The 262,299-nt window shown below is 41.4% G+C and overlaps 9 protein-coding genes and 64 non-coding genes across 83 annotated transcripts; 5 read left to right on the plus strand and 68 right to left on the minus strand.

The window, feature by feature from the left end:
• The first annotated feature begins 6,173 nt into the window (after positions 1-6,173).
• Positions 6,174-9,131, plus strand: irf2bp2b (interferon regulatory factor 2 binding protein 2b). The gene is made up of 2 exons (XM_028973771.1): positions 6,174-7,500; positions 7,826-9,131. The coding sequence occupies exons 1-2, from the start codon at positions 6,735-6,737 to the stop codon at positions 8,602-8,604; spliced, it is 1,545 nt and encodes a 514-aa protein (XP_028829604.1). The 5' UTR covers positions 6,174-6,734; the 3' UTR covers positions 8,605-9,131.
• Positions 9,132-56,535: 47,404 nt separating this feature from the next.
• On the minus strand, positions 56,536-57,567 carry map1lc3c (microtubule-associated protein 1 light chain 3 gamma). The gene is made up of 4 exons (XM_028971707.1): positions 57,434-57,567; positions 57,280-57,335; positions 57,102-57,208; positions 56,536-56,904 (listed from the first exon to the last, which is right to left on the minus strand). Exons 1-4 carry the CDS (start codon positions 57,489-57,491, stop codon positions 56,736-56,738), a joined length of 390 nt encoding a protein of 129 aa, XP_028827540.1. The 5' UTR covers positions 57,492-57,567; the 3' UTR covers positions 56,536-56,735.
• A 978-nt stretch (positions 57,568-58,545) lies between these two features.
• Positions 58,546-91,845, plus strand: strn (striatin, calmodulin binding protein). The gene is made up of 18 exons (XM_028971705.1): positions 58,546-58,924; positions 75,635-75,738; positions 78,741-78,814; positions 79,276-79,354; positions 80,559-80,729; positions 80,856-80,991; positions 81,579-81,735; positions 83,577-83,681; positions 84,097-84,240; positions 85,379-85,515; positions 85,868-86,040; positions 86,721-86,768; positions 87,071-87,192; positions 87,266-87,433; positions 87,535-87,681; positions 87,947-88,048; positions 88,886-88,972; positions 89,060-91,845. Exons 1-18 carry the CDS (start codon positions 58,709-58,711, stop codon positions 89,227-89,229), a joined length of 2,340 nt encoding a protein of 779 aa, XP_028827538.1. The 5' UTR covers positions 58,546-58,708; the 3' UTR covers positions 89,230-91,845.
• A 203-nt stretch (positions 91,846-92,048) lies between these two features.
• opn6a (opsin 6, group member a) lies at positions 92,049-96,810 on the minus strand. The gene is made up of 6 exons (XM_028971706.1): positions 96,236-96,810; positions 95,372-95,577; positions 94,658-94,757; positions 94,407-94,511; positions 93,150-93,373; positions 92,049-92,786 (listed from the first exon to the last, which is right to left on the minus strand). The coding sequence occupies exons 1-6, from the start codon at positions 96,363-96,365 to the stop codon at positions 92,265-92,267; spliced, it is 1,287 nt and encodes a 428-aa protein (XP_028827539.1). The 5' UTR covers positions 96,366-96,810; the 3' UTR covers positions 92,049-92,264.
• Positions 96,811-110,679: 13,869 nt separating this feature from the next.
• LOC114787219 (small nucleolar RNA U3) lies at positions 110,680-110,884 on the minus strand. Its single transcript, XR_003749354.1, has one exon. It is a non-coding gene; the product is annotated as a small nucleolar RNA U3 (small nucleolar RNA).
• Positions 110,885-111,318: 434 nt separating this feature from the next.
• LOC114787183 (small nucleolar RNA U3) lies at positions 111,319-111,539 on the minus strand. Its single transcript, XR_003749318.1, has one exon. It is a non-coding gene; the product is annotated as a small nucleolar RNA U3 (small nucleolar RNA).
• A 523-nt stretch (positions 111,540-112,062) lies between these two features.
• On the minus strand, positions 112,063-112,283 carry LOC114787190 (small nucleolar RNA U3). The gene has a single exon (XR_003749325.1). It is a non-coding gene; the product is annotated as a small nucleolar RNA U3 (small nucleolar RNA).
• A 448-nt stretch (positions 112,284-112,731) lies between these two features.
• Positions 112,732-112,950, minus strand: LOC114787271 (small nucleolar RNA U3). Its single transcript, XR_003749388.1, has one exon. It is a non-coding gene; the product is annotated as a small nucleolar RNA U3 (small nucleolar RNA).
• Positions 112,951-113,473: 523 nt separating this feature from the next.
• LOC114787191 (small nucleolar RNA U3) lies at positions 113,474-113,694 on the minus strand. The gene has a single exon (XR_003749326.1). It is a non-coding gene; the product is annotated as a small nucleolar RNA U3 (small nucleolar RNA).
• Positions 113,695-114,139: 445 nt separating this feature from the next.
• LOC114787272 (small nucleolar RNA U3) lies at positions 114,140-114,358 on the minus strand. Its single transcript, XR_003749389.1, has one exon. It is a non-coding gene; the product is annotated as a small nucleolar RNA U3 (small nucleolar RNA).
• Positions 114,359-114,881: 523 nt separating this feature from the next.
• LOC114787216 (small nucleolar RNA U3) lies at positions 114,882-115,102 on the minus strand. The gene has a single exon (XR_003749351.1). It is a non-coding gene; the product is annotated as a small nucleolar RNA U3 (small nucleolar RNA).
• A 445-nt stretch (positions 115,103-115,547) lies between these two features.
• On the minus strand, positions 115,548-115,766 carry LOC114787273 (small nucleolar RNA U3). Its single transcript, XR_003749390.1, has one exon. It is a non-coding gene; the product is annotated as a small nucleolar RNA U3 (small nucleolar RNA).
• A 523-nt stretch (positions 115,767-116,289) lies between these two features.
• Positions 116,290-116,510, minus strand: LOC114787192 (small nucleolar RNA U3). The gene has a single exon (XR_003749327.1). It is a non-coding gene; the product is annotated as a small nucleolar RNA U3 (small nucleolar RNA).
• Positions 116,511-116,958: 448 nt separating this feature from the next.
• On the minus strand, positions 116,959-117,177 carry LOC114787274 (small nucleolar RNA U3). Its single transcript, XR_003749391.1, has one exon. It is a non-coding gene; the product is annotated as a small nucleolar RNA U3 (small nucleolar RNA).
• A 523-nt stretch (positions 117,178-117,700) lies between these two features.
• LOC114787217 (small nucleolar RNA U3) lies at positions 117,701-117,921 on the minus strand. The gene has a single exon (XR_003749352.1). It is a non-coding gene; the product is annotated as a small nucleolar RNA U3 (small nucleolar RNA).
• Positions 117,922-118,366: 445 nt separating this feature from the next.
• Positions 118,367-118,585, minus strand: LOC114787275 (small nucleolar RNA U3). Its single transcript, XR_003749392.1, has one exon. It is a non-coding gene; the product is annotated as a small nucleolar RNA U3 (small nucleolar RNA).
• Positions 118,586-119,108: 523 nt separating this feature from the next.
• LOC114787193 (small nucleolar RNA U3) lies at positions 119,109-119,329 on the minus strand. Its single transcript, XR_003749328.1, has one exon. It is a non-coding gene; the product is annotated as a small nucleolar RNA U3 (small nucleolar RNA).
• A 445-nt stretch (positions 119,330-119,774) lies between these two features.
• LOC114787184 (small nucleolar RNA U3) lies at positions 119,775-119,993 on the minus strand. Its single transcript, XR_003749319.1, has one exon. It is a non-coding gene; the product is annotated as a small nucleolar RNA U3 (small nucleolar RNA).
• A 524-nt stretch (positions 119,994-120,517) lies between these two features.
• LOC114787194 (small nucleolar RNA U3) lies at positions 120,518-120,738 on the minus strand. The gene has a single exon (XR_003749329.1). It is a non-coding gene; the product is annotated as a small nucleolar RNA U3 (small nucleolar RNA).
• A 445-nt stretch (positions 120,739-121,183) lies between these two features.
• Positions 121,184-121,402, minus strand: LOC114787181 (small nucleolar RNA U3). The gene has a single exon (XR_003749316.1). It is a non-coding gene; the product is annotated as a small nucleolar RNA U3 (small nucleolar RNA).
• Positions 121,403-121,926: 524 nt separating this feature from the next.
• On the minus strand, positions 121,927-122,147 carry LOC114787195 (small nucleolar RNA U3). Its single transcript, XR_003749330.1, has one exon. It is a non-coding gene; the product is annotated as a small nucleolar RNA U3 (small nucleolar RNA).
• Positions 122,148-122,593: 446 nt separating this feature from the next.
• On the minus strand, positions 122,594-122,812 carry LOC114787276 (small nucleolar RNA U3). The gene has a single exon (XR_003749393.1). It is a non-coding gene; the product is annotated as a small nucleolar RNA U3 (small nucleolar RNA).
• Positions 122,813-123,336: 524 nt separating this feature from the next.
• On the minus strand, positions 123,337-123,557 carry LOC114787196 (small nucleolar RNA U3). Its single transcript, XR_003749331.1, has one exon. It is a non-coding gene; the product is annotated as a small nucleolar RNA U3 (small nucleolar RNA).
• A 447-nt stretch (positions 123,558-124,004) lies between these two features.
• LOC114787179 (small nucleolar RNA U3) lies at positions 124,005-124,223 on the minus strand. The gene has a single exon (XR_003749314.1). It is a non-coding gene; the product is annotated as a small nucleolar RNA U3 (small nucleolar RNA).
• A 523-nt stretch (positions 124,224-124,746) lies between these two features.
• On the minus strand, positions 124,747-124,967 carry LOC114787197 (small nucleolar RNA U3). The gene has a single exon (XR_003749332.1). It is a non-coding gene; the product is annotated as a small nucleolar RNA U3 (small nucleolar RNA).
• Positions 124,968-125,412: 445 nt separating this feature from the next.
• LOC114787270 (small nucleolar RNA U3) lies at positions 125,413-125,631 on the minus strand. The gene has a single exon (XR_003749387.1). It is a non-coding gene; the product is annotated as a small nucleolar RNA U3 (small nucleolar RNA).
• A 523-nt stretch (positions 125,632-126,154) lies between these two features.
• On the minus strand, positions 126,155-126,375 carry LOC114787198 (small nucleolar RNA U3). Its single transcript, XR_003749333.1, has one exon. It is a non-coding gene; the product is annotated as a small nucleolar RNA U3 (small nucleolar RNA).
• Positions 126,376-126,820: 445 nt separating this feature from the next.
• On the minus strand, positions 126,821-127,039 carry LOC114787277 (small nucleolar RNA U3). The gene has a single exon (XR_003749394.1). It is a non-coding gene; the product is annotated as a small nucleolar RNA U3 (small nucleolar RNA).
• Positions 127,040-127,562: 523 nt separating this feature from the next.
• LOC114787199 (small nucleolar RNA U3) lies at positions 127,563-127,783 on the minus strand. Its single transcript, XR_003749334.1, has one exon. It is a non-coding gene; the product is annotated as a small nucleolar RNA U3 (small nucleolar RNA).
• Positions 127,784-128,228: 445 nt separating this feature from the next.
• LOC114787278 (small nucleolar RNA U3) lies at positions 128,229-128,447 on the minus strand. The gene has a single exon (XR_003749395.1). It is a non-coding gene; the product is annotated as a small nucleolar RNA U3 (small nucleolar RNA).
• Positions 128,448-128,970: 523 nt separating this feature from the next.
• On the minus strand, positions 128,971-129,191 carry LOC114787200 (small nucleolar RNA U3). The gene has a single exon (XR_003749335.1). It is a non-coding gene; the product is annotated as a small nucleolar RNA U3 (small nucleolar RNA).
• Positions 129,192-129,638: 447 nt separating this feature from the next.
• On the minus strand, positions 129,639-129,857 carry LOC114787279 (small nucleolar RNA U3). The gene has a single exon (XR_003749396.1). It is a non-coding gene; the product is annotated as a small nucleolar RNA U3 (small nucleolar RNA).
• A 523-nt stretch (positions 129,858-130,380) lies between these two features.
• Positions 130,381-130,601, minus strand: LOC114787201 (small nucleolar RNA U3). The gene has a single exon (XR_003749336.1). It is a non-coding gene; the product is annotated as a small nucleolar RNA U3 (small nucleolar RNA).
• A 445-nt stretch (positions 130,602-131,046) lies between these two features.
• On the minus strand, positions 131,047-131,265 carry LOC114787280 (small nucleolar RNA U3). Its single transcript, XR_003749397.1, has one exon. It is a non-coding gene; the product is annotated as a small nucleolar RNA U3 (small nucleolar RNA).
• Positions 131,266-131,789: 524 nt separating this feature from the next.
• LOC114787218 (small nucleolar RNA U3) lies at positions 131,790-132,010 on the minus strand. The gene has a single exon (XR_003749353.1). It is a non-coding gene; the product is annotated as a small nucleolar RNA U3 (small nucleolar RNA).
• A 446-nt stretch (positions 132,011-132,456) lies between these two features.
• LOC114787282 (small nucleolar RNA U3) lies at positions 132,457-132,675 on the minus strand. Its single transcript, XR_003749398.1, has one exon. It is a non-coding gene; the product is annotated as a small nucleolar RNA U3 (small nucleolar RNA).
• A 524-nt stretch (positions 132,676-133,199) lies between these two features.
• LOC114787188 (small nucleolar RNA U3) lies at positions 133,200-133,420 on the minus strand. The gene has a single exon (XR_003749323.1). It is a non-coding gene; the product is annotated as a small nucleolar RNA U3 (small nucleolar RNA).
• Positions 133,421-133,865: 445 nt separating this feature from the next.
• LOC114787187 (small nucleolar RNA U3) lies at positions 133,866-134,084 on the minus strand. Its single transcript, XR_003749322.1, has one exon. It is a non-coding gene; the product is annotated as a small nucleolar RNA U3 (small nucleolar RNA).
• A 524-nt stretch (positions 134,085-134,608) lies between these two features.
• On the minus strand, positions 134,609-134,829 carry LOC114787202 (small nucleolar RNA U3). The gene has a single exon (XR_003749337.1). It is a non-coding gene; the product is annotated as a small nucleolar RNA U3 (small nucleolar RNA).
• Positions 134,830-135,274: 445 nt separating this feature from the next.
• Positions 135,275-135,493, minus strand: LOC114787182 (small nucleolar RNA U3). The gene has a single exon (XR_003749317.1). It is a non-coding gene; the product is annotated as a small nucleolar RNA U3 (small nucleolar RNA).
• A 522-nt stretch (positions 135,494-136,015) lies between these two features.
• On the minus strand, positions 136,016-136,236 carry LOC114787203 (small nucleolar RNA U3). The gene has a single exon (XR_003749338.1). It is a non-coding gene; the product is annotated as a small nucleolar RNA U3 (small nucleolar RNA).
• A 445-nt stretch (positions 136,237-136,681) lies between these two features.
• LOC114787283 (small nucleolar RNA U3) lies at positions 136,682-136,900 on the minus strand. The gene has a single exon (XR_003749399.1). It is a non-coding gene; the product is annotated as a small nucleolar RNA U3 (small nucleolar RNA).
• Positions 136,901-137,423: 523 nt separating this feature from the next.
• Positions 137,424-137,644, minus strand: LOC114787204 (small nucleolar RNA U3). The gene has a single exon (XR_003749339.1). It is a non-coding gene; the product is annotated as a small nucleolar RNA U3 (small nucleolar RNA).
• A 445-nt stretch (positions 137,645-138,089) lies between these two features.
• LOC114787185 (small nucleolar RNA U3) lies at positions 138,090-138,308 on the minus strand. The gene has a single exon (XR_003749320.1). It is a non-coding gene; the product is annotated as a small nucleolar RNA U3 (small nucleolar RNA).
• Positions 138,309-138,832: 524 nt separating this feature from the next.
• Positions 138,833-139,053, minus strand: LOC114787205 (small nucleolar RNA U3). Its single transcript, XR_003749340.1, has one exon. It is a non-coding gene; the product is annotated as a small nucleolar RNA U3 (small nucleolar RNA).
• A 446-nt stretch (positions 139,054-139,499) lies between these two features.
• On the minus strand, positions 139,500-139,718 carry LOC114787186 (small nucleolar RNA U3). The gene has a single exon (XR_003749321.1). It is a non-coding gene; the product is annotated as a small nucleolar RNA U3 (small nucleolar RNA).
• A 523-nt stretch (positions 139,719-140,241) lies between these two features.
• On the minus strand, positions 140,242-140,462 carry LOC114787206 (small nucleolar RNA U3). Its single transcript, XR_003749341.1, has one exon. It is a non-coding gene; the product is annotated as a small nucleolar RNA U3 (small nucleolar RNA).
• Positions 140,463-140,907: 445 nt separating this feature from the next.
• LOC114787284 (small nucleolar RNA U3) lies at positions 140,908-141,126 on the minus strand. Its single transcript, XR_003749400.1, has one exon. It is a non-coding gene; the product is annotated as a small nucleolar RNA U3 (small nucleolar RNA).
• Positions 141,127-141,650: 524 nt separating this feature from the next.
• Positions 141,651-141,871, minus strand: LOC114787207 (small nucleolar RNA U3). The gene has a single exon (XR_003749342.1). It is a non-coding gene; the product is annotated as a small nucleolar RNA U3 (small nucleolar RNA).
• A 446-nt stretch (positions 141,872-142,317) lies between these two features.
• LOC114787285 (small nucleolar RNA U3) lies at positions 142,318-142,536 on the minus strand. The gene has a single exon (XR_003749401.1). It is a non-coding gene; the product is annotated as a small nucleolar RNA U3 (small nucleolar RNA).
• Positions 142,537-143,059: 523 nt separating this feature from the next.
• On the minus strand, positions 143,060-143,280 carry LOC114787208 (small nucleolar RNA U3). The gene has a single exon (XR_003749343.1). It is a non-coding gene; the product is annotated as a small nucleolar RNA U3 (small nucleolar RNA).
• Positions 143,281-143,726: 446 nt separating this feature from the next.
• On the minus strand, positions 143,727-143,945 carry LOC114787286 (small nucleolar RNA U3). The gene has a single exon (XR_003749402.1). It is a non-coding gene; the product is annotated as a small nucleolar RNA U3 (small nucleolar RNA).
• Positions 143,946-144,469: 524 nt separating this feature from the next.
• Positions 144,470-144,690, minus strand: LOC114787209 (small nucleolar RNA U3). Its single transcript, XR_003749344.1, has one exon. It is a non-coding gene; the product is annotated as a small nucleolar RNA U3 (small nucleolar RNA).
• Positions 144,691-145,135: 445 nt separating this feature from the next.
• Positions 145,136-145,354, minus strand: LOC114787287 (small nucleolar RNA U3). Its single transcript, XR_003749403.1, has one exon. It is a non-coding gene; the product is annotated as a small nucleolar RNA U3 (small nucleolar RNA).
• A 524-nt stretch (positions 145,355-145,878) lies between these two features.
• LOC114787210 (small nucleolar RNA U3) lies at positions 145,879-146,099 on the minus strand. Its single transcript, XR_003749345.1, has one exon. It is a non-coding gene; the product is annotated as a small nucleolar RNA U3 (small nucleolar RNA).
• A 446-nt stretch (positions 146,100-146,545) lies between these two features.
• LOC114787288 (small nucleolar RNA U3) lies at positions 146,546-146,764 on the minus strand. Its single transcript, XR_003749404.1, has one exon. It is a non-coding gene; the product is annotated as a small nucleolar RNA U3 (small nucleolar RNA).
• A 524-nt stretch (positions 146,765-147,288) lies between these two features.
• LOC114787189 (small nucleolar RNA U3) lies at positions 147,289-147,509 on the minus strand. Its single transcript, XR_003749324.1, has one exon. It is a non-coding gene; the product is annotated as a small nucleolar RNA U3 (small nucleolar RNA).
• Positions 147,510-147,954: 445 nt separating this feature from the next.
• On the minus strand, positions 147,955-148,173 carry LOC114787289 (small nucleolar RNA U3). Its single transcript, XR_003749405.1, has one exon. It is a non-coding gene; the product is annotated as a small nucleolar RNA U3 (small nucleolar RNA).
• A 523-nt stretch (positions 148,174-148,696) lies between these two features.
• On the minus strand, positions 148,697-148,917 carry LOC114787211 (small nucleolar RNA U3). The gene has a single exon (XR_003749346.1). It is a non-coding gene; the product is annotated as a small nucleolar RNA U3 (small nucleolar RNA).
• A 445-nt stretch (positions 148,918-149,362) lies between these two features.
• On the minus strand, positions 149,363-149,581 carry LOC114787269 (small nucleolar RNA U3). The gene has a single exon (XR_003749386.1). It is a non-coding gene; the product is annotated as a small nucleolar RNA U3 (small nucleolar RNA).
• A 523-nt stretch (positions 149,582-150,104) lies between these two features.
• On the minus strand, positions 150,105-150,325 carry LOC114787212 (small nucleolar RNA U3). Its single transcript, XR_003749347.1, has one exon. It is a non-coding gene; the product is annotated as a small nucleolar RNA U3 (small nucleolar RNA).
• Positions 150,326-150,771: 446 nt separating this feature from the next.
• On the minus strand, positions 150,772-150,990 carry LOC114787290 (small nucleolar RNA U3). The gene has a single exon (XR_003749406.1). It is a non-coding gene; the product is annotated as a small nucleolar RNA U3 (small nucleolar RNA).
• Positions 150,991-151,514: 524 nt separating this feature from the next.
• LOC114787213 (small nucleolar RNA U3) lies at positions 151,515-151,735 on the minus strand. Its single transcript, XR_003749348.1, has one exon. It is a non-coding gene; the product is annotated as a small nucleolar RNA U3 (small nucleolar RNA).
• A 445-nt stretch (positions 151,736-152,180) lies between these two features.
• On the minus strand, positions 152,181-152,398 carry LOC114787178 (small nucleolar RNA U3). Its single transcript, XR_003749313.1, has one exon. It is a non-coding gene; the product is annotated as a small nucleolar RNA U3 (small nucleolar RNA).
• A 524-nt stretch (positions 152,399-152,922) lies between these two features.
• On the minus strand, positions 152,923-153,143 carry LOC114787214 (small nucleolar RNA U3). Its single transcript, XR_003749349.1, has one exon. It is a non-coding gene; the product is annotated as a small nucleolar RNA U3 (small nucleolar RNA).
• A 448-nt stretch (positions 153,144-153,591) lies between these two features.
• Positions 153,592-153,810, minus strand: LOC114787177 (small nucleolar RNA U3). The gene has a single exon (XR_003749312.1). It is a non-coding gene; the product is annotated as a small nucleolar RNA U3 (small nucleolar RNA).
• Positions 153,811-154,333: 523 nt separating this feature from the next.
• Positions 154,334-154,554, minus strand: LOC114787215 (small nucleolar RNA U3). Its single transcript, XR_003749350.1, has one exon. It is a non-coding gene; the product is annotated as a small nucleolar RNA U3 (small nucleolar RNA).
• A 448-nt stretch (positions 154,555-155,002) lies between these two features.
• LOC114787180 (small nucleolar RNA U3) lies at positions 155,003-155,221 on the minus strand. Its single transcript, XR_003749315.1, has one exon. It is a non-coding gene; the product is annotated as a small nucleolar RNA U3 (small nucleolar RNA).
• A 4,812-nt stretch (positions 155,222-160,033) lies between these two features.
• Positions 160,034-166,242, minus strand: snx8b (sorting nexin 8b). 7 transcript variants are annotated; one of them, XM_028973489.1, is made up of 12 exons: positions 165,919-166,013; positions 165,507-165,619; positions 164,017-164,200; positions 163,733-163,853; positions 163,378-163,514; positions 163,018-163,098; positions 162,731-162,891; positions 162,506-162,635; positions 162,347-162,415; positions 162,071-162,187; positions 161,821-161,970; positions 160,034-160,569 (listed from the first exon to the last, which is right to left on the minus strand). In XM_028973489.1, exons 3-12 carry the CDS (start codon positions 164,158-164,160, stop codon positions 160,444-160,446), a joined length of 1,236 nt encoding a protein of 411 aa, XP_028829322.1. In that variant the 5' UTR covers positions 164,161-164,200; positions 165,507-165,619; positions 165,919-166,013; the 3' UTR covers positions 160,034-160,443. The 7 variants fall into 7 exon arrangements, with proteins under 7 accessions (XP_028829322.1, XP_028829325.1, XP_028829324.1 ...); XM_028973491.1 differs by lacking the exon at positions 160,034-160,569 and adding an exon at positions 160,893-161,342; XM_028973492.1 differs by lacking the exon at positions 162,071-162,187.
• A 3,153-nt stretch (positions 166,243-169,395) lies between these two features.
• iqce (IQ motif containing E) lies at positions 169,396-177,414 on the plus strand. Of its 2 annotated transcripts, XM_028973194.1 has the most exons (22): positions 169,396-169,804; positions 169,884-169,931; positions 170,574-170,613; positions 170,706-170,771; positions 170,949-171,059; positions 171,453-171,523; positions 171,670-171,783; positions 172,034-172,084; positions 172,298-172,368; positions 172,508-172,580; positions 172,671-172,711; positions 173,002-173,174; positions 173,559-173,614; positions 173,747-173,961; positions 174,866-174,973; positions 175,140-175,233; positions 175,316-175,423; positions 175,522-175,605; positions 176,028-176,158; positions 176,262-176,365; positions 176,521-176,604; positions 176,725-177,414. In XM_028973194.1, exons 1-22 carry the CDS (start codon positions 169,754-169,756, stop codon positions 176,844-176,846), a joined length of 2,016 nt encoding a protein of 671 aa, XP_028829027.1. In that variant the 5' UTR covers positions 169,396-169,753; the 3' UTR covers positions 176,847-177,414. The 2 variants fall into 2 exon arrangements, with proteins under 2 accessions (XP_028829027.1, XP_028829029.1); XM_028973196.1 differs by lacking the exon at positions 169,884-169,931.
• Positions 177,415-178,460: 1,046 nt separating this feature from the next.
• On the plus strand, positions 178,461-210,482 carry ttyh3b (tweety family member 3b). Its single transcript, XM_028974027.1, has 14 exons — positions 178,461-179,073; positions 188,865-189,034; positions 196,257-196,368; positions 197,736-197,956; positions 198,094-198,189; positions 198,702-198,774; positions 199,449-199,524; positions 200,289-200,344; positions 200,577-200,669; positions 200,971-201,063; positions 201,699-201,835; positions 203,762-203,941; positions 205,399-205,474; positions 207,821-210,482. The coding sequence occupies exons 1-14, from the start codon at positions 178,948-178,950 to the stop codon at positions 207,992-207,994; spliced, it is 1,683 nt and encodes a 560-aa protein (XP_028829860.1). The 5' UTR covers positions 178,461-178,947; the 3' UTR covers positions 207,995-210,482.
• A 2,057-nt stretch (positions 210,483-212,539) lies between these two features.
• LOC114787167 (neuropeptide FF receptor 1) lies at positions 212,540-213,943 on the plus strand. Its single transcript, XM_028975016.1, has one exon. The coding sequence runs from the start codon at positions 212,573-212,575 to the stop codon at positions 213,941-213,943; it is 1,371 nt and encodes a 456-aa protein (XP_028830849.1). The 5' UTR covers positions 212,540-212,572.
• A 17,524-nt stretch (positions 213,944-231,467) lies between these two features.
• LOC114787071 (kinesin-like protein KIF19) lies at positions 231,468-247,092 on the minus strand. 4 transcript variants are annotated; one of them, XM_028974822.1, is made up of 22 exons: positions 246,768-247,092; positions 243,922-244,002; positions 243,246-243,356; positions 242,800-242,887; positions 242,531-242,667; positions 242,229-242,354; positions 241,846-241,938; positions 241,494-241,595; positions 239,484-239,636; positions 239,000-239,122; positions 238,730-238,868; positions 238,494-238,653; positions 238,230-238,413; positions 237,819-238,089; positions 237,539-237,660; positions 237,194-237,363; positions 237,023-237,110; positions 236,489-236,617; positions 232,522-232,866; positions 232,227-232,371; positions 231,861-231,968; positions 231,468-231,782 (listed from the first exon to the last, which is right to left on the minus strand). In XM_028974822.1, exons 1-22 carry the CDS (start codon positions 246,807-246,809, stop codon positions 231,640-231,642), a joined length of 3,060 nt encoding a protein of 1,019 aa, XP_028830655.1. In that variant the 5' UTR covers positions 246,810-247,092; the 3' UTR covers positions 231,468-231,639. The 4 variants fall into 4 exon arrangements, with proteins under 4 accessions (XP_028830655.1, XP_028830656.1, XP_028830654.1 ...); XM_028974823.1 differs by having other exon boundaries at positions 237,023-237,098; positions 238,494-238,656; XM_028974821.1 differs by having other exon boundaries at positions 231,861-231,965; positions 238,494-238,656.
• Positions 247,093-262,299: the final 15,207 nt, after the last annotated feature.

Raw genomic sequence — 262,299 nt, forward strand, 5'->3', positions numbered from 1 at the left:
CTGTGACTTTACTATCACATTTAATTGGTCATAAAGCCCATGTGTGTGAAGGCAATGAGGCGGCACTTTTCTGCTTCACTTGCTCAAATGTGGATGACAGAGAATAGAAAATAATATTGGTATTTTATTCATGTTGATTTTGATATATAGTAAGTATATATATATATATATATATATATACACACACACACACACACATACATACACACACCATATATAGTAACTAGCAAAAGTATTACACAAGAAAAAAGAACAAATAATGATACAACACAGCTGTTTTACACATGTACAAAATGCACTCTGAACACTTTTTATGTACTATAATGGAATACATCAGTGAACACATTCATAGCAATGCATTCAGTACTTAGTCATCTCACACACACACACACACACACACACACGTCACATCATGCTGAACTGCACCATGAACAAACACACGAAAGCAGAACTTTCTCTCTGCTGACATTACAAAGCACAGAAAGTCAGTGGTTAACAGAGCAATGTCCCCAAAAAGAAAAAGAATGTTTTTTGTGGAAAGATTACAGCACAGGGAAAAGGGAACAAAGCCTGAGTGCATGACGATAACGAATGCAAATGATTTGCAGACGGAACGAGACCATAAAGGGACTATTGATGCTCGTTAAGGCAGATCCCTGATAGAGGAGACCCAGTACCAGAATACCCAATGCTCAACACACACACACACACACACACACACACACACACACACACATCTGGATGTAATAGGAGCCCTGAACTGTCTCCTCTCTGGTTCAGAGTTTGAGGTCACTCCATGTGACGTCTTGGGGCAGGAGGCTTGAAGCCATGGGGAAAGGACGACTCTGAGGATGTTTTTCACTGCTTGACCAGCGTGTGACTCACACGGATAAGGTCATAAAAAAGATGTTTCCGTGACATGGGAGCTCTAACTGAGGGCTTCTGCGTCTCTTTCTCCCCCCCCCCCCCCCCCCCCAAAAAAAAAATTATTCTGATCTGGATAACAGATGTAGCTGCGAAATCACTTTTGTCAACAAAGTGGGTTTATGGGATTTCCTACAGCTACAGTAAAAGAAAATTGCATAAAAACCTCATATAGATAAATGCATGTGTGCATTAGAGCTTGTGGGTGAAGCATGACACATATATTCCAGAGAATTTGCTGCCTGTAAAGTGCGACCCCCCCAAAAAAAGCCTATTGCACGGCACTGGCCGCCTTGTCTAATTAAGCAGGCACCCATTTGAAATACCCAGTTGGGCATGTGCTCGATTCTGCTGGACTTTGAACATTTGGCTGGATGATCTTCTTTCCCTGATGTCAACCCCCCTCCCCCTTCCATCCTCAAGTGGGCAGCCTGAGAGCGGCTTGTGGTGAGGGCTGTCTGGACGTTACGTAAGCAGGGCCATTATTTGCTGGGTTCTTGCCTTCGGGGCTTTGGTTACATCACCACGGACTCCACTCCTATCGCAGAGCCACAGTGTTATATTTGGAAGCTACGTGGGGGGAAGAAAAGCAATGCTTGTGTCCGTTACCTGAGTGGCGAAGAGGGCAGATGGGTTTGTTGTTTTACATGCAATAGAGAGGAAGTGAAAATGTGCAGGGTGGGTCAGGAAAGACTTTCCATTCCATCTAAGCCAAGCAAATATTTAAATAATAATAATAATAATAATAATAATAAAACAACTACAACACCAGCCCCGGCAGCTGTAACGCATGTATGAGATCAGCTATTGTTGGCTGAACTGGGCCGTTCCGGTCTGGCATTCCTCTCAAGGTTGGCGATGATTATGAAAACCAGTCTGGAGGAAACAAGGGGGGTGGGGGGGGGTCCCTCTTTCCAATCCTCAACGTGGGGTTATGCAGACCACAACCTTTTTCTTATTTCAGTTTGAGTTCTTGCTGCGCCTTTTATGGGGCTGTGGGGAGGCTGTGAAGAGCCAGAACGGAACGTGTGTGGCTGTTTTGCACCAGCAGCCCGGAGGGAAAGAGAGAAGGATATATGTGTGTGTGTGTGTGTGTCAGCTGCAGATGTGGCATATCTGGATCCAGTAGTGACTCACCAGCTCAACCTCTGTCCAATCTTCCACAGTTTTGCTTCTCCCTCTCCCTCTGCCCTTGCTGCCATGGCAACTGCAGAATGTTTGGCAGGGAGCCTTGGAAAAGACTTTAGATGAATAAGAGAGTGTGTGTGTGTGTGAGTGAGTTGGTGTGAGAGAGAGTGGGGAATGTTGGGGTTTTTTTTTTGAGTGGGGGGGCAGTCTTCTGTATCCTGGAGAGCTTCCAGGACAGTCATAATGCGGCACTGGAACCAGAGGCCTGGCAGAACACAAGGTCTCAGAGAACAAAGATGTGTGCTTTGGGCCTCGCTTGGCAGCCTTCGGCATTTCCCAGCAGCCCTTGCCTTGGCAGTCGGCCACCCCTCCTCTCCAGACCTGCAAAGAGGATTAGAGGAGCAGGGAGGGAGGGGAGTCGAGAAAGAGGGCGAGTGTGTGAGAGAGAGAAAATCTAAAGTGACATCACCTCTTTTCGGCCCCCACAGACGTCGACCGTCCAAAACACGGTTTCCGCCCCCTAAAACACAGGCTGCCATTTTCTGCGGGGTCGGTGTCACTGGCGCAGCTGCTGGCTGAGTGGTTAGTCCGACCGATGCTTACGTGCCACTGCACAGCTCCCAAAATGGCGTCCGTTTCTCAGCTCTGTGCCTCGGTCTCAGCCAAACTCCACTACAGCAAACGAAGGGCAGAAATCGGACCCTGGTGGATCTCACTGGTGGATTTCAGATGAAACCTCTGACTTATTTATTTTTTTGGTTGCATCTTCTCAGTGATTTACTGTGGAGGTCTTTGCGATCCATCAGATCTATCTCTCCACATCTCTGTGTGGACGTCCCGGACCGGGGCATATTTATCTCTGCTTTGCCCTTCAGAGTCGCCCCAAAACCAGCAGTCTGTCAGCGGTACGGGAGGGAGGTGGGGGCTGCGCAGACAGGAAATGACTCGGCGATTTAGTGGCTGCGTGCTCAGCTGCCGTTGCCGGTCGAGTGAAATGTAGCTTCTGCTCCTCAATCACGGCTAACGTGCTCTCAGAGCGCCGCTGGCTTTCAGCCTCTAATAAAAGCTAGTGCATTAACACGGCCCATTATGGCTGTTTTCATCACGCTGCGGATGTGAGCGAAACTTGGGAGGTGAAAGCGTGGGGGCCTTTTTGTCATAGTACAGAAAATATGAGAAAATTTAGAGCGGGGTGAAGAAAAAAGAGAGAGAGAATATATATACACACACAATATATATATATATACACAGATATATAGAGAAAGAGCAGGTATGCAGCACGCTATGAAAATTCATTTAGTGTTCTACTCTGATTTTATAGTGAACCACTGAAATAAGCAAATAAAATGAATAAGCAAGCAAACAACATTCTTCAGCTTTTTGGAGGCGGTGTGTGCATCAGTAAAGCTGAATCAACTCAGTACAGTATTTTCACCCCAGCCCTGGGAGAAATATTGCCCATTGAAGCTGGAGGACATTTGCTAATTTGCTTAAAACGGCAAAGTTGGCACCTTTGGCCACTGGCAGTGACCTAATTAGGTAAATGGTGGTCCATTTCTGACTCCACTGTAGTAGTGCTATTTATTGCATCTGCCGCCAATGGATAATTCAAATGTGGGTGAGGAATTGGAAAGTTGGGGAAAAAAAAAAAAAAACTTTTGGTCTTAGATTACATTTGATAGTTTTTTTTAGACAAAAGTATTTAAGCACCACAAAACTTGCACTTCAAATGTATTGTTCTGTTGTTAAAACTTAATACATTGAACTACAAAAACTTGTCTCTTGCATTTCCCAACATGGACATGGATTGAGCACCTGCAACCAGAACAGGGGGACAACTTTTGGCAGTGTATGATTGTGAAGGTCGAAATTGTATTTGACACTGACTTTACTGTCGCCACACACCACCACAGGAAATGGTAAAATGATGTGAGATTTCATTCTGTATGAAACTGTCCACATTTTTTACGTGGTAATGAGTGCAGTCAGAAATGGGAACGGCGTCCCTGTTGACACCTGAGAAGCCGCGGGGCTGTTAGGGCGTTCACCGAGCACCTCAATCAGCCATTGTTTTAGCTGGAACACTGGATCAAACTGCACAGTTTCACTTTCGTTCACAACTATGGTTCTGCGTGCGAGGCCTTGTGCAGGTGATGGAGATGTTCACCGCAGTGACCGTCACCGCACTTTCCCCCGAGATCTCAGTTTCCTGTCTGTGTTTTCTGAAACCCGCTCAAAATGTATGAGGTGAACTTGGAAAGCTATTCATCCAAAGCTACCAGCTGCCTGGGACGCAGAGCACGCACTTTAGATATTGGTATGAGGTGAGGCCAGCAGAGTATGAGCTGTACGTGTGCCCTGGGGCAGGATCGGTGCCAGCGTGCCACTCTAAACTGGGACGTGACCCGTGCCCTCCTCAATCTCATCAGAGGAGACATGCCACCCAACAGGTGGTGGCAAGAGTAGCCATGTGCTCCAACTACAGTGGCTCTCGAGCCCGTGTAAGCAGGTTGTGCAACCTCAAGTTCGGGGAAGCAGGGGGAGGGGAGGAGGAGCAGGAAAAGAGTTGCAGGCCACATCAAGGCCTTCGAGGGCATGGGATGTTCCCACCTTAATTACCTAAGAGCCTTACTCTGGAGTTTACCTTCAGACGTGGCGGCACAACAGGACGGGAAAAGCTGCGTAAGGGTCTTAAGACGTGCCATAATCCGGCTCGACGCGCTGGTGCTTTCCGCCATGCGCTCTGTGACGGCGTGGTTTCTTCCCCGCCAGTGGACTGAAGTAACCTACTGCTGGCAGGAGCAGCTTGGAGGTGCTAAATCTGTGGCGTTTCGTTAATGGGTTACTCTCACTTCGACTGGGCCCGGGGACGTGACAGGCGCCTGACGCCACAGACACCGAATCATAGCAATGTTGTGAGAAGCCATGCCGGGCAAATCTCTTCCTTTATCTCCTGTCATTTGCCTAAAACGTTCGCCATGCAAACATGCTGCACGGCATCCAAACTATGCTGGCTGCCTTGGGCCTTTGTCTCCGAGTCGCACGATTCAGCACTCTCTCTCTCTCTCTCTGTTTAACATTCCCTCGCTCTCCCTGCTGGGTGGAACTGGGCATGTGGTAATGATGTAATGCACGGAGGGACACAATATCTGTTCAGTAAGCAGATTCCCCTCCGACGGCGGGTGAAATAGATGCGTGGCGAGCGGCGCGGTGGGGCGTCTCGCGGGTCAGGTCTCCGTTTTAAGAGACTGTACAATAATAATAATAATAATGATAATAAAAACTGTTTCCTAATGGCCGATGTTAGTTAGAGCAGCAGTCCGTCCTTCGGAGGGGCCACGGGCTTTCCGTGCCGGTGTCGGGGTCACGTGGGCCGGTCGAGCAGGCTCGGCTTGCTCAGACCTGCTCCGCCAGCGCCTGATCTCTGGCGCCGCGCCCGGACTCCGTTTGTTTTTTTCCACGGATGGGCGAGGTGAGAGGCGAGTACGTGACCGAGTATTTCACTTCCTCGTTCAAAACGCGCCCGCAGACCGCGTTGCCTCATCCAAGTCGCAGCCCTCGGGCGGAAAGCATGAAGGAGACGCAGTTCGGATCCAACACACGGCGCTGACCGACAAGACGGCTGCGTGCTACGCAGTGAATCAGCCACCAAGCATTTCGTGCAGTATTTCGCAAATTAGTCATGAAAATAAACCCTTCGTGGAATCGGAGGGAGAGTAAAATGCGTGGGTTGAGTCATCGGAGCGACTTTCTTTGCTGGTTTAAAGGCTCCGACGCATGCGCAAGAACGGCACCAGGGGCGTTCAGTAATTCTGAATCAGTAAAGCAGAATCACAGTTATGCAAGTGTTTGTTAAACTGTGTAAGTGCAGCCATTTTTTGTAAACGCTAGACGTAAATTATTGAAAACAACTTGCACAACCCTCCGCAGACGGCCAGGAAACGTGCAGCCGTACAAAAGGCGCTGTGTTCGTGTCCGAGCGTGTTGCGCATGCGCGGCCGGCTGGGAACAGCCGGGCCCGTGACGTCGCGCTGGCACCGCGGCCGGAATGTGGCCCTGCTGAACGGAGCCGCGACGGCGCATGCGCCGCGTGGCCTGTGGAATTTCACAATACTCGGCCGATCTCGGCTGCAGATTTCCACCCGGCGCCCGCTAACGCGGCTTCCCGACTTCACACCGGGTCCTAAGTGCAAAGTTATTTGCCGTGTTCCGGTCCACGCGGTCATTCCTGGGCAGCGACACCAAACGCGGCCAACTAAAGAAACCGGACCACGTCGTTGTTTTTAACCAGGCGCCGCGCTCTTCACGGTGTCCCTGGCACCGGGGGCGAGCGGGCCGAGCGCGCATGCGCGGGGCCGAGCGGGGCGGGTCGTCGGCGCATCAGGTAAACAGAAGCCCGGGCTGGAAGCGTCGCGGTGACGTCAGCGCGCGTCGGGGCGCGACGCGCGGCGCGGCGCGGGACCCAGCAGTGAGGCGCGCACTGCCATGAAGTGAGCGCGAGTTCCCGCTGCTCTCTCTGCCTGCCGGGCTGGAAGGAACCGAGAGGAGGAGGAGGAGGAAGAACAACAACAACAACTGTATCTTTTCTTTTTTTTTTGTCAGCAGTAAAGGCTAAAAGGACGCTCGACGGGAATCTGGGGATTTTTCGGTGAATTCGTTCCTCCCCACCGCGTCTGAAAGCCATGTCGTCCGCGGCGGTCGCCGCCTCCAGAAGGCAGTCGTGCTACCTGTGCGACCTGCCCCGCATGCCCTGGGCGATGATCTGGGATTTTACCGAGCCGGTGTGCCGGGGCTGTGTGAACTACGAGGGCGCGGACCGGATCGAGTTTGTCATCGAGACGGCGCGACAGCTGAAACGGGCTCACGGCTTCCAGGAGGGCCGCTCCCCGGGTCCCGGGAAGGCGCAGCTGTCGGGCAAGGACATCCAGTCGCTCGGCCACCCGGCCGGAGAGCTCGGCTCGCGGCCCCCGCAGCCGCTGGACCGGTATCCGCTGAGCACGGACAGGCCGCCCCGGCTCGGTCCGGAGTACCAGCCGGGCAGGCAGACCAACGGCATTCCCGTCCCCAACGGATTTCCCAAACCCGACGAGCCGCCGGAGCTCAACCGCCAGAGCCCCAACCCCCGCAGGACTAGCGCGGTCCCCCCGAACCTCGTGCCTTTAGTGAACGGGACCCTGCCGCCCGTCCACGCGCTCAACGGCCGCCCCGCCCCGATGGGCGACCACGGCGCCAAGCGCGCCGACGAGCTGAAGGACAAGCACCGCGCCGACGGCGGCGCGTCCGACCTGGGCGACGGCCACAAGCGCGGCGACGAGTGGATGGGCAAGCCGAAGACCGTGCGCGAGATCATGGCCCTGCACACCTTCGACAGCAGGTTCAAGAAGGAGCACGCGGTCATGCCGCCGAGGGTTCTGGGATACGAGCCGGGCGGCACTTCCTCAAAAGCAGGTAATAAACATGCAGAAGACGCCGGCGCGAGCCCCTTCCTCCCTTTCTTTTTTTTTTTTTTTTTTTTTTTGAGGAAGCGACACTGTGAGGCAAAAAAAAAGTGCACTGTGTTCAGGTTTCTTTTTTTAAACGGCGGAGTTTAGTAAACGTCACGTGACGGAGCGCAGCCACAATATTGACATGTAATCCAGCGAAGGTGGGGGCTGCAACATGGCCCGACTGTAAAACTGTGTCAGCAGCAGGTCATGCACGGGCAGTAGGAGTGGACGAGTGTGTGTGTGTGTGTGTGTGTGTGTTAACCCTTTTCTTTCTGCACGGATTTTAGATCGAGGGAAGCACCCCAGAAACATGAAGAGGAAACCCTCTCCCGAGCCTGACGGGGATGTCTCCGCCCCCAAGCAAAATGGTGAGGGTCAGCCGTGGTTGCCGTCGCCCTCTGATGTGCTGAAGATGCCCCCTGGGGGTCTGCCAGGCTTCGGAGGCGCCGCACCCCCGTCCACCATGTCACCTCACCCTCACGCCACGCCCTCTGAGGCGGCCACGGCCGCGGTGCAGAACGGCCAGTCTCCCATGGCCGCGCTCATCCTAGCGGCCGACAACGCTGGCGCTGGCACCGGCTCACCCAAGGACGGCAGCCAGGTCCACTCGACGACCACGGGCGGCTCGGCGCGGCGGAACAGTGGCAGCCCCTCGTCGCCGTCCTCGGTCGGCCAGAGGAGGATGCCTCAGCGGGACGCCCTGGGCGGGGGCGCGGGGACGCCTGCCACCACTGCCGTTCCGGGCATGGACTCCCAGACGGGGCATCCCCAGAGCATTCCGGACTCTTCTGTGCCCCCGGGCGGCGTCCCGCTCTGCTGCACGCTGTGCCACGAACGTCTGGAGGACACGCATTTCGTACAGTGCCCCTCCGTGCCCTCGCACAAGTTCTGCTTCCCCTGTTCCAGGGAGAGCATCAAGCAGCAGGGTGCCACGGGGGAGGTGTACTGTCCCAGCGGCGAAAAGTGCCCGTTGGTGGGGTCCAATGTCCCGTGGGCGTTCATGCAGGGCGAGATAGCCACCATTTTGGCTGGGGACGTGAAGGTAAAAAAGGAAAGGGACCCTTGATTTTGTTTTCCTCCACTCCTTCAACCATCTCTCTTGTTTTGTTCTTTTTTTTCCCATCTTGTTTCATTTTTTTTTTTAAAGTACAATCCAACAATGAAAAAGCAACATATATGATTGTAAGAACATACAGATTGCATACCATCCCCTCTGCAAATCTTTGGGACATGTACATATGGACACAAGGGAAGTAAACACTTCGTTAAACATGGCTGTAAATTTTTTTTTATTTTACCCCCCCCCCTCTTCTCTTGTTTTTGAATACATTTGTGTTTCTATATATTTTTTTGAAGATAAAAAAAGGTATGTACACCCTATAACAGATTATGTCCCCTTGCTTTTTTCCGTTGATGTCTAAAGCCAACATTAAATGTACTTTTAGGTCTGGTGACAGTCCATGGTCAAGCCTAGAATGTGACTAATAAAACTTTACAAGCACTTGGCAAAAGTGAAAAATGCTTCTAGCTGTATATGTATGCACTTGTTTTAAAAAAAATTGCCAAATACAATTTCTGACCTTGTAATAACAACCTTTTAGTGTCTGTGCATTGCTTACTGTCCGGGATCGACGCCGAGCAGGCATTGGAGAGGGGGGGGGTGATGCAATAACTTCAGCCGAAACAAAATGGAGCCCTGAGAGCGTGAGGGGGAGGAAGACAAGCGGCATGGGGGTGGGGGGGGGGGGGGGGGGTGCGTTTTCTTTTTCTATCCGCAACCGGTAGATCAGTTTCACACTTACGTTTATTTTTTTTGACTAATGACTGATAAATAATGAGAGTGACGAGAGCAGAGAGGAATACGGAGTAAAGGGCTCAGAATAGAGGAATTCCCAGACCTGCAAAGAGTTTTTTTTTTTTTTTTTTTTTTTTGGGAATGTTTTCCATTACAGCCTGAAGCCCAGGAACACAGCAGTTAGTATGTGGAGTTTTTTTGGGTTTTTTTTCTGATTTGATTTTCTTTTCCTTCCGCAAGTTTTTACGGACATTAAACTTTATTTCCATGCTGTGGTTGAAGCAGATGGACGCGTGTCTGCAGTTCCAGCCCTGTGGGTCCTGAATATGTGGTGTTCGGTTTCGACGTGTCTTCCAGGAATTGATCTTACAAACCTGTCATCCATCAGGACAGTTCATTTTAACACAGCATAAGAAATCTGGAAATTCTCTTCAGCTTAGAATCGCAAAATGCTTTGGATTTATATTTTTATATTTTTATTTCTGTAGTGTATTTAAGATATTTTCAGTTTTTGTTTTTATAGGTTATAAGCCAAGGAAAAGGACGAAGGTTTTGTAATATCGGCAATAAGACTTCAGGTGATATTATTTTTTCTCCAAATGAATTACAAGCCAAACAATGAAATTCATATATTTATATATTATCTGCGATCACACAAACACAGTAAAGCCCCCCCCCACCGTTTCTTCTGCATGCGAGCACATTTCCGCAGACGCGCGAGGTCATGTGTCACGTGCCTCTGTGGAATTCCTGAGTCACCGACCCCGCCCCGCGGCCTCCCAGCGCGCGCGCAACGGCTCTGTTATTCCACCGTCGGGGCCCTGAGCTCAGCAGCACAGAAGGATGAATGGAGCCTCCTGTTCTCCTCCCACTGGCGGGCGCTGGCTGCACTGAGGCCGACCCCCCCTCCTATACTGGTCTGTAGCTATAGGTCCGCCTATAGGCTGCGTACTGTACCATAGCCAGACTGGAACATAAATAATCTCGTCGGGTGTACAGTGCACGGCTGATATTGAGCCGTCTGACCCTCCGAGCATTGTGGGTGAAGCTGGTTATTTAACGCTGCCATGTGGAAGTTACATAAGTGCTGCTTTTTTTGCCGCGGAGTAGGAGCACTGCAGCTCGGCACATCACGAAGACCCTGGCGGCCGTGGACCTCCTGCCTACCTGCCTGGAGCTCCATGCGCCCCTGCGCATTCGGCCCTGCTGGCGCAGCCTGCTTCGAATTCCATCCGCCACAAAGCCCAGCACGCGGAGGGGGTGTGGGTGGGCGTGTCTTGGGTTTCAGTCGCTTGCCAGAGACTGATAGGCTTGCTCAAATTACGTAGCTAGTAGTCAGAAAGCACTCGGACCCTTTATTTAACTTATTTACTGGTTTATTTACCCAGCTGCCCCTCACCACCCTTCATAGTAGACCATGGTGCAACACACACACACACACACACACAAAACCCGTTTTTCAACCCGTTTTTATTTACACAGACAACTTCTTTAACTCTGCCCTTGGCTATTCAGATGATCGTCAACTGAACAGTTATTATTACTGAGCCAAGTGGCTATTAATACGCTGGTCCTTTCACAAGGCCGCCAGGTGTGAACTGTGTTTGGATGGTAAATGGACAGAACAAAAACTTGCACAAATTCCATTCTGCAGTACACAGGCATTTGTATAAGTTTAATACAGATTAAAGATTTTTTTTTTTTTTTTACATGGCTGCTCCATCAACACTCCCCTCCAATGCATCCTCGATCATGCCAAATGCTGAAAGGCAGCAGCTTGGTTAATATGTTCGTGTTGTGTGCTGGGGTGGTCCGGGAGGGGGCCTGTGTACAGAGTGCTTCAAATGAGACGCTCGGAGGGGCTGTTAAAAAAGGTCACCCAGCGCCCCGTCATCCAGCCACCGACGGGGTGCCTGTTGCTGCTGGAGAGGGGGGAGTGGGAATGCCACGTCAGCCAGCTTAATGACCGACCCCACCCTACTGTGAGGCTGTTGGGGCATCACATGATTTGCTTGATGTCTGCTTTACGGATGTAAGCCCCTCACATTTCCAGGCCGCTGCAGTTGGGAGAAAGTAGAGGGAGATGGAGGGTAAAGACGAAAAGAAGGAATGTGAAAGGTGGAGCAGGCGAGGCATTAATGGGAGAGCTGTACAGAGCAGCTGCGCTCTAAAATTAGACGGAAAACAAGCGAAGCTCCATAACCATCCATCACCGGGCCTCCCAGCAGCACCAAGAAAGGAACGCGTAGCCCTGCTGACTGGGAAGCCTTTATCGGGAGAAACGGATTATGAGCCAGACCAAATATAGCGATCATACACTCTCTGAACCCTGGACGTGCCGTTTCAAGGGGGGCAGCGGTTGCCTGGCTACCTGACGGGGAGAGTAAACAGAGGGTGAAATAGGACATGCCACGTCAGTCGACGCAGAGGAAGGGTACATGGGGTAACCACACGCGCGGGATCTCGCTGAGATCCGATTGCCCCGCCTGCTTGGGAGCAAGACGTCTGGAGACGTGACGTGATCACAGACAGACGCCCCAAAACAGGAAGAGCCGACTGATGCTAAATCTTTAGGGGATTAGATGCTTTAGCAACAATCCAGTAAGTCTGGCCTTTAGGTTTACTCACTAAGAAGGGTGTAGAGTGGAAAGTCGGCTTGGAAATGCGTCCAAATGTATTTCACAGATAGGCCCTGGTGTATGTGCAAGTGTGTGTATGTGTGTGTTGGGTGTTCCCAGCCCCAAAAAATCACTATATTCAATCAACCAGATGAATGGAGTGAATCCCGGAATAAGGAACATCAAATGGCGTGAATTTGGCCAGCTAATAGTCATGCCATAATTAATGAAAGACATTTCTTTAAGTTGGCAGCAAAGTCTGTTTCCACAACTATGGATTACCTTGTCCATTTAAGTGTTGTGATTCTAAAATGTGCGATTTAGGAAGGAAATACCAGCTCTTCTTATAATTTCTAAAACAAAACAAGCAAACCAAATCACACCATGAATACTTATACACACACTGAGGATGTGTGTGATGTTTGGTCCAATTTTTGCTAGGCCTCCAAGACTCAACCCCTTCTTCCTGATAGCTTTAACTTTGAAATTCATATCCCATTTCAGGAAGACCGATCACAGAGTTTGGCTCTTTAAAGTGGATCTGTTATATCCTTCCTGGTGCCTTTATCCAAGACGTGGTCTTAAAAGAGAGTTCTTTTTACTCATCGACATTTATTTTGGGCTCAGTGGCACGAAGCCATCTTTGTGTGAGAGAGAGTTGGAACCGGGGGACAGTTTTTAAATGAACTTCCTCAACTAGCACAAAAAGAGAAGAAATAACACATAATTTATGTCTTCATTTACTTAATGAAGATTTAAACTACTGCATGGTCCTGGCTCTCACCGGCGCCCAATGGCCTTTTATATATGTCTAATACTGGATACATATTTAGCCAATTAATAGGTAATGTGATAAAAGAACTGTTGAAAACAGTTGCACCCAGCAATAAATGTAAAATAACATTTAACTGCTTAAAGGGTCATTTCTATTAGTAATATTGTATGTATTTGAGTATCACAGTGCACCTAGTTGCACCTTATTTGCTATCCAGAACGAATTAAAATGAAAAGCATTTGGTTTTTTTAATCTCTGTTATTTGAGTTTATTGGGAGAACAGGTGGGCAAACTGGGGTGAAAGGTCCACATGTGTACATTCTGCATGTTTCCAGTGCAATTCAACACTCCGTGCAGGAAGTAAACAGTCCCAGAATGCCCTGCTATCAGAAATAAGTGTGATGAGTCACATCCATAATTATCCAAAACAGCCATGTTCCCTGTGTGGTGATTTGACTGCACAGATTTCGTTCCACTACGAAGTGAGCTTGAAACGTCAGCTTTAACTGTAGCAACATCAGCCTGCCTGTTAATGACTGTTGTCTCGCCTCGTGTAGCTCAGACAATTAGCAGTTGGCTAAAAGACTATTTCTTTAAATTGGAACTGTTTCAGATATACACATACTCTGTTATATTATGCTGTAAAAATCATATTGATCAATGATCACTATTAGCTGCAACATTAATATAAGCACCATTTTTTGATGGTAGATGATGGTAGACCTTCACCATCTTGAGGTCTAGTGGGTTGGTTTCCGATTAGAATGGTTGGTACCAAAGGTGATCTATGGAAATGTTGAGCTCACATCAAGGTCCTGTAGACCCATGAAGGCTCATGAAATCCACATGGGAAGTGACAGCTAACTATTGTAATACAAATTGCTGAATGCCATGGCCGTGACAGAGGTGTCGGCAACAGAAACGGGTGGCCCAGTCGGGTAAATTCCATTGTCTTGTAGATCATGTGGAGGCACTTGGAGAAGAAAGGGCAGCAGGATGACCATTAGTGGAAAACAAGCCAGTGGAGGCAGCGTGACTCTCTGGGTGGTGTTCTGCTGGAAGGCCTTGTGTTCGTGTGGACATAACAGTGACAAGGAGCTCAAGACAAAGACTTCATTGTTTCGACTTGCCCTCCAAATCACCCAGATCTCAATCCAATCAAGCATCTGTGGGATGTACTGGGAAAACAGACCTGATCCACGGAACACCCTACTGATACTGACATGACTTCATGAACCTGCTGCTCATGTCTTGGTTCCAGATACCACAGCACAGTTTCAGATATGTTTTGGAGACCCTGCCATGGGTAAGAGAGCATGAGGGGCAATGGCAAGCCAGCAGTTCTAATATAGTGGTTTACTGGTTCCGTAAAAGTACATCAGTTTATAATACTTTTGAGTTTGCACCATGTAATTGGAGTTCACTATCTTTCTGTGACTAATATAGTTAATATATATTTTAGAATGTCAGATTGTCAGGCAATGCTATATGCTTGGTACTTGATGAATAAAGTGATATATTAAGTCTACTTATATAGCTATTCTAAATTACAATGCACAAAACACAAAAGAAGATCAAATATTATCCATAATAAAAAAAAAAAGTTTAAAAAAGTCCAAAAACAATGACAATCTTTTGATGGTGTCTGTTCTGTCTGGTTCTTCCATTAGTTGTCATCTTTTAATCCTGTGCTTCTAATGGGACCTTACTGCCCCCCGTATTTGCTCTCTCCCCCCCACCAGCACACCTGATTCAACTCAACAGCCACTCAACAAGTTATTGATTATTTTGGAACAGCGGGTGGGGGTTCTCATGAAAGTGGTCAAGATCCACTGATGTAATTGCTGGCATTTGTTTGTGTGGGGAAGACAGCTGCAGGAGAAAACCTCACATCTGGGTTTCAGTTCCTGCCTGTTGTCCCGCTGTTTGCTGTTCTCTGCCCCTGCTCTTTGGTCTGGTAATTAGAATGGCACACTATGTCTGGCTTCTAGGTTTCTACAGACCTTTGAAAGCCATCGCTGTGACATCATATTTATAGTGGAAATAAAAACAAGAATAACTTCTTATAATTTATAATTAAATTAGAATATTAGAATAGTTTATATTTAAATTAAATGAATGTGTTAATTAAATCAATCGTTTTTTCTTCATAAACACCAGCAAACTGCCTCTCTGCCATTTTTATTTAACATTCATCACAGGATTCACTTTATGGCCAAACCAGAAGCCGAAGTTTAAAGAAGTTAATCTGTCCCATAAATGCATACTTTTCATACATGAGTATGGAAGCAGTGGGACAGTGGCATAGAGGCTACAGAAGTGGACCCTTAACAGCAGGTTGCCGGTTCGAATCCCAAACTGCCAAGGTGCCACTGAGCAAAGTACCGTCCCCACACACTGCTCCCCGGGCGCCTGTCATGGCTGCCCACTGCTGTGTCACCGTGCTGTGCTGCAGTGATTCATTGTATTAATTTTGCTATTATAATGTTCAGTATACCAAACTTCAGCTTCTAGATTTATTCTTATTTTGTAGGAATTGGTTGCTTGGTGATCTTTGATGCTGTCATTCAGGCAATGAAAAGCAAACATACAAACAGTCCCACCCCTCTGTGCCTTGAATGTTGTGCAATAAGAGTTACCCCATGACTACTCCCATGTTTGGGGCAAATTAGTGGGCTGTTAAAGAGACAAAGTCCATGTCTGCTCTCGCCGTGAGCTCAAAGGGTCAATAAAATGGTTTAGATTGCCGTTAAACACGTATGACGCCATCGACGGGTGAATCAATGTGGAGGACTGTAAACAAGGATTTACTGTCAGCACAAACATTTCAGCTGGAGTAACGTGGGGGGTGGTTCCGTCCGCTGTAAAATCTCTGCATGGAAACACAAATTACTCAATTGTGTTTTATCGACATTTAAATATTATTCATTTAGTTTTGTCCAAATCTTATTCCTTAAGATGCAGGTAGAGACACTTTGTTCAGAGTACATCCATGTGACGTTGCTGTGCTGTAGGAAAGCTGGGTGTGCTCAGACAGAAAGACAGACAGACAGAGAGAGCGAGAACGAGAGAGAGAGAGAGAGTAAAAAATATGTCAGATTAAGGCTATCACCCTTGGGTATGAGAGGGAGAGCCTTGGATCCCTATTTTGGTCGCCTTTGGGTCTCTCTCTCTCTCTCTGATAGTCTTACAGAATTTGAGCCATAAAACTGCATCGGCAGAATCCAGGTCACTACAGATAAGTGAACAGCGACGGGAGCCTCTACTTAAAAAAAAAAAAAACAAATGGCAGTTTTTTTTTAAGCAGAAGGGGAAATCATACAGCCAGGGATTTATGTTTGAGTTATTTTTGCTGGAAGTCATGGGGTTTTGCAGCATTATATCTGTGTTGTTGTTCTTCATTCTGACCCAGGGCCTGTGCACAGAGAGAGTGTTCAGCTTTTCTGGTAATGGTCCCTTGATCATTTCTCTTTTTGGGGTCTCAGCTGTATTATTTATTTCAGACCCCATTCTCGTCTCCTTGACTCTCGGCATGCCTTTGTGTTTCAGGGCCGCTGAGCCTCTCCCGGTTTACAGACTGATGTGGCTCTTTTGACACACGCCGTAAAGCCCCGAAAAACCACGCGTTCGTTTCCTGAGACGAAGGATTCTCTTATGACATTGGAGAAGGGCATCTGAAACAGACATTATTATGAATTCAAAGCACACATGGTAGACTGTCGAAAAAGACTGACAAACACTCATACACACACACACACACACACACACACACACACACACACACACACACACACACACACACACACACACAGCCCTGATGAACCACACATTTTTGCTGGGGTCGATGTTGCAACAGGGAGGCAACAGCTGATCTCCATCGACTCTCCCCATCCATGCCCAACAGCCCTCCGCACACCCCCACATGCCTTTGATCTCAGAGGGATCTAAGGCTTCAGTCTGTGCGGTTAATGGGATGCAGCTGAACTCACACACACACATACACACACACATACAGCACCGCACAGAAAATACACACAATACAAAACAAAAACACACTGATGTGTTCTGTGCATCATTATGCGACAATGTATAGCAACTTGTATCATCCTGCATGGCCTACACACACACACACACACACACAAACACAAACTATTCACACAGAGATTTACTGGAAGGCTGGATCACATTTTTTTTTGTTCTCCCGTCTTCTGTCCCCTGCCTCCGGATGGACAATTTCATTTATTCATTTACTGCTCCTGTTCTGTTTCCGGTGGTAGGTGGTGGCTCTTGCCACTTCCACACAGGCCTGTGTGGCACGGAGTGGCTGATTGAGACGTAACCGGAGAGGAGAGACTCTTCCCCCTGCCGCTCCTGGATGATTAATGCCCACAAGCCCCACCACTGCTGCAGCCTGCCAGGCTATTCTTAGCCCACCGTGTCACTGGAGGGCCTGGCAGGACGGATTTCTGAATATAGGCCTCTGTTCTTGAGACGGCGCACACAGACACACCAAGTTAATACACACACACACACACACAAACGTTTCATATGAAGTATATGTCTGTAACACACATACGCACAATCACACATTTTCTCTGTTGATGCCATGAGCCGAACCTATGAAATATAAGCTCAGACATAAAAGCCAAGATTGTGAGTGTTGCTTTCTATAACAGACATAGCGTGTGGTGCATGTTCACTTGAGTAAGGTCAAGTATGTCTTTAGGGTTTACATAAATAAAGATATTATCTGTTTTGTTGAAGGAGTGAAACCTTATTCGTCACTCAACTATAATGATGTTTTCAGCTCTCAGAAACCTTCCTGGACGCACGGCAATCAATATGTCATCAATGCAAAAGTAGTGCAAGCAGTGTTGCCAATACCTGATAGTTTCAATTAAAATTATGCAAAGATGCAGAAACTATCTGATAAGTATTTAACTACTGAAACTACAATTCTGAACAACCAATTTCCCCCAAAGTTTCTCTTTGTCTCTGTTTATCTGTGGTTTCTGTTCTCAAAACAAAACTTGTTCTCAGCGTCATCAGCAGATGTCACAAATATCAGGTATAATCTCAGAACCAAACCGAATATGCAGAAAAATCAGTGTTTTTATAAATTAAATTTGATGCGCAATCTGGTGAATTCCAACAGAAGCAATGTGCAACCAGCATGTCTGACTGTCTGTTCATGTGTTCACGTGGGAGAGCAGTTAAAACCACTAAACTAGATAAAGAACTGAGACTGGGGATGAAAGGGACTGTAGAGCTGGAAAGGAACGAGCAGAGGTGACAAAAACTGATTTAAAGAGAGGGGGAAAAGGCAGACAGGAGTACCTTTTAGTTGTGAGACGTTATTCATGGCTCTGTGGATTGGAATCAGCTGATGAAGAGATCTGATAAGCTCCCCGTCTCCATAGCAACTGTGGAGGAGAACGGGGTGGGGCCTGGGTCTGACAGCCTGCTCACCCACCGAGGAGACAAGATGCTATGCTGGCACAGACGGGTGGAGCAGACTTCTGCACTGATCGACATTCAGCCTTTTCTCGCAGTCTGTTTTCATACGAATGTCAACAGACCCTGATGCTGCGCCATTCCGCTGCCGACAGGGAGTTTGTGTATGAATGCATTTAGAAATCCTTAAGACCAGGTGCCAACTCTGGATTCAATGGTGTTTGTTGGATCAATTCACTTACATGTACATAAATCAAAATGGCATGTTCTACAGGAAGTTGGTGTTGATGCTGGCTCAGACAGATGTCCCCCAGCACCTTGGCATCAGGTTCAAAGAACACAGACTCTCTCTCACAAATACGCAACACAAGTTCAAATACTCTGTTCCTCTCTCAGTCTGTTGATCTTGACTCCTGATTTGTTCAGCTCTACTGATCTTGCCAAATAAATCAATTGCAAGATATAATCTGCTCACATGTACAAACCTACATATTCTTGGGAGCATAAAATTGTCCAAATCATCATGGATCATTAAGCCGGCTTCCCTCTGGAAAAGGCCACCCACAACCCAACGACAGCTCCTTTCCATAAGCCATCAGACAACAAAAGTAACTATGTGTGCTCAGATGTTGATCTGTCCTACCTGGCAGTTTGTAGGATAAATGACATAAAGCACAATTTGCACGTTTGCTGCACCTAACCACTGCTTACCGCATTGTGATGTATGTAAGAACTTGTCTTGTACAGTTTGCACATTGTTTTTTCTTTGTATATAGTCTTGCCTCATTTCCACCCCAAACTGAAGCAAACTAAAAAAGTCTCATTATAGGACATATGAGTACGGCTTTCTCTATTGCCATCCCTCACTCTCTCAGGCCTGGTTGGGGCCATGTGGTGGGCTAATGTACATGAGGATGAAGAAAATGTTTACCACAGGCTGCTTTTATAAAATGTAGGTGCCCCCAAACAAGGGAAACATGTGGCAGTCTGTTTATTCATCATCACTCTCTCTCTCTCTCTCCCTCTCTCTCCAGTTCTTTCTTCCATTCTTGCTGTTTGAGCACATCTGGCACTCTGCAGTAAGAGCAGTAGGAGGGCCTCGCTCCCTCCCTCTTTGCTGGCAGGCAGTGGGGTGAGTTTGTGGGAAGAACACGATCCAATGTCATCCGAAGCCACATGGAAAGTTGTCCACAGCGCCAAGCAGGATATGTTTGGAAGGGAGGGGAGCATTTCTGGGAGAGTGCATGTTTGAGTGCACCAGGCCTTCTGCCAAACCACGGGTGTGTGTGAGTTTTTTTTTTCTTGCTTGTGTGTGTGTTTGTGTGAGTGTGTGCATGGCGGACCCTCAGTTGTTAGCTGGTGTGCAGCTGCTGCAGTAGCCGTAGCCATGGCAGAGCCAACACCTGTTTTTTAAAAAGTTCAGCCCGGAGGCCCACTTAACCCAGCAGGGATGGCATGCATGGCAGAAATGCCAGAGCTATTCGTGACTGGCAGTGCCATGGTGAGACTGAAGTGGACTGTGTGTACTGACCGGAGCTATGAGTCTTCCCACAATCCCTCAAAACACAAAGCAATTACCACTCTATCTATTATCTTCTACTGTCTACTAATAATTCTATCAAATTATTTAATTATGTAAAATATATTTGAGATGTAAATAAATGTGTAAATAAATTTGACTTAATAATAATGCCCTTTCTTCCAGAAGAAAACCCCTTGACAGATGATATTTAAGGTCTAAACTGTTGCTCTAGCTCACTGTGCTTTTTGCTGTCATGTCAGTAGAATGCCGCCTATGTAAATGATATGTATTAATTATTTTTTTTTTATTATGTTTCTTATCACTTGCAGTAAACCATATATATATTACAATTTATAATATCGAATTATCATAATACATAATAATTGCAAGGAATAAGAACAAATGTAGATAGCATAACAAACAGTGAACAACAGATACGACTTAGCTAAAACTCTCCAGTGTCCTGGTGTCAGAGGTCAGAGGTCAAAACGAAATGTCAACGTGGCAATCAAGGCATCTGTGGACGTGAAGTCCATAGAGGTGAGATCTGCTCATCTTTCCTTGGCCGGTGTAAAGCCCCGGCGTGTGTGCAGGGCTCAGGTGTCACTATGAATATGCTGACTGGCCATTCTGTTTTTGGCAGAGGTGAGAACCCACTTCTGTCTTCTGTTCCTGTCCTTGCATACACTAACACACACAAATGCTCTTAGCAACAACTTCTATCTTGTGCTCATGAGATGCCTGCTAAGCCTGAACTTAGTAAGATATCCAAAATGGTGATAAACCAACTGTCCCTCAGTGGGCACCTCATAGAGGCTCTGGGGTTCCTGGGGGTCTTGTTATCACGATACTGTTATATTTAAGCAGGTCTTTAAACCAATACTATTTTGGGGTCTTCTCAGTAACGCAACACCCAAGAGTGTAAAAGGTTATTTTGAACTCCTTGAATAGAGCAGCTGGTTGGGCCCTATTACATAAATACTCTCAAGGTGACGCTGTCACTGAGACACGTCACACACCCCAATGGCCAAGCCTGGCCTCAGCTCATTATTTCATACAACAGGCTAAGTGGAAGCAATACAGTTACGGGCCACATTTCAGCAATCATACCAGCTTGTATGGTTTAACATGGCTTAATATGGTTTATAAAATATGGCTCAAGTGACTCTTCTATGCGTTGAGTTATCTAGTTGTAGGATTGGTTGTCCTTGCAGCATATCCATCAAGCCAAACCTATTGTGGATCAGGGTTATTTACAATATGTCAAACTTAAATGGTAGAATTTCAAGAGTTTTGTGTGCTCTTAATAAGTGATAACAGTATACAGAAAAATCTGGTTGTTTATTTAGTGAGACATCCACTCCCAACAGTGCCTTGTGGGCGCTGATTTGGGTTCAGCATCACAGTGGTCTCCAAACCGATTGCTCAGTAACTCAGATATGATTGCATAAGGACCCGAGCAAATACTTGGCCACATGTGGCCCATTTATGCAAATAACCGCAATGGTTTGTGAGGTTCTTGCATTTCATTTGTTCACCTTTAGCCTTCTAAGGTTCTCCCCCTGAAAGATCAAGGACCTGGAGAGGACCAAATTTACACCCATTTTCCAACACAGGGAACAGCTGAATATGACCCAAATAGGTTTCCAAGAAGGGCACGGCAGATTTGGTATTTTAAGTGTCTTATGGGTCTCAGGAACTAGGACACCGGTCAGAGAGTTGACTAAGCAACCACAGTTTTGCTTTGGGATGTCACGTTGCTGTGTCCTAGACCTCGGCCTATAGCCGCATACAAGCATTAAGTTTTGTCATACTCATTGGAATGTGTCCTAATTGTTTAAACCTCTGTATTTGTCTGTATTTTAAATATAGAATGAACAGGGTTAGCATGTAATGGTATGCATGAAACAGAATCAATTAATTATATCTGGGAATGTGTGCAATTGTACCCATTGCAACTGATCAGTTGTGTGTTTGCGTTTTGTCCTTTAACTGTGAAAAACTATCCCTCTTTCTTGATCATTTTCAGCAGGAGATCTCCTTCTTGGGGTTCTACGCACTGTTGTTTCACCTCATTGAAGCTACAGCCTCAGGTCCTGCTTTTGGAGTGCAGCCCCAGGGGGTGGGGTGAGGGAAAGGGGGAGAGGGGGAGTTTGGAACGTCTGGGTTCCTGGAAACATCCCGCCGTGTTATAACAGGAAGGGCTGTCTGTCTGCCTGCCAGCTCAACAGACCAGAGAGAGAGTGAGAGAGGGGGGGGGGTAGAGAGGCAGAAGTCAGCTGAGCTTTAGAACAAGAAGCTGCTGCAGAGACGTGACCGAATGTCATTCAAAGTTGAATGCAGCTCCATGTGTTCTGATGTCTGCGAGAGAGCCTGAAACCTTCTGAGGCTGTCACTACGGTGCAGAAATCAGTGTTTTGGCTCTGTGATTACCTCACCCATTTGCTGAGACTCTGATGTAACGTCGGGTGATTTCCGCTTGTGCTGGTGCTTGATTAGTTCTGTCTGCGTCAGCTCTCCCTGCCTGGATCGCAGCCGTTCGCTCGGGGCTGAGTCTGCTGTTAGACTCCTTTAATCTTCACATGGCAACGGGTTCTGAGGTGCCAATGTTGTCCGCATGACACCAGACATACTACGATGCTGCCTCCGGTTGGCCAGACATAAAGCTGAGGGCTTTGTCATTACACTAATGAGAGATGGGGGGGAATGGGAAAATGCGAGCGAGTGAATGATTTGGAGAGGGCCAGGTGAAGGAATCAGAGAGGTTAGGGCTCTAAGAGGATTATGAGTGAAAAGCTAAAAACCTTTTTCTGATTAAATCCATTGAAGCGGAGACAGCAGGCAGGACAGGTCTTTGGTTTCTGCTGTCATCCCTGGATCAAGCCCCGTCTGCAGAAAAGAACCTCTGATCCCAAGTTCACAGTCCAGGTTTTAAAGAATGAGTCAGTTGCAGAGCAGACAGCATGATGAAACTCAAGACCACGAAAGACAAAAAGGACATCAATTATATGATAAAAAAATTAATGTGCTTTCAGGAGCTTGGGCGAATGAATGTGACATATTAGGCTAAGGTGCTGCTTTCTGTTCACATGGTAGAGGATGTGCAATTTAATGTGTTTAAATACTATGGATCTCAGAAAAGTCCCCCCCACCCGCTTCATACAGGGGCAGTAATTTGATCGAGTGGCCCAGTTGAACTTTAACTATGGATGAAATAAACTATGCATGGAAACTCTGACTGGCTGAGAGGTCTACTATGCTAGGCTTGTTATGGAGTCTGATCCCAATAAAGTCCTTATCTGTCTCTTATCATTGCAGAGAGAAGGTCTGTCTGGCACTAAGTGCTATTGTACAAGGTAAATGTGTATTTATAGCACGTTGTGTGTGTGTGTGCACACGCATGTACGCGCATGCTCCCGTGATTTACATTTATCGGATCATTCTGTGGAATTAACTGGCAGTAGACGAGACAGATTTTTCCGCCGGTCTGTGGTATTTTTATCACCCCCTCCATTTAGTTTTTGACAGGACCCTACTTTGATATCACCAACCTGCCGGTGGTGCATCCTGGGTGCAGTATGTTGTTTGTGTCGTGGTGTCAATCAGACAGGCAATATCCACTGATGTTGTTACCGAGGTTAAGATGATGTGTAAGATCGGGGGGTGAGGTGTGTTTGGTCATTTGGGGACACTGAATATAGTCTCCTAGGCAAACAGAGGTGGGATGACTGTGATGCGAGAGCATTTTGTTCCAAAAATGCAACTTAAGGGATACAGAATAATATTGGCATGGTACAGCACTGACACACATATAAACACAATAGCATTTACTTCTGTGTAACCAGACCTTTCAGTCTTCTATGCTAAAACCTTACCATGGCCCTTAGCTTCAGAAAATACATTTTTCAGTATATGTTTTTTTTTATTAAAACTTATCTTGGGTTAATAACATTTTGTTCCCAATTTAAAAAAAATGTGAGGTCTCTCCTGGAAATAAATTCCTGGCCACACATATCGCCAAACACTTACACTCACAAAGTTCATATTAAAGTCATGCATCTAACTCTTTTGCTTGCATGCTTTTCTGTTTTGTCATAAACACTTCAGCAGCAGAGATTAGCACTCTCTAGCACAGCTGGGGTTTCACACACTCACACACACACACACACACACACACACACAGTCACACACACACGTATATACACTGAGATGTGACGGCTGCCCAAGAGGTGCCAGAGCAGCTGCTTCATTGCAGGGCCATAAATAACCATGGAGACAAGATAATCCAATCCTTCCCACCTTCATGACACATGCACACACGCAAGACACACACGGACACACACACACGCACAAACACACACACAAACACACACATACACACATGCACAAACACACACACACACACACACATGCACACACACATTTATAAATCTTCTGCAATTACAACAATTATGTATCTTTGACAGCAATTACATATAGTCTCATAAAAACAACAACAAAAAAAGCTGATAATTACCAAACAATTCAATAATTGATACACATCTGATTTATGTTACATAAATTAGGCACAGATTATTCTAGTTTGGGGGGCATACATAGGAAAAGACAAGTAAATTCTTTTCTCAACAAGAAAGAAAAAGAATAAGGGACGCAGGTAGAGGAGCAGATCTGAGCAGAGGACAGGGTAGAGGTGTAAGAATGCATGGTGGTGGCATTCCAAGGGCTGAAAGAGCAGTAGTCAGTGATGAAATCCGTGCAACTATCATTGATCATGTAATCATCCATGGCCTTTCACTAAGAGAGGCTGGTGAAAGAGTGTAGCCCAATCTGAAGCGGTCCGCAGTTGCCTTCATTATACGTTTCTTTCAAAAAGACTGTCAATAAGTACTGCATTTCACATGGATTGTTTCTATTCTCACTCGACATATCAATATGATCATACAGTAATGCACATCTCCTGTATTTTTCTGTCTCTCCAGGAGGATGCCAATAATGAAATAAAATTGCATCAAATTCAAACCAGAATTGTGAAGGACCATGGGATGTTTCACAATATCAATAGCATCTGCTTCACAACTAATACTCAGACATTGTCCAAGCACAGAGTACGAATGAAGTAGTTCTGCACTGTTCACTTTGAAAGGAACTCTCAAGGAGTCAAGGAGTTCCAGCAACAGTATGTCCAAGTAATATAGTGTAAATGCAATGTCTAGTTCTACAGTAAGCTTACTGTAAGCTATAAGTATACATATACAATTTAACAAAATGTTTAAAGTTAAAGATTCTATATCAAAGACTGGGATTCCGTATTCTTACTGTAACCTTTGGTTTTAGCACTGGAGACAGTCGCATCTGCCGTTTTTCATTCTGTGTCTGATGAGTTTGTGCCGACCCCGGTATGTGTGTGTGTCATGTGACTGCATGTCTACATCTGATTAGTGAAATGGTGTCATGTTATTATTGTTGCTTAGTCTGAAAAATAAAGCATATCTAATATATGGAATAAATTTGGGGACAATCAACCACCTACCAGATGGTACTGTGGTACTGTATTTACATTTACAGCATTTAGCAAACGTTGTTAGTCAGAGTGATTACAGTCAGTAGTTACAGGGACAGTGGAGACTCCCCCTGGAGACACTCAGGGTTAAGTGTCTTGCTCAGGAACACAATGGTAGTAAGTGGGGTTTGAACCTGTGACTTCGGGTTCATAAGTGAGCGTACCGCCTAAGTATCTGCCTGTTGGATGCCATTAATCCTGACAAAATCTCTTACTCCATTTGCAGAAACGCAGCCCCAAACTTGCAAGGAACCTCCACCATATTTCACTGTTACCTCCAGACACATATTGTTGGATTGCTCTCCAGGCTTTCTGCTACAATCTGTATACATTGTAAAAAAAAAAATTATTTGTACAAACACTTTTCTTATTATTCTCTGTTAATGCACAGCACTACTCTCATTAACTCATCTGCATGCTCTCTATACTTATACTGAACTCTCTGTACACATTCTACATGCAGGTCTGTCTCAGTAACATTGTCATTGCACTGACACCGACTCTCTCTCTCTCTCTCTCTCTCTCTCTTTCTGGTCTGTATCTGATATGGGGGGACCTGTGCCAGGCGGGTAGAAATGTGAGCACAGATAAGAGCTGAATCTCTCACTTAGAATGTCAAGAGCACCATCTCCTTCCACTCCTCCACCCCCTCTCAACGCCCACAGGCCATTCACCTATCAGAAGACCTATCTCTGTCTCCCTCTTGCTGGCTTAATCTTTACCTCAGTATCTGTCAGTCAGCTCAGTTCAATTTAGAATTCATGATAATGTCTCGATAGAGAGATTGGAAAGTTCTTTAATAAAATGGACGCTAATATTTTTTTCCACAACAGAACATATCCAACATAACAAATGTCCAAACATTTAAAATCATATAGCTTCAAACACTAAATGAGCTGATAATGTATCTAATTAGATAAATAGATAGCTAGATAGATAGATAGATAGATAGCAGCCTTGAATTACCTGAAGTGACTCTGGCACTAAAATGCCTTGCCCTTCAAATATTGCCTTCAGAATGTGCTCCTCAAACTTCTCGTTTCGTTTAACACTCCCTTTCCATCAGACTTTCTGCCCTACTTTACGGCCTATTTGAAAATCAGTATTTGATGCTTATCGGATGAATGATAGTGGGTTGTGGACATAAATGGAGGAAAAAGTGGGTGAGAGGGGCCAGAGAAAACTTGTGATGACTTGTCCCTTTATCTCGGCACTGGCCCAGCAAAAAAGGACAGCTTTTAAACACACGCTACCGCCTCTCATGGGACCAAAACATGTTTTCCAGTTCAGACTCTCATGCTGCGATCTAACCTACTGCAGAATACTGATGTACGGAAGGCCTACTTTCCATTTCTTTTTCAAGAGAAGAGAGATACCAGTCAATGTCATCAGAAAAAACTTTTAAATAAATTCCAAGCATCAACACTTGGCGTTAAGCACCAGAGCTCGATTGGCAGGAAAATAACTCACCTTGTATACCTGCCAAGGGCATAGACAGCAAAGTAAAGTGATTTGGTAAGATGGCATTTCCTGGTGGACAGGCATCCCAAGGATGTACGCTTTCATTGCTTGGCAATATCCTGAAGGAATAGTGTTTGGAGATCTGACCACTGATGCTCGTTAAGTGAGAAAGCCAGGTATGATATCTTGGCTGTGTGCTTAGGGTTATTGTCCTGCTGAAAGAGGAAAGAAAGTGAAGTAATTCTCACCTTGAAACACTGAAGCAGAGCACACGGTACACACAACAAAATGTGTCCTCTGCATTTAACCATCACCCTTGGTGCCATTCACACCAAAGACCAAAGATTTTGTTTCTCATGGTATGAGAGGCGGGCTGCCATGTGCATTTTACAATGTGCCAACTCTTTATTTTGGGGTAAAGCTTAAGCTCCAACCAACAATTTCAATGTCTTCAGGGATATTAAAAAGAAAAGAAAAAAAAGAAGGGCTCATGGGTTTCTGAGTGACCTCCGATCCAAGCCACCAAGCTGTCACTGCAGATCCAGGATTCTGCTGGAAACAACATTATCGGATGTGCAGGAGTAAAAATGGCCACTCTACCACACAAGCCTGATTGGTGGATTGCTGCAGAGATGATTGTCCATCACCTCCTCCATGACTCTTTCAGTCTAGTCTTAGTCAACAAAAACTGATGACATTTTAGTCTAGTTTTAGTCAGTTAAAATTTGAAATTTTTAAGTAATGCATTTCTAACACAGTACATAGAGTTCAAGTACCTTTAGTCACAATTAAAACAAAGTTATCTTATTGTTATATTGTTGTTACCATTTAGACTCAAGAATACTCTACATCCATTCCAGTGGCCACATTTCTCCCCATGTTTTGACTACACCTTCTGTTTTCTTTTCCACTTCATTGTAAAGAAAGTGTGTCCAAAAGTTGCTTCATTTTTTCTCCCAGCCATCTGCTAACCCACCACCACATATCTGTCACCCATCACAAGGAAGTCACGTCATTTGTGCAACGGATTGAGAGACACAGGAAACAGAAATACTGTATAATAATAACATGATTATGAAAAGGAAATATTGTCTTGTCTCATTTTTTTTCAACTAAAATAAAGATACATTTAGTATAGTTTATATTTTTCAAACCACATTTAGTCTCATTTAGTCTCAATATAACATGATACATTTCATTATTCGTTATCGTCAAGCATTTACGTCTCATCTCGTATTTGTCATGTCCAAAATGTTCGTTGACAAAGATATTCAATCAAAAATTTAATTGACATTTGCAACACGTTGACAAAGTACATTTACATCAAAATATTCAATATTCAGCCAACAAAACGTTTGTGCTGTCTTCAGTTATGGTGAGAGAATAATCGTCTGGTCATCATTTGAAACACAATCATATACACATATTACTAACCTGTAAAAACTAATATGTGAAGTCTTCATATTATGTGTTGAAGATCAATTTATCCAGATCTCATCTGGATAAATTGGTGTGTGTGTGCCTGTGTGTGAGAAAGAGACAGAGAAAGACTGAGTAAGAGCCTCACACAGTAAGCCATTTTTAAGACCATGTGACAGAAGGGTGTTAAAGGTCGATCTCTCTCGCTTTCATTCTTCCTTGCTCTCTTTCCAGCCCTCTCTCTCTCTGTGTACCATGTGATGGTGTATGTGTGGCAGGTCTGGCATTGGTGTGAGTGTGAGATCTGTGAGTCTTCAGATAAAGCTGGACTGATGGGGTCATGACCCCCACGTAAATAACTCACCCAGCTCCTGACGCCGTTTTTTGCTGACCTCCCGACTTGGGTGCCCTGCCTGCCTTCCCCCGGGCTTATACTTAATCCTTTACTCACAGAGAGAGCAAGACAGATGCAGGAAGATTAAGATAGAGAGACTAAAAGCAGTACATAGTTAAGTGATTTGTCAGTAGCATGTGTCTATAGCAGGTTATGACTCAGACAGTTCCTGAGCCTGGCTATGTTAACATCTCCTTACTGGACAGGGCACTTCTATGCACCATGCTGTTACATAATGATAAGATGCTAACAGGTAATTGGGCAAACATTTCCTTTAGGATGTCATAGAAAAAATATTTTGAATTATTTGTTCTGAAATAAAACTAGAAATAGGTCACTTTCAGAACATAGAAACACAATATCACACCATTAAACACAATTAAAAATGTATTAAATGTGTTTAAATTCCATTTTCATATCCATTGTTCTTGCTGGATTGTGTTGGTTTGAGCGTGTATTATCACACCATCACCCTTTTGGTTTGGTTGTTCATGGCCATGCTCAAGGAACTTGCAAATGAAAGTGAAAGTTATTGTTTTTCTATCAATGTATTTGTGTATCACGGCATTTTATTAATTTATTTATTTGTTTAACTTTTTACACATGTAGGGAAACAGTCACTTGCATCCATCACCTTGTGATAAAATGAAAGCGCCTCTACTTTTGAGCCCACATGGTCACCATGAGCTTAAATAACTTTTGCTGTTTCATCAAGCAGCTTTAATTGACCATCACGTACATACATACACACACACACACCAACAGAATATCTATTTGAAGGGGTGAATGTTGGTTGTTTGATTATCTCCCAATGAATGTGACCAACTACAAAAAACTAATGCCAGTTCTGCAACTGTACCTGGCGGGAACACATGCTCCAGGTGAGCCATGGGAATTTGTGCTTCTGAAATATAACCAGAGGGACACAGGTGGAGCACTTCGGCCCTGGTGGTATGGCAGTTTCTCTGGTGTAGCACAGAGCTGCCTTCACTGTACCAGCATTGAAAGTTATCAAGGGTCTCCATGACAACCAAAGACACTTCTAAGCCTGAGCTTTGCTCAACGTTTCCATGGAAACAAGAGTAGCATCTCTGACGTGAGCCATGAGAAATTAAAATGACTTATGTGCATTTTCAGGCTCAGCCGGAAATTGGTATCAGAGATGATAGTGAGGAGACGTCTGTAGGATCTGAGGGAACAGAAGGTCACCGTGGAACACTAGCTGAGCTGTTTTGTTGCTATGGAAGATTCTGTTGGGGGTTTGGATCCTCGGAAGGCATCTGACAGTGTCCACAGTCCAGAAAGTTCAAAGGAAGTGATGATTCCTCTGTGAGGCGCCGTGAAAAGGTCTCACACGTTACTGTGTTGTGTTGCCCCAGGCGCGAAGTATGAGGCGCTTCCTCCTGACATTCAGTGTAATACGGCCATCTACAATGCACTCATCCTTCACGCCGGGATTTAAAGGCGTATCGTTCAGGGAGGATTGGAGAAACGAAGATTCTCTCTGACTCTCAGTCGCTGCATGCGAGATGAAAGAAGCATGCTCCCCTCGACATCAAAGGACGTACACACACATTCCCTCATATATTTAAATGCGACAGCTGTAACGGCCCATGAAATTGTTCCCTCCAATTTAATCGAGCTGAGCAAGCTTTTAATTATGCATTTGCGGATTGGCCTATTTATCTAGTGAGAAAATTGAAAAGGAACTGGAGAAATGTGTGTTCTTCGGCTTTCAACTGTGGTTAAACAAAATGGAGGGGAAAAAAGAAACTTCCTGTTGTCATTATCCGTTGGTCACCCTGCTCTGCTCTGGTCTGAACTTTTGCTTAGTGGACATTGACTTTGTGCAGTGAGAGGTCAAGGCTATGGGTACCTGGAATGTGTATGATCCTAAAGTCACCATGGCGATAGGAACTGCAGCATCCTGTGTTTTTGTGTGCACACGTGCATGGAATATCATTTCTGTGTTTTGAATATGTGTGTGCTTGTGAATTATCTGTAATTGTGTATGTGTCTGTTTGTAAGGTCTGTAATTTGTGCTAGATTGTGTGTGTGTGTGTGTGTGTGTGTGTGTGTGTATGTGACAGTCCTGTTGCTGCGCAGCCCGGCCTTGATCAAGTGAAGGACATGAAGTCATTTTTTTGGCCACGGCCTCTAGCAGGCCTGGTCTGTCTCTCTTCTACCATCAGCCAGCGGGTCTGTGATGAACAGAGCCCATCTGAAAATTCATGAAAAGCGAGAGCACCGGGAGGGGGGGTGTAAGCGTCAAGAAATTAATATTCATCCACACAGGTGGTGTTCTGTAATTTATGCAAATGAATTCTGTGCCAGACTAAATGATCTCTCATCGAATTTCATCAGCCGAGTGGTCAGACTGTGCAAATCTGGAGCAAGTTGAAGGAAGAGAAATTAAAACGACTAAGGCTCCACACACAAACTAGATTTTTTTTCTGTAAATTTTTATTACATTTTTCTATACTAATGACTGTGGCTCACTGATAAATAAATTAGCCTCCTGAATCACCGTGTGCTCTGCCAACGTGCCCGGTGTCGCCAAAGTGGCAGAAAGAGAGCTGGAAACAAGAGACGGGGGTGACCTTTTGGGGATCTAAAGTCTCTGAGCAACCCAACACCCCCACGAGGGAGAGAAGGAGTGAGAGTGAGGAAAAGAAATGAGCATGAAACAGAGAAAGGGCAAGAGCGAGGTAGAGAGCTGACCAGATGGACCCCTCTGGACGAGCAAAAAGGGAGGGAGAGAGGTGTCGAGAAGAGATCAGATGTGGGAGTGAGGGAGCACAATGGCGCGCGATGAGCCAGACAGAGAAATCTTTCAACATCCTTTATTACAGGAAAAACTCACTTTTGACATTTGTGACACCACATAGTGCACTATGTTAAGAGTTGCACTAGGCAGTACTTGCAAGGCATGGGGCCTGTTTGGTTCAAACCCCACTTATTACTATTGTGTCCCTGAGTGAGACACTTAACCCTGAGTTGCTCCATGGGGACTGTCCCTGTAAGTACTGATTGTAAGGACAAGGACATCGACCAAAATCAAACCAAATGTTCGCTATGACAAAGATAAGAAGAGAAAACAAGAAAGAATAGCTTGCCAGTTATCTGTGTGTTGAAAAAAATAATCTAAATACCCTTTTTTGGTGATGCCACCCAGAACATGAACTTTAATGGTGTTTTTATAAACAGAGTTTTAAATAAAGAACTATTGACCGTTCTCACAAACGCTACTTCCTAGTTTTATAACCTGTAGACAGACCACTCAACATGCAGAAAGAACTAGTTCACAGTATACCAGTCTGTAGACAGAGAATATATAAACCGGAAAGTGAAACAGGTAGGGGTAGGGAGACAGATGGAGCAATTGACATAAATGTGATAAGATTCTTGTGTTTGTCCTGGCAGACCCAAAATCTGAAACGGGTTGGTGAATTGATGGAGCAGGGAAACCCAAACCTAGGCTCAGGAGGAACATTACGCCACCCCAGCTTATTTTCCCCTTCCTGCTTCTCGGCAGGGCTTGAAGTCGCCTCCCACAGAACGCGTGAGCGTGTCTGGGCGAGGGCGGGGGTGAGAACACAAAGAGCTGAGTTGACGTTATTGGACGAGAGTTTTTTTGGCACCCGGGCAACACACTCAGACTACTACTGTAGCGGACCTCGTATTGGGTGACTCAGTGAGTGTGCGCATATGCAGTGTCCTGTACAGTGCAGCTGGGGGTTGGTGTAGCAAGGGGGTGAGAGGGGGTTGTTTTCAGAAAACGAGAGGGCTGGGATGTTGCTGAGCCACTATATTGCAGCACAGTCTGGGCATTTCTGTGCTGTGTTAGCACACGTCATGACTTCTGTGGATTTATGAGCATGTGTTTTTGTGTGGGTGTGAATGTGTGTGAAAGAATGAGCTCGTGTATCTGGATGTTTTGTCTTGACGTGTGTCATTGTGTGTACTTGTACATGATTATAAATTTATGACCTGTATTAAAATCATTATTGTAGGTTAAAACAGGAGGCAGTTTTATTACTAATTCCTAAATATATATAGGAATTGCCTGAATTATATATATATATATATACACACACACACACACACACACACACACACACACACACACACACATACACACACACACACACACACATACACACACACACACACACACACACACACACATATATATATTATTAAAGTTATATATATATAAAATAATTCAGGCAATTCCTTTATTGCCTGAATATAGTATAGTGTGTGTGTGTGTGTGTGTGTGTGTGTGTGTGTATATATATATATATATATTTATCCCCTGTTCACCCTGTGTTCTGAGCTCCTTGATAATGCACTTCTTGGAAAGTGAGCTCTGAGAAGCCACAACAGCTTTTGTAGTGATGTCAACGAGGAGCACATCTGAAAAGCGGCTTCCTCTGAGGTTTCACTGCGTCTCATGTCCTGACCAGCATTACTCAACGAAGCGCCCAGAGACAATGACCTCACCCCATTACCCCGAAGCCTCCACTTTAGCAGCAGGAAAATAATTGGATTGGATGAGTCTGACGTCTCTATGGATGGCCAGGGAGAGGTGGCACAAGCAGTGGAAATTTGGGACTGGGGACATTGTTTATGGCAGGGTTTCTGGCAGACAGTGCCTGGTGAATCTCTCCTTGTTTGGATATTGGGGTTGGATGACTGGACCCTGTGGGGTCAGGTCAGGAGAGACCCAGCATAATGCTGACTGAGCAGAAAAGATAAAAGGCCTTGTACCAATCAGACAGGAGTCTTTGCTAAATTTCTGGTAGAGAAACAATTTAAACTTTTGAAGCCAATTTGGAAATAGACCCAAGCAGGTGGTAGTGAAGTGAAAGTGAAGTGACTGTCTTTATGAAACACTGCAGCACAGCACACGGTGACACAACGAAAATGTGTCCTCTGCTTTTAACCATCACCCTTGGTGAGCAGTGGGCATCCATGACAGGCACCCGGATAATGGTGCCAGTGTGTGGGGACGGCGCATAGTCAGTGGCACCTCATTGGCACCTTGGTGGACTGGGATTCGAACCACCACTGGTAAGTAGAGCTGGGACCAAGAGTAAATTAAAAACAAAAAAAATTGATAATGGTCCAAGGCATTCATTGCTCCAAAAAAAAAAAAAACATTGCATATTAGAGACCAGGAGAATGAAATAAATGTTTCACCTTGTTCCAGCGACTAGCTGAATACTCAACTGTATAGTGTGCTCAGCTAAAACACAATCCTGTTAAATGTTCTTTTGGCAAAGCCACAATGACAAGTGTATTATTTTGGGAATGAAAAACCATCCGATGTGAACCAGAGGCTAGTTCAATTAGTTCAGACCAGGTATTTTGATTGCCTGAAGGTATTGGCATGGGAAACACATCTCTTTAAATCAAACTATGCCACTTGGCATTCAGGGAGCCCTGCTTCCCTCTTTTTGTGAATCAGAGTGGTGTAGGCCTGTTTTTTTTAAGCCTTTCGTTGGTCATGCCTCAGGTTAATCTATCTAGTTTTCTTTTGTCTGAGTATCTCCAAATGTATTCATTCTGACATTCTAATGACTGTCTCTAGATATTCCTAGCTTTTTGGCTGGAAAACTGACAGATATACGTGCAAAAAAATCTAAACAGATCGAAAGTAAAGTGGAGTAGGCTGTAATGCACCAAATGAGTTCCATGCGCTGGCCCAGTGCAGTCAATTCCCAGAATTGTTATTGTTGTTGCGAGTCTGAGCTGCGGTCACCAATACTGTGGTTTCATGTGACTGGGGAGACCAGCCAAAACACCAAATACGACCAGGAACGTTTACTGTGGTCAACAATGGGCTCTGTGTGTTGTGTGCTATTATGTTATCATACTGTAAAACCACAAGCAGTGAAATTCTCTGTACTGTACATGTTCTGTTTATTAAATTTAAATGCATGTAGGGCCTTTCACAACCTTCACAAACTTCAAAGCAAAAATCTTTTGGAATTGGGTATTACACATACAGCATATTAAAATACATCCGACATTATTAAATTCCTGAACCAGCCTAAAAGGTTAGTTGGACTCACTTCAATTTCATAACTGCAATGAATGAGCATGAATGAATGAAACAATTTTAAGTTTATTGCAACAGGATATTCATTCATTCATTCATTCATTCATTTGTTCATTCATGAATGCATTCAGTCAAAGATTGATGTCACACATTACAAGTCACTTTCTGCTCCTTTAAATCAATGCAATACTCATCCCTGTGGAGAGGGACCCATATACAGTGTGTGGGGACGGTGCTTTGCTCAGTAACACCTTTGTGGCATCTTGGTGGTTTGGAATTTCGAACCGACAACCTTTAGATTACAAGTCTGTCAGTAGAGTCTGTTTGTTCTGTATTTAAGAATCATATTGTTATGGCTCAGATCTGCACTCACACAGAAAGCTTCATGAGAAAAGAACGAGTGGAGTCACTTTTGGGCTGTGGTAATGTTTTTGGCTGAGGAAAGTAGCAAAGCCCAGTCTTGTCCTGTTCCAACTATGTTGAATTGGAAAACATGATAACATTAATGAGAGAAAAGTAAAATCAGCCCTGCAGTCGTCCCTGACAGTCCTGTGGTGAAGCAAAAAAAAAATCTCGCTTCTGAGAATCGCTCATCACTTTTGTATTGATCGGCCCTGCCTCCCTGCGGCTCTACAATTTGTGACGGTGAACAAAAGAATCAGACAGGTTAACACACACACACATGCACACTTGCCTTCATTAAGCAGGCAAGCTTAATTTCCATGGAGAAAAAAGAAAAAGGACAAACAACAGCCTGGAACATTTCGAACAGTAGCCACACAAAAATCCACAAAACACAAGATCAACAGGGTCGACACCCCCTCCCCATCTAATTACATTTTCTGCATATCTTTGTAATTTCTCTTATGACATTTCAGACATCAGCACTGCATGTTTGCCGCAGTTGGTACCAACCCCAGGGCCAAAGGCGTCTATTTATTCCATAATTGACACCGGGTGTAATATGGAACATTAAAGTGCTCATTAACGGTGACAGCACATCGCCCTGACCTGGGGAGTGGGGCCATTCTAGACCCCTCAGACCCATTAGGCAAGTCCATTACAGCGTCTCCCACGCAGGTCGCAGGGGTAGGGCCCTGGGTGCGGTGCTGTTTATCCGCCATCTCTGGTAATCGGCTGCCACACCAGCTCTTTCAGTCAGACCACATTTGGATGCTGTGTTTGTTTTTTGCAGTTCTACCATAATTGCACACACACGCACGCACACACACACACACACATATATATATATATATGTGTGTGTGTGTGTGTGCATGTGTGTGTGTGTGGGTGTGTATATATATATGTATAGAGGAGGGGGGTGCGAGTGGCTGTTTGGATGCTCCATGCTCATACAGTTCTCAGAGTGTGACAACCGCGTTAATCGTCTTTGCTTGATTTGACAAAAACAAAATTATCGCTGCACCTCCCCCATCTCCTGAGAAGGGCAAAGTGTCTTCTTTTGGCCTTGAGGACAGCCTGCAGTGGGTGTGGGTTTCAGGGGGTGGTGGGAGTGCGGGGGAGTCAGGTTGGAGTGTGATTGGGTGTGATCCTGCCTGAGTAACCATGGCAACCACCCCCTGGAGCACCTGGGGCAGTGACGCACGCATCACCATGACACCTGAAGGACGCGAGGGGTTATTAATAGATGAAATGAGTGGGATGAAGTCAGAGAGTTGTGTGTGTGTGTCAGTGTGTGCGTGCGTATGTGCATGTGTGAGTGTGTGTGGTTTGGTGAGTTTGTGTGTGTGTGTGTTGGGTTTCCAGCTGGGCACCTCGTCCCTCCCACCCCTCATAGCCACAGGTGTGCAGGGAAATGGATTGGCTGGTCTTCTACTGATATACACACACGCTCACACACACACACACACACACACACAGCAGACCAGTGTGACTTTGAAAAGTCTACAAATAAATAAATAAATAAATAAATAGATTTAAGCTATGTTGCCATTATTAAATGCCAGGAAACCCCCAAACTGGAGCACAGTTTCACGTCCTCCATCTGACTTTGGGGACCTAACGGTAAAAATTGTGCTAAACAAATTTATGTTATGTTTGTCTGGCTCCAAAAATAGCAAAATTGCAAACTGGATTTATGCAGATGAATGAAGCAGCCTGACATCCTATTCCAATATTGTTTTAAATGCTGGATATTGGATATAGACACATGATAAGAACGCAGCATGTTGTATATTGCTGCACCTTGACCTTTCAACGAGTCATTTCACATTTGACTTTACTGTTGTCAGTAAATGGGATGCTGTGTGTACAACTCTGAGGGGAAAATTGCATTTCGAATAAGGCTGTAACATAATGTATATTGAATAATGATGCACTGTGAATACTTTCTGAATCCACTGTAAGCCTGAGTGTCTCCAGGGACTGTCCCTGTAACTACTGATTGTAAGTCGCTCTGGTTGAGGTTGTCTCATGAATGCTGTAAATATAAATGTAAACCGGACTAATAATATTCAATTGGAGAACGTCATTGCTGTAAATGCTTTATGTCTGGATTTTTTCTTTTATCATAGGAAAAATCTAATGGCTCGTACTTGAACCTATAACCTAATAAGTGCATAAATAAAGGAGCATATGATTGCCTAGTGTCAGGATTGACCTGCAGCTGTGCTCAACACCGGTGGCCAATCCTGACAGCGCTTAAATGCCGGATGTTTCCGCCCCTTCCAGGTCTCCGGCATTTTCGTGAACTTGACATTGTAACCGTGTAGGTGTTAGTATTTTCAGTTCTGGCAATCGCCACACGCCTGCGGGTTTGTTTGTGTTGTTCCCCTTTATTTCCCGTTTTTGGCCACCGCGCCATTCTTTCTTTGTGTTTATTGTTTATTATAAAATAAAACCCCCTTCCCAGCATGTCAGACCTCTGCGCTTCCTTCCCCTGTAAGTCCGTAGTCGTGACACCTAGTAATGAAGGCCGAATCCTTGGAGTTTCTTTATAAAAGCAACTTGATATTCTGGTTGAGTACAGCGTAAAACACAGCACATCTTATTTTTCAAACAGGAGTCAGGTTTGATTAAACCATTCAGAATTTACATCCCATGTTCAGGTGAAGGTCTGTTTAGAATTTCAATGAACAGACAGCTGGCTCTTAACCTGCCCGCTTTGCAATAGATCAAGAGTGATCAAACCTGGATGCTTTTGATCTATTGTCCTGCCATCATACCAAAGAGCCAGGGACCCGTTCATGCAAAATGTTGTGTTTCAGTCTATCGGGCCATTGTGTTAGGAAGTGTTCAACAGTAAGTTCATCTTAGCAGAGTTTATTTGTATAGGTTTGAGCGCCAACCTTGAACGATGTACATTCTGTGTCATTTAAATCACAGTTGATAAAAGAAGATATGGAATTTGCTGATATTGCATTTTAACAAATGTGTGAAGTGTTTATCTGATATAGTCATAACATTTGCTGTAGCTTGGAAGGACATGGCAGTGAGCATGTTTCTTTATTTGTCCAGAGGAAGTGAATACCTTGTCCTCAAATAAGCATTGTCACATTGGCATCTGATACATTGCCTGTTGCTAGCTTCAGTGTCTGTTATGTTGCTACTAAACTAATAATCTTTGGCCTGATTGTGGAATGTTCAATAAAACTTGGCAAATACTAAAACTGATTAGAGAAAGCTCTGAGAGTCCCATATACAGAATTTTAAATCATATACATGATTTCAAGATCATTAGATTCTTCTTGTTTGGATTTTTATACCAAATTCAAATGTAATCCCCAGCAGTAAATATCCTTGATGGGATCAAAGTTCTATTGATGATCTGATGTATAAACTCAATATGTGAATGTGAAATAAAGAAATATGGATGACATTTCAGAGTCTGATATGGTTAATGAGAGTCACCGCCTGAGGGAAAATGCTCCAGCCATGTGTTGCAGTCCAAGCTCCAGTACTATTCCTGGAGGGTAAGTGTTGGCTTTAAACAAGGGTTTGGGTTAAAGTGCTAACATATGAGGATCACTTTGAGGAACACTGGAGGACACTGGAGTCTGTAACTGCGTAGTGTCTACTGGCTGGTTGACCATCAAGGATAAGTTTACAACGAGTCGTCAGTAATGCACGTGGGTGGTTAGCAATTACATTCTGACATCCCCATTATGCGAAAATATAAAATTTTTATTGCTTGCTTGTTTTCTTATTCTAGGGTTGTCAGGTGAGCATGCTTTGCTGTCTGGTGTTGCCTTGTTCTCAGTGGCATGTCTGATGTATATTGCAATGGTGGAGGACCCACAGAGAACTGGGTCTACAAATAGTTTAAGAAATCAATGGTGCTGACATCCATGTACAAATTTTGGTGGGAAACTAAAATGAAAAATATATATTTTTAATTATTATACAATAAGGAATGCATTTAAAGTATTTAATATTGCCTAATTCTGCTATTATTGTTGAACAAAATACTTTGCATTTTGCTACAACAATTCAGTTGTACTGAAATGCTGTAAATGTAAATGTACTGTACATCTGTCATGCTGGTGTAAACGCATTACTGAGCACTATTATTTTTCCTCGAAGCATCAGTTTCGCTTTCAGACAGATTGTTGGGAGTTCACTGGGTTTAGCCTAGGAAGATTTTTTACTGAGCTCTCCATGGCACAAAAGGAGCATGACCTCGTTTCAGCGTCATACGAATACAGGAAGAGTGAAAGAGGGGAAAACAAGCAAGTTTCAGCTTTCATGTGTATGGCCGTCACTGATCACACATCTTTCGCTGAAGACCATGTGAAAAAAGCTCCTGCTGCCTCAGCCTTCACGTTTCTCCCACACACTCCTCCACACTTGTGTGTGTGTGTGTGTTATAAGCTATCATGTTTGGAGTGCAGTCTTAAAACAGATGGACACGAGTTTACCCTTGAAGTCTGCCTGGCACGATGCACAGCAAGAGACAATTCTGCTATCCTCACATTTCCTTCACTGTCTTTAAAACTACAACACTTAAGTTGATAATTATCAATCTTATTTGACAGCAAGCCTCTGACCTGAAAATTTGAACCAAGTTGGATGCAAGATCAGATCAGTGTCCAGAATTAAGGCTTGGTGGCCTCCTATAGATTCTCATGGCTGCTCTGCGAAATCTTGGCAGCCCTACAGTCACTGGCACCGAGACGGTAACCGAGACTCCAGCAAAGACAATGACCCAGTTAAACCAGGCTGGGCCCAGTTTCCTGAAAGCAGCACAACACAAAGGTGGCAGTAACTGAGAAAGCGAGCGAGTTCCCAAACTGATACTCTCCGCCATCAAACAATGATCTCAGTGCTACAATGAGCTGGAGAAACCGGGAGCTGTTCATGTCACATTCATGAATAAGACAGTGGGGTCAATCTGTACTCTCTGTCGGCCTCCCCCTCTCTGTCTGTGGTCATGTGACGCCCGATGTGTCATTGTTTTGGAGACAGCTCAGGTAGCTCAACAGCTGAAAGAAAGGAAGGACTTCATTGCTACGACTCATGTTTCTGATACATCTCATTTTCCGCTCTTCAATTATGGAGTGTGGGAATACAGGAGTCACCTATCGCAAGGGTGTGTGTGAGTGTGTGTGTGCATGCATGACTCCATTCTTGCCTTCATGTAATTCTAGGTCAGATTCTTTTTTCATTATTTGACTGAATGACTGAATGTATATATATATGTGTGTGTGTGTGTGTGTGCATTGAATAGTAAGGCCTCTAGTCACTGTCTGATAGCTGTTTGAAAGCTCAGATGTCCCCCCCAACACTAACAATCCATTCTACCAAATGGTCTTTGCCTCCTACGTCTGAATTCAGCTTCCCAAAGCTATCGTCTTTCAGCCCCAAACTGTATCAGCGGTTCCCTTCCAGTCGAGGTGTTGAATAACACAGAACGTGCTGGAGAGGATTCTCTGCCTCTCCTGCAAATGTAAAGGCAGCATTCTCATCTTGACTAGTTCGTGAAACATAGTCTTTTAAGCTCATCCATGGTTTGTTTTGTGTGTGTTAACTGTAAGCCTCATCAAACCTACAGCATCAGCACTAATGCAGTTCTTTGTCTTTGGAACATTGGAAGGAATTCATGCTGGAAACAACACTGAACATAGAAGCACATTACAATGGTAATAGTACTATAGTCAAAAAAAAAAAAAAAAGTGAAGTGATTGTCACATGTGATACACAGCACAGCACACGGTGCACACAGTGAAATTTGTCCTCTGCATTTAACCCATCACCCTGAGTGAGCAGTGGGCAGCCATGACAGGCACCCGGGGAGCAGTGCGTGGGGACGGTGCTTTGCTCAGTGACACCTCAGTGGTACCTTGGCAGATCGGGATTCGAACCGGCAACTGGCTACCTTCTGATTATGGGGCCGCTTCCTTACCTGCTAGGCCACCACTGCCCCTAAATCTGTAATCTGTAATCTAAATGTAGTCAGAATGAAATCTTGCTGTGATTTTTTCTCAACATGGGGATTAGTGACAAAGTTTATTGAAATGAAATCAGACATGCTTATTAACACATTCCAGACATCCAGAAATCCATACGCAATGCAATGCCCATGTTAGGGTCCTACAGAAGCAGGAACCTGGCTGTAATCAATTATTCCATAATGCATAATTCTCTTAATTCTTAGTCCATGTGGATAAAACATTCATATTATGTTATCTATCTCAAAAATAATGTCTTGTAGTGTTAATAAACTAGAGAGTAAGCTAGTATTAGTTGTGCAATTAAGGAGCTTAACACTACCCAGTTTCGTAGAACCATCTAATACGAAACGGAAAATTCCATTGGATTAGCCTGCCTACACCATTGTCCCAGGCAAAATATTCCCTGCTTTGCATCTTTTGTTTCTTAACCGTGATACACTTCTATTCAACCAGTATTCATCCAGACCATGACATAAAGGTATTTCATGTAACTGTACTGTAAATGTAACCTAAAGTCTTATGAAGGCCATCCAGACTGTTCCAGTAAAATGGATAAACCTAAACCGTGTCTGCTGCACACATTAGCCCACCTTTGTGTCAGTTTGAGGCCGTGGGATAGCCGAAAAATACATTTGGAGGCAGAGGACGGCAGTGAGCTGTGAGCCGATGCGGGGTCAGTGGGGACAGAGAGGCAGGCAGCAGACTGAACTGGCAGTCCTCCAACAGACAACTTCCCCCAACACACAAAACTACAGACACACACTCACCTACACACACTGATAACACACAGTGGAAAACTCCCTTGTTAGTTTAGTAATGTGAGGTTAGGCTGAGCCAAAGTGCCAAAGAGGTTGTTGAATACCATGCGGATGAAGAGTAGAGATTTAGAGAAGGAAAATACACGAGGCAATTCTCAAATGGGGAAAAAATACAGGAGAACATTCCCAGTCATGACTGCAATTTATTTGAGAAAATGTGCACTTGAATTAAACAAAAATTAAAGGTTGAACACAGTAGTGTCTGATTCAGAACAGATACACTGGTCATCCATCCATTATGTAATGTATGTAATAAGGTAATGAACATAATGCAATGCAACATAGCATAATACAATGTGACATAACTGTACATAACTGTACATACTGTGCACAACATAATGTTGTGCAACGTAATTTAGTTTTATGCCATGTAATGTAAGGACTAGATTGGCAACTTTTATTCTGACCATGATCTGTCAATTCAAATGCAACAATAAGTTTTACAACAGAATGGAATGATTGAAATGTAGATTTCCTAAATACTGCCCAGTCATTTAGTACGAATGTAATAATCTTCCTACATAATTCCAATTATTAAATGGTCTGCTGACTGTTTCAGAAGTTTATTGCTCCTCCTGGATGTTTTTTTGTGAATGGATCTGTGCCCTGAGTTGATTTTGTGGTGTGTTGGGCTGATGTTAGCCGTCATGCAAGTTATGTCCTGATGATATGTTTTTTCCTGTCTGTCCTACAGTCACTTTCTCTCTGTTGAGTGAGAAACTCAGCAATTACCCACATTCCTCTGTGTGTGTGCGTGTGTGTGGGTGCGCTACTGCTAATCCAGTGTATGGAATTCCCCTCAGTCAGCAGACCACACATTCAGAAGTCCCTTTCACACAGACACAGACACACATACACAACACTTAGACAGTGGCATTGAACACTGACAAACAAAATGCACACACACTATGTTACACAGCTCTGCACATAGGCATACACATCACAAATATGTGCATACACAAATTCATTTCTCACTTCAAACAGGGTTTTCTCTTCCACTTTTCCGACAAGCAGAGCAATCATGAGCTTAACAGCTTCAGACACAATTATAACTCCCAGAAGGACCTGCTCACTGATTATTACTTATGGTTTCATTCACAGACATGTTGCTCATCTCCAGCTCCCAGACAGAATCTGCAGCCGGAAACCCCCCACTGAACACTGAGGGTTCCAGCACAAGCACAAAGCAGATAAAACCAGCTTACCAGAACATTACTTACTGAAACATGTTCTGACTCTCTGTGGAAATACGGCATGCACACACACCGCAGGAGATACAGCAACCTCACACCAACCATTTTATCAAGTGTCTTAAGGGTTTATAGCTGGTGCAACTGCTGAGTTGTCACGTTATGAAGAGAAGAACAGGACACAGTAGTGGTGGTTTTGATGTGTTGGGTTGGAAGGAGTATGCCAGATATATCAGTGCTGAGCATCGCTGTCACTGCCAGGCAGTGCATGGTCCAGTGCAGTAATTCTGTCCTCTTGTGCATGACAACACCTTGGGTACAGTCTGCCCTTCTAGACACACACGGTGTACCTATGGGCTCTCTATTTGTTTTAAACCAGCTGGCTGGTGAATATTTTATACCCGCCGCAATATTCATTTGGGAACTTTATCTTTGATTTGTAGAAAACTTTATCTGATGTACACTACCAGTCAAAAGTTTGGACGCACCTTCTCTGTAGATTGACATTTTGAAGAACACTCTGCAAGAAACACATTTAGTATTTCTATAGCAGGAGAAATTCTGCCCTTTTTACCTTCATGGCTGCTTTGTTCACTGTCGTCATCACCAAAAGCTGTTTTATAAGATGCTCATTAACATGAGTGAATGATAAGAACGTGTTCAGCATAAACCCTCAGGATGGTTGGGAAACCATAAAGTGGTGGAGAGAAGCCAAGGGTGTGAAAAGCTCCCTGCTTTGGAGAGACTCAAATGATCTTGTTTGCTTTTTTTTTAAACATTACCTGATGTGTTTCATTTCTTAGTCCTGTTTCTTCAGTTTTGTTCAATAATATGACCCACAAATAAGTGGGTGCATCCAAACCTTTGACTGGTAATGTATGTTTCTGTGTAAGATATAGACCAATGTGAAAACTATACATCTAAGCTGACATTATATAAGCAAATAAAGAAAAACACTCTTCAATCCAAAAACACTCTTCCAATCCAATTCTGGTTTCCATCAGCTGACTGTTGCCTGTAGGAGGTCATTAATATGATTAGAGAGTTGTGAATGCCCAACCTTCAGTAGATCTCTAGACATCAACAATGAATCTCAAAATCAAAATTAACTATTGTTACTTACAGCAGCTGGACATATATAGAAAATATCTCAACAATGTTCAATAATCCCTTTTATCCCATTTATTTATTTCAACAACATTCTCTTGAGGATGAGTCATTGTAAAGATTTTTGGACAGAGGTTAGCACTGTTGTCCATCAAACATCTCAGTGAATATATGGGTCATCTGACTGACCTTCACTGATAGATCTGTAGAGTCTGTCTTTCTTTCTTTTTCTCTCACTCTCTCTCGAGTGTTCTCTTCCCCTTGCCTGTCTCTCGTTCAAAATGTTGCCCTGGCAACGCCTCTGGTTGCCACAGCTACCCAAAGACTTCTGACCAATGAGAGTGCCGGTAGTGAACACGCCTCCGCAGACTTCCCGGACATGGCAACTGGCCTCATTGGAAGTAACTGGGGAGTTGGAGGTGGTTGGAAAAAGCCAATCCCTTCATTCTGCTCCTCTTCCCCATAGTGGTATGGGGAGGGCTGGGTTTTTACAATACGATGTGATCTTTTTTTTTTTTGGCTGGACAATCATTGTATTCTTCTGATTTCTGAATAACCGGTGACGGGAGAGACCTGGTTGGATACTGTGGTGAAACATTTTGCGAAAAAGTGCCGGATAGGACGGGCGGGTCTTTTTCCTGTTGTTGTTGCTTCATTCGAAAAAGACACCAACATGGGTGAAACAGTTATCTGGAAATAGAAGCTTGGGGTGAGCTGCCGCCCCTGTAATTGGTGCCGGCTGGTTTGGCAGCAGCCAGTTGGAGGTCAGCGGGGATGATTTTGCAGCAGTTACCATTACTGTAATGTAGAGGAATGTGCACACAAACACATGTGAGAATATAGAAAAAATCATCTTTCCACGGCCAGAGCTCATTTTGGACCTGTGTGTGTTTCTGTATCCACAGACTCTGTATCCACAGACTCAAACTACAAAGCCCATCCCCCCATGCCTCAGTACTAAAACAGTGTTAATTGACAAGGTGAGAAAGACACTCTGTAATTTATGATTGTGGTATTGTTGATATTACAAATATTTTTAGGGGTCCATGGATTATGACCCATAATGGTATCTTTACCTCAGACACCAGAAATGACACGTGTCTTCCAAAAGGTGGCAATATAATAATCACATTAATCTTTTGGGCCATTTCTCAATGATTTTGCCATGATTCCTTTGATGTTCCTTAGGAATCCTCCATTGCAATTACTAATTTACATTAAAATTTTCAGCATTTTCAGTATCAGACGCCCTTATCCAGAGCGACTTACAATCAGTAGTTACAGGGACAGTCCCCCTGGAGCAACTTAGGGTTAAGTGTCTTGCTCAGGGACACAATGGTAGTAAGTGGGATTTTAACCTGGATCTTCTGGTTCATAAGCAAATGTGTTACCCACTAGGCTGCTACCACAGAGGATTATGGATATATGATGTTGCACACACATGCATTGTACCACTGCCACATTCCCTGATGTAGCATGTGTAAAGAGGCTGTGTATAACATGGATTTTTTCAGTTTGGACTCACCTGCGCCCGGACAGCGAGTGCACTCTAACTTTAGCAACGTTTTGTAAGCGAGCATGTTCATAGCTCTGTGTGGGTGTAATGTGCAGGCTCTTCTGTCAACATTTGCTTACCCCTTTCCCTCCCAATCTTCCCTTGGTTTCCTGCTCCCTCGCTTTACTGGGGAGAACAGAGGGCTGTTGGAGCTTTTGGCTTTTATTCTGTTTTTCATGTTTATTTTTGGACCACCTCTGAGGATGCTGCACAGGTACGCTTTTCAGTGAGGGGATGGGGAGGATTCTGCTTAGTAACTCCTCGTCATGGTCGTGCTTCTGATTGGACGAGAGGGCCGGTCCCCTTCGAAGGCGAGGAGAGGGGGGACGTTTGAATGGGAGAGGGGTGGAGACCCTTGCATCCAATCACATATTGTGGATACAATGTTTGTATGTGGATGTATTACGTAATCTACCCACCAAGCTACTTTTACCTGTTTTCAATTTTTTTTTTAGCAGCAATTGAATTCAGGGGGAATGCAGATCCCAAAAACGAAGGGACTAAACAGGGATAAACAATATCAGAAGTAGACAGTAACAATAATGAGGAACAGACAGGAACAGACAGGGAGGGACTTTAGTTTTTCCACAAGTGCAAACAATGAGTTGCAATGGCACCCAATGGAGTGGTCATTGTCTTTCTTCAGCCAGATGTGACCCTGAGTCATGTGATCTTCCAGTCACCTGCTATAGCCAATCACTTTGTAACACCACTATAAGCAATGGCAGTCAGCAATAGAAGTGTCGTCAAAGGTGCATGTGTGTGTGTTCATATTGAACGTCATATTGAATTCATTGACATCTCCACCATCATGGGATGTGTCTTCTGATATGGTGGATTAAGAAAGGATTCACTGTAGCAGTTAAGATTAAAGAACATGTTGCCAGTGCAGTAATTAACCAGTCAAAGACAATCCAGGTTTTTGGCATGTCGGTGTGCTTTTTAAAACTGAAACATCAGGGATATTTTCCAATTAATTAGCTCTACAAATACTGGAGCTAGTAAAGCATAGTTATAGTATATGTGTGTGTGTGTGAGAGAGAGTCCATAGGAGGGGCTCCAGTTACTCCTCAGATGAATGTTTGGACAGCTTCAGCTCATCTACAGAAGTCTGATTCATCCCTCAGGGACCTTTATCATTCCGTTTCATGAGATTTTTTGCCTTCTCTTTTCATTCTTTTTTCTATCGATCTGTGAGCACTCCATCAAGTCTTGCACATCAAAAACCACTCAGAAAAGCGCCTGGAATTTGGTTTGTAGTGGGAAAAAAGAGACAGATTTTTTTTTTCTTTTTAGAAAAAAGGGAAAATTGGATGTGGTGATGTGACCACACGGCATAAACACCCCTCAGCGTGACTCTGTCTGTTCCAAAACCCAGCAGCAGTTCACTTTGGGGTTTTATTGCACTCATTTGCTTTTTTTGCACAGTGTCCAGCTCACCATCATCTGGACCGTAACCAAGCTGGAACAACGCACAGCACCCAGAGAAAAGTGAATATCCGCTTTAATCGGTACGCCTGGAGTTCAAATTAGAAACAAATGTTTCTTCTCAGGAGCCATTTGGCCCGGGGCCAGGAACCCTTGTCCTCCACAATGTCTGGCGTCCATCCTCTCGCACCCCCATCTCCACCCCTAACCCCTGCACCATCGTCCCCATAACACATTCTACCCCCCCACCCCAACAGTCCCAGAATGCATTAGCAATTGAAACGCAGTCCTCTTCACAGTGTGCAGGATGCTGATCTGTGTTCTATCACTCCCCCCTCTGCGGTGTGAAGGCCTGGCCAAGTTTCAGACCAGGGTTAGTTGAAAGAACTGTCTGTCTTTTTGCATTCCTTTTTCTATTTCCTTCCTTTCCATCTGACCATTCTGGGAAGCTAAAGCAAACATCGCTTTAAATTTAGGAGTCTTTGTCTGCTGCCAGATTAAGCAACAGATAGAAAACCATTACAGAGAGCTGGCTGCTTAACTGACAGCAGTGACCGCAAAGACTTGTTTTTCAAAGCCAGAAAAATCTGCTGGCCAGCTGACAGTCCAGTCGTGACTGACAGCAGAATCAATTGGACTCAGGATCAATGGGCTTACTCCGGTCCACCAAGGAGGTAGACACAAAGCAGATTAGCCAGGCCCCAGGTACTCTCTGCTAGATCGAAAAACACACAGGCTGGAGAACTGGCTAAAGGTTAGCAGGTCTTGGGGTCACAGGGCACCTGTGTGATTAATGAACAGTTTCTACTTCTGGAAGCTTCTCTGTTTTCACCTGGGAGTTCCGTGATTTGAAACAACTTTCTTTATAATTTCTTACATTCATTGGTTGTAATACACAAGTTATTTATATTTTATTTTAAATCTAAATATTTCAACCTCAGCAGCCTGTAGCTCGTCACAATCAATATATATGACAAGACTTAGATTTGTGAATTACACACTTTTAGTATTACATATAATAACACACAAAAATGTGCAAACATTTTAGGCAGTAGTGGAACAAATTAAATCAAGGGACTAGGCACAAATGCACACAAAAAGAATTGTTAAAAAGTGGCAATGGTTTCATTTGATTTCAGAAAAAATGTTGGCGAGATCTGTTCCTAGAAAATCTCTGTAATCAAATGAATGACCTCCTACAAGCAAAAGTCTACCAATGGAAAACTACATTACCTGGCAGCTCAATAGGAAAACAGAGATGTGGAGACGTTTACATTACAGCATTCATCAGAAGCCCTTATCCAGAGCGACTTACAATCTGTAGTGTCAGGGACAGTCCCCCTGGAGCAACTTTAAGTGTCTTGCTCAGGGACACAATGGTAGTAAGTGGGGTTTGAACCTGGGCCTTCTGGTATATAGGCAAGTGTGTTACCCACTAGGCTACTACCACCCCATGGAGACATTACTTGTCTCTTTCATTACATATATAATGTCAGTGTTTAATGACAATAAGTAAATTCTGCCATAAATGGTTTAGGTACATTTATATTTGATCAAATATTTTTGTTGTATTAACCTTAGCTTAATGTAGCTTAGATAAAAAGTGCTTTTGTTTTCTCTATTGGTGCTTATGATTTTCTCAAATCACAGTATATTTATAAGTGTATATTCTGCATAAAATATGCAGTGCAGACCAGTCCAAATGTCACACGACCCATGTTCCACCGACACTCCATTCACCTTCATTAAGCAGAGTGATACTGTCGTGTCACCAGTTTCCTGTTTCTCTGTTGCTGTCACACTGTTGGTCAGCAGTATATCACCCTGCCTCCATCACTCATCCTTGGAAAATCCTCCCCGTCTGTCCGTGACCCCGCAGGGGGGCCCTCATGGCTCAGTGCAGTCCCGGGATTTTCCATTAAATGAGATTACTTTGGGAGGATGTGACCTACTTTACACAACATGTGTGCTGTCATTCAGTCTGGAGATGTTCAGCAGAGGACAGCGAATGACAGACCCCAGACATCTGGTCTCGGCCCTAAAGAATGCTGCCATCCCACTGGAAAACACCTGAAGGCAGAATGTGTGGATGCTGTCGGAAGCAACCTGTCTGGTAAATCTAATTTGGCTGTAGACAATTCGAAAAAATAAAACCACCACACGTGATTTGGTTTCCATCACGTGGATTTCCGTATTTCCCCCCATTCATGAATCAGAAGCACAGAGCACAGATGCATTCATGGAAATTTTTTATTGTATAGAACATCTCCTGGACAAAGGTGCTTGTGCTCTCTTTAGATGCAGGGATTTGAACTAATTATGTAAACATTCTATATGATATGACTGATGTGTTTATATCTTTTACATTCATGAATTATGTACAGTATATGAATTGCATATGAGATCATCTGACACACCATGGGATGAGAATACTATATAAGCATTGTGTGAGAATGTGTGTGTGTGTGTGTGTGGGGGGGGGGGGGGGGTACATTCAGATAAATCTTTAGTCTGTTTAATGCAATTCTAGTAATTGGAAATTCACCGTGCTCCAGTCCTGATTCACCCTTGAGTGCTCAGTTCCGCCGCTCTGTCTATCTTTTACAGTGCTCCATTCCAAGTGCTTGGTGGTGCGGATGTGAGGTGCTCTTCGTTGGTTCGTCAGACTCACATTGCTAGGTGTGGCAGACACAGAAGGACTGATGGGAGTGGTTGTGTGACTGTAGATGATCCAATTAAGACTCAGTAAATTATTGAAGCGATGCAGGAAATGAAGCCGGGTCACATGGAATGGTGATGACATCATCAGTCCAGGGGGAAACAGGAGATCACAGGACAGAAACTGAGCAGACTATAGGCCTGAATAAGAGACACGCATACACACACACACACACACACACACACACTACCACTCTATTCTACAGTACATTAAAACTGCATACATTCTTCACACAATATAAACACAGCAGTCAATATGCTGTGCAAATTAATGTTGAAATATTTTAATAAAATTATATGTAAAGTGGGGAACAAAACACCATTATACAGTTCTGGAATAGGAACTGCGTTTGACCTCTGGCCTGAAAGGTAAACACACATCTTTCTGCCTCATGGTCACCTTCCAACCAAGCCAACCTTTGATGTATTACTTTTTCAAGATACAGAGAATAATATCAAACCCATGCCACATCTTGGGCCAATCAAGGGTCAAAAGGACACACACACACACACAGACAAAATGTGTTCATTCCAAGCAGCTCTTGTAAAACTGGAGATTGAGTGGTGGGTGAGTGTGGGGTGAACGGGGGTCCTTAAGCTCCTGAACTTAGTTGGGCGCACAGGGACCTCCGCAGGTTTCACTTACACCGAGTTTTGCAATAGGGAAAGGAGGTGGGACACATGGGGGGAAAAAAAGCTAACACCGGCAGCATGGAGTCGAGGGGTTGAACTTTTAACTTACAAGGCATGTGACAACCATTGTTAGGGCTTATGTGTCATGATCAAAAAAGGAAGCTAAACATTATTCCCTTTTTCACCCATCTCCAGTCAGTCACATTTGACTATCCAGCTCTTTCTTTCTTCTCCATGAACCCTAGGTTAGGGATCAAGAGGTCAACTGCAGCATTCCTAAACCCCTCTTTAGCCCCTCCTTTTTTTCCTCTCCTATGCACTCTGCTTGGTCTATTCCAGACTTTCCTGCCCTCTGACCCACATGTCAGAGCCTTTTTTCACGGCTGTTAGGGCTAGTCCTTCACCACAGTAACCCTGTATGTCAGTCACCATATTGTCACAGGTGACAGTACAAAATCACTGTAAGTAGGGGGTTGTAACCTCTGTCACTGGCGCAACAAACCATCTTTCAGATGTCTGGAACAACAGTGCCCCCAAAAGGCCATGTATGTAAAACGCATAAACAAAAGCTTGGTGATGCAAGTAAACAATTTTGTGTAGCCCTCATTGCATCAAAAACACTGATGAAACCTGCCAGTGTTAACCTGCCTATACCTAAACTAAAACACAATGCCTCAGTTATTTATGTAAAAATAATTTAGCAGATGGTCATCAACAATTGTGGTGCATTTCATTTTTATTGCAAAATACTCCTGTTCTTAAAATACTCCTGTTCTCAAAATCTTACCTGTTATAGCAATGCAATGAACTGGAATGGGAAACAAGCTGACAAGCAGACTCACTGCTTTTGTCAGAGTGCGGTGTGTACACAATGTGCCCTCAAGCTGCTCCTCATTGGCATTCACAAAAAAACTCCCAGCGGCTGCCTGATGAGCCATTTATAGACTCCTGATGGCTCATTTAAATGGAGTGCTCATTAAAAGTTCATCCCTTCTTTTTATGGACCTCCAAGGGGCAGGTATGAAATATTCATTGCTACGCTACAGAAAAAGAAAGATTACCTCTCTAAAAGAAGGAGTGAAGGAAAGACAGAAAGAAGTGACAGTCACCTGACCCACATTAGGCATTCTGGGAAGGATGATGTCATGACTGTCTTTGCATGACACGGCAGCTAAATAATTCAATAATTCATTCGTTCTGCAGAAAACTTCTGGTTAACCTATGGGCCATACAAGGTCAAGGTTTTACATTTTTATTTTGCTAGACTGTTTTTGCCACGACAAGATGCACACACACACACACACACACACACACACACACACACGTTCAAACCTCTGGTCAATTTAGAATCACCAATCCACGTATCCACCAATCCATGCCTTTGGATGGTGGGAGGAAACTGGAGGAACCAGAGTAAACCCGCCAACACAGGGAGAACATGCAAACTGCATTGTTTTCATCAATTTTTAGGATGACATCAAGGCACCTCAAAACACATTCTCATTCTGAGCCATGTGATTTAATGTAATATAAGGTTGCAAAAGTCCAGCATTGTCACAGCTGCCTGTTTAGGAAATTTGAGCTGACTTTTTGATTGGAATTTCTTTTTTTTCTCAGGAATTATCAGTTGTTGAATTAGTGAATGAGATGCAACATTCAGTATATACTGCCTTGATAAAAAAAAAAAAAATCATACATTTCACATCATATTTTGAAGCTTTATTAGAGCATGCATTCATTGTGACATGAGTAACATTTATGAAACTGAAAGTGAATTGATTCACAGCACAGCACACAGTGACACAATGAAATGTGTCCTCTGCTTTTAACCACAATGAAATGTGTCCTCTGCTTTTAACCACAATGAAATGTGTCCTCCTTTTAACCTTGGCGAGCAGTGGGCAGCCATGACAGGCACCCGGGGGGCAGTGTGTGGGGATGGTACTTTGCTCAGTGGCACCTTGGCGGATCGGGATTCAAACCAACAACCTTCTGATTACTGGGCCGCTTCCTTAACTGCCCCAATGTTCAGAGTTGCATTCACTTTTGGCTGAGATCATGTTAGATATCCTGAAAAATGCCCATACTGTCAGGGTTCTAAAAATTATTTGATGGGATAACTGATCTGTCAGTAATTTCAGTGATTCAGCCGTAATTCAGCTCATAGGCGCTCCAGAGGCGCTCCCTTTCTTGTCCAAACATGTTCATCCACAGGAGCAAATCTAGCTCATCAAGCCACATGAACTTATCCATTCAACAACACTTCAATCCAATACTCCTTAGCAAACTGACATTGCTCTTGTCATTACTATAGTCATGAACAACTTTTTATTTCTTCCCAATTGTTCTTAATTGTTCTAAACTTAATGCACTTTATGAAATAATTTGTCTCACAAATGGTTTCCATGGCCATTTAATGCATCTTCTGAAATGTTGTTTCAAATTGTATTGTTGCAAGTTAACATAATAATCACTGTACCACAATACTAATATTTAATGGCGATATATCACAGACTTGAGCAATACCATAAAAAAGTCATGCTATGCAAATTAGAAAGAAAGAAACGTTTGGTGTGCACTGTGGTCTCATTATTGAGGTTATTACTGGGTTTAGTGCAGCACAGCATTAGTTAAAACAGACCTAAAGTTTTTTTGTCTGGTGAAGTCAGCTGAACTCAAATAAACAAAGGTAAAAAAAAAACCTCCCTGATGAAACTCCCTAAAGCCTTTGGGTTTAAGTTGCGTCTAGACTTGAGCTGGCAAAGACACTGGTCCAAATTATAACTCGTGTTATTTCTCTCCCTCTACTCTTTCTCGTGGGGTTCTGGGAGCAAAGTGACAGATAGGAAAGGGAGAAGGAGTATGTAATTAAACTGATGAATGGCAGACAGCTTGATTATATTCAGGGCTTGCTCCAATTGCTTGAGAGGCCATTTTGTGTCCGTGCCAGGAAGCAAGTCCCCTAAGAGGTTGTCCTAATGAGAAGACCGGCCTCTCCTTGGCCCAGCAGAAGTTGGCTGTGGGACAGACGCCCCTAATGAATAACCCTGCTCACAGCTATGCTTTTTTTTACAATCAGACTGTCAAATGGGTCAATACCCTTAATTAAAAGCAGCACATAAATAGACTTCTGCTCCCTTAAACAAATGCGCCCTCTCTTCTTTGCCTCTCCATCCTGCTTTCTTCGTTTTTGATTGTGATTGGATGGGTGTTGATGAGGCTTCCTCTCAATGCCAGCACAATTCATTTTTATCTTATTTGAGGTTTTAAAGACTCCTCTGCCATTAAACAATCAAAACATTTTGCTCACACTATAAAACGCAAAGAATGACAGGCAACATGACTTCCTATTGCATCCTCATTTCTGCACTTTTCTTCTTTCCAAATTGAAGTCATTTTGTGCATTAGATAAATTAAAGAAATGGCACAGAGTAAGGAACAGAGACTCACCATTACCCCTAAAATCGTCCTAGCAAGTTGGATGCAGTTCAGGCCTTTTTATGCAGTCCAGTTGGGATTGCACAGATATTTTCACAAAATGTAAGCTTCCAAAAATCCCACATTCCTGTAGCCGAGAGGAAGTACATCTGTGGTCTTGACTCATAACAAGTTCTGAAAGACACAAATGACACAGCCTGTTGCCCTGGGACTCATCAGAGAGATATGCACATTTCCCCCCACGCACAAACCCATAAAATGATCACACTCATTTACGAACACGGTAACATAAACACACCAGATTCACTTATTCCTGCAGATAAACAAAGCAAGTGAATTGCGAACAGCTGTGAGCGGCCTATAAGCACATGCATACACACTTTTTTACACTGCCTCTGTGACTCTTTATGACTTGGGTTTTGACTGTGTCCTAATTCACTGGTACTGAGTAGAACTGGCACATAGGCTGCAACAGGTCACCTGCCACATGTCCGGCAGGTACAACTTTATGTTTGCGCGCAGCTGGCAAGTCAAGGCAAGCCAGAGGGCCAAAAGGATGAAGCTGTCACTATGGCATCTTGGGTGTTTTAGCGGGGAGTTAAGAAGGACTAGAATTAAGGTGGCCACATACCAAATGTCCAGGAGGACACTTTCATCTGGGACAGGACTAGTATTTCAATTAAGAGGATCTGGATTTCTCTTCAGTGCAGAGTTCTTGCTGTGTGCTGATTGGTCAGTTTAAAAAGCACTCTGAGAATGAACTTGGGTGCCTCAACACACTGGTGACAGGGAAGGGTAGAATTTAAACGTGAGGTCAATATATTTGAATCATGACATTGGGCGACCAGTGCATTTAATCTAAGTGTGGGTTGTGCAGAGTGAAGGGCACAACAGCCGCCATATGGTCCCTTGCCCTCCCCTTGTACGAACCGCAGCCAATAAATGGGGTCTATTCCAGGACTGCAGGAAGACAGGAGTCCATTTGAAGGGCTGCATGACAGATTCGCTTCCATGAATCCTGTATCGGTGACAGGAAGCTCAATATACTCAGCTGTAAATATGTCAAGTCGTATTGAACAGAGCTGGTGAGTCTGCCTGCATCATCCAACTGCACCTGACTAAAGGCCTTCAGAAAACAGTAAGAAACAAGAGCTCCCCCTGCAGGATTCGGGTATTTTAACCCTTTTTAAAATTCTGAAAATAAAGACAAATAAGTGCAAGTAAGCTACATGTCTAACAGTAGAGAAAGTGTGACTTGTTTTTGCTTCATCAGAGAAACTCAAACCAGTATAACAAGACATCTGGGACAAATCACTACAGGACATGATTCTCTACAATGTACATGTGACATTTTGATAACACAAGTTACTTTATCCCCATAACTAGTGGTCAGAACTATGAGCAAATGAGACATGCATGTAGTACTTGTCCTGCGTTACTACTGGGTAGTTCAGTATAAAGTTATGACAAAAGCCACACAAGCAGTTGGAAACCTTGTCATGTGATGCAGGGGACACAGAAAACTAGTCTCATGAGCTTCCACAATAAAATTCTGTTAACTCTATAGCATTCAGACAAAACTATTGTACTAAATATTTCAATATATAATGGGTGTCAAAGCTGTGCAACACTTCAATAAAGTTGTTTATGCAATACCAATATGTGCAAGTAAAGATGGTGTGACGCAAGGGTCTAAAAGCTACACAAGTTTAACATATTAAGAGTATTAAGAGTTAAAATGTGGTGCATTGCATTAACATTTTAATTAAGCCAGATGCAATATATTAAATATAAACTGAACTTTGAATGCCTGGGTTATGATAATTTGCTTTTAATTTAGTTTAATTAAGTTTAGTAGTTTACATCATGAATGTCTGCATTCAATACATTAGAATTAAAATACGTATCACATTATCTGAGTACCCTATCTTAAATAGGAGTATCTTTAGCATTTAAGTTTCATTTCCCAGAGAATCACCCTACATCCTGATTATGTAGATATGTAGAGCAGCAAAGCTCTAGATACTTAAATTCATGGCATTTATCAGACTCCCTTATCCAGAGCAACTTGCAATCAGTAGTTAGAGGGACGGTCACCCTGGAGACCCTTGGCAGAAAGTTTGGTTTAAACCAGTGTTGCCCACTAGGCTGCTACCCATTTTACAGTTACATTTACAGCATTTAATCAGACGCCCTTATCCAGAGCGACTTACAATCAGTAGTTACAGGGACAGTCTCCCTGGAGCATCTTAGGGTTAAGTGTCTTGCTCAGAGACACCATGGTAGTAAGTGGGATTCGAACCCGGGTCTTCTGGTTCATAGGCGAGCGTGTTACCCACTAGGCCTAAAATAACAGCTGAACTAGTCCTATTACGCCCAGCAATCCTGATCAGGCAGAGTCACATCGCCTCCTACTGGGCAAAACGTTTAAAAAAAAAAAAAAAAAAAAAAAAAAACACGATAATTCTACAAAGTAATAAGTACCAAAGGGTACATGAGGGAAACACAGCTGCTATTCTTTGGCGATTCGTCTTCTGGCACAAGCAGTCCAGGCTTCCCGTATAATCTTTATGATTATACTTGTATAAAATAGCGCAGACCGAGGTTAAAGAGCCATAGAAAACGGTCTCTGAAGTATTACAGATTCAAACAGTTAATTTATTTTTGATCAATAAAACAATATCCATTAGAACTATACAAAAAGTTAAAATATTTTTAGCTAATTACAATTGAAGACACACACACGTGTACATTAATAGGTTCCTTAAATGAGGCATCTCCAGTTGGACCCGCCAAGTAAAGGGCATCATTTGGTCGCGGCGGTAAAAGCGGGGGTCAGTCCGACTGTCCGAACATCTCCTGGGAGGCGTAGGTCATGTAGAGGAAGCCGTCGTCGTCTTTGTGCTCCTTGTAGACCTGCGCCATGGTCAGGGACATGCTGGCGATGCCGCTGTTGTTGAGCAGCAGGTAAAACGCCTGGCTGGGCATCAGGGTCATGCGGTTTCTGCAATAAAGGAAAAAGGAAAAAAAACGAATGAACAGATAAAATAAAAACTTGAACCACTGGTGAAAACGGCATTTGGCATGGACAAAAAAAAAAAAAAAAAAAAAAGAAGTCAGGTGATGCGAATTAGGGCCAGTTGCGGCATTTAACCTACTTTAAGGTTTAACACTGCAAAACAAAGAGAAAGCCGAACTCGCCTTATGATGGTGACGAATTGGGTCATTGTGAGCTCCTGAGGAACCAGAAACTTAGTTTTATCCAGGAGCGGTAGGTACTTCTCACGCTGGTACCTCTCGATTATAACCTGGGAATAAAACCGAACCAAAGTCAGGACAGGGCACGAAGGAGAAAGGAATAATAAGAATAAAAACTTACAGGGATCTTAGTGGGAAACTTCATGCGGATCCCAGCCACCTCCTGTTGTCTCGTTGCTGCGAGTGAGGGGGAAAAAGGTTGAAGTCACAAAACGTCTACGAACCTTTTTTTTTTTTTTTACACCGAACCATTTTCAAGGGGACACGAATCCCACCGAAGCTTTTCCTCTGTTTGAACGGCTTTGGGTGCTGGGTTCTCTCGAAAGGAGGCATGCTGCGCGTTCTTGGACACTTTCTTTCCCTTTTACGCCCCTCGCCAGGGTTTCTGAGCCAAATCTGCGCTTTAAGCGTGGCGGTGCTTCCCACACTGAAATTAAATAGTGCGGCGGCGATGACGTACAAGTATCGCGATGATTGCCTTGGGTCTCGTCACGTGAGCACTATAGTGCACCTGGGCGTTATGAAACACACTGGACAAGATAATAAAGGGGGCATTCTATCCTGGATTAAATTAGCTACCACCTTTGGGGGCAGCAGTGGTCAGCAGTCAAGGAAGCGGCCCCGTAATCAGAAGGTGGCCGGTTCGAATTCCAATCCGCCAAGGTGCCACTGAGCAAAGCAGAGGACGCATCACAATGACAATCACTTCCTTTCACTATCTATCTATATTAGGCGCATGTTAAAATTAGTAAAAATTACAAATCCTAATGAAATATAACAGAAGGGTCATAGGCTCTGGGGCAGTTCTCTTGAGGCGTTAAATGTCATACGCAGAATAGAGATAATATGCACATCCCTTCATCATGGGGTGTGTGCATAGACGGTAAGGAATGCAGTCCTGAGCTTTTTTGTTTTGTTTTGTTTGTTTGTTTGTTTAAAGTGCTTCACATTTTTATGGAGCCTAAATGTTCAGGTTAATCCTTTTTAGCCTACATTTTATAAATTACACACACATGTATATACCTATACAGTATGTAAACTAATTTTTAATTAAATTGTTTTCTAGAAAAATTCATTTCTCAATTTCCTATATAAAGCGTCATTTATTACTTTAATACTCTAGCTGTTTTGGTTTTTTAAATTTAGAGTATGTATGGTGAAGTTACTTAAATTATGACCAAATGTTAGACACAAAAAAGCATTTAAAAGTTGTCCAGTATTTAGACCACATATACAGTGATGCTCAGCGTTTGCTCGCTTTTGCGCATTCACCGCTGATTGGCCTTTTTTGTGTGAATGGATGGTTCTGTCCAATCAGAATTTAGGATTCTGGTCCCATGACGAGGAAAGGGGCGTGTATTTGTAGCCTACGTCACCGAATGACAATACAGGCAGACGTGGGTTGTGCATGGCCAGTAGAGAGAGCTGGAGAAGGAGGAGACTGGCGTGCTTTTTGCCATTACGTGCGCAGAAGCGGATATACCAAGGCGGCGAGGAGACGCAGACCACAGCCCCGTCGCCCCGTCCCCATCCCCATCCCCGGCCTGGCCATGGACGAGCAGGCGGGCCCCGGCGTCTTCTTCAGCAATAACAACAACTCGGTGCTGCCGGGCGGCGGGAGAGGAGCGCCGCCCGGGGAGGTCGGGGGCGGAGAGGCGGCCAGAGCGCAGTACAGCATCCCGGGGATCCTGCACTTTCTGCAGCACGAATGGGCCCGGTTCGAGGTCGAACGGGCGCATTGGGACGTGGAGCGGGCCGAGCTGCAGGTGACCAGTCCGGCGGAGTCGGTTCGGTTCGGTTGGCCTCGGTACAGTAAATAACGGGTGACGCGGTAGAATTAACTTTAAAAAAAAAAAAACACATTTACGAACACGCCGTTCGTCTCGTTAAGCGTTTAATGCTTCGTGCTTATGACGAAGGCCAGCGTTCTGTCAAGGAATCCGAAAAATGTCCACCTCTCCGAATCACGCTTTCTGCGTTTCATTTCTGCCATTTACTTTTCAAGAAAGCGTTTGGCATCCTAGAGTAGGAAAAAAAAAAAGTTAAGGCGAGTTTGGTTCCACTCGCTTCAGATGAGATCCTACCGTTTGGTGGAGGTCTCGTTCTGTAGGTAAAGGCCCATGTCGACCTGGCCTGGACTTGGCCACATATTAAACAACGACAGCGATGTGGTTATAATCGAGGTCACACTAACCATGTTGCCCCCAGCAAATCCCGTCGCTGGAAACCACAGTAAATGAATAAAATGTAGGGCTTCGGTTATTTCTGGCCTGAATATTTCCACACAGAGTTAAACAGTACTTCTTGGTTCATGCACAACTATAAATAAGTACATCTGTACATTTTTTTGGGGGGTGGGGACGACGACAAAGAGGGCTTGTTAAGTTTTCAAGTGCCCCTGAAAGCTGTCATTACATTCTGGGCTTGGGAATAATGGAATAGCCAATAGGAGCCTCGGGGCCAGGGCCTTAAATTAGTTTTGACAGGCCCAGAGCGCTGTCACACTGGTGCATATTGAAATTTATTGCCCACCTATGCCCGCGTGACTCATCATCCGCCAATGAAAATAGCCTGGGACGGTACGCTTAAAGGGCAGCGTCTCATTAGGAATTGGGAATCAATGGCCGGGACGCCTATTTGGCATTGGTGCATCGTTCTCTTTGAAGCAGCTGAGATCAAAAGCAGCGGCCGCTCATTTGCTTGTTTGTGATGGTTTTCGATGGATAAGGAGCAATGCGAGTACGAGAGAGAGAGAGAAACACAGAGGGGAAGAACCGCTCTCCATCTCTCTCTCCCTCACTCAGTGCTGTGGGTGTTTAATAGGGTAGAAATAACTCGTCATCAGGCGACAAAATGCCATCGGGAGAGGGCGACACATTTTGCGTTGTGGAGACAAAAGGACCGCTTCGCGTGCGGAGTGTGTGAACCCCAGCCTCTATTTATCAGTGTTTGCTGCATGTGCATTCCAGGCCTCCCCCCCCCCCCCCGATAGTATGACAGGAATGTGACAAAGCAGCTATTTAACACTCTAATGTCACTCTATAGGTCTGGACCTACTGGATCAAGTTAGGAGGTACATGTCCATGCTGCACAGTGTCACTGGGGAGTAGTCTTTTTCACACGAAACACTTTTTGCATGTTGAGCCGCACTATTGTTTGTAACATTAACATTATAATCCGCTTGACGGCTGTCACTGGGACATTTGGGAGGATACCCATGCCTATTTACAAGACGTGATCTCATTATCGCGTAATGATGCAGAGAGTTTCGGGCGAATCCAGGAAAGCAGCGCGAGGAGGTTCTCCCGAATCCCGCTTTTCTGAACGAGGCCAGGAATGACTCATTCCGCTCCCTCTCACGCTCCTCTCTCTGGAGAACACCCAGTGCTGTGGTGGATGCCGTGGTCCGGGTACCTCGCAGTCAGTAGGCCAGTGACGCGAGGATGCAGGAGAGCCGGACGATTCATCTCCAGGGTTTTTGGAATCTGTTAAGCTTTTGCACTAAAGGTTGAATTGGAGATGCTTTGTAAGCCATGCCAGTGCGCAGTTTAATGAAATGAAAGATGCCATTCATGATGACATTTAGAACATACCATCCATGTACTTAATAATTTAATTTTTTTTGCTTGTGTGAGGTGAGCATGATTAAACAAGATCAACCTTTATTGTTGAGCCGTGAGCAGCTCTGAGTAATGAGGCATGTAGCCTGCTGGATCTTCAAATATCTGTTGCCAGGTCTTAGATGTACTCCCACTCACACACTCACATTTCAGAAATAAGTAGAAGGTGTGCCACACCCACAAATCAACAGTTAGTTTTGTCTAAATAAAGTACAGTAGTATTACGTACATGTACAGTAGTATTACGTAGACAGGGGGAGTGAAAATTCCGCACACACTTGAGATTTTTTGCCCACAGCAGAACGGCGTCTAGTAAATATTCTGTTGATCATTCTGTAGGAAAAAAAAATGTTCACATCCAGCTCGTGCTTTTCTGCAGGTGACGTTACGGGTCGCTGCTCTTCTGAAAAGCTGCCAAGGACGGAAAGAGTTTCTCAGAAAAGAAAGACTGGTTTATTATTATATAATATTTTAAAATATTATTTGTGTGTGTGTGTGTGATTAACATAATCACTAAATTAGCTGATTAATTGCTGCATCTACAAAGTGATTTTTCTTTATTGTGATCACATACCAGGTATATAACTTTTGAAGTTATTGGTATTCAGGAAGTATCACTTTGCCTCCACATAATAGGCCTCTATTTAATTTTTGTAAAATTTTAATGCATCAGTGACATTGGTTTATTGTGTGTGTGTTTGTATGTGTGCTACAATTACAAACTATATAGACTTTATTTTTAACCATGACCCCTCCTGCGCTTGATACGGGTTTCCCAGGAGCATGAGAATTTCATGACCAAACACCAATGTTTTGGCTGCAGTTGACCCCGGCTTGACCTGGAAGTGTAGCAGTGTTTGTGGTAGAGTTTGGTTGTAATTAGCCACAAGAAGTGACAAAATTGGGATTCAAATCATGGATTGTGAGTCACCCACATGAGCGCTGTTACATGATTTACACCTTTTTACTGTGAGCCAGAGTCTCTGCTGTGGAGATAAACGGTTTGAGAAAGCAGGCCTAGGTCTTACCTAAACATCGTGTTCGGTTAACCCAGGTATTTGTGAACAGTATTTGTCTTTTATGGCTCCACTTGCAGGGTGTGTTTGTTGTCGGGGCGCATTTCATTAGTCTCTACTCCTGAAGGTGTGACCCTGGGAAAACAAGATGTAATGATGAGTGTCGAAGAACAAGTGTTTCCACTTTTTAATCTCTCCTTAGTTCCCGAGGTTCCCACACTTTCTGATTCACATTGTTACATAGCTTTTTTTTGTGAAAGAAAATCTGCGAGAATGTTGTCCGGGGAAAAAAAAAAAAAAGTGAATTTCTTGTGGATCAAAAAAATCTTGCTGCAGTTTACTGTTCTTCCGTGAAGCCACCCCTGTGTTGTGCAATTCAAGAACTGTTTGCTATTTTACTTATGAATTATGCCTGTGTACTTACCCACATACACCCAGGTCCAAAAAACCTCTCCCAGCCCTGAGGTGAGTGTGTCTGTAAATGTCTGTACGGAATGGCATGTGCACCGGCTTCTTTTCTCGAAGCTCACAGCACCTCATAAGTTCCACTCTTTGTCATAGGATTCCATGTATGTTTGCTACCTAGTAAACACAGTGAGTAAATCCCCAAATATGACCCAAATATGCAGGGTTGCTAGACAGGAGTAGAAAAAGATGAACACGCATGGTTTCTCAAACCTTTCACTTTTCTGGGTGAGAGAGTACTTAATTCGAGTCGAATAGTTATCCTTAAATCTAGAGTGTAAATGTCTTAATAATACTGCAAACTTAACATATAAAATAAGACAATCTGTCAGTGATCCGCCGGTCACTGCACGCTGCGAACTTCCGGGTTTCCAAAGTGCGGGGCACGTTTCCGTGCCCAATCCGAACCACGCCTGCGGTTGGGTACTGACAGTGCATATGGAAATGACCAGGGGCATTGGTCATTTCACCTGGCACCTAGCCTGTTTGGTGCCCTGTGCATAAAAGTTATTATGGTTTTACAAATCAATAGATGAGCATCATAAAATATGAACAAGCATAGTATTTTCTGACTATTTTGAATGTAAACTTCTACAGCTAAATACAGAAAATACTAAACTTGTATATAATCACTCGCATCCTACAACTACCTGGTATTTCTCTGGCCTTATGGGTGTGACAGAAAGTCCAGTTTCAGTAGAATTGCAGAGATATTGTTTTATCTGGTATACGGTTATGTTATACAGTACAGGCCAAAAGTTTGGACACACCTTCTCATTCAATGTGTTTTCTTTATTTTCATGACCATTGGTAGATTCTCACTGAAGGCATCAAAACTATGAATGAACACATGTGGAGTTATGTACTTAACAAAAAAAGGTGAAATAACAGAAAACATGTTTTATATTCTAGTTTCTTCAAAATAGCCGCCCTTTGCTCTGATTACTGGTCGTCACCTGAAATGGTTTTCCAACAGTCTTGAAGGAGTTCCCAGAGGTGTTTAGCTCTTGTTGGCCCCTTTGCCTTCCCTCTGCGGTCCAGCTCACCCCAAACCATCTGGATTGGGTTCAGGTCCGGTGACTGTGGAGGCCAGATCTCCCCTTTTTGTTAAGTACATAACTCCACATGTTACTCTTTCAAAAACATTTACATTTAAATTTACCTATCAAATGATATACTGCAAAATATACAGTCACCAGGCTATGGTTGAATTTTTATCGCAATATGAATTTTATGCCATATCACACAGCCCCAGTGTCACTTAGCCATACAGTCTAAGCATTACAATGTATTACTGATGTTAGATGGCTTGATGTAATTCAGAGTAAATGGAGTTGAACTCTTGATTGTTGTAGTTGTTGTGTGGTTTAAACAACCTTAGCTACCCAAAATTGAGAAGGTCCTCGAGAGATGGATGTTACCAACAAAATGGTGACACCGCTGTGTTCACGGGCTGATACGAGTTTGCACGTGTGGGAACATTCTGTGCATCGCGCCTCTTACGCCTCCTGAATATTTTATGGGCCCCGTTCAGCTGCTTCTGCAGGAGCTGCCCGCAAGCAGTTTGCGCGGCTGTATTTGAACGATGCCCCTTGTGTCTACATATGGAAATCCCTCCCACCGTGACTTCAGTAATATAGTTAAAATACACCCTGAGCTTTTTCTCTCGCCATCCGCCCCCCCCTCCTCTTTTGAATTCGGTGCGGGTTTTAATGCTCATGTGGGCGTGTGATATTAAATAAGACACATGATTACACACTGTTAAATGCAGTCACTGAGGCTTATGCATGTCCTCCAGATGTGTCTCTTAGTCAGTTGCATGTCTCCTCTGGCAGAAAGCGAAAGCAGGGATGACTGGATGGTGATGGTTGCTTTAGGCTGTGGCCTACACTGTGCCTCAGGGATGCGGCGCTGTGCTAGTACTGACGCCATTTCATGTACTTCATTGGCTTTTATTGTTTTGCTGATTTCTTTGTTTTTAGGTCATCATATGACATACACATAGTCATGTATCTGTGATTCTCCATTTATACAGAATTTTTGTAGTTTTTGTAATTTCATGAACTGCTGAAGAGCCTCTGATATGGTTACCTATGTTTTTCTGAGGTCTCTCTTGGTTTCATCTTCTTCTGGCTGTTACTGGGTAAGGGACTATGAGTATGGTATTTACATACATGAATAAGTAAAAACAAAGAACTGCTTGCTAGTTATATAACGATATAAAATAACGATGATTGACAGCTCTCAGTCAAGATGCTACCTCATTCTGGACAAATTATAACCGCTATTGTTAAAACTGCATAAAAATACACCAGATTTTTTGGGCCCATAATAAATTAATAAATAATAATAAACAGTGTCAAAAGTATTTATATGCTCACACGAAATTTGGGTTCCTCAGTTATTATTCTCGACAAGCAGTAATTCCCAACATGATAAAAACACAAACTGCAATATCTGGCAACGGTGGACACTAGATCCTTTCTCCTCCTCCTCTTCTATTTAACTTGTTCAAGGCCCCATTAGTGCACATCGCAAACTTGATGTCTCATATTAAAATTTCATATTGAAGTGAAATTTTGTGACATCCCCATGCATCTGAAAAGCTGGTGTTTCTGTTGTACTTTATTTACAGATTTATTGTGACTAGAAAACGGAAGATTTTATGTAATATAATACCTTTTGCACTTCTTTTGCATTTCTGTGTTTCCCTAAGCTTTCTGTTTAGCTAATTAATTTGGCTAATTAATAAAACTGGTCTTTAGACTCTATCAATGTGCATTTTGCCACATATTGTCCGGAAAAGACAAGGGTATTGTTTTCTCTGAGCTATCCTGTGAAATCTGTACGGTTGCAAGTCCGGCACGAGGTTAAGCAGTCGGCAGTGATGTAGCATTGGGATCACAAGTTCAAGTACAGCTTTTCTAGAACAGGCCCCTCTTGGAAGGCCATTGCTTGCTTTCTTAGACTAGGATTTGGAGGAATTCTTTGCTCCCTCCATAGCAGAACCTCCAGCAGGATTCTTTACATTCTGCTCAGTACTGGTGGTGGGGGGACAAAAAACCATCAGTGTCCGTGTAAAATATAGTATGTCCTGTAATTAACTATTGATCACAAATGCAATCAAAACGTGTTCACTAAACTATAATAATATTACAATAATGCTGCAAATAATGCAAATAAACTTGGACTTCCTTTATTGCAGCTCCCCAGACGACACAGACGGCAAACAAACTTTTTGTTAACTTGACTACAGTCAGGGTTCAAAATGAGTGTTAAGTTCACAGCCTTCCCTTACTTGTGGGATATGTCCGATGTAACCAGTTTACAACTACCCGATAGTTATAATAAACTCTTATTACACAATCAAGTGTATATACATGCTCAAAAAGCCTTTTACCAGCTGCAAAATAAGGTCTCTCCGAAGACTTTAAATCTCCAGCTTCTGCTTCTGGAAGTTAATGTATGTCAGAAACATAACTGGTAAAGAGTCCTCCCTGGATTATTCCATCGGGGACAGAGGAATGGTTATGCCATCTCTCCAAGTTGTTCTGGACTGTGCTGAAGGAAGGGAACCCTGCACCTGTCTTATTGGTGGGGCTGTTCTGAGAATGTTTGCTAGTTATAATGGCCATGCACTCGCAAATGTCCGTTTCTATATTCTATGGAAAGAGCAACAGCCTTATCTGTAACTGACCAGCACTTATTGGAGAAATGTCTGCGTCGGTAATCTCGAGCACCTTACGCCTCTGTAACTCTGAGCCAGCCAACTCCCACATTCCTCCTGGTGTCTTCCTTCTACATTACATCCGCGCCACTTTCCACCGAGCTTCCTACTTCTCTGCTGGACTGGAAAGACAAGAGGTCTGCTTTCTTTAGACCAAAGGCGATTCGCAGGCCAATGCTAGAAATCACAGCTGAATGACTTTCTCAAGGCGGAAAGGTCATGACCTTCTGTCTCTTCTCGCTTACTTTCACTGTCACTCACGGAATCATCTGAAGAGGCTTTTCTGGCTTGACTGCGTCCAGTAATTGCTCAGACATCTGCAAGGTGTCAATTAAATATTGATGGTTGTTTTCAGATGACCCCTGAAGTATTTTATTTTTTATTTTTCTGCTTTTAGAAATATCTCCAAAATGTGTAGGCTAATAACTTCATGTAACATTCATGTAATTATTGCCAATGGTTAAGTGACATGATCATAAAAAAATTTGCGTGTGTTACTGAAGAGGAAAGACAATTTTTATATAATTTTATCATAAAGCACTTTTTGAAACACACAATCTGTAAAGCACCGAATTTTCCAGACCGCTAGCACATAACTAAGCGCTTTAATTCAACCATTCTAATGGACGATAGGGCTGTGTATCTAAAAGATGCTATACACATCACAGGGGTTACGGTTTATAGAAAACGTGTCTCAAGGTGATATGCATATGTGTTTGCCAGAAAATGGAAGATTGGCAAATAATAAACAGAATTTCAGAAGTATGTTTTTGTCGTTGCAGGCTTATTTTTTGGTGTGTGTGTGCACACATCCCTCCGTTTGGGAGTTTTATTATGAGGAGACACCTCACTCCCTCTGCCCCTCGCTCCTGTTTTGGTGTGTTATTGTAAGGCAACATTTCCCATACGTTTCTGCTTTTGGATTGGCGTGTTTAATTGTATGGAATTGGTTTCCTGGACCCTGTGTTTACCAGACCCAGTGTGGGTGAGCTACTGGTCACTTGTAATACAAAGCAGCACAGCACTCGGTGCACACAGTGAAATGTGTCCTCTGCATTTAACCATCACCCTTGGTGAGCAGTGGGCAGCCATGACAGGTGCCTGGGGAGCAGTGTGTGGGGACGGTGCTTTGCTCAGTAACACCTCAGTGGCACCTTGGCGGATCCGGATTCGAACCGACAACCTTCTGTTTACGGGGCTGCTTCCTTAACCTTAACCGCTAGGCCACCACTGCCCCTGTTGCCCTGCCCTGTTTGTTGCTGCATTTTCATATGTTGGTTATCTTCTTTCTACCTCACTACTGAATATTTCTGAATGTTTTTTGACATTCTAGATATCCAAAACAATGGTTATATAATCAACGTATATAACCGTAGCCAAGCTAGGCTTTGAGCAATTTTAATCTTGAGAAGCGTTTAAACCAAATTCATCTCCAAAATAAAAAAAGGTCCCCTATACACACTTGTCACACACAGCCTGGAGAGCCACGGGAACAAATGGGTTACCCAGATTCCACTACATGTAGGCCAAACTGCCTTCTTTAAGAGGTTTCTCACTATCATGTGACACTTGAAACATCAGGTTTTACACTCTGTTCTGCCATGAGTTGACACACTAAACTAGACACCAAATGCCCTAACCAAAATATGATTTGTCCAAATTCAGGCTATAGTAGCTGTACTGAAGAAGGTTAATCAAGCATCTCATCATAGTCCCTAAGCTTGTATATAGTGGCCCATCAGACACGTTAAACAGATCAAACCATACTGTTAATAACATGGCCTACACATTACAACCCTAAAATAATGAGTGTTAAGAACAGTTGTTACGATCGCTTGCCACGGCACACGTCAGAGGTCGTGGCACAGCGGGGTGTGAATGAGTGCGAGTTCGTAACAGGCACGTCGGCCCCGGGGCTGAGGAAGGCGCTCTTATCACTGCCACCTGCAGCTTTGGCTTCCCTGTCAACGAGATTCCACCTCCATGGAGACACGGTGACTGTTTCCACAGCAACATGCATATATAAGATGAGCTGGTGAGCCGAGGGTTATGGCATGTCTGCGCTCATGTGAAGTTGGGAGTAGTGACGTTTGGGCTATTGGTTGAAGGACGGGGCTTCTGTTTCCGTTTTGTCTGAATACAAAATATGCTAAGAGTAGGAGGGTTGGGCTGTGTTTCGTTTCTTTTCCTGCATGTTTTTTTTTATTTATTTAGACAGCATTTCAAGCACTTTACATTTCACATTTTGATTGTCAACTTCAGAGTTTTGAAAATACAGGCGCCCTCCCACACACTGAAGCTTATAGACACTAAGAATAGGTGGGCAAAGTGCGGGTGCTGTGAGAGGCCAGTCAGAGCGTATTGGCTGCTGATGTAAGGACAGTGGGAGGTGGGCAATCTACACCCTACACCGAGGTGTGTGTGTGTGTGTGTGTGTGTGTGTGTGTGTGTGTGTGTGTGTGTGTGTGTGTGTGTGTGTGTGTGTGTGTGTGTGTGTGTGTGTGTGTGTGTAGGAGGTAGAGTTTTTTTTTTTTTTTTTTTTTTTTTTTAATTGATGCTGTAACACTAAACTGTGAGTTGATTGGTCCTGTGCCGTTTGTTCTAGGAAACTGAAAGAGGAACCTGAAAATCCATTCTAGAAAGCAACAGGTAGCCAGTGAAATTTAGCCAACACACGGATTACATGCTCTGTCTTTTTTATTTTAGATCAAACCTGTGCTTCTACTGCACTACTGTAATCTAGTTCACTGATAATAAATGGACATACCAGTTTCTGGTCAATATTTGGGGACATTTAGGCCTCATGTCTGATTAGATGAATTTTCAGAATTCTCAAATGCAGTTCACGTTTACTTAATTGAAAGCCAGGCTATTCAAAATATGTCAGCCTTCTATCTGTCAGTAATCCACTGGTCTCTGCGCAATGTCTTATTGTGCTATTTCTATGAACGCAAAATGATTTATATTATGTGTACTTGGACTGAAGCAACAATATATTATGTCGTTCTCTCGTAGTTTACCAACTGACTAAACTGAGACCGGCTGTTCAGTCTCACTTCACCCTGTGAACTGTTCCTACTGTGTTTCGGACTGGAGTCGGGAACGCAGGGTAGAGCTGGCAATCAATTTATATCATTTTATTCAGGTGAGCTTGCGTGGTAAATGATCAGTACAGTCTAAATTTGTACATTTGTTGTGCCGATGGATTAAAGTTTTTTGCATGTTAAATATGTAAAAACATTTTTTGAAATGTTCATTTGATTGGCAAATATTGGCCACCACCGTCAGGTGAAGGTGACCACATATACCGCATATATAAACTCAGCATATGTAATTCCTGTTCTTCCGTGGCAGGTTGTGAGCCAAATAAAAACAGAGTATTTATTATTGCAGGGGGTTTATTACTTTTCACAGGGTTTTATCGTAATGCCCCACCACAGTTCATATTACGTTTTCATTCCCAATTCAAAGCCACAACAACCTCGTAAAACAGCTCCTTTAAAGCACCCCGCGCCTTTTACAAGGCGTATGTGTGATGTTACAACAGCAGCCCAAGTGAAAATGGATATTGTGTTAGACAACGGTGAACTAGTAGGTAGAAATGCAACAACAAATACGAATTTGTATCAGTGCCTAAAAGACCAGATGCTCCTCTAAAATACAGTATTAATTTAAGTAAAAAGTGAAAGTGAAGTGATACACAGCACAGCACACAGTGACACAACGAAATGTGTCCTCTTTATTTAACCATCACCCTTAGTAGGCAGCCATGACATGACATTTGCAGTGATTAAAAGGTTTAGTAATTGTAAATTTTATTTGTTTTTTATTGATCGGAAAGCAAGTGCTGTTTATCATATCACTACAAGGAGTGCATAATTATTAGGCAAGTTGTATTTTTGAGGAATAATTTTATTATTGAACAACAACCATGTTCTCAATGAACCCAAAAAAACTCATTAATATCAAAGCTGAATGTTTTTGGAAGTAGTTTTTAGTTTGTTTTTATTTTTAGCTATTTTAGGGGGATATCTGTGTGTGCAGGTGACTATTACTGTGCATAATTATTAGGCAACTTAACAAAAAACAAATATATACCCATTTCAATTATTTATTTTTACCAGTGAAACCAATATAACATCTCCACATTCACAAATATACATTTCTGACATTCAAAAACAAAACAACAACAAATCAGCGACCAATATAGCCACCTTTCTTTGCAAGGACACTCAAAAGCCTGCCATCCATGGATTCTGTCAGTGTTTTGATCTGTTCACCATCAACATTACGTGCAGCAGCAACCACAGCCTCCCAGACACCGTTCAGAGAGGTGTACTGTTTTCCCTCCTTGTAAATCTCACATTTGATGATGGACCACAGGTTCTCAATGGGGTTCAGATCAGGTGAACAAGGAGGCCATGTCATTAGTTTTTCTTCTTTTATACCCTTTCTCACCAGCCACGCTGTGGAGTACTTGGACGCGTGTGATGGAGCATTGTCCTACACGAAAATCATGTTTTTCTTGAAGGATGCAGACCACTGCTTGAAGAAGGTGTCTTCCAGAAACTGGCAGTAGGATGGGAGTTGAGCTTGACTCCATCCTCAACCCGAAAAGGCCCTACAAGCTCATCTTTGATGATATCAGCCCAAACCAGTACTCCACCTTGCTGGCGTCTGAGTTGGACTGGAGCTCTCTGCCCTTTACCAATCCAGCCACGGGCCCATCAAGACTCACTCTCATTTCATCAGTCCATAAAACCTTAGAAAAATCAGTCTTGAGATATTTCTTGGCCCAGTCTTGACGTTTCAGCTTGTGTGTCTTGTTCAGTGGTGGTCGTCTTTCAGCCTTTCTTACCTTGGCCATGTCTCTGAGTATTGCACACCTTGTGCCTTTGGGCACTCCAGTGATGTTGCAGCTCTGAAATATGGCCAAACTGGTGGCAAGTGGCATCTTGGCAGCTGCACGCTTGGCATTTCTCAGTTCATGGGCAGTTATTTTGCACCTTGGTTTTTCCACACGCTTCTTGCGACCCTGTTGACTATTTTGAATGAAACGCTTGATTGTTTGATGATCACGCTTCAGAAGCTTTGCAATTTTAAGAGTGCTGCATCCCTCTGCAAGATATCTCACTATTTTTGATTTTTCTGAGCCTGTCAAGTCCTTCTTTTGACCCATTTTGCCAAAGGAAAGGAAGTTGCCTAATAATTATGCACACCTGATATAGGGTGTTGATGTCATTAGACCACACCCCTTCTCATTACAGAGATGCACATCACCTAATATGCTTAATTGGTAGTAGGCTTTCGAGCCTATACAGCTTGGAGTAAGACAACATGCATGAAGAGGATGATGTGGACAAAATACTCATTTGCCTAATAATTCTGCACTCCCTGTATATTGATCTCAGTAATTGCAATATAGATATTTTTTCCCTCAAATCCTGCAGCCCTGAAATATGAATGCGAATATATTGCTGTCATCCCCTAATGGATTGCTGCACCACAGATAATATGAGTAAAAAATAAGCAAAATTTGGAAGGGAAATTTTACTTAAGATAAAATACAATTAATACTGTATTTTAGTGGAGCATCTGGTCTCCTGAGGAAAAACGCTGGCCCTTTGGGAAATGTAGTTGACGACGGGTTGAAGAGGCTTCAATTTGATGAAAGTAGCCTTTAAAAAGCCAAATATTTTTACTTCCTTAAACCTGCAGAAACTCTGATATGTATAAATGAATTGCAGCAATTAAGACTAAATAAAAAAATGAATAAAGAGTGAGTCTTTTTGAGAAGATGATTGTTTCGTTCCTGCTTGTGTTGAGACCAGGAAGGGAGAGCAACAAGGGAAATGGATTTTTATAAATCACTTAATCCCTTCCATTGGAGTTTCATGGATTGCTATGACTCACTGATGTACCCCCCCCCCCCCCCCCCCCCCACACACACACACACACACACACACACACACTCACACACACACACTCTCGCACTTGCACGCAACCTTCTCAGTCTTCTCTTTCACAGTTTTATTCTCCTGTAGACTGGGTGCGTCTGAATTCGCTCTCTCCCACACTGTCATAGAGAAAGCAGCCTCTTTAACCTGTTAACTGTGTCACACGGCTCTGATTATCTCCTTTGTCTGATTTCAGCAGCAAACACACAGACTCATAAAGCCAGACACTGTTACGCCCCAACTAAACTCAATTTCCTTTATATTGGACTTTCTTTTTGTGTAGCAACCGGGCTCTCGAAAAGCACAACGCTGCACAGGTACAATTTCACGCTCAGTAGGAGCCTCTGCGTACTGCGTCATGAGGATACTGGCATCTCATTTTTAGAGCGTATCACCCACTTAAACCTGGGCTGCCCCCCTTGGTAAAGCGGCGGACAGTCCTTTTTTCTTTTTGTTGTAGAGAAATTGTGATGAAGTAGATGGAAGGACACCACCAGTAGGAATCCCTGGTGGCATTTGGGTATTTTTGGCAGCGGGAGCCTGATCCGTTTCAACCGAAATATTCCTTGCAGCAGTGATTGAGCCCCTGGGAAGGATTTGGCTCGCTGACGCCACTCAGATTCGGACATTGCGTGAGTGTTTGGGTAATGTTAGGATTGGGAGGAGTTTTGCTTAACACAAAAACCAGCTTCAGGTGGGGATGCCACTGGATTCCTGTGTGTGTGTGCACGCGCGTGTCTTTCTGTGTGGTTGGTGGTTGAGCTCTCATTGCAAAGCCACAGGAATGCTAGGAGTTTAGCAGACACACACACACACGCACACACAGCACCCACTTTTCACACACATAAGAGATTTACACAGTTTGAGTTAGTGCTCCTCAAATTTGTGTGATGTTTGTGTTTGAGTGAACAAACTGCAAAAAGCTAACATTCACACACATATTCCAGGTGTGTGTGTGTGTGTGTGTGTGTGTGTGTGTTTATAAATGCCAGTAAAGTCAAGCACATGTACCTCCCCTGAGTGTTTCTGACATACATTTATATGTACGCATGTGTGCACACACACTCACACCATGAAAAGTAGTCTCAATTTAGGTTGACTGCTCTGATTTGCCATGAAAGAAGCAGCATTCATCCAGAATAATCTGTGTGGGAAACCATTTCAACCACTTTTACTTGGCAAAATCATGTTTGCACAGTTTTTGCAGCTTAAATTCAATGTTATGTGTTCAATTATTGGGACTTTTCGTTCATTTGTGCTGGTTCTACCTTCCATAACCTTGACCTTTCAATTTTCAAAATTGAAGTGAAGTGATTGTCATTGTGAAACACTGCAGCACAGCACACGGTGACACAACGAAATGTGTGCTCTGATTTTAACTATCACCCTTGGTGACCACTGTGTGGGGACGGTGCTTTGCTCAGTAGTACCTCGGCGGATCGGGATTCGAACCAGCAACCTTCTGATTACGGGATGCTTCCTTAACCGCTAGGCCGCCACTGCCCATTTTAGTATTTTAAAACATGTAGGCAGCCACTCTCCTTCTTTGTGGGTCTGTGTTATTAAATCTTTCTCCTTGGTTGTCAAATTTGCTACTCTGGTTACCTATAGTGGTACCGGTGATTAAAAGTTATTATTCACATCTGCTATGTTTCTAAATACAGTGGAGTTATTATTCCTCATTTGCTGTGTTCTACTGGTCAAAGTGGTGTTACTTCGAGAGCCAAATACATTAGTGAACAGTACTCAAGAAAATGTGTCCTCTGCTTCAGATATTCCTTTAAAGTGCGCGTGCTGCATTCAGACAGAGAGGTGAGTAGCCTGGATCCGTCAGATAGACAGAGTGGATGGAACCACGGGTTACAGCTGTAATCGGGCCTTAAAATTTAGACCCAAGCCTGACAAGTACGGCTTTATAAAAGCTTGAATCCGACATTATTGTGGCAGTGGATGTTGGCAACATGATTGTGCCAACATGCATTGTTTGCGTTACGAGTCATTTTATACATTTACAACGCAATCATCAGTCCGAGATGATAATCAAGTTAAAACACTTTTAATTTAGATTTTCTTTTTATTTAATTTATCTTGTTATAATTTTAGCTCAGTTAAGCACTTTAAGCACTAACACATTTTCAGTAAGTTACCTTTCTTGTACAATTGAAAGGTAACCGTGTTAAACTGGATACAGTTAAAAACAATTGGTGCACCTAAGAAAAAAAGCTAGGCGCACCAGTCAAAAAGTTAGTCTAGAGCCCTGGCAGTGGGCATCCATGAACCTTCTGATTACGGTTACTCTTCCTTACCTGCTAGGCCACCTACTCCACTACTTGATGGCCTGCAGTTTTTTTTTTTCAGGTACACATAGGCCTCAAACAGAAATTGTTGAACCTCTTTGCTTATTCCTGTGAAATATGGGCAAGATCACAGCTGGCTGGTCTTCTTTGATCTGGGCCATGCCTCAGGTCCATTTTGATTTGAGGGGCTTCCACCTTCTAAATGCCCCATGGGGTATGTCTCTTGAGGCAGGTCTGTTCAACATGATGGTTTTGAAGTTCAATGCGTAGTCTCAGTGAAACTCAAACGCATGCTGTTGGGGAAATCAACCTACCATTATCTGATCATATCAGTAAAAGACACATTCACATTTTCTGTCACTCCTGTCCTTGCAGCTGTGGATGCCTTTTCCATCCATAGGGGAGAGCCCAAATGATGGACAAACGTTTGTATGCATTTATGGCTCTCGCATTTTTTACTTTATAGAACACAACTGAAGACACAGGGAAGTACAAATAACATGTGAGGTTATATAATACACAGACAATAGGAAACAAGGCAAAAAAAGTTTCTCCAAAGCAGGGAGCTTTTACTGTGATTGCAGCTTGTCACACTCTTGGCTTCAATTGACCAGACAATGACATTTCCCAAAAGCCCTGAATCTTTATGTTGAACACTTTCTTATCATTCACTCATGCTAATGAGAATGTCATGAATCAGCTTTTTATGGTGACGATAGTGAGGGTGTTAGTAGCCTAGTGGGTAACACACTTGCCTATGAACCTGAAGACCCAGGTTCAAATCCCACTTACCACCATTGTGTCTCTGAGCAAGACACTTAAGTTGCTCCAGGGGGACTGTCCCTGTAACTACTGATTGTAAGTTGCTCTGAATAAGGGTGTCTGATAAATGCTGTAAATGAACAAAGCAGCCGTGAATGTAAAAAGAGGCGACTCTGGGGGGGTTAATTAAACATTCACTTTCTATTGCTGCAACAATACTAAATATGTTTCTTACATTGTATTGAAAATGGCATCCATCTTAAGCTCCATAACTGCCACAGATTAGGTGCGTCCAAACTTTTTACTAGTAGTGTGCAGGGGTGATACGAAATCCTGTTCTCTCCGTGTATTAGTGCAGAAGTCACCCTGCAGATTGGGTCAGAAATTCAGAAATTGTGCGGCGTCATGTTTACTGTGTTTTGTAGGAGAAGAGATTTACTTATTTGCTATTGTGTTGAAATGGCTTCAGTGTCTGGTGTTCTACTGCACTTTGAATTTGACATTATTAGTAGTTGTTAGTAACATTTTTTATCTACTGACTACTTTGCCTTTTATGTATTAGATGTAATGTATTTAAATACAGCATGATATAGGCTGATATACTGATAGTCCTGTCTGTTCTTTGTGTTCAGGCCCAGATTGCATTCCTGCAAGGGGAGCGTAAAGGCCAGGAGAACCTGAAGAAAGACCTGGTGAGGCGTATCAAGATGTTGGAGTACGCCCTGAAACAGGAGAGGTGAGGATGTGCTCTCAACTAGGTCCAACCACACAGACACATACAAACACCTTTTCTGGCGAGTTTTTTTTTTTTTGTCTGCATAAACTCCGCCTCTTTTTGGGATTAATGTGATATTCTGGGTTTTAATGGTTTCAGTTGGTTCAGCTGGCAGCTCCCTTTTCCAATTTTTTTTTCCAGACTTGTTTTTTCATTGATGAAAATTTACTTGCCCCCAAGATTATCAATGATCTGGAACTTTGTAATACTTTTTCCCTCCAAAATGTAATCATTGCGACCGTAAAGATATAGGCCTCTGTCAAAACCTCCACATCTCTCTATATTACCAACAATTGCAAAGCCTCCTTTATACAGAGCCATTAAAACCTTTATATTTTTCACACTTTTTCTCTGATTCTCTTGCTCTGTCGCTGTCACATTCTTCTCTCTCTCTCTCATCACAAGTGACTCATGCTTCGGTGAAGTTAAGAATTATTCTTTCTATCTCTGTTATTCTCGACGAAGAAAGACTGAAACCTCAGGGCTGTGACCTCACCGCAGCAGATGAGAACAGGCCCTGTCTGGGGGAGGCTTTCTATGAAAGAATTCCAACCACGGCTGTTGGAAAGCCACACATTTTCTTACCATCTCAACCTTGCTTATTCATTTAAACTTTAACTGAGCTTGAATGTAGTTTTCATTTATATGATGTTGAAGCTTGGAGCCTGTAGGATGATTTGTGGAATCATCGGTTCTCATAGGTTCTCATACCTCATAACATAGTGTGTTCTAACAAATGCTACTGTTGACTGAATAACTGTAATGTGATACCAGTGTCCAGCTATTGATTTTGTAATGAAAATCCTGTGGTACACACTCTAATAATATCATCTATTAAAACCTCCTGCTCTCTGAAAGCTAGAGTTTGAGGTACTTGATGTAAGTTGTCCTTGGTGGTTTCTAAATACAAACTTTTTCTGTGGCATGGGACAAACAGTGCAGAAAGGCTGTGTTTTTTTTTTTTTTGGTCTGGTTCACTGGTGTTCTGTTCAGCACAGCATTCAAGCATCTTGAACAGCATTCAATTTACAGAATATAAATCATATTTAACTTTAGACCTTTTGATTGGTCAATGTTAAAATAAAATGAAACATACCATTGACCAAAATACTGTACCAGTGTAACTAAATACTAAATTGATTTTTTTTAAAACATTTTTATCCTCAATCAGGTTAAAGCTATGAATGTAAATTGTGTATAAGGAATATATGCATGCATATTGTGTATTGATTCATATTGCATTGTATGTATTCAGGAATGTTTTAACTTCTTCAGCAGTCAGAATTCTTTGAAAAAAAAATAATTATGCGCATATAACCTAAAGACATATAAAGGAGGAGTCAGGATTGTGTACTCAGTACTGGCAAATTCGGCATTCTTGTGTTGTTTTTTTGGGGAAAATGTGTATTGGATGCTTTTTGGATAACTTTGGGAAGAAACCACAAGACAACACTGCTTGGGCTAATCTGCAAATGTGATGTATTGACAGGAGCATGTTGATATTGTCCTGAATGAGGATGTAGGTGACCTGTGATGAGTGCAGTCAGTCATCGCCGTGGGATTCTCTCAGTTTTTTAATTTAGTTAATAAACAAACATAATTTAACATTAAATAAACATCAAATACATTTAATTTCTGCCTGATAAAGGGGTATTTAAGGGGCAGTGGTGGCCTAGTGGTAGAGAAACAGGCCCCGTAATCAGAAGGTTGCCGGTTCGAATCCCAAAGTGCTAAGGTGCCACTGAGGTGCCACTGAGCAAAACACTGTCCCCACACACTTCTCCCCGGGCGCCTGTCATGGCTGCCCACTGCTCACTAGGGGAGATGGACACATTTCGTTATGTACACCATGTGCTGTGCTGTGCTGTGTATCACAATGACAGTCAATTCCCTTTGTTGTTCTTTGTATTTTTTTTCTCCAAGATAAAGAAAACTAGCAAGAGGTTCTTGCTTGATTTAATCTATTTTTTTAAATAAATCCTGAAGCAGGTCTATAAAACCACTTTGAAATATTAATTTTGTTTCGATTAATCTATAATGAAGGCCAAATAAGGATTTGGTAGTTGTTGTACTCGACCTGAGTCCAACAGTCAAAGCACATTAATTGTGCAGCCTGAAGTCATGGGTGTAGATCAGCTAACGTACACCATAAACCCATCTCTTTTTAGACCAAATATGGCTCTGAATGTTCAGGAGCAAATTGCCACCTGGGAAATGTTTGTATGCTGGGTGTTGTCTGAGTGGCAGGACAAGGACTCCATGAGGGCAAAGGTCGACTCCTGCAGGGCGCAGCAGACAGCCGTGGCTGCAGATGTGTCAACTGCTTTGTTGATGACAACACATTTGCACCCTGTGGCCATGAAAAGAACGGGCAAAGTCACCTTTCTGTTCCCAGCAGGGCTGCTGGATATTTTATTTCCCATCATGTCCACAGGTTTACAGATCAGATAATGGTTATTGATGCTGTTAAAAAGAGTTGACTTAAAGTTCAATTTAAGAGGCAAGAAAATCTAAGTTAGCTCCATAGGCAATTTTTACAAAAGCTTTTTAAAGCTTCACAAAACCCATATGCAAACAGAAGGACATCCCAGATATTGTTCAAGTCTCCTTCATTTATGTTTTGTGCTTTAATGTTTTATTGTTTTTTTTCCTCTTTTCTTCATTGTTCTAAAGTGCTTGAGCAATCAATTGTTATGGCTTGCCTGAACTTGCATATGTCTGTATGTATGAATGGAGTCAAAGACGCAGGAAGGGAGGATATTAAGAAAAATAACTCCACTCCACTTAGACAGAGCAGCTATGAATATTAACTGGCCAGTACCGCCAAGAGTACAGCAAACATTTTGGTATAAAACATTGAAAATAAATCTGTCTTTAGTTACCAAACTTCTTTCGGTTTTCCCCATCTCTTTGCCTCCCTTTATTTAAAACTCCCCTTTATTTAAAGTTCCTCTCCCCCGCAGGGCGAAGTACCATAAGCTTAAGTATGGAACCGAGCTGAACCAGGCAGACATGAGACCTCCCAGCTATGACTCAGGTGAAGCGCAGCCCACTCACCCCCATTCTCTTTCTCCTCTTCTCACTTTTATTGATCCCTTTCAGTCAGGCCCACTTCATGTTCACAGCATTCCACAGAGTGCAAAAACAAAAGTGTACAGACTGTGTAAAGATGGGCTGTCACGGTCAAGCCATGTTCACCAACGTTATATAACAAACACCCTTTGGGTAAACTGGTTCATCAGTTTCTCGTTCACATGGATGCACATTTTACATTTCTGCTATTTATTTGAACCTGGGTCTTCTGGTTTATGGGCAAGTGTCTAGCCCACTAGGCTATAATGACTGCTAGGATGTTGTTGATAAGATATTGATAAAGGTGAACACTAGTAAAATAAATTATGTTTTAAGTATATGTGCAGAATCTGCATATCAGCAGTCAAATGTGTTCAAAGTACAGTTTTACTTTCCTGTGCTGTAACTGCATGTGTGTGATTTTAGATGATGGGAATGAAAAGGAGCTTCCAGAACTTCCCAATAGCCAACTCAGTTGGAAACAGGGACGTCAGCTGCTGAGACAGTGAGTACATGTCCCCACACACACACACACACACACTATGCTATTCTTAAGCCTGCATATTGTGTGATTGCCTGTAGTCGGCCCAATGGTGGCCTAGCAGTTAAGGAAGGGACCCCGTAAACAGAAGGTTGCCGGTTCAAATCCCGAGGCTCCAAGGTGCCAATGAGCAAAGAACCGTCCCAACACACTGCTCGCCGGGCGCCTTTCATTGTTTGTTAAAAGCATAGGACACATTTTGTTGCGTCACCGTGTGCTGTGCTGCAGTCTCACAATGACAATCATTTCACTTAAGACAGAAAGAAACCGAGAGAGACCCTGAAGATGAGCAATGACTATTGTAATGTGAGAGACATAGAGCAGTGTACCCACACCTCTATATTAGCACTCATGAAGAGCATAAAGAGCTGACATTAACACCACAGACAGATTAATAGCAAATATGCCATGCAGCCTGTTCTCTCTGTGTATTATTGTGCATCATAGAAATAATTTGTTTTTATTTATTAAATGCGCACACATTTTAATGATCAGTAAATATAATGTCTACTATGAAGCTACAGTGTATAACTTTAGACCGTATGACTTATTTGTCTGTGTGTGTGTGTGTGTGTGTGCGAGGGAGCGAGCGAGCGAGCAAGAGGGATGAATGGTGGATTGTGTCTGTGCATTCGGCCTTCCTGTCCCTGTCGAGGCTGGTACAGCACGAGACGGAGGGGATCACTCATTCCTTCTTTCTTCTATTTTTTTTCTTCCCACTGTTCACTCTTAAAGCTGCTGCTAAAGATGCAGCTTTATTAAACAGCTCAGCACCAGAACGATTGCCCCGGTTTTGTTGCGTTTAATAATTTTTGATTTTTTTTTTTTTTCAAATTTCCAGACTGAAACCAAGACAGGTATGTTTCTAGATGTAATTTGATTGTCATTTAAAATAAATTTAATAGAAATGTGTCATTTTAGCATGGTGCTTGTTTTATCAAGTCTAAATTTTTTGTGAGGATTGGAAAGCAGTTGTGTGGGATGCGCTGTTATCGGTTCGTTGCTGTAGCAGTCTGACTGTTACAGATTGTTACTGCAGTCTTGCTCTCCTGTTTAGATATGTGTGTTTTGCAGTATGTAATAACCAATGATAGTTTGCCATTACTGAATCCTAGCCATAACATTGTCGGGTCCCTTGATACTTTTTGTCCTGTCCCCTGATGTGCAGGTACCTACAGGAAGTGGGCTACACGGACACTATCTTGGATGTGAAGTCCCAGAGGGTGAAAGCGCTGCTGGGTTTGGCTGGAGACACAGGTGAGCGGCCAGGAGACAGGAACACTGAGCCAATGGTGAACGGCACGGAGCCCATGCCTCTTAAGGACAGTGTTGTGATGGGGTGAGTGTTGGTAGAGGAGCAGCCAATAAGCTGTTGTAAATGTGTGGAGTTGGTTTTACTAAATGTCATCGATGTCGACTGTGAGTCTTATTTTTTCCCTTTCTATCTCTGTCTCTCTTTCTCTAGTAAACCTGATATGTCAGATACTGCATCAGTGCTGGAGGCTTTTAAGTTCATAGAGACAGCTGTGGCGGACTTCAGCGATGATGATGAAGATGATGACAGTGAAGGCAGGGAAAGGAGCATCATAGACCTGGCCACTGTGAGATATACACACCTGTTTTTGCATCTATATTTTTAGTAAAAACTTGCAGATGCATTATGTGACTACCTAACTTACACCTAACCTCAGATACATAGATTCTGGAAATAATAGCACCATGAAAAGAATTTCAGTTCCATCCAGGAATTGGTCCTCAATTACCATCCCTGATTCCACTCTCTTAATTATGTAATGAAACAAACAGCATAAAGGTGCCACTGAGCAAAGCACCGTCCCCACACACTGCTCCCCGGGTGCCTGTCATGGCTGACCACTGCTCACCAAGGGTGATGGTTAAAAGCAGAGGACACATTTCATTCTGTGCACAGTGTGCTGTGCTGCAGTGTTTCACAATGACAATCATTTCACTTTCACTTTCAAATGCTTTTCCAAATCAGCATTTTTTCTTTTCTCTCCACACCAAGATGTACATTCACAGCACACACACCCAGCCAACCACTCTGGATTCTCAGTAGTACCAGGCTTTGGGCTTAAAGATTGTTGCTTCTAACAGGGATTGCTAACACATGTTTAAAGTTCAACATACGTTGTTAGAATTGTGTGTTTCCATTGCTTTTCTCTTTCAGATGGTGAGGAAGAAGGTTTCTCCTTCCTCCTCCTCAGCAGACATTAGTGATGACCCAGATGCAGAAGAAGTGATGAAAGGATTTGACTTCCTGGCAAGTGCCGACGAGCCAGACAGCTCCTCCGAGCTGCAGAGCACCAGCGACGCCATGGACTGGGGTAAGGGAGAGTACCTCAGAGTTTCCCATCATACCACAGCAACATGCCTTTTTTCCCCCTCCACCACACACAGTGACCTGGCAGTGGCTGAACACAAAAATACACAAACCTGTTTCAGCCCATCACCTAGCAACGCCTCTGCTTTGTTTACATGGTAACAGCAGAGGGAATAGTCTGCTGTTAGCACACTGCAGTGTGCACCAGAAAAGCTCCAAACATAAATCATATTCATTAGACCAACATATGAAAATATGCAGTTCAGATGAAACAAGCAGTTTTACAGCTTGTGCAAAGACAGTGGGGTTATGAAGACATGGCATGCTGGGTAATGTGTTTTTTCTCCAATGTAAGGCAGTATTGTGGTCGTGTTAGATTTATAATTTATTTTTTTTTACATTATCAAAAATAAAGTGTCACAAAGCTTTCCGGAGCAAACACAGTTTTACTTTGAATTGTAGTGAAGAAACCCAAATGCATCAATCACATTAACAGTTGTTCATTTACAGTTGTTATTAAGCTTAACCTCCACTATCCAATCCATTCGCCTAAGCAATAATGTCAGGCAGCTACTGCCAGTGGCATAAACAGTGAGTACAGAAAGTATTCAGACACCTTTAAATTTTTCACTCTGTGTTATATTGAAACCATTTGCTAAAATCATTTAAATGTACATTATGTACTATTTACCTGCTTTAAATGCGGTCCATTTCTTCTGATTGTCCTTGAGATGGTTCTACACCTTCATTTGAGTCCAGCTGTGTTTGATGGGACTGATTGGACTTGATTAGCAAAGTCACACCCCTGTCTATATAAGACCTTACAGCTCACAATGGATGTCAGAGCAAATGAGAATCGTGAGGTCAAAGGAACTGCGCTCAAGAGCTCAGAGACAGAATTGTGGCAAGGCACAGATCTGGCCACGATTTCAAAAATTTCTGCTGCACTTCAGGTTCCTAAGAGCACAGTGGTCTCCATAATCCTTAAATGGAAGATGTTTGGGAAGACCAGAACCCTTCCTAGAGCTGGCTATTTGGCCAAATTGAGCTATCGGGGGAGAAGAACCTTGGTTGGAGTGGTAAAGGAGAACCCAAAGTGGCTGATCTCAAGAGATACAGTCAGGAGATGGGAGAAAGTTGTAGAATGTCAACCATCACTGTAGCCCTCCACCAGTCTGGGCTTTATGGCAGACTGGCCCGACAGAAGCCTGTCCTCAGTGCAAGACGCATGAAAGCCTGCATGGAGTTTGCTATAAACCACTTGAAAGACTCTAAGATGGTAAGAAATAATATTCTATGGTCTGATGAGACCAAGATAGAACCGCCCCCACAAACTTCTCCCCGGGCGCCTGTCATGGCTGCCCACTGCTCACTTAAGGGTGATGGTTAAATGCAGAGGACACATTTCGTTGTGTCACCGTGTGCTGTGCTTGATGTGCATCACCATGAAAATTACTTCACTTTCACCTTCAAGTGATTAGTAGATGTGATTCATGGAGGTCCTGTTCTCAACTGGGGCAGTGATTTGCTGTAGCACATGTGCACATAATCTGATTTTAACATAAAAAGAATATAGCAGTTAGTTTTGCACTGTGAACACAGTTTTCCTCTTTTAGAGTACAATAACTGGTTGCGCAGGAAGGCAATTGGCCTTGATGTGTGTTACAGCAGAATCATGAAAACACAACCACATTCAAGGATTTCACTTCTCTTATCAATACAAGAACACAAAAAATTCCCTCCATTTGTGTTCAATTATTAATTAATTAATTTCCTGTTACTTCAGGAAATTATAAGATGGGGAAATTAGGTTATTTTCTTAAAGAGCCTCTTGTGTGTGTGCAGAGAAGGAAGAAACCCCAGGAGAGGCATGGGATGTGGATCAGGATCTGATCTCAAGGCTAAAGGAACAGTATCGGAAAGAACGGAAAGGCAAGAAGGGAGTGAAGAGTAAGTAGAATTTTGTCATTCATGCTTAATTTTGTATGTGTGTGTGTGTGTGTGTAGTTTTTCTGTGATTTCTTACAGATGTGTTTGGACCGTGGAACATCCAGTTGTGCTTCTGTCCCTCTCTTTATTTATTCGATGATTCATATGTTAAACCATGTGCACCATACAAGCTTAAAATGCACCCACTCCCAGCATGCACCTGTGTTTCTCTCCCATCCTTGTTTATATGTCCACTGTACACTAGGATGTTAGTTACCTAATTATCAGCACATTCAAGTTGTAAATGTGAACCCCACTCTTACTGATGTTGTGTTTCTGAGCAACTACTAAATTAAAATGGAAGCACTTAAATCAATGACTGGTTCCCTTAATTCATTCATTTCTTTGTCTTTGTATTTTTCTCGCTCTCTCGCAGGGCCCAATCGCTCAAAGCTCCAGGATATGTTGTCTAATCTCCGTGATGGAGAAGATTTCCCCTCCATGCAGCCACCAGTCTCACCACCCTCTCGCCCCGCCATCCCTCGCCTCAGTGAGCATGAGCTGGGGCGTACTGATGAAGGTATTTCTCTCTGTGTCACACATATTTACGCCATTTATCAGATACCCCTGTTTAATCAGTAGTTATGGGGACAGTGAAGTCCTGGAGACACTTGCTCAGGGATTGTAAGTCTGTTAGCCACTGGGAAATTACCACACACACACACACACACACACACACACACACAGACCAAATAAACATTCATTAATAAATAAATAATCCACACATCAAATGTATTTGGGGAGCTTTTATTTTTTTGATAAACACTGCCGTTTCCAGTGTTCAGGGACCCCTTTGGACCCTGTGTGTGTTGAACCCTGAAGACATTATCAACACTTTGGCTTAAAATTAAACTGAAAAGTGAAATGTTTCAGCCTATCTGCCCACCCCTTCCATTTTTTTTTGTGATGTGATTGTCATTGTGAAACACTGCAGCACAGCACACAGTGACACAAAGGAATGTGTTGTCTGCTTTTAACCATCATCCTTGGTAAGCAGTGGGCAGCCATGAAAGGTGCCCGGAGAGTAGTGTGTTGCTCAGTGGCACCTTGGCGATTCGAACCAGCAAAAAAAATTATGCTGTATTAATTTAAGTTTGTAAAATAAAAAAATAAAAGCTTTAATCACATTCATCCTTCAGAAATGTGATATTAACTCTCCTGAAGGAAGTTTCATTAAAACTGCAGTTGTGCATACTTGCTTAGTGCTGAGAATAGACATGTTTCTAAAACATCTCCAGCATTACATCTTATGGACACAAAAGTCCCCAATGTACTTTGTGCTGACAGGAGTTTAAAATGTCCCTTCTGCTCATTTATATGGAAGTCTCCCAGTTGAGTCTTCCACAGTCTGGAAGTTCCTGATGCTTACGGTGCTGAATTTATCACATAGTAGTAGTTCATGCTTTAATATATGGCTCGTTTATTCAAACAGGATCAAAAACCGTGAATTTGTCCCAGATTAGAAATGATCTGATTCTTGAATTAAGACAATAATGTATCAAAATGGTAAATCAAGTCGTCTGACCTACTTTTTAACTCAAAGCCACAGTTTTCACACAGCCAGCTGACCCTTGTGTCCAATGGAATTACTGCTGCTTTATGGCTGAGTGGTGCATATCAATCCTGTTTTAAGGCTTTAATGTGTGTGTGCTTTGTAGTGGAGGCTATGACTTTCCCTCCCTCTTCTGGAAAATCCTTCATCATGGGGGCAGATGAGACCCTAGAGAGTGTACTAGGTCTTGGGGAACTTGCTGGCCTGACTGTTGCCAACGAGGCTGAGTCCATGGCTTATGATGTGAGTAGCGCCACCATCTGACCCGTTGTTCTTCCAAGAAGCTTCAACATGTTTATATTTATTTTCATTTTTCAATCCTTAAATAAAAGGCCCCTGTAAAATCAGTCCAATTAACACTCACATTGGATAATTCCACAGGTGGCCATTTTAGCTTCAGAATCTTCGGAGCATGCTGATCTGATTGTTCAAAAATGAAATCATCTGTATTTTTTTATGGTCTCTGAAGGTTTTGGACCCCTCACTTTCAAAACATAACAGATGTGATCACATTGAACATCTAATGAAATGACTGTGAGCTGCCTTAAACATTCATATGTCCTTTCCCCCCGCCACTCCGTTTTTGTGTAATCAGATCAGTGGAAACAAAGACCTGAGGAAGACGTGGAACCCAAAGTTCACCCTCAGGAGTCATTTTGACTCCATCCGCGGTCTGGCGTTTCACCCAGTGGAACCAGTTCTCATCACGGCTTCAGAGGACCACACACTCAAAATGTGGAATCTTCAGAAGACTGCACCAACCAAAAAGTAAAGAGCACTTTCAAAACCACCATCATTTCAACTTGACTTCACACTTTGATTTTCTGAAATGCCTGAGATAATTTAGTTTCATTTAGAACTCGAAGGGGATTGGGAGGAGCGGGGGAAAAATGTGAGGATTAGCTTTGGACAGATGCATCCTGTTCCCAGTTGCTGGTAAACAGGAGCCACTTTAATGTTATCAATTGTCCTGACATAAACAGGAGTAGAACCTGACAACTTCACAGAGAATTGAACCCAGAAGAACCCATCTTTTTCTCTAACGTAACTAAATTAGGTAATTGTTAATAAACTCTCCTGATGAGTTCATTAGCCAAACCAATCATTGCACGGCATTGCATTATTGATATAGTGCACGGTTCCTCATATGCTTTTGTAAAAAAAACAAAAACTATTCAGAATAAGAGCTGGTGAAGAAGATCCGTGGACTTTCTGCCGTCAGCCTCTTTAATCCTGGGTCCCACTGGTGCTGATGCGGAATTTGCATCATTTGAACATTTGCGTTGGTCTCCAGCTGAGCGCTGATGAGGCTGGTGGCCTGATTTCGTGGTTGTCTGACAGCAGTGATGAAGCGGGTGAAGAGAATACACAAGTGCCTGGAGTGGCTCGCTCATTAGTTTGTCTAGTGTTATTTTCACCGCCTCTGCTCTCTCTTCTCTTCTGTTCAGGTGTGCAGCTCTAGATGTGGAGCCTATTTACACGTTCCGAGCCCACAGGTGAGAACAGCGACATCAGTCATGCTTTTCAATCTGTATTTCTCCCCTCTCCGTTTTATATACATCTTGTGGTTTAATAAAAGACTAAAAAAGGCTAAAATTCTTATTATGCTATGCTAATGCTATGGTCTCTCTGCAGGTCACTGTTTACCGATACCTGTTTTCATAGCTAATGTTAGCACACCAGCCAATCAGAATTGAATGATCACCCATACCCAGATGTTTGTCTGCATTTGAGATTGTGTATGTGCACTGGCTTGCATTAATGGTTAATAATTTTAATTCTTAAAATTCTTGCCCAGGGGTGCAGTTCTATGCGTGGTCATGACCTCCAATGGTGACCAGTGTTTCAGTGGCGGAGTGGATGGAACAATCCAGAGCTGGAATACCCCCAACCCCTACATCGACCCCTATGACTCATATGGTATGAGCTGCTCTGTATTGATCGATGTTTTATTTTCAGTAGCAGTCACTGTATTGTATCCCTCCTGTGCCAGAACCCTCAGCGCTCCGTGGGGCTCTCTGTGGACACTCTGACTCAGTGTGGGGTTTGGTCTACAGCTCCGCCCACCACCGCCTTCTCTCCTGCTCGGCTGACGGAACTGTATGCCTGTGGAATGCTGCAGAGACCTCCCCAGCACTCACCACTTTTAACCAGAACAAAGGTGTGATTCATATTTCAGCAGATGGAAGAGGAAGTAGCATTCCAATTAGTAATTACAGCACAGTATGATGGTTGTCTGTCTGGTTTGCTTTTATTGTTCAGATCTGGGGATCCCCACCTCAGTGGATCTTGTCTGTAGTGATCCTGCTTACATGGTAACAGCGTTCAACACTGGGGAAATAGGCATCTTCAACATGGAGACACAGCAACTGGTGCTGAGTCTGGAGACACAGATGCCTGATGAGACTGGTAATGTACTGAAATAGATAAAAGTGTTTGGATTTTGAAAAAAAATCCAGATCTGGATTTACAGTTATAAATAGTGACCGAGTGAGAGACGACCTGAAACACTCCCATTAGACCATCAAGTGACACATGAAATGTTCATGTCTTGGATCGGTTGTGTCTGTAATTACCTCTCTCCAGAATTGCATTCATGCACATTATTATGGTGTTGTTTTATGTTGTTGCTAAGAAATGGAAGTATCTGCATAATCTGCATCTCCTCCTTCAGATGCCCTCTGCCACATCAACAAAATTCTGAGTCATCCAACCTTACCAGTCACGATTACTGCACAGGAAGACCGCCACATCCGTTTCTACGACAACAACACAGGTACTGTTGGCTGATGGGCCACTACAGATCTACTAGACGAAAAAAAAAAAACTATGACATGAGTCTCCATCCCTTGTCCTAGAGGGTTCAGTGAGCAATATCCATCCAATGATGGCATGGGGCACCTGCAAGAATATTGAAATTGTAGCATTGGTGCTATTTGCGTTTCTGTCACTGCTTTAAATGTCACATGAATTAATTACTGTGTTGGTCATTTCACCTTGAACAAACTGGAAACACAGATTTTAGTTTCTGTGCATGCTCTGACACAGAGGTTGATGGGGTGAGATTTGCCTGGTGTGATGAGAGTGATGAGAGATCTTGAGGTAGGAGGTCCTGCGGCTTCCTGCTTCCTTTGCTTTGTAGGGACGGGTCAAGCTTCCAGGCAGCTAAAGGAAGGCAGTGGTATAGTAAAAAAAAAATGGAAAGGTTAATAACAAGCCACGCTGCAGCCTTCTGGATCAGTTGGAGAGGCTGAGTAGCCAGAAGGGATTTCTGTAAATCTTGAGAACGTTGGCAAACACGCCCAATGCACTACCTCTATAGTACAACAATTATCAGGCCCACAACCAGACAGTTTGAAGCCACTGTAATATTAAACAATGCTATGCTTGGGTTTCCACATAATAGTGTGTTTCCATAATTGCTAATAAAAAATACATGTGGGGAAAAAACAACTATAGAAGACATTAGTTTCTGTTTATCAGTGTCACTGGTGGGCATATCTAGGTTCACTAACACCATACGCATACTACAGGCTTTACCTTTGCAGACATTTCTGTGCTTGTTGCATGTGCATATGGGTATTGCATTTTCCAAAATGTATGTTTTCCACAGGTAAGCTGATCCACTCAATGGTTGCCCACCTTGATGCTGTCACTAGCCTCGCAGTGGACCCCAATGGCCTGTACCTCATGTCTGGCAGTAAGTACTTCTGGCATTATTTTTAAAATGTGAATATACTGTGAAATAAGCGGAGCTCAAATTTCACATGTTCTTCTAACTTCCCAGGTCATGATTGTTCGATCAGACTGTGGAACATGGAGAGTAAAACGTGCATTCAGGAGTTCACTGCACACAGGAAGAAGTTTGATGAATCCATTCATGCCGTGGCATTCCACCCCAGCAAGTGTTTTATTGGCAGTGCTGGGGCTGACGCCCTCGCAAAGGTCTTTGTATGACCCCATACCTGCTAACTTTGGCCCCACTTAGGTCTTCCTCCATCCCCACCAAGAAAACTGTATGGAGTGAGGATGGGCTGAAGATGATTGTGTCTGTTGATGTACAATGAGTTGGTGGTGAAATCTGATGGTGCATTTTTATTCTGAGTTTCAGAGTTCATACACACATACGTACTGGTTGTGATCTCTGCCAGATTTAACACTAAAGACCGTCTCTGCCGACATACACACTCACACGCACGTACAGCACCCAGGCAGGCCTGGTTGCCATGGAGAACAACAATTATCTATACCCCTTGCCCCAGCTATGGAAGCTAACTGGCTAGTCTAAAGCTCCAGCTTCATTATGGGCAAACAGGAAACCAGATCCAGGATGTTTCAGCTCTTTATTTTGAACAGCAACTTTCATATTGGGCTGAAGGAGTGGGGTCTCTTTCCCTCCCTTGATCCCTCCTTTCCTCTGTAAGGGCTGCTGGTACACTAACCATGAGCCCCTCCCCATCAGAGAGGAAACTGGGCTTCCTATTGTTTGCATTGCCATTGTAGTTGTATAAGTATTTCCTTCCTGTTTCCATTTATTAATTTGTGTTAATGGGTAATGGGCTGATGTTGCTGTATTCTTGATTTCAGCTCACCCCTTAACAAACACACAACCACACAGGGGACTCATCATCTTTAGTTATCTGATGTTTAATGTGCCTTTTGCTTCAAATAGTGTTTGAACAATTTCTTTTTTTTAATAGCTTTGAGGTTCACTAATTCACACTGTCCTGTAAACATGACATGAACCAAATGAACCAGGTGGTGTTTTCTATCATAAAGTGTGTGTCAGCATCCCTGTGTTTTTGAAAAACTTTGTTCCACCAAAATGAAACCTTCAGATGCTCAGTTTTAGGGCAGTGTCCCACATTAACAAGTTGCAACTGAAACTGTACACTAGTAGTTTCCAAGCATCAGCATTTACTTGCTCAAATTGAACGGAAAAAAGTATTTTTTTTTTATTGACTGTTAGTCATTTTGGCCAAATTATAATTATTAATTTGTCAGCTTTTGTCTTTAAAAGAGTTGGTGTGAGCAAGAATTAATTGGATCTCTTAAACTTAATGCAGTGGATTTGAACTTGTACAAAAACCCGACTCCCTTGTCCACAGGGATAAGTCAGTTAAATATTTCTGTATGTAGTCTCTGATTCAAATATATATATTTTTATCTATAATTTGGAAGAATTGTTTTTTTCCTTATTTTGGTGACCAAGTGAAACTGGATCATTTTTTTTTCTGTTAAGAGAATTTATTTCTCTGATTTTTACTTGAAAACAGTGATGCCTCCCATCTGGGAAGAGTGTTCGTTTGTGGCTGGATGTTTGTCTTCAAAAAGTATTGAGGCACAGTTTCCAAAAATGTATATGTGCACTTGGATTATGGTTATGGTTAATTCTTCTAAGAAAGAATTAAAAGGGTATTCAATATTATTTAAACTTCTGCTTATTATTATTTTAAAAATTTAACCCCCTAAATTACAGTCTATAGATAGTGCATCAAGATTTGAATATGATTGAATATTCTTTGTGGGTGAAGGCTTGCCATTTTTAACCTCCATCTTAGACAGCTAAAGATGGAATGCTTTGAGAAAATCCTAAAAACAATAGTAAATTAATCTGGGGGCATATGCATAAAAAACTACATAAATTTTTCTTGCTATGTACCAAATTTAGTTCTCAATTATTTCAGAATCTCTTTTCACCGGAGACCTTTTTTTGTCAAAGAAGAATTGGAAATGTCCAGAATTTTTTGCCTGTTGTACATAAACACAGACACAAAAATACAAATTTGGCAATTGGGTGTGTGGGAGTTGTATAGTTTTAAAGTAATGCTAGAACATCTATTTATAAATGCCATGTATATTTACTAGTTTCTTATTTAAACGTTTGATTGAGTCAGCACAGTAGATCATATTCGCTCTTGTGGTGGTGAATGTACAGTCCGGTAGGCCTAGTCATTGTGAATGGGACACTGGTGAGGACACTGCCCCCTGCTGGTCAGAATGGGGAACAGCGGAATGGCCTTCGAAAGAAGGTCGCGTCCACCACAGCTCAGTGGAATGGACACGTGAGGAAAGCTGAAAGGCTTTACCTTAAGATGCGACCTGGATGAGGTTAAATACTGTTAGTGGCAGTTTGTGTGGGATGGTGCTTTTATGACAAACAAGTGCAGATATGTTAATCTGCCAAGAGTTATGGTGTCAGTATCAAAGTTCAAAATCCCATTTTCACTACACGTTCAGATTTGTGACTAGTGGTGTATTTATGCAAGCACTACAAACATGTATCAGAAGTATGTACAAAATTATTGTAACCAAGCTATGAACACTGATAAATAGATTCATTGTGTGGTGTGCCATGTATGTCTGTAAAAATAAGTCGATGCCCTTTTAAAATGCAGTTGTAAAGAAAGCCTTGGAAGATCATGTGAATTTGATAAATATGCTAATTTCAATGTACATACTTGATTAAAATTATTGTTATTATGATTATTCTACTTTATTTTTTCCTTTTTTTTCCCCTGAGATGGCAGATAGACATTTATCAATAACAATAAAAGAAAATGTTGGTTCAGAGCTTGCATGCATTGTCTTGTTCTGGGTAGCAGCGTGGTCAACCAGTCAACTTTTCCCACCAGAAATATTGTTAACTTGGAATGAACTACATTCTTTGCAGCTTGCCTATGGCAGCAGTAGTCTAGCAGGCAAATAACCAGAGGGTTGCAGGTTCAAATCCAGAACCGTCAAGATGCCACTGAGGTCCCCTTATGCAGGGGGAATAAAGGCAAACAATTTTCTTTATTCATAAGAACCAAAATATATTTCATTCACACAAATGTGAAGAATTTAGAAAACAGTCTGATACACATTTTTACAAAAATAGGTTTTTCATTCCTATTATTTTAAGTAACCATGGAACAGTTAAGAGCTACATCCAATTAAATAATTCAAATAATTTGAAAAAATAAATACAGAAGAAATACCAGAGGAGTAATTTAGAGTCTGTCACTCTCGTAGTCAGGAGATTCTGAGTGAGGTAAGTCAATGACATACACTTCCGGATTGGCCCTAGGTGAAGTTCCGGGGGTGCTCCCGACTCCAGAGTCAGGACTAGGGGTTGGGTTGGGCAGATCTTGAGTGGTGTATTTCTTTTCCTTCGGGCCCACACATGGGGCCAGCCCACCCTCCTCCCACTCTCTTTCTCTGGGCTGTGGGGCGGCCGGGGACCTACCTGCGGTGGCAGCAGCCTCAGCTTTAGCTTTAAGGTTCTTAAAGCGTTTGAGCTTGACTGTGTCCTTGCCATCGTGAGTGCATGGCAGCAGCACACTAACATCCTTGCGGAACTTGGAACTCAGTCCAAAGTAGATGAGGGGGTTGTAGAAGCTGGCAGACTTGGCAAAGAGGCGCGTGAAGATGCTGGTGAGGCTGGGCACGTGAAACCCCCACGCCGACCACATGGAGACCACAGCGTATGGTGACCATGCCAGAATGAACGCTGTGCAGATCACTATGGAGACCTGTACCACGGCAACAAGGTGAAAAGGGAGGATTGAAGGTTATGTGCAATGAGACAATCTAAAGGCTAATTGTTCCTTGACTTATAAAAAATTTAATATAAGCATTGGCTCAGCAAATATTGTCTTAAATAAAGTATTTCAGTGTGGAGTAGTTTAGTCATGAAGGATTTTGTAAATTAATACATTTATTCCACACTGAAGTCATCAGAGAGCAGAAGTCTGATGATGTCAAATGACTCACATCATTGTTAGAAAGCTATTATTTAGAAATCAGCAATCATCTTAACTAAAGTGAACTAAATTCTAGGTTTAGAATCCTCTAGGACTGAGGAACATTGAACAAGAAAGATATTTTGCACTCACAATAGTCACATCCCTCTCAATCTTCCTCTGCCGGTCTGTGAGGTCACCCTCAGCCGACATGGCATTGCCCCTCTTCACAGTTTTAATAATGGAGATGTAGGAAAAGAGCATAACCAGGACAGGTATGAAGAAGCAGAAGATGAAGATGGAGATGATGTATGACTTGTAGATTGTGGAATAGTTGGCCTTGGACCAGTCAATCTCACATGTTCCATAGCCTCGATCTATGAAATGGAGCAGAAAAAAACCCGAAGAGGGGGGATTTATATCAATAAATCTCTGGGTTAGGGTTAACCCAGTTGTTTTTTTCTACCATCAGAAAGGAGCACTGCAAATGGGACCAAATAGGCTTGTGAGCTTCTGCATGTAAGGGAAATTGTCATCTTCACCCCCACCATTGCCATTGGATTTTTTAAGATTCACCATTTTAACACTTCTGCAGCTGTTGCATATAGTATGCAGTAATATATAGTAATTTTCCTATGGATTGCCCATCCACCAAATCCTTGACTGGTTTTGTTAAATGTGGAGAACAAGTTCATCCTTCTCAAAAAAATCTTCCTCCATTGTGGGGTGGGGCACATTATCCTGCTTCACTGAATACTATTTTTGTGAAACAAGGAAGGTAGGCTGTTTCAAAAGAAACATCAAAAATGAATTTCCAAGAACATCACACTGTATCTTTCCATAGTGTATCCTAGTGCCATGTCTCCCCCAGACAAATAATGCAGAGCTACCCAGCTGGCCACATGATCTAAAAAAGAATGTGATTAATCAAATCAGGTAAACATTTCCATATCTCCATGTTTGAGGTTTTCAGCAATTTACAGCAGCTCTTCTGCCCATGTGCATAAATGGGACTTGGGCACCAATAACACTGTTAATTGGTCACCATTTTCTATGATTATACCAAACCCAACTCTTTCAAATCCTACTTAACATTGCCCCTGGCACCCTTCATGGCTGTCCACTGCTTAACAAAGGGTGATGGGTTAAATGCAAGAGACACATTTCATTGTTAATTCACCCTGTAATTATTCAATGGAAGTCACTGTGGATTAATGGACCAGCTAAATGGATATTGGTCATGAATAATATAGTGGAACATTTTTCAGTCACCAATACACTAATGGAGCTTTTCTATGTATCTAAATGTAAATCTTGGGTGCCCACTAAGATTCAAATATAATAATAATATAAGTTACGAAAGGGATAATTAAAAGGCTTAAAACCCATTTTTCTCATTTTCCAACTCACCTGTGTAACTGCCCCAGCCCAGCAGTGGTGCTGCTGACCAGAATGCAGCTCCAACCCAGATGAAGACCACACACACAGCTATTGTGCAGTTAGTTATACAGTGAGCTGTACAGGGGGAAAAGGGCTTTGGTTAAAAAAGTTCCTTTTGTCAGAGTAAATTTCCCATTATTGTCTTCATAATTTAGCATTATTTACAATGTTAAGGTCTGTAAGACTTTTAATCACGGTCAAACCAATCAGTGAGGTTTTACCTTTGCTTGGGTGGCATCCTTTGATATATCTTGTAATACTGATGACCGTGAGAGTGTTGATGCTGCCCAAGCCGAAAAGCAATGTGCAGAGGCCATCCACCTGTAAAAAAAAAAAAATGTACTGCATGTGAGATATTCAGAGATATCCATTGAACTGGGCACACACTACAAAGTCACCACCCTGTTTCCTCAAACCGAACAGGCGTCAGGCCCTTCATTTTTTAATGACAATGTCAATAACATCTGGAAGTCAGCTGCAGCCTTTTCACTGCAGTGCCTGTAGTGACAGACCTCCATACACTGATGGATGAGGTCGGCGAGGTAGGACTGCATTTGAGAGAAATTAATTATGACCTGACAAGGCTTTTATCTGGACTTCTGTGGCTCAGAGTTATTCATAGAAGCCCAATTATCAGCTCCAATGTGCCTTTATCAAATATTCTGCTGAGAACTCTCACCATGCATTTGGTGTATTTTAGGTTTTTATGTTCTCAAACCAGAGAAAAGACAGCGGTTAGCCAAACTGGTAAATATATAATAATTTATAATAATAATTTTTTTGAACCATGATGGAATATATTTTTCTCCAAATTCTGACCTGTCTGCTGTGACCGCACAAAAGCTGGCTCCTTCCTTTCAGTAAACTGACTGCTTAGGAAGCATTCCTCTGTCTGTTCTTAGGTCTGTGCTTTCAAAAAACCCTTCACCCTTTACCTGGCATGTCCAAACTGAGGTGATGAGGTAGCCGTTATCCCGGAACAGGTTGAAGATCTCCAGGATTCCTCGGGAATACCCAAAAACAGAGATGCTGGCATCAGAAATGGCCAAATTCAATGTGAGGTAATCGGACGGCTGCAGCGTCTTCCTCTGCTTGAATAAGATGAAGATGACCACGCTGTTTCCAAACCAGGACAGCCAGCCTAGAGCACCAAACATACATTTCAACCGGATCCTTTTTTAATCTATTACTTCAACTCTATGTGTGAATGAGTGCTAATAATCACATAATCACACAGCATAGATTCACAGCAACAATGTTGTCAGGGGAAAGTGAACATAAAGAAAGTCATGTTCTAAAAAAAAATTACATCTTGCATCAGTAAATAAGGAACCAGAAAACTGTACGTCAAATCTGATGCATATCAACATCAATAGAATCAATCAATAGAACATCTGTTTTACCAGTGCATGTGTAACAAACAGGACGTTTGGTCAAGGACCAGCCATCTTAGCTTGGCTGGTCATCCTAGAACCTACAGCTTAGACAGGATGGAAATTAGGGGAGACACCCAATGTTCTGAGCTACTTATCCTGTGTTCTTGGACATAAGCCAGGCTTTGGGAGTGAAGGAAACTTATTTGCTTCAGCCTTCCACATCGCTGTGGATTTGGCCACTAATGTGGGTGACTTAAAATAAACCAGGAATCTTGAATAACTGCATCTCACAGACAAAATTAAGAAAGCAATTTAATGAACTTGAGCTTCCAGCAATAGGCCTATTTAAGACGTGAATAAACGAATCGGAAATCTGAACTGTATGTTGAAATTTACACTAAAAACAGAATGGGACCGACTCACCTAATACCAGCAGGTAGACGCCAATGATTGTCTCCCCTTGGTCCGACAGAGGCGGGTCTTTACTCATAAGGCTGAAATTGTTGTTCCTCCAAGGAATGTTGACTACTTGCGGCGGGACCCTCAACGCCATCTCACCTGCAGCCGCTCCGTCACAGCAGCCCGGACATGAATGAGGAGCGGAGCCGAGGAGGTCCCCGCCCGCACCGACACCCTCGGGCCACTGCGGCCGGGCGCAGGCTGCCTTTCCTCGTCGCGGGTGCAAATCCCGGCTAAAAATAGCCCGCCTTCTCTGTTTCTTGACCGCGACCAAGACGCGTGTGTCCTGCGTAATCCCCGCTTCGTTCGGCGCTGCGCTGCTGTCCGTGGTGCTGAACGCGGCGCGCCCAATCAGAATGCTCACCGAACTTTATTCTCAACTTATATATAAGAGTGATTCGATGCAATAAATACGCAATATAACTACAAATGAACAAATAGCTTCATCTGAACGAACCGTTATAACTGCATAGTCCAACCGCAGTACATAGCAAACCTTCTTTATTCGTCATCTCTTCACTTATTAAATAATATTTTTATTAAGAAGTTTCACCCATGCTAACCCATTCATCAGAGGTCAGACTGGCAGCCAAGTGCCGCTGCTGACGAGTTGTTTTTTTAATTGTGGACCAATACTATAGACTGATGGGAGTGTGATAAAATCTAGACAGTTAAGGGGACACTTTTTTGTTTGTTGTTGAGTTTACAGAGAGAGATATCCACGAAAATGAGCGAGGTGGACATGTCACTCAGAGGACGTGCCATTGAATGGTTCAGCAATGCAGCCATTACTGGTCTGGTAATAGGATAGTCTGGGCTGTGACACATGGATTCTTTAGGGCAAGTACTACAAAATCTCATGGATTATCTCAGCTGGGGGTTGCCACCGTCCCCGCAGGGGTGACACTCAGTCACAGACATAAGCCCTGGATCAGCAGGAGAGGAGGAAGTGAGGGGACCCAACTTGCATAATACCCCACCTAAATAAGCTTAACAAAATGAGCGAGATAATGGTCCATTTGCTAGAATCAGAGACTTTCTGACATCAGAGTTATTGTCTATCTATGCATCTAGCTATATAAAAATGAGATAACATATTATATTGCAGCATGCTGACCCCTAGAATTAAGTATTTTTGGGCATTGTTCTGAAATTATTCACACACAAAATATTTCTGTAAATCCTTTCAATGTTGCTCCACGCTGTACCTATATGAATGTAGCAGCGTGAAAGAGGACAGGAAATCACTGAACATTAAAAAAATAGACTGAATATTCACAAACTCATTTGGTAAATAGTTTCACAGTGAATCATTTGGTAAATAGTTTACAAAAATGTCTTGAGGTAAGACGCAGACCCACACAGCTCAGTCATTCAAACAGACACAGAGAGCACACCCGTGTTTGACATACAGACAGAATGCAAATGCATTGGTCAACAAAAGTCCTGTTGTACCTAATGCTAATGAAACAGGCAATTGCTCCTTCTTCCCTCTTTGTGACATATATAAATGGTATAGTAGAATGCATACCTGATATGCATTCCTGATACACACACACTCTAAAACTGCTGGGTTAAAAACAACCCAATTTGGGTTATTTTTGGTATTTTGCAATCATCTCCAAGAACGATTGGAAGACCTCTCAGGACAAGGCATCTAATGGCTGTTGGCTCAGTGCTCTGCAAAGAGGTATAAAACACACTTGAATGTGGAACAAAGGAAATATTTCTTATATCAGTTTATTTGTCCTTATAGAGAAATACCACAAGGGAAGGTGGGGACAAAATTGGACACAACCCATCAAGAACACCAAATAATTTCCACCAACAATCCTGTTAAACTCCAGGTAAACCTGAAAAATATAAAATATGCTCAGTTTTGATATTCAGGCAGAGTTATTTTTTAACACAAATAAACCTCTCTGAACATGATGTATATAAAACAAATATGAAAAAAAAACATTAAAGGACACATTCACAAACCTGGCTTTCAGTGCTGGCTAGCGTTGGATCATCTGGTTGATTTCAGGCTCATCCTTTACAACCTCCTCTCGTTTAGGAGCAAATGCTAATTTACATGGAAAGCTTAACCACAATGTTTGTGTCAATACTCATAGAGGTGGCATTATTTGTGTTACCAAACAGTCTTAAAAAAGTGTAACTAGTATTATACTATAGATATATCCCCATAATTTCATGCACTGATGGACTGTGCCCCTAGCATTCACCTACACTGCCTATATGATGGGTTGGCTTGGAATGGCAGGGACTGAATTGATATTCACAGGTACAACACATCTAGTCACGTAAAACCCCCACACATAAAACACTGTAATTCACATTCAGTGTGCTGTAAATGTTTTTTGACGACCTTTGTAATGCATGTATTCCCAGAGAGAATGAAAAAAAAAAAAACATCAGACCATCATTCAAAAAACGTGGAGGATGAAGATGCTGAATGACTCAATCACTGCCCCTGACAGACATGAAATGTGAAGAGATTGGATAAGATCTTATGTATCTCCACAGGAGGTGCGTCAGCCTTGTCCATCAAGCGTGTGCTGAACAGCAGCAAAAGGATCACCCAAGGATGCACTATTTTAGTGCAGGGACAGAGCAGCGTCTGATTCACATTTATTCTTTCTGTCCATTACATATAAAGAACAAACAGTTAAATTAACATTTCAAAGAATTACAATGCATAGGCATTTGTGGATATTGAAGAGACAGAAATAACAATTTTATTAATGCTCTCAATGGTCCCTCTATAGAAGGTGGTGAGGATGGGTGGTGGGAGATTAACTTTTCTCAGTAGAGACGCTGCTGGACTTTCTTGGCTGTTGAGCTGGTGTTGAGATTTAAGGAGAGGTTCTCCTCTTTTCTAGATGAACACAGAGGAACTCCACACAAGATCCGTTGATGTTCAGGGGAGAGTGGTGCCTACATTGTCATGAAAGTGAAAAAAAGTGAAAGTAAAATGACTGTCATTGTGAAACACTGCAGCACACACAACGAAATGTGCTCAGTCGCACCTCAGTGGCATATTGGCGGATTGGGATTTGAACCGGTAACCTTCTGATTACGGGGGCGCTTCCTTAACTGCTAGGCCACCACTGCCCACTGATGTCATCAATCATCTCTTTCATTTGGTCCACATTCAGAAATAGATGGTTGACCTTACACCATTCCATCAGTTGTTGCACCTCCTCTCTGTACACTGACTCATCGTTCTTGCTGATGAGACACACGACAGTTGTGTCATCTGTGAACTTGATGATGTGGTTGGAGCTGTGCATCGCTGCACAGTCGTGGGATCCAGTTGCAGAGGGAGGTGTTCAAGCCCATCAGGCTCAGCTTCTCGACTAGGTGCTGAGGAATGATGGTGTTGAATGCTGAAAAGAAGTCTATGAACAGCATTCTGGCGTATGTGTCCTTATTGTTCAGAAGGGTGAGGGTCAGATGCAGGGTGGTGGCAATGGCATCATCCATGGAACGATTTGTATGAATTGCAGCAGGTCCAGGGTGGAGGGCAGCAGGGTCTTCATATGTTTTAGCCTCTCGAAACACTTCATCATGATGGGTGTAAATGCAACGGGACGGTAGTCATTGAGACAGTACACTGAAGATTTCCAGATTAAACCCTTGTAGATATAAGGATAGGCGCATAAGACGCTGATTGACATTTTTCATTCTGGTGAGGAAGACAGGAGGGTTATTATCTGTAAACACTACAACAGGAATGGAAGTTGACCCAACATAAACTTCAAAATGTTGCAATGACAACAACAAAGCCAAGGCTTCCTTCTCAACGGTACTGTAATTGAGTTGATGCTTCAAGTACTTCTTTGAAAAATAACAAACGGGGTGATCAAATCCATTAGTATCTTCCTGTAAGAGTACAGCACCCACTCCAGTAGCACTTTGGAGCAGCAAGAACTGGAGAATTACAAAGCAAGGTTTTGGCATGTTCAAATGCCTTCTGGCAATCTGCGGACCAAACAAAGGCACTACCTAGATACACTCCTACTACCTAGATACACTCCTACACGCTCTCTCAGATCGGCAAACGAAAGGAGACTAAAAATTCCTTCTTCACGGGGTCTCCGATTCCAATCATGTCTGTTCTCCGTTGTTGTCCCTGGCTGGTGGAACAACCTGCCCTCCTCCACACGACTAGCCGAGACTATCACCACTTTTAAGAAGAAGGTGAAAACCTTCTTATTCCAAAAATATTACAAATTTAACACATACACATGCATACACATTTAACAAATAAATACAAAATGTATAAATACATTATAATTTTTCTTAGTCTAGCACCCAACACTCTCCGAGCATGTTCTTCAATGACAAGTCTAAGCCTTATCAGGGCTCTTAGTTTGTATACTTGATATTCTATAGAAATCGAACGAGAATTGCTGGTGTCTTCCCATTGTAAGTCGCTTTGGATAAAAGCGTCTGCCAAATAAAGTAAAGTAAAGTAAAGTAAAGTAAAGTTTACAGAGCAGATTAGTCATTGGCAACACAACATAAGAGAAGGTTTTACAGAAACTACGGCAGTAGTTCCAAGGAACCTACGCAGCTCTCGCTGAGTGGTTGGTATGGGAAAGTCAGAGGTTTAATGTTGTATTTTAGAAGTATACCTTTCTGTCTACATTTGTCTGTTTCTCTCAAGTTTGGACTTTTTTTTTTTAATGGAGTTTTGCTTGCTGCAACGAAAACCATTTTGTGGATGAACATGGTGAGTTGTTTTCTCTATTCAAATTAGAAACTGCTGGAACATTTGTAGTTTGAAACATGCATTTAATTATGAGGTCATCTTAAGGGAACAGTGAGCATTTGATACTTGCAGCAATGTGTTTTCAGAGTAGCTCGCTACTTCTCTACATACAGTTTTGTAGAATTCAAATTATTTCAATGTAGGTTTGAAAAAGTAAACACCCACTTTCAACATATGCCAGTTTTTTTTTTTTTGCACTACTAGTTTTGTTTAAAGCCACTTTAAAATGCTTTGGAAATGCAAGTACTATCTGCGAGAAGAGCACAGTTTTTTAAACGTTACAGGCTAAAACATGGAATTTATGCAAGAAGGAACTAAGCCCTTTCCTTGCTTGCATCAGGAATCATGTTCCTGTTGGATCATCAACCAGATGATCCAACGCTGGCCAGTGCTTTTCACTGAAAACCAGGTTTGTGAATGTGTCCTTTAATGTTTTTTTTTCTTATTTGTTTTATATACATGATGTTCAGAGGGTTTTATTTGTGTTATAAATAACTCTGCCTGAATATCAAAACTGAGCATATTTAATATTTTTCAGGTTTACCTGGAGTTTAACAGGATTGTTGGTAGAAATTTTAAAGAAGAGTTCTTTGGTGTTCTTGATGGGTTGTGTCCAATTTTGATAAAAATTTCAAGAGGAAGACAGGTCGGATAGGAAAGCAATTAGCTTACCTGCTACAACACAACGGTGGGTTGATATTTCTCTTTTCTTCTCATAATGGTATTGATGGTTAGTATAATACATAAACTGTTCTCTTGTGGTATTTCTCTATATGGACAAATAAACTGATATAAGATTTATTTCCTTTGTTCTACATTCAAGTGTGTTTTATACCACTTTGCAGAGCACAGAGCCAACAGCCATTAGATGCCTTGTCCTGAGAGGACTTTCAATAATTCTTGGAGATGATGCATCTATGTTCTTCAAGAGCAGTTCAGTGAGTAAACCCTTTCTCCATTTGTACCATTCAAATATCAAATTGTGTAATATACCACCTACTGTCACAACATGAAAGACGCCTATATATAAACACACAAAATAGATTGTTTACAGTGCCTAACATAAAATCACATTGAATTACAAAATCTATAATATTAGATAATTCTATACAGTTGATTGTAGACAAATTGCTGTTAACCTGAATATTCTCTTTTTGTCTTGTTTCTTGCACTATGTAGAGTCTATGGAGACTCCATGGACATCCCAGTGGGAATCCTCTATTATGAGGACAACAGTTCAGCAAGCCCAGCATTGCCATAACTCAACCCCTCAAGACTGGGCATCAACCGAGAGGGCAAGGGAAGCACTCACCAACCTACCTCAAGCAATGTGCCTCTTGTTTGGCTTAACCTACGCACTTCACCTGCAGCACCCAAAGTTCTTGAAAACATGTTTACCTTCATTCAGCAGGCAATGTGAAATTAAGGTAGAAGTGAGCTACCTCCAAAGGTTCAGAAGCTGAAGAATGAGCTAGCAGGGTAAGACACAATTATGCTTATAGCACAGCTTTTCATGCCTGATTGTTGTACAATTACTTTGCAGTGATTAGAGCAAAAAGGCTTGTAGTTGTTCATTTTGTATCTGATTCTTCTTGTGCTTGATGTGTCTAGTATTGTATTATTATTTTTTTTTACAGAGGGCACATTTTAGGAAAGTTGCAAGTTTATTTTGACAATCTGATCCTTACTGCATAGATGTTCTTGATGCCTGCTTTGTTGTGTGTTTCTTACAGATGTTATATCTTAGTTTATGCATGATAAGAAAACTTTTTTTCATTACATGTCAAATTGTGTTTTTCTAAAGTTAATTTGGCTTCAATCTGATTCATTGTTACTGACTTTATTCCAGAAACACTGTGACTACAGTTTGATACATTTTCATAAAAATTGTCTTAATGTTGTGGTGGAGATGGAAAAAAAAGTCTTAAGTTCATATGGACAAATCTTTTACATGTTTTGTCATGAATAAAATTCCATTATTGAAATATGTATTGCTGTATAATTGTTTTCATTTTAGTAATTTTAATCACAAGTTTCTATATTAAATTTCTGACCCATTTTGGGTTCCATTCAACCCAGTAGCGTAGTCATTTTTAACTAATAGTTGGGTTAATAATCACAACCCAGCATGCTGGGTTAAATGTGTAACCCAACTTGTTGGGTCAAAATAACCCAGCGTTGGGTTGGTCCCTTTTTGACCCAGCGCTGGGTTACCAAAATAACCCAAATTGGGTTGTTTTTAACCCAGCAGTTTTTAGAGTGTACCCAAGTAACTCACAGTTGCTTTAGCAAACTCACACTTCGCCAAGTTTAGGGTGGGCGAAGCATTACCCAACCGGTCAAACACAGTGTGGAGTGACTGCACATGTTCAGACCAGGTAGACGAATGAATGACTACATCATCGAGGTACGCCTCACAATTTGGCACTCCTGCCAACACTGTAGTCATAAGATGCTGAAAGGTTGCTGGTGCATTCCGCAACCCGAATGCCATTACGGAACACTGCATAAAACTATCCGGCGTCACAAATGCTGAGTGCCACCTACAAGTAACCTTTCAATAAATCCAGTTTAGTGGCAAAGCTAGCTGAGCCAACACGGTCGACGCAATCCTCCATACGAGGCAGTGGGAACGAGTCAGGCTGTGTGACTGAATTCACTTTTACGATAGTCAGGGCAGAACCGATGAGTGCCATCTGGTTTAGGAACAAGTATGCATGGCACTAGAACTGGGCACAGTTAACCCATGATCAGCAAGATAGGCCACCTCAGATGCCATCACAGCCCTCTTTGTGTGATAGTGTGCTGATAGTGGGAGCATGATCACCCACATCAATTACACAAGATGGCACATCTGAAAACAAAAAAGGAAAGAGGCAGATCAATTTTTTTATCTCACAAGCATGATGATCAGTTAGATGTGACAGAAATGAGTCCAGATCAGACATGATTTCAGAATTCTGGAGACGGACACAAGTCACAGGAAAATCTCACAGAGTAAGGCCACACTCTTCAGGACTGTAGCAAGGAGTCATCGCAGAGGATATGGATGCAACTAGAACTGTCCCAGCAGCTACTTTCTCCACATCCCTGGTAAAATAAGACACACTCTAGTTTTATGGCATCTATCAGGCATACGAACCATGTAAGGGCCAGAAAATCTTGCTTGTAATGCAGATCCTACAACAGGCAAGAGCACAAGCATTTTTTCACCAGGCTCTAATTCCCGACTCACAGCCATACGGTCATAACGCCTCTTCATCTTTAACTGAGCCTTTGATAAAGCCAGGCGTGCACACTCACGTGCTCGATTCAAACGCTCACGAAATGCACTCACATAATCAATGATGTTCCGTGGATGATCTTTGATATGAGACCCCCACTTCTCACGCAAAAGCTTCAATGGGTCCTGTATGGTGCGGCCAAAGATCAAATCAGCAGGACTAAAGCCAAGTGACTCTCGGGTGTTTTGCACAGCGAACAACAGTAGTGGCAAGCATCCCACTCTTAAGTGTTATCACAGTACATTTATATTTTCTTCAGCGTCTTATGAAATCTTTCCAAGGCCCTGATCTGTCTGTACTACCTTTGGCAGTCCAAATTTAGAAAAGAAATGGATCACTGCACGTAACACATTTCAATTCCCTGCACCAGCACATCGGAATCACAGCAACTCTCCATAGAGATGGGGAGAAAAGAATCTATGGTGAAAAATTGTGCGGCAGAATTTTAATAGCCATGTCATCTTCCACACGGCCAGTAAGCAACACCACTCCATTTAAATGGTTCATAAACAGGATCAGTTTCATTGTGAATGTTCACAAGTCAAAGTGTGCACTAGCCCAAATTTCTTTGGGATCGATTTTGACAATGCTAGATTCTTTTTCTTTAAACAAGGACATGCAGCAATTAAATGACCCAGCTCATGGCAATAAAAACACCTGTGAAGATTTACGGTCAAGCTGGGAATTCTCGCAGCTCTTTTTTGGGCAGGAAGGTGGCATGCGAACGCTGCGTGAGGGAGACGAAGGGAATGGAACGAAATGGAACCTTTGTGTGTCAGAACATACTGATCAGCACAAACAGAGGATTTAGCCAAAGTAGCGACAGCATCAGGCAGTTTTTAGTTTTTTACAATCTCCATGACAGTTTTTTCAAAACATTTAACAAGTTTCCTAAACTCGTAACGCACCAACACACCTAAAACACGCAATTGGCAAAACGGTTAATTTCATGCTCAAAATCATAACACATTGCCAAAAAAAACACTATCATCAGCTGAAATTACAGAAACTGCATTATTTTATGTATCAGGTCTGCCCTTATATTTGAAGCCTGGGTTTAGTAAATGCATGCTGCAGAAATTCAATACAAAAAAGTGAAGGACCATCTCAGAGTAGCTTTATAAAATGTACAGTTTATGTAAAAAAAAAATACAGACACAGAACTGTTGCAGTACAGACTTTATTTGCAAAAGGACATTACTGCAAGATATACAAACAGAAAAAGCACCGGAATTATAATTTAAAAAAAAACAAAGTAATCTTCTATTCTGCCCGGTCTTCTGCATTTGGCCACATGTTCTCATCCACATCACACCTGATATCTTCTCTGGCAAGGCATCGTGGGAAGGCATCTTTTGGCATGCCTTATCCGCCCCTGGCAGTGTTCAGCTGTGATGTCTTGGCATGCAGCATCCATTGCATCCAGGAGGTACATTTGGTCATGTGGAAGATGGTCAAAAACCTTCCATCTCCAGGCTGAGAAAAACTCCTCAATGGGGTTGAGGAAAGGGGAGTAAGGGGCAAGGAAATGGGACATCATCCTTGGATGGGCGTCAAACCAGGCTGTGACTGCACGGGAATGGTGGAATGCCACATTGTCCCATGTGATAACATATATTGGCAAGTGGTCTCCCACCTGTCCCCTTTCTACCTCTGGCACCAGTCTTTCGTGCAGGTCCTCTAAAAACAGGAGAAGGCGGTCGGTGTTGTAGGGGCCAATCTGACATTTATGCAGGAGTGCACCGTTGTTGGAGATTGCGGCGCACATGGTGATGTTGGCTCCTCCTTTGGCCCGGCACGGTAACTGTGGCCCTTTTGCCTATTATGTTTCTCCCACGGCGACGCCTTTTCGCCAAGTTGAAGCCAGCCTCGTCAACATAGATAATTTCATGTGGGACTTGATTAGCCTCCAACTCCATGACTCTCTGAAAGTAATTACACACAGTGTATGTAAATGCTGTGCTGTACTATATATCTACTGTATGTACTAATGCACTCCAGGTTTATAGAGTAGTTTACTGCAAAACACACTGTGTATAGTACAGTAATGACTGTATTACATAACCTTACCTGGACGTATTGGTGACGGAGTTCTTTGATGTGCTCACTGTTCCTTTCTAAAGGAACTTTGTATAGTTGTTTCATTCGGACTCTGTGTTTAGCTAGAGTCCGAGAAATGGATGTTATGCTGATTGCTGCAATGTTCCCAAAGACAAGGTTGTCCTCTACAACTCTGGACTGAAAGTCCTTCAGTTTTATTTCATTGTCAGCAATCACAATGTTGACAATAGCAAGTTCCTGTTCTTCATTCAAGAGCTTTCCTCTGCCCCCTGAGGGAGGTAGACGTTGAATCCTTAGAGGGACAAAATACAGTTACATATTAGAGACCGGAGGCAACCAGTCACTCTAATACAGTAAATGGTAAAATTATTTATACTTTGCTGTAGGAGAAGCAATATCCTACCTATTGGTTTCTCTGAAAATACGGACAATGGATGCCACTGTGTCCCGGCTGAGATTTGGCTGTACTCATTCACCAGCCACTCTGTATGATAGCCTGATAAGCTGTTTCTCATTGGCAATGGAATAAAATACAGGGAATATATTTGCGTTTCAATTCACAATATGAACAGCTGTTCACTTTGACTTTAGCCTGTATAAGTTATGTTTAGAACATGATGTTATATGTTCTGACATACAGTGTGAAAGCATTGGTAAATTTTACTGTAAAATTACATTGTTTTGGTCTTGGTTGAGCTTGTGTGTAAAAGAAGTTCAAGCATTTTAAATTGGTGTTAACTGTATGCATTTTGTATCAAAGCAACAAGAAATGTGTTAATTGTATAGCCTACAAAGACGGATGTTGTGCTAACCGTGTTAAGAGTTAAGGAAACTTGTTAAATGTTTTGAAAAAACTGTCATAGAGATTGTAAAAAACTGTAAACTCCTCCAACAGGATTAATTGTTTGTGGGTTGTAACATGTTCGGACGTACACCAGCGGTCGGACAAGACGAATATTACGTGACAAATCAGACCCATGATCCCTTGGATCAGAAGAAAGTGGGTCAACAGGAGGGACATGAGAAGGAGACACAGGTGGAACGGAGACAGGGGAAACCCCTACTAGCTGTTAATTCTAATTCGAACTTCTTTAAAACAAAGTCCCGCTCTTCCCTTTCATGCTGACACGGCAGTCACGTTCAGATCTCCTCTATGCTGCCTCATATTGCATCTGATGTTCCCGAAAAGAACACTTGCGCCTCTTTAATTAAATTTCAGAGACGATACTGGCTGCAGATTCCAGAGACGCCTGACCCTCGGTTCACGCCACAACGACATTAATGCCCAGTAAACCCTGTTCTACTCCTTTAAACAGAGATTCCTTAATTTTTTTTATCTTTGCTTGTTAATTCAATTGCGTAATTTTCTGCAATTTGTAACAAGTTTTATTTGGTGCAATGCAACAAAAGTTTGTACAAAGGGCTCTGAACAAACTCTTCTGCCAACTGTGGAGAAAAAATGTATGGCCTGAACTTCACACATGTTATTTGACCACAACCATTCGGTCATGAAACAATCTTATGTTGCAAAAGCTGAACATAAGCTGATAAAGGGAAGGTTCTGTGACCTTGATGGGTACCGCAGTCCTACCCTGCGTCACCCACAGTGGTTAAAATATGCTTGTGAACTGACTAACGGGTGGGAGTTCTTCTTGCGAGTTCCCCCCATGGCCATGGTAAATAAACTTGGATAATCAATTCAATTGACTTCCTTTATTGCAGCTCCCCAGACGGGAAATTTCCCACCACAATTGTTGTCAGAAGTGGGATCCGTGTGAATCCGCCAGGACCTGACCGGATGGTCTGATCACCCTGGATCACCAAGATCCATCTCCAAAACCTCGTTCTAGAGTTTCAGAGTGACTGGGGCTGCGGTCGGTGTCCTGGGGAGACTGGGAGTTTCGTTTTTTGTTGTCTGGGGTCACGAGTCCGGTGAGCTAAAATATTCCACCTCTCAAACATTTAATTAAAACTGTAGAATCTAGAAGATTAAGAAATCCAAAACCAAAATGAAAAGATAAATTGCATATTTGCTTTTTTCTGAACTGAATTGATCCAATTAAGGGGGTGTCACTTATCTTATTTGAAAAAAATTACCCTGGCACTGGGGGGCAAGAAAGCTTTAAAGTCCTGTGAGCCAAAAACGATCTTGGAGATCAAGTGTGAAATAAGGGTGTGAGATAAAAGTGGGTTTTCCGTGAATCAAGACCACCACTGAGTGTGAGCCTTTTTTAACAAGAACGAAAAATAATTCAAGTGTGAGTTAAATAAGGCAAGACCAAAAAAAAAAAGTAAAACGACAGAATTGTGAGCCATTAGTGCGAGATTCAACTAAAGATTCATTAACTGTGAGCATTCTGAGCAAGAGCAGTTGTTTTTGTTAGGCTGTGAATTCCACGGGCAAGATCGAGCAAAGTTGTGTGCACAAAAAAACTAAACAAAAAAAAAACTTTGTGAGCTTGTGAGAATAAGGCCAGTAAAATATGGGAAATAAAAATGGGAAAAGTGACACTCCTACTAGTTCTGAATAAATCGTGGTTTATGTGTGTGTGAGAGGGCAGACCTTCTCTCCCTCTCTCTGGTGTCTGTGTGTAAGAGCTTAGAACTTATCCCTGTCTCTCTCTGATGTGTATGTGTGTGTGTGAGAAAGAGAATGTCAGACAGTGTAAGTTGTGAGTAAGGTGTGTGTTTTCGTGGAGGACCGGAGTTCTGATGAGTTCCATCTCCGGGTTGACTGCAGCGCTGTTAAGAGGCAGGATTCGCGTTTCTGTCTCATTGTTACGTCCTTTAGGCCGTAGAATGGCTTGGAGGCTCTGTGTTGTGCATGTTTCTCTTAGGCTGTCTGCTGGGTGGAGACCAATTCCCTCGTCAACTGGTAGCCAATCAACGCACAGAACAGAGAACTACTTAAGGACCATTCCAGCCACCATTCAGGGCTCATTGTTTTGGAGCCAGAGGAGGGAGTGAGAGGAGGGAGTGAGAGGAGGGAGTTGGAGTTGTGGAGTGTTGTAGAGTTACAGATTTACAGATAAGCCTTTGTTGTGTGTTAGTGATTAGTGTGGTTAGTTGTGGCTTTGTGTAGTTTTGTCTCTCCTTTCATGGTGTATTGCCCTCCTGTGAATTGTGTAGTTGTATATAGCACTTTAGGTTTGGTTGGTTGTTCACTACTAGCTGTAAATAAAAGCACAATATTTCACTTGGGCTTGGTATCTGTGTCTTCCCACTGAACACATTCCCCTCGTTTGTTGTCATGTTTCCTGACCCCCTAGACAGGGACGTGACACTCATACTCGTCATTCTTTTACCTGACTAGTTGCCCACATGTTTCACTTGTAAAAATGGTTGTGACATACCTGACTGGACTGATTTTGTTTTCTGTCTAAGATCTGTTTATTTACAGCTCTCTCTCCATCTGACCCACCCGAATTGGCCCACCACCGCCCATGCAGTGTTTGAAGAAGAAAGGATTATGGTCTCAGTTTTGGTTTGCTTTTCAGTTGCATTTTGCCTCCAAATACATTACATTTCTAGGTCACATTAGTAGCGAAAAAGACAAGGACCTGTCATCAAAGCACCTCACATCTTACTGTAGCAGTTGTTGTCATTTATTGGCTTTTGTTCCTACTGTAGAATGTTTGTTCCAAATTTTTCAGAATTCTGCAAGCCTTTAACTGCCCTCACTCATTCTAAATCAATGTCTTCTCAGGTACTGTGGAACCCTGTTACAGAGAAGGCCTTCTTAGCTTTAAACAGGCCCTGGAATCCCCACCCACATTAGCTTGACTGAGCCTTCCAAAAATTTGGCCGTATGACCTCAGTTCTCCTACAACCCCATGGTGATTCGCTGCATCCTGTAGCTTGCATTCTTTTATTTAGTTATTTATTAGTTTATTTATTTATTTTTGGAAGGGGCGACTTGCTTTTTTTAAGCAATTTGGATGTTACTTTATCAAAAGTTCTCTTTTGATATTTCCTCAATCTTACCAATAGTTGTAGGTGGAGAAAACTATAATTCATCTTATCTTTACTGTGTTCATTAAAATTGGATCAGAAAAGGGATTAACGTCCAAGCCACATAAATACGTTGACTTTTTTTACAGCATGCTCAACTAGCGATGGCAATCAATACGAATTATTGACTTCAATGCCAAAATCACACTGATTCCTCATGGATTTTAAACAGTACAAATTAAATACACATCATAAATCTTGGTTTGCTATGGCTCCATTAAGGACATGGCATTTCAATCAATTTTAAAAATTTTACATATTTATTACGAAAGTCCAGTCCTGCTTTTTTCTCTCTTGCGTCTCTAAAAGAGAATAACAAGAACAATCATCAGCAACATACTGAAAAAGGTTCAATAGACCTCCAATGTCTGTTTAAAGAAAAGCATCACAAATAATCATCTTAAGAAGGGGAAAATAACTTTCTTTTCACGTTTCCAAGCCAAAAGCTAAAGAAATAATCCTTGAGAGTATAGTCTTATTGCTGATTGGTTTATTGACCATCATTTATTTCCAAATATGCTGAGTCGTGCAAACAAAAACGAATACACTGTGAATTTAGTATCAAAGTGGTAGACCAAATCAAGTTCTGCATAGTATTACAAGTTCCATTCATTAAAATGTAAACATTTGAATATTCCATTGCAAACATTCTTGTTGGGTGCTTCTTTATCCTTCGTATAGTTACAGGTGGAGAAAACGAAGTCTTCTTATCCTAATTGTGCTTCTTCAAATTGTACGATAGGGTAAAATCTGTCTGAGCCTAATGATTTTATGGTAAACGTTTTTACAATTTGCTCAATGAAGGACAAGAAATCATGAGATTTTACTGATTGTAAAACAAATCAGAACAAACACACCTCTTAAATTTTATTTTACTATGCCACCACTGAGGACAATAAACAAATGCACCAATCACTCTGAATATGCTTTCTTCTCTCTCTTGCGTCTCTAAAAGAGACAACAAGAACAATCATCAGCAACATACGGTAAAGAGTTGAAACAAATCCCACCATTGTCTGACTCATGCTCAAAGAAAAGCATTACAAATCATCATCGTGAGTAGTGAGACACTACTTTCTATTCACGTTTCCAAGTCAATAACTATAGAAATGATCCCTGAAAGTATAGTCTTAAAGGACGATAGGTTTTGATGACCTTTCTGATTTCCATGCTTAATGTTTCCAAAGTTGGTGAGTGGCGCTAACAAAACAAATATGCCGTGATTTTTAGGATCAAAAACGAAAATGCTGTGAAATCAAGGCATATGCTGCTCTATGTGGTGTTACAAGTTTCATTCAGTAGAATGTATACAATCAAACATTCATTGCAAAGTTCTCTTTTGATGTTTCCTCAATCTTACCAATAGTTGTAGGTGGAGAAAACTAGCTCATCTTTACTGTGTTTATTGAAATTGGATAGTAAAGGGATTAATGTCCAAGCCTCATAAACACGTTGACTTTTTTTACAGCATGCTCAACTAGCGATGGCAATCACAACGAATTGTTGACTTCAATGCCAAAATCGATCTGATTCCTCATGGATTTCTAAACAGTACAAACTAAATACACATCGTAAATCTTGGTTTGCTATGGCTCCATTAAGGACATGGCATTTCAATCAATTAAAAGAATAAACATATTTATTACGAAAGTCCTGCCACTCTGAACATGCTTTCTTCTCTCTTGCGTCTCTAAAAGAGAATAACAAGAACAATCATCAGCAACATACTGAAAAAGGTTCAATAGACCCCTCCAATGTCTGACTCAGGGGTTTAAAGAAAAGCATCACAAATCATCATCGTGAGAAGTGGAAAATAACTTTCTTTTCACGTTTCCAAGCCAAAAACTAAAGAAATATTCCCTGAAAGTATAGTCTTAATGCTGATTGGTTTTATTGACCATCTGAGTTCCATGATTAATGTTTACAAATATGCTGAGTCGTGCAAACAAAAACGAATATACTGTGAATTTAGTATCAAAGTGGTAGACCAAATCAAGTTCTGCGTAGTATTACAAGCTCCATTCATTAAAATGTAAACATTTGAATATTTCATTGCAAACATTCTTGTTGGGTGCTTCTTTATCCTTCGTATAGTTGCAGGTGGAGAAAACGAAGTCTTCTTATCCTAATTGTGCTTCTTCAAATTGTACGATAGGGTAAAATCTGTCTGAGCCTAATGATTTTATGGTAAACGTTTTTACATTTTGCTCAATGAAGGACAACAATTCATGAGATTTTACTGATTGTAAATCAAATCAGAACAAAGACACCTCCTAAATTTTATTTTACTATGCCACCACTGAGGACAATAAACAAATGCACCAATCACTCTGAATATGCTTTCTTCTCTCTTGCGTCTCTAAAAGAGACAACAAGAACAATCATCAGCAACATACGGTAAAGAGTTGAAACAAACCCCACCATTGTCTGACTCATGCTCAAAGAAAAGCATTACAAATCATCATCGTGAGTAGTGAGACACTACTTTCATTTCACGTTTCCAAGTCAATAACTATAGAAATGATCCCTGAAAGTATAGTCTTAAGGGCGATAGGTTTTGATGACCTTTCTGAGTTCCATGCTTAATGTTTCCAAAGTTGGTGAGTGGCGCTAACAAAACAAATATGCCGTGATTTTTAGGATCAAAAACGAAAATGCTGTGAAATCAAGGCATATGCTGCTCTATGTGGTGTTACAAGTTTCATTCAGTAGAATGTATACAATCAAACATTTCATTGCAAAGTTCTCTTTTGATGTTTCCTCAATCTTACCAATAGTTGTAGGTGGAGAAAACTAGCTCATCTTTACTGTGTTTATTGAAATTGGATAGTAAAGGGATTAATGTCCAAGCCTCATAAACACGTTGACTTTTTTTACAGCATGCTCAACTAGCGATGGCAATCACAACGAATTGTTGACTTCAATGCCAAAATCGATCTGATTCCTCATGGATTTCTAAACAGTACAAACTAAATACACATCGTAAATCTTGGTTTGCTATGGCTCCATTAAGGACATGGCATTTCAATCAATTAAAGGAATAAACATATTTATTACGAAAGTCCTGCCACTCTGAACATGCTTTCTTCTCTCTTGCGTCTCTAAAAGAGAATAACAAGAACAATCATCAGCAACATACTGAAAAAGGTTCAATAGACCCCTCCAATGTCTGACTCAGGGGTTTAAAGAAAAGCATCACAAATCATCATCGTGAGAAGTGGAAAATAACTTTCTTTTCACGTTTCCAAGCCAAAAACTAAAGAAATATTCCCTGAAAGTATAGTCTTAATGCTGATTGGTTTTATTGACCATCTGAGTTCCATGATTAATGTTTACAAATATGCTGAGTCGTGCAAACAAAAACGAATATACTGTAAATTTAGTATCAAAGTGGAAGACCAAATCAAGTTCTGCGTAGTATTACAAGCTCCATTCATTAAAATGTAAACATTTGAATATTTCATTGCAAACATTCTTGTTGGGTGCTTCTTTATCCTTCGTATAGTTGCAGGTGGAGAAAACGAAGTCTTCTTATCCTAATTGTGCTTCTTCAAATTGTACGATAGGGTAAAATCTGTCTGAGCCTAATGATTTTATGGTAAACGTTTTTACAATTTGCTCAATGAAGGACAATTCATGAGATTTTACTGATTGTAAAACAAATCTGAACAAAGACACCTCCTAAATTTTATTTTACTATGCCACCACTGAGGACAATAAACAAATGCACCAATCACTCTGAATATGCTTTCTTCTCTCTTGCGTCTCTAAAAGAGACAACAAGAACAATCATCAGCAACATACGGTAAAGAGTTGAAACAAACCCCACCATTGTCTGACTCATGCTCAAAGAAAAGCATTACAAATCATCATCGTGAGTAGTGAGACACTACTTTCATTTCACGTTTCCAAGTCAATAACTATAGAAATGATCCCTGAAAGTATAGTCTTAAGGGCGATAGGTTTTGATGACCTTTCTGAGTTCCATGCTTAATGTTTCCAAAGTTGGTGAGTGGCGCTAACAAAACAAATATGCCGTGATTTTTAGGATCAAAAACGAAAATGCTGTGAAATCAAGGCATATGCTGCTCTATGTGGTGTTACAAGTTTCATTCAGTAGAATGTATACAATCAAACATTTCATTGCAAAGTTCTCTTTTGATGTTTCCTCAATCTTACCAATAGTTGTAGGTGGAGAAAACTAGCTCATCTTTACTGTGTTTATTGAAATTGGATAGTAAAGGGATTAATGTCCAAGCCTCATAAACACGTTGACTTTTTTTACAGCATGCTCAACTAGCGATGGCAATCAATACGAATTGTTGACTTCAATGCCAAAATCGATCTGATTCCTCATGGATTTCTAAACAGTACAAACTAAATACACATCGTAAATCTTGGTTTGCTATGGCTCCATTAAGGACATGGCATTTCAATCAATTAAAGGAATAAACATATTTATTACGAAAGTCCTGCCACTCTGAACATGCTTTCTTCTCTCTTGCGTCTCTAAAAGAGAATAACAAGAACAATCATCAGCAACATACTGAAAAAGGTTCAATAGACCCCTCCAATGTCTGACTCAGGGGTTTAAAGAAAAGCATCACAAATCATCATCGTGAGAAGTGGAAAATAACTTTCTTTTCACGTATCCAAGCCAAAAACTAAAGAAATATTCCCTGAAAGTATAGTCTTAATGCTGATTGGTTTTATTGACCATCTGAGTTCCATGATTAATGTTTACAAATATGCTGAGTCGTGCAAACAAAAACGAATATACTGTAAATTTAGTATCAAAGTGGAAGACCAAATCAAGTTCTGCGTAGTATTACAAGCTCCATTCATTAAAATGTAAACATTTGAATATTTCATTGCAAAAATTCTTGTTGGGTGCTTCTTTATCCTTCGTATAGTTGCAAGTGGAGAAAACGAAGTCTTCTTATCCTAATTGTGCTTCTTCAAATTGTACGATAGGGTAAAATCTGTCTGAGCCTAATGATTTTATGGTAAACGTTTTTACAATTTGCTCAATGAAGGACAATTCATGAGATTTTACTGATTGTAAAACAAATCAGAACAAAGACACCTCCTAAATTTTATTTTACTATGCCACCACTGAGGACAATAAACAAATGCACCAATCACTCTGAATATGCTTTCTTCTCTCTTGCGTCTCTAAAAGAGACAACAAGAACAATCATCAGCAACATACGGTAAAGAGTTGAAACAAACCCCACCATTGTCTGACTCATGCTCAAAGAAAAGCATTACAAATCATCATCGTGAGTAGTGAGACACTACTTTCATTTCACGTTTCCAAGTCAATAACTATAGAAATGATCCCTGAAAGTATAGTCTTAAGGGCGATAGGTTTTGATGACCTTTCTGAGTTCCATGCTTAATGTTTCCAAAGTTGGTGAGTGGCGCTAACAAAACAATAATGCCGTGATTTTTAGGATCAAAAACGAAAATGCTGTGAAATCAAGGCATATGCTGCTCTATGTGGTGTTACAAGTTTCATTCAGTAGAATGTATACAATCAAACATTTCATTGCAAAGTTCTCTTTTGATGTTTCCTCAATCTTACCAATAGTTGTAGGTGGAGAAAACTAGCTCATCTTTACTGTGTTTATTGAAATTGGATAGTAAAGGGATTAATGTCCAAGCCTCATAAACACGTTGACTTTTTTTACAGCATGCTCAACTAGCGATGGCAATCACAACGAATTGTTGACTTCAATGCCAAAATCGATCTGATTCCTCATGGATTTCTAAACAGTACAAACTAAATACACATCGTAAATCTTGGTTTGCTATGGCTCCATTAAGGACATGGCATTTCAATCAATTAAAAGAATAAACATATTTATTACGAAAGTCCTGCCACTCTGAACATGCTTTCTTCTCTCTTGCGTCTCTAAAAGAGAATAACAAGAACAATCATCAGCAACATACTGAAAAAGGTTCAATAGACCCCTCCAATGTCTGACTCAGGGGTTTAAAGAAAAGCATCACAAATCATCATCGTGAGAAGTGGAAAATAACTTTCTTTTCACGTTTCCAAGCCAAAAACTAAAGAAATATTCCCTGAAAGTATAGTCTTAATGCTGATTGGTTTTATTGACCATCTGAGTTCCATGATTAATGTTTACAAATATGCTGAGTCGTGCAAACAAAAACGAATATACTGTGAATTTAGTATCAAAGTGGAAGACCAAATCAAGTTCTGCGTAGTATTACAAGCTCCATTCATTAAAATGTAAACATTTGAATATTTCATTGCAAAAATTCTTGTTGGGTGCTTCTTTATCCTTCGTATAGTTGCAGGTGGAGAAAACGAAGTCTTCTTATCCTAATTGTGCTTCTTCAAATTGTACGATAGGGTAAAATCTGTCTGAGCCTAATGATTTTATGGTAAACGTTTTTACAATTTGCTCAATGAAGGACAACAATTCATGAGATTTTACTGATTGTAAAACAAATCTGAACAAAGACACCTCCTAAATTTTATTTTATTATGCCACCACTGAGGACAAAAAACAAATGCACCAATCACTCTGAATATGCTTTCTTCTCTCTTGCGTCTCTAAAAGAGACAACAAGAACAATCATCAGCAACATACGGTAAAGAGTTGAAACAAACCCCACCATTGTCTGACTCATGCTCAAAGAAAAGCATTACAAATCATCATCGTGAGTAGTGAGACACTACTTTCATTTCACGTTTCCAAGTCAATAACTATAGAAATGATCCCTGAAAGTATAGTCTTAAGGGCGATAGGTTTTGATGACCTTTCTGAGTTCCATGCTTAATGTTTCCAAAGTTGGTGAGTGGCGCTAACAAAACAAATATGCCGTGATTTTTAGGATCAAAAACGAAAATGCTGTGAAATCAAGGCATATGCTGCTCTATGTGGTGTTACAAGTTTCATTCAGTAGAATGTATACAATCAAACATTTCATTGCAAAGTTATCTTTTGATGTTTCCTCAATCTTACCAATAGTTGTAGGTGGAGAAAACTAGCTCATCTTTACTGTGTTTATTGAAATTGGATAGTAAAGGGATTAATGTCCAAGCCTCATAAACACGTTGACTTTTTTTACAGCATGCTCAACTAGCGATGGCAATCACAACGAATTGTTGACTTCAATGCCAAAATCGATCTGATTCCTCATGGATTTCTAAACAGTACAAACTAAATACACATCGTAAATCTTGGTTTGCTATGGCTCCATTAAGGACATGGCATTTCAATCAATTAAAAGAATAAACATATTTATTACGAAAGTCCTGCCACTCTGAACATGCTTTCTTCTCTCTTGCGTCTCTAAAAGAGAATAACAAGAACAATCATCAGCAACATACTGAAAAAGGTTCAATAGACCCCTCCAATGTCTGACTCAGGGGTTTAAAGAAAAGCATCACAAATCATCATCGTGAGAAGTGGAAAATAACTTTCTTTTCACGTATCCAAGCCAAAAACTAAAGAAATATTCCCTGAAAGTATAGTCTTAATGCTGATTGGTTTTATTGACCATCTGAGTTCCATGATTAATGTTTACAAATATGCTGAGTCGTGCAAACAAAAACGAATATACTGTAAATTTAGTATCAAAGTGGAAGACCAAATCAAGTTCTGCGTAGTATTACAAGCTCCATTCATTAAAATGTAAACATTTGAATATTTCATTGCAAAAATTCTTGTTGGGTGCTTCTTTATCCTTCGTATAGTTGCAAGTGGAGAAAACGAAGTCTTCTTATCCTAATTGTGCTTCTTCAAATTGTACGATAGGGTAAAATCTGTCTGAGCCTAATGATTTTATGGTAAACGTTTTTACAATTTGCTCAATGAAGGACAATTCATGAGATTTTACTGATTGTAAAACAAATCAGAACAAAGACACCTCCTAAATTTTATTTTACTATGCCACCACTGAGGACAATAAACAAATGCACCAATCACTCTGAATATGCTTTCTTCTCTCTTGCGTCTCTAAAAGAGACAACAAGAACAATCATCAGCAACATACGGTAAAGAGTTGAAACAAACCCCACCATTGTCTGACTCATGCTCAAAGAAAAGCATTACAAATCATCATCGTGAGTAGTGAGACACTACTTTCATTTCACGTTTCCAAGTCAATAACTATAGAAATGATCCCTGAAAGTATAGTCTTAAGGGCGATAGGTTTTGATGACCTTTCTGAGTTCCATGCTTAATGTTTCCAAAGTTGGTGAGTGGCGCTAACAAAACAAATATGCCGTGATTTTTAGGATCAAAAACGAAAATGCTGTGAAATCAAGGCATATGCTGCTCTATGTGGTGTTACAAGTTTCATTCAGTAGAATGTATACAATCAAACATTTCATTGCAAAGTTCTCTTTTGATGTTTCCTCAATCTTACCAATAGTTGTAGGTGGAGAAAACTAGCTCATCTTTACTGTGTTTATTGAAATTGGATAGTAAAGGGATTAATGTCCAAGCCTCATAAACACGTTGACTTTTTTTACAGCATGCTCAACTAGCGATGGCAATCAATACGAATTGTTGACTTCAATGCCAAAATCGATCTGATTCCTCATGGATTTCTAAACAGTACAAACTAAATACACATCGTAAATCTTGGTTTGCTATGGCTCCATTAAGGACATGGCATTTCAATCAATTAAAAGAATAAACATGTTTATTACGAAAGTCCTGCCACTCTGAACATGCTTTCTTCTCTCTTGCGTCTCTAAAAGAGAATAACAAGAACAATCATCAGCAACATACTGAAAAAGGTTCAATAGACCCCTCCAATGTCTGACTCAGGGGTTTAAAGAAAAGCATCACAAATCATCATCGTGAGAAGTGGAAAATAACTTTCTTTTCACGTTTCCAAGCCAAAAACTAAAGAAATATTCCCTGAAAGTATAGTCTTAATGCTGATTGGTTTTATTGACCATCTGAGTTCCATGATTAATGTTTACAAATATGCTGAGTCGTGCAAACAAAAACGAATATACTGTGAATTTAGTATCAAAGTGGAAGACCAAATCAAGTTCTGCGTAGTATTACAAGCTCCATTCATTAAAATGTAAACATTTGAATATTTCATTGCAAAAATTCTTGTTGGGTGCTTCTTTATCCTTCGTATAGTTGCAAGTGGAGAAAACGAAGTCTTCTTATCCTAATTGTGCTTCTTCAAATTGTACGATAGGGTAAAATCTGTCTGAGCCTAATGATTTTATGGTAAACGTTTTTACAATTTGCTCAATGAAGGACAATTCATGAGATTTTACTGATTGTAAAACAAATCAGAACAAAGACACCTCCTAAATTTTATTTTACTATGCCACCACTGAGGACAATAAACAAATGCACCAATCACTCTGAATATGCTTTCTTCTCTCTTGCGTCTCTAAAAGAGACAACAAGAACAATCATCAGCAACATACGGTAAAGAGTTGAAACAAACCCCACCATTGTCTGACTCATGCTCAAAGAAAAGCATTACAAATCATCATCGTGAGTAGTGAGACACTACTTTCATTTCACGTTTCCAAGTCAATAACTAGAGAAATGATCCCTGAAAGTATAGTCTTAAGGGCGATAGGTTTTGATGACCTTTCTGAGTTCCATGCTTAATGTTTCCAAAGTTGGTGAGTGGCGCTAACAAAACAAATATGCCGTGATTTTTAGGATCAAAAACGAAAATGCTGTGAAATCAAGGCATATGCTGCTCTATGTGGTGTTACAAGTTTCATTCAGTAGAATGTATACAATCAAACATTTCATTGCAAAGTTCTCTTTTGATGTTTCCTCAATCTTACCAATAGTTGTAGGTGGAGAAAACTAGCTCATCTTTACTGTGTTTATTGAAATTGGATAGTAAAGGGATTAATGTCCAAGCCTCATAAACACGTTGACTTTTTTTACAGCATGCTCAACTAGCGATGGCAATCACATACGAATTGTTGACTTCAATGCCAAAATCGATCTGATTCCTCATGGATTTCTAAACAGTACAAACTAAATACACATCGTAAATCTTGGTTTGCTATGGCTCCATTAAGGACATGGCATTTCAATCAATTAAAAGAATAAACATATTTATTACGAAAGTCCTGCCACTCTGAACATGCTTTCTTCTCTCTTGCGTCTCTAAAAGAGAATAACAAGAACAATCATCAGCAACATACTGAAAAAGGTTCAATAGACCCCTCCAATGTCTGACTCAGGGGTTTAAAGAAAAGCATCACAAATCATCATCGTGAGAAGTGGAAAATAACTTTCTTTTCACGTTTCCAAGCCAAAAACTAAAGAAATATTCCCTGAAAGTATAGTCTTAATGCTGATTGGTTTTATTGACCATCTGAGTTCCATGATTAATGTTTACAAATATGCTGAGTCGTGCAAACAAAAACGAATATACTGTAAATTTAGTATCAAAGTGGAAGACCAAATCAAGTTCTGCGTAGTATTACAAGCTCCATTCATTAAAATGTAAACATTTGAATATTTCATTGCAAAAATTCTTGTTGGGTGCTTCTTTATCCTTCGTATAGTTGCAAGTGGAGAAAACGAAGTCTTCTTATCCTAATTGTGCTTCTTCAAATTGTACGATAGGGTAAAATCTGTCTGAGCCTAATGATTTTATGGTAAACGTTTTTACAATTTGCTCAATGAAGGACAATTCATGAGATTTTACTGATTGTAAAACAAATCAGAACAAAGACACCTCCTAAATTTTATTTTACTATGCCACCACTGAGGACAATAAACAAATGCACCAATCACTCTGAATATGCTTTCTTCTCTCTTGCGTCTCTAAAAGAGACAACAAGAACAATCATCAGCAACATACGGTAAAGAGTTGAAACAAACCCCACCATTGTCTGACTCATGCTCAAAGAAAAGCATTACAAATCATCATCGTGAGTAGTGAGACACTACTTTCATTTCACGTTTCCAAGTCAATAACTATAGAAATGATCCCGGAAAGTATAGTCTTAAGGGCGATAGGTTTTGATGACCTTTCTGAGTTCCATGCTTAATGTTTCCAAAGTTGGTGAGTGGCGCTAACAAAACAAATATGCCGTGATTTTTAGGATCAAAAACGAAAATGCTGTGAAATCAAGGCATATGCTGCTCTATGTGGTGTTACAAGTTTCATTCAGTAGAATGTATACAATCAAACATTTCATTGCAAAGTTCTCTTTTGATGTTTCCTCAATCTTACCAATAGTTGTAGGTGGAGAAAACTAGCTCATCTTTACTGTGTTTATTGAAATTGGATAGTAAAGGGATTAATGTCCAAGCCTCATAAACACGTTGACTTTTTTTACAGCATGCTCAACTAGCGATGGCAATCACATACGAATTGTTGACTTCAATGCCAAAATCGATCTGATTCCTCATGGATTTCTAAACAGTACAAACTAAATACACATCGTAAATCTTGGTTTGCTATGGCTCCATTAAGGACATGGCATTTCAATCAATTAAAAGAATAAACATATTTATTACGAAAGTCCTGCCACTCTGAACATGCTTTCTTCTCTCTTGCGTCTCTAAAAGAGAATAACAAGAACAATCATCAGCAACATACTGAAAAAGGTTCAATAGACCCCTCCAATGTCTGACTCAGGGGTTTAAAGAAAAGCATCACAAATCATCATCGTGAGAAGTGGAAAATAACTTTCTTTTCACGTTTCCAAGCCAAAAACTAAAGAAATATTCCCTGAAAGTATAGTCTTAATGCTGATTGGTTTTATTGACCATCTGAGTTCCATGATTAATGTTTACAAATATGCTGAGTCGTGCAAACAAAAACGAATATACTGTAAATTTAGTATCAAAGTGGAAGACCAAATCAAGTTCTGCGTAGTATTACAAGCTCCATTCATTAAAATGTAAACATTTGAATATTTCATTGCAAAAATTCTTGTTGGGTGCTTCTTTATCCTTCGTATAGTTGCAAGGTGGAGAAAACGAAGTCTTCTTATCCTAATTGTGCTTCTTCAAATTGTACGATAGGGTAAAATCTGTCTGAGCCTAATGATTTTATGGTAAACGTTTTTACAATTTGCTCAATGAAGGACAATTCATGAGATTTTACTGATTGTAAAACAAATCAGAACAAAGACACCTCCTAAATTTTATTTTACTATGCCACCACTGAGGACAATAAACAAATGCACCAATCACTCTGAATATGCTTTCTTCTCTCTTGCGTCTCTAAAAGAGACAACAAGAACAATCATCAGCAACATACGGTAAAGAGTTGAAACAAACCCCACCATTGTCTGACTCATGCTCAAAGAAAAGCATTACAAATCATCATCGTGAGTAGTGAGACACTACTTTCATTTCACGTTTCCAAGTCAATAACTATAGAAATGATCCCTGAAAGTATAGTCTTAAGGGCGATAGGTTTTGATGACCTTTCTGAGTTCCATGCTTAATGTTTCCAAAGTTGGTGAGTGGCGCTAACAAAACAAATATGCCGTGATTTTTAGGATCAAAAACGAAAATGCTGTGAAATCAAGGCATATGCTGCTCTATGTGGTGTTACAAGTTTCATTCAGTAGAATGTATACAATCAAACATTTCATTGCAAAGTTCTCTTTTGATGTTTCCTCAATCTTACCAATAGTTGTAGGTGGAGAAAACTAGCTCATCTTTACTGTGTTTATTGAAATTGGATAGTAAAGGGATTAATGTCCAAGCCTCATAAACACGTTGACTTTTTTTACAGCATGCTCAACTAGCGATGGCAATCACATACGAATTGTTGACTTCAATGCCAAAATCGATCTGATTCCTCATGGATTTCTAAACAGTACAAACTAAATACACATCGTAAATCTTGGTTTGCTATGGCTCCATTAAGGACATGGCATTTCAATCAATTAAAAGAATAAACATATTTATTACGAAAGTCCTGCCACTCTGAACATGCTTTCTTCTCTCTTGCGTCTCTAAAAGAGAATAACAAGAACAATCATCAGCAACATACTGAAAAAGGTTCAATAGACCCCTCCAATGTCTGACTCAGGGGTTTAAAGAAAAGCATCACAAATCATCATCGTGAGAAGTGGAAAATAACTTTCTTTTCACGTTTCCAAGCCAAAAACTAAAGAAATATTCCCTGAAAGTATAGTCTTAATGCTGATTGGTTTTATTGACCATCTGAGTTCCATGATTAATGTTTACAAATATGCTGAGTCGTGCAAACAAAAACGAATATACTGTGAATTTAGTATCAAAGTGGAAGACCAAATCAAGTTCTGCGTAGTATTACAAGCTCCATTCATTAAAATGTAAACATTTGAATATTTCATTGCAAAAATTCTTGTTGGGTGCTTCTTTATCCTTCGTATAGTTGCAAGTGGAGAAAACGAAGTCTTCTTATCCTAATTGTGCTTCTTCAAATTGTACGATAGGGTAAAATCTGTCTGAGCCTAATGATTTTATGGTAAACGTTTTTACAATTTGCTCAATGAAGGACACAATTCATGAGATTTTACTGATTGTAAAACAAATCAGAACAAAGACACCTCCTAAATTTTATTTTACTATGCCACCACTGAGGACAATAAACAAATGCACCAATCACTCTGAATATGCTTTCTTCTCTCTTGCGTCTCCAAAAGAGACAACAAGAACAATCATCAGCAACATACGGTAAAGAGTTGAAACAAACCCCACCATTGTCTGACTCATGCTCAAAGAAAAGCATTACAAATCATCATCGTGAGTAGTGAGACACTACTTTCATTTCACGTTTCCAAGTCAATAACTATAGAAATGATCCCTGAAAGTATAGTCTTAAGGGCGATAGGTTTTGATGACCTTTCTGAGTTCCATGCTTAATGTTTCCAAAGTTGGTGAGTGGCGCTAACAAAACAAATATGCCGTGATTTTTAGGATCAAAAACGAAAATGCTGTGAAATCAAGGCATATGCTGCTCTATGTGGTGTTACAAGTTTCATTCAGTAGAATGTATACAATCAAACATTTCATTGCAAAGTTCTCTTTTGATGTTTCCTCAATCTTACCAATAGTTGTAGGTGGAGAAAACTAGCTCATCTTTACTGTGTTTATTGAAATTGGATAGTAAAGGGATTAATGTCCAAGCCTCATAAACACGTTGACTTTTTTTACAGCATGCTCAACTAGCGATGGCAATCAATACGAATTGTGGACTTCAATGCCAAAATCGATCTGATTCCTCATGGATTTCTAAACAGTACAAACTAAATACACATCGTAAATCTTGGTTTGCTATGGCTCCATTAAGGACATGGCATTTCAATCAATTAAAAGAATAAACATATTTATTACGAAAGTCCTGCCACTCTGAACATGCTTTCTTCTCTCTTGCGTCTCTAAAAGAGAATAACAAGAACAATCATCAGCAACATACTGAAAAAGGTTCAATAGACCCCTCCAATGTCTGACTCAGGGGTTTAAAGAAAAGCATCACAAATCATCATCGTGAGAAGTGGAAAATAACTTTCTTTTCACGTTTCCAAGCCAAAAACTAAAGAAATATTCCCTGAAAGTATAGTCTTAATGCTGATTGGTTTTATTGACCATCTGAGTTCCATGATTAATGTTTACAAATATGCTGAGTCGTGCAAACAAAAACGAATATACTGTAAATTTAGTATCAAAGTGGAAGACCAAATCAAGTTCTGCGTAGTATTACAAGCTCCATTCATTAAAATGTAAACATTTGAATATTTCATTGCAAAAATTCTTGTTGGGTGCTTCTTTATCCTTCGTATAGTTGCAAGTGGAGAAAACGAAGTCTTCTTATCCTAATTGTGCTTCTTCAAATTGTACGATAGGGTAAAATCTGTCTGAGCCTAATGATTTTATGGTAAACGTTTTTACAATTTGCTCAATGAAGGACAATTCATGAGATTTTACTGATTGTAAAACAAATCAGAACAAAGACACCTCCTAAATTTTATTTTACTATGCCACCACTGAGGACAATAAACAAATGCACCAATCACTCTGAATATGCTTTCTTCTCTCTTGCGTCTCTAAAAGAGACAACAAGAACAATCATCAGCAACATACGGTAAAGAGTTGAAACAAACCCCACCATTGTCTGACTCATGCTCAAAGAAAAGCATTACAAATCATCATCGTGAGTAGTGAGACACTACTTTCATTTCACGTTTCCAAGTCAAAAACTATAGAAATGATCCCTGAAAGTATAGTCTTAAGGGCAATAGGTTTTGATGACCTTTCTGAGTTCCATGCTTAATGTTTCCAAAGTTGGTGAGTGGCGCTAACAAAACAAATATGCCGTGATTTTTAGGATCAAAAACGAAAATGCTGTGAAATCAAGGCATATGCTGCTCTATGTGGTGTTACAAGTTTCATTCAGTAGAATGTATACAATCAAACATTTCATTGCAAAGTTCTCTTTTGATGTTTCCTCAATCTTACCAATAGTTGTAGGTGGAGAAAACTAGCTCATCTTTACTGTGTTTATTGAAATTGGATAGTAAAGGGATTAATGTCCAAGCCTCATAAACACGTTGACTTTTTTTACAGCATGCTCAACTAGCGATGGCAATCACAACGAATTGTTGACTTCAATGCCAAAATCGATCTGATTCCTCATGGATTTCTAAACAGTACAAACTAAATACACATCGTAAATCTTGGTTTGCTATGGCTCCATTAAGGACATGGCATTTCAATCAATTAAAAGAATAAACATATTTATTACGAAAGTCCTGCCACTCTGAACATGCTTTCTTCTCTCTTGCGTCTCTAAAAGAGAATAACAAGAACAATCATCAGCAACATACTGAAAAAGGTTCAATAGACCCCTCCAATGTCTGACTCAGGGGTTTAAAGAAAAGCATCACAAATCATCATCGTGAGAAGTGGAAAATAACTTTCTTTTCACGTTTCCAAGCCAAAAACTAAAGAAATATTCCCTGAAAGTATAGTCTTAATGCTGATTGGTTTTATTGACCATCTGAGTTCCATGATTAATGTTTACAAATATGCTGAGTCGTGCAAACAAAAACGAATATACTGTAAATTTAGTATCAAAGTGGAAGACCAAATCAAGTTCTGCGTAGTATTACAAGCTCCATTCATTAAAATGTAAACATTTGAATATTTCATTGCAAAAATTCTTGTTGGGTGCTTCTTTATCCTTCGTATAGTTGCAAGTGGAGAAAACGAAGTCTTCTTATCCTAATTGTGCTTCTTCAAATTGTACGATAGGGTAAAATCTGTCTGAGCCTAATGATTTTATGGTAAACGTTTTTACAATTTGCTCAATGAAGGACAATTCATGAGATTTTACTGATTGTAAAACAAATCAGAACAAAGACACCTCCTAAATTTTATTTTACTATGCCACCACTGAGGACAATAAACAAATGCACCAATCACTCTGAATATGCTTTCTTCTCTCTTGCGTCTCTAAAAGAGACAACAAGAACAATCATCAGCAACATACGGTAAAGAGTTGAAACAAACCCCACCATTGTCTGACTCATGCTCAAAGAAAAGCATTACAAATCATCATCGTGAGTAGTGAGACACTACTTTCATTTCACGTTTCCAAGTCAATAACTATAGAAATGATCCCTGAAAGTATAGTCTTAAGGGCGATAGGTTTTGATGACCTTTCTGAGTTCCATGCTTAATGTTTCCAAAGTTGGTGAGTGGCGCTAACAAAACAATAATGCCGTGATTTTTAGGATCAAAAACGAAAATGCTGTGAAATCAAGGCATATGCTGCTCTATGTGGTGTTACAAGTTTCATTCAGTAGAATGTATACAATCAAACATTTCATTGCAAAGTTCTCTTTTGATGTTTCCTCAATCTTACCAATAGTTGTAGGTGGAGAAAACTAGCTCATCTTTACTGTGTTTATTGAAATTGGATAGTAAAGGGATTAATGTCCAAGCCTCATAAACACGTTGACTTTTTTTACAGCATGCTCAACTAGCGATGGCAATCAATACGAATTGTTGACTTCAATGCCAAAATCGATCTGATTCCTCATGGATTTCTAAACAGTACAAACTAAATACACATCGTAAATCTTGGTTTGCTATGGCTCCATTAAGGACATGGCATTTCAATCAATTAAAAGAATAAACATATTTATTACGAAAGTCCTGCCACTCTGAACATGCTTTCTTCTCTCTTGCGTCTCTAAAAGAGAATAACAAGAACAATCATCAGCAACATACTGAAAAAGGTTCAATAGACCCCTCCAATGTCTGACTCAGGGGTTTAAAGAAAAGCATCACAAATCATCATCGTGAGAAGTGGAAAATAACTTTCTTTTCACGTTTCCAAGCCAAAAACTAAAGAAATATTCCCTGAAAGTATAGTCTTAATGCTGATTGGTTTTATTGACCATCTGAGTTCCATGATTAATGTTTACAAATATGCTGAGTCGTGCAAACAAAAACGAATATACTGTAAATTTAGTATCAAAGTGGAAGACCAAATCAAGTTCTGCGTAGTATTACAAGCTCCATTCATTAAAATGTAAACATTTGAATATTTCATTGCAAAAATTCTTGTTGGGTGCTTCTTTATCCTTCGTATAGTTGCAAGTGGAGAAAACGAAGTCTTCTTATCCTAATTGTGCTTCTTCAAATTGTACGATAGGGTAAAATCTGTCTGAGCCTAATGATTTTATGGTAAACGTTTTTACAATTTGCTCAATGAAGGACAATTCATGAGATTTTACTGATTGTAAAACAAATCAGAACAAAGACACCTCCTAAATTTTATTTTACTATGCCACCACTGAGGACAATAAACAAATGCACCAATCACTCTGAATATGCTTTCTTCTCTCTTGCGTCTCTAAAAGAGACAACAAGAACAATCATCAGCAACATACGGTAAAGAGTTGAAACAAACCCCACCATTGTCTGACTCATGCTCAAAGAAAAGCATTACAAATCATCATCGTGAGTAGTGAGACACTACTTTCATTTCACGTTTCCAAGTCAATAACTATAGAAATGATCCCTGAAAGTATAGTCTTAAGGGCGATAGGTTTTGATGACCTTTCTGAGTTCCATGCTTAATGTTTCCAAAGTTGGTGAGTGGCGCTAACAAAACAATAATGCCGTGATTTTTAGGATCAAAAACGAAAATGCTGTGAAATCAAGGCATATGCTGCTCTATGTGGTGTTACAAGTTTCATTCAGTAGAATGTATACAATCAAACATTTCATTGCAAAGTTCTCTTTTGATGTTTCCTCAATCTTACCAATAGTTGTAGGTGGAGAAAACTAGCTCATCTTTACTGTGTTTATTGAAATTGGATAGTAAAGGGATTAATGTCCAAGCCTCATAAACACGTTGACTTTTTTTACAGCATGCTCAACTAGCGATGGCAATCACAACGAATTGTTGACTTCAATGCCAAAATCGATCTGATTCCTCATGGATTTCTAAACAGTACAAACTAAATACACATCGTAAATCTTGGTTTGCTATGGCTCCATTAAGGACATGGCATTTCAATCAATTAAAAGAATAAACATATTTATTACGAAAGTCCTGCCACTCTGAACATGCTTTCTTCTCTCTTGCGTCTCTAAAAGAGAATAACAAGAACAATCATCAGCAACATACTGAAAAAGGTTCAATAGACCCCTCCAATGTCTGACTCAGGGGTTTAAAGAAAAGCATCACAAATCATCATCGTGAGAAGTGGAAAATAACTTTCTTTTCACGTTTCCAAGCCAAAAACTAAAGAAATATTCCCTGAAAGTATAGTCTTAATGCTGATTGGTTTTATTGACCATCTGAGTTCCATGATTAATGTTTACAAATATGCTGAGTCGTGCAAACAAAAACGAATATACTGTAAATTTAGTATCAAAGTGGAAGACCAAATCAAGTTCTGCGTAGTATTACAAGCTCCATTCATTAAAATGTAAACATTTGAATATTTCATTGCAAAAATTCTTGTTGGGTGCTTCTTTATCCTTCGTATAGTTGCAAGTGGAGAAAACGAAGTCTTCTTATCCTAATTGTGCTTCTTCAAATTGTACGATAGGGTAAAATCTGTCTGAGCCTAATGATTTTATGGTAAACGTTTTTACAATTTGCTCAATGAAGGACAAATTCATGAGATTTTACTGATTGTAAAACAAATCATGAACAAAGACACCTCCTAAATTTTATTTTACTATGCCACCACTGAGGACAATAAACAAATGCACCAATCACTCTGAATATGCTTTCTTCTCTCTTGCGTCTCTAAAAGAGACAACAAGAACAATCATCAGCAACATACGGTAAAGAGTTGAAACAAACCCCACCATTGTCTGACTCATGCTCAAAGAAAAGCATTACAAATCATCATCGTGAGTAGTGAGACACTACTTTCATTTCACGTTTCCAAGTCAATAACTATAGAAATGATCCCTGAAAGTATAGTCTTAAGGGCGATAGGTTTTGATGACCTTTCTGAGTTCCATGCTTAATGTTTCCAAAGTTGGTGAGTGGCGCTAACAAAACAATAATGCCGTGATTTTTAGGATCAAAAACGAAAATGCTGTGAAATCAAGGCATATGCTGCTCTATGTGGTGTTACAAGTTTCATTCAGTAGAATGTATACAATCAAACATTTCATTGCAAAGTTCTCTTTTTATGTTTCCTCAATCTTACCAATAGTTGTAGGTGGAGAAAACTAGCTCATCTTTACTGTGTTTATTGAAATTGGATAGTAAAGGGATTAATGTCCAAGCCTCATAAACACGTTGACTTTTTTTACAGCATGCTCAACTAGCGATGGCAATCACAACGAATTGTTGACTTCAATGCCAAAATCGATCTGATTCCTCATGGATTTCTAAACAGTACAAACTAAATACACATCGTAAATCTTGGTTTGCTATGGCTCCATTAAGGACATGGCATTTCAATCAATTAAAAGAATAAACATATTTATTACGAAAGTCCTGCCACTCTGAACATGCTTTCTTCTCTCTTGCGTCTCTAAAAGAGAATAACAAGAACAATCATCAGCAACATACTGAAAAAGGTTCAATAGACCCCTCCAATGTCTGACTCAGGGGTTTAAAGAAAAGCATCACAAATCATCATCGTGAGAAGTGGAAAATAACTTTCTTTTCACGTTTCCAAGCCAAAAACTAAAGAAATATTCCCTGAAAGTATAGTCTTAATGCTGATTGGTTTTATTGACCATCTGAGTTCCATGATTAATGTTTACAAATATGCTGAGTCGTGCAAACAAAAACGAATATACTGTAAATTTAGTATCAAAGTGGTAGACCAAATCAAGTTCTGCGTAGTATTACAAGCTCCATTCATTAAAATGTAAACATTTGAATATTTCATTGCAAACATTCTTGTTGGGTGCTTCTTTATCCTTCGTATAGTTGCAAGTGGAGAAAACGAAGTCTTCTTATCCTAATTGTGCTTCTTCAAATTGTACGATAGGGTAAAATCTGTCTGAGCCTAATGATTTTATGGTAAACGTTTTTACAATTTGCTCAATGAAGGACAATTCATGAGATTTTACTGATTGTAAAACAAATCAGAACAAAGACACCTCCTAAATTTTATTTTACTATGCCACCACTGAGGACAATAAACAAATGCACCAATCACTCTGAATATGCTTTCTTCTCTCTTGCGTCTCTAAAAGAGACAACAAGAACAATCATCAGCAACATACGGTAAAGAGTTGAAACAAACCCCACCATTGTCTGACTCATGCTCAAAGAAAAGCATTACAAATCATCATCGTGAGTAGTGAGACACTACTTTCATTTCACGTTTCCAAGTCAATAACTATAGAAATGATCCCTGAAAGTATAGTCTTAAGGGCGATAGGTTTTGATGACCTTTCTGAGTTCCATGCTTAATGTTTCCAAAGTTGGTGAGTGGCGCTAACAAAACAATAATGCCGTGATTTTTAGGATCAAAAACGAAAATGCTGTGAAATCAAGGCATATGCTGCTCTATGTGGTGTTACAAGTTTCATTCAGTAGAATGTATACAATCAAACATTTCATTGCAAAGTTCTCTTTTGATGTTTCCTCAATCTTACCAATAGTTGTAGGTGGAGAAAACTAGCTCATCTTTACTGTGTTTATTGAAATTGGATAGTAAAGGGATTAATGTCCAAGCCTCATAAACACGTTGACTTTTTTTACAGCATGCTCAACTAGCGATGGCAATCACATACGAATTGTTGACTTCAATGCCAAAATCGATCTGATTCCTCATGGATTTCTAAACAGTACAAACTAAATACACATCGTAAATCTTGGTTTGCTATGGCTCCATTAAGGACATGGCATTTCAATCAATTAAAAGAATAAACATATTTATTACGAAAGTCCTGCCACTCTGAACATGCTTTCTTCTCTCTTGCGTCTCTAAAAGAGAATAACAAGAACAATCATCAGCAACATACTGAAAAAGCTTCAATAGACCCCTTCAATGTCTGACTCAGGGGTTTAAAGAAAAGCATCACAAATCATCATCGTGAGAAGTGGAAAATAACTTTCTTTTCACGTTTCCAAGCCAAAAACTAAAGAAATATTCCCTGAAAGTATAGTCTTAATGCTGATTGGTTTTATTGACCATCTGAGTTCCATGATTAATGTTTACAAATATGCTGAGTCGTGCAAACAAAAACGAATATACTGTAAATTTAGTATCAAAGTGGAAGACCAAATCAAGTTCTGCGTAGTATTACAAGCTCCATTCATTAAAATGTAAACATTTGAATATTTCATTGCAAAAATTCTTGTTGGGTGCTTCTTTATCCTTCGTATAGTTGCAAGGTGGAGAAAACGAAGTCTTCTTATCCTAATTGTGCTTCTTCAAATTGTACGATAGGGTAAAATCTGTCTGAGCCTAATGATTTTATGGTAAACGTTTTTACAATTTGCTCAATGAAGGACAATTCATGAGATTTTACTGATTGTAAAACAAATCAGAACAAAGACACCTCCTAAATTTTATTTTACTATGCCACCACTGAGGACAATAAACAAATGCACCAATCACTCTGAATATGCTTTCTTCTCTCTTGCGTCTCTAAAAGAGACAACAAGAACAATCATCAGCAACATACGGTAAAGAGTTGAAACAAACCCCACCATTGTCTGACTCATGCTCAAAGAAAAGCATTACAAATCATCATCGTGAGTAGTGAGACACTACTTTCATTTCACGTTTCCAAGTCAATAACTATAGAAATGATCCCTGAAAGTATAGTCTTAAGGGCGATAGGTTTTGATGACCTTTCTGAGTTCCATGCTTAATGTTTCCAAAGTTGGTGAGTGGCGCTAACAAAACAATAATGCCGTGATTTTTAGGATCAAAAACGAAAATGCTGTGAAATCAAGGCATATGCTGCTCTATGTGGTGTTACAAGTTTCATTCAGTAGAATGTATACAATCAAACATTTCATTGCAAAGTTATCTTTTGATGTTTCCTCAATCTTACCAATAGTTGTAGGTGGAGAAAACTAGCTCATCTTTACTGTGTTTATTGAAATTGGATAGTAAAGGGATTAATGTCCAAGCCTCATAAACACGTTGACTTTTTTTACAGCATGCTCAACTAGCGATGGCAATCACATACGAATTGTTGACTTCAATGCCAAAATTGATCTGATTCCTCATGGATTTCTAAACAGTACAAACTAAATACACATCGTAAATCTTGGTTTGCTATGGCTCCATTAAGGACATGGCATTTCAATCAATTAAAAGAATAAACATGTTTATTACGAAAGTCCTGCCACTCAGAACATGCTTTCTTCTCTCTTGCGTCTCTAAAAGAGAATAACAAGAACAATCATCAGCAACATACTGAAAAAGGTTCAATAGACCCCTCCAATGTCTGACTCAGGGGTTTAAAGAAAAGCATCACAAATCATCATCGTGAGAAGTGGAAAATAACTTTCTTTTCACGTTTCCAAGCCAAAAACTAAAGAAATATTCCCTGAAAGTATAGTCTTAATGCTGATTGGTTTTATTGACCATCTGAGTTCCATGATTAATGTTTACAAATATGCTGAGTCGTGCAAACAAAAACGAATATACTGTAAATTTAGTATCAAAGTGGAAGACCAAATCAAGTTCTGCGTAGTATTACAAGCTCCATTCATTAAAATGTAAACATTTGAATATTTCATTGCAAAAATTCTTGTTGGGTGCTTCTTTATCCTTCGTATAGTTGCAAGTGGAGAAAACGAAGTCTTCTTATCCTAATTGTGCTTCTTCAAATTGTACGATAGGGTAAAATCTGTCTGAGCCTAATGATTTTATGGTAAACGTTTTTACAATTTGCTCAATGAAGGACAATTCATGAGATTTTACTGATTGTAAAACAAATCAGAACAAAGACACCTCCTAAATTTTATTTTACTATGCCACCACTGAGGACAATAAACAAATGCACCAATCACTCTGAATATGCTTTCTTCTCTCTTGCGTCTCTAAGAGAGACAACAAGAACAATCATCAGCAACATACGGTAAAGAGTTGAAACAAACCCCACCATTGTCTGACTCATGCTCAAAGAAAAGCATTACAAATCATCATCGTGAGTAGTGAGACACTACTTTCATTTCACGTTTCCAATTCAATAACTATAGAAATGATCCCGGAAAGTATAGTCTTAAGGGCGATAGGTTTTGATGACCTTTCTGAGTTCCATGCTTAATGTTTCCAAAGTTGGTGAGTGGCGCTAACAAAACAATAATGCCGTGATTTTTAGGATCAAAAACGAAAATGCTGTGAAATCAAGGCATATGCTGCTCTATGTGGTGTTACAAGTTTCATTCAGTAGAATGTATACAATCAAACATTTCATTGCAAAGTTCTCTTTTTTATGTTTCCTCAATCTTACCAATAGTTGTAGGTGGAGAAAACTAGCTCATCTTTACTGTGTTTATTGAAATTGGATAGTAAAGGGATTAATGTCCAAGCCTCATAAACACGTTGACTTTTTTTACAGCATGCTCAACTAGCGATGGCAATCAATACGAATTGTTGACTTCAATGCCAAAATCGATCTGATTCCTCATGGATTTCTAAACAGTACAAACTAAATACACATCGTAAATCTTGGTTTGCTATGGCTCCATTAAGGACATGGCATTTCAATCAATTAAAAGAATAAACATATTTATTACGAAAGTCCTGCCACTCTGAACATGCTTTCTTCTCTCTTGCGTCTCTAAAAGAGAATAACAAGAACAATCATCAGCAACATACTGAAAAAGGTTCAATAGACCCCTCCAATGTCTGACTCAGGGGTTTAAAGAAAAGCATCACAAATCATCATCGTGAGAAGTGGAAAATAACTTTCTTTTCACGTTTCCAAGCCAAAAACTAAAGAAATATTCCCTGAAAGTATAGTCTTAATGCTGATTGGTTTTATTGACCATCTGAGTTCCATGATTAATGTTTACAAATATGCTGAGTCGTGCAAACAAAAACGAATATACTGTAAATTTAGTATCAAAGTGGAAGACCAAATCAAGTTCTGCGTAGTATTAAAAGCTCCATTCATTAAAATGTAAACATTTGAATATTTCATTGCAAAAATTCTTGTTGGGTGCTTCTTTATCCTTCGTATAGTTGCAAGTGGAGAAAACGAAGTCTTCTTATCCTAATTGTGCTTCTTCAAATTGTACGATAGGGTAAAATCTGTCTGAGCCTAATGATTTTATGGTAAACGTTTTTACAATTTGCTCAATGAAGGACAATTCATGAGATTTTACTGATTGTAAAACAAATCTGAACAAAGACACCTCCTAAATTTTATTTTACTATGCCACCACTGAGGACAATAAACAAATGCACCAATCACTCTGAATATGCTTTCTTCTCTCTTGCGTCTCTAAAAGAGACAACAAGAACAATCATCAGCAACATACGGTAAAGAGTTGAAACAAACCCCACCATTGTCTGACTCATGCTCAAAGAAAAGCATTACAAATCACCATCGTGAGTAGTGAGACACTACTTTCATTTCACGTTTCCAAGTCAATAACTATAGAAATGATCCCTGAAAGTATAGTCTTAAGGGCGATAGGTTTTGATGACCTTTCTGAGTTCCATGCTTAATGTTTCCAAAGTTGGTGAGTGGCGCTAACAAAACAATAATGCCGTGATTTTTAGGATCAAAAACGAAAATGCTGTGAAATCAAGGCATATGCTGCTCTATGTGGTGTTACAAGTTTCATTCAGTAGAATGTATACAATCAAACATTTCATTGCAAAGTTCTCTTTTGATGTTTCCTCAATCTTACCAATAGTTGTAGGTGGAGAAAACTAGCTCATCTTTACTGTGTTTATTGAAATTGGATAGTAAAGGGATTAATTTCCAAGCCTCATAAACACGTTGACTTTTTTACAGCATGCTCAACTAGCGATGGCAATCAATACGAATTGTTGACTTCAATGCCAAAATCGATCTGATTCCTCATGGATTTCTAAACAGTACAAACTAAATACACATCGTAAATCTTGGTTTGCTATGGCTCCATTAAGGACATGGCATTTCAATCAATTAAAAGAATAAACATATTTATTACGAAAGTCCTGCCACTCTGAACATGCTTTCTTCTCTCTTGCGTCTCTAAAAGAGAATAACAAGAACAATCATCAGCAACATACTGAAAAAGGTTCAATAGACCCCTCCAATGTCTGACTCAGGGGTTTAAAGAAAAGCATCACAAATCATCATCGTGAGAAGTGGAAAATAACTTTCTTTTCACGTTTCCAAGCCAAAAACTAAAGAAATATTCCCTGAAAGTATAGTCTTAATGCTGATTGGTTTTATTGACCATCTGAGTTCCATGATTAATGTTTACAAATATGCTGAGTCGTGCAAACAAAAACGAATATACTGTAAATTTAGTATCAAAGTGGAAGACCAAATCAAGTTCTGCGTAGTATTACAAGCTCCATTCATTAAAATGTAAACATTTGAATATTTCATTGCAAAAATTCTTGTTGGGTGCTTCTTTATCCTTCGTATAGTTGCAAGTGGAGAAAACGAAGTCTTCTTATCCTAATTGTGCTTCTTCAAATTGTACGATAGGGTAAAATCTGTCTGAGCCTAATGATTTTATGGTAAACGTTTTTACAATTTGCTCAATGAAGGACAATTCATGAGATTTTACTGATTGTAAAACAAATCAGAACAAAGACACCTCCTAAATTTTATTTTACTATGCCACCACTGAGGACAATAAACAAATGCACCAATCACTCTGAATATGCTTTCTTCTCTCTTGCGTCTCTAAAAGAGACAACAAGAACAATCATCAGCAACATACGGTAAAGAGTTGAAACAAACCCCACCATTGTCTGACTCATGCTCAAAGAAAAGCATTACAAATCATCATCGTGAGTAGTGAGACACTACTTTCATTTCACGTTTCCAAGTCAATAACTATAGAAATGATCCCTGAAAGTATAGTCTTAAGGGCGATAGGTTTTGATGACCTTTCTGAGTTCCATGCTTAATGTTTCCAAAGTTGGTGAGTGGCGCTAACAAAACAAATATGCCGTGATTTTTAGGATCAAAAACGAAAATGCTGTGAAATCAAGGCATATGCTGCTCTATGTGGTGTTACAAGTTTCATTCAGTAGAATGTATACAATCAAACATTTCATTGCAAAGTTATCTTTTGATGTTTCCTCAATCTTACCAATAGTTGTAGGTGGAGAAAACTAGCTCATCTTTACTGTGTTTATTGAAATTGGATAGTAAAGGGATTAATGTCCAAGCCTCATAAACACGTTGACTTTTTTTACAGCATGCTCAACTAGCGATGGCAATCAATACGAATTGTTGACTTCAATGCCAAAATTGATCTGATTCCTCATGGATTTCTAAACAGTACAAACTAAATACACATCGTAAATCTTGGTTTGCTATGGCTCCATTAAGGACATGGCATTTCAATCAATTAAAAGAATAAACATGTTTATTACGAAAGTCCTGCCACTCTGAACATGCTTTCTTCTCTCTTGCGTCTCTAAAAGAGAATAACAAGAACAATCATCAGCAACATACTGAAAAAGGTTCAATAGACCCCTCCAATGTCTGACTCAGGGGTTTAAAGAAAAGCATCACAAATCATCATCGTGAGAAGTGGAAAATAACTTTCTTTTCACGTTTCCAAGCCAAAAACTAAAGAAATATTCCCTGAAAGTATAGTCTTAATGCTGATTGGTTTTATTGACCATCTGAGTTCCATGATTAATGTTTACAAATATGCTGAGTCGTGCAAACAAAAACGAATATACTGTAAATTTAGTATCAAAGTGGAAGACCAAATCAAGTTCTGCGTAGTATTAAAAGCTCCATTCATTAAAATGTAAACATTTGAATATTTCATTGCAAAAATTCTTGTTGGGTGCTTCTTTATCCTTCGTATAGTTGCAAGTGGAGAAAACGAAGTCTTCTTATCCTAATTGTGCTTCTTCAAATTGTACGATAGGGTAAAATCTGTCTGAGCCTAATGATTTTATGGTAAACGTTTTTACAATTTGCTCAATGAAGGACAATTCATGAGATTTTACTGATTGTAAAACAAATCAGAACAAAGACACCTCCTAAATTTTATTTTACTATGCCACCACTGAGGACAATAAACAAATGCACCAATCACTCTGAATATGCTTTCTTCTCTCTTGCGTCTCTAAGAGAGACAACAAGAACAATCATCAGCAACATACGGTAAAGAGTTGAAACAAACCCCACCATTGTCTGACTCATGCTCAAAGAAAAGCATTACAAATCATCATCGTGAGTAGTGAGACACTACTTTCATTTCACGTTTCCAATTCAATAACTATAGAAATGATCCCTGAAAGTATAGTCTTAAGGGCGATAGGTTTTGATGACCTTTCTGAGTTCCATGCTTAATGTTTCCAAAGTTGGTGAGTGGCGCTAACAAAACAATAATGCCGTGATTTTTAGGATCAAAAACGAAAATGCTGTGAAATCAAGGCATATGCTGCTCTATGTGGTGTTACAAGTTTCATTCAGTAGAATGTATACAATCAAACATTTCATTGCAAAGTTCTCTTTTGATGTTTCCTCAATCTTACCAATAGTTGTAGGTGGAGAAAACTAGCTCATCTTTACTGTGTTTATTGAAATTGGATAGTAAAGGGATTAATGTCCAAGCCTCATAAACACGTTGACTTTTTTTACAGCATGCTCAACTAGCGATGGCAATCACATACGAATTGTTGACTTCAATGCCAAAATCGATCTGATTCCTCATGGATTTCTAAACAGTACAAACTAAATACACATCGTAAATCTTGGTTTGCTATGGCTCCATTAAGGACATGGCATTTCAATCAATTAAAAGAATAAACATATTTATTACGAAAGTCCTGCCACTCTGAACATGCTTTCTTCTCTCTTGCGTCTCTAAAAGAGAATAACAAGAACAATCATCAGCAACATACTGAAAAAGGTTCAATAGACCCCTCCAATGTCTGACTCAGGGGTTTAAAGAAAAGCATCACAAATCATCATCGTGAGAAGTGGAAAATAACTTTCTTTTCACGTTTCCAAGCCAAAAACTAAAGAAATATTCCCTGAAAGTATAGTCTTAATGCTGATTGGTTTTATTGACCATCTGAGTTCCATGATTAATGTTTACAAATATGCTGAGTCGTGCAAACAAAAACGAATATACTGTAAATTTAGTATCAAAGTGGAAGACCAAATCAAGTTCTGCGTAGTATTACAAGCTCCATTCATTAAAATGTAAACATTTGAATATTTCATTGCAAAAATTCTTGTTGGGTGCTTCTTTATCCTTCGTATAGTTGCAAGGTGGAGAAAACGAAGTCTTCTTATCCTAATTGTGCTTCTTCAAATTGTACGATAGGGTAAAATCTGTCTGAGCCTAATGATTTTATGGTAAACGTTTTTACAATTTGCTCAATGAAGGACAATTCATGAGATTTTACTGATTGTAAAACAAATCAGAACAAAGACACCTCCTAAATTTTATTTTACAATGCCACCACTGAGGACAATAAACAAATGCACCAATTACTCTGAATATGCTTTCTTCTCTCTTGCGTCTCTAAAAGAGACAACAAGAACAATCATCAGCAACATACGGTAAAGAGTTGAAACAAACCCCACCATTGTCTGACTCATGCTCAAAGAAAAGCATTACAAATCATCATCGTGAGTAGTGAGACACTACTTTCATTTCACGTTTCCAAGTCAATAACTATAGAAATGATCCCTGAAAGTATAGTCTTAAGGGCGATAGGTTTTGATGACCTTTCTGAGTTCCATGCTTAATGTTTCCAAAGTTGGTGAGTGGCGCTAACAAAACAAATATGCCGTGATTTTTAGGATCAAAAACGAAAATGCTGTGAAATCAAGGCATATGCTGCTCTATGTGGTGTTACAAGTTTCATTCAGTAGAATGTATACAATCAAACATTTCATTGCAAAGTTCTCTTTTGATGTTTCCTCAATCTTACCAATAGTTGTAGGTGGAGAAAACTAGCTCATCTTTACTGTGTTTATTGAAATTGGATAGTAAAGGGATTAATGTCCAAGCCTCATAAACACGTTGACTTTTTTTACAGCATGCTCAACTAGCGATGGCAATCACAACGAATTGTTGACTTCAATGCCAAAATCGATCTGATTCCTCATGGATTTCTAAACAGTACAAACTAAATACACATCGTAAATCTTGGTTTGCTATGGCTCCATTAAGGACATGGCATTTCAATCAATTAAAAGAATAAACATATTTATTACGAAAGTCCTGCCACTCTGAACATGCTTTCTTCTCTCTTGCGTCTCTAAAAGAGAATAACAAGAACAATCATCAGCAACATACTGAAAAAGGTTCAATAGACCCCTCCAATGTCTGACTCAGGGGTTTAAAGAAAAGCATCACAAATCATCATCGTGAGAAGTGGAAAATAACTTTCTTTTCACGTTTCCAAGCCAAAAACTAAAGAAATATTCCCTGAAAGTATAGTCTTAATGCTGATTGGTTTTATTGACCATCTGAGTTCCATGATTAATGTTTACAAATATGCTGAGTCGTGCAAACAAAAACGAATATACTGTAAATTTAGTATCAAAGTGGAAGACCAAATCAAGTTCTGCGTAGTATTACAAGCTCCATTCATTAAAATGTAAACATTTGAATATTTCATTGCAAAAATTCTTGTTGGGTGCTTCTTTATCCTTCGTATAGTTGCAAGTGGAGAAAACGAAGTCTTCTTATCCTAATTGTGCTTCTTCAAATTGTACGATAGGGTAAAATCTGTCTGAGCCTAATGATTTTATGGTAAACGTTTTTACAATTTGCTCAATGAAGGACAATTCATGAGATTTTACTGATTGTAAAACAAATCAGAACAAAGACACCTCCTAAATTTTATTTTACTATGCCACCACTGAGGACAATAAACAAATGCACCAATCACTCTGAATATGCTTTCTTCTCTCTTGCGTCTCTAAAAGAGACAACAAGAACAATCATCAGCAACATACGGTAAAGAGTTGAAACAAACCCCACCATTGTCTGACTCATGCTCAAAGAAAAGCATTACAAATCATCATCGTGAGTAGTGAGACACTACTTTCATTTCACGTTTCCAAGTCAATAACTATAGAAATGATCCCTGAAAGTATAGTCTTAAGGGCGATAGGTTTTGATGACCTTTCTGAGTTCCATGCTTAATGTTTCCAAAGTTGGTGAGTGGCGCTAACAAAACAAATATGCCGTGATTTTTAGGATCAAAAACGAAAATGCTGTGAAATCAAGGCATATGCTGCTCTATGTGGTGTTACAAGTTTCATTCAGTAGAATGTATACAATCAAACATTTCATTGCAAAGTTCTCTTTTGATGTTTCCTCAATCTTACCAATAGTTGTAGGTGGAGAAAACTAGCTCATCTTTACTGTGTTTATTGAAATTGGATAGTAAAGGGATTAATGTCCAAGCCTCATAAACACGTTGACTTTTTTTACAGCATGCTCAACTAGCGATGGCAATCACATACGAATTGTTGACTTCAATGCCAAAATCGATCTGATTCCTCATGGATTTCTAAACAGTACAAACTAAATACACATCGTAAATCTTGGTTTGCTATGGCTCCATTAAGGACATGGCATTTCAATCAATTAAAAGAATAAACATATTTATTACGAAAGTCCTGCCACTCTGAACATGCTTTCTTCTCTCTTGCGTCTCTAAAAGAGAATAACAAGAACAATCATCAGCAACATACTGAAAAAGGTTCAATAGACCCCTCCAATGTCTGACTCAGGGGTTTAAAGAAAAGCATCACAAATCATCATCGTGAGAAGTGGAAAATAACTTTCTTTTCACGTTTCCAAGCCAAAAACTAAAGAAATATTCCCTGAAAGTATAGTCTTAATGCTGATTGGTTTTATTGACCATCTGAGTTCCATGATTAATGTTTACAAATATGCTGAGTCGTGCAAACAAAAACGAATATACTGTAAATTTAGTATCAAAGTGGTAGACCAAATCAAGTTCTGCGTAGTATTACAAGCTCCATTCATTAAAATGTAAACATTTGAATATTTCATTGCAAAAATTCTTGTTGGGTGCTTCTTTATCCTTCGTATAGTTGCAAGTGGAGAAAACGAAGTCTTCTTATCCTAATTGTGCTTCTTCAAATTGTACGATAGGGTAAAATCTGTCTGAGCCTAATGATTTTATGGTAAACGTTTTTACAATTTGCTCAATGAAGGACAAATTCATGAGATTTTACTGATTGTAAAACAAATCAGAACAAAGACACCTCCTAAATTTTATTTTACTATGCCACCACTGAGGACAATAAACAAATGCACCAATCACTCTGAATATGCTTTCTTCTCTCTTGCGTCTCTAAAAGAGACAACAAGAACAATCATCAGCAACATACGGTAAAGAGTTGAAACAAACCCCACCATTGTCTGACTCATGCTCAAAGAAAAGCATTACAAATCATCATCGTGAGTAGTGAGACACTACTTTCATTTCACGTTTCCAAGTCAATAACTATAGAAATGATCCCTGAAAGTATAGTCTTAAGGGCGATAGGTTTTGATGACCTTTCTGAGTTCCATGCTTAATGTTTCCAAAGTTGGTGAGTGGCGCTAACAAAACAAATATGCCGTGATTTTTAGGATCAAAAACGAAAATGCTGTGAAATCAAGGCATATGCTGCTCTATGTGGTGTTACAAGTTTCATTCAGTAGAATGTATACAATCAAACATTTCATTGCAAAGTTCTCTTTTGATGTTTCCTCAATCTTACCAATAGTTGTAGGTGGAGAAAACTAGCTCATCTTTACTGTGTTTATTGAAATTGGATAGTAAAGGGATTAATGTCCAAGCCTCATAAACACGTTGACTTTTTTTACAGCATGCTCAACTAGCGATGGCAATCAATACGAATTGTTGACTTCAATGCCAAAATCGATCTGATTCCTCATGGATTTCTAAACAGTACAAACTAAATACACATCGTAAATCTTGGTTTGCTATGGCTCCATTAAGGACATGGCATTTCAATCAATTAAAAGAATAAACATATTTATTACGAAAGTCCTGCCACTCTGAACATGCTTTCTTCTCTCTTGCGTCTCTAAAAGAGAATAACAAGAACAATCATCAGCAACATACTGAAAAAGGTTCAATAGACCCCTCCAATGTCTGACTCAGGGGTTTAAAGAAAAGCATCACAAATCATCATCGTGAGAAGTGGAAAATAACTTTCTTTTCACGTTTCCAAGCCAAAAACTAAAGAAATATTCCCTGAAAGTATAGTCTTAATGCTGATTGGTTTTATTGACCATCTGAGTTCCATGATTAATGTTTACAAATATGCTGAGTCGTGCAAACAAAAACGAATATACTGTAAATTTAGTATCAAAGTGGAAGACCAAATCAAGTTCTGCGTAGTATTACAAGCTCCATTCATTAAAATGTAAACATTTGAATATTTCATTGCAAAAATTCTTGTTGGGTGCTTCTTTATCCTTCGTATAGTTGCAAGGTGGAGAAAACGAAGTCTTCTTATCCTAATTGTGCTTCTTCAAATTGTACGATAGGGTAAAATCTGTCTGAGCCTAATGATTTTATGGTAAACGTTTTTACAATTTGCTCAATGAAGGACAATTCATGAGATTTTACTGATTGTAAAACAAATCAGAACAAAGACACCTCCTAAATTTTATTTTACTATGCCACCACTGAGGACAATAAACAAATGCACCAATCACTCTGAATATGCTTTCTTCTCTCTTGCGTCTCTAAAAGAGACAACAAGAACAATCATCAGCAACATACGGTAAAGAGTTGAAACAAACCCCACCATTGTCTGACTCATGCTCAAAGAAAAGCATTACAAATCATCATCGTGAGTAGTGAGACACTACTTTCATTTCACGTTTCCAAGTCAATAACTATAGAAATGATCCCTGAAAGTATAGTCTTAAGGGCGATAGGTTTTGATGACCTTTCTGAGTTCCATGCTTAATGTTTCCAAAGTTGGTGAGTGGCGCTAACAAAACAAATATGCCGTGATTTTTAGGATCAAAAACGAAAATGCTGTGAAATCAAGGCATATGCTGCTCTATGTGGTGTTACAAGTTTCATTCAGTAGAATGTATACAATCAAACATTTCATTGCAAAGTTCTCTTTTGATGTTTCCTCAATCTTACCAATAGTTGTAGGTGGAGAAAACTAGCTCATCTTTACTGTGTTTATTGAAATTGGATAGTAAAGGGATTAATGTCCAAGCCTCATAAACACGTTGACTTTTTTTACAGCATGCTCAACTAGCGATGGCAATCACATACGAATTGTTGACTTCAATGCCAAAATCGATCTGATTCCTCATGGATTTCTAAACAGTACAAACTAAATACACATCGTAAATCTTGGTTTGCTATGGCTCCATTAAGGACATGGCATTTCAATCAATTAAAAGAATAAACATATTTATTACGAAAGTCCTGCCACTCTGAACATGCTTTCTTCTCTCTTGCGTCTCTAAAAGAGAATAACAAGAACAATCATCAGCAACATACTGAAAAAGGTTCAATAGACCCCTCCAATGTCTGACTCAGGGGTTTAAAGAAAAGCATCACAAATCATCATCGTGAGAAGTGGAAAATAACTTTCTTTTCACGTTTCCAAGCCAAAAACTAAAGAAATATTCCCTGAAAGTATAGTCTTAATGCTGATTGGTTTTATTGACCATCTGAGTTCCATGATTAATGTTTACAAATATGCTGAGTCGTGCAAACAAAAACGAATATACTGTAAATTTAGTATCAAAGTGGAAGACCAAATCAAGTTCTGCGTAGTATTACAAGCTCCATTCATTAAAATGTAAACATTTGAATATTTCATTGCAAAAATTCTTGTTGGGTGCTTCTTTATCCTTCGTATAGTTGCAAGTGGAGAAAACGAAGTCTTCTTATCCTAATTGTGCTTCTTCAAATTGTACGATAGGGTAAAATCTGTCTGAGCCTAATGATTTTATGGTAAACGTTTTTACAATTTGCTCAATGAAGGACAATTCATGAGATTTTACTGATTGTAAAACAAATCAGAACAAAGACACCTCCTAAATTTTATTTTACTATGCCACCACTGAGGACAATAAACAAATGCACCAATCACTCTGAATATGCTTTCTTCTCTCTTGCGTCTCTAAAAGAGACAACAAGAACAATCATCAGCAACATACGGTAAAGAGTTGAAACAAACCCCACCATTGTCTGACTCATGCTCAAAGAAAAGCATTACAAATCATCATCGTGAGTAGTGAGACACTACTTTCATTTCACGTTTCCAAGTCAATAACTATAGAAATGATCCCTGAAAGTATAGTCTTAAGGGCGATAGGTTTTGATGACCTTTCTGAGTTCCATGCTTAATGTTTCCAAAGTTGGTGAGTGGCGCTAACAAAACAAATATGCCGTGATTTTTAGGATCAAAAACGAAAATGCTGTGAAATCAAGGCATATGCTGCTCTATGTGGTGTTACAAGTTTCATTCAGTAGAATGTATACAATCAAACATTTCATTGCAAAGTTCTCTTTTGATGTTTCCTCAATCTTACCAATAGTTGTAGGTGGAGAAAACTAGCTCATCTTTACTGTGTTTATTGAAATTGGATAGTAAAGGGATTAATGTCCAAGCCTCATAAACACGTTGACTTTTTTTACAGCATGCTCAACTAGCGATGGCAATCACATACGAATTGTTGACTTCAATGCCAAAATCGATCTGATTCCTCATGGATTTCTAAACAGTACAAACTAAATACACATCGTAAATCTTGGTTTGCTATGGCTCCATTAAGGACATGGCATTTCAATCAATTAAAAGAATAAACATATTTATTACGAAAGTCCTGCCACTCTGAACATGCTTTCTTCTCTCTTGCGTCTCTAAAAGAGAATAACAAGAACAATCATCAGCAACATACTGAAAAAGGTTCAATAGACCCCTCCAATGTCTGACTCAGGGGTTTAAAGAAAAGCATCACAAATCATCATCGTGAGAAGTGGAAAATAACTTTCTTTTCACGTTTCCAAGCCAAAAACTAAAGAAATATTCCCTGAAAGTATAGTCTTAATGCTGATTGGTTTTATTGACCATCTGAGTTCCATGATTAATGTTTACAAATATGCTGAGTCGTGCAAACAAAAACGAATATACTGTAAATTTAGTATCAAAGTGGAAGACCAAATCAAGTTCTGCGTAGTATTACAAGCTCCATTCATTAAAATGTAAACATTTGAATATTTCATTGCAAAAATTCTTGTTGGGTGCTTCTTTATCCTTCGTATAGTTGCAAGGTGGAGAAAACGAAGTCTTCTTATCCTAATTGTGCTTCTTCAAATTGTACGATAGGGTAAAATCTGTCTGAGCCTAATGATTTTATGGTAAACGTTTTTACAATTTGCTCAATGAAGGACAATTCATGAGATTTTACTGATTGTAAAACAAATCAGAACAAAGACACCTCCTAAATTTTATTTTACTATGCCACCACTGAGGACAATAAACAAATGCACCAATCACTCTGAATATGCTTTCTTCTCTCTTGCGTCTCTAAAAGAGACAACAAGAACAATCATCAGCAACATACGGTAAAGAGTTGAAACAAACCCCACCATTGTCTGACTCATGCTCAAAGAAAAGCATTACAAATCATCATCGTGAGTAGTGAGACACTACTTTCATTTCACGTTTCCAAGTCAATAACTATAGAAATGATCCCTGAAAGTATAGTCTTAAGGGCGATAGGTTTTGATGACCTTTCTGAGTTCCATGCTTAATGTTTCCAAAGTTGGTGAGTGGCGCTAACAAAACAAATATGCCGTGATTTTTAGGATCAAAAACGAAAATGCTGTGAAATCAAGGCATATGCTGCTCTATGTGGTGTTACAAGTTTCATTCAGTAGAATGTATACAATCAAACATTTCATTGCAAAGTTATCTTTTGATGTTTCCTCAATCTTACCAATAGTTGTAGGTGGAGAAAACTAGCTCATCTTTACTGTGTTTATTGAAATTGGATAGTAAAGGGATTAATGTCCAAGCCTCATAAACACGTTGACTTTTTTTACAGCATGCTCAACTAGCGATGGCAATCACATACGAATTGTTGACTTCAATGCCAAAATTGATCTGATTCCTCATGGATTTCTAAACAGTACAAACTAAATACACATCGTAAATCTTGGTTTGCTATGGCTCCATTAAGGACATGGCATTTCAATCAATTAAAAGAATAAACATGTTTATTACGAAAGTCCTGCCACTCAGAACATGCTTTCTTCTCTCTTGCGTCTCTAAAAGAGAATAACAAGAACAATCATCAGCAACATACTGAAAAAGGTTCAATAGACCCCTCCAATGTCTGACTCAGGGGTTTAAAGAAAAGCATCACAAATCATCATCGTGAGAAGTGGAAAATAACTTTCTTTTCACGTATCCAAGCCAAAAACTAAAGAAATATTCCCTGAAAGTATAGTCTTAATGCTGATTGGTTTTATTGACCATCTGAGTTCCATGATTAATGTTTACAAATATGCTGAGTCGTGCAAACAAAAACGAATATACTGTAAATTTAGTATCAAAGTGGAAGACCAAATCAAGTTCTGCGTAGTATTACAAGCTCCATTCATTAAAATGTAAACATTTGAATATTTCATTGCAAAAATTCTTGTTGGGTGCTTCTTTATCCTTCGTATAGTTGCAGGTGGAGAAAACGAAGTCTTCTTATCCTAATTGTGCTTCTTCAAATTGTACGATAGGGTAAAATCTGTCTGAGCCTAATGATTTTATGGTAAACGTTTTTACAATTTGCTCAATGAAGGACAATTCATGAGATTTTACTGATTGTAAAACAAATCAGAACAAAGACACCTCCTAAATTTTATTTTACTATGCCACCACTGAGGACAATAAACAAATGCACCAATCACTCTGAATATGCTTTCTTCTCTCTTGCGTCTCTAAAAGAGACAACAAGAACAATCATCAGCAACATACGGTAAAGAGTTGAAACAAACCCCACCATTGTCTGACTCATGCTCAAAGAAAAGCATTACAAATCATCATCGTGAGTAGTGAGACACTACTTTCATTTCACGTTTCCAAGTCAATAACTATAGAAATGATCCCTGAAAGTATAGTCTTAAGGGCGATAGGTTTTGATGACCTTTCTGAGTTCCATGCTTAATGTTTCCAAAGTTGGTGAGTGGCGCTAACAAAACAAATATGCCGTGATTTTTAGGATCAAAAACGAAAATGCTGTGAAATCAAGGCATATGCTGCTCTATGTGGTGTTACAAGTTTCATTCAGTAGAATGTATACAATCAAACATTTCATTGCAAAGTTCTCTTTTGATGTTTCCTCAATCTTACCAATAGTTGTAGGTGGAGAAAACTAGCTCATCTTTACTGTGTTTATTGAAATTGGATAGTAAAGGGATTAATGTCCAAGCCTCATAAACACGTTGACTTTTTTTACAGCATGCTCAACTAGCGATGGCAATCAATACGAATTGTTGACTTCAATGCCAAAATCGATCTGATTCCTCATGGATTTCTAAACAGTACAAACTAAATACACATCGTAAATCTTGGTTTGCTATGGCTCCATTAAGGACATGGCATTTCAATCAATTAAAAGAATAAACATATTTATTACGAAAGTCCTGCCACTCTGAACATGCTTTCTTCTCTCTTGCGTCTCTAAAAGAGAATAACAAGAACAATCATCAGCAACATACTGAAAAAGGTTCAATAGACCCCTCCAATGTCTGACTCAGGGGTTTAAAGAAAAGCATCACAAATCATCATCGTGAGAAGTGGAAAATAACTTTCTTTTCACGTTTCCAAGCCAAAAACTAAAGAAATATTCCCTGAAAGTATAGTCTTAATGCTGATTGGTTTTATTGACCATCTGAGTTCCATGATTAATGTTTACAAATATGCTGAGTCGTGCAAACAAAAACGAATATACTGTAAATTTAGTATCAAAGTGGAAGACCAAATCAAGTTCTGCGTAGTATTACAAGCTCCATTCATTAAAATGTAAACATTTGAATATTTCATTGCAAAAATTCTTGTTGGGTGCTTCTTTATCCTTCGTATAGTTGCAAGTGGAGAAAACGAAGTCTTCTTATCCTAATTGTGCTTCTTCAAATTGTACGATAGGGTAAAATCTGTCTGAGCCTAATGATTTTATGGTAAACGTTTTTACAATTTGCTCAATGAAGGACAATTCATGAGATTTTACTGATTGTAAAACAAATCTGAACAAAGACACCTCCTAAATTTTATTTTACTATGCCACCACTGAGGACAATAAACAAATGCACCAATCACTCTGAATATGCTTTCTTCTCTCTTGCGTCTCTAAAAGAGACAACAAGAACAATCATCAGCAACATACGGTAAAGAGTTGAAACAAACCCCACCATTGTCTGACTCATGCTCAAAGAAAAGCATTACAAATCATCATCGTGAGTAGTGAGACACTACTTTCATGTCACGTTTCCAAGTCAATAACTATAGAAATGATCCCTGAAAGTATAGTCTTAAGGGCGATAGGTTTTGATGACCTTTCTGAGTTCCATGCTTAATGTTTCCAAAGTTGGTGAGTGGCGCTAACAAAACAAATATGCCGTGATTTTTAGGATCAAAAACGAAAATGCTGTGAAATCAAGGCATATGCTGCTCTATGTGGTGTTACAAGTTTCATTCAGTAGAATGTATACAATTAAACATTTCATTGCAAAGTTCTCTTTTGATGTTTCCTCAATCTTACCAATAGTTGTAGGTGGAGAAAACTAGCTCATCTTTACTGTGTTTATTGAAATTGGATAGTAAAGGGATTAATGTCCAAGCCTCATAAACACGTTGACTTTTTTTACAGCATGCTCAACTAGCGATGGCAATCAATACGAATTGTTGACTTCAATGCCAAAATCGATCTGATTCCTCATGGATTTCTAAACAGTACAAACTAAATACACATCGTAAATCTTGGTTTGCTATGGCTCCATTAAGGACATGGCATTTCAATCAATTAAAAGAATAAACATATTTATTACGAAAGTCCTGCCACTCTGAACATGCTTTCTTCTCTCTTGCGTCTCTAAAAGAGAATAACAAGAACAATCATCAGCAACATACTGAAAAAGGTTCAATAGACCCCTCCAATGTCTGACTCAGGGGTTTAAAGAAAAGCATCACAAATCATCATCGTGAGAAGTGGAAAATAACTTTCTTTTCACGTTTCCAAGCCAAAAACTAAAGAAATATTCCCTGAAAGTATAGTCTTAATGCTGATTGGTTTTATTGACCATCTGAGTTCCATGATTAATGTTTACAAATATGCTGAGTCGTGCAAACAAAAACGAATATACTGTAAATTTAGTATCAAAGTGGAAGACCAAATCAAGTTCTGCGTAGTATTACAAGCTCCATTCATTAAAATGTAAACATTTGAATATTTCATTGCAAAAATTCTTGTTGGGTGCTTCTTTATCCTTCGTATAGTTGCAAGGTGGAGAAAACGAAGTCTTCTTATCCTAATTGTGCTTCTTCAAATTGTACGATAGGGTAAAATCTGTCTGAGCCTAATGATTTTATGGTAAACGTTTTTACAATTTGCTCAATGAAGGACAATTCATGAGATTTTACTGATTGTAAAACAAATCAGAACAAAGACACCTCCTAAATTTTATTTTACTATGCCACCACTGAGGACAATAAACAAATGCACCAATCACTCTGAATATGCTTTCTTCTCTCTTGCGTCTCTAAAAGAGACAACAAGAACAATCATCAGCAACATACGGTAAAGAGTTGAAACAAACCCCACCATTGTCTGACTCATGCTCAAAGAAAAGCATTACAAATCATCATCGTGAGTAGTGAGACACTACTTTCATTTCACGTTTCCAAGTCAATAACTATAGAAATGATCCCTGAAAGTATAGTCTTAAGGGCGATAGGTTTTGATGACCTTTCTGAGTTCCATGCTTAATGTTTCCAAAGTTGGTGAGTGGCGCTAACAAAACAAATATGCCGTGATTTTTAGGATCAAAAACGAAAATGCTGTGAAATCAAGGCATATGCTGCTCTATGTGGTGTTACAAGTTTCATTCAGTAGAATGTATACAATCAAACATTTCATTGCAAAGTTCTCTTTTGATGTTTCCTCAATCTTACCAATAGTTGTAGGTGGAGAAAACTAGCTCATCTTTACTGTGTTTATTGAAATTGGATAGTAAAGGGATTAATGTCCAAGCCTCATAAACACGTTGACTTTTTTTACAGCATGCTCAACTAGCGATGGCAATCACATACGAATTGTTGACTTCAATGCCAAAATCGATCTGATTCCTCATGGATTTCTAAACAGTACAAACTAAATACACATCGTAAATCTTGGTTTGCTATGGCTCCATTAAGGACATGGCATTTCAATCAATTAAAAGAATAAACATATTTATTACGAAAGTCCTGCCACTCTGAACATGCTTTCTTCTCTCTTGCGTCTCTAAAAGAGAATAACAAGAACAATCATCAGCAACATACTGAAAAAGGTTCAATAGACCCCTCCAATGTCTGACTCAGGGGTTTAAAGAAAAGCATCACAAATCATCATCGTGAGAAGTGGAAAATAACTTTCTTTTCACGTTTCCAAGCCAAAAACTAAAGAAATATTCCCTGAAAGTATAGTCTTAATGCTGATTGGTTTTATTGACCATCTGAGTTCCATGATTAATGTTTACAAATATGCTGAGTCGTGCAAACAAAAACGAATATACTGTAAATTTAGTATCAAAGTGGAAGACCAAATCAAGTTCTGCGTAGTATTACAAGCTCCATTCATTAAAATGTAAACATTTGAATATTTCATTGCAAAAATTCTTGTTGGGTGCTTCTTTATCCTTCGTATAGTTGCAAGTGGAGAAAACGAAGTCTTCTTATCCTAATTGTGCTTCTTCAAATTGTACGATAGGGTAAAATCTGTCTGAGCCTAATGATTTTATGGTAAACGTTTTTACAATTTGCTCAATGAAGGACAATTCATGAGATTTTACTGATTGTAAAACAAATCAGAACAAAGACACCTCCTAAATTTTATTTTACTATGCCACCACTGAGGACAATAAACAAATGCACCAATCACTCTGAATATGCTTTCTTCTCTCTTGCGTCTCTAAAGAGACAACAAGAACAATCATCAGCAACATACGGTAAAGAGTTGAAACAAACCCCACCATTGTCTGACTCATGCTCAAAGAAAAGCATTACAAATCATCATCGTGAGTAGTGAGACACTACTTTCATTTCACGTTTCCAAGTCAATAACTATAGAAATGATCCCTGAAAGTATAGTCTTAAGGGCGATAGGTTTTGATGACCTTTCTGAGTTCCATGCTTAATGTTTCCAAAGTTGGTGAGTGGCGCTAACAAAACAAATATGCCGTGATTTTTAGGATCAAAAACGAAAATGCTGTGAAATCAAGGCATATGCTGCTCTATGTGGTGTTACAAGTTTCATTCAGTAGAATGTATACAATCAAACATTTCATTGCAAAGTTCTCTTTTGATGTTTCCTCAATCTTACCAATAGTTGTAGGTGGAGAAAACTAGCTCATCTTTACTGTGTTTATTGAAATTGGATAGTAAAGGGATTAATGTCCAAGCCTCATAAACACGTTGACTTTTTTTACAGCATGCTCAACTAGCGATGGCAATCACATACGAATTGTTGACTTCAATGCCAAAATCGATCTGATTCCTCATGGATTTCTAAACAGTACAAACTAAATACACATCGTAAATCTTGGTTTGCTATGGCTCCATTAAGGACATGGCATTTCAATCAATTAAAAGAATAAACATATTTATTACGAAAGTCCTGCCACTCTGAACATGCTTTCTTCTCTCTTGCGTCTCTAAAAGAGAATAACAAGAACAATCATCAGCAACATACTGAAAAAGGTTCAATAGACCCCTCCAATGTCTGACTCAGGGGTTTAAAGAAAAGCATCACAAATCATCATCGTGAGAAGTGGAAAATAACTTTCTTTTCACGTTTCCAAGCCAAAAACTAAAGAAATATTCCCTGAAAGTATAGTCTTAATGCTGATTGGTTTTATTGACCATCTGAGTTCCATGATTAATGTTTACAAATATGCTGAGTCGTGCAAACAAAAACGAATATACTGTAAATTTAGTATCAAAGTGGAAGACCAAATCAAGTTCTGCGTAGTATTACAAGCTCCATTCATTAAAATGTAAACATTTGAATATTTCATTGCAAAAATTCTTGTTGGGTGCTTCTTTATCCTTCGTATAGTTGCAAGTGGAGAAAACGAAGTCTTCTTATCCTAATTGTGCTTCTTCAAATTGTACGATAGGGTAAAATCTGTCTGAGCCTAATGATTTTATGGTAAACGTTTTTACAATTTGCTCAATGAAGGACAACAATTCATGAGATTTTACTGATTGTAAAACAAATCTGAACAAAGACACCTCCTAAATTTTATTTTACTATGCCACCACTGAGGACAATAAACAAATGCACCAATCACTCTGAATATGCTTTCTTCTCTCTTGCGTCTCTAAAAGAGACAACAAGAACAATCATCAGCAACATACGGTAAAGAGTTGAAACAAACCCCACCATTGTCTGACTCATGCTCAAAGAAAAGCATTACAAATCATCATCGTGAGTAGTGAGACACTACTTTCATTTCACGTTTCCAAGTCAATAACTATAGAAATGATCCCTGAAAGTATAGTCTTAAGGGCGATAGGTTTTGATGACCTTTCTGAGTTCCATGCTTAATGTTTCCAAAGTTGGTGAGTGGCGCTAACAAAACAAATATGCCGTGATTTTTAGGATCAAAAACGAAAATGCTGTGAAATCAAGGCATATGCTGCTCTATGTGGTGTTACAAGTTTCATTCAGTAGAATGTATACAATCAAACATTTCATTGCAAAGTTCTCTTTTGATGTTTCCTCAATCTTACCAATAGTTGTAGGTGGAGAAAACTAGCTCATCTTTACTGTGTTTATTGAAATTGGATAGTAAAGGGATTAATGTCCAAGCCTCATAAACACGTTGACTTTTTTTACAGCATGCTCAACTAGCGATGGCAATCAATACGAATTGTTGACTTCAATGCCAAAATCGATCTGATTCCTCATGGATTTCTAAACAGTACAAACTAAATACACATCGTAAATCTTGGTTTGCTATGGCTCCATTAAGGACATGGCATTTCAATCAATTAAAAGAATAAACATATTTATTACGAAAGTCCTGCCACTCTGAACATGCTTTCTTCTCTCTTGCGTCTCTAAAAGAGAATAACAAGAACAATCATCAGCAACATACTGAAAAAGGTTCAATAGACCCCTCCAATGTCTGACTCAGGGGTTTAAAGAAAAGCATCACAAATCATCATCGTGAGAAGTGGAAAATAACTTTCTTTTCACGTTTCCAAGCCAAAAACTAAAGAAATATTCCCTGAAAGTATAGTCTTAATGCTGATTGGTTTTATTGACCATCTGAGTTCCATGATTAATGTTTACAAATATGCTGAGTCGTGCAAACAAAAACGAATATACTGTAAATTTAGTATCAAAGTGGAAGACCAAATCAAGTTCTGCGTAGTATTACAAGCTCCATTCATTAAAATGTAAACATTTGAATATTTCATTGCAAACATTCTTGTTGGGTGCTTCTTTATCCTTCGTATAGTTGCAGGGTGAGAAAACGAAGTCTTCTTATCCTAATTGTGCTTCTTCAAATTGTACGATAGGGTAAAATCTGTCTGAGCCTAATGATTTTATGGTAAACGTTTTTACAATTTGCTCAATGAAGGACAACAATTCATGAGATTTTACTGATTGTAAAACAAATCTGAACAAAGACACCTCCTAAATTTTATTTTACTATGCCACCACTGAGGACAATAAACAAATGCACCAATCACTCTGAATATGCTTTCTTCTCTCTTGCGTCTCTAAAAGAGACAACAAGAACAATCATCAGCAACATACGGTAAAGAGTTGAAACAAACCCCACCATTGTCTGACTCATGCTCAAAGAAAAGCATTACAAATCATCATCGTGAGTAGTGAGACACTACTTTCATTTCATATTTCCAAGTCAATAACTGTAGAAATGATCCCTGAAAGTATAGTCTTAAGGGTGATAGGTTTTGATGACCTTTCTGAGTTCCATGCTTAATGTTTCCAAAGTGTTAACAAAACAAATATGCCGTGATTTTTAGGATCAAAAACGAAAATGCTGTGAAATCAAGGCATATGCTGCTCTATGTGGTGTTACAAGTTTCATTTAGTAGAATGTATACAATCAAACATTTCATTGCAAAGTTCTCTTTTGATGTTTCCTCAATCTTACCAATAGTTGTAGGTGGAGAAAACTAGCTCATCTTTACTGTGTTTATTGAAATTGGATAGTAAAGGGATTAATGTCCAAGCCTCATAAACACGTTGACTTTTTTTACAGCATGCTCAACTAGCGATGGCAATCAATACGAATTGTTGACTTCAATGCCAAAATCGATCTGATTCCTCATGGATTTCTAAACAGTACAAACTAAATACACATCCATGGCATTTCAATAATTTAAGAAAATAAACACATTTGTTACAAGAACCCACTTACTCTGAACATGCTTACGACTATGTCCAAGCCTCATAAATTTGGTGAAGATTATTGCCGCATGCTGAACTAGTGATGAGAATCAATATAAAATTATTGATGTCATGCTATTATCGGTTAGATTTCCAAACTGTTTAAACTAAATACGCATCCTGAATTTTGGTCTAATATGGCACCATTAAGGACATAACATTTTCATTAAACTAAAAAAGGTATATTTGTTACAAAAACTAATGCATCAAACACTCTGAACATGCTTTTTTCTTTTTTGCATCTCTAAAGGAGTACATTCATCAGCAAAATGAATGTATGTCAATGTCTTACTCTTGCTAAAAGAGAGCATTACAAATGATCAATTTGAGAATCACTTTCATTTCTTGTTTCTTTTTTTTAAATCTTCAAGTGATCCCTGAAAGTGGTAACAAAAGTTGTATCATAATTTTACATGGTTACAAAGAACGTAACTGTGTTTGTTTGTTTTTTTGTAAAATGCAACCTTGCCTTAGACTGCTTCATATTCGGTCGAGTGAGCTCACAGAGGCATTTACACTGTAAGATAAATGGTTATTGAAAGAAATCACAGTTTTTATTAATTATGTATTTTATTTAATTGATTACATACTTCACAGAGTCTGATTCCAATTTATATACTGGAGAAGCCAAGTCAAATAAAGAAGACATTTAGACATTTTATTAGATCTCTCACTCAATAGCCATATGAAAGAAATAATCAGAAATGTATAGATTTAATATAGATAGAAAAGAAATTATGCTGTTAAGCTTATTCAGAATGAATTGCTTAAATTTAAGATGGTAGGGTGGTAGTAGCCAAGTGGGTCAATGGGTCAGTCAGTTTATCAGACTGTGGTTGGATCAATCAAACCTACCACTCTTCCTTTTCAGGGAAAGCAAGAGGAGTGGCCATACTACCGCATAAATCTGTTCCTTTTGTACATACAAGTGTAGTATCTGACACTAATGAGAGATTTGTTATTGTTACTAGCCGAATTCATAACACTTGTGTTGCTCTAATTAATATATATGCCCTCAATTATGACGATGAGGGTTTCTTTAAATGTCTCTTTTCAATGATTCCCGATCTGTCTACACACTATCTAATATTAGGGGGTGATTTCAATTGTTGGCTTAATACCCACTTGGACTGCGCTTCTTCTGCAGTTTGTGCTCCTTCTAGGTCGGCTATGGTTATTTTATCTTTTATGAAAGAATATGCTGTTTCTGATGTCTGCTGTTTGTTTAATCCTACTAAATGTGAATACTCAGTTCAAGTTTACCATACTTTTACATGTATTGATCTTTTCTTGGTGGATAATAGATTACTTGCATATATATCACATTGCAAATATGATGTCATTGCCTTATCAGACCATGCATCAATCTCAAATTTATTTACACTAGAACACCGTGACGACTTAATACTTGGCTTCTTTTGAACGAAGAGTTAAAAAATTTACTTATTTGTTAGCCTCAATAAAACCCCTGATATATCACCGTCTCTGTTGTGGGAAACCCTGAAGGCTTATAATAAGGGAGGAGACCATCTCTTACTTAGGCTATGAGAAAAAAAGCGCAAACAGACTGAGTTGTTGCAGCGTATTTCTCATTTGGATAATGAATCCCCAGACTTATACAAGGAGCGTCTCTCTGTGCAAGCAGAGTATGACGCTCTTACAACACATCAAGCTACAGAAATGATACTTCAATTCAGATCTAACTATTATGAACATAAAGACAATGGCAGCAAGTTATTGGCACACCAGATACGTCTGACAGCAGCATCCCGTCAAATACTACAGATTCAAACACTATCGGGCAAAATATGTCTCTTTACTCCTGATGTCTCCATTATTATGGCCCCATTATTACTAGACTCTGGCTGCCTTCCTCAAACCCTTTCACAAGCCACCATCTAACTCCATTTTTGAAAAAGATCCTTTCTGTTGTTTGTCCTACTGCCTTACTGAAGCCTTATTGAACCTTTCCTCTACTCTACAGATGAGTGCATCTTCTCCCCAAACTCAGTACTCTGTTTAATGGTGGCACAAGGAGTTCTCCATCACAACCTCGAGATTATGAAAAAGTGAAGTCCTCAACCGTATTCTTTGGTGAACAATTTTAGAGGCCCTAAAGAGCACATGCAAAATTCAAAATTGCCCATCAAAACTTTAAAGGCTAATTTTTTTAAGTCTAATTTTGTTCCTTGCTGTCTAAGGTTCGAGAGGATTGTGAACGGTGGTCAATTCTTAATCGGTCCCTGACCTCAAGGTGTTAATACAGTGAAAATTAATATTCTACCATGTTTTTCTTACTTATTTCAATGCATACCAATATTTCTGCCTCAGTACATTTTTCAGAAAGTTGACTCTGTGATCTCTGAGTTTATCTTACAAAGACCAAGAAAACTTGGTAACTTGGTGGGTTAGCCTTACTTTATTATTGGGCATCTAATATTAGGTTCCTCAAATAATGGCTTCAATCCGAAGCATCAGATGCTCAAATGAATTGGTTGTCAATAGAAGCAAATTTGGTCAAACCTGAATCTCTGAAAGCTTTAGTGCACTCTCCTATTCTGTCTTCCACTTTGCCTAATACCAAGAATAGGATTGTTAAAACTTCTCTCAGAATCATGGTGCAGTTTAAACATTACTACTTGTAACAAACTTCTTCCACCTATGCCATGCTGGCTGCAAATCACCAGTTCCCTCCATCTTTGGTTGATGATCTGTTCTCTATGTGGTCAAAAGCTGGCATTCAGTTTTAAAGACCTATACATAGACAATGACTTTGCCTCTTTCTAACAACTGCTTCATAAATATTCTCTTCCTCAGCATCATTTCCTTTCCTCATTATACTTTTCCCACATTATCCAATCTACCCCCAGACTCTGTTTTAGATGATCTTCCTAAACCAACTCCATCTCTGAAAGGTTTGGTTTCTTACATTTATAACTACATTTTTAATTTATGCGCTAATTCACTAACCCCTCTGAAGACACTTTGGGAGGAGGATTTGGGACAGGAAATTCCTGATGAGGATTGGGAGGCAATTCTGCTGCGAGTTCATGGATTATCTATTTGCACTAGACTTGGTCTCATACAGTTTAACCGTTCATATTACTCTGTGGTTGTCACAAATCTATGAAGGCAGTCTATGTCTGCAGTCCTCTGCCAATAATATTCATATGTTCTGGCATTGCCCTTCTTTACACCTGGACTGAGATATTTGACATGTTTTCAGAATGTGTGGGGACAAGAGTAGAGCCCAAAACTCTTGGGGCATTGTTTGGGTTTTTCTCCTCACATCCTTCAATACCTGCCCATCAAAGGGATGCACTGGCTTTTTCTACTTTACTGGCAAGAATATTAATTACAACAAACTCGAAATCCTCTAAACCTCCCAGCCAAATTCACTGGATATGAGATATTACTTTTACTTCGTTAAACTGGAAAAGATAAAGACTTTCACTGAGGGGTTCCCTTAAGACATGTAAAAAGATTTGGGGTCCTTTTCTCAATCTGGTTAAGAGTAAGAATTTCCCTTCTGTTCCTGGGTGATACAGTTCATGTCTCGGTGGAGCTCTGCAGTGGAGGTTTTCATTTTTATTTATTTATTTGTTTGTTTGTTTGTTTGTTTTTGTATAGGTTGATTGTGGGGGCGAGTGTAGGCTGTTTTTTGTGTAGTATCTGTGTGTGTGTGTGTGTGTGTGTGTGTGTGTATAAATATATATGTATGTATGTATGTATGTGTATGTATATTTATTTTTCTTTTCCTTTTGTTTGGTTTAGTTTTTTGTATAGTTTTATTTATAGCTTTTTTTTTTGTTGTTGTTGGGGTCTAGATTGGGGATTGTTTGAGCTGTTTTCTTTTGTAACCTCTTGAGAATATTGTTATTGCTCATGCTCAAATTCCTATGAACAAAGTTTTAAAAAAAAAAAAAAGTAAGCAGCCCCAATTCCAAAGGTTTTGTCTTAGGACAAATAAGAAAAACATTCTTCTCTTTGAAAAAACAAGTGGCAGTTTGTGTTACTTTTGCCCACTAAGTGTCAGTGTTGCACCACATAGTTTAACTATACTGAGTGCACAGTAATTCTTACCTAAGAAATGAAAGAAACGTTTAGAATATATTAATAAATGAATGTGAAAAGGTAGGAGTGAGGCGGGCTTGTATATATTTAATGAACAATTTCTCAAAGCATTTTCTAATAAGTGGCATGAGTGCTGCCGGTCTTCAGTCTGCTAGCTTGTATTTGGATGGCTTCTTCGGAACAGAGATGATTATATAATATAGAACTAACAAAATGCCAATAATATTAAAAATTAGGCTGTTTATTGTGAATGTTTGCATGCCGTTGGTAAATAGAGATGAGAACATAAACATTATAATATACATGATATACCACTTCATGACCCAGAAATGGACTAAAAATTTTCATCCTCAAATATATGTATAAAAACTACACCCTACAGAATTTACAAGAACTTTGAAAACTCCTCCCAACACAATCATCATGAAAGGTTGTGTTTTGTTATGATGGTTGTGTTTGAATTATGATCTTTAGGTCACAAATAATAAATAAGATTTTTACTAAGAATACAAGTTTTTAATACTCTAGAAATGAACAGAAACAAAGACAAACAATTTTATTTCAGAGTTCTCTCAATCATCATATGATCTTTTCTGCATGTGCTCTGCAAGGCTTCTAGAATGGTTCACCAAACTTCAAGGAAAGAATATGGTTGAGGACTTCACTCTTTCATAACCTGGAGGTTGTGATGGAGAACTCCTTGTGCCACCATCAAACAGAGTACTGAGTTTGGGGAGAAGATCACTCCAAAATGCACTCATCTGTAGAGGAAAGGTTCAATAAGGCTTCAATTGTCCTACAAGACCCAGAAAACCTATGGAAATACAGAGTGCACATGCACCCTGAAAGTATCAGGGCATCAAAGTGCATCACTTTTTCTTATGTTACAAGGTTATTCCAGATCAGATTTGAGTCCACCTGTGGCTCTGGGTTTTTATAAATATATATATATATATGTGTGTGTGTGTGTGTGTGTGTGTGTGTGTGTGTGTGTATATGTGTTTATATATACACACACACACACACATATATATATAAACACACATATATATATGGTTTATATATATATATATATATATGTGTGTGTGTGTGTGTGTGTGTGTGTGTGTATAGTGCCACAGTTGACATGTCAGAGCACAAACCAAGCATGAAATCAAAGGATTTGTTTGTAGACCCCTGAGATATAATTGTATCAAAGCATAGATCTAGGGGAGCTTCGTGGAGAAAGAACAACCTTTCAGAATGTCTAAAGCACTCCATTAATCAGGCCTGTATGGTACAGTGGCCAGACATAATCCACTCCTCAGTAAAAGGCACATGATGGACTCAGATCACAAGAATCACGACAGCTAAGCATCGTGTCTGGAGGAAACCAGGCACTACTTATCATCTGGCCAATACATCTCTACAGTGAAGCATGGTGGTGACAGCATCATGCTGTGGCATCAGGAACTAGGAGCTTTCTGTTCAAATCCCAAGCCATTAAGGTGCCACTGAGCAAAGCATTGTCACCCCTCACTGTCATGGCTGCACACTGCTCACCAAGGGAGATGGGTTAAAAGCAGAGGAAACATTTTGTTGTGTTCACCGTGTTCTGTGTTGTGTTTCACAATGACTTTCACTTTCACAATGACATTTACTTTAAGCACACAGCTAAGATAACAAAGAAATGTCTTAGTCCAGACAAGCAACATTATAACTGAAATCAATGTTCACCATACAATTGTTTTACAACTTGTATATTTTTGTTTGTGTTTTATTTTTGTTTTACCGTTTTTTTTATTTGTCTTTTTAATTTACTTTATTATCATCACTGTCATTATCAGGCATTGTGTGTTGGAAGGTTGAGGTTGAATAAAGTTGTAACATCAAAATGTCAGAACAAGCAAAGCACTATATGTACTTGTTATTACAGAGCAAAACTATTTAAATTGTATTTATCAAATTATTTAACATCCATGTATGTATGTATGTATATGTATACCAAAGCTGGAACTGTACTGGTTGCCCACCTCTTGGTGTCCTTGGATCTGAGACTGGATAAATGCTGCTAGGATGTTGGTGGTCAAGGGCAGGTAGGTCAAGATCAGCTGTGTTTCTTGATGCAGACAGAACAAGGAGAAGTAGCTCCTCAGCTCCATGGTGACTATAGCGTTCTCTTGCTGTAAAAGAAGAGTTGGGGAGTAGAGAAAAGACCGATAAGTAACAAAGCAATTGATTCATGCATTTTTTAAAAGTGAGGACTATGCTGAAGTGTGACACCTGTCTGAGGCGTGACTCTGGATTCTCTAAGAGATCAGTCAGTGGCTCAGCCCTCCTCCTTTGTAAGGAGCGCTGATGTTCCAAAAAAATTCCATTCTTGTGACGATCACATAGATCCTAACATCCACACGCAAGAAAATGAAACAGTGTAGAGAAGGGCAATGACAGTGGATTGCTTTTTTATCAGCTCTGCACACTTGATTGTTAAGCATAATCCTGAATGGATTTGAATCTGATCTGATATATAAGCATAGAAATATGTTGACAGATGCTCACCTTGTATGACTGCAGCAAATCCAGAAAAATGCTCAGTTTTTCCACAACATCCTCCTCTTCTCTTGCACCCTTTGAAAATCAGGACTTTTAGAAAAAATGTGTCTTGAAGTTTCCATAATTCTTACTGGGATACACTGTGAGTATGGTAATAGGATCTACCTGTATCACAGCTTTATCTGCAAGCACCCTGAACTCTTCTGACAGGCCGTGTAGGGACTGCCGGTGCTCTTTCCAAGATGGATGCAAAATGGCAACCTGGGGAGGCTGAGATGCATCTGAGCCCAAAGCTCTAGAATAATAGAATACACAAATGGGTTTTGGTTGTAAGATGTAAAATGTCATTCGCATTGGAAGTAATCTGCACAGACAGATATAGGCTCTTGCCTGAGGTCCTTCCCAAACATGAGCAAGTCAGCAGAGTTTTCCCGAGTGCGCTGGGACATCCTCTCTGTCACGTCACGGAGCTTCTGGAAGCTGCTGTGCATGTTGCAAATGAACTCCCGGCTGGCCTCCGCCTGGCTCTGTATGTCATCTGGAATGTATCCCTGCAAAAACAGACATTCTTGCTTCAGATTCTTTATGTGTCTAAGAGCCTGAGGTCTGCCTCTGCCTTAAATCTGTGAATGGAGACCACCTGGTCATGCCTCCACATTATATATAATGTAACATACCTTGACATGCGTTGCCAGGGGACAGGTCATGTACTCATCACCTGCTCTTTTAAAAACCTCCCGTAATTTGACTTGAACATCCTAGGATTAAGAACAGCAGGCAGTCAGGATACAGTGCTTTTAAAACACCACCCGTCAATCATATTTAGCTTGGGTGCCAAAATATAAAATTCAAAAACATGGATAAATGTATTAATTCTTTGTTTGTGTGTTTCTCTCTTTAGGTCAGTAAAGGGGCTTGCATCAGTGGGATGTTATACATAAATGCACATATGCGAAAATGTGGAAAAACTTTAACTTAAAAAGAGTGTACAGAACAGAAATGCTAGTGTCAGCAGAGACAGTGCTAGCCCCATTTACCACGCTGCTTGCAGTCATGAAGACTTTCACAAGTTCATCTACAGAGAGGATTGGGTGTCGAATCACCAAGGTCATGAACCTCTGTAACGCTCGGCAACGGCCCTCAACGCAGTCCCTCTCACAAGTGGAGTTCAAGACTGTGGATCCAAATGATTGGCATTGGGACATGTCATACAGCAAAGTTATGTACACATCACCACATCACCATCACTCACACAATAGAAACCAAAGTCGAAGGTCATGGTTGAATATGAAGCATAAATATGAAGCAATTACTACATTTTTGGATTATTAAGCAGCTGACCATATATGAGAAGCAAGGGTTTGTGATGTAGAGTGATTCTCTTTTCCTTACTTTGTTTCAGGACATGTTTCGAAGGTAGTGGAGGGACCATCCTGTAAATGAACTTCTGGAGCAGCAATGTGTGGAGGACACTAAAGTCACTGTATCTGCGAATGACTGGCAGTTTGTAATGCTGGAGCAGACCAAAAACATGAAATTGAGGCATCAAAGCAAGAACACAGACAAGATCACTGTATTGCAGTGTGTATGCCAAAAGCAGTTAAATGCTATAATCATTTAAGAAAATAGATAATTTTTTTATTTAGTTTAGTTGAGACTGCTTATTGTCCCTCTACCTTGCTGAAGAGTTTGTATTCAACATGCTTGAGGAAAAGAATTCCCTTTTTCTCCGGGACAACCTCCAGCTTCACTCCATCCCTTTGAAGCAAGTCAGCCAGATTTGGGGTGTCCACCAGCGGGCCTCCCCGAGCCACATGCATTTTGGGTGTGGCCAGCCAACGTATGGAGAGGTAAGAAGACCTTTGATGGAAATAAAAGGCACAGTTAAGATACAACTTCAGCCTTGTGTTGTTGAGACCGGATTATAGAGCTGTTTGAAAAAAGGCTGAAAAGTGTGTGTGTGTGTGTGTGTGTGTGTGTGTGTGTGTGTGTGTGTGGTGCTCCCTTGGATAGTTTCCAAAGGTTCTGAGCATGCAAGCTGCCCAATTTCAGGTCGTAATGAAGGAAAGGATTACAGATCTCCTACCTTGACACACATAAGAAGGTGAAGGCACTGTGAGGAAAAACAGCTGGCCAGGACTTAAGAGTAATTTTTTACTACAACAAAATTATTGTGAAGGTTTAAAGGATCTTTTTTTGTTCTCTTTGACACCTAAAACATAAAACCTGCGTACAACTAAAAATGTCACTGTACCTAGAATAAAACCTCAGTAAATAACTTTTATTGAATGTTAGGTAAGTAAATAGATTGTTATTAACAGTTTGTGACACTGGTTGGTGTTTCAGTCAGTGTCAAGGCAAAAGGAGGCCAGCAGGTGTGGAAAATCGCTATCCAGGAGGGATTAGACCAGGGCTTTGGTTCACCATATCACTCCAGAAAGACGTATCTGTGTTCATCTGATGTGGGTTTAATGAGTGCGGTGTCAGCAAACATTTAAACTATGACTTGACTGAAAGGAACAGGCCATGAGACAAGCCAAGAGTCAAGGTCCTCCTTAAACTGTAACAAGATAAAATGTTTGCATATGTTACAGAGCTCAGCATTTCAAACAGATAAGTTTTTAAAATACAAGACTCGCCCCCACACAAGTGTATCATTTAATTGAGAAGAGCCCTTCAGCATTTCACTTGCAATTGTAATTTTTTTTTTTGGACCCAACTCACATTTTGACATCTGCAAAATATCCATGCAAAGTAACATCTGCAATAACACAGAGCATAGGGAAAGGCACTGTGCAGTTGGAGTGAATAATACTAATTCAATCAGGATAGTTTGCGCTGAAATGCCATTGTGTTCTAATGGAATCTAGTGACGGAATGGCCTGATTTAATTGACCCTTTGACCAGCAAATGGACAGACAGTGACATCAGCCAAGTGTTTGTTGGTACAACACACACACACACAGATACGCCCTACAGCCCTAGACAAACTTCTTTTTCTCCCATACATGTAAGCAGTGTTTTCAGAAATATAACATAGACGTGCGATTAACATAACATCAAGTTATGGCTATTTAAGAAAGATTTTAAACACACCTTTCAGTATGAGAACAATAATTTATATTATCCACATTAATAGGGTTAAATCAATTGATATTCATATTACCTTACTGGTCAGACCAAAGGTGTGACTTTCTTGAAAAGACTTCTACAGTCAGTGAGTCCACTGTGCTGGTGTGGATTATCCTGGAAGTACAGAGACTGGATTTCTTCCACCTACTAACACAGCAATCAGGGCAAATGCTTTACAGCATGAGAGTCTGGTCAGGAAGTTCCATCATGCTGTACTGCTGTCAAGACAACTGAATAAGCCTTGAGTCTGTAATTAATATTTAGAAATGTCAAATACACATATGATTATAATAATTACAAATGTCAAATATAGATAGAAAGATAAGGATTCTTGTGCTTCCTTATCAACAGATATAAACCATCTCTTAGCCTGCACAATGCTTGTATGTCCTGATTACAGCATAAGAGAGTCAATCTGTAGTTTAGAATCTACAACAGCTCCATACCTTATTCCCTTTATTTTGGACTCAGTCGGTACATTGCCTATAGCCCACAGTCCACGCTTCTTCAGTCAGCCTGTTGTCAACCAGAATAAAACAACAGGTTGACAATCAGAGAAAGAGAGAGAGAGAGAGCAACAAGCAATAAGCTGTAATCAACCTAAGCCGATCGGCAGAAAACCACCTCGACCTCCTCGGACGCGCAGGGGTATTACCTATTACGTCAGGCAGAGCCAGGGTGGACAGCTCTGATTAAGCATCTGGGGTCTCCTTCTTCATCCTCATGCACGGTATGCATGTCCAGCTGGTATGGATATGCACGTGTTCATGAATTCTTGATCTCTGTTCATGTCTTGCAGTCTCATCAGTGTGGGATAATCCGCAGGATCCGCTGCCACGGTGGCTCATCGATGCAGCCCAGCAGAGAGCTGTTCCACTTCAGTACGGCCAGTAACTCCCCACACACCTCTACACTTTTACAGCTGCGCCATCTCAGATGGGTCCTTCATAAAGCATTCATGGAAATCAAGCAATGGACTGTCCTTCATGTGAAAAAAGACAGATTGCCTTCTAAAGTGCCCTTTTTTTTCTGTGCTCAATAATCAAGATAGGCAGTGGTGGCCTAACGGGTATGGTTGCTGACCCTAAATCAGGGTGCTTCTCCTGGCTGCCCACTGCTCCCTCAAGGAATGAGTTAAATATAGAAACCACATTTCAATGTGTGCACTGGGTGCTGTGGTGGGTCACATTTGAAGACTAATCACTTTCAAATTTCAAATGTCTACTTTTAATGTTCCCAATGGGAACAAAGTCCCAGTAAATAAATCACTAATGAAAAAAACAGCGAATCCAAAACAAATATATTTCAAAACAGATTAATCATGCAGCTACAATTCGAGTCAAACGTTTGGATGCCCCTACTCTGTAGCATTTACAGAGATAGAGGTCATTTTGAAGAATCCAATGCAAGAAACATATTTAGTTAATTTGTAGCAGGAGAAAGTGAAGTATGTTTGATCATTTAAAGCTGATTCATGAGATGCAACTGGAATGTATGAATAACATATTAAATTAAATGAATTGCTTTTTTGTCCTTTATGCAAAGTAATCCACCCTTTTGGATTAATCCACCCTTTTAACATCCATGTGAGTAAAAGTACTTGAATTTGCCTTCAACTGTCAAAAGTAAAAGAACCATTACTTTTTAGGACTAGTGTCTTACTATCAACATTTTGTGCTTAATGTCATTAATGGGTTCATTTTATGTGTAAAGACTTAATGTCACTCTTTACATAATAGAATATAATTAATTACTCTAATATACATAAGTACAACAAAACTGAAGGCAAATCATTTCTATTCAGTTGAACCATGTTTCTATGAAATGATCTTGTGGTTTATTTAAAAAGTTGATTAAACTGCGTTTTTTTCTGTCCACTGTTTCTGAATTTAATCATTCAAATAGCGACCTCTAGTGGTCTGTGAGTTGCCGTCGTTAGAAAATAGGGATGGACCAAAAATTTGGCCAACTAAAAGTTTTGATTGAAAACAGCCAGAAATGCATATTTGGTTTTGGACTGGAAGACTTTTAAACATGAAACAACACACTCGCTGTTTTCTATGGCATGTGTGTGATTTGAGGTTTTATAATAAAAGACGGGGTGGTAGTAGCCTAGTGGGCAACAAACTTGCAAATGAACCAGAAGACCCAGTTTCAAACCCCACTTACTACCATCGTGTCTCCTTGAACAACAACAAAAACATTTATTTCTTATATAGCCCAAAATCACATACAGTATGTCTCAATGGGCTTTGACAGGCCCTACAGTTGACACCCCCCACACTTGACCCTTCTGCACACAAGGAAAAACTCCACACAAAAAAAACTCTAGGAGAGAGAAAAAAAAGAGAGGAAGAAACCTTGGGAAGGAGTGATACAGAGAGGGACCCCCTTCCAGGGTAGAGTGAGCCTGCAAATGGTGTCAGTGCAGGGTTGGGGATGATATAATAATAAGTCCTACAGTTGTAGGGTTGGAGGAGTCCAGGATGTAGTCAGTGTCATGGTCTAGATTATGTGTCCACAATGCTGTTACTGGTCCATTTGAAGATCCCTGAAGCTGTAGTTGTAACGGTGGTGGTGGCTGTGGTGACCCTCTGGTTTGTTTCATGGTATGTCCTTGTTTAGCAGTTGTCAGGAACCAGGATTTATTTGCTGGTCTCTTCACTGGGGTCTGCCAGTAGTCTGGGTGCTTGATTCCGTGTCAAACAGAAGCAGTGGCAGACGGTTGCACTGTACGACCGATACTGAAATATGTGGTTATAGCGGTATATTGGTGCTACAGTGGCCCGGTACCCTAACTAGGACAGCCTAGCTAGGGTGAATTTAACTTTGTCTGTGTCTAACAGGGGGACTCTGTGATAAACTGGACTTTATAATTGACACTGCGTCAAAGTGAAGTGAAATGAGGGTCTAGGAACAAGACATTTAACCCTGAGTGTCTCCTGTAACTCTGGATAAGGTCATCTGATAAATGCTGCAAATGTAGATATTTTACAATTTTTCAGAAGTAAGTTATAGATTAGTCAGGAGCTTTGTTTAGAAATAATTTTTTTTCAATAATATTTTAGTTATTTATTCATCTAAAAACAGAAATTTTCATATTAAGAGACAAATGCTGAAAGTGCTGATTTCAAAATGAATTTATTCATAAATGCCACAGTAAAAAAAGTGTCCACATTAGGTATGAGAGCTAGTGAGTTGACCTGTAGCACTTTGGTTTTGGCATTATCTCATATAAGTTAGAAATTTTGTGTCATAATACATAATGAGACACAAATTTTTAAGAAGATGGCTGAAAGTGCTTATTTGAAAATTCATCTATTCAAAAATGCAACAGTAAAGAGTGTCCATATTATGTATGAACAACGTATGAGAGATATTGAGTGTACCTTTACTGAATTGGTTCTGGACTTATCTCATAGAAGGCAGAAATATTGCGTCAAAGTTGACATATTAAGAGACGAATGCTGAAAGTGCTGATTTGAAAAGGAATCTATTAAAAAATGCAACAGTAAAAAGTGTCCATATTTGGTATGAACAACGTATGAGCGCTATTGAGTGGATCTGTAGTGGTTTGGTTCTGGCCTTTTGTCATATTTTTAAAAATCATAAACACTTTCTTTATTTCACTTACTGCATATGCAAACAGTAAAATTAAAACATTACATTAGATGTATAATATTTTTTCGTCCCCCATTCAATTCAGTATTGTCCTTCTGGGTCCGATAATGAAATACTACGCTGAACACAAGGTTTCCATTAAAGAGCGTTGGGCTTTCAAACGATACCGTAAACCTCCTAAAATCTGCGCGCACCGTCTTTTTTTACGCGCCGCTAGATTCATCGTCCGTCGCGCGTCGCGTAACTCCTGCGCATTTGTTGCGAGTAATTGCGATCCTGCGCACATCCTGCGCAGTGTCCGCGCAGCGACGCGCTCCGGGCTCCTCCCGGTTTCCTCCTGGTTTCTGTTTCCACTGCAGGCGTTGCTGGTTGCCAGACGACTGAAGCGAAGCTCGTGGCCGGAGCAGAAGGAGCAGACTGCGGCTTCGCTGTAGCCCGGAGAAGACGTGCTGCTTTTGTCACTTTAGCGACTCCGGGCTAATTATTTCACCGAGACTGCAATGAATAACTCGCCGCTTAGTCCGCTCGAAAGACGAGGCTAAAGGCTTTCGACAGTCCCAACAACGCCATCAGCAGCTCCATGTATCATGGCTACAGCGGAACACCCTGAACGGCTGTGCTCCACAAGGACCCGTGAGTAAAACCCTCGGAGAAGCAGCCATGTCCGCGGACGCGTGCGATTTCGTCTCGGACGAAGAGCTGGAGGATCTGGTGAGTAACGAGCGCCTGTCGCGCATATACTGATGGAGCACAAGTGTGGGGGCTGCATTCGTGTTCTTGTGTCTGAAAGGGCGAGGACGGACTGTCCCAGGCCACCTGTGTGTCAGACTTGGAAAAGGTGAGGACATGCTTCACACTTCAATATAACTGGCACGAGTGTGAATGGATCATTATCATGGGTTCTGGTTTTAAAACAAAGTTGCAGTGTTTGCAGACATCTCGAATGGGAAGTGTGAGGAATTTTTGGATTCATAAATCAAATAAACAGTAAACAAAAGTTTGGGCACACCTTCTCATTCAATGTGTTTTCTTTATTTTCATGACCATTTACATTGGTAGATTCTCACTGAAGGCAACTATGAATGAACACATGTGGGGTTATGTACAGAACAAATAGTGGAGACCTGAGCTGGACCGCAGAGTGAAGGCAAAGGGGCCAACAAGTGCTAAACACCTCTGGGAACTCCTTCAAGACTGTTGGAAAACCATTTCAGGTGACGACCTCTTGAAGCTCATCGAGAGAATGCCAAGAGTGTGCAAAGCAGTAATCAGAGCAAGAAACTAGAATATAAAACATGTTTTCAGTTATTTCACCTTTTTTTGTTAAGTACATAACTCCACATGTGTTCATTCATAGTTTTGATGCCTTCAGTGAGAATCTACCAATGTAAATGGTCATGAAAATAAAGAAAACACACCGAATGAGAAGGTGTGTTTGGCCTGTACTGTATGTCAAATAATTGAGATTCTTGCTATTCAGATCAGGAAAAAGAGGACTCCGAGCAAACCACTTTCACCAAGTAAGAGCTTTTATTTATATTTTTTTCTTTTCATGTTATGCAGTAGATAACGTGTATGAACTGACTCGTGTCATTTTTCTCTCTTCTGAAAGGATCTCCATATTTGACCAGTGCCAACCTGCACCAACGGAGACCGCCGGCAGCCGCATGGAAGACTGGTAATAAGTTTTGGGATTTTAATGGTCTGGAGGGGCCATGAATGTAAGCGTTGCTTAAGAAAAATTATAGATTTTGGTAACCGGTAGTGATTTTTAGGTTCATTCCATTTTTTTTTCTCCTCTCTCCCCCCTCCTCTTCTCCCCCCCCCACTGACGTGACCCATTCACCTATGAAAGCGGAATTTGATGTCACACACGCCCGACTGTCCATGACAACCAGCACTCCGGAGTACCTGAAGGAAGCCTTAGGGATGAAGAAGCCAAAACACTCCCGCTCCGCCTCTAATGGTATGAGACACGGAGGGCTCTGGGACTCGATTAATATTTCTAATATCATATATGTTGCATGCGAGCTGTGTTAGTGAAAGGTGAACGGTAGACGGCCAAGAATCTCAGTGGTTGTGTGTGTTTTCTTTTTAAAAAAGGTTTGCATTGAAAACTGTTTATTCACTCTGGGGCTGAACAGTTGAACAAAAAAATAAATAAAATTAACCAACGTTACAACTATATTGGTTTCTACGTACAATATTTTATATTATTACATAAACCTACACAAATCTAGTGTTTATATGTATAAACTGTACTGTGACTTTTAATTGCGGAAGAGTAAAGTTAAATTAATTAATTAATTAATTAATTTTGGAAGTTATCCTTCGTTATTTTTTTCCCTCTCTCTCTCAGGTTACACTCCGGGCACTCCAAACTTTAAGGACAGGGAGGAGATGTATGAGGAAATCATAGAGCTGAAGAAGGTATTCACATCTGAAATCTGATCTAATCTCCTCACACAGCAATTCACAATCACAACTCACAGACGCTCATATACAGTAGAGTTTTTGTGTGCATGCATTTTGTTCGTGCCTGTGTATTTACAGTTGTGCATGTACGTATGTGCCAGAACCTTCAGACCCAGAAAATGGAGGCTGATCAGCTGAAAGCAAAAGTACGACGTCTGGAGGAGAACAACAGCAGGAAAGAAAAACAGATCGAGCAGCTGCTGGACCCTACCAAGGTAAATAACTGGTCAACTTATCATCACCCATAAAATAGTTTGGTTTGGCTGGTTTGAGTGTGATTGCTGCAGTCTGAGCATTTATAATATAAATGCTGAACAGTTGGAAAAAAAAAAAAAAATAATTAACCAACGTTACAACTATATTGGTTTCTATACCAACTATATTGGTTCCTCTGCCTAAGTGAACTTTTACTGTGAGGGTTTGATGAGAACAGGGAAAAATGTATTTATTGTTCAATCTCCTCAGGGTCCTGAGTACAGCAGGAGTCTACTGGACAAAAAGACAGAGGGCAGGGCGGTGAGTGAGTGAATTCTGGCCTAAACAGACAAGTGCTCTAACCTGAGCACAGGCAAATGAAGCTGTTCAGGGTTCGTCCTGTTGCCACTGCCCCTGAGTTACAGTTACATCTAATGAATCTCATCACTGGTAGTAGTGACAGATTCTACTGTTCCTGATCCCAGCAGCCATGATAAAATAAAGAAAATAAAAATCTGACTTCCTTTCCATCAGGTGGTAAATGGCCTTAAGCAGAAAATCCTGAGGCTGGAGCAGCAATGCAGAGAGAAGGAGAGCGCGCTCAGGTTTTTTTTCCCTGTCTTATTATTCTTTGCAATGTCATTATGAAATAGTCATCAAAGCAACACTAACATTAGTATCATTTCAGAATAACTCACTTTACACATGAAACAAAAAAGTTACATTTACTTAAAATTAATGCAGAAGACTGCAGAGTGACTTAAGAACTACAAACATGGAGGAAATGAAGATAACAATGGAGACGTACTATGAAGAGGTACTTCTTTCTATTTATTTTTATCTTTCAGGTTCTGTGGCTCCTTTCCAATTAATTTATTATTTTACGCCTAAATTTGTTTGACTCCAGGTTCAGCGGTTAAAAAATCTTTTAGAATCTGCAGAAAAGAGGTAATGCTTTCTCTCTCTCCCTTCCCCCACATGCACACATATATACCAAAATTTTAGTAATTATGTATATTATAAATTTGTAATTAAAACCCTGCAAGAAAACCAAAAGCAAATCTTTTTGTTATTTTTCTCAATGAGAACCACCAAGATGTCTGCAAGTTTTGTCATGCAATACACCCATAGACGAAGTTTTTTGACATCAAAAAAGTTACAAATTAATTTCAATGGTATACCTTAGTATTATTCTCTAAAATCTTTCTCATTTACTCCCTGCTTCTCTTGTACCTCAGTCACAGAACAGAAGGCACTGAAAACCAAAGACAGCAGAAGGTTCTGAGAACAACGGTCTTCAAACTCTCGAAGAACGTTAAACAGCTGGAAGAGGAAAACGGCAGACTCAGACAGGAAGTGGTACAGGAAGAAAATGTTACAATGGGTGGCGGCACGTCCAGCAGGGCAAAAAGTAGGAACCCCTCCGATTTCATATTGATGTACAAAATATGTAGGAAAAGTAGTGATGACTAAATAGTGAACACAGATATGTACTCATGCCATAAGTAATGTACATATTTGAAAATGGATAAAGAATTTTGTATTCCATGTATTTCATTTTATATAAACCTCTTTGTATTGTCACATTATTGTCAAATAACTCTTCTTTACCTCCGTCCAAATGAAAGAAGTCATTTCACTGGTGTGTTCGTGTTGTGGTACTCATCTTGACCTCCAGGCTTTCCATGTTTCTTGTGCTTGAAGCTGTCTAGCTGTGTGTTAGCTCTGTATGTTTGTTGTTCCTGGACCCAGCCTCACCTGCCTGCATGGCTGTTCTTTATGTGTGCATTTTTAGGTTATATGGACTGGAGCAAACAGAGGCTGGTGAGGCGAATCCTGGACCTGGAGGAGGTGAACACACTCCTCGCCATCACCACCACCATTGCAATCTGAAAGTGGTGGATGATTACGTTTTCATTTGTGGCATTCGGCTGTTTGTAGTATCTCCTTATTCTTATCTCCTTGTGCACATTGTCACATCAGAGGCTGGAGGAGCTAAAAAAGCGTTGCTCTACCAAGGACTCACGTGCAGATCAGAGGTCTGAGGACGCTCCTCCTGCCTCTGCAGCGCCAGGGTCAGTGGCACTGCAGCTTGTCTCCGTGGCGACAGAGACGGATGCGCCACTGTCTGAAGGGGGGGACATACAGCAGGAGTGTGCGCGTCTGAGACAGGAGAGAGAAGCGCTGACCAGCAGAGAGTGAGGATGCATCAGTAGAGCACACATTAATCACACATTTTAATCACATAATGTGCTGCAATCATAGAAATGTTCACTTCCATCAAATTCCCTCCTTTTCAGTTCCTTTGAATGTGTAACATACTTGCCAAAATAAACTTATTCTGATTCAAATACACTCGCTGCCCACACATAACGTATATTATATATGTTTCATATTTTGCTAAAGTACAGTAACCAATGGTTTAAATGTCTCTGTGCTGGACTACTGTCAGCTGAGTGCACTAGTCCTTCACAGACCGAACGCATCCAGTGTGGCACTACGCTCAGAATACCATTGTTTGAGTCACATCTGAAGAGCAGCCTTTCAAAGCAATACTGCTTTTGCAGTCAATATGGTGCAGTGAATATGTTGTTCAACTTTGACCTCTGCGCGTTGTGATGCATTAACATGCAAACAATAGAAACAGAGATTACAAGTTTATAACAGCGATAATTTAATTCAACTGTATCCGTGACCGGAATAAGCCAGATGCACTATTCAGTATAACACATATTTAAACTGACTTTGAATGTGTGGGTTATGATAATAATTTCCTTTGAATTTCATGCACTTTTTAATGTCTGCAAAATAATCAGTTTTTTTAAATACATTGAAATTAAACAACGTTCCACATTATCTGAGTACCTATCTTAAATATTAGGACAAATAAAAGTTCAAATGTTACAGAAAAAAAAATATATATATATATATATATATATATATATACATATTTTTTTTTTTTTTTTTTTTAAATTGCCAAAAAATATTTGCTAATCCATGAGCCACGACCCACATTTTTTAAAATCACTGACTGCTGATATCTGATGAGCAACGGTTTTATGGATTTAGCATCCATTCATGTTAAAAAAAAATTCCTGTCAGGAAGGAGTTGAGGCATCTGCTGGCTGAAAGAGAGCAAGACTCTGCAGAGCAAGCAAAAAAAATTGAAGAATTGAAGAGAGAACACCAGACAGAGACATGGCAGCAAAGGTGTGTGTTTTATTATGTAAAATGTATTTTAATAGCTGTTCCACCTCACTCATTACAGCTTCGCTGTTATTTCTGAGTGCATTTTCACACGTAGCCATCATACAGCATACTCTTGCGTGTGTGTGTGTGTGTGTGTGTGTGTGTGTGGCATGTATTCCTTTGACAGAGATGAAATCGAAAACCTCTCCTTAAATATTAAGGATCTGCAAAGCCAACTGGAAAAAGAAAAGAAAAGACATCAGGATCAGGATGGCACTCAGGTAACATCACATACATCACACACCCTCATTCTGGTTTAATTATTAACCATAACCGTCCATTCAAGGGATTTTTTTTCCACAGGTACATGAAAAACCATCATCACTGGTACTCAGGCAGGATGAAGAGCAGACGAAGAAAAACCAAGCTGCCAGAATCATCCAGAGACACTGGCACTCACACAGAAACCGGGTAAAGAACTACAAACACTCACATACACACTCGAATCCTAACTCTCTATAGGTGAGAACCCTAGACTGACAGACACACACATCTTTCCTGGATTTTAGGATCTCATCTTACTCCAGTCAGCAGTCAGAGCTCACCTCAGCAGAAAACAGCAGCTACTGACCCTTCAAAGCAATAACTCCAAGGTAAAACACACACACACACACACACACAATATTCTTTCTGTGATCAATATGATTACATTATATGTTTTTATGTGATCATTTTGTCTGAATGTGTATTGCAATATGGATTGTTCATAAGTTAAACCCAGAGAGATGTTATTTCAGAGCGTTTTCCACAAAAATGTACAGTTTGTGTTGATTCATTCAATTCATGGAAAAACTACACTACTGCAGATCACAGTTTATTGCAGCAGCTATAAAAAACCATGGTTCAACCACCAACAACACAGTCATTTTCATTGGTGAAGCACATCACACAATAATATGAATAGAATTTTAGGGGATGCAAAGCAGCCACTAGGTGGCACTGCTGTGCTTCTATGCTGATGAACGCTGTGGTTTGCAAAAAAGTGACGTTTACTGTGAGCTTTCTTGCTTTTCAGTTCTGCAAATCTTTGCGTGCAGACGTCAGATGTGGTACAGAAAATAGTCCGGTTTTAGAAGAAGAGGAGGTAACACTGCTACAATCTGCATTCAGGTCTCATTCAAAGCGGCGTGCCCTTATTTCAAGCAGGTACAAATACATAAATTAATAAACGCATTCATACCAAGATTTGTTGCAGATCATACCATTAGAAGGCCGTGCCTATTGTTCAACTCTGTGGTTTTGGAAACAGGACAGGTAATGATGGTGATGCTAAGGCCATTTTTCCTTTGAGGGTGATGCCAACACCAGCACCCAGACTCAACTTGGCAACCCAGCATGATGGTAAAAAGCAAGGTGAATTAATTATATCTGATTCAGCGATTTAGTTTTTTATTTATGTTGTTATATCATAATGTAAAATGTTTGTTTCATCTAACATGTTGTTAATTGTCTAACTTTGGGTGACCGCTTAACCCCATTTTAATTGATTTTGTGTTCTGCTTTTTCAGCCAAGGACATGAGGGTAGAGAAGAGTTTGTCACCATTCAATGACCATTCTCAGATTGACTCATCCAGTAAGAAACCACTTCCAGGTGAGATACAAGACTGTAGAAGTTGGCAGAACATTGTTCTTGTGTCGATGTACTGTGTATATGGTCACCTCTGCTGTATTTCAGATGATAGTTTTCTTTGTTTATCCAATTGTTTATTAGCAAAGCTTCAGTTCCCTCCTCCACTGACAACAGATGTCCTCAAAACATGCGACTCTGATGACTCTGATGACATCATTGTCTCACCTTCACAGCCTTTGAGGAAAAGGGAGTCTTTCTTCTGATCAAGAGGGAACAGACCCTGAACTGAGCCACATCTAAAGATTCCATGTCCTGAAGCAATTATTGTTTTATCATTGGAAAAAAAAGGAAATAAACCACAATTAAACATGATTGCAGTATTTGTATTTGGTGTAACTGGATTGGATTTAGACGAATATGTAACTGAGATGTACTGGTGGGACTCCACAAAATAGTCTATCCAGACCTGAGCTAAAGGCTTGGATATGGGTAGCCAGTTCTGAAAGCCGTTTTTCAGTGTACTTGTACATTCACGGCATTTATCAGATGCCCTTTATCCAGAGCGACTTACAATCGGTTGTTACAGGGACAGTCCCCCTAGATCAGCTTAGGGTGTCTTGCTCAGGGACACAATGGCAGTAAGTGGGATTTGAACCTGGGTCTTCTGGTTTATTCTACCACTACTTGTCTAGAAAGATGTGAGTACATGTAATATTTAGGCTGATGGATGTGCAAAGTGACCTTAATTATACCACATTTTTTTTAATTGCTGATCACAATACCAAGTGCCTTGTGTGTGAAATCCATTAAAGTGTGTTCAATTTTACTCAAGTATTTGATTATATTTTTTCTCAAAGCTATGTCAGCCACGTTGTATTTTATTATAGCAGAAGATATGTTATTGGACCATGCTCTTGTGTGGAATTTATGCAATTTGGGTTCATTGTTAACAGTTTTCCAATTGCAGTTTTGCTTTTTCAGTTAAGCTATTACTTGTAACATTTCTTTTGTTCCACTGTTTGGAAAAAGTGGAACAAAATAACTACAAAACAAAATAAGTAAACTTGCACTTGCCAAAATGTTTAGTTTTGCCCACTCACTAAAATGAGTAAACACCTAAATAAATGTGCAAACGTGTGTGCATGCATGATTTCAATGCACATTAATAAACTGCAGTCCTAAATATGTATTCGTATAAATAGGAATTTCGTATGTTTGTTTACACCTTTGGTTCCCCGTCCAGAGACTGTAGAAAATACGGAGATCGAATTGTACGACTTATTTACTTATGTACATTTTATAGACGAGTTTATTCTGTTTAACGCGGGCACTGCATAGATGTTGTAAATGCAGACCAACAGAGTGAACGCTGTTTGTCTAACCTGCAAGACTTTAAGTAATAAAAACCCCAATGCAAAATATTGACTTGCCTAAACAGACAAAAAGTATCAACTTCTCCGAACTGCAGTACGACGCATTTACGCGTTAATTTCCACAAATTTTGTGCGCTTGTACTTTTATTCTGACCAACGTCGTAGTTGCCAAAGGTGTTGTTACTAAAGCCCCGTGCCCCCCTTTGGCCACTAATGGCACTGCAGCCGAACTGCCTTAACGCATCTAGTTCTGAATGTTTTCACAAATTTTAATCGGTCTTGTGGGCTTGTACTTTTATTCGTCGTAGTTGCCAAATGTTGGCTATTGAGAAATATTGCCCCCCTCTGGCCACCAATGGCACTGCAGCCCAGCGCCGCTTCTTCTCATCCCGCCGCACCGAGCCGCGTCGGCGAGAGAGAGAGAGAGAGAGAGAGTGAGGGAGGGAGGGGGCAGGCGGGCAGGCTGCCTTTGTGTTCTCTCTCCCCGCGTCCTTCCCTTCTCGGCTCTCCTCGTTCCGTTCCGCCGCTGCAGCCATTTCCCCCGTAAAAAAAAAAAAAAGAAAAAAGCCGCGTCGACGTCACACCGACCGCCGGGCCGCACACGGGCAGGTTTCCTGCGGGTCGACGTCGGACGTCGCGGAGAACCGGCGACCGCGATCGCCCGTGATTTGTGCGCGGCGGGAGACGAGATGGGACCCCCTCGCCGCGCGCGCGCCGGAGCGACCCCCCACGACCGCGCGCGCCTCTGCTCCCCAGCAGCGGATCCTGCAGGACAATAGCCGCAGTGACACGGGATCCCGCGGCAGCCCGATTCTACAGACGAGTTCAGTACACACACACACACACACACACACGCAGCAGAGACTCGCGCCGTCCAGGCTGAGAGGGACTGCGGATCGGATCGGGGTTCCAGCCCCTGAAATGCGTCCCGCCTGTGCGCGGTGAATCGGACCCCCGTTCTCGCCTCTGCCGTCGCCGTCCTCGTTTCGCCATGGCCGCTGTGGTGAATTATTCCCCGCCGTGGTGGGTGAACCTCCTGCACCGCCTCCCCCACTTTAACCTGCAGCTGGAGCTGACGGCCAACGAGTTCACGCCCGAGGACTCAGAGTACCAGAAGGTAGGTCGAGATCGGAGGACACATGCACACCTCCTGCCAAGGCCTTTCTTACCACTCCTCAGAACCCAATTGTGTGTGTGTGTGTGTGACCTACAACCCGCCATTTCATGGCTGCAGTAGTTACAGATGTGCTCCAGCGCAGCTGTATTCTCTCGTGTCCAGCTTTGCGCCGCACCGCGCTGTCCACAAAGTCCCTGATGAAACCTGAGGGAAGCACCCTCGTCCCCCAGGGTGTGGAAGTGAACCGAGGTAGGTTGGGTGTGGCCTCGTGTGGTCTGTAGAAGACCATGAAAACAGCTGCATCATAAGTAAAATAACGGCAGTGGTGGACCTTCTGACCCACATTGCCATGCAGCCTGGTCAGATGGTCTCTGTGGTCAGTCCTACCCAACGTGTTATATGGTTGGCACCTCTGGCGAATGCGTCAAGGAGGAAGAAGCCCGACTGACACAGAAACTAAACCACCGATCTAAGAACAGACTCGTCCTCGCTGTGAATGATGCCGGGCTGCGGCAACCTGATCCCAGATCTGAAGCCGGACGCTCAGCATGTTCACCTGCGGAACGTGGCTACACCAGATCAGCAGAGGAACATGGGCGAGCGCCCGAGCCCCAAACCCTTGACCTTAAGGGTCGGGGGAACATGCACCGTCTCGCGCCGCAGTCCGGCCCGCGGTGGATTGGTGGAGAGGCCAAGGTGTCGTTTCTCCCAAGCCAATAGGAATGGAGCACTGTGAGGATCCTTTGGAGGTCTCTATCCGAAGGAGAGAACTATAATAGGAGGAATATTAAAATCACGGCCGTGGCTGTGAAGGTCATCGCTCGGGTGGCCGAAATGCCGTGGAAATTGGGAACAACGGCGCTCCCACGCCGATGCAGCTCTGTATCGTCTCTGTTTTTTTGGGGGGAATAACGATAGGTGGAATTCAAAAAGGCGAGCCAAAAAGTGCACACAAAAGGCCCTTACGTAACGTGGTGGCAGCTAATAATGAGCGTGCAACACACACCCGCGCTCGCAAGACGCCCCGAAACAGCTACCATGATGTAGCGCCGGCTGAGTGACGGATGCGACACAGAGTCCCTGTTCTGGGCGTGTGAGGCGAGTCATTCATCTGGACGGGAAAAGGAAAAGCCGAGTGCATTAATCGGGATGACCCAGTTGGCCGTTCCCTCTGAGGGGGGGGGTCCCCCAAAGCCCTCCCCCACGGGGCAGAATTTGGACGTGCTGTGTTTGCATGCGCCGCCGTGGCCCGTTCCTGTGTGTTTGTGTGCCGCGTTATCTGTGGGTGGGGCCGATTGAGACGAGGTCGTGATAAGGCCGGGGGGTCCGTCTGGGAGCCGGTGGCGGGGGGGCGGCTGAAGTGGGGTTGTTGTTGTTAGTAACCCCCCCCCCTCCTCGCTCTCTCTGATGAAAGAATGAATGCGCTCTTTCACTGAGCGCCTCTTTTGGAATGGGGTCCAATCCTCATTGTATCCCAGGATGCTTTTCAACCGCTCTTTTGTTTGCTTGACAGTGGGCCTCTCTGTCTGCTCGCTCCCTCACGTCTCTCTCTCTGGCTTCCTGCGGCCCGATTGGTCCTCGAACTTTTGTGTGTACACAAACAGTGAGGGCAAAGTCTGAGGTTCACACACATGTTCTCACACCAGATTCCCGTACCAAGTAATGGACAAATGGTGGACATTTGGCAGAGACCTGGATCTGAGGGGGCGCTCTAGCATCTGGTCCTGCTGTGCTGGGGTTTTTACTTCAGGTCGCTCAAGGACAGTTTAATTTGAAGGGGGGCTCATAAAGTTTCTAAAAGGGCAGCAAGGAAAAGTACCTCAGTCCATTCAAACACACACACACCAAAGCCAGAGATCAGCATTTTTCATTCCTAAACGCTGTCACACGGAGAACACCATGGCAGCCAAGCTTCTCTTTCTGCTTGTGTGTGTGTGTGTGTGTGTAAGAGAGAGAGAGAGAGAGAGAGAGCTGTGTAAGACCGGACCCGGTTCTCCGTGAGAAGCCCAGAGTCTCGGCCTGCTGCCAGCAGCTTCTTCCTGCTCGGTCCACACGCCGCAGCGGGTCGTAACCCCGGTAACATGTGGGCTTTCAACAGCTGCTTCTCCCATTCCCCCTGCATCCCAGCTCTGCTCGGCAGCTGACGGACGACCTCGTGCCGGCCACCATTTGTTTCCGCTTTGATTGTCGAAGCAGACACCGGGGCGCAATCCCAGAGCTTTGGATCTGCCGTTACTCAAGCCAGACCAGCGGGCCGGTCCAACTATTACTTACATCCTGCAGGACATAAGACACTTTAAAGCCAGGAGGTACCTGGTCCTGTAATCAGTGACCTAAAGAAAAGAAAAGGTGTAACATGTGGAACTGCAGTACCATGGGTACCCTGAGAAATGGAATGTTCACTAATGCAGGATGGATCTTTATAAGTGACTATTTTATTGTCATCATGTAACAAAATAAGGACATTTCTAAAGGACCCCGAAGGTGTTTAACTGGATTCCCCGTCATCTGGTTTCCCTTGCTGATGTTTTCGAGCACCGCTGTATGTGGGATGTCCGAGACACACGTCAGCAGCTGCGTCCAATATCCTCTCCGCCTACGCCACGTGCAACCTGACCCACGTTGTGTACATGCGCATGTTTGAAGGCACGTGGAAGAAATTACAAGCACAGGAAGCGGCGCACAGGCATGTGTTTTGTGTACAGTGACCGCAGCGGCTTGTAACTTCTGCCCGTCGGGGCCGTGGACCACGTCAAGGACAGACCTTGAACAGAGTGCCGGTCCAGGGCTGGGTCAACCCTCCTGTACATTCCCACAGCCGATGCATCTGGGTGTGGGTGGACGTTTGGAACACGTGGAGAGCACGCAGAGTGCTTTTCATGATTTAATTACATATTGGAATGATTTAGGGTTGGGGGGGGGGGATCAATATGGCAATAAATCACAATACGTTCTTTGGTGATACATTATCAATACAGTATGCATCAATACAGAACACTTAAATCTGCGTCTGAGCGAAGGCAGTTTCTACCAGACAGCACTTACACAGTCCATTTATGCAGCGATTTATGGTCCGATTGTCCCATTTCACGTTTGAGGGTCCAGAGATCGTAATTGTCCCTCAGTGTGCTGTGTTATGTCTGAGACGTGTGAGTCTGTTCGTCATGCAACATTTGTTTTTTCTTTAGGTTGTAGATATGCACACACGCCGTTCACAGTGTGCGCTAGATCTGTTCAGATTGTGGGCAGGGGGTGGATCTTTGTTGGGTCTATAGTTTTTTTTCCACTTCACATCACATGTGTTATATAAGTTATATCACCTAACAAATCCTGCAGTATTGATCTGTAAAAGGCGTTGGAGACGCCCCCCACCCCCGAGCCCGCATTCTAGGCCTAGCTATCATTATGCGACCTGCTCATTTGGTCAGTTCCTGGAATGTCTGAGTAGATATCTGACACACATCTCGCTGATGGTGACCTCAAATTCCTCCCTGGCCACTCAGTTACCGCTCTGCTTTTGTTAAAGATCTCCAAGATGGACTCTGCGTGGGGGGTAACGGGGAGAGAATAGCAGCAGGAAAACCCTCCAGCCAAAACCCATCTGCCCATGGAAACATGGCCTACTTTTCTATGGAAATGATCACGGTTCATTTATCACAGTCTGTATATATCCACAGCCGTGGCTTTTGATTGGCCCGCTGCAGCCGGAGCCTGCAGAGCTCACTTAAAATAAATTTCGATGACACCGGGCCAGGGGCTGTTAGCGATTCGAACGGGGACAGAGCGAGCACCTCGGAGATATACTCCCTCCTGTCGGCGAGCCGCTAAGCGTAGATTAGCTGGGATGGCGGCCAGGGGATTCCCTGCTCCCGTAGCGTGCAAGTGTCTCCACAGGTCAGCGTGAACTTCACTGCCCTTTCCAGGACACTCAGCATCAGAACCACGTTTTCGAAGTGCGCCAAAACTTCCCACTGAGTTTCCCTGAATCGTTTTCTACAACGATTGTAGCGGAATCAAAGATGAATAATTTTTTTCTTTGTTTGCGTGTTGGTTGGTGCGTCATTTTATGTTGCACCTTCACTGGTCTCACGATTCAATGATTATGATCACCAATGCCTCGATTATCGTTGCGTCATGAATGCATGCGTGACTTCACATTATGTTCATGGCATCAGGTGATCATGGACTAAATGTCCACGTCTGTTTACATTACATTTACATTTACAGCATTTATCAGACGCCCTTATCCAGAGCGACTTACAATCAGTAGTTACAGGGACAGTCCCCCCCTGGAGTAACTCAGGGTTAAGTGTCTTGCTCAGGGACACAATGGTAGTAAGTGGGATATGAACCTGGGTCTTCTGGTTCATAGACGAGTGTGTTACCCGCTAGGCTACTACCACCCCGCAGTCTGTACTGCGATATGTCGATTCATTTCAACACCCTTGCTTGTCAGTAGAAGCAGGTCTCGGCAACACATGCTGTGAGGTGGACCTCATCCATTTTTGATGCTGTTTAGTCACAAAATATTGTCCCGGCTGTTTCACATTTGTTGCTGCAGTGTGGTAAGACCGGAGTGTATCGGAGATTGTCATTAGGCTTATAGGAGTCTTAATGAAGTAGTTACACTTTTATAAAATGACCTGCCAAGTAGTTATTACATTAGGCAGCGTAAAATGAAGTGGTCGTGAAAACCTGGGTGTTTACCGCTGCGATAGGGTCAAGTTTGATGGACGGATGGGTGGATGGAAGTAGGCAGCCGACTGTAGCATGTCGAATTCCTGCAGATAGGAATTAGCTCCTCGTCCTGGCTTCCTTTTTTAGCTCTGGTTTTCTTGATTTCGGAGTGATGTGAGGGACACTCTTTCCTTCCATTCAAACTCCAGTTTGCCTCTGTCAGGCTTTCCTTTCTCCTCTCTGTTCTGTTTCTATCTCTCTCTTCTTCGTTCACAATCTTCCGCCCTCGCTACCTCTGGAGACGCTAATGAGATAATTACATTTGAGAGTCTCTGTCTTCCCCACCCCCAGCCTCCCCTACTTCTCCCCTCATTCTGAACGGCTTATAATTGATCCACAATGAATCCTTCCCAGATATCCGTGGTGGTCGGAATGCATATTCACTGCCGCAGCCGAGACTGACCCTGGATCAGCACTGCTGAGCGTTGATTCGGCAGAGCGACTCGGGTCCGTTCCGCATTTTCAGCCGCAGCCATCCTTCTCTGCCTCTGAGCTCTGGTTGTCCTGCTCACCCATCCCTCGCTTTTCTCTCCACGCGTCCCGCTCTTTCACTCTCTGTCCTCCTCTCGTGCATCTCTAATATTATCTCAGTTTTTTTTTCTGGCTGTTCTTTCCTCATCCTTTCCTCCCTCTCTCGCTCCCTGTCACATACACTCACACAAACTCACGGAGACCCTTGCATTGGACTTTTCTTTCTCTCTTGCACTTTTCTTTTCAGAGACGTGACTAGAATGCAGAGTTCGTCTTCCTGTTTTATTGTTTTCCATTTTATCCCTCCTTCCCTCTCACTCTCTCACCATGTCTCACATCCATGCCTACATTAGTTTAACATCTTTCCCGTTCTTTTCTTTTGTCTCTTTTCATCTGTCTTTCGTCTTTTTTCCCCCTTCGCTTCCTTTTGGCGTGGGATGTTGCTGGCAGAAACCTCCTCTGCTGTGTGCATAATAAAGAGGCATGAGGGTGGGAGGGGCACTGAGAGGAGTGACAGAAGGAGAGCAAGTTCTGTTTTATTTTTTTAAATGTAAAGCCAATAGCTCAAGATAGTCACTATGAAGAAGTGTTGGAAATCCTTGAAGACGAGTTGTGCAAGATGGTTAACATGATGTTACTCTACTGGCTAACCATTAAAATCTGTAAAATTCAGCTTACTGCTGTCATTTCCTCTGCTTTACCCCTTGGCATTTTTAAGACCTTCTCCACCAATGCTGTGTTTGTAGTATTGTAACACCAACACCAGCATAAATGATGTACGGAACAGCGTGGGCAGTGTTGATTAAAACATTTGAAATGGACATCCTGTCACAACCAAGGGGGGGAATGGAAACGATGTACAATGATAGTAGGAAAAAAGGAAAGAGAGTAGGGAAAAAACGTTTATTGGGAATCATACAGGGAATGTCAATGGGGTTAAATAATCCACTGCTGCCTGTCTACCTCACCCACGCTCCTTTATGGTACACAAAACACAAACACACGACATGACGCACAAACCAGGCAGAGGGAGACAAGGGGGGTGGGGAACCCTCGGGCTGCATGTTGGAGATCCGCTCTTCCGATCCCCGGTGCCGCCTGGTGATATGAAGCCCCAATCAGCCTCAGCTGCCCGTGATCTGGGGCTCCTCTTGGCAGGTAGAATAAATGAGGGTTAAGAGTTAGAAGCAATGATCAGGACCTGATGGGAAACCAGTACGACTAGTAAGATAAAAGTTCAAATGAAAAACTAGAGCAACTACATAGCCACATGTACACCGGATTGTCCCCACAAAGGGCGCAGCCCTTTCCATTTACCCAGGCTTGGGACCGGCCAAGAAACGCGGGGGCATATGGATCCCCAGTGGCTGGCTTACATGAATGCTCTGTGAAGTTGGGTAAAAATGTCTAATGCAGTGCATTCCAGACACCACCTTGCTACTCTCACAGCTGTGGTGTATTTGTTCAGAACAGTGATTAAATGTCCGGCAGGATTTCATTGCACACCTACCTTTTTGTGGGGACCAGCAGAATGTCCCCATTTTCTAAAATTTGCTTGGTTTAAATAAGAGGACGCACACACAACACGTACATCATTGTGGTAAATAGCAGAATAGCATAATTGTACATTTGCACTCAGGCTTACTCCCACACACTTATACACACACATTGTCCATCTGTTTGGAATATTATGATGGCTTTTATAATCACTTCATCCCTCTTTTTCTTACACACACACATACACACACATGCCCAGAAGTACACATGTCACGTTGTTGTCTTCTCTCATGCCAGGGAAGGCTTCAGTTTAGCGATTAAAGGACCCTGGTTTCCATCTGGATTCTTCCTGTCTGCCTCATCTCTTTAAAATGAAGCCACCACAGGTCTAACACCCCTGCTGCCTGGCTGCAGTACTGTTCTCATATGTTTCAGTGACAAAATTTTTTTTGTCACTTGTTTCCCATAAACTGCTCCCACAGCAATTTTGAAGTATATCAAACAAATATGTAGTTTCACTTGGGAATGCAGTCTGATAAATGCCGTAATTGTAAATGTAAAATGTGGGTCTGCAAATGTAAATGTAAATACATACAGCCTTGACCTTGACTTCATTTCTCTCTACTGCACACACTCTGTACTGATGTTTCTACACACTACAATACAGCATTACCAAACTGAATACATCATTCTCACACATCCTGAGGCCAATGTTGATCTCTGAAAACCCTGCTAAACATCTGTACAGATGCAGTGTTTGGACTAGACCTCAGTCCAGACCTCAGATAAACAGAATTTGGCCTCAAATTAGATATTTGTGTTTGTTATTTTAGTCATTTAATATTATAGTTATTCCTATGACAAATATATACATACATAAACAGTAGATAACATATTTAGTTTGATCCACCCTCTACTTCTATAACTATCCATCTCCAATTCTATAATATTTAACTTGTGTCTAATAAAATAATTTTCTTGAAACCTCAGTTTTATACATCACAATTCTGTTACTCTACTGCTTGGGAGTGTTTTAACTGGAACCCTGAAGCTTGAAGGTCTGAGTCATACTGCAATGGAAATGAAAACCATTTTCTCACCAACCTCCTCAATCTGTTAGACCTCATTTAAAAAAAATACCAAATAATAGCTGTACGATACTTATATGTACAATATAATATCCTAGAGCCTAATGGTGGAGAACTGGCCCCACTCACCCAAATTCTGACCAGGCACGGTAATGATGCTTAATGTTCCTATTATGGCTGCATGCATTGAAGAACTGGCAGGCGAACTTTCACTTCAGTTAGCACTGGACACATGCATTAGTGGTCCTTCAGAAAGTTCAGCAGCCAGCCTCCTTTGGGCCATTCTTTGGAGCTGCTACATACCAGGAAGTCCTGCTGTTTGACGAGATGCTGCACGTCTAACATCATTTCTTTGATTGAAACATTAGCTTGCTACCCAATAAACACACTCCTTCACTATTACCATTGAAATTAGAAAATTGTTATTCACTGTACCTTTTACCTTTGTACTGTTTTAATGTTGTGGTCGATGTGGTGGTTCCTGTCTGGCAATCTGTGACATTTTGTAATAATTGTAATCCATTCACAGTGAAGGCAAATCTCTTTCTCTGCTTTTTGTATTTTCACTGAAACCATGCAGACATTTATTATCCAAACACATTCTCACCACCTCACACCAAACACTGTGAGAAATGTGGATATTTTTGACGGATGTGGCTGTTAAAATATTGGAATGTTTGGTTTCACTTCACTTCACCGGCACACTGAGCAGGAGGAGAACGGGCGGGTTTGTCTGAAACCTATTAAGTCATTCTGCAGCATACTGCGGTACTGTGTGTGTGTGTGTGCATGTGTGTCTGCGAGAGCCTGCATGTGTGTATGAGTGCTGCTGAAATGCACTCCCTCATGGCTTCCATCTGAGGAGAAACAGCCCCTCAGATTTTGCCTGACCTACATTCCTGGTCAAGAATTCCAGGGATATGATGGGAAATCTGCTATCATATCGAATTTCATTTTCATGTCTGATTGTAACACGATGCAAACGTGAATAGCAATTCACATGGAACCTGCAGGAGTCTTCAAGCAGGTTGTAATTCTTATCTTCAGAACCATGCGTTGTCTAGACATGTTGTGCACGCTCCCTGTTGGCCCCTGTTTTATTCAACAGATGAACCCTGGAGAAAACCCAGCTGTGTGTTTGTCAATATTTTCACACATCATAGGGCTGCAGTGTGTATGTGTGTGTGAGTGTGAGTGCATGAATGTGTGTGTTTTTTTTTCCACCCCAGCCACACAGTCAGTACTCAAAAATACACCATTTTGTCGTTGCTGTTGCTAGGCGCTGCAGGTTGTGTGTTGCTTGTTGCATCCCTCTTTAGCACCGTGTCCCACATCACAGTCTCTCACGTCTTTTGCCATTTCCTCTGTATGTGTCTTCTTTAGTCAGTTGTAAGCACACCATAGGAATTATTTAATGCAGAGGTCCTCAAATTTGTAACAATGAGTGCCACTTTACTTACATTAAAAACAGTAGTGTAGACCTATTTACATTGACATTTACAGCATTTATCAGACACCTTTATCCAGAGCGACTTACAATCAGTTGTTACAGGGACAGTCCCCCCTGCAGCAACTTAGGGTTAAGTTTTGCTCAGGGACACAATGGTAGTAAAGTGCGATTTGAACCTAGGTCTTCTGGTTCGTAGGCGAGTGTGTTACTCTTAGACTACTACCACCTATTAATTGTCAATACTATTCATTGTCAATACTCCAAACACACAGCGAGTGAGATTATTACCTGTACTAATAACTACGCACAGCAGCTGTGAATATTAACGGTTATGTCAGAGTCTCTTGGCTGGTACCACTAGAGGGAGCCTAAGTACCATATTTTGAGAACCAAAGAATTGAAGAATTATTTGCGTCTGAGTGGGGAAAATGAACCATGTTCCTTTACGTCTTTGTTGGAATGTGCTTCTGTAGTAAGGAGTTTCTGGAGTCACAGAACCGCAGCTGTTTGAGATGCTGATGATGTCATTTCCTGTGTTGTCTCCACAGTCTGTGCTGCTGCTGGGCGCCATTGCGCTACTGTGTTTGGGGCTGGATCTTCTCTTCCTGCTCTGTTACTCATTCTGGTTGTGCTGCCGGCGCCGAAAGAGCGAGGAGCCACCCAACGCCGACTGCTGCTGCACGGCCTGGTGTGTCATCATCGCCACACTCGTCTGCAGGTGAGTACAGCAAGACATGAGTTTGAAAAGAACATATTAAATAAGAAATAGTAATCAAAAATAAAGTATTTTCCCTATGCAACAGACACTCGAGTATACTGAAGATGGCCAGATTTATTGCTTCTTTAATCTGACCATTTTCCCCCCCTGTCGTGATGCTCCCTTGAAACAATAACGGTTATCATAACTTCAGTCCTCAAGAAGTTTAATTAGTTTAATTGTTACATCAACAACTACAGACCAGTTTCCCTCCTCTCATTTCTATCCAAAATCCTTGAGCGCCGTGTCTACAATCAGCTATCACTCCATCTATCACAGAACAACCTCCTGGATCCTAACCAGTCTGGCTTCAGAACAGCTCATTCCACTGAGACTGCCCTTCTGGCACTTACCGAGCAGCTACATGCGGCCAGATTGGCAAAACTGTCATCTGTGCTCATTCTACTCGACCTCTCTGCAGCATTTGACACTGTTAACCACAAGACTCTCTTGTCAATCCTGAAGAGGATTGGAATTCAGAACTCAGCATGGCAGTGGTTTGCTTCCTACCTTGATGAGCGATCTTACCAAGTGACTTGGAAAGGATCCACCTCTACCTCACGTAGACTCTCCACTGGTGTCCCTCAAGGCTTGGTGCTAGGTCCTCTCCTTTTCTCCCTCTACACGAGATCACTTGGTGAGGTCATTTCCTCACATGGATTATCCTACCACTGCTATGCTGATGACACACAACTCCTCTTCTCCTTTCCTCCCTCTGATCTACATGCTGCTTCCAAAATCTCTGCATGTCTAACCGACATCTCGTCTTGGATGGCAACCCATCAGCTCCAACTCAATCCCACCAAAACTGAACTAATATTCATTCCAGCAGATTCTTCACCACATCAGGATCTTGCTATTTACCTAGACAACTTGCATCTCTCTCCTTCTACAACAGCCCGCAACCTTGGAGTACCAATAGACAACCAACTCTCTTTCTCGACTCACATCAGCAATCTTTCCCGCTCATGTAGATTCCTTCTCTACAATATCAGACGAATCCACCCTTATCTGTCAACACAGGCCACCCAGATACTGGTTCAGTCCTTAGTAATCTCAAGACTGGACTACTGTAACTCCCTTCTAGCTGGTCTACCACTATGTACCATCCGACCTCTACAACTCATACAAAACGCAGCAGCACGACTGATCTTCAACCTTCCCAAATTCTCCCACACCACCCATCTGCTACGTTCCCTCCACTGGCTCCCAGTAGCTGCACATATCAGGTTCAAAATACTGATGCTGGTCTACAAAGCCAAACATGGAGTAGCCCCATCCTACCTCACAGCCCTTATTACACATTTACAGTATTTACCAGACGCCCTTATCCAGAGCGACTTACAATCAGTATTTACAGGGACAGTCTCCCTGGAGCAACTTAGGGTTAAGTGTCTTGCTCAGGGACACAATGGTAGTAAGTGGGATTCGAACCCGGGTCTTCTGGTTCATAGGCGAGTGTGTTACCCACTAGGCTACTACCACCCTACACCTCACACTGCACCTCGTTTACTCCGAGCCTCCAGTACTGCTCGCCTGGTCCCTCCATCTCTGAAGGTAAAAGGAAAACATTCATCTAGACTCTTCTCTGTCTTGGCCCCTCGGTGGTGGAATGAACTTCCCCTCGAGATCAGAACAGCTCAGTCACTGACCACTTTCAAACAGCAGCTCAAGACCTTCCTCTTTAAAGAATATTTAGATTAAATTGTAACTTTCTTGTTGTCGAACTTGTGTACAGAATCTACAACAGAGTGAATAAAAAGATTGTATTCATGAACCGGAATTGATCTCTTCTGCACGCACGTGTATGTGTGTGAGTTCAGTGTGGTATTTTTAGGTTTAATCTGATCTTTACAACACTGTGGGAGGCAACCAGATGACTTCTTTATTGCATTACTTACTCACCTACTCAGAGGTTGTAGCACTTTTAATTCTCTCCCCCCATTCTTCCTTCCTGATTTCTTGAGTATGTGTGTTGATGGGATGGTGTTTACTTATGTTTCTGCTTAAAAGCATGGGAGGGCTCCTGTATCATTTAAACTAGTAGACTAGTATAATCTAGTTCAGATTTTGTCTCCAGTCAGTTGAGTCTGAATTACTGCCTTCGTCCAGCTATTTAAAAAAATATGATGGAATTCCCATTTTGACAGCAGAAACACTGCAGTCAAGGATCCCTCATTACTATGTGCAGGACATAAATAAACAGCAGTACCGACAGGGTTCTGCACTGCTTCCCCTACACACTCCCACTTACATTCTCACAGTTTGCACTAAAAAAAATATTTTTGAGGTTTCAGATCAAATTGTTCTCCATTGGTGGGATGGCTCAGTCATGACGATGACATCCAAGAGTTAGAAGACATTAGCATAAAAAATATTACAAAAAACATGATCATATAAATATCATATCAATATTTAGGGCATTTATTACTTATTAAGTTGTTTCAGTGCAAAGCGATTGAAGCCCTCAAACTGTAATATGGACAGAGCTCCAAAATTAACCTTGGCACGTGCCCAAAGGATGAGGAATGGGTCTAAAGAGGATCAGTGTCTGGGTTCAGCACCTGGGCCTCCAGACAGACCATCTCAGAGGAGATGAAAAGACACGGACTGCAGGGTCTCAGAGCCTAGAGTCACAGCAAGCAGAGTTAAGGAAATGCTCAGGACCATTTGATACTGTCCCTTGTAACTACTAATTGTAAGTCGCTCTGGATAAGGGCGTCTGATAAATGCCGTAAATGTAAATAAAATCCTATATCCAGACTTGCTTCTCTTTCAGAATGTTACTGTATAAAAAAAGATTTATCTTGATATTGTATCGATAGGATTAAATGTGATCAGAATGGATTATTCATTCCAACCACATTAAAATGAACTATAGTGTGCATTTACAGCATTTATACAGAGCAACTTGCAATCAGTAGTTACAGGGACAGTCTGCCTGGAGAAACTTAGGGTTAAGTGTCTTGCTCAGGGACACAATGGTAGTAAGTGGGATTTGAACCTGGGTCTTCTGGTTCATAGGCGAGTGTGTTACCCACTAGGCTACTACCACCCTGTGTGAATTGTTGGAGGTCAAGAGAATGTCTACACTGAGATCATTACATTGAGTACATTGAGATCCAGGGTGGTAAATCGTTATGTAATTTGCTTCTTCAAGATGTTTAAGACTGTTTTTACATGCCAATTACTGACGTTCTGATAATCTATCTGATTGTGGACATCTCATCCTGAGATGATTATAACAGTGTTTCCAGATTGTGCTGTTTGGTATTTGATATTTTGGGAATATTGCTTGTCAAGAACAGGCACTGAAGCACGTTAAGCAGGTAAATCCTTACCAGATAGTTTAGACAGTGTGTTTTTGAGCATATGGCAACATTACCTACTGTACTTTGCATGTGTAGCATATTGATGGGTGTTGCTTTAAACTGTCCACACTGAGGATGGAGCATGAGTGAGAGCTGTCAATCATTTCCATGGGCGCCTCCCAATTTAACATTAAAACATATCACTACAGATCTCTAGTTTTTAGAAATAATTACACACCAACAAAAAGGGTAGTGAATCTATCGTAGCAAGTGATTCTTTCTTGTTTTTATCTCTTTTTATGTATGGAAAATTTAATGACTGGAACAGCAAGCCAGTCCCATGCATTCTATCTGTTATAGCGTGTCCAAAATTGGTGTAACATTGTTGAGCTGGTGGTTGTTAGGAGTTTCTTTGTGGACATTCATGTTATAGTGAATGTTAAAGTGAGTAAACATGCTAGAATCATTCTGGCGCTACTGGAGTTAATTCCTCCCGAACATGCGACGGCTTACAGGATGCACAATATGAGATCATGTCATGAACTTTCTTTTTTGCTCAGAGATGAGTGTATTACACAGTGTTTTACCCAGTAGATTGTGGCAGAAAGGATTTGATTAAATATTTTAGAAGAGAAAGAGGGAGAGGAGTGGACTCTTTAACACTCAACAGACCCGGATGAGCAATGATGAGAAGAAAGATATGATGTCAGATTGATATGACTGGTCTTTTAACACATCACACACACACGTACACAAGCTCAGAAATACTCACAAATGCGCGCTACATATGGACATATCTGCAGTCACATGACGTAATTCTTTTTTTGTTCTGTGTGTGTGCATGATTTGCTCGCTTTCCTTTTTGCACTCAGTCTCTTTCTTTTGTTCAGGCTGTTTCAGCTGTTCTCAAAAGAAGTTGCCATGGCAACAGAGTCAGAGCTCAATCGTTTGATGCTGAGAGATGAATATTATACAGTTTGGTAGAGAAAAAGCGCGAGAAGGAAAAGAGAAAACCCACTTTTATCTTTTTGTGTGTGTGTGTGAGTGAGAGAGAGAGAGAGGTGAGTATTTAATATTTAGCACCTCATATTTAATATTTCATTTGTTATGTTTTATGCACTCAGTGTTGTGTGTGTGTGCGTCCATATGGCTACATTTGGAGCGAAATAAAAGGTGACAGCCATACTGGGTGGTCTCCCCGGTAACGATGTCACTGCTTTATAGCTACTCTCTCACACTTATTGTCGTTATAATGCGAGGCCAGTGCCACTCGTTTGCATGTAGTTTTATCGCTGTTGAAGGCTGCGTATTGATTCTGCGGTTAGTCGGGTCGGAGCGGAGCGCTTTAACCCAGTTTCATGTTGCAGTGCAGGCACCCACATGAAATCCTCAGGAAGCCAACTAGGCCTGGTTGCCGTGACCCAGTGATGGCCAATTACGATCCTGCCTAGATTCACTCACACACATACACAAATGAATACAGACACAGTGTACTCATGTGAATATCATTTATTTTTATTTGAGATTCATCAGAAAGAGTCCAGGAGTCAAGGCTGCATGTTGCTGTTGCCATTTTTAGCAAAGACAGCATCACTAGTCAGGGTACATAGGCACATATGGACTCCACATGGTGATAGGACCTTGACCTTAATAAAAAACATCAGCATGACCTCTACCAGTTCAGTTTAATATCAGGTTTTCATCTGTCACATTTTCTCTCGCTTGGTCTCTGTAAGCGAATGGCAGCGGGACTTTATAAATCCTCTTGTAGTTGGAGGAATTAAAAAATGTGAGTGCAGGAAGCATGGAGATACAAATATATAAAGATTTATAAAAGGTCTTTGTGAAGACCTAGAATAATAAATGTGTAGTGTGACTGTGGATGAAGTGTCAGCAGTGTTTAATTTCATATTTTATTGTTTTCTACATATGAATTTCAGAACGTAGTTGTTCAGAACATACTAGTAGTAAAATAGTGTACATTTACATTATGACATTTATCAAACAATCGTATCTAGAGTGCCTTACAATCAGTAGTTACAGGGACAGTCCTCCTGGAGAAGTGTCTTGCTCAGGGACACAATGGTAGTAAGTGGGATTTGAACCCCACGATAGGGTGGTAGTAGCCCTGTGGGTAACACACTCGCCTATGAACCAGAAGACCCGGGTTCGAATCCCACTTACTACCATTGTGTCCCTGAGCAAGACACTTAACCCTAAGTTGCTCCAGGGGGGGACTGTCCCTGTAACTACTGATTGTAAGTCGCTCTGGATAAGGGCGTCTGATAAATGCTGTAAATGTAAATGTAAATGTAAACCTGGGTCTTCTGGTTCATAGGCGAGTGTTACCCACTAGGCTACTACCAGTTAAGTGGATTAATATCTGCACAGTCAGCAGATAAGCTGCATTCCTTTTTCGATCATCATCTTAACTGTAGTGTAAGAGATGATTTGGTGAAATTGCTGTGGTTATTTGAGTTGTTAGTATAGAGCAGAAGCACCGGGAGCCGCAAATTCTTTTGGCTGATTACACTGTGTATATTATTTTTACTTTAATTTTTAGTTAGTGTGTTGCTTGTGAAATTCGTGAAGTTCCGGGGTTTGCAAAAATGCAGATGGGTTGGGGGTAAACGCTGCCAGAACACCGTTTTTGCGCAGTTTCATCAGTAGCACGAACATGTGTGTAGAAGCAGATGATGTGATGAAAATGTAGTCACCCAGAGAGGTCTTAAAAACCCGGTCGTGCGTGTTTGGGGGAAAAGAGGAGATCTGGTCACCCTAAAATAGCGGCGTTATGCTAACTCTACCCAACTCACCTAGCAATTTAAAGTCAGCATTTACAAATCATTGAACACTAAATATTGCAAACAACAGTTTACTCACCTCAACAGGCTACAGATTTTTAAATGCGTCTCAAATTGAACGAACTGATTAACGGCTCTGTTGGGGGTGGCGGGCATATACGCATATACAGCATTTGTTCTAATACATTCTAATGTTACAAGACCCCAATAATCTACCAATTTTTAACTGCAATTAAGAAAAAAAAATCAACGTATAAAAATAAAATACACTTAAATTATTATTTATTTTCCAAAGCCACAGGGAGCCGCAGTGTAAGGATGAAAGAGGCTCCAGAGCCACGGGTTGCCGACCCTTGATACACACACACACACACACACACAAAGAGAGAGGAACCAATTTAACTATTTTGCTGAAGGTAATGTACCACAGAATCTGACTCTGGATAATGTCTGTGCTAATTGGTCCAACATTCTCTCATTTTGGAACAACAAAGCATAATCACAATCAGTTTTTGACTCGGTACATGTACGTGTGTGTGTGTGTGTGTGTGTGTGTGTGTGCATCACTGAATGTCCTCATTAGACACCTGCTTGCTTATGAGAAGAGCTGAGATTTCTGTCATGTCAGAAAAGTCAAGTTATAGGGGAGCGATGTAGGTCTATTTATGTGCCTGTGTGTGTTTTTTTTTGCGTGTGTCTGTACAAACAAGCATGAAGGTGTTGATGAAGGAAGCTGCTGTGTGAAAGCAAAAGCAGAGGAATCTGGCACTTCCTTCTGCTTCTCCTGCCTGTGTGTTGTTGGAATTAGACCTATTTTTGTTGATTTGTGATCTGTTCAGTATAGTGCATTTAAGGGCTAATGAATGCTGATGTACACTTAAGGGCAGCCTCGTCTCATTTCAAATGACAGATTTGACCTGAAGGTTATAAGGAACATTTTGTACAGCAGCGTGAAGTGCTGCCCCCTGCTGGCCTGGAAGATGAAGAGAGCATAGCAGGATTTTTAATATTCTCTCCCCCTCCTTTCCTCCTCTCTCACTCATGCCCTCTGTTCTTGCTACCTGTCAGTGCTGGCATTGCTGTGGGTTTCTATGGAAACGGAGAGACTTGTGATGGGGTGACAAGGCTGACATACTCACTGCGCCATGCCAACCAAACCGTGACTGGAATCGACAAACTGGTAAACAGCACAGCACGGCAAACAACACAAACCGTAGGGTAGTTTAAAAGCACATCATTGATACCAATAATTATTTTGCTAGCATTAAGTTGTTTTTGATTTAGTTTAGTTTGGCGTTGTAAACATTTTCATCATTACATACATTTACATCATTAAGGATTAGAACATTACATGAACCCTGATACTTTCCAGGATATGTTTACCTCACATCCTGACTTCATCTAATTATTATAATGTCATTATTAATATTTTGCTATTACAATAAAAACAATATGTATTAGGGCTGTGCGATATAAAATTCCTATTGTGATATAGATGTAACCATAGCCGTAGACGGTGTATTTTGCGGTATACAATTTGATAAATATATTTAAACGTAACTGTTTTTGAAAGGGTAACGCAAGGGCACTGCAGCAGGAAGTTGTAAATAAACTAACCAACTAATAAACTAACATGTATTAAAGTTAAAGTGAAGTGATTGTCACATGTGATACACAGCAGCACAGCACACGATGCACACAGTGAAATTTGTCCTCTGCATTTAACCCATCACCCTGAGTGAGCAGTGGGCAGCCATGACCAGCGCCCGGGGAGCAGTGTGTGGGGACGGTGCTTTGCTCAGTGGCACCTCAGTGGCACCTTGGCAGATCGGGATTCGAACCGGCAACCTTCTGATTACGAGGCCGCTTCCTTAACTGCTAAGCCACCACTGCCCCAATTAGTAAATACATGCATAACTATATACCAGAAAAAACAATATCTGGGCAATTCTACTGAAAGTGGAATTTCTGGCACACCCATAAAACCAGTGAAATACCAGGTATTTGTATTATGTGGTTATAAAAATATATGTCAGAAGTGCAGAGTGTGGAGTGACTGGCGGATTACTGACAGATTGAAGGCTTGTTTTTTTATTTATTGTGTAAATATTTATTTTTAAGACCTTTAAAGTCTATATTTAATGATTACTAGTCATTTTAACAATATTTAAGGCCTTGTTTTTGTTTGAAACTCGATTTTTTGGAGGATTTTTTTTAAAGATCCACAGATCCCTGGCATGCGATGTGTGCTCTCGCCCAAAATGAATGGCTCGTGTTGCAAGTAGGTGATGCGACTTTGTCGTTTTCACAAGGAGCATATATTTCTACGGTTGTCCGGTATTGTTCTCCCAATGGCTAAATTTATATCGCAAACCATTAACACTGTTTATACTGTGCAGCCCTAATATGAAACATGATGAGATTCCTCTTGTTCGTGTTATTTTAGGCTATTTATAATAAACTCAACTGAAGTTTACTTTTGTTGCAGGTTTTGACTGTGTAACATATAGAAAGTGTCTGTGCTTGACTGCATGTGCGTCTGTGCAGGTGACAGAGAGCTCCGTGTCACTGAATGAGACGGTGCAGGCCGGACTGCTGCAGTGTGAGAGTGCCTACGCCCAGCAGACTGACTACCTGTCCATCATTCAGAAGCTGCAGGGTCAACTCGACGACCTGCTGGGCCTGCTGGTGGACATCCCGTTCTGGAGCAGCTCTGAGCTCTCACTACACAAACTCGCCACCACTACAGAGTACTATGACTGGTACAGGTCAGTGTGTGTGTTCAAGCACTAATGTAGGTTCGGGGATGTAGTCAAATTGAATGAAGACGTTATTATAAAGCCTATTCGTAGTTTTTATCAATATCATGTGTTACAATTCATTTATATATGTGTGTGTGTTACAGGTGGCTAGGGTATTTGACTTTGCTGCTTTTTGATGTTCTCATCTGTCTCCTGGTCCTGGTGGGGCTCATCCGGAACTCTAAAGGAATACTGATTGGGTGAGATTTCTTGGTCAAGTGACACACCAGACAACCATTTAGCTAGAATAGGGGTGGGAAGAGTGGCTGAGAGGATAGACAAGAACAGGGCCTCTAAGGCAGGAGAGATTGAGCAAAAGGAAAGATGGACTGGTTGAGCTGATGGTTAAGATGACTTGGTGAAGGAACATATTTGTAGATACATGAAAAAGAGAGGGATTTGGGGCTGAAAAGGTGGTAGAGAGAAGGGAAAAAAGAGCAGTTTAAATTGCGCTGGTGAGTCACTCTCTGCTGGGGTGAGGTGAGGTGATCCATCTGCTTTTAGGCCCGATTCTTCAACCAAGAGAGCTGAGTGTGTGAGGGGGTGTGTGTGCTCGCTCTTTCCAACAGCACATTTGTTAAGTGGGTGTTGGTTCTGACCTGTAGTGCCTTGTCAAGAGCATAGAGAAGTGATGGGAAATACAAAAGCCCAAAATTTCTTTATCTACATCTATACATCTTCCCTACTTTCTTTTCTCATTCTCTGTCTCCAGTGTGTGTATTCTCGGTGTTCTGACGCTTGTCATCAGCTGGGCTTCCTTGGGTTTGGAGCTCTCGGTTGCTGTGGTAAGTGTCTCCATGGAAACAGTTGCGAATCCTCCACCAATCGTCTACCAACAGGACTTCATATACCTTCTTAGCATAATAAAATCTTACATATCCAGGGATCAGCTGATACTGGGCCTGCCTGTCTATCTGTCTAGCTATACGTTTATAATCTCTTTTCTTTAAGGCTTGACAACTTTTTCCTCTATTTTAACCAATATTGACATGGAATCACATGACCAGTGTTTATGGTTCTGACTGGATGATTGCCATGAAATGTCCGCTCATTGAAAGTCTCTGTTGAAAGTCTCTATTGCCCTGTTGTTTAACATTATCTTTATTTTTTGTGAGAATATAACTGTCTTTCTTTCCTGACTTGATCTGATCCACTTTGTTTCTTTTGGCCATTTTTGTGGAACTTGCAGCACAAGAAGATGGTTAGACCCTTAGATGAATGGGAGACTGTCAATTTAATACTGTAAATGCCTTGAGAGTCCTTTGAGGACATTTTATAGGCCCTGGTTGGCTGTAATTACCAGGCTAATTAAACTATTTAACAGGCTTTAGAACGCTGCACTGCTGCGCATGACAATGGGCAGTTCATCATCTGACAGAGAGGAGATGTTTCCCTAACTAGTGCTCACAATGTTATGAAAGCCATGGAAAAAAAGATAATTCTGTTTCTGTACCCACAGGCCACTAGCGATTTCTGCGTCGCCCCTGATGCCTATATCACCAAGCTAACCCAGGAGAATGCTGTGATCAACCAAGGTAGGACTTGTCTGGCTCTTTACATCGATGCAAATGTTAGATCCTGGATAGAACACAATAAAACATACATGGAAGCACAGAGTAAAGAGTGGAGCTCTAGGGCCCACTGAACTGAGGTTCTTGCTCTAGTGTTCAGGAGACATTGACTTGAGTGTTGTGTAAAGAAAACATTTGCATGCACAAGTGCACACACACACACACACACACACACACACACATTGTGTTTATCTTGCATCAGCAGTGTGGCATATTTATTCTCTCTCTCTTGCTGAGCTTTGCTGTACACAGTCAGCTTAGTTCAGACACAGTACCAACCTGGATGCCAGTGTTAATTAAAACAAACACACACACACAGACACACAAACACTGAGGGCCTGAGCTGTGTGGACATGGAAATCCCTATAGTGCACATTCATATTAAAAACTGCATGTGTGAACGAGACAGAATGTCCTGCTGTGTAAAAATGAAAATGTAGTGAGGTGTCCTTTTCTCTCCCTGGTAGGATATATTTTTTGCTCAATGTAACTTACATAACTGCCGTTTACACTTATAGAACAATGTGTTTCACAGACCTAAAATTTGGAAGGATTTTCACCACACATGCACATATAGAATAGATCTAATCACATCCAACCACATTATTCGGACCGTAGTTCATTATTTTGTGCACTTATTTCATAGTCCTCCGTACATATCTACATATCGGGTCAGTTATCATATGACTACAGAGCACTAACCAATAGCCTTTTGTGTTTTTACTCAGACATTCTCCAGTATTATCTGAGGTGCAGTATGGGTCAACCCAACCCTTTCCAGCAGGTATGTAATAGACTTACAACAGCGCCCTCTTCTGGCCCTGACACACTTTTCTTTAAAACAGCCGAGGGTAACTGTGAATGAGTAAGAGGGATGAAATGTCTCACTATTAGTTTACTGTTTTTCCGATGTGTGTGTGTGTGTGTTTGTGTGTGTGTGTGTGTGTGTGTGTGTGTGTGTGTGTGTGTGTGTGTGTGTGTGTGTGTGTGTGTGTGTGTGTGTGTGTGAACAACAGAAACTGTCTGGAAGTCACAAGTCTCTTGTGGAGATGCAGGATGACGTGGCCGAACTTCTACGCTCTGCAACCCGAGAGTTCCCTCAGACAAAGGTGTGTGTTTTCATATTGTGCATTCATGTGTCTTCATCAGTAGCAGGTCCCTGGCTGATTAGTTCAGTTATGGCCTTACATATCTGTATTTATAAAAAATTAACACATTTCCTTCATTGAAAAATTGGAGACATATAGAAACAAGTACTATATATGTTCCATTTTTATTGGGAAATTGGAACTTTCTACTGCAATGCCTGGGGGTGACACTTCTGATTGGAAAACTCAGAACAACCTCCACAACCCTTAAACGAAGAAGTTTAAATACACATCGTGGACATTAATCGTGGTACTGTTTTAGGCAAATCTGGAGCAGATCCAGGGAGTCCTGAACTCCACCGAGGTTGGACTACACCAACTGACTGCCCTGCTTGACTGTCGCAGCCTGCACATGGTACGTATGAATGTGTGTGGGTGAGTGTGTGTGGGAATGAGGCTCATATATGAAGAAAATGTTGTTCTTCTCCTCAAAAATGGATCCTCTTCGATAACTGTGTGCAGTCAGAAGCAGCCCGTTTTCCACTAGCTTTCTGTTCAGATGCTTGTTGGAAGACAGGCTCATGTATTGATTGCTGCCAGGGAACTGTTCTTCCATTTGATGCACATACAGAGCATTTACTGACGAACACAGATCCTGAATCGTCTCTTCACCAGCAACGTACACAGAAGACAAGTCCTCTCTTTAAATCAAATAAGGCACAAAGTAAAAGTCCTGCTGGCTTCAGAGGCCTGATTTATTTGTATGCGACAGCTCACTATTTTTTCACACGCATACACTCACAAGCCTCACAGCTTCTCACACACATCCCTGTTTTCTGTTTCTCACACATAGAGAAGCACACTGTTCTCACTCCTTCTCACCACCTTGTACTTTTTCCTCAGTGTGTAATCACTCCTCTGCTGCTCTGTGATCTTTTGAAGTCTTTAGCATTTTTACTATAGTGATGTAATTGTAAAAATTGTGTCCGAATATGTTAAAATCAGTTTTCTCTTTTCTCATCCCCTCATATGTCTTCTTTCTCTTTCCAGGACTATGTTCAGGCCTTGACCGGACTGTGTTATGATGGTGTCGAGGGTCTTATTTATCTGGTCCTCTTCTCCTTTGTCACCGCCCTCATGTTTAGCTCCATCGTGTGCAGTGTGCCCCACACCTGGCAGGGCAAGAGGTAAGAGGTCATACAGAGGTCACTCTTTGAACCCATTCTGAGGTGACTAAATGGTCTTCCTTTGGCCTCTTAGTACACATTTTTGCAACTTCACCACAACATTAACCAAACCTACATACCACCTACACATCCTTTCACCCAGACCTTCCATACCTGAAGCACCAGCTCTGGTTCCCGCAGGCAGGAAGTATTTTCTCATCAAACTAATCTACACTACATCACGCTTCTGTGTCTGTCTGAGTTGTGTTGGCTCATTCGGTTTAATTGTCAGACCTTTTTATTCTTTTGTCTTGCTTTTGTCATTTTGTTTCTTAATGTTGACATTTTTGTTGTTGGTTTTCCTCTGTTGTTGTTTTGTGTTTACCTCCCTCTTGTCGTGTCCCTGATTTGGAGAATCCTCTTCATGAATGGACTGGACTCATAAATCAAATCAGATTCAAATGTAGCCTCATAGTGGTGGTGGGAAAGACAGAGATGTGCATTTTGAGAATAAATTCACAGCGATGCTAAGGTGTCATAACCTGTAACAGCACTGACCCGCTCTCTAAACAATACCCTGAAAACAGCAATGTGCGTGTGCTCTGGTGTGCGGAAATTGTGTGTGTCTGTGGAGTTATAGTCCACTCTGATCGTCTCAGGCTGAGTGTAGATAGTCAGGTTAAAGAGGTTCACTACTGCCCTCTTCTGGAAGCTTATTAAAGACAACTGAGGTTGGCGTGTCAGAACCAGTCATGGTTATTATAGATATGTCCATCAGCCAAGTATTTGCTCATTGGACTGGAAAAAAAAAAAAACAATGTTAGGTGACCTCCAAATCTGTACCATTCAGAATGACTTATTCCCATTTTACTGTATTGTATAATTTTGTTTTCTGTTATGGCCATCTTTCTGGTCATTTGTAGCCAGTTGTTTTCTTTCTTCAAATCCATTTTTTATTTAATTTGATGCATTTGATGCTTAGGCTCATTGCACATTTAGATGCATGAGTCGGATCACCAACGGAACTCATGCTGGACTGAATCTTGCCATATTTTCAGCCTCAGTGCAGATGAGACAATACTGATACATTGTATATAGTATTGTTCATGTGATTATTGTGGTGTGAAATGGACAGTGAGTGTGTGAGCGAGTCCACATGCATACATACAGTACAGGCCAAAGGTTTGGACACACCTTCTCATTCAATATGTTTTCTTTATTCTCATTACCATTTACATGTACGTTATGTACGTAACAAAAAAAGGTGAAATAAATGAAAACATTATTTTAGATTTATTATTATTATTTTACTTTCTTCAAAATAGCCGCCCTTTGCTCCGATTATTGCTTTGCACACTCTTGGCATTCTCTCGATGAGCTTCAAGAGGTCGTCACCTGAAATGGTTTTCCAACAGACTTGAAGGAGTTCCCAGAGGTGTTTAGCACTTGTTGGCCCCTTTGCCTTCACTCTGCGGTCCAGCTCACCCCAAACCATCTGGATTGGGTTCAGGTCGGGTGACTGTGGAGGCCAGGTCTCCACTTTTTGTTGAGTACATAACTCTACATGTGTTCGTTCATAGTTTTGATGTAAATGGTCATGAAAATAACGAAAACACATTGAATGAGAAGGTGTGTCCAAACCTTTGACCTGTACTTCTATCTACTCAGAATGTAGTAAGTAGGCTTTTGTTGATGTATTTTTATATTGGCTCTACAGTGACCAACATTGACCTATTACACCGTATGCTTATGGAAAGACATGCAAGTTTGGCTCAGAACAGGCCTGTAAAAATACAGAATAGTAGAGGAAATGTGTGTGAAAATGTGCGTGTCCCTGTGTGTGTTAAATGAAGAATGCTGCCAAGACAGAAATGAAAAAAAGAAGAGGAAATGTCGCCCTGTTGTGGCACTGCTTTGTCTCACTCTGCTGTCTCCCCCGTTCTGAAGGAGTGAGGATGATGACGGTGACGAGTCTACGGCGGCTCACGGCTCGCGGCAGCCTCACGATAACCTGTACCGCGTGCATATGCCCAGTCTATACAGCTGCGGCAGCAGCACGTACGGTAGCGAGGCTAGCCTCCCCGCCGCCGCTCACACCGTCAGCAACGCGCCTGTTACCGAGTACATGTGAGTGTAGCTAAATGCTTACGCAAACCACTCATACTGCATGGAGGTACAGTTTATCTTTCCAAACAGTCGACACACTGTTAGAATTAACATGTGGCTTGTTTTGCATGAAGATCTCTATGAAATTGTTCTTTATATCAACCAGACTAATGAATACTCTACACGTTACTAAATAATACTATTAACCGTTCAAAAAAAAACGTGACTTATTAGTTATTAGCTGCTCATTGTGACAATGTAAAACAGAATAAACTGGCAAATAATAAGTATATAATACTGATTATAATACTGATAAGCACAGTGTAAGTATTAGCACTTCCACTACAGGTTAGCATTAGCTGAGCTTCCAGGAGAAACTATTGCTGGATGGTGCAAACAGTATTATTTCGTGAAGTTACTGAAGAACTTCAAGGATCAGACCAGATCAATTTTAAACTTAGTTCATAGAGAACATTTAATAAAATCAGATAATTCATATTCACAGAGGACCACAAAGGCAAAGTAGGTTTAAGGTGCTAGTTTGATCATCGTAATTAATGTTTTAATTAATGAAATTTGATTGTTTAACTGATCATAAGTGATAAATCCTGCCAAAATCTCTTAGGTCAAAACCAGTAGGTGTCACCCCTGGATTCCATCAGCCATGATCGTGTCACAATCTAGCAACAGCATGGTTAAACAATCTGATTACTGCTATTTACATCAGTTTTTTCCTCAAAGTGAATTGCAAAGTTTTAAAGAAGACAAGCACAACAATATTTTTTAATCAAGTTATGGCTAATGTAATGTTAATGTCAGTTAATGTAAATTTGTTGCAATTTTTTTTAACTAAAACACAGCCTGAAATTTTTTTTTATCCATCTCGATCATAACAATAAACAATAGCCTAGAGGGTAAGACACTCGTCTATAAACCAGAAGACCACAAATTCACAAGTTCAAACCCCATTTGCTATCATTGTGACCCCCGAGTTTCTCCTGTAACTACTGATTGTAAGTCGCTCTGGATATGTTCGTCTGCTAAATGCCTTAACTGTAAACGTAAATGTAATTTACAATGTAAGCATTTAACTAGCACAAACATTTAAGGAGAAGTGCAGGAAAAGTCTGCTCTGCCTGTCAGGTGATGGAACAGAATCTCATGACACACACAACTACATAGAGCTGCACCCAGTGGGATCCAGGGGTTGCACTATACAGAAATATCAAATACGTGCATGGATCCAACCTCTAAGGCAGTCAAAGAATTGCAAGTGTGATGGCACACCTTTCTGGGATTCTGAGGCCAGACTCCACACTTTCTTGCTCTGTCCTCAGAATCGATCCACATGATGCACCAATGACAGAAGAGTAGAAATGGTTTTATGCACCTTGTGCACTGGGCTGCCAGGCATAGTGAGGACAATCCCCCGCCCCGGGGGGAGTCAGTGTAACCGTCGTCTCTCATTTGTGACACAGGAGCCAGAATGCTAACTTTCAGACTCCCCGCTGCGAGAACACTCCTCTGATTGGCAGAGAGTCCCCTCCGCCCTCTGTAAGTGCACACTTTTAAGTGACATACAATGTACCTTATACCCTCAGTGAAGTGCATTCTACGCTTAACTTGTAGGGAACATAGAACAGCATTCATTTTTGAGAAGCATCATTTCCTTTGCTAACAATACACATGCATTTTCTGCATGCAATGTAAACATTATAAACCGCAACCACTTAGTGTAAAATACTCTCTGCCAAAAGGTACATTTGCCGTATGCCTTCCGGCCTGTGTAGCACATACTTCACCCATTTTAATGCAGTGCTGAGAGGTGCATGTCTTCAGTGTACAGTCCTAGCTTTCTGGAAAAATAAAGTGCAGATTTCTGGATTTCGAACACTTCTCTGTTCCCCCCACCTTTGTGAGTGCACACTTCACAGGAGGACTGTAGGGTCATTTTGGCAGCCTGGGCTGTTCACATGTGTGGCCCTAATAGAGGAATAATCATGCTGATTATTTTTTAGTGTGTTCCTATCAGTCAAAGTAGTCACTATTTTTGAACTGGTGCTAAGCACAGTGCTACGTGCTAGGTGTCGGGCTTGTTCATGAGTAACATAAATAGATTAAATAAGAGAGAACCATGCTGTTGTTGTCCGTATCTCGAAGAAGAGAAGCTAGCTTCCCTTTTTGTTGGTGTATAAAATGGAAGGGGCCTGATGATTGACAGGTCTCACTTCCTCATTCAGGATCATTTAATCATACGGACATCAATAAATCACATATGCAAACATTCTTGTTTCTTTCTTATTCTATCTATTTTCATACGTAAATCCTGAGGACGTTCTTGTGAACATGCCCCATGCTTATTGTGTAGCGCTGCACTTAAATCCAGTTTGAAAATAGTGCCCTCCTTATTTGTGATAGCTGAGGTCCAGATGAAAATCTGGGTGTAATGACTACAGGAAGGTTGCATGAAGATTGCATGATATGGTCTGGGTCGAGAAAACATGAATATTTTCTCAATGGGAGAGTCTTGTCATGTGAAATGTGTTCTCTTGCCTGTCATTTTGATAGTGGCATGCCTATGACAGTCTTTCCCCCTTCCATCTTACAAAGAGGAGAACAGTAGGTTAATTTTTTGGTTTGTTTATTGTACTGGTCAACGTGTTAACCACACTGAACACAGTAAATAATCATGCGTAAGTGGGAGAGGGAAAGACGGAAAGAAAATGACCATTTGGTTATTAGTGTTCCCTTTTCTGTTTCGCACTTTGTTTCTCTGTCCATCAGAGTGGAATTCAACTAACTTCCACAACTGAAGGATTTTACCAGACACTGTATTGCATCTTGCTTCTTCAAAACAAAATGCCTTTCCCCAGCCCCGCAACCCAGGCCCTTTGCAGCATGTTGTATTGTTTGTTGTAAACCCACCCCTCCCCGTTCTTTCCTCTGTGCTCATATAGATGCAGTCCCATAGTGTATCGGTGAGGTATTGGGATTACAGCTATTAGTCCCAGTCTTTGATCCACGTGGACTGTTTATATATAGATTTTTTGTATTACAGGACAAACACACATCCTTTTGCACTTTCACTAAATTGCTTTAAGGTCATTCATTTTGTTTCACACTAATAACAAAAAACTACTGCAGTATGCAGTTATACACTATCATTTTCTGATCTTTTTAACAACTTCAGGCTGTCCAAATGACTCGTTGGCTGTTTTATACGTGTGTATATGTGTTTATATGTGTTTGTAGTTGTTACACCTATATGAAACTTATTTGACATATTAACACCTTGGTCCAACTAAAGACATTTCAAGCATTTGTTTTTCCTGGTGAAGATGGCCAAAAGTGAAGACTGAGGATCAACTCTCTTTTAGCCCAAAATGGTTTTTGACTTTAGTAAAAGAAAATCCTATAAAGTTTGTTTTTTTAAAATTCAGAAATTAGCCATTATGAGCTAAAAGGTAATTGTGATCTCAAAATAAATCATCAGTATTTCTGTCAAAATCGCAAGGACTTTCCTCTTACTTTTATATCCTCCAATATACGTCTGTTGTCCAAATTCTCCATTTGCCATTCAGTTGTTTCCTCAAGAAAGATAAGCTGTTAACATCATCTAACCTCCTGCATGTAGCATAAACCATGGACACATTAGCCTTCAAATAATATCAGACAGATTAGTATTGGAGGATCAACTCAGTTAAAAGTAAGTTGAAATTAAACGTAACAATTCATTCTTTTGCATGTAGTGCTCTCTGTCAAAACACCACTGTTTCATGGCACTAGGGATCATCCCATGAAAGGTCTATCAGATGTACTCATATTATCGCCCAGAAAATATAATGTTTTATCTGCCTCTCTTTTTCTCCATGTCTCTCTTGACTCTTTATTCTCCTCTAGTACACCTCGAGCATGAGAGCCAAGTACCTGGCCACCAGCCGACCTGATCAGCCCAATCGGTCAGGCCAGCAAAACCGCACAGAAGCCCAGCTCCGCCCAGACTCCCACAGTCGCTCCGTCCCCAACAGCCGACCCAACTCTGCCATTCACCGGCCACACTCTTCCATTCATTAACCAACGTTTGAACCTCTCCTGAGAGCAATTCTGCCTGTTAGATATCCCAAACACCCCTCTCAATGCAACAAATATTCTCACTGTCATCCTAATGTCCAGTACGAGTACGTTCTGGAAAACCAAGGCTAACGTTCTATGTTGACCATTGTGTCTGTTCTCCATCGACATTTTTCATTCTGCATTCACCTGAGAATTTCCAGCAACCTGCAACCTTACGACCACACTTTATCCTGAAATCCTGACACCTAGAAGGAGTTGCAGTTCACTCAGCAGTCTAACACTGCCACTACACAAAGTACTGGAAATAGCCCCACAACAGGGAACAGCTCTACCTCCACTCTGACCAGATGGGACTACACACCTCCCGGATGAATAACAATGCCACACTACCCTTTGCCACAATAGCCATGGCCGATCTGAGCCTAGTGCGTGTGTGTGTGTGTGTGTGTGTGTGTGTATGTGTGTGTGTGACAGAGGGTGTGTGTTTTGACAAAAAATGAGCACACTATTGAAATTGTGTCTGTGTTCTTCGAATTCATGTGAAGCAGAGGACCATATGGCATAGTAACACTGCCCCTGATCTGTCCCTCTGTGGCACTGTGTGTGTGTGTGTGTGTGTGTGTGTGTGTCTGTGTAAGTGTGCACGCAAATAACAAATCAGCAAAGCATACTAACCCCACTCCATTTGTGTAAATACTAAGTGTTTTTATATGTGAGACCTGCAGACAGCCTCTGGTCTAATCGCTGCCCTCCATCTGTGTGTGTGTGTGTGTGTGTGTGTGTGTGTGTGTGTGTGTGTGTGTGTGTGTGTGTGTGTGTGTGTGTGTGTGTGTGTGTAAATATAGAAATGAAGAGCAGTCTCCAGGACTCGCTCTCAAAATTTCAGTAATGTTTTACCAACTACAGTGGGACCTGACAGTCATTATGGTTTGTGGCGATACATGTTTTTTAATGAATCTCTTGCAAATCTTCTATGTGAGTGTACATTATATACATAGTGTGTGTGATCACACATTAAATGTCAACTTTGCGGTGAAATGCTGTTTGAAATTGCTGTTCCTATCTAAACACATTTCTTATTTTAAAGCTAAAAAGGGAAAAAAACAAGATAAAAGAAAGTAAAGAGAACAGGACAGAGGGAAGAAAAAAATTTGAAGTTCCCTCCATTCATATGTGGCTCTTTTTTTGATCATCTAAAGAAATGGAAGCGAAGTTTGAAGAAATTGAATGTGGAATCTGATGTTGCTGGAGAGAGTTTCATGGGAGGAAAAAAGATCTGGAACTCTGCTGTTTCTGAGACTGGACTGCTAACTAGTTCATCCTAACCTTTATATTTCCATTCTTTTCATGGAATACCTTGTCACTGTTCTTTTGAAGACTAACACACAAGAAATTAAGGTCAATGGTAAACAGGACATTTTTTATTTCACTTCTCATCCTTCTAAAAAAGCACAAGCTGTGAAATGAAGAAGATAAAAAGGAAAATATCACTTTTGTCTGCTGGGAAGAGGAATAAATGGCTTTCGGACTGTGTAAAATAAGGTTGCTGTGAACTCACTCCTCTATAGCTCATTCGATGTTTCTTTCTCATGTTGTTAAGAGGAAATGGGTCTCTGATTGGATGCCAATGGCCAAGGGCATTGGAACTCAATCACGAGACATACACATAAATGACACATACATTGTAAAAGCACATACAGTTCTCCTCCCAGGGTACCGAAATTTGACACAGTGGAACTGGCACTAAGCGTAGTGCTACTCAAAGGTCAAACGTCTTCAGAATTTACATAAAGAAATAGACAAACAAGAAAGAACCGTGTGAGCTGTAAATAATTGGGGTCGTCCTCGGTTTATAAAAGCATGGATAAAGATTGCTTTATGGATGTAATAAATAATTACATACCAACAGCATACAGACAACTACCTAGAGGTTCGTTCTTGTTTTTTTCTATTTATGTGAATCCTGAGGGCGCGCAGCGCTGCGTCCGGCTCGACCTTTCGGCCTTTCTCCTGGTATAGAAGGTATCTGGGTATATTTTGTTGTGCGAATAGTTCCACTTTTATTTCTTTATGAGTGTTAGACCACTAACCGTGAGAGTCAGACAATCTCCGCTCTGTAATGCTACAGTATGTACAACGTATTAACAGGTGTTGCACGATGGTGAACAAAAATAACATAATATTGCCTTTCGTAATGTTTTCTACACGGTTGCATTTTTCATAATAATTTCAACATTTTTATTTTTTTCCCCTTCGATTCCTTTGTTTCTGTAGGTTTACAAATTGTATAGAATAGTGGCAACTCGGCCAGCTTGATTCCTAATTGTGAATACAAACGATCACCCATTGCTGTATTAATAATGGTTCTGTAGATTTTTTTTATCATTGTTATTTTTTTCATTGATTTGTGATTACTAAAAATACATCAAGCATAACTTACTGAGCCTGAAATAAATGTTTTAAAATAAATTAAAGTTTTAACTGTTAAGGTTGTCCGTTGTCATTTTGTCTTGCTAACAAATTAACCAAGTCAGACATGTTTAGAAAGCCACCCAAACACCGGAGCCGCTTAAAAGATTTAAAATAAAAATTTCAATTTAACCTTAATCAGAACTTGTACATAGCATGTTCAAAGTAACTGAAAGCAAAAGGGCAAATAATGTACATTACTATACATCTATTTAGCTCATTACAATTGCTTATGGTATATCTTAACCTTTATAATAGTTTTGAACTGGTTACATTGCTCAGATTATAAAAACTAGATTACAGAAAGTTTTAGAGGATTTTTATAGTGTTGAATTTTACATTCAATTCAATTTACTTCATTGGAAAACAATTGTATATAGGCGTGAACTCCTTTCTCACCAGCCTTCATCTCCCAATAGTGCAGTGGTTCAGTACTACCACATGGGTGGGTAACACACTCGCCTATAAACTTGAAGACCCAGGTTCAAATCCCACTTACTACCATTGTGTCCCTGAGCAAGACACTTAACCCTGAGTTGCTCCAGGGGGACTGTCCCTGTAACTACTGATTGCAAGTCGCTCTGGATAAGGCCGTCTGATAAATGCTGTAAATGTAAATGGTTCAGAGATGCCCAGGTTTCTGCTAATGAAAAGGATGGATCATGATCACGACAATGTTTGGCCTAGTCCTAGTGTGTGGCAGTGCGTAAGCCTAATTGAACGGTGTTAGGCAGTCTGGACCTAGAATAGTTTTTTTTTTTTGTAATTAATAAACGGTACTCATGGACTTAAAGCTCAGAAATACGAAAGCTCTCATGCTGTACTGTACAAAGCATAGCGGAAGTTGTGGTCGTTTCCCCATTTTCATGCCAGAGGTGGGATCAGTGTTGCTTGGCATGCCATGATTTTACCCTCTGTACCATGTACAATCAATAATTCCAAACTCCCCACAATGGACCATCATTTTACCGCTTCTTTAGCACGACTAACAAGTCCCAAATGATGCAAGATCATTTAATATCAACACAAACGTTGTGTGGGTAAAAGTTGCATTATGCAATATGATATGCGCAGTCTATGATGATATGTGTTATTGAAGCAGATTTTCTCAAAATGCAATCATTTTTAGCTGCTGGTACGATTTAGGATCCGGCTGGGAGGGACCTGCTCGACATTGCGTGAACCTGAAAATATCAATAACAATCTAATAATAAAAGCCATCATAAACCATGGAAACAACTCGATCCTAGCAGCCAGGGAAGGAGAGGCTGCGTCTCGTCTCGTCTCGTCCTCCTCCCGGGTCTCCGCGTTCGGGTCTCTCCCTCCGGCGCCGTGAACGCGCGCGGCGGACGCGCGCTCCCGCTTCGTCATTCACTGCGCGCGCTCCCGTTCCGACCGGGCGGAACTTTATTCACGGGAATGAACGGCCGGGCTCCGTTATCATTTAGGGGATTTCGGTTTTATTCTCGAAGGTCCGTGGAGGCGAGGCGCGCCGAGTCCGACCTGCTCCTCGGGACGAGGGACCAACTTTACACGCTGCGTCGGGGCCAGTGAGTCTCGCGTCTTCTTTCGCGTTTACCTGCTTCGGTTTATTAAAATTATGGTCATTATTCATTTTCCATCAGTGACAATTAGCCGGCGCCCCTGTCCAGAGTGACGGGGACTTACGAGTGCGGTTAGGCAGGGTTGTGTGTTTTAAGGGATTGTTTTGCCCTTATTTTTCTCCGGCATGCAATCTAAATTCGAGCTAAAAGAATGACGCAGGTCGAGAACAGTCGACGTTTGCTTATGGCAGTGGACATGCACACATGTCTTCACAAGTTTTTGTCTAATTGTCTTAATAGGCTGTTGTTCAGGCGTAAATAGGAATACTTTTGTGAGATATAATGGTGTCTCCCCTCTCCTGTCGGCTTTTGAGGGTGAAAATGTCTCCCCTTTTTTCTCTCTCCGTTTGAACCTCAGGTGGCCATCACTCAAACTTAAATGGCCTGAAGGTGTGAAGATCGAGTGGACGTAACAGGATGGGGGGGGGGTTCATCTGGGAAAGGATGTAAACAGCATCACGAACGCCACACTAGGACCGGCCCGAGAAGGTTACAAGAAACCACCATGAACCAGACTGGTTTTGACCAGGACCGGGTCTTGTCTCTTGTCAGTGACCTCAGCACTGCCCAGTCAGCCAATGAGAGCCTGAACCCAACACTGGACCAAGATGGGGAGGCGCTGGAACTTCACGTTCATCCCAACAACAGCTTCTTCTTTACAGATGGTGCTGGGACAGTTGAATGGCAGCTCCTCCTGACCATTCATGAGCCAGGCACCATTGCGCTGACCGTCCTATACTCCATCTCCTTCCTGGTGGGTTTCCTAGGCAACGTCCTGTCCATCAAGGTGCTGTGCGGTCGCCGCGGCAGTGAACGTCTCTCTGGCGTGAGGGCCACCCGCTACTTGCTGGTCAACCTGGCCGTGTGCGACCTTGCCGTGGTGTGCGTCTGCATGCCGGTCACCCTCGGCAACCACGTCTACATCCCGTGGGTGTGGGGCCACTTCATGTGCCGCGCGGTGCCGTTCACCCAAGCGGTTTCGGTGTCGGCGAGCGTCCTGAGCCTCACCGTCATCAGTGTTAACCGCTACCTCAGCGTACGATGTCCCCTGCGTTCGCGCTCCCTCTTCACCCGCCGCCGAATCCTAGCAGCCATCACTGTGGTGTGGGTCATCTCTGCGTCCATCTGCATCCCGCTGGCCATTACTATGCGCCTGGATGAGCTTAGCCTTCAGGGACTCCCGCTACTTCCTGTCTGCAGCGAGGCGTGGCCCCACCCACGTCTCCGCCAGGCCTACAACATCCTTCTCTTCAGCGCCCTCTACTGCCTTCCTGTCTCCTTCAACTTGGTCATCGGCTTCCTGACAGGACGGCGGCTCTGTGGGGCGGGGCTGGGCGCGGTCGGTGGGAGGTGCTTCTCTGAGCTGGACCCGCGGTCACAGGCCGTCCACGCCTCACGTCTGCGGAGCCGCAGGCAAATTGCACGGATGGTGGTGGCCCTGGTGCTGCTGTTTGCCGTGTCCTGGCTTCCGCTGTACCTGGTAGACCTGTGGGTGGACTGCAAGCAGCAGCCGCCGCCCGGCTGGCTCCTCCAGGCGCGGCCGTTCGCCCAGTGGCTCGGCCTCACCAACTCCAGCCTCAACCCCATCTGCTACTGCTTCGTCGGGGACCTGCACCGCTCCGCCCGTCAGCTGCGCACGCGCTACCACCAAAGGATCCTCACGCTGTTCGGCAGCGCCGGTCTCACCATGGACCCCGGCGACGGCACCGCGTCTCCGGCCTCCGCCCTGGCCCTGGCGTCCCTTCCCAAGCTCTTCAGCTTCCGCAGGCGCAGGGCCGAGGAGGAAGAAGAGGACATGGCCGAGGGCCACTTGAGCAGTGTGACCCGAGGCCGCAGCGAACTGTCAGGGAGCCTGACAAGGACCAGCGCCTGTTAGGCTGCACTGTTGCCCTGGTGACCAGAGGTCATCCTTCCTCATCCTTTCCTCTCCTCTACAACTTTTTGTGGAACATTATGTCCCGCGCCGTGGTCAGAAGCTCTTGATGACTGAATTAGGAAGAATTTACATATCTGCTGTTCTCACAGCCTGAAGTTAGACTTAGATGAACTCTCTAATGTCGCCGCTTTAATAGTTCCCCTCCAGAGATGCATTTAACAACCAGCGCCTGTAACACAGTTACACAAACACATTTACTCATCATGTACCAACACAGGGCCCGCGCTGTCCTGAGCACAAGCTGTAACTCGATTTGGATAGATATTGCGGCCTTTAATGTCTGTTTTTTTGCTTCCACTCTCAGAAAGGGAGAGTAAGAAGACTTTTCTGTGCGACTGTGCATGGTGGTGCAAGGGCTGCATCAGCATTTGTGTTAAATGTCAACACTGTTTTAATTTAACTGTTTCTGTGTTGAAAGGGGGTCTGCGTGGGTGTTCTCGTCTATGTATTATTTTGCCTGAGGCTATTTGTGTATTTAAATGTGGAGTTGTGTTGCATTAAAAAAAAAAGTCCTATGTGACCATTTCCTGCAAGATCAAAGGTGAAGATTTCTTCTCTGCTTTTTCCAAACCCACCAACAAATCCATTTATTCATTGTATTTATTTAGACAAACACATAATTGAACGCCACTGGACAAAGAGGAGCTCTCCGTGGTGCTGTTGTCTGGAGAATTAAAAAAAAAAAAAAAAGTCTCAGAAATATTTTTCACACATTCTACCACACCTTTACCTCTAGAGGCCGAAGGTACATCAGTAACAATCTTTCTCTCGCTCTCCTTCTCCCTTCCTTTTCTGTCTTGTCCTCAAATTCTAAACTATGTTCATCATAGTAACTAAATGTGTTTAATTAAAAGTAAATCAATTAGACTTGTGTTTAAAAGGCCTGCCTCTGGAGTGGCTTTGTGTCAGTATGTTTTTATGTTATGGCTTAGACCGTGTGCACTATGTGCTGAGCATGGGACTTGTTCGCTAGGGTAAGGTCAAAGACGTCCTCAGGACGTCCTTTCATAAATAGATGAAACATTGTCTTCAATGATGTTTGCCTGTGTGACAAGTTTAGGGGAATGGGGTTAAATCATCCAGAAAAATCCTCATTGGGCTCCTCCCAATTCACACAGCACCACTCTACAGATGAAGATCCGGCAGATAGCGGACATGGGGAATTTACCAACAAAAATGACCTCCGATATATTCTTACTGGAAAAATTGACCTCCCACACTCACGCCATTTCACTGCAAAAAAAAGGGGAATACACTTCACACCCCCAAAAAAAGTGAAACCCTGCTGGGACCGGGTGGGTTGGTCAGCCTTTAGTGCCATCATGCTGATAACTCTACTTAAGCCCAGGGGTAAAGTAGCTGGGACTGGTGTAGCTCTGCACTGCACAGTTACACCGTCCAGCATGCCGCTGCTAGCGCCAGGGGGACCTGACAATAAATGCAGGCAATTCGCATCCCCTCAGCTAATTTTGGGCTTTGTCAAGAAATTTAAAAGCATATGGCGCTGCAGATGGCTGTATTTCTGGCCTCTTTTTTTTTTTTTGCAACCTGTCAAGTGAACAATCCAACTAACTTTTCACTTAATAAGTCGAGCGCCTGGTCGGTTAGGAGCCGAGGACAAATTTGGCCTCAAGCACCACCTCTAAATAGCCAAGTGCTAACAAAGCCACACACTGCTACAGGGTATCAAACAAACAACGTTGGACTGCAGCCCCGCCTCGCTGGGTGAGTGTCACAATTTTTTTTCTCGGCAGAACCGTAGATGTCTTTCTGTTTTTATTTTACACGCGTGGGGATTACTCGACACACAGTTTACTTTAGGCTTCTCCAGTCATCCCTTTGAAGGTATTCAGATGTGAATTGGTATTGATTTTTCTTTTTAAACCAGCCCACATATTCTATAGATTTGCGATGCCGATGACTTTTTACTGTTGAATTGACACGTTGTTATGTCCTCTCTACATTTGCCAGTTGACCCCTGCACTGGACAGCCAATTTCACAAAAATAAGCAGTTTATGTCAGCGGCTGTATCCGTTTGCTTATTCCTTTGAGTTGATGAAGATAGGAAGCTTTTTTCCTGTAATGCTGCCATTAAGGCCAACATCTTGTACCCCCTGATCCACACACATATTGCATTGTATTGACTATACAGAGCTGGTTAAGCAGGACACATTGACACATTGTGGACATTGATACTGTATTCTGGGAGCTTTATATTAATAAAGACTATAATAATTTCTTTAGTTGTGCCAAAAACACACTATGACTTTCAGAATGGGCCCTGCTATGTTCAGTACTCACATGTAACTACGCCATGCTTCTTTTTGTACAATGGCTTTGTTTTCAGAGCACAGTTTGATGACCACAACATTTCAACAACATTTCTACAACCTTGCTGTGTCACAGAAAGTGTATAAATGGTGAACATACAAGAGTCCAGTCTCCTCTTTCCATCTCAACACACACATATACATACACACACACACCATTTTGTCCTTACAAAAATGCCAGATGCTTTGCACTAATACTTATACGGTTGTTGGACTTCATGCACACCAAAAACATTTCGGCTCATCAGCATTATGGCTATCCAGTCCAATCCATCTGTCTTTTACTGGACTTCTCATAAGAAGCCTTGATTAAAGGAGCCAAATCAAAATTTTATCACCCAGCTCAAAAATTCATGCTTTCTTTTACATAACCACATCTCCAGACGCTAGGAGACTAAATGAAAAAATGCATTCTAACATTTAAGAATTAGACAGCACAACTGTCACTCTTCATTATCATCTTCATCGTGATCTCCATAATTACGCAGCTGTGTATCACGACTAAGGGATATTTACTGTCTAGCTAATGATGATGTGTTAGATGAGTGTTATGGTGTTGTCTTGTTATTGTGATTTTAATGGACTTTTGAAGTCTATGCTGTGTAATACAGATCCATTTGCAATACCTGTGCTAGTGCAGGCAGCTGAACTTTTATAATGCACATACAGCATCTGATATACAATTAGCTTTGTTTTGTATAGTCAGACGTTCAGTTTGGTGAAATGAGAGTGGTCTCACTTCTATTGTGATATTAAAATGTCTGTTTTTCAATGTGCACTGAAAGCATTTTTGTTGACCCAACAGCATCTGCACATATCTGCATCAAATTGAGAACCAGAAACAAGAGCTGAATTGAATGAAAGGAAAAAAATATATAGAAGTTCATCCTTCCAGAAGTCCTTTCTTCATGCTTCATTTGGTTTTCATAGAATTTAGGTTTCTGACCTGGTGTTCCCAGGAGAAAATGTACTTAAGAAATGGCCTTTAGTCATTATATAATATTTTTTTTAACTTACCCTCTCACTTACTCTCCTTCTCACTCTTTTGTTTTTCTGTCCTGCCTTGTTGTTCTTTGTCTCTCTCTCTCTCTTCATTCTCCAAAGAATCCCTTCTATACCCTCCTCTCGCTGCACTCTTCTGTACCGTGAACTCTTTCATCCATCTGCTCTTGAATTCTGTATTCTTTATCTACCCTGCCTCCTCTTTCCTTCTGCCTTCAGGTCACTCACGTTTTATCTCCTTTCAGAAATATTCATATGTTTGGATCTCACGCTGTCCTTGCCTTTTGTGGGCACTTCAGTGGATGGTGACATTTTCAGGGAAAGTCGGGAGGGTGGTGCTTGACAGAAATTGAAATGATGTCTTACTGCAGGATGTCCAGAACTTAGCCTGGATCTTTGAAATGGTTTTCTTACATCTTCACACAAAGGGTTCTCAAAGGGAACTATTTTCATACTGGCACATTAGTGCGTGGGGCTTGATTGCTGTAAGGTCAGAAAAGAACCACTTGGTAATACTACCCTTTCTGCTGATGTGGAATTATTTATTTCACATAGAATGCAATATTTAGTTTTGATTTTATAAATATAAATACTACCTAGTTTTGCATGATGAAAACCTGCAACTATCAACAAATATGCTCAAACATCATTAAAGATTAAAGTTGAAAAAAAAAGCAGAAAAAAATGGGTAAAGGTAAGGACTTAAGTGACCAAACTGAAGGAGCAGCAGGCAGCCATGACAGGCGCCCGGGGAGCAGTGAGTGGGTACGGTGCTTTGCTCAGTGGCACCTCAGTGGCACCTTGGCGGCTCGGGATTCGAACTGGTAACCTTCTGATTACGGGACCGCTTCCTTAACCCCCAGGCCACCACCGCCCCAGTATCACAAATGTGTGGCAGGGCTAAAGGAGTGTACACAACGGGACAACGTGTAAATTAACATGGCCCACATGAACACAAATCATGCACACACGACCCAAGGGTGAAATAATGGAACAAGGACAGGACACGGCAGGAAATCACGGCACCGAGCACAGAGCAGCATCCAGGAGCAAGACACAGGGTCATGTCCGGCCAAGGCTTGAGAACTCAAGAACTATTGCCGCTCAAAATTATCAAATTATCAAATTGTATCAGCAGTCTCTGAATTACTTGATTATGTTTCTATTCATCCCTCATCGATGCTTATGACATTACCAACAGGACATAAGTTGTCACTTCCCAGCCCTGTTCATAGTAATCCTTTGTATGCAGGTGGCACCTTTTAGTTTGGACTTCATGTCATGTCAGTTTAACGTTTAAACATTTTACAAACTATATAAGATCAGTTCAAGTATATCAGTTTAAGAAAGTTTATCATAGTTTTACTGTATAAAATTTACAAAGTACAAATAAAAAAAAGACCAAAAAACAGAATTACAATGCAATAGAGATATTTTGAGTGGGAATGGCAACGATTTGTTCTTCTAATCTCATGTTTAGATGTTGAGTTTAATCCCATCTGACCCCAAGAAGTTCCAGAGGGCCTTCGTAATTCAATTTGTTAATTTATTGATCGCTTAATTAAATCCTCATTAAAATGGCACTGCTGATTTACTTCCGGAAGAAAGTGCTCTCAAAATCAAATGATGAACCCCGGTGGCCTTTTGTTGGGTGCTCTCTGTCTTTTTCTGCCTTCCTTTGTCTGTTTATCCTTCCATCCACCTGTGATGTCGTAGCCATAGTCAATAGTACCACTCAATAAACAGCCCTTTTCCATTACATTTTAGGGAAACTCCAATGACAACAGCAAAGTGCGTCAACATCGGATCCTGGGCCGCAGTCCCACCCCCTTTCCAGACTTTCAACGTGCCCCCAGGGGAGCTTCCAGTGTCTCTCTAAGGCTGGAATCAGCTTCAATTAAATTGAGTGATTGGCTTATTCTGACGGGGACACGCAGATTAACGATCACATTTGCAGATATTATGCACACGCACGCATATTCAATGCACCCCACTGCAGTTCTAAATACCAATATAAAAAAAAACGATAAATATCTAAGTAAAAATTTAATGTAGCTGTGCGAGTGAATATCTTAAAATAATATGGTAAATTCAGAAAATAAAGTAGTTTAATATGTGTTTACTTATGTGGTGCTGCATCTTAGTCCTTTGATGCTGAAAGTTACAGTCCAATCTGAGCATCAGGAATTTTTCTTCTAACCCTTACAACACAAGAATACATGAAATAAAGTGCTTTCATGCTGGTGCACACTGCTGCTACTTAGCCCAGGAGTGTTGCTAAATTTGGGTGCTGTTGAGTCTCATCACAGAAAATGTGTGAAACGGAATGTGGACATTCTGTATATCCACAAAGATGGTGTTCTGACTCCCCGATGAAAGATTTATGGGATCTTAGTCATTGCCGGAGCCCATGGATGGATTAAATCTGACATTCAGTGTGTGTACCAATGTGTGGCCATGTGTTTGGGTTACTATCAGACTGGGAACCTATGAGCCAAGAGCTATACAATTTTGCTGGTAAGCACCGCCTTATTTGTTTATAATAAAGATGCTTTAGCAAAGGTTAAAACTGGTTGCTCATATTTTTTACTTAATTGATAATGGGTATGTGAAATGGTAACAAGCTAGAGTATTGAGTCATTTCCATTGTTGATTGATTGATTTTGAGTTTCAAACGAGTGAACAATTGGCCAGGACTGCTATATTGATCTTTTTTCCAGGAGACCTGGAAGTGCCTTGGCTGTTTACACACCAGATAATGCAAACAGGCAGCCAATCAGGATGTATCATCATTTTAGAGCCAACGAGTCTGCCCGTTCTCTCTCTCGCTCTGTTCCTCCTGCATTTTCCTCCTTTAAATATCTGTCGCCGCTCATTTTTGTTGATTCTTTATACAATACTGAGGGAATACTGAAGGAAAAATAAACACAACCATTACATTCATGTTCTTCGCAGCTTTGTTTTTTTACAAATGTTGAGGGGGCATTCTTAGCAACTGAGCAATTTTCCTAATACCAGCACATCCTCCACAAGAACTGTACAAGATGTTCTGCCTGACATACCCCAACCCCTGACCAGTTCCCTTGAAAAAGAAAATCAGTTATTCACTTCACATGTCATTGGTTTTAATGATGTGGATGATTGGTGTGGGGACTGATTTAATGTCCCTGGGGATCAGATGGCCGATGAAAAGGGTGTTTTGTTTCTGCACAATTGTGTCATTTGCATTGTCAAGCAAGATTATTTTTTATCAAACAATGGTTAATTTAGTCTAAGAGGCTAAATGAAGACCTTTTAAAAGTCACATTTCAGCCTTTATCTCGTGTTCTATTGATCTGTCTGCTGTCCTTCTTTTCTGTTTTTTACTGTTTCTCTGTTGGATGGCCACGCCACTGCAGGGTGCAGTCAGTAGTCAGACAGATTGAATTGGGTCCTGGTCACACACAAAACTAAAGTCTAGTCTAGGAAATGCTTTTTAATGGTTGCTATTGATGTCTGACATGTACACACTCATGTTATTTAGCACAGACACACAGCACAAACACTCTCTCTATCACTGTAGCACTGTATAGAGGGAATGAGGCACAAGTGCACAACAACAACTTAACTCAAATTACAAACTTAAATGGGCGTGAGGACCAAAACCGAACACATAATAAACAGGTGCAGTATAAATAGGCAGGTGGAGGCATGCACAGAGCCCCCAGAGAGCTTCCAGCTCTAGTGCGGCTGTTCAACACCAGTCCCAGCCTCATATCACCTAGTCCCACCTTCTTTCGTACAATGGGTTCAGCCATGGGTTCAGCCACACTTCTCAAGGTCTGATTGAGAAGTGTATCACAGATGAGAGTGAAGTGGGAAACTTCACCCCAAATCTCTGCTCACCTCTACTATTATCTAAGTGTTTTTTATCTTGTTTCAGCTCATATCTGTTATTTGACACCAATTAATTCAACTTCTGTGTAAATTTTAAATAATAAGTTTTATAGGATTAAGTATTTTATATATTGGTTAGAACATCCAGAATATTTAATATATGTTTATATGTTTATTTTGAACTCTCACAATTCTGGACTTGTTACGTCCCTGGACGTATGCTCCCACGTGTTCTGTGTGTCTGGCTGTGTTTTTGCGTCCTGTCTCTTTTAGGTTGACTTCATGGGAGGAGTTGAAGCCTTCCAGCTCCACCAACCATCTGCCATTGGTCACCTCCACCTATATAAAGAGACTTCGGATGGTGTTCGGGAGGTCCCTTACTCTTTTGGGCGGTTCCCAGGGTCCACAGAGATCTGCAAGGAGCTCCATTGGGGGATCTCATTTGTGTTCTTGTTGCTTTGTGTGATAGACCCTTTGTTGTTTGCCTGTGTTAACCTGTTAGCCTGTTATGTGCCCTTTTTGTTAACTTGTGCATGTTTGAGTTATCCCTGCTGGACCATCCCTTCCTTTAGGCTGTTTTAATGTTGGTTAGCTGTGTAGAGTCTGCTGTTTTATTTTACCTGTTAGCTCACAGTGAATAAAATCACTGTTTGTACGCTTTGTTTGTGGGTGAGTGTGTAACAGTGGACATCCTTCTCTCCACACCCTTGTTGCATTTCTAAGGCCCCCTAGACTTAGGAACGTGACAAATAGGGGCTCATGTTTTCTCCTGGTTTGGTGTTTGTGATCAGAATCGTATATCCAGGAAGTTATGGTGTCTTTTGGGGTCTTTGCTGTGGCAATGCCCTCCCTGCAGAGCACCACTTTGTTATTTTGCTTTGTTATTTTTCCTTTCTTTCTTTTGGAGCTACTCCAGGTGGGGGTACGCCGTCACACGAACAGCCTCAGCTTGAGTCTGCCAGGGTGACGTTCGGCATTCAAAGTTGCCTCCAATTGGTACCCTCTGAAGAGCAGGTAGGTTAAGGTAGCTTGTGTTAGGCAGGTTTAGGACCGGATTTACTATTTTGCTGCTGTGTTTGTGGCCTCAGGTATACGTTCGGTGGAGAGGAGTTTGTGTAGGCTTGGGTGGTTGTCAGTATTCAGCTTTTTGTTTTTTGGCATACAAGTTTGTGTGGGGCATTTGATCTGTTTGTGTACATAGGTGTGGGTCTAATGTTAGCACACGATTCATTTTGTGTGTGGTGGCTGTGTTGTATAATTTTTGTGGATATTCATTAGTGCTCCTTCTGCATTCGTTTGGCACAGTGTCTCTTTTAGGTTGACTTCATGGGAGGAGTTGAAGCCTTCCAACTCCACCTACCATCTGCCATTGGTCACCACAACCTATATAAAGACACTTCAGATGGTGTTCGGGATGGTGTTCTGCTAGGCCCTTACGCTTTCGGGAGGTCCCCAGGGTCCACGGAGATCTGCATGGATCTCCGCTGGGGATCTCATTTGTGTGTCTTGTTGCTTTGTGTGAAAGAGACGCTGTTTGAATTGCCGTGTGGTGTTCGCTCACTCTCAGTAGTGAGGTTCTTCGGCGGAAGGATACTCTGTTTCAGTTGTGGAGCGTGTTGGTTAATAGGAACATTTTTCCCAGCCCTGTCTGATGTGCTCTTATCAAGCATTTCTGCCGATCTGGCGAGTGACTCTGATGCGGATGTAAAAATCTGTGAGTGCTCATTGGAGAAGCGTGAGTGGCTTGATTCAGCGAGAGTTTGTCCAGAATGCGAATACCATAACTATGGGCTCGCAAGATGGTGCAGGAGTGTCAGCGTGAGCTTGAGCTCAGAAAGTTGGAGCAGCAGGTTGGAATGGAACGTGACTAAGTACCAACGTGAGCACCGAGTGTGCTTTTGTGTAAAACTCCCGTTCGGGATAAGTCTAGGACTGCTGTTGTATGGCGGTGCGTCTGTTTGTGGGCCTACTGTCTCTCAGGCTATTAGTCCCCAGAGCAGTGAGGAGTGCCCAGTTTGCCCTATTATTTTTCCCATCACTGACATTTTGTATTTCCGTGGAAGTGGGGGGGGGGACATATTTTGTTGCACCATAGTTTGCTTAAGTTTTGCCCTATTATACAACCACCACCATTTTTGCTTTTGAACAAATTTGCTTTTGAACAAATTTGTTGTCCATTGCTTGTTTTTGGACCTTCGTCATTTTTTTATGTGAGATTCGTTGAATAGTGCAGATATTGTATTTGAGGGGCAATGCTTTATCTTGTGCACTCTTGGATCAACCGAAGGGTTTATATTTGGTGGTTGGGGGTGTTACGTCCCTGGACATATGCTCCCACGTGTTCTGTGTATCTGGCTGTGTTTTTGCGTCCTGTCTCTTTTAGGTTGACTTCATGGGAGGAGTTGAAGCCTTCCAGCTCCACCTACCATCTGCCATTGGTCATCACAACCTATATAAAGACACTTCAGATGGTGTTCGGGATGGTGTTCTGCTAGGCCCTTGCGCTTTCGGGAGGTCCCCAGGGTCCACGGAGATCTGCATGGATCTCCGCTGGGGATCTCATTTGTGTGTCTTGTTGCTTTGTGTGATAGACCCTTTGTTGTTAGCCTGTTATGTGCCCTTTTTGTTAACTTGTACATGTTTGAGTTATCCTCGCTGGACCATCCCTTCCTTTAGGCTGTTTTGATGTTTATTAGCTGTGTTGAGTCTGCTGTTTTATTGTACCTGTTAGACCTCCTCTCCACACCCTTGTTGCGTTTCTAAGACCCCTAGACCTAGGAACGTGACAGGCTGCATGTCCCAAAAGCGTTTTAAGACTAAATGATTAATAAAATCCATCTTTTAAGTGAAGTGAAATGTTGTCACGTGACACAGCACAGCACCCATTGGGCAGCCATGAAATGCAGTGTGTGGGGACGGTGCTTTGCTCAGTGGCATCTCAGAGGTAGCTTGGCGGTTCAGGATTTGAACAGACAACCTTTGGATTACAGGTTTGTTTCCTTACCTGCTAGGCCACCACTGCCTCTTATGAATATTGTTCAGTGTACAAAGTATTTCACAGAACTATTTGAAAATAATGATACATTTATGGAGGCTCTGGATTTTATAGCAAAGAGCATAACACAGATTACATAATAGTCAGCATTGCACACAAAATCGTGTTCAGTATTTCTTAAATTACTTGTCACATGGAAATAGAAACCAATGGAATTATAATAAAATTATAATCCTTATTACTTCAGATGACATGAACTGTAGGCATGAAAATAATGCCCCTATCAGACATATCAGACAAGCCATGTCCATACCAATAACATTTGACTTAAGGATTGCCAGGAGTTGTGTTTGTGTCTATTCAAGCCTTGGCCAATGTTCTCCAACCTTGAAACCTTGGCTCTTACCAGAGGCAGACGCACTGCTATTCCTAGACCTACTACGAACAATGGTCAACTGTTTGATCAACTGGTCTCTCACTGTTATTGACACAATCTTCTTGAAGAGAAATCCAGGTGCAGGGGAAACTGAGTGTCCCGTTGGAGTGTATATGGCTGGATATGAGATGATTGGATGGGAGAGATGAAGAACATTGAAGACTTTACCTATTCGGAACCATGATAAAAGTACTTTTTCTGATTGGACTAGGCATTGCCATGGTTTATTGAAGGAAACGGTGATGGTTGCTCAAAACCCCACAAAGCTGGCAGGATTGATTGATTGAGTGGGCAGATCTGTGGGCAGTCAGACTGTGACTATTGATCACAAATTGGATACCATCACTGTGACTATCAACCGTAAACTGGACAGCATCTTGGATAAGCTTGCAGCTCAGGGTAGTTTGACTCTCCCAAACCCATGGACACCTGGATACACACACATATATACACATGTACACATTTTGTTGTGTGCATCGTGTGCTGTGCTGCAGTGTTTCACAATTTAATAGTTTAAAATTAATATAGTATTAATATAGTAATATAGTATTAATATTAATAGATTTAAATGTAATTTAAGCCCTAACATATACATATCTAATAAACAAGTAGTCTATGCACAAAATGTACATTTAAGTAAAATAGAAAAAAAGGTTGCTCATCTGGGCCAGTGGTTTCGCAGCGGATAAGGAAGCGGCCCCATAATCAGAAGGTTGCCGGTTCGAATCCCAATCTGCCAAGGTGCCACTGAGCAAAGCACCGTCCCCACACACTGCTCCCCGGGCGCCTGTCATGGCTGCCTACTGCACACACAGGGTGATGGGTTAAATGCAGAGGACAAATTTCACTGTGTGCACCGTGTGCTGTGCTGCTGTGTATCACAAGTGAAAATCACTTTTTTTTTTTTTATCTTAACCCAGTATCTGTGTTTAGAAAGGCATTTCTTTTAAACCGAGATTTACAGTTCAGAAGATAATTTGGTCAGGGGAAACAGGACAGTATTTGATCGCATATGTCCAGGGCTCTGAAACTGTAAAAAGTGAGAGTGAATTCTTCTAATGAGAGCCACCTGGCCATCAAAATAGCACATATTCAGAGAAAGAAACAATGGAATGAAGAGTAGAGGCTCAGTTATAAGCGTACAGTTCAAACACATGACAGGTGCAGGGAGGTCCTGGCTTTGTGGTGTTCTCTCAAGGGTGTACTCTTCCCCCATCTATCCATTACTATTCTCTCTCCACATCTGCTCTCTCGCTCTCTTCTTATTAATATTAAGCATGAATTCAAAACAGGTACTGCTACACCATATAATATCACTCAATTTAACAATAAATGCAAATGGTTTGTCCTGTAAAATATAAATCCCATTAATTCCAGGATTTGGGGCCATATTTTCCAAATACAATTATAACATGAAGTACATCTTTGTAACTTTCACTTCACTTTTACTTTCATTTAATTTATGTCTCCTGGATTAAAGGAAAATGACTGCTTGTTAGTTATCTGCATCTTGGAGAAGTGAAAGAAAATAGAGATTTGTCTATAATTACCCCAAAGACATACTTTAATGATGTGGTTTGATGATTGAAACTCATAAAGACCTGCAAATAGCCTGTGCATGGGTCGAATGTTGCAAGAAAGCTGTTACGGATGTAAAGTGGACCACGCTAGACAGCTACACTAGCCTCACAGAGGACAAAAACAGGAACGTTTTAAACCAGAGGTGTGACAAATCCTTTTCCTTGTTCTTGAGGCATATTGAGTTCATCTGTACAAACAAAAAATGTATATTACATTATAAATATGATGTTGTCAAATTTGGTTATGATCACTCTGATGTTACATTCTATAAACAAATGTAAAAGGATGCTGTTATTCTAATCAGGAAAACTATTTTAGAGTTAAATGCTGGTGCACCATTTTACACAAGCATGATGCTGGTCTCTCCAGGCCTCATATTGAATCTTTAGTAGTAAATGAAATTTCTATAATGGCCTTCAGACAACACCCGTTCATATTCCTCTATAGCTTCTGCATTTAGATGAAAACACACCAAACTTTCTTTTTGGAGCACTTGATGGGGATGATACAGCCATATGAGCACTGGTTCAGACACACATCACCAGGAGTCCTCTCACAACCCATAAATGTATCAGGGGAGTGAAAGCAAAAATGGGTGATAAAATTGAGAGGATGGACAAAGTTCGAAAGAAAGAAAGAATGTAGGATGATTGGCAATAATTTTGACATTTTGACAAAGTATTATACATACTACTTATCCATATTTAATTTTTCTTCATCTACATCTGTCTTTATATCTATACATAATCACAGCTGCCACTCTACAGTCCCTGGAGGTGTGTGCTGGGCTTACGACATGTAGAGAGGACTTCCTCAGCATGACTCATCACTGGTCTAGGTCACACGGGTCATCATCTAAGAAGCACACACACACTGTCAGGTCTGCTCTTTATCATCAAGAGCTGAACTTTTCGCTTGCTTCAGAACCTAAAAAAAACTTTAGACAAATAGAATACAATTACAAATTTCCTGGAATTATTATCTTGCTCAGAAATGCCCTCCTTTGTAGTTTGGTATAGCAGGTTATGCACAGCAAGAACAGAACAGGACCTGTACCCTCCATTGTTGACATGCAGTAGACTTTGGGCAGTGGTGACCTAGCGGTTAAGGAAGCGGCCCCATAATCAGAAGGTTGCCGGTTTAAACCCCTATACGCCGAGGCAATTGAGGTGCCATTGAGCAAAGCACCGTCCCCACACGCTGCTCTGTGGGCGCCTGTTATGGCTGCCCACTGCTCACCAAGGGAGATGGTTAAAAGCAGAGGACACATTTTGTTGTTTCACCATGTGCTGTGCTGCAGTGTTTCACAATCACTTCACTTTCACTTTAAAACTGTACACATCCCTGTTAAAAAGCCAGGTTTTTATGATGTAACAAAAATGTAACTTTCATGTAATCACGTTTTTTACATCATGAAAACCTGGCATTTAGATATTAATGTACACAGTTTCTATAGCTGCTGTAAGTTTCTCTCTCTCTGTGCTTGTGTGTGAAAGAGAGAGTGTACAGGGGGTGACGTGTAAGGTCTGCAACATAATGGAGGATACGTGTTATTATTAAGTAAAGTATTAACAAGGCCAACAAGTCTAGGGGTAATTAAATAACGACAGAATGGAAGTAGAACCATGAAAAAGAGGGCAGAGGGTTAGCAACACAGGCGTGGAGTGAAGAAAGGAGGTTTGGTTTGGACATCCACACTACAGGCAATCAGGTGCACAGCTCCACCCTGGAACTTGTGGCGTCTAACAAGAAAAAATGCACAACACACACACACAGTACAGACCAAACAGGGCCATGACATCAGTCTTTTTGCAAGAAGGTTAGAGGGATTAAAATACAAAGTACATTGCAGACAATGAATAGCACGATTCATAAGCCATCATTCACAACATGTCCTGTATTACTGCAAGTGTGTGTTTTGTGCTTTTAAATGGGCTCATTTTGATATGTGTGTTTGTGTATATGCGTGAGTGTGTGAACTGGACAGAATGTACTGGTCAATCCATGACACAGTGAAACTGGAGCTGGAATGTGCAAATTTCTTTATCTCAATCACTGTTAAATTTGAAAGTTTAAGTTCAAATTTATTTATACAATGCAGTTGACCAAAGGACTGTACACAGACCAAAGAAAAGAAAGACAGCGAGTAAAACAATAAAATACTAATAACCATAATAAAACAGCAAAACCAACATCTCATACAGATTTAAAAGCCAAGGAGAAAAAATGTGTATTGAGGGAGCTCTTAAAAGCAGGAAGGGAGTTGGCCTGCCTGATGTTCAAGGGCATTTCGTTCCAAAGTCTTGGAGCAGCGACTGAAAAAGCTCAGTCACCCCTGTTTCCTCCTTGTCTTAGGGACAACTAACAATGAATGTTCTGCTGGGAAGAACATTCCAGGAAACTGAAGACCAGCAGTTTCTTCCACTCTAATGACACAATTTACATTGTGAAATGATTGAGTGGGATGGAATAGTCATGCTGCCCTAACCATTCTGATGTCTGGGGCAGTCGTGGCCTAGCAGGTAGGGAAGCGAACCCATAATCATAAGGTTGTGGGTTCAAACGGCCACTGAGGTGCCACTGATCAAGGTATAGTCCCCACACACTGCTCCCTTGGTGATGGATAAAAACAGAGGACACATTTCATTGTGTCACCATGATACCACCGCTGCAATGTTTCACAATGACAATCACTTCACTTTGCTTGGTCATTAAGAATATAAAGTTTGGAAATCAAACCAACAAATATCTCAGGGTATGTATAAAAGATGTTCTTTAGAGATTTTTTTAGGATTACTTGTCAGAAAGCAGTACACAATTTCTTCAAAAATTCAAACACATACTTCCTACATATAGGGTTGTAATGGTGGTTCTAGCATGAATTCAATTGGACACAACATTTGAATGTGTTCATAGGGTAAGGATAAAATGGAACAGTTTAAATATGACATATACATATACATATACATATATACACACACACACACAAACACACACACACACACACACACACACATATACATATATATATATATATATATATATATATATATAATTTATATACACACACACACATACACACACAATAAATATTCTATATACAATATATACAATGGCAATAATTAAAGTAATTTAGATGAGCTTCAACACCATGAATCTTTAATGATGGTTGAGTAAGACAGATTTCAATCCACCGCAAAGATTGGCTGTGTTTTAAAAACTGCTCACTCAAATCAGTGCACAATTTAATTCGTAATCTTGCTCAGCCATTTGCCATTGATCTCATGTTCTCTTTGTTAATCTGTGTTTACTTTTGTTTTAATGGTCAATGGCCAGTATTGATGGAAGCACCTCATAGGACAAACTGCCGTTGGGTGTGTCTTGTACAGCCTGTGCTATATACAGGGAGTGCAGAATAATTAGGCAAGTTGTATTTTTGAGGAATCATTTTATTATTGAACAACAACCATGTTCTCAATGAACCCAAAAAACTAATTAATATCAAACCTGAATGTTTTTGGAAGTAGTTTTTAGTTTGTTCTTATTTTTAGCTATTTTAGGGGGATATTTGGGTGTGCAGGTGACTATTACTGTGCATAATTATTAGGCAACTTAACAAAAAACAAATATATACCATTTCAATTATTTATTTTTACCAGTGAAACCAATATAACATCTCCACATTCACAAATATACATTTCTGACATTCAAAAACAAAACAAAAACAAATCAGCAACCAATATAGCCACCTTTCTTTGCAAGGACACTCAAAAGTCTGCCATCCATGGATTCTGTCAGTGTTTTGATCTGTTCACCGTCAACATTGCGTGCAGCAGCAACCACAGCCTCCCAGACACTGTTCAGAGAGGTGTACTGTTTTCCCTCCTTGTAAATCTCTCATTTGATGATGGACCACAGGTTCAGATCAGGTGAACAAGGAGGCCATGTCATTAGTTTTTCTTCTTTTATACCCTTTCTTGCCAGCCACGCTGTGGAGTACTTGGACGCATGTGATGGAGCATTGTCCTGCATGAAAATCATGTTTTTCTTGAAGGATGCAGACTTCTTCCTGTACCACTGCTTGAAGAAGGTGTCTTCCAGAAACTGGCAGTAGGACTGGGAGTTGAGCTGGACTCCATCCTCAACCCAAAAAGGCCCCACAAGCTCATCTTTGATGATACCAGCCCAAACCACCTCCACCTTGCTGGCGTCTGAGTCGGACTGGAGCTCTCTGCCCTTTACCAATCCAGCCACAGGCCCATCAAGACTCACTCTCATTTCATCAGTCCATAAAACCTTAGAAAAATCAGTCTTGAGATATTTCTTGGCCCAGTCTTGACATTTCAGCTTGTGTGTCTTGTTCAGTGGTGGTCGTCTTTCAGCCTTTCTTACCTTGGCCATGTCTCTGAGTATTGCACACCTTGTGCTTTTGGGCACTCCAGTGATGTTGCAGCTCTGAAATATGGCCAAACTGGTGGCAAGTGGCATCTTGGCAGCTGCACGCTTGACTTTTCTCAGTTCATGGGCAGTTATTTTGCACCCTGGTTTTTCCACACGCTTCTTGAGACCCTGTTGACTATTTTGAATGAAACGCTTGATTGTTTTATGATCACGCTTCAGAAGCTTTGCAATTTTAAGAGTGCTGCATCCCTCTGCAAGATATCTCACTATTTTTGACTTTTCTGAGCTTGTCAAGTCCTTCTTTTGACCCATTTTGCCAAAGGAAAGGAAGTTGCCTAATAATTATGCACACCTGATATAGGGTGTTGATGTCATTAGACCACACCCCTTCTCATTACAGAGATGCACATCACCTAATATGCTTAATTGGTAGTAGGCTTTCGAGCCTATACAGCTTGGAGTAAGACAACATGCATGAAGAGGATGATGTGGACAAAATACTCATTTGCCTAATAATTCTGCACTCCCTGTAGTGTTTGACAATATATTACTGTGTGTGTGCATATGTCATAACATAATTTGCTTGATAGTGAGCAAAGTAAATGCACTGTTCATTAAATCAGCATGATCAATACTATCTGTTTAGTAACAGAGTTTTATCTTTATTTTGGATTTTCAGCAGTAAACAATCATACTGGAAGAAAGATGTTGAAAGTTGCTGTCATTATAAAATATGAAATGATCCTATATTATTCTTTGTGTTTTGAACCTGCAAAGAACCGAAACAGTGTAGTTTTTGCAATGAAAAATCTTTTGCAATGAAAACAAACCAGAGTCAATGATGCTGTAGCTATGGGAATGTGTTTATTCTCTCAGATACTGCTTTTAAACACATACATTTCATGAAAATTTGAAAAAAAGTATTCTGTTGTAGATGACATTCAGAGCAGACAAAAATGTGACATTAGTAAATCTTACAATAAAGACCTATTTAAATAGACTTATTAACAGTCACTATGCCACTTTCTTTATATGTCTTTCATTCTTTTTGCTGTTTCCGTTGCTGAGTACCTTTTGCTGGACAGTTCCATTGGCAGTTTTTTTGTGGTTTCCTGGCTGCCTGAGTAGATAACAAGGGCCAGAAGCTTCCAGCTGGCCTACAAAACCAGATTGTGTGTTACTGATTATAAATCAGACACACACTCTCTCTCTCTCTCTCTCACCCAGAGACGAACCTCTGCCATGCTTGTTAAGTATCTGGCCTCTTCTACCTTCTACGTTTTTCTGGTGGATGGTGCTGGGCTGTGTTCCTCGGATTTCCAGTTTCTGTAACTGGTTCTCTGCTGAGACAATGAAAATGTGACCCAGAATCTTTTTTTCAAAGAGCTATAATAGATGTAGCATGTAGATGTAGACTGGTGTAGACTGAAATGAATAAGAATGTAGCATCTTTAAGAGAATGCTCATTGTCAACAAGCAATTTCTCTGGTACGTTCTGCATCTTATATAGCGCAAACTACAAAAAAATATCATAGAAAATACATGAACATCAAAAAACAAACAGTAACTGAATACTGTGTATTTTTACTTGTTCAGAATACCTGTATGATGGGCAAGGGGGTACTTGAATTTAGCAACGGGAGGAGTTGCAGGGTTTCCCCTGCTGTTTAGCAAGGTCTGGATGTTGCCCTGTGGCAGGCACACCAGCCGATTATCAGAAGCGCTCTCCAACACGGCTCTAGGTTTCTGTGGATAACACAGTGGAAGAGTACTTATAAGAATTCAGTTGTCAGTGTGAACCACAGACTGTACTTTTCACTCAATCATTTGTACTAGAGTTGGCTAAACAACTGGCAGGTTTACTTGCAGGAACACTAGTACACTACACATCCTTACCAGTTTGTTTATCTCAAATGACCTTGAACGCTTCTTTCTCGTCCGTGTCCCAGGAGAGTTTGCGCTGCACTCTGTTCCAGGTAGACCCCTCCTCCTGACGCTAGGCGAGCTGCCAGCTGGTCGGTTGGCCTTTATCCCCCCCTCCTCAGGCGTACTGACCACCAGGCTCTCCATGCTGGCTGCAGGCTTCAGCCTCCTCTTCATGGTGACAGGGGCTGTAGGGCGGGGCATGGTCTTGGCGGCTGAGTTGGTGTGCTGAAGTTCACCGGAGCTGGATCGCACTGATGAGGATTTGAGCACTCTCACACCCCTCTCCAGAGTTGAATTAGGAAGGTGAATCTTATCCTTATGAGAAAGACGAACAAATGCTGAAAATCTGAATATTACCAGGGGAAACGTTACCACTGTCCTATAAAGAAATCCTGGACGTTTATAGAAAAGATCGAAAAAGGTCTATTGTTTTAAATCCAAAATAAACCTGGCTCAGCTGCCAACAATATTTAAAAATCTTGTGATATCCTTGTTAAAAACTGTGATTTACCTAAAGTGGCACCAGAAAGTATTAACACCCTTCACCTTTTCCGCAACATTGTTACGTTGCAGGCTTATTCTAAGTATAGTTGTTCTTCAAATTTCTTCACTCCGTACCCCATAATGACATGTAGAAAAAAAAGGTTGTTAATGCAGTGTTGCGTAAGTATTTACACCCATGAGTTAATCATTATGTTGAAGCCCCTGTGGCACTAAGAATGCTGTTGAAGCTGCTCTGTGTATTCTCTTGTTAGGCAGATAAATTGTCTTATACTTTACGTTCGTGTCCTTAAGGCAAACTAAGTTAACACATGAGTAAAGTTAACGCATCAGTAAAGTTGTTGATTTAAGGGGTGAAACGCGCCCGTCGCCTGCTCCGCGAGATCAGCCGAGACACAGGCGCACGTCAGGCGTCTGATGACGCGCACGTACGCGCACACTTGAAGACTGCGCCGCGTGTGACCGTCACTAATATTCTAGCGTTGGTGCTCCAGTTGTTTTGTTTGGCCGTAAGATCGCTGACGCTGCAGTAGAAAAAGTTTACTCATTTTTTCAAGTGTAACATATTTTGGTGAGCCAGCCAGGAGGTGGCGGTAGAGAGTCAACACCATCACCAACCACCTTCCTTTTCAAGAAAGGGAAAGTGAAGTGATTGTCACATGTGATACACAGCAGCATAGCACACAGTGCACACAGTGAAATTTGTCCTCTGCATTTAACCCATCACCCTGAGTGAGCAGTGGGCGGCCATGACAGGCGCCCGGGGAGCAGTGTGTGGGGACGGTGCTTTGCTCAGTGGCACCTCAGTGGCACCTTGGCGGATCGGGATTCGAACCTGCAACCTTCTGATTACGGGGCCCGCTTCCTTAACCGCTAGGCCACCACTGCCCACCGCTAGGCCACCACTGCCCAAGAGACGACCCTTTATTAAAAAAATGGAAGCGATACAGTCTCTGCACGATCACGTGAGTGCAGCCTTGTGGGAGCTGGAGAGAGAGCCTCTGGTGGATGTCTGCAGGCGACTGAAATGCCCTGGCCTGGACAGTAGAGAGTCTCACGGCAGTACCAAGAGGACACTCATCAAGTTGCCAGAGGGTGTGTTTGACGAGATCGAGGAAAGAGAGGAACAGGATCAAGTGGAACAGTTTTACCAAGACACAGCCATAAACATTCAGAGACTAAACGAAGGAGAGTGTCCATTAGAAGAGGAACCCCCATCAAGAGAGTCTTCACCAAAGAAAGATCCTGAGGACAACCCTCAGCGTGCAACCCCAGTACAGACCACAGGTTATCTGCCCAAAACTCGACCAGAGCCAACACGATTCCTGCAAGAGGTAACATTGAGGACAGAGTTTAAAATCTATGGGCAGATTGGAGAGAATGGGCAGAAGGACAAGCTATCCTATCTCAATCTAGTCTGTCAGATTCAGAATGGGAGTGAAAAAGGACACTCAGAGACTGAAATAATTGAAGCAGTAATTAGGGCCATCAGTCCAAGACTGCCTCTAAGAGACATGTTGGAGATAAAACGGGGGCTGACTCTTAGCAAACTGCTCACCATATTAAAGCGACACTACAGGGTAGACAGCCCCAATCATCAGCTTCTCAATATCTCCCAAGAACCCAAAGAAACTGCCCTGAACTTTGTTTTCCGCGCCATTGAACTCAAAGAGAAATTGTTATGGATGGTGGTAAATGAGAAGACGGATGAACTGTACAGTAGAGCCACAATCCAGCAGAAGTTCCTCCGCTCCGTTGAAACTGAACTGCTCAGTGACTCTATCAAGTATCAGATATTGCCCCTCCTAAGCGACATGGGACCCGCCACTGGATCTCCAACACATGGCAGAAAGCCAACAAGCCGCTGCAAGGAAGATGTTGCGAGAGGAATGTGGGGCATTCGAATATGACAGTAATGATGTAGGTTGCATACCATCACTAAAAATGCACATTACCCTCCATGACACAAGTCCTGTGCAAAAGACTTACAGAGTATTTTTTTGCAGTATGAAAGAGTATTTGCAAGACCTGCTCAACAAAGGTTGGATCACACCATCACGGTCCCCCTACTCATCACCTGTGGTATGTGTCCGCAAGAAAGGCACTCTTCGCCTTTGTTGCGACTTAAGAGAGCTTAACTGCAAGTCAGTGCCAGACCGCCATCCAATACCAAGAATTCAAGATATGCTGAAAGCTCTTGGTTTTCGGTGTTGGACCATGGTAAGGCGTACCACCAGGGTTTCTTGGAAGAAGAAAGTCGCCCCTTAACCGCCTTCATCACAGCCTATGGGTTCTATCAATGGGTACGCATTCCTGGAAAATAAGAACTGCTATGCCAGACTGTTGTTTGTAGATTTCAGCTCTGCATTCAACACAGTTATCCCCTCCAAGCTGATCCAGAACCTGCGGGCCCTGGGAACACTGCAGCACAACTTGATTCAACCTTCCCAAATTCCTCCACCACACTCCATTGCTACATTCCCTATACTGACTTCCTGAAGCTACCCACACCAGATTCAAAATACTCATGCTCGCCTACAAAACCAAGGGCAGGTCCGGAAAGAGCTCTGTCATGCCTTCTAGGTGGAATGAACTTCCACTAGATGTTCGAAAAGCTGAGTTACTTAATATCTTCAAACCTTTGTAGGAAATACTTAGATTAAAAGAAAGCTGTTACATATATTTAAAAAAGGTTTGGTTGTTAAGGTAATAGAATTTACTAGTGAACCAAATGAGGGATTTAAATTATGGACAATTTAAAGCAATTATGTAAGTCATTGTGGATAAGAGCATCTGCCAAATATTATAAATGTAAAAAAAGTATAACAAATATAATTTTTTTTTAGCGATTCAATAGCGATTCAATATTTGCATTTAATGAAATTGTTTACTGCCAGGTGGTGCAATTGAGCAAAAATATTTAGTCCTGAATTATCACACCTCCAGCCTCGCTGTTCATTCCGATCACCAACATCTGCACCAGCCAATCGCCTCCACCAGCCAATCACTTCCACCTGTACCTCATCAGATGTTTGTTTGTTTCTTTTGTAAATATTCTCTAGAATAAGATGAAACTATGATCACACTTTGTACATGTGATTAGTAAGAGCCCTCTACTATTTATACTATGCACTTGTTACATATAGAGCGAGTGTATAGAAAAAAAGTAATACTGATGCAAACGGCATTGGGAACATTTCGATTCTGAAAGTGGGTAGTGGGTAAGGAAGCGGACTCATAATCAGAAGGTTGTTAAAATCCCAAACCGGCAAGGTGCTACTGAGCAAAGCACCGTCCCCATATGCTGCTCCCCGGCCTGTCATTGCTGCCCCCTGCTCACTAAGGGTGATTTGTTAAACACAAAGGACACATTTTGTGTTTCACAATAACAATAACTTGTTTCCATACACCATTTGATACTGCATGAGATACTAACTGTATTAGCAGCCTGCATGCGTGTTCTCCTCTGGGCTGCTATGACTGAAATGCTCTTTGTGTCGCTGGCAATCTCTTTCAGAGTATCTGCACTCATTGCTGCCGCCGCTGCTGCTTTACTTCCCATGGGCTGCGTTCACACATACATACAAAAGAAACAATAGTGAGGCATTGTCCAAAACAAGATTTTCAAATTAAAAATTGAAAATAATTGTCATACTGGGCACTGAGGTGCAGCTTTAAAATTGTCTATATGGTGTGAATATTTTTATAAAACTAATTAATAAAAATATATGGTGAGATTGCAAAGTGACACTGATTGCCACCAATAAAATGAGAGAATACATCCTAGAAAGACATTGTATTAGGACAAGAGAGGACCATGAAGCGCACACCATTCAGTTTCTCCACTTTTGGTATAAACTAGCCACTTGCAATGCAGGGGGTGTCGTCAACATTGGCATCAGTGAGACTCTTTTATTAATTGTGGCCCTTTACCTCAAACACATTATGTAATCTGAATTGTATAGTTTACCTGCATGCCTGATTGAGGGCTGATGGATAATGGTCGTCGTGTCTGTTGGCGATGTTTAATTGTGGACTTACAAGCTCTGTTGGAGTCACTGATTATCATTAATTACATTTTTGGTCAATAACATGAGCGTTTTAGTAATGTGTTGTCTTTGAGCTGATTTTAACATTGCACCTGTCATTGTCTGGGCCAAATGAAGAGGGAAGAGCACGCCCTCTGCTTGTAGAAATATTAAAAGTCCTGTTTCCACTGCGGGGTGAAAGGTCAGCCTGACTGCTCTCGATGAGCTCTGAGACCAGATCATCCAACTTTAGCTGCCGGGCCACAGTCAGTATGGAGCCATCCTACACACATAAAACACACAGGCATGCACAGAGTCTCTCCTGCACTAGCTGTGTTTTATTACCCATTATATTACAGGCTAAACACTGACACTTTATGTACTGGCACTGTCAGATTGGTCAGAACGGATGCAAGATGTGTAAAAAGCATGTATTGGGGGTGAGGTGGAAGTGTTACCCTCATGCAGCTGGTAGTGATGGTGTGAAGGTTGAGGATCTGATCCAAATTTCCCTCACTGAGCTCATTAAAATAACGAGAATATAAGAGCTGCAGTTCCTGTGGTACAGTCAAACCCTGCTCTGAAGTTAAACACAACCAATAGAGGGTTAATATTTGCATCAGGACAAGTATTCAATAGGCCATTAAATATATTTTGGTGGCTGTCATCAAAATGGTGAATTTTGTCCATGAGGCAATTTGTCACCTATACAGTGCACAAACAGCTTTGGTCCCTTACCCTCAATGATGGTTTTCTGCTGCTGGATTATGTCATCATAGAGAGTCCGCTGCTGCTCATGCCGCTGAATAATGAAGTCTTTGCTGCGCAGCGCATTCTCCTTGCAGAGCGCCAGCGTTCGCACCTCAGTGTTCTCCACCTCCAGTTCATGGAGCCGGCAGAGCAGGGTGAGGATCTCCCTTTGCTCTGTATCACTGATTCGCTGTGGTAAGAGCTCCTCCATCTGAGATGACTTCAACTTCATGGTCTTCAGCTTTCCTTCCAGCTCACACTGAGAGGGAGGAAAGTTTTTTGCATAATCCAGGTCTCAACATTTTACATTTGAGGCTCTTATTTAATTATTAAATGTTAAGCCCTTCTGGGGCATCAAGGAAAAAAAAAAAAAAAAAGATAGATTCTGAGTGGTTATACCTTCATAGCCATGGTTGATCTCTGCTCAGCAAGTAGAGAGACAATCTCCTCACGTGCAGCTGTTACATCTTGAGGCTCTGCTAGCTCCTCTCCTCCACTGTCATCACCATCTTCACCAGTATCTCTCTTCCCCCCTCTTTCATGCTCCCTGCACCTGACATGCCGTGTCTGTTCTCGCTCCCAACTATTTTAAAGAGGAGATGCAACTGAGCAAATTGCACTGTGCAACTGTGTGGGGGCTGTGTGTATGTGTGGTTTTTGTACTCTGTTATGGTGACCAGGTGTCTGGATGTGTCAATATGAAGCTCCATGTTGCTGTTCTCCAGCTCCATTAGACTCCGTCTGACCTCCATCTGCTCTCTGAATGCAGAAAGGAGCTGATCCCGTAACACACACACCTCCTTACGGCTGTACTGCTGGCCCTCTGCTACAAAAGTTCACACACACATCACCTTTTCTTCCTCCACTGTAAAATACACCTTACACACAGAGAAATCCACCTTGACTAATGTTATCCATTTCTCCTTGACTCTGCTGCTCGATTTTTGTCCTCAGTCGATCAATCTCCTTCCTGAGGTCTGCAATAATGCTGGTGTACTGGGCAAGGTGGTAGTTCACGTTCAGCAGGTTTCGTTTAACCTGTCCATTCCAAAGCACAGGTATGGTTTTAAAGGCTTCACTATTGTTAGGCCTTCTAAACTGTTTTTACACTGGTACAAACTGGTATGGTGACACTAGATCTACAGTAAAATTCTGTAGACTGACACCACCTTGGTTCTGATGTTCTTGGCCTTGTCCGCGTACAGTAATGTGTTCCGGGACTCTTCAAAATTTGTGCTTGCAGGGCTGATGTGGGCGATCATAACAGTCCGACTGTTTCCTCCCAGAGCATCCTAGAATATTTAAAACATGCACCATTTTGTATTTGCAGGGCAGATCTGGGAATGTTTCTCCCTGTACCTGCAGACTATGAATAATATCTGTGGAAATGCAATCACATCTTATTTCTGTAGTGCAGCTTCTGGACCATCGGTTTTATTTTTATTTATTTTTGAGCTCTTAAACTCAACCCTTAAATGGATCATATGGGACTGCAATCAGTGTGAACACCCTTATACGCTTAAGTACTGAAGTGAACCATTTTCATACAAACCCAATGGCTTAATTTACAATATTTTGCACATCAAGCCATTTTCTAGCAAAATCCCCTTTATTACTATAATACATAAGGAGACCTAGGTGAAATCAATTTACCTTGAGAAGGCGGGTGAGTTTGCTGTCTCTGTAGTTCACAAACTGGGATCCTTTTCCGGCTTTTTCACTCAGGGCATTGATGCAGTTGGCCAGTGCCAGCAGTGAGCGGTTAATGTGAGCTCCCTCTTTCATTCTTTTGCCTCTGTTCTGAGTCTGAGAGAAAATAGAAAAAGTGAAGAGATTTTTAATGAATCCCTGATTTTGAAATTGAACTATTTCAAGAACTGTATGCTTACTCCAGTTAATCCCAGGTTGTCGAGCTTGTATAACTTTTTTACATTTACATGACACTTGTATCTCAAGTGCACACTAATTAGTTTCCCTGGATAAGACATATTTGAAATATGTTTTTCTGAATGACAAAAAAGACAGCTAGTCAGTAGGGAAATGGTTGGATTTTTAATCAAAGTGAAAAATATATACTTTGGTGGCTGTTAATATATGAAAATATCTACAGTTGTGGCCAAAAAATTGAGACTTACCTGTCTGCTGCTTAATTATAATGATTTTTTAAAATATATAAATCTTGTCCAGTTCCTGTGGTGTATAACGTAATTGTCAAAAAAGGCTTTTGAAACGTAATCAAGTTTTTGCGAACAGTCAGTATTTGCAGTGTTTGGCCTTTTTTCAAGATCTCTGCAATGCTGGTATGCTGTCAATCAACTTCTGGGCCAAATCCTGGCTGATTGCAACCCATTTCATAATCAGTGCTTGGAGTTTGTCAATTTGGGTTTTTTGTCCACCTGCCTCCTTGAGGATTGACCAAGTTCCCAATTTGATTTAAGGTCCAGAGTTTCCTGGCCTTTTTTTCAAATTTTTAATCCTTAGTTCTCACTTAGCCTTTTCCAGCATGATTGAGCATCATGCCATAAGGCCATTGTTCTTGACCAAACTGTCCTTGGATGGTTTGGAGAAGTAGCTGTTGGATGTTTTTTGTACCTTTTTTATTTATTTATTTATTATTTATTTGTTTTTATTCATGGCTGTGTTCTTAGGCAAAATTGGATCTGCTATTTTAACTCAATCAGCATGACTATGATCTCCAGCCTTGTGCTCCTCAACTGAAATGATCTCAGCAGGGTTTTTTTTTGGCAGGGCTGAAACGCTGTGGAAATGGGTTTTTGTGAACCAGTATGTCAACTTTTGGCCATGACTGTATTGGGTTTTTAGGCACAGAAAAGACCTTGAATACATCGTTCCTATGGTATGCGCATATAAATATGGGAAGGCAGCATTTACTACCAAGCATTCAGACCCATGTAACATGGGGGAAATAGTAAGCTTACTTTTGTGGGCAATTTCTAATTTTTATACTGGACAATCATGTCTCCATAGCATTTATAGCAGCTGTAGGCTTATTTGTTTTCATTGTGTTTTTTTTGGGGTTTTTTTTTTAAACATCCGGACTTATGCCCTCTACTGGCTGATTAAGATTGTCACAGTATGGACTGGCTTTGTTTTGGTAGAAACTGAATGATGTCACCGGATTTTAGAATAGGCTACAGAGCAGCCTGCACACCATACCCTGATGTCAAAGGTGATTGGGACTGTTTGTGAACGCTGGCTCTGGGTTACATTTGTGTGGCGCTGTTATGTGAGAGGTGCCAAGTTTTCACCACCTCACCAGATGTTCATTATGTCTTAAATAATGAATGAGTCTGAATATGAAATATTCATAGGACTGAAACTGGAGCTTTCACGGTGAGTGACTCAGGTGTCACAGTAAGAGTCAAGTTTTGGGGAAATTTTTTAATGAGATTTGCAGCATTTTAAGAGCATGATTTAAAAAAAAAAAACGCTCTGAAAAGCTATAATGGGACCTGATTTTATACAGACTCTACAGGTTCTGCAGCATTTCAATGAGCAAAACTAAGTACCAGGAAATTAATGTGGGGTGTGCTGAATAGTGAAGATACAGAAACACTGTGATGGGACATGAAATGAAATAAACTGCACCAACACTAAAATATTAAACACAAGAAGCAGCGGTTTTGTAGCTGTAATACAAACCTGTGAAGCCCTCTCTGTGCCTGCGAGGTCCACCATAAAGAGTTTTCCCATCCTGACTTCCTCACTGACATCTTTTATCCGGTTCTTCTGTTTCACTGTTACCTGCAGGAGAAAAATGTTTTTATTTGCATTGTTTATACTAGTGAATCATTTAGAGTATTTTAATATTTATTTAATATTTATTTAATATTTATTTATGTACATTTATTCGATCTTATTTTAGTGTATATATTTTTTGCTTTGTTTTCTGCTCATGAAACCAGAAAGTTAGTATATAAAAACTATTACACCTGTGAATGGGGGGGGGAGGGTGGATTCACAATACAGAAATGTACAGCCTGATTTCTTTTACCTGTAGGATGGCATGGGATCTAGAAGAAGTCTTGTTTGCTGCAGTGGGTTCTTGTGTTCGCTGCTTATTGCCTTTAGTTAGAAGAGCCATTATCTAACCCCCCCCCCACAAAAAAAAACAAACATTTGAAATATATGCCATGTCCACCAAAACCAGTAAAAATATTAATGCAACAAAGGCCAAGACTGCAGTTAAGATGGAATAAAATACACCCTTGTGTGATTTAATCATAGATGCTATTCAGTGCTCAAGAAAGGTAGAGATTCTGTATTCTTACACTTTTTCTGCCGGTCTTCCCATTACCTTTTTCATCCTGTAATTCACATGTGGTCCACCAAAACATACAGTGTGACTCATAAAATAAAAGCTATGTGACCGCTCACCTCTTTAGCGTTGCTAGTTGAAAACTCAGTAATGCCTGCAATGCGTATTTCTCCTTTAGCATCCTCCCTCAGGTCAAGGTACCCAGATGATGGATTCAAAAGGTCTCTGATCACTTCATTATAAATCTTTAAAACATGCAATGGGGGAAAAAAAAGTTAATGGTTCTTGGCTAAACACATTCATGTTTTCTGTTTTTGTGTGTACTCACTGGCTCCGTATGGACTTCATTAAATACAATGGTGTTAGAATAACTACACTATAATTTGGTTTTGTGAATGATTCCTACTTCAACAAGATTCACCTCCAAATATGACATGAATACACAACAGTCCATGTCATCTCTGCTGGCTTCAATGGCTTTAAAGAGGTCATTAAGTGTGCGGACATAGATCCCTGGCTCTGAGTCCACGCCAAGCATGGTGTAGGTCTTCCCTGCTCCTAGAGGTTAAGGAAGTTACTTTTAAAAATTGACATGACACTGTCCCGGGCAAAATAAATAAATAAATGTCCTTTTATTTTTAATACTTTTTAATTATAAAACCAAATCATTAAAGATAACAGTAACTCTACCTGTGGGACCATAAGCAAAGACCGTAGCATTGTATCCTGATATCACTCCTTCAATCAGGTTCTTTGTGGTGGCCTCATAAACCTCTTCCTATGAATAAAACATGGAGGCTTTTTTATATAGATATATAGATTTATATAGATATATATTTTTTATATATATATATAGATAAAGTTAGACTTTAATCTCAAATTACTTGAATATCAAGCCAGCCAGTCACAATCCATTTTACATACTGATATATATATGGGGTGCTATTTTTGAACTGGCGTGTTTCCTAGTGTGAGGTAAGATCCTCAGGATTTACCTAAAATATGGTCTTACACTGGCAACAAAGCCCCACGCTCTGCTTCGCACCAGTTTGAATAGTGCCCATGAACATCAGTGTGTATTAGAGCTAAACTTTAGATATGCTTGCTGTATTAGGGGCTACAAGGAAGTTAAAGACCTGTTGAGCTTTTTGATCAAATGCCACGTCAAACATGTAGGTTTTCTCTCTGGAACGATTTGCCCTTAGATGGTTTTCGGAGTCTTCACAGGGATCCATCAACACCACCATCTACAAAGAGTTCAAAATCCAGTTTAGGTGGTAAAAGGCTGCTCTAGTGTGTTGGTGTCTGTGTGGATATTGCCCATGCAAAGTTAATTCTAAAATGTAAAAAATCTATAGAACATGGTAGAACATTTGATCAGACCTATGTGTAGTACTTTTCATCTTTAAAATAATTCATGAATATAATGTATGTCAACACAACAAAACACAAATTAACAAATGGAAAGCAACAGAGTAATACGCAGTATGACTGAAAGCTTTCTTGTCTGCTTTCTTCTTGGTTAGGCAAGAACATAGAGCCATAAAAATCCTTGGTGTAGTTTTGAACACCTTTTTCTTTTCTTTTTAAAATACTAGCACATTCCCTTATTCCCCTGTCTGGTAACTAAATCTGCTATAATACAAACACTAAAATGCCCCACAATTCTGTACATATATGCAATACAAAGAGAACAATTGATATCCCTCTAGTATTTACATTAATAATGTTACAGAATAATATAAAAGCAGTTAAAATCTATTAGTCATTGCAGTGTCTTTTTTTTATAGTTTTATTTTTTGTCTCAAGTACCTGATCATCCACCCTCTTTGCGACCACTGTGGCTCCTTCCTCCAGCTCAGCCTCGTTCATTGGGCGGATGCGGAGCGCAACCTGAGGACCATATCAGTGCACCTTTACAGCAGTATGTATGGTTTACATCCATATTACTAGGATTTTACTTTTACCTACTTGACATGAATATCATGGATATTGGGCCTAATACCTAATTTATACATCTTTACACATCATTTAGGCAAATTTGTGATTTCATCTACATTAATGTTAGACAGTGCATAGTGAAACAAAACGTTTCCCCAGAACCTGGTCTTACATGTTACATATTGACAAAATGCACATGTGCAACAAACTACATAAAGTACAAACATTGGACACATGCAGTGAATGAATGTGCAGAGTAACAATGTGCAAATGCTGTAGATTTTTTAAAATTGTTTTCTCCAGTGTCAACGTGTCTTGGATGTGCTGAAAGACTAAAGTAAAAAAAAAAAAAAAATCTGGGTTCGGCAAGGCCGCTACTGTCGTGCTGCCATTTTGGACTATCCTGTAACAAATATACAGCAAAAAGCAGCAGGATATTGAACAGTCTAATGGCTGTGGGAAGGAAGGGATTTCTATGGCATTCAGTGTAACTCTTTAAGCTTACATTATTTATCAGAGGACAGGGGCAGTCCCCCTGGAGCAACTTAGGGTTAAGTGTCTTGCTCAGGGACACAATGGTAGTAAGTGGGATTTGAACCTGGGTCTCCTGGTTCATAGGCGAGTGTGTTACCCACTAGGCTACTACCACCCCAACTGATCAGTCTGTGGCTGAAAGGTACTTTCTGTTCATTCACCACATTGTGGAGTGATCTACAGTGTCCATGTCCACTGACTGATTTTGAGATAGATTCAGACAAGAGTGAAAGGCCTAGCGGCTAAGGAAGAAGACCTGTAACCGGAAGGTTGCATGTTCAAATCCCGAGCCACTAAGGTGTAGGGAGGTGTTCTAAGGGTAATTGGATCAAGAGATTTGTCAGTATAACAGTATACTGTTTCACACAGACCCCCTCATAGTCCATTGTAAAAAGAGAAATATATATGTAACATTACACAATTTTCAAAAGCACCCCCCCCCCCTTCAACACACAATTGAAATACTTTCTTTGTGTTAATCTACATTTTGTATTTTAGAAACTGAGTGCTCCCTGTTTGGGTTCCCTTATGGCAAACTCACTACACAATGCAGGAGATGTACATGGTCTCTTCCTACTTAGGCAATCACTTCATTCCACGGTTTCTTATGTTACAGTACAGGTATTAACAACCCTTTACCTGGAGAGCATTCAGTCTGCACGTTTTTTGGGTTAAATTTCATTGTCACACTTTATTCAAACTTGTTACAATACAAATAATTAATCAGCTGAATCAGGCAGTTGCCAGTGCCCAAACTCAGGACAAACCTTTTAAATACTTTTAGACTATAAAATAAAATTGTAGAACTTTCTGTACACTGAACAAGGACAAAACCGGACATAATGTAAAATGCCTGTAAGTGGATATGTTGGAAATTTCAAACAGCACAAGACCACTTGCAGTGGAAGCCCTTGCAGTTCTGATGTGGAACAGTGATGATGGGAGGAGGGAGGTCTGTCTGTTAGGAAGTCCAAGATCCAGCTGTGGAGTGGAGAGATTTTTCCCAGCAGGTCCAATTTACTTGCTTCTGATTTACCGTATTAAATGGTGAGCCGAAATGGATTAACAGCCTTCGGCAATGTGTTGAAGATATCTGTGTAGATTTCTGCAGGCTGGTCAGCACACCCTCTCAGCACCCAGGTGTGTGGTGTTCCTCAGTGGCTCCCTGGCCTCTGCCTCAAACCGTTCAGCTCACCTGGCAGGGAGGGGTCTCAACAGCACTGAACTATCTCTCAGGTAGTAGAACGGTCCATCAGACTGCTAAAACCTCTACAAGCTCCGAACAGTGCACGGAGCTGTTATTGGTGTAGACACACCGGCCACCGCCGCACATCTTCCCGGACGAGCAGGAGCCTCTGTTGCCATCGTGCAGCCAAGTTTCGGTGAAGATAAGAACGCAGCAGTCAAGTTTATTGTCCAAGGAGTACAGAGAGGAGCAGAGACTGTACCGCCGGTTCGCTTTTAGCCTAGTCTGCTTCCTGGTTCACTTGCCGTACTTCTGCCTCCTCGTGCACCGCTTTTGACTAACTTCTCTGTGGCCGGAGAATGTGCTCGTTGTCCGGAGAATGTGTCGCAGCGGCGCAGCCTCTCCAGCGTGTCTTCATCAGGCTTGATTTATTTTTGAGGTCAATAAGTTGTTTACTATTTTAGGGTGTTTTGTCCATGGTTCTGTCATAACCACCTTTTACACAACACCAGACACAAATATTTTACAAAACGTGCACTATGGTCAGGACCCCGTGTGGCTGCTGTGACATAGCAGGTCACCATCCCTGCATTTATTTTAAATACAGAGAACACATTCCGTTCACTTTCTAAATTCACATGTGCATGTAAAACTCATGTAATAACTTACCAGACAGTTTTAATTAATATGTTTGCATTAATTTGTACTTTCTAAATTTTTAAGTTCGACTATTACAAAAATGTCAGTATTACCAAGGTAACTGCAATAACATATGGTTATGAAATTGGAAACAGTGGTGAAATGGCTAAACACATTGCTTATCAGAACTGGAATCATGCTATCACCCTTTATTTTGTCTAACAGAACTAATTCTTCCTGATCTCTACTAGAGACTCAGATTATATATATTTTTCTCTATCCATAGATGAAGTATGCATCGTATGCATCAAATTGTCTCCTAAATAAACCATACTATTTGTTTTTTTTTGTTTGTTACCGTGAGTTGGTGGTCCTTTGACCCTCCTGGAAGCTCCTTCATGCTGTCCTGCTGTAATCCCCACTGCGTGGTTATTACCGGATCAGCGGCCAGATCCTTAATCTTGTCGACGCTTATCCTCTTCTTTTAAGGTGATGCAGGGCGGGGCAGTGACATGCACTGCTGTCACCGGACAGAACCACAGCAGCGGGTCGAGCGCGCCCGGCGCCTGGAGGTTCGGGCAGCAGCAGCCTCCTTGCGGCCCATGTGGAGCGGTCCCCCACGTGTCCCCCTCTCCCGCTGGTTTTCAGCGTCTTGCTCAGATCGCTGGGCGGTGTCGCGTCCGGCGACCATAGCAACAGTGCACCTCTCTCCAGAGCGCGCATTGGTTTACTCACATAAGCACGTCAGTCCGGTGCAGGAGGGACTTATAACACCGCGGTTAATAAAGTACATTACATTTACAGCATTTATCAGACGCCCTTATCCAGAGCGACTTACAATCAATAGTTACAGGGACAGTCTCCCTGGAGCAATTTAGGGTTAAGTGTCTTGCTCAGGGACACAATGATAGTAAGCGGGATAGTAGATTTGCTGGAAGTAATTAGCCTTATTTCATTAGTTATTGTAGTGTGATTTAGCAGCTGCAGCCTTTTGTGTAGTTTCACTTGTGTTTCATAAAAAGTACTTTAGTCTTGAAAAGCGATTCACTATCAATGAGAATTCCTTTTGTAGTTATGCAAAAATGTTGTCTGTTTTGGTTCCTTTGGACTACGTTAACTAATGCCATATGAGAATTTGTATTTGGCCATCTCTGAAACTGCATGAAGGCCTCAAGGAATACACCCTCGATCATCCTTGTCTTTCCAGAACACATTTGACATTTAATAACAATTGATTCTTTTGAGACCATCACATACAGAATTTCTAAATGTACCTTTTGACAGGCCCTACAGTCAGTTGACCCTTTCTGCACACAAGGAAAAACTCTTGGAGCGACAAAGATAGGGAGAAACCTTGGGAAGGAGTGAAACATAGGGACCCCTTCAAAGATTCAAATTCAAATTTTATTTCAGTCATACACTATGATATGCAGTGAAATGCTACAGACTACAGTATTGCAAATATTGCAAGTATACAATGATTCCCAATATGCAAATATTGCAAACATAACCAAATATTACACTTATGTCTTTAACATAAAACATAAAATATGTGTAACAGCAAGGTATAAAGTGAAAGTGAGAAGCGCTTCCCTGATCGCATAAGAGAAAAGTCCATTGTTTGGGTGGCTGAGGTCCTTCACTATCTTCCTGGCCCTGGTCCAGCACTGCTTGCTGTAGATTGAAGGTCAGGGAGTTTGGTACAGATGATGTGTTCAGCTGATCGAACCACCCTCTGTAGGGCTCGCCTGTCCTGCATGGTGCTGTTCCTGAACCAGGTTGAGATGTTTCCCGTCAGGATGCTCTCTATGGTGCAGGAGTAGAAGTTCCTAAGAACCTTGGAGGGCAGTCTAAAGTCTCTCAGGCGTCTGAGGTGGTAGAGACACTGCCAGGCCATTGTCACCACGGTGTTGATGTGACAGGACCGACACTCTCACCACTGGGCTCCTGTTGATGACAGGGGTCTGGTAGTTCTTCTCCTGCTTGGTACTAAGGTCCACTATCCACTCCTTTTGTCGCTGTACGAGATCAGGCCCACCACGACGGTGTCGTCAGCAAACTTTATGATGGTGGTGGAGATTGTAGTGGCTGTAAATTCATGGGTGTACAGAGAGTACAGCAGGGGGCTCAAAACACAGCCCTGGGGTTCTCCAGTGCTGAGTGATGTGGCGGAGATGTCTGTAGTCTCCCAGTTAGGAAGTTGGATCCACTGACGGAGAGATGAGCTGAGTCCCAGGTGCTCCAGCTTGTGGTGTGTGGAAGGAATTATTGTGTTAATTGCTGAACTGTAGTCAATGAAAAGCATTTTAACATAATTTCCCATGCGAGTGTCCAGGTCCACTTTCCTGACACTGTATGGTGCAGCCTTATATGGTCCCATGTCCCTGGAAGCAAGCCTCGCGTTATAGGTTGCGGTGTGAGATTTCAGAGCGTCACGGGTGGTTTTATCCACCCACGGCTTCTGATTGTGGAAATGTTCTGACTATCGTTTTCTGAACTGTATAGTCCATTAGCTTCCCTATGAAGCTCACAACCACTTCCGTGTATTTGTCAATGCTTCCGGAACTGTTACGAAACAGGTCCAGTCTGCATCATCCAGTGCTTCCTGAAGAGCGGCCACCGATTGGTCTGTCCTGTGTGCCACCTCCCTCTAAACCGGAACTTCCTGTTTTAGCCTTTGATGGCGGTGTGGTCTGATTTACCAAACGGTGGATAAGATTGTTACAGGGCACAGTCCTTAACTGTAGTGTAGCAGTGGTCTAATTTCGCCCCTGGTGGAGCAGGTGACGCGCTGGTGAAAGGTGTTGCGTTTGGGGCTGTGTGAGTGCAGCTTATATAAGGCAGTTTCAGTGTCTGCTTTCGGTGGATTGTAAACAGTGCTGACGACCGATGTGAACTCCCGAGGAAGGTAAAAAGCACTACATTTGATGAACAATAGTTCCAGGTTGGGTGAGCAGGAGTGAGTGAAAGGGACAACGCTGTTGCACCAGCTGTTTACAATCAAGCACACGCTGCCTCCCCTTGACTTCCCTGAGTCCCGTGTCCTGTCCATGCGGTGAACCGAGAAGAACTCGACCGGATGGATGACATGGTCCGGCACCGCTGGGTTCAGCCATGTCTCGGTGAAGCAGAGGAGGTTGCAGTCCCGGATGTCTCTGGAACTTTACCCTCGCCCTGAGGTCATCGAGCTTGTTCTCCAGTGACTGGACGTTGGCGAGCAGGATGCTAGGCAGAGGATTGCGGTGTGCACAGGCCCTCAGCCTGTTCCTGATGCTGGCTTGTTTCCCCCAGGGGCTGCCGCTTCGCGTCATATCATTTGTTCCTCAGGATCTCACTCGGCCAGCTGGGATCCAGAGCAGTTAAAATCTTTGAATTGTAAGGGCATTGTATACTAATAGAAACAAGTGTCTCTACGATATTGCATGCGCTCGATGATGGTGGATTTGCCGGTGAAGGGTTGTTAGAAATAGGTTTAAAAGTCAAAAACAAACTGGGTCAAAGCAGTTGCGACGGCAGCAGAACTTTTTTTTCAAAAGGGAGAAAAACTCACAGGTGTATTATAGAGCATCTGTCCATGTTTGGAGGTACTAGACAGTGCAGAGTAGGTTTTAGTCTAGTGTCATGGACCATATGTTCATTGTAATGGTACTGCTCCATTTTGAAGATCCCTGAAGATTTAGCCGTTATGGTGGTGATGCCTGTGGTGAGCCTCTGGTACTTTTCTTGTACCAGAGGCTCATTTAAACCATTTAAAATTGCTCAGCGACTGTGCTGTTCTGACCTCAAGGGGAAGTTCATTTCCCCACCGAGGGGCCAAGACAAGAGTCTGGATGGAGATGGATGGAGAAGTGGATGGACCAGGCGAGCAGTACTGGAGGCTTGGAGTATACGAGGTGCAGTGCGTGGTGTAATAAGGGCTGTGAGGTAGGATGGTGCTACTCCATGTTTGGTTTTGTAGGCCAGTATCAGTATTTTGAATCTGATGCGTGCAGCTACTGGGAGCCAGTGGAGGGAATGTAGCAGAGGGGTGGTGTGGGAGAATTTGGGAAAGTTAAAGATCAGTCGTGCTGCTGCATTCTGTATTAGTTGTAGAGGTCAGATGGTACATAGAGGTAGACCAGCTAGAAGGGAGTTACAGTAATCCAGTCGTGAGATTACTAAGGACTGAACCAGTATCACCAGATTGCTGATGTGAGTTGAGAAGGAGAGTTGGTTGTCTATTGTTACTCCAAGGTTGTGGGCTCTTGTAGAAGGCGACAGCTGTGAGTTGTCTAGGTAAAAAGCAAGATCCTGATGTGGTGAAGAATCTGCTGGAATGAACATTAGTTCAGTTTTGGGGGGATTTGATTTTGAGGTGATGGGCTGCCATCCAAGATGAGATGTCAGACATGCGGGGATTTTGGAAACAGCATGTAGATCTGAGTGAGGAAAAGATGAGGTGTGTCATCGGCATAGCAGTGGTAGGATAATCCATGTGAGAAAATGACCTCACCAAGTGGTCTCGTGTAGAAGGAGAAAATGAGAGGCCTTAGTAGAGGACCCATGACTTCCAAGCCTCTTCAGGATACAAGAGTCTTATGGTTAACTGTTGTAAAAACACTGTATTCAAACCACTCCAATTTGATGTTACCTGGCAGAAAGAGGCATGGCACAATAGAGGTTAAAAATGAACAGTTTCTAATTTATTAACACCGGTAAATAATTATTGTAGTTACATGTGAATATTGAATGTAAAAAGGTACCAAGGTTACAGAGAAAACAAAAATGAGAAGAAAGAGGTAAAGGGAGAGAGAGAGAGAGAAAGAGGCAGAGCCATGAGAAATTACATGATAGAGCAGGCTCGAAAACCAGAAGATCCGGTTTCGATGGAAAGACAGCTTGGAAAGAAAAAGTAAAGAAAAAAGTACCTTCCCCACATGTGAGCAGACCTTTATACCCCTGGCCTACAGGAAGTTGTCACAGACCAATCAGAACCTGTTGTTTCTGATGTCACGCCCCCCGGTGCCTCCCATCTTGGGAAGACAAAGAGAGTGGGCGGTCCTGACGGCCGACACTTCACACATTGGGCTCGGGGGCCTCCCGTCTGCGCAAGACAAAGAGGGTAGGTGGTCCCGACGTCCAACACTTCACACGTTTGGCTCGGCAAAAGGCCGTCCGACAACAGGCATGTGAAACAGAGGTGTTGAATCTTCATGCACAACAATTTGCACAAGAATGTCACATTTCTCCTTGTAGACGGTCGCTATGCAAAACAAAAGCATGGTCCTGCAATGCCCAATCTTACACTGTCAAATGCTGCAGAGAGGTCATGGAGAATGAGTACAGATGAGTTTTGCCAATATGGGAGCATGTAGTTTCTCAGAAACAGCCAGAAGGGCAGTCTCAGTAGAATGAGCTGTTCTGAAGCCAGACTGGTTAGGATTCAGGAGATTGTTCTGTGACCGATGAAGTGATAGCTGATTGTAGACACAGCGCCCAAGGATTTTAGAAAGAAATGAGAGGAGAGAAACTGGTCTGTAATTGTTAACATCTATAGGCTCAGCAAACCCTGACTGTTTGGTACATGGTAGCCTGTTACATGGCCGGATGTGATGGAGCTTTTTATGATCTAAGAAATGAAAGGGATGAGGTCAGGAGAGATGGTTTGGAACATTGCAGAAGGGATTGGATCTAGTGGAGAGGTAGTTGGATTGCCTGTAGATATAATCTGATTTCATCTGATGTGACCTTAGAAAACAAATTTAGAGCAGTTGTAGAATCTATCCTGGAGGGTAGAGTAGGATTTGTGGTTGAGTGTCATACAGATTAAACAAACCTTCCCTGTGAAGAAGTTTGCAAAGGGTTGAGTAGAAATAAGAATGTTGTGGAGTTTTTTTAGGGTTGTGGGCAGAGGCTTACAGTTTTGCCTTGTAAAAAGCAGAGGTACTCTGCGTAGAGGTCAATGTATTGGAGAGCCACGGCACAGGGAGAGCAGTCCTTTTGGGTTTAGAAGATAGAGGACCGGTGATCCATAGAAGGTGAGTGGCTGTCTCTAGCGGTAAGGAGAAGAATCAGCGGTTGGGAGATGTGAAAATGCAGGAAGATACAGATGAAGGTGACAAAGTGTGAAGGTTGTCTAATAAATAGTGTTTCACACACACCCCATAGTGCAATCATAAAAAATATATATATGTATATACACTAGTGGTGGGCCGTTATCGGCGTTAACGTGCTGCGTTAACGTGAGACTCTTATCGGGTGATTAAAACGTGCTGCGTTAACGTGAGACTCTTATGGGGCAATAAAAAAAATATCGCTGTTAATCTATTCACAAAGTTGGGTTGGGAGCTGGGTCTATACTACGCAAGCTATTGTGCCAGAGTTAAATGGTTACACTAGATTTATAAATATATTTCTTCTTTCTTGTGTCTTTTATTTTCTTCTTTTCTAAAGACTTTTATTTTCTTTTTGACAAAACTGGCTCTCCAGTTTTGTGACCATTCACCCAGTTTTTTGTGACCAACATTATCACCTCACCACTCCTCCTCGGGTTCCCCTGGCTATCCCTCCATGAACCCTATCTTTCCTGGTCGTCGGGCGTGGTGTTGGGGTGGGGAGCAGATTGCCTTCTGCCACAGCCCTCCCCATCTGCTACCTCGAACCCAGAGCTGACCCGTCCTGCGTTTGACAATGTTCCCTCCTGTTATCATGACATAGTCACCGTCTCCAGCCCAGCCAAAGCTGCCCAGCTGCCTCCCCATCGAACAGGCGACATGGCCATTGACCTGCTACCGGGAACTCCCCCGAAAGGACATCTCTACTCCCTCTCGAAAGCAGAGCAATTGGCAATGGAGCGGTTTGTGGCGGAGGCACTTCAGAATGGCACCATCCGCCCATCAACTTCCCCGGCCGCGGCAGGGTTCTTCTTCGTGACCAAGAAGGAGGGTGGTCTGCGACCGTGCGTGGATTATCTTGGACTCAACAAAATCACTATCAAAAATCAAACGCCATTACTCCTAACCATCACTGCCCTCGACGCCCTCTCTGGAGCAAAGTACTTCACAAACCTGATTCGCATCCAAGAGGGCGACGAGTGGAAGACCGCCTTCATCACTGGTCACTTTGAGTCTCTGGTCATCCCATTTGGTCTGTGCAATGCACCTGCCGTCTTCCAGTAGTTCATCAGTGATGCTCTCCAGGACATGCTGGGACGGTGGGTGTATGCCTACCTGGACGATGTGCTCATCTACTCGCCCACCCTGGAATCACATATCCAACACGTGAGAGCAGTACTGAAGATATTGCTTGCCCATCGACTGTACTGTAAGCTGGAGAAATACACCTTCCACCACGTTCCTGGGTTTTACTATCTCGGCCCCTGCGTCCTCTTCCCATTCCTCATCGCCCCTGGACCCACCTCGCCTTGGACTTCATAACCGGTCTCCCAGAAGCTAATGGTATGACCCCCATCCTGATCATAGTGGATTGCTTCTCCAAAGTGGTCCACTTGGTCGCCCTGCCCGGCCTACTGTCCTCTGCCACAACCGCTGACCTCGTGCTTCAACACGTGGTCCGCCTTCATGGGTACCCCCAGGATATCGTCTCCGATCGGGGACCCCAATTCGTCTCAGCTGTGTGGAAGGCATTCTGTGGATCCCCAGACCAACGGCCAGGTGGAGATGGCCAACCAACAGCTGGGACGATACCTGAATTTTATAAGGTCACAATTTGATACCAAACAGAGATTTCTCATTATAGGTTTGGGCTGTTTGACACTCACGATTGTTACATCACACCGATATTTACAACTATGATCTTGGTACGAAGTGTAACTGGCATAGCAGAATTTGCAGACGTATAACACTCCTATGATAGCCTTAAATTTAAAAATTGCTTAGTAATGATTTCAAATACAAATTTTGTCACAGTATGATATGCAGTGAAATGCTTTAGTGACTGCTAAAGTATTGCAAACATAACCAAAAATTACACTTCTTTTAACTTTTGTTGAAAACATGTGTAACAGGTAGGGTGTAACAGGTAGGGTGTGCAAATGAGAAGTGGATTCTGGATTGAGTCCAGAAGTGATTGAAAGTGAAAGTGCTTGAGTGTATTAGTTCTATGAAGTGTTGTGGTTGTAAAGCCTGATTGAAGGTCAGGGAGCTTGGTACAGATGCATTCAGCTGATCGAACCACCCTCTGTAGGGCTTGCCTGTTTTGCATGATGCTGTTCCTGAACCAGGTTGAGATGTTTCCCATCAGGATGCTCTGCTCTCCATTGTGCTGGAGTAGAAGTTCCTAAGCACATTGGAGGGCCGTCTACAGTCTCTCAGGCGTCTGAGGTGGTAGAGACGCTGCCAGGCCTTTGTCACCACGGTGTTGATGTGACAGGACCGACAGTATTGGAAGCTGTCCAATCCCTCCACTGGGCTCCTGTTGATGACAGGGGTCTGGTAGTTCCTCTCCTGCTTGGTACTAAAGTCCACTATCAACTCCTTTGTCTTGCTGATGTTCAGGGGGAGATTGTTCCTCTGGCACCAATTCTCCAGATTTCCAACCTCCTCCAGGTAGGCTGTTTTGTCGCCAGAGATCAGGCTGTCAGGTCCATACCCGTTTTGACATTTAACACTGAGAAGAAAGACACAAGAGAGAGTTAAGTTCTTACTCACTAGGAGAGTAGCCAGAGACATGCATTAGATTAGATTAGATTAGATAAAACTTTGTCATTACAGATGTATAAGTACACGGCAACGAAATGTAGTTTAGATCTAACCAGAAGTGTCTGAAGCATCTGCCCAAAGGCAGGGGAGAGAACAGTCCGTGGGCCGTGTGGGAGGAGTCCTTAAGAATACTGCGAGCGCGACGCAGACAGTGCTTCCTCTGGATGTCCTCGATGGATGGAAGTGGAGTTCCTGTGATGCGCTGGGCAGTTTTCACCACCCGCTGCATCACCTTACGCTCAGCAACAGTGCAGCTTCCATACCACACTGTGAGACAGCTGGTTAGGATGCTCTCTATTGTAGAGCGGTAGAAGTTCACCAGGATGGTAGTGGATAGCTGGATCTTCTTTAATGCTCTCAAGAAGAAGAGGCGCTGGTGAGCCTTCTTGACCAGGCTGGAGGTGTTAATGCTCCAGGACAGGTCCTCTGAGATGTGGGTCCCCAGGAACTTGAAGGATGTAACAGGCTCCACAGTCATCCCATTGATATGGATCTGATCATGCGAGCCTCTTCTCTCCCTCCTGAAGTCTACAATGAGCTCCTTGGTCTTGGTGGTGTTTAGGAGCAGATTATTTTCTGTGCACCAAGTGGCCAGATGCTGGACCTCCTCCCTGTAGGCAGTCTCATCATTGTTGTCAATGAGACCTATCACCGTGGTGTCGTCTGCAAACTTAATAATGGAGTTTGATCCATACATAGGTCGGCAGTCGTGAGTGAAGAGGGAGTAGTGGAAGGGGCTCAGCACACAGCCCTGTGGTACACCAGTGCTGAGTGGAGTGGAGCAGATGTGGCCTGACCTTACATGCTGTGGTCTGCTGGTCAGAAAGTCCATAATCCAGTTGTAAAGTGAGGTGTTAATGTCCAGGGCTCTAAATTTAAAGATTACAGTGTTAAATGCTGATCTGAAATCAACAAACAGCATCCGTGCATAGGTGTTTTGCTTGTCCAGGTGTGTGAGTACATAGTGCAGCGCTATGGAGACGGCATCCACTGTACGCAAACGGGTGTGGGTCCAGAGTTGGTGGGAGAAAGTCCCTCAGACGTGCCACGACTAACAGCTCGAAGCACTTCATGATTATGGGTGTGAGTGCTACAGGGTGGTAGTCATTCAGGCATGTTGAGCTAGAATATTTCGGCACTGGCACAATGGAGGTGGATTTGAGGCATGTTGGAACAGCTGCTTGGGCAAGGGACAAGTTAAAAATGTCTGTGAATACGCCAGCGAGCTGCTCTGCACATGCTCTAAGTACGGCCCCCCCGGGATGCCATCTGGTCCGGCAGCCCTGCGTTGATCCGGCTCAGTACAGTGCAAACATCTGAGCAGGTGAGTGTGATGGGTGAGTGGTTAGTATAGGAGGAGATCCTGACAGCAGGTTGCTTGTTGTCTCTTTCAAAGTGAGCATAAAAGTCGTTAAGCTCATTCAGAAAGAGGACATTTGTAGTTGTGGGGATTGAATTGCTGGGGTTTATAGTCTGTAATGGCCTGAATGCCCTGCCACAAGCGTTGAAGATCAGCTTTGGAAGAAGTACTCCTCTAGCTTTAGTTTGTAGCAGTGCTTTGCCTTTTTGATGCCCCTCTTCAGATTTGCCCTGGAAATGCTGTAGGCCTGTGCATCACCTGATCTGAAGGCATTGTTGCGTGCCTTCAGCAGGACACGCATCTCCTTGCTCATCCAAGGCTTCTGGTTTGGGTATGTGGTGATCTGTTTCTGAGTAGTAACAGTGTCTATGGTGGTGTTAATGTAGTTCAGAACAGAGGAGGTGTAGATGTCGATGTCCGTGTGAGAGCCACAGGTGGCCTGTGAGGCAAACATACTCCAGTCTGTGTGTTGTAACCTGTCCACTACAACATGCCTCCAACAGCTCTGCCGTCTCTGGTGCCTCCTTCCTTTTTTTCCTGTTGGGGTGGTCCGCAGTTTTCAAGGGAGGGGGAAACTCATGTGACTGCAGCTTTCAACATAGTTTCACAACAATCTTTTTACACATAGATCTGATTCTCCCATCCAAGAGATTAATATGATTTGTGTAATCCAAAGCTTAATACAGTTTAATACATGTTAGATATATAAAAAGGGTAATTGCATGATAACTTATATACATTTTTCCAACATTTCCCTCCTGTTTATCATGTATTTTACTCTTTTTGTTGTTTTCCCTAATAATCTTTTCCTTTTGTTGTTTTAATTCTCATAGAGAGGTTCTTGGAACAGTTGGTTCAACTAAGTCACTGGGTTCCATTACCATCTCAAAGCCCACATTGTTGATCTTCCAAAAGCAGGTATAACTGTATAGGGTCAACCTCCTTGGGTGATAAGGCTGTAGTGATGAGACAGTTCACAAGAATGCGCAGACAAAGAAATACAACATCCACACAAGGTCAGAATTGCTGCAAACACAGCCATGGATATTAAAATAGATTGAACTAGGGCTTTGTATCTTCCGAATACAGTCATCCAGGAATCCCACAACGTAGTCTCCACCCCCGAATGCTCCTTCATCTTCCGGTTGAGGGTGCGCAGGCCATCAATGGTCAATGTTAGACTGCCTCCTGCAGTCTAACATTGCAGTCTGTTTGGTATGTTGTTGTTGTTGAATGTTGTTGTTGTTTTGTTTTTTTTTCTCCTACATTGTACTTGAGAGACATCATCTCCCTTGTATGTGCTTGCACTTACTTGGCCAATACGATTTTGATTCTGATCTGATTCTGATGAACGAGCAACATTGCTCTCCAAACATTGCGCATACCCCACCTTTTTCAGCCAGGAGCACATCCAGCACTATTCTGTTTTGGAATGCCAGATTCTGTCTACATTCTTATTAATCGTACACCACCAACACCAGACTGATTCAAATCCTGCTGCTATTTGGTTAGCTATCTTACATTCCTTAGGTAGCCTCCTGGGAACCCCAATTACATCTATGTATGTTGGGTCCATTAACTTCTCCCAGGGTGGGGATGACCACTTCATCCTGTACCAGTCTGCAGGCACCAGGCTGTCCAATTTGAATAATAGGTTACTCATTGTTGGCTATACAGACACTGGTAATAAAAGGGTTACTAGTGCACACAACCCGGTGGTATTTGTGGGCAATCGATCAAACAATCTATTGACCCCACACCACCACCATATGTCACTTCGAGACAGTGGAGTAAAAGTTGGTTCCACAACTATTGTTTTATGACACCAGTCCTTTGGTGCAGGGACGTGCAGAGACCCTTGAAGGGGCAGGTGCTCAAAATTAAAAAAAAGGGGCACATACAAGATTTTATAAGACCATATAACAATATAACTTACAGTATACCAAGCTGAATAAACAATCCATATTCATATCTAATATGTATTTGCACTATGCTTTATCAGTGTCATCAGGTGTGGACAATACAAAACTAAAGTAGCCTGTTTTACCTGATGCTGTTGATTGATTGTTGCTCTTGATACTGCTGTGGACAGTGCTGCAGAGCAGACCTGGGTTGATCTAAGACTCTAGACATTAGAAAGACAATAGTGAGATAGTAGCTGATTAAACAAGTGTTATGAGATAACATAATGCAAGAATTGATGACAAAACATGGAACTGTAAGACAACAAATAAAAAAATAGGAAAATAAACTGAAAAGACCACCTTAGTAGGACATGGTAGGGGTAAGAATGTAACAAAAAAATGATATAGACAAAAGTGTAAATGTTTTTGTGTCCTGTTGGCATCGTCTGAACATCACAGAGTAGCATCAACCTTACCAGCAACTGAGGGGATTGGATTGTAGAACTCTCCTTCATTATCTATCTTTCCTTCCTTCCTTCCTTCTCTCAAACATCAAGGGTAACAACACAACAGTAGAAATTACTAGACATGGATAAGAACTGAAGAACATTTTATTAATAACAATTCTCCACAAGGTTTTGCTGAGGAGAATTGTTGCCCGGAAAGATCAGAATCTCGGTTTTGGATAGGTTGAGTTGGAGGTGTCGCTCAGACATCCATGCCGATATGTCTGAGAGGCAGGCCGAAATTTTTGTTGCTATAGTAGCATCTTCTGGTGGGAATGACAGATAGAGCTGGGTGTCATCAGCATAAGAGTGATAGGAGAAGCCATGTGATTGGATGATGTGACCAAGTGAGCGAGTGTATATTGAGAATAGAAGGGGGCCAAGGACAGAACCTTGTGGAACCCCTGTGGTTACCCTAGAGAGGACAGATGTCTCACCTCCCCATGATACCTTGAAGGACCTGTCGTAAAGATAAGAGGAGAACCAATCTAGTACGGTTCCTGTGACTCCTAAATCAGAGAGTGTGGTGAGAAGAATTTCGTGGTTAACCGAATCGAAGGCAGCAGATAGATCAAGTAGGACAAGGACAGATGATCTGCGGGCAGCTCTTGCAGCACGAAGGTCGTCCATCATTGCCAGGAGGGAGGTTTCAGTAGAATGCCCTTTCCTGAAACCAGACTGAAAAGGGTTGAGAAGATCATGCTTGAGGAGAAATGAGGAAAGTTGAGCCAGGACTGCTCTTTCAAGAATTTTTGAAAGAAAAGGAAGGTTGGAGACTGGGCGGTAGCTATCCAGTAGTGATGGGTTTAATGTGGGTTTTTTGAGCAGGGGAGCAATGACAGCCTGTTTGAAAGCAGTGGGGAATGCTCCTGTTGTGAGTGAGGAGTTTAAGACATGTGTCAGAGCAGATAATATGGTGGGCTGTATGGACTGAAGGAGGTTTGAGGGGATTGGATCCAGGGAGCAGGTGGTGGGGTGACTAGACTGGAGAAATTTAGACACGTCTGATTCAGAGAGGGGAGTAAAGGAAGACAGATTCCTGGTTTCAGAGGTAACAGCAGGACGGGGTCTGGGGTTAGGTGGTGAGAATTGTTTGCTAATGTCAGCCACCTTTTCTGTGAAGAAGGTGGCGAAGTCTTCAGATGAGAGAGAAGTGGAGGGGGGAGGGGGTGGAGGATTCAGGAGACGGTTGAAAGTCGAGAAAAGTTTTCGAGAGTCATTGCAGTTGCTTACTTTGTCCTGGAAGTATCTGGTCTTTGCTGTAGTTACAGCAGCAGAGAAGGATTTTAGGAGAGATTGATACTTATTAAGTTGAAGCGGGCACTTGGATTTCCTCCACTGCCTTTCAGCTGCTCTAAGATGGGTCCTGTGGCGACGAACCTCGTCAGAGATCCATGGCGAGGGTGGAGTCGCACGTGTTGGTTTTGAGGTTAGAGGGCAGAGTCTCTCGAGGCAAGATGTTAATGTGGAGAAGAGGATGTCTGTAGCACAGTTAGTGTCCTGAATAGAGAGGATGTCTAGGGGGGAGAGCTCAGAGGAGACAGCGGAAGACAATTGAGTAGGGCAGAGGGTGCGGAGATTACGGCGAAATTGTGTTAAGTGTGAGGTGGGTGTGGTGCGTGCCAGGGGGGATAGTCTGAAGTGAATAAAAGAGTGATCGGATAGATGTAGAGAAATGACAGAAGTGTTGGCTGTGGAGCATTTGCGTGTGAGTACGAGATCTAGTTGTTTTCCAGCTCTGTGCGTTGCGGGCGTGCAGAGAAGTGTAAAGTTGTAAGCAGAGATGAAGTGTTGGAAGTCAGTTGTTTGTGGCTTGAGGAGATCGAGGTTGAAGTCTCCTAGTAGCACAAGGGGCAGTTACTCATCTATAATTGAGGAGAGAGTTGTGTCTAGTTCCTCTACAAAGTTCCCCCGGTCTCCTGAAGTGCCGCTAACTACACCCGTTTCACGACTACGCAAGAGTTTTAACTAGCTATAGCTTTGAGAAAGAACGTTCCACAGTTGCTGTGGACACCGGAAGTGTGCCATACAAGGAGTGCAGAATTATTAGGCAAATTAGTATTTTGTCCACATCATCCTCTTCATGCATGTTGTCTTACTCCAAGCTGTATAGGCTCGAAAGCCTACTACCAATTAAGCATATTAGGTGATGTGCATCTCTGTAATGAGAAGGGGTGTGGTCTAATGACATCAACACCCTATATCAGGTGTGCATAATTATTAGGCAACTTCATTTCCTTTGGCAAAATGGGTCAAAAGAAGGACTTGACAGGCTCAGAAAAGTCAAAAATAGTGAGATATCTTGCAGAGGGATGCAGCACTCTTAAAATTGCAAAGTCAACAGGGTCGCAAGAAGCGTGTGGAAAAACCAAGGCGCAAAATAACTGCCCATGAACCAAGTCAAGCGTGCAGCTGCCAAGATGCCACTTGCCACCAGTTTGGCCATATTTCAGAGCTGCAACATCACTGGAGTGCCCAAAAGCACAAGGTGTGCAATACTCAGAGACATGGCCAAGGTAAGAAAGGCTGAAAGACAACCACCACTGAACAAGACACACAAGCTGAAACGTCAAGACTGGGCCAAAGAAATATCTCAAGACTGATTTTTCTAAGGTTTTATGGACTGATGAAATGAGAGTGAGTCTTGATGGGCCAGATGGATGGGCCCATGGCTGGATTGGTAAAGGGCAGAGAGCTCCAGTCCGACTCAGAGCTGGAGGTGGAGTACTGGTTTGGGCTGGTATCATCAAAGATGAGCTTGTGGGGCCTTTTCGGGTTGAGGATGGAGTCAAGCTCAACTCCCAGTCCTACTGCCAGTCCTACTGTTTCTGGAAGACACCTTCTTCAAGCAGTGGTACAGGAAGAAGTCTGCATCCTTCAAGAAAAACATGATTTTCATGCAGGACAATGCTCCATCACACGCGTCCAAGTACTCCACAGCGTGGCTGGCAAGAAAGGGTATAAAAGAAGAAAAACTAATGACATGGCCTCCTTGTTCACCTGATCTGAACCCCATTGAGAACCCGTGGTCCATCATCAAATGTGAGATTTACAAGGAGGGAAAACCTCTGAACACTGTCTGGGAGGCTGTGGTTGCTGCTGCACGCAATGTTGATGGTGAACAGATCAAAACACTGACAGAATCCATGGATGGCAGTCCTTGCAAAGAAAGGTGGCTATATTGGTGGCTGATTTGTTTTTGTTTTGTTTTTGAATGTCAGAAATGTATATTTGTGAATGTGGAGATGTTATATTGGTTTCACAGGTAAAAATAAATAATTGAAATGGGTATATAATAATTCTGCACTCCCTGTATGTCTTCAGCAGTTCTGTCATTTTGGGGAAGATCAAATGTGCATTGTTTTCTTTGACCACTGAAAGAATGGATGTCACATTGATTGGTGGGGGGCATGAGTATGAA

The sequence above is a fragment of the Denticeps clupeoides genome, chromosome 3, assembly GCF_900700375.1.
Source record: "Denticeps clupeoides chromosome 3, fDenClu1.1, whole genome shotgun sequence".
NCBI classification, from domain to species: domain Eukaryota; kingdom Metazoa; phylum Chordata; class Actinopteri; order Clupeiformes; family Denticipitidae; genus Denticeps; species Denticeps clupeoides.

What these genes read in the sequence shown, in the direction of transcription:
- irf2bp2b (XM_028973771.1), top strand. Translation starts at nt 6,735, where the DNA reads ATGTCGTCCGCGGCGGTCGCCGCCTCCAGAAGGCAGTCGTGCTACCTG. An exon ending in CGGCACTTCCTCAAAAGCAG is followed by an intron (nt 7,501 to 7,825) that starts GTAATAAACATG and finishes CACGGATTTTAG; the next exon opens with ATCGAGGGAAGCACCCCAGA.
- map1lc3c (XM_028971707.1), bottom strand. Translation starts at nt 57,491, where the DNA reads ATGCCTCCTTTCGAGAGAACCCAGCACCCAAAGCCGTTCAAACAGAGG. An exon ending in CAAACAGAGGAAAAGCTTCG is followed by an intron (nt 57,336 to 57,433) that starts GTGGGATTCGTG and finishes CCTCACTCGCAG; the next exon opens with CAACGAGACAACAGGAGGTG. An exon ending in AGTTTCCCACTAAGATCCCT is followed by an intron (nt 57,209 to 57,279) that starts GTAAGTTTTTAT and finishes TTTTATTCCCAG; the next exon opens with GTTATAATCGAGAGGTACCA.
- strn (XM_028971705.1), top strand. Translation starts at nt 58,709, where the DNA reads ATGGACGAGCAGGCGGGCCCCGGCGTCTTCTTCAGCAATAACAACAAC. An exon ending in CAGCGACGCCATGGACTGGG is followed by an intron (nt 81,736 to 83,576) that starts GTAAGGGAGAGT and finishes GTGTGTGTGCAG; the next exon opens with AGAAGGAAGAAACCCCAGGA. An exon ending in CTGAGTCCATGGCTTATGAT is followed by an intron (nt 85,516 to 85,867) that starts GTGAGTAGCGCC and finishes TTGTGTAATCAG; the next exon opens with ATCAGTGGAAACAAAGACCT.
- opn6a (XM_028971706.1), bottom strand. Translation starts at nt 96,365, where the DNA reads ATGGCGTTGAGGGTCCCGCCGCAAGTAGTCAACATTCCTTGGAGGAAC. An exon ending in CCTCAGTTTGGACATGCCAG is followed by an intron (nt 94,758 to 95,371) that starts GTAAAGGGTGAA and finishes TTTTTTTTACAG; the next exon opens with GTGGATGGCCTCTGCACATT. An exon ending in GGGCTGGGGCAGTTACACAG is followed by an intron (nt 93,374 to 94,406) that starts GTGAGTTGGAAA and finishes TCCATTTCATAG; the next exon opens with ATCGAGGCTATGGAACATGT.
- snx8b (XM_028973488.1), bottom strand. Translation starts at nt 164,160, where the DNA reads ATGCATGTGGCTCGGGGAGGCCCGCTGGTGGACACCCCAAATCTGGCT. An exon ending in CCCTGGCAACGCATGTCAAG is followed by an intron (nt 162,892 to 163,017) that starts GTATGTTACATT and finishes CTGTTTTTGCAG; the next exon opens with GGATACATTCCAGATGACAT. An exon ending in CAGATAAAGCTGTGATACAG is followed by an intron (nt 162,416 to 162,505) that starts GTAGATCCTATT and finishes TGATTTTCAAAG; the next exon opens with GGTGCAAGAGAAGAGGAGGA.
- iqce (XM_028973194.1), top strand. Translation starts at nt 169,754, where the DNA reads ATGTCCGCGGACGCGTGCGATTTCGTCTCGGACGAAGAGCTGGAGGAT. An exon ending in GGCAGCCGCATGGAAGACTG is followed by an intron (nt 170,772 to 170,948) that starts GTAATAAGTTTT and finishes CACCTATGAAAG; the next exon opens with CGGAATTTGATGTCACACAC. An exon ending in GCATGATGGTAAAAAGCAAG is followed by an intron (nt 176,366 to 176,520) that starts GTGAATTAATTA and finishes CTGCTTTTTCAG; the next exon opens with CCAAGGACATGAGGGTAGAG.
- ttyh3b (XM_028974027.1), top strand. Translation starts at nt 178,948, where the DNA reads ATGGCCGCTGTGGTGAATTATTCCCCGCCGTGGTGGGTGAACCTCCTG. An exon ending in AGGACTCAGAGTACCAGAAG is followed by an intron (nt 179,074 to 188,864) that starts GTAGGTCGAGAT and finishes TTGTCTCCACAG; the next exon opens with TCTGTGCTGCTGCTGGGCGC. An exon ending in ATCGCCACACTCGTCTGCAG is followed by an intron (nt 189,035 to 196,256) that starts GTGAGTACAGCA and finishes GCTACCTGTCAG; the next exon opens with TGCTGGCATTGCTGTGGGTT.
- LOC114787167 (XM_028975016.1), top strand. Translation starts at nt 212,573, where the DNA reads ATGAACCAGACTGGTTTTGACCAGGACCGGGTCTTGTCTCTTGTCAGT.
- LOC114787071 (XM_028974820.1), bottom strand. Translation starts at nt 246,809, where the DNA reads ATGAAGGAGCTTCCAGGAGGGTCAAAGGACCACCAACTCACG. An exon ending in GCAGAAAACCATCATTGAGG is followed by an intron (nt 237,661 to 237,818) that starts GTAAGGGACCAA and finishes GTTTAACTTCAG; the next exon opens with AGCAGGGTTTGACTGTACCA. An exon ending in TTTGGCCCAGACAATGACAG is followed by an intron (nt 237,111 to 237,193) that starts GTGCAATGTTAA and finishes AATGATAATCAG; the next exon opens with TGACTCCAACAGAGCTTGTA.